The sequence below is a fragment of the Eptesicus fuscus genome, chromosome 13 (assembly GCF_027574615.1).
Source record: "Eptesicus fuscus isolate TK198812 chromosome 13, DD_ASM_mEF_20220401, whole genome shotgun sequence".
Classification (NCBI taxonomy): domain Eukaryota; kingdom Metazoa; phylum Chordata; class Mammalia; order Chiroptera; family Vespertilionidae; genus Eptesicus; species Eptesicus fuscus.
The window spans coordinates 75,654,664-75,940,342 of NC_072485.1; the positions used below are offsets into that span (position 1 = coordinate 75,654,664).

A 285,679-nucleotide genomic window follows, 5' to 3' on the forward strand; every position below is an offset into this window, starting at 1 on the left:
AGGTGTACAACTTTATAATACAACATCTGTATAGCACTCATTGATAGCACTCATTCTTTTTTTTTTTTGCATTAACAGTTTTTATTTTTTCCATTTTTTAAATTAAGGTATTATATGTGTACATATCTTACCATTGCCCACCCCCCTGCCCCACCCCTCAAATCTCACTTTTCCTGGTGAGACTATTGCAGCTAAGGTTCAGCGACTGATACAGATTCCTTCTGAACTTGAGCTGCACTGTTAACCAGAAAGGGGGGATGTATTGACTTGAACCCAGTGAGTCCTGGGACAGGCAGGGTGTTCAGGGGCACAGCCTTCCAGGTTCGAGGTCAAAGGGGGTCTCAGATGCTGCAAAATTGAACCCTCCCAGCAGCCACCTGGAAAGAGTGAGGACGGCATTTGTGTTCCTGATTATAATCTTGGTAACTCACTCTTTCCAGGTGGCTGCTGGGAGGGTTTTACCTGACCCCAGGGAATGGTTACCCTCTTTATGCCATGTTACCAACCCTGTAATGTGTCATTTTCCTTAAGGGTAAGCTGTGGGATTAGGTGTTGATTCACAAGGAACCTGAGGTCGGAAACAGCCCCGTGCCCCTGGTGAAGGCTGGGCAACAGGACGGGCTGGTACAGATCTTTGTTTATTTCGCTTTCATGGTGACACCTCTGCCTCCTATGTGAGAGCTTGTATATCCTTCCTCTTGTGTGTGCCTCGGGGGTATGTTACTGAATAAATCCACAGCATTATTCAGTGACAGAGGCTTTGGCTGACAGCTGGCTAACAGCGGTTTAAGAAACATTATTTCCAGATATTAAAAAACAAACACAAGAAGCCAGACGAGAACAACGCAAGTCATCAGCCCTGGAGGCAGGCCCCCGTCCGGGCATCTTAGAAACCCTGCGGTTCATCATGAAGTTCCAGTATAAGGAGGACCATCCCTTTGGGTATCGGAAAAAGGAAGGAGAAAAGATCCGGAAGAAATATCCGGACAGGGTCCCTGTGATCGTGGAGGAGGCACCTAAGGCCAGGGTGCCTGGTCTGGACAAGAGGAAGTCCCTAGTGCCCTCTGACCTCGCTGTTGGCCAGTTCAACTTCTTAATCCGGAAGAGGATCCATCTGAGACCTGAGGACGCCTTATTCCTCTTTGTCAACAACACTATCCCTCCCACTTGCGCCACCATGGGCCAGCTGTATGAGGACAACCAGGAGGGGGACTGCTTTCTGTATGTGGCCCACAGCGATGAGAGTGTGAATGGGGAGTGAGTGGTGGCAGCCCAGCAGATGGGAGCGCCTGCCCTCGGGGGAAGGGGGAGGGATATGTGTGAGATGTGGGGAAGAGATCCTTAGCTCCCACCATGGAGGAGACAGCAGGTGAAGACATCTGGAAACACTACACCAGTGATGGGCAACCTTTTGAGCTTGGTGTGTCAAACTTTGCCAAAAAACTGAGCATAACTCGGGTAGTGTGTCACTTTGAGGAAAAAACATTATTTCGCAAATGTTTCATCCTCAGGAGCAGCAAATGTTTCATCCTCGGCATGCGGCCGCCTCAGTGGCCGCGTGTCATCAGAAATGGCTACGCGTGTCAGTGCTGACACGTGTGTCATAGGTTCGCCATCACTGCACTACACCGTACACACCGTCGTCATATTTTCACCTGCTCAATTGATATTTTTTGCTGCTTCCTCGGCCCAGGGAGAAAGCATGTCAGGTCAGAGGTGTTGAATTAGCTTTGCTCGAGGAATGGAGAGGATATAATTTCATAGCATTGCTGCGGAAAAAAACAACAAACAGAAAAAAACACAAACCTGGGCATGGGGGCAGCTGCCGGCGTTGGGTCAGCCGCTCAGTGATTTCTGGGTCAGCATCTCTGATTCTTCTGGCCTTTTCCTCGTGGTCACAAATGCCTTAAACAGCTCTAGGTACCCGGTTGAAGGCACCTGGTGGAGGGCGGGACGTGGCTTTGGGGTACCAGCATCAACGTGTTGCTTTTTATCAAAAAAGCAAAATCTTTAGACCCAAGCCCCCAACAGACAGCCGCCTACTTCTGATTGGCGAGAACTGTGCTGCTCGGCCACCCCTCGCTGCAAGGAAGGCGGGAACAGCAGTATCTAGCTTTTGCAGCCTTTATAGGGGAGTTAACAGAGGCTAAGGAGACTGGGAACAGCTGTCAGCTCAGCCAGCGGAGCAATTAATGCCTCAAGCATTTCCCCTGCAGGGTCCAACATATCTACCCTGAGAATGGTGGATTCTTTGGCTTTGGGAATAATTTCTAGAAGGCCTCTACTAAATATACAAGTGGCCTAGAAGGGTGACACATCATCATCACACCTATGTCCTTTATCATGTTAGCATTAATGTGTTTCTGAAGATTTGCTAGAAGTTGCCAAATATGAAATCAAGAGTTAAAGGAATAGCCCAGCCAGCATGACTCCGTGGTTGAGCATCGATTTATGAACCAGGCAAGGTGTTCGATTCCCAGTCAGGGCACATGCCTAGGTCGTGGTTCGATTCCCAGTCAGGGCACATGCCTAGGTTTCGGGCTCAATTCCCAGTGTGGGGCGTGCAGGAGGCAGCCAATCCATGATTCGCTCTCATCATGGATATTTTCATATCTCTCTCTCTCTCTCTCTCTCTCTCTCTCTCTCTCTCTCTCTCTCTCTCTCTCTCTCTCTCTCTCCCTCCCTCCCTCCCTCCCCCCTCTTATCCTCCCTGAAATCAATAAAAAATGTATTTAAAAGGCTCCCAGATTTGATGACATCTTTGATGTAGCATTCACGACACAGGGATTATCTGCCTTCAGCCGTTGGTCCTTGACCTTTTACTTTAATTTTGCCTCAAGGACTGTGAGAACCCCTTTCACGTCCCGCGTGTTTCAGGGTTCAGGGTTCAGGGTTCGGGTTCTGGAGGAGGCTGCACACAAATGAAAGAGACTAGAAAAGTATTAATTTGGGAATATTGGTGGCCAGGCGGGAGCCCACCTCTAGGGGGAGGACTACACCCCGCTCTGGCCTCGCTATCCCTTTTATTAAGGTTTGGGATCCACCCATAGAGACAGGCAATTCCAGTAATAGCCAATCAGCAAGGATTTACATAAGATTGACAGGTGGAACTTGCTTCAGCTATCATTGTCTCGATTAGACAGTGAGTGATTGGCTCTGGCCTTTCAGAGCTTCCAAGGTTAACCAGCCTTCGGGGTTCCTTGTCCACACCTCTCTGCTAGTGGGACAATGATCGGTTTCTGACAAAGGACTTCCTTTGGTGGATTGGATTTTTGCCATGGTGTTATTTACAGCTGGAGATTCTGATTTGGTTGTTTTGGGGGTAGAGTTCCCCAATATTTATGATCATTATCTAGGTTTGAGGAACCACTGCTTTTTTTCAAGTCAAAGTTTGTTTTCATACAAATAAGTACTTTGACTACATTCCGGCTAGAGAACGATGGGTAATGTGCACAGCAGGCCTTGAACCTAAAATTGAAATTTTCAACACTCTTCAGTGGGTGCTCACTCAATTATTCAACGTTTACTCATCACCTACTAGATTCCTGACCCTTGTGCTGGGGATATAAAGATGAATGATAGCAACCCCCGTCCCAGAGGAGCTGGGGCTGAAGGGGAGACAGACAGGTAAAGAGATAAATTACAATGTGATGTGAAATATGCTATGAAAACATTTCATCGCACACCACAAAAGCACAGATTGCCACGTGGAGAAAATTAGATATTACATAACCTTTGGTTCATTCATTATTTCCATGATACTACATAGAGCCAGGCCTTGTACTTCTATTTTCAAAGTGTATTGTTTTTATTATAACAAAGCAATACAAACTCATTTCAGAAAGATCAGAAAATGCAGACAAGTTTTTAAAAAAGATACTTTTAAACTGCAATCCCATCTTCTTTATCTACCCTGAGCCCTATTAGCACTTTAGTATTTTTTTGTTTTGTTTTGTTAATCCTCACTGGAGGATATTTTTCCATTGATTTTTTTTTTTTAGAAAGAGTGGAAAGGAGGGACAGCCAGAGGGAAGAGAGAAGGGGAGAGAAGATGAGAGAGAGAGAGAAAAGGAGAGAGAGAGAGAGAGAGGTGAGAGAGACACATAGATTGGCTGCCTCCCACACCTGCCCCCACCAGGGCCTGGGATCAAACATGCAACCCAGGTATGTGCCCTTGACTAGGAATCGAACCCATGACCCTTCAGTACGCAGGACAATGCTCTAACCATTGAGCCCACCAGCCAGGGCAGCACTTTAGTATTTTAAGTTTTCTATTTCTATAACAAAAATGGAATCAAAACATACATGTTTTATAATCTTTTTTTTTCATTTACTATATCATGAACATATTTCAAGATAAGACATATTTCTACCACATCATTTTAAATAGTTACATGTTATTCTATGACTTTTACTGTAATCTATGGATATTCTAGTCTTTATTTTAGCAATCAGCTATTGTTAAACATTTACATTTCTCTGTCTTTTTACAATCACTAGCAATATTGCAATGGATTTTTTGTTGCTAAATATCTGTGCTCGTTCTTATTTCTTTACCACAAATTCCAAGATGTGCTATCATGTAAGGTTTGAAATTCTCCACCTGCCATCAGATTGGGAGGCAACGGCCATAACAGATGTCTCCCAGCTTAGCTGCTCTCTGTGGTACTAGCTGCTGTAGATTAAACTTGATCCAAGAGGCATGCGCCAAAGGTCAGTGGCTTGTACCCCTGCAGCCAGCTGGAGGTATCCCTTCGCTGTACCACACGGGATGATGATTGGTTCTGAAATGTAACATCTCCTTAAAGCCTGAATTGACAGGCTGCCTGGGATAACTTGCAGAATACCTCCCCACCTGTTTTCTGTTTGTTTTCAGATATTTTTTTCTGATATTGATGTTTGAATCTCAAACTATATTAGCGCTCTCTTGTGTTGGAGAGTGGGAATTTTTGAGCATGCTTCCAGAGAGGCCGTGGACTATGCCCCAGATAGAGTTGTCAGTGCTGACACCAGGCCAGGCCTTGAGATAGGGTCTCATGGCCCCTTCCCAGCACGTAGCCTTCTTTCATAGAACACTGTCAGCTTTCTGAAGAACAGGATGACCCTGTGAACAACATGGTCGTCAATGGCATGACTCTGACGTTGCTTGGGAAAAACTATTTTGTCTTGGGTTACTTGTTCTGCAAAAACAGGATGTGGTTAATGGGCTTAAAAGCGGTCCTACACAAAGGGTTGCAGCTGCTCTCTGGACTCCCTGCATGGAGAAAGGCAGAGCAGTCGCTGGTCGGCTGGCCGGCTAATAAAGGCTCCCTAAATTTTAATTTGGTCTGGACTCCAGTGGTCGTTCACTCGCGTTCACTCCACAACATTTGGCAAGGTTCTTCTTGGGCACGTTTAGCTGTGGCTGGCCAAAACCACGGGCATAGTTCCTTCTGCAAAAGTGTACGTGATCTTGGGCCATTCCAAGCTGATCAAATAATGAGCAGCTTGCTTTCTGAAGATGATATTCTTTTTCAAGAAAATGAGAAGCAGGATAACGATGTGGGGAGTCCCTTCAACGACTAACAATCAGCCAACACCTCTGTGGCAGGTCCTCTGTGGGAATAAGGGTACAGTGACCCCAACATAGCTTGCCTGGAGCTTCTGGCTCCCAGGGTGTCCCAGTTTATCAAACAGTGGAAACAACCAGGAGTCAGATCGCAGATAACTAAGAGACATGGTCCCCAAGATTATACCCCAAGAGTTCCACTAGATACCCTTAAGTCACTGGCTTCCAGACTAAGTCTGAGAAAGGGCCGGTTTTATTCCTCTCTTCGACACTTTGAAAGCGAATTCCAAGTAGATGACAGATGAATACCAACTATAAGACATTCTGGATAAAGCAAAACTATGAAAACAGTAAAAAGATCAGTGGCTGCCAAGGTTTGGAGGGAGAGAGGGATGCATAGATGGAACACAGAATTTTTAGGGCAACGAAACTCTTTTGTCCGATACTGTAAAGGTAGATACGTGACATTATACATTTGTCCAAACACATAAAATGTACAACACCAAGAGTAAACTCTAACAAACTATGGACGCTGGATAATAAGGATGTGTCATTGCAGGTTCATCTACTTTAACACATGTACCACTCTGGCGGGGGTGTCGAGAATGTGGGAGGCTTTTTTGGGTGGGGACAGGACGTTTATGGGAAATCTCTGTACCTTCCTCTCAATTTTGCTGTGAACCTAAAACTGCCCTAAAAAAATAGTCTTTAAAAAAAAAAATGACAGCAAAGACAGAGTTGCCTAATCAGTATTATTATATTAATTGCTCCTGAAGAATTTCAGAAAGCAGGTTGTAACGTCAACCCATTCATGCCATTGTCTTTAGGACGCCACAACCCGAGTCATCACTTTATGTAATGTCACATTAACAATAAGCAAGAATAAAGAGTAGGGATTGTATTGCTTCTGCTCCCTGGAAAAGAATTTGGGGCGTGAGGTTGTAAGGTGATGGGAAGGGCTATTTCATTTGTTCTTTTTCAGTTGGGGACTAAGTGTTGGGGGTGACTTTTCCCCGTTGCTGGCCTAAATGATGCATTTGGTTGCAATCTGGTTTCTTTCTAGCCAATCTACTTGATCTTCAATCATTCATTTTGAAGACATTCTAAATTGTAGTGTTTTGTGAATTTACAAACCCTTTGCCATCCAATCTTAACCAGCAAAACTGTGTGTAGCCCTACAAGGCGAGAGAGACTTCTGGTTCTGAGGCATGAATGCTGCCTACTTCAGTGTAACGCAGCTGCATTTCATGAAACAAACATTAATTGAGTACCTTTCTGCATTTACACAAGGCCAGGCTCTAGACTAGAGGGAGAAGGTGAGGAAGAGCTATGAAACAGGAGTCCTGTCTTTAAAAGAAAACAGGCAATGTGGTTGAAAGGAAGATAGCCATACACCCATGAAATAATTCAATCACATTGTTGGGCATACATGATCAACACCATTCAGGCATCCACTCAACAAAATCTTGAATGCTTCCCATGGACCTGTGCTAATAGGAAATGGGGTCATGCAGTTAAATGAAATGAAATCTCTGCCTTCAATGTGCCTACAGTGAAATGGGGGCGGGGGGATCAGACAGGTGAACAACAGTTATACTACACTACAACAAGAGATGGTTACTGCAGAGGTGGGACCATGGATGGCCAATCCAGTTCTTCGGCAGAGAAAGTAGAAGGTGAGCCTTGGGGTGAGGGCATAAAGTTTGTTCATTAGATATGTGTAGAGAGCAGCTACAGCGTTTGGACAGGTTCAAGCCTCGGACTAATGAGAGGGCACAGTCCTCTCGTGGCAAAGCCACGTGCAAGTCCCAGCTTGGAAGGCAAAGCCCTCCCAGCACAATTATAGCCAAAGGCTATAGTTGTAGCTTGACCTTGTGGTCCGAACCTGTGGTCCCAATTGGCTAAGTGAGGTAGGCTGTGGGAGGTGCAGCAAGTGCTGCCAAAACAAAGCTTGATAGTGTTCAGGTGCATGTAATTGAGTAGATTCAAAACCTGCGAGAACACTGTAAACATCTTGGCCACACCCTTACTTTGCCTCATGGAATCTGGCTATAAAATAAAGACTCAGCTTGCAGGCTGGGGCACTGTCTCTCCATCTGAGAGCAGTGTCCCACCTAGCCCCAGCTTTACTCTCTTTTCTGTCTCCTTTAATCCTTCACTGTCTCCCCTCAGGTTCACCCCTGGCCGTGCTGAGCACAGCACAGATAGGTCTAACAAAGTACATTGTTTTAACAACAAGCAGGTATGAAACAGACAAGAGCACAATGGGCTAGACCAGTGGTCGGCAAACTGGGGCTTGTGAGCCACGTGCGGCTCTGTTGACTAATGAGTTTGCCGACCACTGGGATAGGGGCTTAATCACAAGGAACAACAACAGCCTGTAATTATTGGAATCGAGAGTCTAGGTCAGTGGTCGGCAAACTCATTAGTCAACAGAGCGGCAAATCGCGGCTCAAGAGCCACATGTGGCTCTTGAGCTGCAGTTTGCCGACCACTGAGTTAGGAGAAAGGAAGAAAGACAAGCTCTTTGATAAAAGGCTAACCAAAGAAATCATGGTACACCATACAATGGAATACTATTCAGTTCTTAACAAGATATACTGTACAGACAGCAAAATATATTACTAACTTGGAAAGATGTCCACTATATATTTTCACATGATATCTTGCAGAACATATGTATTCATAAACCCATATTTGGGGGAGAGGGAGTGTAATGTGTGTGTGTGTGTGTGTGTGTGTGTGTGTGTGTCTGAGTTTGTGCAGAAAGACAAAATGTGTAAAAAAAAAAAAGAGAGAGAGAGAGATGTGTGTCAAGCTCAAGAAAAAATCCTGGAAGGCCCAACTATTAAGGGAATAAACAAAAAACTTTCACTCCCTGCTTTGTATATTTTAAGTGGTGGGTTTATGGTTGTTTGTGGGGAAGCACGGGACGTGGTCAGAAAGTCTGTAAGGAGCAATCTCCGAAAGGTCAGGGGCCTCTAGGGGGACCTTGCCGAAGGCAGCAGATCCTGCCTTGACTTTTCTAAATAAGTCTGGGCCCCAGGTATTTACTGGAATCTTTATGTTTAGTCTTTAGACGTCCTTGCTTAAAGGACTCTACAGATGCATTGGCTTCTCAAGAATGTTTACCCTACTGATAGTATCTAATAGTTAACTTTAGTTCAAGCTGTTGTTACAATAAAAGCCTGAGGAGGCAGGCAAACGGGGATGTTTGGTTATTCTAGCCAGGCAGCCCCTTAGCCCTCTCTTTCACAGAAACTTGTGTCAGAGTAATCATTCATCCCTCGCTCAGGGTCTGCCGGTCAGCCCCGACAGTTGTTACTTGTCGTCATTTTATTTTTCCAAATACACATTGTTAACAAAGAAAAACACGTAAATACTAAAAATAAAGTTGCTGTAATAGATTTCTAATGTAAACTTTAAAAGCATCCCTTTTCTAACACTGGGGACAGTGATGATTTAAAAACCACAAACCATACACAGGAAAGATAATTATTCGAGAGCTACACCCTACAATGACCTTTGGACTACCCCGCAATATAAGTTTGGGGTTAATATAATGTATTAGCATCCATTCAGAAATTGAGAAAACGGATTAACAGTAAATGTTCATACTGATAATATGGTGATTTTTCACATAGGAGGGGAAACTAATACCTAGTTAAATGTGCCCTGAACCCCATAATGCTAGGTGAGTCTCAATTCTCTATACCATAATCTAGAGCAGAGCCCACGATTGCAAGTGTTATGTTGGTATCAGGGACTATTTTTTTTTACCCTGGGGCATATTTTCTTAATGTGAAACTAGCAGAATTAAAGTTAGAGATTGAGTCAGCCCAGCAGACAAAGACTGAGATGGACATCACTCGATGTTTGATGTCTGAGATTTGCTTTTTCAAAGTCCTGGAGACAGGAGGGCAAGTAGAAGACAGGGTAAACAAGGTTGGCTATACATGGCTAATCATTAAAGCTGAGTGAAAGGTACAAGGGGTTCATTACACAATCCTTTTTTGTGCATGTTTGGAATGTTCAGTAATAAAAAGTTGGTTTATAGTGTATCACTAAGATCATTCAACTCAAGGTCAACAAATCTTTATTTATTTATTTATTTATTTTTTACAGGTTTGCTGACCTAATGAAGCTAAGAAAGTTTTCCGTGCTCTGGTGTTTATCTGTAATATAGGGGTCACCCCTAATGCCCACTAACCTCTTCAATTCCAAGCGGATTTCTTGCTTTGAATTGGAGTGTTGCTGAAAAGGACTAAAGTAGGGTTCCATTTTTCACCCTTTGGTGCTACATTAAGACATATCCCCACCATATGTGTAGCCTTAGTTGTCTTCAAATGAACCCAGCATGTAGAAGGCTAAAGAGACCACTGCTGAACTCGGAGGGTCCTTTTCTTTCTTTCTCCGGTCCCAACTGCAACCCAGCCGTCCCCAGGGCGGGGCTGTCTAGACTCATTCCTAAGTACTTACTGCGCATGCCTGCTTAAGGGACATCTTCAGATTTTTTGAAAGGAATTCATCAATAGTCATAAGCTATTTGGTCCTAGATCTATCCACTTGGGAGATTTAGAACTTTTCTAAAAATCCAGCTCATGAGTAAAGAAATTACTTCTTTTTTTTTTTTTTTTTTTTGGTGCAAGTTTTTAGCGCAATGATCGAGAGCGCCACCTGCTGGAAACACTGGAACTTCCTGGACTGGCAAATTGTAGAGCAACTTTCCTGGACTCCCTGCAGTTGAATAGCCTGCCACCCACCGGTTAGAAATGAAAACTCCTGGTCTCTAGTCCCCTTGGATTAGGATCTCTGCAGGTGGGGTCGAGAATCGGTTTTTTTTTTTTAAACCAGTCCTCTGGCACTTTCAGGTTTAAGAGGCAAATGCCTTAGTTCCCAAGCTCACCTGTTAAGAAACACAGGAGAATGCTTGTTTACCATACTTTCACCCGCTCACTCCTCCGGCTACTGAATCAGGACCTCCAAGGAAAGAGGTGTAATAAGAATGCTAGGTGAGTCTCAAAAGATGGACGTTTGGTAAATACTGCAGAGTTGAACGCCATGCTTGACTCTAGAAATTCTCTATACCAAGTGCCGTTCATTGACAACGGGGCTATAGATCATCCAGATGTGGGGATTTGGCAATAGTCCCCGGGTTTCCTGTCCTGTCGTTTTTAATTCAGCTCTGGAGTTTGAAGTTCCAGCCCATCCCTTAAAATTCTTGCCCTTATACCCCAGGACCCCGATGGCTTTGTCTATAATACCAACTAATAAATCAGTGATGCCAACTCCCCCCCACACCCCCCTTAGAGAGACCTGACCACCTCCCCACCACCCACCCTCACTTCTCGCTTTGTGAAGGGGTCAGATGGTGAACTTTGCCCTGTTCTGGGATTTATCTGGATTTCTTCCAAGGGTCCTGCCCTACCGCCACTGACTGAGCAGACACATAAAAGATGGCGGTTGGGTTTTTCTACTTCAAGTTCAATAAAAAGTCCCAATAACTTTATAGCAATTGGGGGTGGGGAGAGTTCTCTGCCCAGTTAAGCCAGGGATATAGTATTAAACAAAAGATTTTGCATCATGAAGATGCTACAGGGAGAAACAGAATGCAAAATTTCCCAAACTTAACCACCAAATCTTTTCTTCACAGACTATCTCATGAGACTAAGTGTTCTGCAGAGCATGCTCTGAGGAAGTGTAATTTTCCCCCCTTAGTCATCTCAGGGCTCTCTGTTTCAAATGATCTGTGTGCCTATTTAGGTAGGTCCAGGAAACAGTACCCGTGTCAGCCGTGGGCTAACCTGGGTTGCATGGAATGAAAAGATGACGTCACAGTTTTCACACCATCAGGTCCTTTTTCAGCAACTGAGTGGTCTCCTAACTATGGCACATTTGTTTACCTACCAGCACCTATGCATTGTACAGAACAGTCCCCTCTGGGTGTTTGTACCATTCTTTTTTGTGTGTTTTTTAAAAACCACTTTATTTTATTTATTTATCTATCTGTTCATTCATTTATTTTAGAGAAAGAGAGAGAGGAAGGGAGAGAGAGAGAAACATCAATTTGTTGTTCCACTTATTTATGCATTCGTTGTATTTGTACCATCCTTCTCTAGATTCGTCAGCCTGTGTGGTGAGTCAAAGAACTGGCGCTGGCCCTCGATCTGTGGTTTTTGAGCAGCTCTACAGAGTGTGTTTTGCAAAATAGCTAGTCTCATGCGCTTGTCTCTACACGCTGGCCAGGCATTCCTTTTTATGGTGGGAAGCTTGTCCAATGCACCTCCCTGGTAACGAGCACAGTTCCAGACCCAGTAGGTGTACGATAAACGTTGTTGAGAGAATGTGCCCCAGATGATCCACTCACTAAATTAAAACCTGACCCCTCTCCAAAGTCAAGGCCATGATCTACCTTTCTCATAGCAGGGTTCTGTCTGTACTTAAATAAGTGGGATTATAACCCCCTCACTTGGAAGATAAATTCTCGGGTGTTTTGCCCCCCTAATCTCCAGAAACAGAAATGCGGCCTTGCACAAGGTAACATTTCTAAATTTTATTCCAAGCATGTTCCCTTATATAACTTTTTTCCTGGGCAATCCCAGACCTGTTTTTTCATCGCTCACTCCTCTGGGAATTCTCCCAATATTTGCTATGGTTTCATCATGTCCTTTTTAACTTTTTCTGCTACGTGACAGTTGTTTTTCTCCAAAGATTATGTTTGGGCCAGGCCTGAATTAGGGTGACACCTCCTTTTCTTTGAATATCATTTGCATTCTTACGATGAAACACATTAATAGAAGCTTGCCTTAATCACACACAGATATGTATAAGAAGCCATGTTCTTTTTTTCTTGATCCAAAGTTTTATTACTTTACCTACTTGCCAACTTCCCAAAAGATTAAGTGAAATCAATCCGATGGTTCATTTCTAAGATGACTCAGTGTATCTTGTCCACTTACCACTGTCTCTCTCTCTCTCTCTTCCTTTTTTTTCTCCTCCATTACACAACACACAATCACAGACACACTCTGGGTTTACTTGTACCTCCAGGTCTCAAGTAGACTAGAGACCACTCTGGGGAATATGTGAAAGACAAGAGATCACCGTCTTACTCATCTTTCATAACCTTCCAGTCCCTTTACCAGACCTTTTCATAAAGATTTTTTTCCTCCTTTTTTAATGGAGGAAATTACAAAACACATTTCAGGATGTGCCTCTCAAAGATAAGAACACTTAATAAATATAACATCACTACCATTACCACATCAAAAAAGGAACAATGATTTTGTAATAGTGAAAAACTAGGCAGTGTACCTCTATTTCCAATTATTTCATGAGGTCAAATGTTTATTGGTTTTTTAAAATAAAAATCAAATTCCAAATAAATTCCCCATGTTGTGATTGGTCGATATGTCTTTTACTATCATCTCTTTTTTCCTTATAATTTATTAATGAAACTCAGTTGTTTGTCCAGTAGCATTTCCCACAGCTAAAATTTTCTGAACAAATCCTTGGGGTACAGTTTAGTATCCACAGGATTCTGAAATTTGGCTGTGTTTCCCAGATAACATTTTCATTTAATAACTTCCCTACTTTCAAGGGGCAGCACAACAAAAAGAAAAAAAAAATAGCCCTAATCGGTTTGGCTCAGTAGAGCGTTGGCCTTCGGACTCAAAGGTCCCAGGTTCGATTCCAGTCAAGGGCATGGACCTTAGGAGGCAGTTGATTGATGTTTCTCTCTCATCGATGTTTCTAGCCTTCTCTCCCTCTCCCTTCCTCTCTGTAAAAAATCAATAAAATATATTAAAAGGAAAAAGAAAAAAATAGCTGGGGTGGGGGGTGTGTGGAGAGGTGGGAGGGAGGTGTGGAGGGGTGGGGAGGACCAAACATGAGGGAATTAATTTTCTCTAAACATCCACTAGAGGGCAACATTTGCCTTAATATTATATTTTCCCTAATAAGTTTTAAATTGCATCAAATTTGTTTTCACACTTTGAACCCAATTACCTCCTTTGACTTATCTCAATTCTACAAGATATAGTCACATCTCGTGTCCTCTATTCATTTGGCCCCTGAGAACTTGTCTTTCCTATGACAGTACTTCCATCCTTGACTCCGTTCCCAGTTCCAACCACTAGGAGGCGATATTGCATAAATAAAGACTCGCAGAAGAAAAATTAAGCCAGAACTGCCAAAAAAAAGGGGGGTGGGTGGGTGGGTAGGGGTGGGGGGAGTTTCACAGGGAAAGGGTCATTAATTTAAGACGGAGACAAACCAGACATTTCTAGTTCGTATCCAACTCACGGCCCAAGGTCAGAACTGTGCAAGATACAGCACAAAGGCGCCATTCAGGAGCACGAAGGTTGACTTGGGGGAAACGCTTGCACCATCTCCTTTTGCGGTTCCCCGGGATGGGGCATACGCACGTCCGTGCACGTGTATGTGGAGAGTTACTGGGCAGCAGCCGGACGGAGTGGACTGGGCGTGAATCTGCTAGAACCAATAGCGCGCTGACTGGCCGCCTCTGCAGACGCCCTGAGACAGGTTTACAACGGCGCTGCTGGGAAGTCAGCACTCACCCTGCCCCCCTCCACCCTCGCCTTCCCCCACCCCGAGAAAACCAAGCCCTGAGGGGACATATGGTTCAAGCGCCCATGGGCGCACCATTTAGAGGTGGTGCATTCAGCCAGGTGTTCGAACTCAAGTCAGTGCTAGGGACATGTCTCACCTTCTCATTCCTCCTGTAATAACCCTACACACACACACATACTCGACATTCGCACCCGACAGCGAGCACCATGGTACAGATAGATGTAGCAGGGGAGGTACGGACTCCTGGGACCCTCTCCCCGGAGCAATACTCGGAAAACTGCGTGTGTAATTTCAAGTGAGGGCGGGTGGATCAGAGACCTCCTGCAGCCCGTCCATTTATCAGGTTCCAAGTTTAGGAGAGATTCTGTTCTGGATCGAGCCTAGATAGAGCAACGCAAAGAACCTGGCGGATTTGGGAGGCGGAAAAAGCAGGGGCGCCCCACCTCCTTCCAAACGCAGCTGGAGTTTCGTCTCAGAAAACGGGAGGGGCTTGGAAGAAAGTCTGGAAGAGAAGTGGAGCGTCTGGGTTGGACCCCCCTCCCCCATTCTCCGGTCTCCCAACCCCACCCCAGACCCCACCCTTGCAAACGCTGGCGCCGGGGTTCGGCTGCACAGGACCTGAAAACAAGGAGCTGCGAACGCCATCCCTGGGCGGTAGGAAGGCGGGCAGCGCACAGTGGCTTTTCTTTTCAATGTTTCTTTGAATCGTCAGTTCCCGAGACTCCTTCCCTCATTCCACCTCCCGCACGCCCTCTCGCTCTCTTTCTCTCTTCCCCCCTCCTCCACCGCCAGCCCGGCCGCGGCGCCCGACTCTCGGCCTCCGGCCCCGCCTCCGCCTCCCAGGGTTTTCACTCGTCGCGGCGTGAAATCTACATAGTGACCGCCCCTCTGAGAGATCATTGGTTCAGCCCCTGCCCGTAGCGGCCGATGATTGGCGGGCCGCCCCGAGTTATTTGCATGCCGGCGGCTGCGAGGTACCCAGCTGTGAGGCGGCCCGCGCCCCGCAGAAGTTTGCCCGGCGCTTCCTCGCCGGCTGGTCCCGGACTCGCGCCGCGCGGAGAGCCGCCTCCTCCCGCCGCCGCCGCCGCCCTGTTCTCTCGGGGTTCCTTGTCTGCGGGGACAGACGCTCCGTTTGCGGGAAGTTGAGGTGAACAAGGACGAGTGCTGAGGAGCAGCGGAGGGGGCCGTTCCTGTGACAGCGTTGCGTCCAGACGCCGGGCGCGTGGGGCCCCGGCCCCGGCGAATCTCGCCCACCTCCCCGCGGCCGCCGGGCGGGCGGGCGGGCGATGCGGCCGCCGAGTCCCGCGGCGTCGAGAAGGAGGGCGCCCCGGAGAGTCTAGAAGAGCTTGTTTCTGCCACTTGGAGAAGGGAGCATGGAGTTGTGAGCGCCCCCACGCTCGGCGAGGCCGCCCCCGGCAAGCTCCCCATGGCCGGGACGTACAGCTCCACTCTGAAGACGCTGGAGGACTTGACCTTGGACTCCGGGTATGGGGCCGGGGACTCGTGCCGCTCCCTCAGCCTCTCGTCCTCCAAGTCCAACTCGCAGGCGCTCAACTCTTCGGCGCAGCAGCACCGCGGGGCGGCCTGGTGGTGCTACTCGGGCTCCATGAACAGCCGCCACAACAGCTGGGACACGGTGAACACGGTGCTGCCCGAGGACCCCGAAGTGGCCGACCTCTTCTCGCGCTGCCCGCGCCTCCCCGAGCTGGAGGAGTTTCCCTGGACCGAGGGAGACGTGGCCCGGGTGCTTCGCAAAGGCGCCGGCGGCCGGCGGCTGCCCCTCTTCTCGGCCGAGGCGGTGAGGCGCCTGGCCGGGCTGCTCCGCCGCGCGCTCATCCGGGTGGCCCGCGAGGCGCAGCGCCTGAGCGTGCTGCACGCCAAGTGCACCCGCTTCGAGGTGCAGAGCGCGGTGCGCCTGGTGCACAGCTGGGCGCTGGCCGAGAGCTGCGCGCTGGCCGCCGTCAAGGCGCTGTCCCTGTACAGCATGAGCGCGGGCGACGGGCTGCGCCGGGGCAAGTCGGCGCGCTGCGGCCTCACCTTCTCCGTGGGCCGTTTCTTCCGCTGGATGGTGGACACGCGCATCTCCGTGCGCATCCACGAGTACGCGGCCATCTCGCTGACGGCGTGCATGGAGAACCTGGTGGAGGAGATCAGGGCCCGCGTGCTGGCCAGCCAGAGCCCCGACGGGGGAGGGGCCGGGGGCGGGGAGGTGTCCGCCGAGGCCCTGGAGATGGTCATCAACAACGACGCGGAGCTCTGGGGCGTCCTGCAGCCCTACGAGCACCTCATCTGCGGCAAGAACGCCAACGGTAAGCGCGCCGGCCCCGCCGAGGGGTTAGGGTGGGAGAGACCCGGGGGGTGAATATTTTAGGAGGAAGCTGGTGGGCGTGCCAGGGCCCGAGAGAAAGCGTTTGATCTGTGGATGGACGAGTTCATTCAAGGGCCCTTGCCCGAGATTGTGCTTCTGGCGACAGACTTTTGGAGGGTTGATCTCCACCCTGTGTCACTTTCTGGGAGCCGTTCGCGAGTTGAGCCTCCTGACCAAGCCCTTTCTGAACCCCTCTTGAAGGGACGCTTACAGCCCTGCGCTCTTTGCCATGCTGGAGGGGACCTATAGGTGGCGTCTTTCCCGACAGCTGGTTCTGCCCTCCGGGTCTCTCCCGCCTATTCGTAGCAGCCAGAGGGTCCGAACTCTTAAGACCTGAGCCTTGGATAAGTGGGGTGGGAGGAAGGGAGCAGGCAGCCCCGGACCGGTGCTGCCTAACTGGACTTTGCTGGGCTGAAGGATGCCCAGCGTAGTGGTGGGTTCTTAACCCTGTGTGCGCCCAGGGTGATGGAATCCGGGGATTCCTGGATCCTCTTCCCAGGAAGGGAACCATCCACTGGCTCACAGGGCCTGACTTTCCAAGCTGTCACCACCCAAGTGAGCAATTGATTAAAGCCCTGTGTTGTACTAAATGCACAGTCTTAAGGGTTTTTCTGAAGGAAACATGAACCCAGAGGACCCAGTAAACCACGCGATGGGGAAAAGGGATGGGGGATGGGCAACGGCTTGGTGTCAAGACGGGGAAAGAAACCATGGGGTAGTTGAATTTCTCTGAAGGATGATGACATGGCTTCCTGCAAAGGGTGGAAGGGAAGTACTTGACCTTCTCCCTAGCAAGGTTAGGGTGTGACACGCTCCACAGCAAACTGCCTAGCAGACTCCTATTTCAGGAGTCAGCAAACCATAAATTATTTAGAATGGTACTATGGCTAGTCATCCTAGCAACCTGATTGGAAGGCCGTTTGGGGGGGCAGCTTTCGGTGGCAAATGAGCATTCAGTGGAAGAGGTCCGGTGGGTACTGGAAAAGGCATACAGGGAGTTACATTTAAACCTGGTTTAACCTGAGCATACTAGCTAAAATTTAAAATTAGCACTTAATGTTCCCGTCTCTATTCTTAGCACTTTATACGTTAACTCGGGTCATCCTAGCAACCCTATTAGGTGAGTACCTATAGTGTTATCCCCATTCTACAGATGGGGAAACTAAGGTACCCAGCAGTGAAGTAATTTGCCTAAGATTACACAGATGTTAAGTGACAAGAGCTAGAACGTGAACCGAGGCAGGCTCCAGAGTTCAAGCTTTTAGCCACTGGAGAAAAGGAAAGAGCTTTGTTTTTATTAGCCCCAATTCCAAGGAGAGCAGTCGACTTCTTAGGCCTCGTTGTAGGCCAGTCTGTAGGTGTTAGCATGGCTGACTTTGACTTTCATTGGTTTTGTTTTTAATTCCGGCACGGCCAGAGATGCCTGGAGTGGAAGAGCGTTTGCCTTTTAATTTTCCTCCTCTTAGGTCAGAGTTGAGGTCAGTCCGGAATCTCAGCTGATGATATCACAGCTGCTAATTGTGCTTTGCCCTCCAGGTTTGTGGCATCAAGGCAGGGAACACCTCCCCGAGAGGAAGTGTGGAGGGCAGGGGGATTTCCATCAGTTGTCATAGCCCAGGGGAAGAGTTCTGAACTTCTGGCTGAGGGGAGGCCCGGGCTGAAAGTCAAAGAAGTAAAGACTCCTCGGAGAGAAGACTGAGGCCCTAACCCCATAAACCAAACTAGAACGAAGGTGGACTGATAGGTGCCCAACAAACAAAAGAAAACAGACACATGCCCTTCACCAACCAGCTGGCGCCCTGCAGCTCCAGGAACTTCTTGGGGTTTCTAACGACAGATCGAGGCTCGTAAGGGCAGTTGCCTCTCTAGGGTCCCCTGAAAATGCAGAGTGACCAGAAATGGCTAAAACATGGGTATCATCCATGAAAGGGCCGTTTTTTATCTAGTGTCACCACTCCTTGGGATTTTCTCGATTTGACCTCCTCCCTACCCCTCTCCCCTACCCCAAGCAATCCTTCTTAAGTGATGCTGGTCCGGACAGCACAGCTCCCTGGACGGCCCGAGCAAGCATGTCCCTCTGTGCACACCCTGGTCCCCAGGGAACTCCCTTGCAGGCGGGGTGACGATTCATTTCCACTTAGTAACATGGATGCTCATTCTTTATACATGAAAACCTGGAGGTGGCCTCCGTCAACAATAACTAGGCTGATTTATTGAGTCTCTGTAGACCAAGTGAAATGAATGTTTCGTAGCGGAGCAATGAATTACTTATGCCTGAAAGCTGACTTCAGAGGGGAAGCTTAAACTGCTGAGGAAAGACACGGAGAGATCCAAACCTTTTTTACGCAAAAATAAGCCCAAGGCCCGCAAGGTTCCCTTTGACACAGCTGAAGACTAAGTGGGGAATGGCTGCCCATGGGAGGGAGAGGGCTGGTTCATCTTCTGGTCCTACTGGTCTTCCCTTGAAATTATGCGTTTATTGCTGTTGTGCCTGCTAATGCTATAGCATGGGCACATGCCTTGGGCTCAGCTATATAGGGCTCTTAAACTTTTAATGTGTTCCAACCAGGACTTTAAGGGCCCTATGCCTGTCTATTACTCAGAGTGCTGGGCAAATATGGTTTGCTCACCCCGAGATGGGCCATAAAAGTCCTGTAGTGTTTATAAAACATGATCTCATAGCGCAGCAGGGAATTATATGTCACTTGCTCACTTGGTATCGATGTCCGTGTTCCCAGGACAGTGCCATTAAGTGATGATATCTTTGCGGCTTCCTTATGGGAGGTGGAGAATCCACTGGAATGGAGTTGTATTTATAAAGACGGAGTTGGCAGAATACAGAAACCCCTCTCATTCCCTCTCACTCTCTCATCCCTGTATGCGAGTTGGATGCTGGGCCTCACTTCTGGGTTCCTTCTTGGCCGTTTTTTCTTTCTCATCTTTTATGAGTTCGCAGGGCACTTGAGAAAGTTCTCTTCAATTCTGAGGCTCCGGGTTAAATGATAGGATTTTTGGTGAGAACAGTCTTACTCCAACACAGCAACCAGGATGTGCATGAGTGGCAAAGAGTGCAGATTTTGGGATCACAGTGAGGGTTCAAAGCTCATCTCTGCCATTTATATGAGTGGCCTGGGGCAAACGTCTTAACCATTCTAAGCCTCAATTTTGTTATCTGTAACATGGGAGATAATGACAGCACCTAACTCGAGGTTTGCATGAGGATTAGGTGAGATCAGAGATTTAAAGATCATAGCACCTAGTAAATGCTCAGTGAATAACAACAGTTCACTCAACAAACATTTATTGAGCCCTGGCCCTGTGCCCTCCACTGTTAAAAGTGCTGTGGATTAAGTTGGTGAAGAGAGAGAAAGGGTCCTCCTCTCACGAAACTTACAAACTAGTGGAGAAGACAGAAAATAAACAAATAGGGATATGCTCTTTTATCAGTAAGTGTTACTTTAAAAAAAGAAAGAAAGAGAGAGAAAAGGCCAAGGAAACAGGATAATGTGACTGGGGCTAATTTAATGCCAACCATGGCAGGCGTCTCTGCAGTTTCATTAGCAATAGGCGATATATCAAAACTACTGCTGTCTCAGTACCTCTAGGCAAAAAGTCGTGACAGAACGTTCCTGAACTATTCAGTTATCAGCTGAGGCAAATCCTACAAATGGCTGCAGCCGAGGCATACAAGGGCTGCATCTCTAACAGGGATGAAAACTCTCCTAGTTGTAGGACCCAGTTAGCGAGGAGATTATGGGATGGATTGCCACTGAGATCATCAACAGGAGGACCAAGGGTGAAGGGAGCTGCTAGTTGTTGTTTAATCAGTTTCCACACCTGGGTAGCTGAGGGAGGAGGCCAGTTTCCCATCTCGGACTATTTTATTGAAGCCAAGGATGGGGGGAAGGAGTGTAAAAGTGAAACAGAGCAAGCTTTGGAAATGAAAACTTATCACCCCCCCCCCCCCCCGGCTTGAATGTCTGAGAAATGCAACTCAGCCTTATGCAGTTAGAGGAACAGGTGGGGTTCTGCTTCCTCTAGGGAGCGTTCCCTGACTCCACCCCTGCCCGGAAGAGCCACCTCTCCTGGCATCTCCACGGCACCCAGAGCGCATTCTGGAACCATTTCCTGCTGTGTCTGTCTGTCTCTTGCATCAGACTGAGCTCATGGGCGTCATGCCTCCCTGTACCTCCCACTGTTGGGCAGAGTGGATCCTCCATAAACGTTAGGCAGTTGATGGCGCATCCCATACAGAACGTTTAATTCCAGAAATTGAATTTGAAAGCCCCTCTACCCCTTAGAAGAACCTTCCCTGCTTTCCACCCTGGCAGGGAATGTCACATTCTTGATGAATAGAGGTAGAGTTGGGGGGGGGGCGGTGTACCCAAACCACAGAGACATCATTCAGCCTTTTGATATCCTAATTTCTAGCAGGGTACCCCAGGCCAGCTGTGATGAGTAAGTGTAAATGGTGAGGGGGATGCCTTCAGTGTGAGATGCCCAAAGTGGGGGTTTCATCGAAGTCTAATAGGCCAATGACAAATCCACGGGAGGGTTGAGTTGAAAATCAGAAGCAGTCAGTTTCCCTAAGAATAGCAATCCCAGTCCCTCCTTGCCTGCAGAGCTGCCCCAGAGGGCAATTCTGCTGCTGACTATTGCTCATCGGAGGCGTGTCTGTGTTCCTCCCCACCTGCCTCCAATCTGAGAACAGAACCGAGGCACTCCACCGCTGCGACATGCCGGGGCGCAGCAACAGCACCCCAGGGTCTGAAACAAGCCAGAGGCACTTGGCTGCTAATGCCCGGGTTGGTCCTTATCCCACCTCCCCATCAGCATCTGCCTCATAAGGTTTGGACAGTGGGTGGATGCTTTGGCTTCTGTGTCCACGCTTCTACAGCTATAATAACAGGTCCCGTCTTGGTGCAACACCTCGGACTGTTTGTCATCTCTGCTCTCACCGGGTCCCCACAAAAACCCAGTGAATGGAATGCCCTCTCACAGAAGGGTCTCCGGGAGCCCCGACTTCACAGCTCGGTCATGGCCGGGCCAGAACCAAGTCCCACATTGCTCAATTGCTCAAGCCCCAGGCTTGTGTTGGTTGTGTGTGTGTGTGTGTGTGTGTGTGTGTGTGTGTGTGTGAAGAATCATGAAAACAAAGGTGGTGAAGAGCAGGACAGCATTTGACCCTCTTCCAATGGAGGTGAGGGTCAAACTCATAGCAACAGCAGGATTTATTATAGATCTTGTCCATGGCTGGCTGTGCCCGGGCCCTTTAAATCCAGTAGCCCAGTGAATCTTCACAACCACAGTGAAGACCAGCCTTCCTCCGAAGGCTGCTGTGCTGCTGTTTCAGTGTTGCTTGCCGGCCGTCCCAGAGTGTGCCCTGGAGGTGGCATTGATTTTGAGGAGCCATTATGGTTGCTCCTGAGGGGGCAGGGAGCTCTGCTGCCCAGGGAGGGCCTTGCGAGTGTCAGCTGCTGGGTGGTGAGTAAGCTCAGTGAATGGAGAGGCTGCAGACTCCACTGTGGTCATCTTCTCCCCGAGGGGCGAGTCAGCTCCGGGAAGGTGGACACACCCCTGGTCTCGGGAGCTCTGGCTCTGGAGTTGGCAAAAAAGCCTTTATGAAGTCTGTGTTAGGTCCCAAAGTGCAAGTCACTCCATTTTTCCACCACGAAATGAGGGGTCAGGACGGTTGTGCTTGGTGCATACGAAGTGCTCGGGGGAGGTTAGCGCCGCTGCCGGTTTAGAGTTCAGAGCTCACAGTAGGAGCGTCATTCCTGGCTCCCTCCCTCCTGAGCCGTGTGACCCTGGGCAGGTGGCTTAACGTCTGTGCGGGAGTTGCTTCCTCTGTAGCGGGATTTCTCAGCCTGGTCACTGCAGACATTTTGGACTGGATCCTTTCTGCCGTGGGCCTGTCCAGTGCCTTGTGGGGTGCTCAGCAACATCCCGGCCCCTCCCTCTTCTGAAGCCTGTCTTGACCATCAGACATGTCACACGTGTCCTGGGGGGCAACATCGCCCCTGGTTGAAAAGCACTGCCCTAGAGCAGGACTAGAAAGAATACCCAACTCATAGGATGGTTGTGAGAACTTAACGAGTCTCTATAGGGGCCTTGCACTGTGCCTGGCGCACAAAATGCTAATTCGAATTATTGCTGTATTTTTGCAAACTTGTGTTGGATGCACTGGTCGTGCTTGCTTTTGCCACAGTGGGAGTCTCCAGTGCAGGGAAGGATCATGACCCAAATCCCAGGGTGACGAGTCTTCGTCACAAGGCTTTCCTTGGTGACGAATAGGAGGAAGTTGCGGACTCCGGAAAAAGCACCCTGCTCCTTTATGGCTCGGTGGCCCCCACAAGGAAGCAGCAGCTGGCAGGGGGCCCTGAGATCAGGCCCCTCCCTCCGAGCCCGTGCCCTCCCCGCCAGGATGATAGCGACAGTGCGAACCCGAAGCCCCAGGCCCCAGGGAGCCGGGGTGGATATCGGACCCCGCTTGTTGCAGCTGCCAAGCCCGGAGCCCCAGGACGGCAGGTGTTTTGTGTTTTGCTGGCCTGTCACGTAAACACACTCTGTGGTCGTCTTGCTTGTTTTAAAAAAAGGGCCTGCATGGTTTTGCAACTTTGGCGGTATATTTGGAGCTGCATGCCGATCTGGGAGGAGAAGCTTAAGAAACACGGCCCACGTGAGCCTGGGAAATGCCACGCTGGCCACATTAATCAACCACTTACCGAGCGCCGGCGGCATGCGGGGCCGTGGAGACCGTCTGGAGGAGGACCAGCTCGGATCCTGCCTGTCAAGGAGCTGAGCATCTAGTAGGGAAAGCAAAGCACATGCATGGGTCCTTAACGAGGAAGTGTGTGGTCCCTGCGTTCAGACGCCAGGGGTAGTGCCGACAACCTGCACTGCCTATGTGCCCCTGCCCATCGCGGCTGCTTTTCATCGGCTATTTCATTTCCTCTTCCCACGCCCCTCTGTGTGGTAGATAGAATGTCCATCCCGTCCATGGGGACCTTGAAGCTTTCAGAGCCTGGAGAGCTCGGAAGGGAGGCAGGAGCCCGGGGTGGGCTCCGGGGAGGAGGTGGCACGTGAGCAGTGGGATTGGGGCCGGCGGAGCTGTGACAGGGAAGGGAGGTGGCGCAGAGAGCAGGGAGGCTTCCAGAAAGAGGGAAGCCGTGTGAGCAAAGACCTGGAGCCAAAGTGTGTGTTTTGGAAAACAGCAAGTTACCCCGTTGGGCTGGAAGGTCCAGGCCTCACAAGGCAGAGGAGCAGGGCAGATAAGACAGTCGAAGGAAAAACTTTCCCACATCTTTTATCCAGATGTTGCGAGGCCTGCCAGAGTGCAGGAAGAGAGTTTTCCAAAACTTATTTTTATAATTCAGAAATTTAGTGCGTCTGCTCCCCAGCTCATCTTAACCACAGTCCCAGACCTCCCATCACCCCTCTTGTTGATTGAAAGCTTGACCTCAAAAATGCCCCAGCCCGCTGTCCTGGCAACGCCAGTAAATGACAGAAGGCTCTCACCGAGCAGACTCGGGTGGGGAGGGCACGGAGAGCGAGGCTTCGATCAGCTTTGCTGCGTCTGCTGACTTTGGCTTCTGACTCGGCATTTCTTCCAGGGCCCCGAATGTTAGCATTTCAGGCCAATGCAGCCCCCGAACGGGACGAAGCTCGGGGCTGACAAACTCATTAAATGAGGCCGTCGGATGGACTTTTGCCAAAGCCAGGAGTCTCGAACATGGAGGTGGAAAGGGACAGAAAGCAGGATGCAGTGCGAGGGCCCCAGAACCTTCTTTGTGTATAAGACCGACTTGATACATTCAGGTTCCAGTTTTGAGTTTTGGAAAGAGCAGCTCAGTTCTCAGGGAGGATGAGTCACTTTCTAATTCTCGGCGAAGGTGTTCCCAGAGGACTGATAACAAGGACCTCAGTCATGCTAAATGTTCCCGATTGCGGACCCACCTTGTAGCACGTGCCACCGGGCTTGGACTTCTTAGGATCCAGCAGAATTCCACCGACAGGAATAACATGTGAGAGATCGTCACTGGCTTAGCTCATAACCTGGGTGTTAGTCCTTTTCCTGACCCTACTGTTACAAAGGCATTTTCTTGTCACTTGAAACAGGGACATCTTGAACATTTTGCAAAAATACATCTGCAGTCGTTTGTGGTTCATAATTTCTCAAAGTGAGCCGAGGTTGAGGGGCGGGGTCAGGCCCACGATGGAAAAATTAAACAAGAAAGCTGAACTTGGAAATACCACAGATACAAGGTTAGCGGTGGGGGAGTTTAAATTGGACCACGAAGAGTCTAAATGGGCCTTTCAGTGCATGAAAATCATCCCTAAAACTGAGGCCAACCTTTTGTGGAAAACTTAAAAAAAAATAAAAATAAAAAACTTAAGTCTCTATCTTTTAAAATACGAAAATCGATATTTGCTGTTAGGAGAGTTGTTAATAAACACAAGCCGAGGCTCACCCCCCCCCCCCCCCCCCCGAGGGGGTGTGCACAAGCGTCTGGGACAGTCGGTTCAGAGAGCGAAGAATTTGGATCCAAAAGTTCTGGGTCGGAACTTGGCCTCTCTATGACCCGGAGAGAAGAACGGCATCGCCTTGGCTCTCTGCTCCTTCCTCTGTGGTGTGAAGAGGTTGGGCCAGATCCTCCAAGGGCCCTTCTGTCTCTGATAATGTTTCGAGACCCCACATGGACACTGTGAAATCATTTCCCTGAAGCCGAGCCCTGTCATTAGTATCCTTGGGAAAGAAACACCCCAGATGGAGCTGGCCGTGTTCTCCCAAGACCTGGCTGGGTCGTAGGACTAAACGCCATCCTTTTTTATATTGGGATTAACTGTGATTATTGTACTTAGAGTCCCCCCCTCCCCGCCCCTCGTCAGAAGGATGAGTTCTGTCCACTCTTGGCCGACCTAACGCTTGGGCGCTCGACAGCTGCGTGCAGGCCTGCGCTGCGGTGAGATTGGCTCCGAGGTGACTTCATCCCGCCGGTGTTTGAAGCCCGCCTACCCAGACTCGGGTATTTATAGCAGGGGAGCAGCTCAAAAAAAAAAAATTAAACATGCTACACCCTTCTCTATGCCGTGTGGGACAGAGACAGGCATTGTGAGGCATGCGGGAGGCAGGGCTGGGGAGCCCAGCGGGACGTGTTTAAACGCTGCTTGTTGCAGTTGGCAGGGCCACTTTTTCAAAGAGGAGGGAAGCCGAATGAATGAGGGGGACAGGCTGCCAGGGACTCTGAGCCTGAGACGTGGAGCTCGAGGTGGATGGGCCCTGAGCCCTCGTCACTTCACAGTCACCACGTTAGAGCGGGGCTGGGGGAGGTCCCCATGGCAGGCTCGGTAAAGGGGGGTGGCTCGTCATCCCTCTTCTCCACGGCGCACCCACCCTCCCAGGGAGTCCCCATGTTGAGAACTAAGAAGGTGGCCTGGAGAAGGCAGAACAGACAGCCCCAAACAGTGGTTTCCGTGCAAACCAGGGGCCTGGTGCTGCTGCTTTAAACGCACCTCAGCCGCTGAGTAAGTCAGGCTGCACGGGGGACACCGTTTGGAAGGAAGCTGCTCGCAGCTGTTCTGGATTCAGTCCTCCCAGGCCGGGCGGGCAGGCCAGAGCTGTGCTGGGACCCAACTCGGTAGCAGGTGCGAGGGCCCCCGGGGCGGGGGAAGCTGCCTCTGAAGAGGCCTCCCAGCAGCCCCGCCTGTCCGGTGGGTGCCTGTGAAGTATCCCAGGAAGGGCCACTCTGTTTCCCACCACCTGGATCTCAGAGGAGACGGATGGTGGTGACAGCGGGAGGTTCTGGAGATGAACAGGGGAGAGGCCCCGAGTTTTAGTTTGGGGTACATCTACTTGCCCATTCAGCAGATCCTTACTGAGGACTGGCTGTGCAGCGGGCACTCGTCCAGGTCTTGGTGATAGAACAGTGAATGAAAGAGACGCGAAGGCGAGGAGGGTGAGGCCGATGGGTAATGAGGAAGAGCAAGGCACGCTGGAGGACTCACAGTGAGGCCAGCCCGGCCGGGGAGACAGCGTGGGGCAGAGGGGACAGCCAGGCCTGGTGGGTTCAGGGACGCCAGGGTGGCGGGTGGGGAGAGCGTGGGGTGCAGGGAGTGTAGTAGGAGATGCGATTGCAGAGGGAATGGAGGGGTGACTCGTCAGGTGGGGCGTCGTTGACCATCATGAGGTTCCTTGGCTTTGATCCTGAGTTCTGCTGAGAGCCACCGGAGAGCCTTCAGCACAAAGGTGGCCTGATCTGAGTTGCACTGAAGCAAGCTCACCCTCTCTGCTGTGGTGGAACGGGACTGTAGCATTGAGTGGCAGCAAGGTGACCGCTCAGGAGGCTTTGCAATCATCCAGGTGAGAGAGCACAGAGGCTTGGACCAGGTGTCAACCGCTTGGACTTGGAAGGGATGAGAGAGGAACTCATATGACACCAAGGGTCATGGTCTCAGCAACTAAAAGAACGAGTGGCCGTTGACTGAAAGGGGAACAGCCATGTAAGGAAGACACAGGATTGAGCCAGAGGCCCGAGTGCGAAGTTGGTTGCTTGTCTCAAACTTCACACGTTGCAGACCAGTAGTTTCATTGCTAGCTTTACCCAGTGGCCAGGTAAGTTTCTATTGAATGAGTACGAAAAACATTTTACGTAAGTGTGTAAAAGGCACACTTTAAGATTAAATACCCATCGCATTTTAAAGTTATTTTATTGTATGTTCTGACAAGCTAATATCTTTTTAAAGTATGATACATTGTAAAACACTGTCATATGCAGTGAGAATTCTCGTGATCCGTCTGCAATGTGTTAATAGAGAGAGAGTTGTCTAGAAGGAGGTTGGCCTCCAGGTCTCCTCGGCTGGGAGGAAAGGGCTCCTTGAACGCGCTTAATCATATGATGGATTGAAGCACTGCCCTCCTTGGTCCTACCCGAGGGTAGGCATGGTCCAGCAGGCCTGGGTAGGGCCTGGGGCAGGAGAGATTTAATTTTCAGCCTTATAATTCTTTGGTTGATGGCCTTCAGAGACTCGGAATATTGCTTTCTAGCCAGCAGCCTCTAATGGAGGTCATCAAATCTGTGGTTTCCTGTCATTAGCCCGGGGTCTGTTTAATTGGGCCCAGTTGTTCTCTGGACCCCTGGGACTTTGTGCGTGTGTCCTTCAGTTCTGGGAAGGCGAGACGCCTCTTTCAGGCGGCTTCGGATGCCTGGATGTCAAGTCTAGGTCAGAAACTTAGCCAGGAGAGCCTTGGTGGGTGCTGGGAGAAGGCCGGGGGGCCCTGGGGCAGTCTCGGAAAGGCGTTGGGAGTATCCAAGTGCTTGATGCTGGTTTGGCCTCGGCTGCTCAGAAGGGGAATGGTGACCCAGGCTGGCTCAGGGGTGGGCCACGGGAGGGTTACCATGGCCTGACTGCCAGCTGCTTAGTCTCTGAACCACGTTTTCTTCTTCGGTTTAATGGGTTGACCTGGTTCCTGTCTCACAGAGTTGTTTCAGTGACTCTTAACCCTGGATTCACATGAACTCTCTACACAGAGAGTTAAAAAAAAAAAAAAAAGTTGTTTGTGTGTGTGTGTGTGTGTGTGTGTGTGTGTGTGTGTGTCTTAAGCCCTCGCCTCCAGAAATTCTGATCTGTACGGTCTGGAATGGGGCCCAGACCATGTGGGTCGAGTTCTTGGGGGAGTCTGGGCTCAGGGTGCTCAGACATTCGCTGTTACTAGTGGTGAAAGAGTCATTGTTCAGGAGCGCTCATCTCTGCCCCACGGGGCGGGGGCGGGGGCGGGGAGTGACTGTCCCCCCCTCACAGCTGTGCTGCTCTGGCTCGCTCACCTGGAGGGATCACGGAAGAAACACAAGAGAAGCCTGATTCGTTAGGTTTGCATGGAAAGGGCAGAGAAAGATCTAGAACGGCAGTGGCACTGTATAATGTACTCATCCTACAGGTAAATACGGTGGGTACTGTTAACTCCATCTTTAAGAGGAAACTGTGGCATGGAGAGGTGAACAGGCTCAAGGTCACGCAGCCAATACGAGGTAGAGACTGTAATCGAACCCAGGCAGCCTGACTCCAGATTCCCTAACCTCCAGCGTGCTGTGTCCCCCCCCCCCCGCCCCCCTCTCCCCCCCCCCCCCCCAAGCCGGAGAAACCAAGACATCTGAGTTCTCGACTCTGAGGGCCAGCGCATACCTACCATGAGCCTTTACAGAGCACCCAGGCACACGCCCTGTGCGGCACGTGGGGTTTTTTACTCCCATTTTATAGTTGCAGAAACTGAGGCTCAGAGAAGTCCACCAGGGGACATCACCAGTAAATGACAGCAGGATTCAAGCCGAGGTCTCTTGGGCTCCAGGAGTCCTCATTCGCCCCGCCGCCTCTGTCCTCCCCTGCTCCTGTCCTCCGGAGTGGCCTGGGTGGGGATGAAGTGTATGCAGCGATTTCCTGAGCGGAGAAATGAATGGGTGAGAGGAGCTGAAGCAAGCTCGTCCCTCACTGCGTCCGAACAACCGAGCCATTTAGGTGCCTTAAAATAGTAACATCGCCCAGTGGGGCGGCCAACCTGGCCGGCCTGCGGGCTGCGGAGGCGTGGGTATTTGTTTCTCTGCGTGTTTTAAAGATAACCCTGGAAGCTTCTCTTCTGTGGGTGTGAATGAAAAAATAACCTCCGAGAGACTGTGTTGGCTGCTTAAAATAGTTCCAGAGGAAGAGCGTTTGGAAGCTGTTAGCTCCCTGAGTCTATTTCCTCTCCATTTACGACACCTTCGAGAGTGCTGGGCCTCTTCTTGTTGACTCTTCTGGCTTCTCCGCTCCGCCAGATTTTAGCCCTTATGCCATCATCCGCCAAGGGAGTTTGTCACCAGAAAAAGTGACAGCCGTTTCCAAGTAATTGGGGGCTCTCTCCACATTTAATTTTGTCTTTTCCAAAGAAAAGGAAAAAAAAAAATGGGGCGAGGCCATTTGTGTTAGAACGGGCCATTTCTGTTAGAACGGGCCATTTCTCTCTCCCAGCGACGAAGGTTCCAAGATCACAGCAAGGATGCTTGCTCTGGGGCGAGGAGAATTTATCATGCGGTTCATTCACACTAAGCCCTGTCCTGGGAAGTACGGGTTTCCTTGCAGCCTTCACCGCGTGGGTGCCCAGGAGACCTGACCTGCCATGTGTGAGGGGGGCTGCTGTGTCCAATCCTGCAAGCCTCTAGCCATGTGAGGGCTCTTTCCATGGTCATTTAATAAAACTCAGTAAGGTTAAAAAATCATTTCCTCCGTCATGCAAGTCACATTTCTCGTGCTTGCTCGTCACGTGAGGCCGGTGCCTCCCACAACTGGACGACACGGTCGCAGCACTTCTCCATCAGCGCCAGCAGCTCCGTGGGACACACGCCTTAGAGGGGGTCAGCGGGCGGTCACGGGGCCAGCCTTCTGGGTTGTCGCAGGTCTCCACATCTCAGCCATTCCCCAGGCTCGCTCCAAGGCCTCTGTTTGCAGCAACAAAAAGATTCATGGAAGTGGAGACAAGGCCGTTGGTTCTTGTGGCTCTAACCTCTGGACCCTTAACACGGGTTCAGGATTTACGGTTTCCAAGCTGCACGGCCTCGGGCAAGTCGCAGCCGCTCTGGAGTTGTTTTCTCGTCAGGGAAATGGTGATTTAGAAACACCTCGGAGGGATTTTGTGAGGATTAAGCACAGTGACCAAATATGTATAAAAATACTTTGCAGGGGGCTGGCCACATCGTAAGAGCTTACATGTGTTACAGAGTTTTCTATGCATTCTCTCACTTGAGCCATACAGACAGTACCCTCCAGAGGTAGGCACTGCTGCGACCAGGTATTTTCAGGAAGATGGATCGGGCTTCCGGGAGTGCTGTGGCTACTGTTGCTGCTACTGAGTAGGACTTGGACTTGAGTCCTGCTTTTCCCCCTCCAAGGTTCTCCTTGACTCCTGGCTGTTGATTGGCCCTTGATAAGCCAGAGGATGTTGGTTTCTATGACCTGGGAGCACTCGTGAGCTCACGTTCATGCAGGAGCTGCCGGTTCCTGCCACCACCGGAGGTGAGCTCTTTTCAGAGGGGTCTGGCCTGAAGCTGGCCTGTCAGCATCCACTTGGACAGCTGCCACCAGCAGAGCCACTGCCTGAATTGGTGGCTCCTTGGAATTGGAATTTTACCCAAGAGGTTAAGGTTTTTTAGTGCTTCCCATGCCCTGTGGTCCTTTCACATCCTTCACTTTGAGAAATGAGCCCAAGAGAGCCCTCAGTGGGATCCTGGCAGAGGGTGGCTTTGAAAGGAGTGTCCCCTGAGAAGAGAAGGGCCAAGAGGGGCGTCTCAGGGTCTGAGAACCTGACGCTAAACCCTGTCTCCACTACTCACTTCCCTAGACTGTACAGGTAATTATTTAACCTTTCTGTGCCCTAATTTTTCCATCTGTAAAATGGGGATAATACTAGAACTTGCCCAGCATGGTAGTTGTGAAATTAAATGAGAGGATGGGGGCAGGGGGAGGTGGGGAAGGCAGTTAGCTCAGGGCTTGGCATATAGCAACCCCCAGATAGAAAATGTGGGTGCCACACTCATCATCCTTGCGTCCAGGCCATGGTATTGGTCCTTTCACATCCTTCATGTGTCGTTTGCATTTTCTACCTGAGGGTGTATTGTATGTCAATCAGAAGAAGTGAGTCAGAGGATCTTCGCTCTTTCATGTGAACGTCTAAGTTAAATTGTGTACCGTGGGCCTCCACGTGGTCTTTCCCCTCCTTCCCTTCGTTTTTTCCTTTCCAGGGATGATGGGGGTGAAGAGCGTGAATCTATGCAGTTGTCATTTTAGTACCTTACAAGGTAACCACCAGCCCGCTGCCCTCCTGCTGGTCTGGGCTGTGTCCCCGGCACCACCCAGCCCAACAGTGTAATCAGAGCTGGATTGTTTCTGTAGGATTAGTTTGTGGTGTGAAAGGCCCATGCAGTTATGTAATTGCCACTCTTTTGCCCACACCCAGAATGTGCTAAATCTGCCCCTTGCAAGGAAAGCCAAATAGCTTGGAGCCATTTGTAGGGAATCCGACTATTTTCATCACAGCTGCTACCAGAGATGGGCTTAAGTCGGAGGACAGCCCAGGCCATGGAGAAACGGTGAGGTCCCTACTTCCCTTCTGCAGGTGGGTCTGCTGAGGGAGGTACCAGCCTCCGAGACGAAGGAGGGGTGTGGGGCCAGGATATTGCACTGTGTGTGGTCACTTGTGTACCGTGGGCCCCTCGGCGGGACCTCCCAGGCGGACAAAACCGTGTCCTTTGTGCGGCTTCCCTGGCGCTGACAGATCGCTCCTGGTTAATGGGCAACTCGGACGCTTCTTCGCAAAGAGTTGCTTTGTTGGCTAGGCATGCTGTGCCCTCCACCATGTTCAGGATGGCCCCTCACCCCTCCAAAGGACTGTGTGTGTGTGTGTGTGTGTGTGTGTGTGTGTGGTGGGGGTGTGCACGCACATGCGTGCGCATACATACATACCTGTTACATGAGCCCACACATATCCTCCTCCTCCTTAAAATGCAGAAAATTCTTTTTTAATATATTTTTATTGATTTCAGAGAAGACGGGAGAGGGAGAGAGAGATAGAAACATCAACGATGGGCGAGAATCATTGATCGGCTGCCTCCTGCATGCCCCTACTGGAGATTGAGCCTGCAACCCAGGCATGTGCCCTTGACCGGAATCAAACCTGGGACGCTTCAGTCCGCAGGTCGGTGCTCTACCCACTGAGCCAAGCCAGCTCGGGCAGGAAATGCTTAACTCGGTCATTTCCAGGCCTGCCAGGTTGCTGAAACATCTCGAGGCACATCGTCTAAAACGCTTGAAACAGTGCCTGGTATTTAAGTGGCCGGAATGTCGGCCATTATGGTGATGATGAAGTGACGACTATTTGGAGTGGGGGGCAGTCTTTGGGGACCCTCCTGGTGGTGTGATGAGGGAGCCCACTCATATGTGAGGTGAGCACACCGAGTATTACAGCCGGAAGATCAAGGGGCTTTGGCGACACATCCGGGTTTACCCCGGCTCCGCTGACTTTTTAAAGTGTGATACTCGGCAAGCCCCTCCGCCTGTTCATCTTGTTCTGTCCTTTATTCTGTAAAGTGGGGGTGACAGCAACACCTGCCTTGTGGGGGTGTAAAAGCGAAATGCAGACATGTAAGCAGAGCTGCTCACCAGGTACCCGGGCTCAGCTGGCAATGGATAAAGGGGAGGAAAACCAGGAGTTGCATGAACCTTAGCAGTATCCTTAAGCAGGGGGGTAGATCAGTCTCAGGAGATTGCATCCAACAGGATACAGTTTTTATGAGGTTAAATTTGAAAAATGTCCCGAAGGGCATCTCACAGGCACAGCCAGCACTGTGTGGAGGAGAAAGTGAGGGGCTGGGAAACCCGGCGCTGGCTGTGTTGTGTGGGGAGAGGGGGAGGGACGAGCTGGGGGCGAGAGGAGGATGTGGTTAAGAGGTAGAGGCTGTTGAGGCCCTCGCTTTTGCTTTGGAGGTGAAGTGTGCACCTGAAGTTAAAGTCCGGCTGGTTCTCAGTAGGTGTATTGATCTGTTTATTGTTATTATCATCCCGGGAACCCCCTGGATCACGCCAGAGGCCACCAGCGACGCCGTGGCGCTTCCCTGTCATCGGTGCACAACACCCCCAGCCTGTGCTCTTGGGCCTCCGCCAAGTGGCCTCCCCCCGGGGCCCTCGGGACAGCAGGGACGTGGAAGGTGCCTTGTTCTTAGGTCCATGCAGGGCTTGGGCACACGCTCCCGTGTGTCAAAAGGAGAAGAACAAAGACGGGGTTGTTCGTGCCCTCGCCGTGCCAGCTCTCAAGGCTTTCATTAGAACTGAGTTAGGAACCTTCGTGCTCGCCAGGGGCCTGGCTTTCCCAGGGAAGGAACCGTGTGGGTTGGACCTGGTGGTGTTTGCCTTGGTCTGAGCTTAGACCTCTCTGCCTTCGCTGCCGCGCCCGAGCAGCGAGCCTGGCCTTGGCCTGTGGCTTCGCTTTACCTGCAGAGTTCCCTCCCCTGACAAAAAGGGGAAGGCTGGGGGGCATTTGAGACACCATCCGTGTGCATCCAGGTCCCCGGCATCGGGGTGCAAACCATCCTCATGACCTCCGCTCTCCTCTGAATTTCACAGAGGAGAGGAGGTAAGAGCACGGGCGTTTTTGTTTTTGTTTTTTAATGTATTTTTATTGATTTCAGAGGGGAAGGGAGAGGGAGAGAGAGAGAAAAACGTCAGTGATGAGAGAGAACCATTGGTCGGCTGCCTCCTGCACGCCCCCCACGGGGGACCGAACCCACAACCCGGGCATGTGCCCTTGACCAGAATCGAACCTGGAACCCTTCAGTCCGCAGGCCGACGCTCTATATCCACGGAGCTAAACCAGCCAGGGCGAGAGCACAGGTTTTGAAGTGATGGAGACCTGGTTTCAATTTGGGGACCCCTCACTGTGTGGTTTGAGGTAGAGGCATGACTTGTTCTTCCTGATTTTAAATTGCCGCGTGTGAAGTGCAGGATCTTAAACGTCATTCGGCTTGATGAAGTTTTACCAGGCGCACACCTGTGTAACCTGCCCAGGTCAGGATCGAGATCCACCACGCTCCCATCCCAGCACAGGCCCTCACGGCCCTTCCCTGATTCTGACTTTTGTCGTCATCCCTTAGTTTCGCCTGTTGTTTTGTGTGTGTTTTTTTAACTTCTAGGGGTGGGTACATTATCAAACCTGTCTGAGCCTCGGTTTCTTTATTTTTAAATGTAACATTGCGATCCTCGTGTCGCTGCGTTAAGAGAAACGAGACAGTAAACAAGACAGCACGTGTGAACTGTTTGGCGAACAGCATGTAATCGGTAAAGCTGTTCGTTGTTTATCGTTGTGGTGTTTGACTTCAGAGCCTTTGCCTGCTTCTCACCTGGAGGCGCAGACCTTTTCCCTGGAGCTGACTGGGGTTCCTGTGTGTCCCGTGCCCTCCGTGCCCTGGGACCCACCGCACACACTTCTGCCATTGTCCCACCCGTGGCTTTCAGGGTTTCTTACTGAAACCAGTTCTTCTTGCTTAATAAGGCAGAGGAAATGGGCAGGAAAGCAGAGTTCTGCTGCCCTTGCTTCTCTTTCAAAGAGGGTCTGTTTGCTCTATTAGCAAAATCAACAGAGGCCTTGCTGCAGAGCTGGCTGCGCTGGGCCTGCTCTCCGGGGGCGGGGGGGGGGGGGGGGGGGCGGGGGGAGGAAGGGGGGTGCCCTGGACACGGGATTTGCCCAAGTGCCAGGTTTCAGAAGCAGGGGAGTAGCCACCTCTTCCACTTCCTAAAAACAAAAACAAGCAAAACAACAACAAAAACCAGTCCTCCACTGTGGTTGCCTAAAATGCTCCAATTATCATTGAATCGATACCTTAGGTCAGTGGTCGGCAAACTGTGGCTCACGAGCCACGGTTTGCCGCTCTGTTGACTAATGAGTTTGCTGACCACTGACCTAGACTCTCGATTCCAATAATTACAGGCTGCTGTTGTCCCTTGTGATTGAGCCCCTATCCCAGTGGTCGGCAAACTCATTAGTTAACAGAGCGGCAAACCGCGGCTCTCGAGCCGCAGTTTGCCGACCACTGCCTTAGGTCGAGGAGGAGCATGAGTATCGAGTTGGGGGGTGGGGAATTTGTGGGGGGGGCGGAGCATACTTGAATGATGTGTCCCTTTGACCTTAATCTGAATGGTTTTTCTCGCGTCGAGAAGGTAGAACTTGTCCCTGGTGGGTGCCGGTGGAGAAACGGGAGGCGGAGTGAGGTCGCGAAGGCCAGTCCCCTGCACTGTGCTGTGGTCTAGGGCGAGGTCTGCCCACAGGCCGTGCTGCACCCATTTCAGAACACCCACTTGAGGTCAAGTGTTGTGTCAGCACACAGGTGAAAAGTTACAGTCCCTGCCCTTCAGGGAGGAGCTGGGAATCAAGAATTAAAAACGCATTGGTACTACAGCCTTTTATGGGCTAACCTTGGAAGCCCAGGGCCCCTAAACCAGGTTGGGGCACAGGCCTGGGGTTATCACAGGCCTAGGGGTGGGGTCCTTTGGGTTGAGATCTGAGAGATAAACAGAAATTAGCCCCCAGACATCGAAAACATGAGACGCCCATCAGTGTGACCTTGGGACACATTCCCAAAGATAACTTCTGTAAACCCCGTAAATGAGATTTTGTATTGACTCAACTACTTGACACTTAAAAAAAAAATTTTTTTTATTGATTAAGGTATTACATATGTGTCCTTATCGCCCCATTGTCCCCCCACTTCTCCCCACCCATGCCCTCACCCCCCTGTTGTCTGTGTCCATTCGTTAGGCTTATATGCATGCATACACGTGCTTTGGTTGATCCCTCCCCCTTCCCCCGACCCTCCCCTACCTTCCCTCTGAGGCTTGACGGTCTGATCGATGCTGCTAATGGCAAGACCATTGATTTTTAGCCCAGCAACCTTACAGCCCCTCTACCCTGAGCCGTGGAATTTTGAATACTACATGGGTCTGGTAAGAGGCTTTCGTGTCCCTGGGAGATGGGTGAGAGGGGCTGGTGGGAGATCCACTTGTAAATAGAAGATTTTATTCGTAAGAGTTTATGAGCAAGAGCGTAACCCTGCCACAGAGCCAGGAGAGAGAGAGACGTTTGTTATGGAAGAAGATACCCGCTTGGCATCCCTCTCGCGGCCAGTCGTTGCGTATGGGGCCGGCACGCCAAATTTCTCCAGTTACCATGGGACCCAGACTTAGACAGGAAATCATGGTAGGATGGGAAAGGGTCCAAAACACACACGGCTGGTATACAGGCCGCAGTTAGAAAAGAGAGTCCGAGAACAATCTATCTATTTTCCCGAACGAGGACTGCGAGATGCAATGGGGTTGTTTTTCCAAGACTCCTTACGTTTTATGGACCCGATTTTCAAGCTTTAATTTTTTCCACATGAAGCCATGCTCGGGTTATTTGAAGCGGCCCCTTTTGTGTGTTTGCGGGGAGCACTTCTGAGGCTTGTTCTGTGTGTTTTCTAGAGCTTCCAAACTGAGAAAGCACCCACGTCCCTCCAGTCTCGGGGGCGGGGAGGGGGGTGCTTTCCTCGCACTGGAGGGTCTCTCTCTGGTTTTTCCCGGCCGTCCCGTGGCTGTGAGCGGCTGTGGAAACCCGGCGCCCCCTCGTTTTATGGGATGTGTGAGTGGAAACGGGGAGGGGTCCGCGGTGAGGCGGCACTCCTCACGGCTGGGTTTCTTGGAAATCTCTGCTGCCAAGCCCAGCAACTGAAACTTCTCATTCATAAAGCAGCACATTTTCATCCTGCCTGTGAAGTTGTTAAAAGAAATTGGAAAATCAGGAAGGGCTCTGAACTTGCACTTTTGCAGATGTTGCTCTGGAAAAGTTCAGAAGGGGCCTGGCTGTTCGTAGCTTGGGAACCGCGCCAGGCCTCCAGGGGCCCTCGGATAAGTCACTATGGATAGCGTTTTGCGTGAGCAGCCCCGATAATATTTCTTGGGGAGTGCGCTAAACCGTTGATGAAATGACAGTTACGGGGTTTATACACCTGTACCCACTGACCTCTCTCTCTCTCTCTCTCTCTCTCTCTCTCTCTCTTCCTGGTCAGGTATAATTTATTGGTTGAATTAATTTCATTGAGCTTATTGTCTTGACCACACAGTTGGACATTATTGTTATGGCCAGTTTAGGAGTGAGAGCTGGTGACGATGATACTCTCTACTATGGACACAGTGCTTTGTGGTTTTTACACGAGACTTTCACATTCTTTCTCATTTGATCTCACAACCGTGATAGCTAACACAATTGGGTCTTTACTATATACCAGTGGTCGGCAAACTCATTAGTCAACAGAGCCGAATATCAACAGTACAATTGAAATTTCTTTTGAGAGCCAAATTTTTTTAACTGAAACTATATAGGTAGGTACATTGCTATTAACTTAATTAGGGTCCTCCTAAGCTGGCCTTTCTAAAAACTCAAGGGGCCAAAGAGCCGCATGTGGCTTGCGAGCTGCAGTTTGCCAACCACTGCTATATACCAGGTATATTGCTTAACACTTTACAAACTTGACCTTCTGTCATCCTTAAAAACCACCCTTTGGCCCGGCCGGTGTGGCTCAGTGGTTGAGCGTCAACTTAGGGTCACCATTCGATTTCCGGCCAGGGCACATGCCCAGGTTGCAGGCTTGATCCCCAGAGTGGAGCGTGCAGGAGGCAGCCGATCAATGATTCCCCCTCATCATTGGCGTTTCTGTCTCTCACTCCCTCTCCCTTCCTCTCTCTGAAATCAATAAAAACATATGTATTTTTCAAAGTTCTGTATCAAGTCGCTTTTCAGGTTGCAGACACATTTCAAGTTGATTATAGCAAAGGGGCTTATTTAGAAGTCCTGAGGGAAGGTCGGCTTCAGGGCTTAGGGGTGTCTTTGGGACCCTGCTTTCTCTTGTTTACTCCCTCCTCGGGGTTCTGCCCCCGGGTTGGCCCCCTTCTCCAGCAGCCTTTCTCTTGTGATTATAAACTGCCTGCAGCAGCCCCAGCTTTCAAGCCTGGTAGCAAAGGAAGCAGGTCAGCTTCCGGGAGGGCTCAAACACAAGTCCTGAGGCGAGTCTCCTGGGCTCTGATTGGCCCACCTTAGGTCAGGTGCCCACCATTGAATCGGTCGGTCGCAGGAGGCCAGCAGCTGCTACCCACGCTGGGAGCGAGGACTCGGGAGCATTCATGGTCTGAGAACCCTCACTGGGCTGCGGATAGAAGAGGAAAGGATGGTTGCTGTGCAGACAAGATGCTGGGGCTGGGGCTGGGGCTGGGGCTGGGGGTGGAATGGGAGGTCCAGAGGGAAAAGGAGAATGGAAAAGCCCGTTTTAGAGAGAAACACCTCTGCCACATTAGGCTGGACAAGGGTAACTTCTTTATTTGAAGAGAGTTTCAACCAACCATTAACGAGAACAAGAAGCTCGTAAGTATCTTTTTGTCGCAGCTGTTAAAGCAATTATTATTTATGATAGTCGCTGATTTCAGTGTATATTTGTTCTGAGGTAACCTTTCTTCTCTGGACGAAAAGCACTTCTTTTGAAGGCCTCTTAACTATTCCGATTATAGGGAGAGGGTCGTTTACTAGTAGGTCCTAACTAGCTGGGGGCTGGGCTCATTTCTCTCATGAAGACAGAAATGTAATACCTTAAATTATGCCCGATGAATTGAAGTGCCACTTCTCTTTTCTTCCCATCTGTCTCCAACTCAACGGCAGCTTGGCCTGCTTCACGTTCTAGTGGGACCATTCGCTCCAAGCTGCGTGTTGTCAAACATCAGACACGTTCATCTCACAGATCCTTGTTTTCAGTCCGCCGCAGATGCAGCCGGACGGTGTGACACGTTCAGAGACCACAGGCTTTCAGGATCTTGGATGGCTTGGTGGCCAATTTGCTGTTTATTTCAGAACTAAGCCAGACAAGGAGGGGTGTTATTCAGTGTTCCTTTCGAAGTGCCTGCAGCTAACTAGATCCAGAGAGTGGGAATGTTTAGCCAACAAGGGTTTCTTGAACGCCCGCCCTGTGGCCGGCATCTTGTAGGCACCATGGAGGACACAAAAGGGGCGGTTTCTACCCTGGAGCAACGCGTGATCCCGTGGCAATCATCCTAGGGACTGTTTATTCAGCAGGGACTCTGTGCCGAGGACTTGGCATCCATTGTTTCATTTCATCATCACCCCTCCCCCCCCAGTAGGAGGGCAGAGGGAGCAACAGAGGCTTGGAGAGGGGAAGCCACCTGCCCCAAGCCGCCCCGCAAGCACACAGCAAAACCAAAGCCCACCTCCCTCCCACCCCGTGTCTGGATGGAGCCTGTCATGGCAGGATTTCTCACCGTCAGAACACGAGTTCTCCCCTGATAGCAGACTTCATCACTCAGGAAGCCGCAGCCGGGGAAGAAGGAAGGTTGCCTGCCTGCCGAGGCCCAGGCCTGTCCAGAAGGAGGGCACTGGGTGGGCCTCCCGCCAGCCCGTGCGACCCACTGTCCCTTCCATCTGCCTGACTTCTCTGACTCCGAGCTGTTGTCTGCAGCCCAGGCCGCAGTCAGATCCTCACTCTAGGACTGGGCGGAACCGGAGTTGTCCGAGGGCTGCTCGGACCACCGTGATCTCAGTATTTTCACACCCTGTACAGGATGACACGTTGGAGAGCGCCAGCAGCGTGGGGGTTGGAGGTGTTAAGCAGACGGTGAGGCGTTGGGGCTGGGAGGCCAGCCGGCAGACGGAGCGCATCCTAGCCATACACATACTCCGCTGGCGGCTTGTTTAACCCAGACTCGGCCAAGGGCGTAGAAGCAGAAAACACAATCCAGAACCCTTTCTCCTGGGCAAGATCACTTGGTTTTTAAAGTTTTGTTGTTGTTTTTTTTTTCTATATAGTTTCTCTTGGGAGAAATATATCTAGGAGAGAGGGAGGAGTGGAAGTAAGGGAATGTTTTGCCCCGGATTTTTTAACAACAGGGTGTAGAGCCCCATGTATAGTATGATGCTATAGAGTTCGTTGAGAATGTACCCCAAGGAACAGGGGTATACTCCTGGGCAGTGGATGGCTTTTTCCAGCAAGGCCGCTGACTCCTGTCACTTTTGGGATTGCTCTCCCTCAAAGCTGACTGAGATGGGAAGGGAACTGGGAGTGAGTGAAGAGGAAACTGAATGTACCTGGGACTGGCAGTGAGAGCCAGGCAGCGCCTCTCCGGCCGCTGTGGGCGATGGGGTCCTCGGGGGGCAGGGCAGAGAGAATCTTCCCACCCATCACCCACTAGCAACATCATCTTCTCTGGTGTTTCACTTAAAAGCCAGCTATGCAATGTCCCTCTTTATCCCTAGCGAGAGGCCCAATGCACGAAATTCGTGCAAGGGGCTCGGCCCTCACAACCCCGACTTCCTCTGGAAGGTCATCCGGAAGGATGTCCAGAAGGTCGTTTGGCCGACTGGTCTAATTAGCATATTACACTTTTATTATTATAGATAACCTGCATTTGCTCTGAAGCCTACTTTATCTGCAGTCCCTTGTCGCCACTTCAGCTTTCTTTGGATACACGTTTGCATAATCTGTTTTTTCGTACATTTAATTTTGACTGTCTTATGTCCTATACCAAGTGAGTTTTTCTGGTAAACTGCACTTCGTTGCATTTTTGTTTGTTTTTTTATCTAGCCTCATAATCTCTCTTAACTCGTGTGTTTAGATTATTTACATTTGATATAAATATTGATACATTTAGAAACAGGGTCTACTATTTGATGTTTGGTTTCTATTTGTCCCCGCCCTCCTTTTTTATTCCTCTCTTTCCCCATTCCTGCCTTTAGACTATTTAAACATTTTTTTTTTGTATTCCATTTTATCTATTTTTGACTGTATCTCTTTGTGTCATGTTTAAGTGGGTGCCTTATGGCTTAACAAATACATACTTAGGTTTTCCCAATCAGCTTAGAAATCAGTATTTTCCTACGTCAAGTGCAGTGCAGAATACTCACCACCATACAGGTGCCTTTGCCTCCATGTAAAATCTAGCTTTGGAGGAAACCATTCTAACCCATCAATCAGCTAGTGTAGAGAGAGGAGGAAGACCTGGAAGGAAGGAAGTGTGGTTTGATCTCATTCATTCATTCATTCACTATCAGTCACTCAGCACCCTTTATCCATCATCTGAGAAGCAACGGAATCCCCTCCCTTCTGAGTTGTATATGTCAGACTAGACTTAGTCGGAAGAGTAGTAATAGCTAACTTTTGAGCCCTTACTATGTGTCATGCATTGTTCTAAGTTCTTTACAGGCATCTGTAATTATTCCCACAACCCTAGCTGTGAGTCCTCTACTTATCTGCATCTCATAAAGGAGGAAACTAGGGCACTGAGAGTTCAGCTTGCCTAAGGTCACCTCCCCGGTAAACAGCAGACTTTGGACCCATTGATTTCCTCCCGTTATCAGAGGATCTCGGTGGGGGAAGAACACACTGGAAGGTACACAAACTCCCAGCCTGCCTTGGGGACCTTGGATTCTCTACCAGGTTCAGACCTTCCTCCGGCCAGAGTCGTTGTCTCCCTCTCCTCCTGTAAACGTTGATAGGACATGTGCTCTGTGCCAGGGGTTAAGCACATGGTACCAAAGCTCCGAAAATGGGCCTTGAATCTGAGGTCAGAGCCAGAAGGGCCTCTACATGAGGCCCAAGCAGTGCCCTTTTCAGATGTGGAGTAAGAGTTGGGAGGGGTGACGTTGGTAGAGGCAGAGCCCGGACTGGAGTGGGCCTCCTGACTCCTGCTTTTGGTCTTCCTGGCAGAAGGGGGTGGGAAGCTGAAGAGGGGCGGAGCTGGAAATTCTGATCCGTGACAGGGACAGCCAGCCGTCCCCCCGGGGAGCCCTTCCAGCATGCCAAGCCTCAGAAGGCTTTGGCGGCGGGACCATGCTGTTGAATAAGCTCTGGAGGCTGACCCAGTGGTCTGGCCGGATCCCACAGCCAGGCCGAGGTTTCGCATTTCCTGAAGAGGCAGAAATAGACTTGAGAAAGCACTGCTGGGAGAGGAGCTTTGTCACACTGGCACCTGTTTTTAATCGCAAGACCTAGTATGGAAATGGCAAGTAGATATCACCTCCTCGACCAAACATACCTAGGTTGGGGGTTCAATTCCCAGTTGGGGGCGTGCAGGAGGCAGCTGATCGATGTTCCACTCTCACGTGGATGTTTCGCTTTTTTTTACCCCTCTCTCTCAAAATCAATTTTAAAATCTTAAATAAAAAAAAATAAATAAATAAAGTTATCATCTCCAGGGCAGAACGACCATGACACTCTGAGCAAAGGGTGGCCGGGTCAGAGGGCAAGGATTGCCTAAACCAAGTCACTCGGCGTGAAGAGGTGTCATCGGTGACGTGTGGAACCAAGACCAGGAGTGTTTTTATGAAACATCTGAGAACCCCACACTGTGAAATACCAAGGCTTCTCCCACGCACTTCTGCCTGGAATCGCCCTGTTGGTTCTGTAGTTGGCCGCCTGTGGAGCCCTTGACCTCTCTCCTGCACGATGATTCTAGAGCGGATACGGATGGGGACTGAGGGTTATTCCCAGATCTTTTAAGTTCTTTCCCACGTGCCTTTCGGGGCTTCCCCGCTGAGGTCATTAGCGTATGGAGCCTGGGAGTTGTGTCCTAAACCAGCGGTCGCCAACCTTTCGGACCTCACGGACCACCGGTTGGCGACGGCTGTCCTGAACGGCTCACACACCCTGGGTCTCCACTGCCTGAGGCACATGTAGACCTTGGTGTATCCTTACTGCTGGCAACTAGGAGAAGCCCAGCCGAGCCTTCTTTGGCCTTGGAAACTTTGTGTGCAGTTTTTACGGTTGCAGCTTTATCACGTTCAAGCACACAGCGTATTTAAATGGCTCTGTTCAGAGGCTCACAGGTTACCTGTGACGTTGGGTGTCGGCAGCACCAGTGGAAACAGCAGCCCGGCCTTGCTCTTTCCACCCCTCCCCCGCCTGGTGCATTAGTAGTTGATGATGAAATATTGGTGGCAGACACATGTTTGCTCCAGGTCCCTGACTTACGACTGTGGGTTTAGGGGGGAGCAAGTGAGCAGAACATCAGAGAAGATCCAAAGTGTGTCTTTGCCTCCCAAAGGATCAGCAGGCCCAGGCCATCGGCTGGGCTGGACCTGGAGCTGAGTTTAAAATGAAATCATTTCTAGAAAGTGAGTGCTTACCTACGCTAAGGAGTTCTTATCTATCCAGAGGGTCTCCAGTTAAAAGGATACAAGGAAGCCTTTTGCACCTTTTCAGATACCCCTGTGACTGGGATAGCCAGAGTCCGGGGGGCTGACCACAGAGCACAGCCTCGTGCTGGCTGCCCTCGGCTGAGGAGTCGCCCATGTGGCTCTCCCTCCCGGCTCCCTGCCCCGGGAGCGCCCTTCGGGGCCCGGAGCAGTAGTTTCCATCCCGCTGGGTGGGGAAAGCAGAGTGACATCACCATGGTTAGCCCTGTTCTAACAGCTCTGGTCACTTGGTCCCAAAGTTGCTTCTGGTCATGTCAAGGGTTGGTCAAAGCAAAACACTTTTTCCTTAAAACTTTACCTGCAGATGTTTAAGTAGCAGCTTCACACTGGTTGGTTAGAAATTGCTGTATAAACTGTTGGGAAAAATCCTACGCCATCTCAGGTGGGATTTTTAAAGGGGCTGCAGTGCAGGGGTTTGGAATTCCTGGTGTATGTCAGAGGCGCTGAGATTCTGCCGGGCGGGAGGGCAGCTTTTGTTGTTGCTAATATGAAAGGGAAGACCTGTGCCCTTAAGAACTGGACTGGACTCACCGTGGAAAAAAGCCTCAGGGCCGTGCTCTGTCCTCTCTGCTGTGGCAGCGAGGCTGTGGGTGAGCCGTGACTTGGGGAAGGGGAGGAGAAACGGAGAAGGGAGCTGGATCGGGACGAGAGAGGAAAACGGGAACCCAGAGCTCGTCCCTGGAATCAGTCTAATTGTTTCCATTCCCCTCGTGAATATTTGGAGCTGTATTCCCCAAAGCTTTTTGGCTGCCCAAGTACAGCTTTCCATTGTTTCAGAGTTTCCCAGAGAAGGGTTTGTGAACCCCAGAGAGCCAGACCTCAGACCCCTCCGAGCTCCAGGTCAGGAACGCCCTGGACACAGGTCATTTCAGATACTGATTTCTCTCCACTCGCAGAAGCCAGTCGGCCTGCACTGGGTGTGTTTATCCAGTGAAATCCAGGCCCCCTCGGATCCCTGATTTTAGTCAGGACGTCGCTCCGTGGTAATGGGCCTCCTGGATCTGGGATCTGGTCCCACTTAGGTTTCCAAATGCCAGGCGAGCTTGTGCCCACAGATAGAGTGTCTGCCGCTCACGGGGCCTCCTGCAAACGCAGACTACCCAGAAGACAGGCTCGCTCAAGTGCAGGCCGCCTTTTAATGTGGAATTTTGAACTCTTTTGGCAGGGATTTTTCCAGTCTTCATTTTTTTTTTTTTTTCAAAGAAGGGTAAGATAATACGTGGCAGTCTTTCTGGAGAAGTCATTTGGAGAGATGGACTGGGACGTGGCAAAATAAGAATCATGGGGACCATTACCGGGCTGGCCATGCCTTGTAAATTCCCCGTCTCCCTCAGTCTCTCTGAGCCAGCCCCTCAGGGCAGGGCCTGTTTCCTGGGGCCCCCACTCAGCAGGGCCCCACACTTGCCTTAATGACCTGTATGCCAGGCACTGTTCTGAGTGCTTCACACATGTTATCTAATTTGCCAGTGTTGCTAAGTCCTCCTGCTGACCCTGTGTCACAGATGAGGAAACTGAGGCCAGCGAGTGCTCACAATGGCATCGCCCCCACTGACGCGGCGCAGCTGATACTATCGTCTGTGTGTGCGCGCGTGTGGTGCTGACTCCTACCTCCCGGGGTGTTTAAGGGTGTTTGCCTTCTCCAGACATCGCCTGTCAGATGCCCTTGGTTACAATGACTAGCTTGTTTACAGGGAAGGTAGGGCCTGGACTTCACCAGGGAGCTCCTTAGCCAGGAGGTTGGCTCCTCTGATGAGGCTGATAGTGACGCAGGTGCTGGCTCGCCTTCTGAGCCAGGTGGCCTGCAAGGAGCGACCAGACACTTGAAAGAATGTGGTCAGACCACATCCTCCCCAGGAGACAGCTGGGGTGCTCCGGAGCCAGCCAATGAGATGCTCCATCTGCGAGCCAGCCCTCCGCCGTGTGCGTTTGGGGTGTCTGGTCTTCCTCTGACGGCTCTTCCCTCTGCCAGCCGCTCTCCAGCTGCTGACCTCATTCTGCAGGAGGCACGGAGCCCCTTCAGTGAGAATAAGCGCCTGGGCTCCCGTGTACAGCGCTCCACTGACAGTGAGCTATGGTTAACCCTCCCGGGCCTTGGCCCATTTCCAAAGCAAGAATATCGATTGGGCCCTAACCACTTTGGCTCAGTGGATAGAGCATCGGCCTGCGGACTGAAGGGTCCCAGGTTCGATTCCAGGCAAGGGGGCATGTACCTTGGTTGCGGGCACATCCCCAGGAGGAGGCATGCAGGAGGCAGCTGATCGATGTTTCTCTCTCATCGATGTTTCTAACTCTCTATCTCTCTCCCTTCCTCTCTGTAAAAAATCAATAAAATATATACCGTATTTTCCAGCATATAAGATGACTGGGCGTATAAGATTTTCCTAGGTTAAAAAGTCGTCTTATATGCCGGAAAATACGTTATTTCCATCTTAGAGGTGAAGTGACTTGTGCTCAAAGCTGCATAGATATTTACCGTATTTTCTGGCGTATAAGATGACTTTTTAACCCAGGAAAATCTTATACGCCCAGTCGTCTTATACGCCGGAAAATACGGTATATTTTAAAAAAGAGTATCGATTGGATTTTAGTGGGTCTCATTTGCCAAGAGAAAGATATATATATATTTGTTAAGAACGTGGGCTTCAGAATCACTTAGGCTTGTGTCTGAGGCCCAGCTCTGCCACTGGCTAGGCGGTTTCCTCCTGTGAAGGAGGGTAAACAGAAGCTATGACATAGGGTTGTGGAGAGGACTCAGTGTTCCAAGTCATGAAACACCCTTGTGCAGCTATGGCGCCTAGCAAGTGCTCAGAACACGTGAGCTGTGCTGTGAGCACAGTCCGAGATAAAGGAGCATCTCTGGGGAGGCTTAGTTTCCAAAGGTCGGTTGGGAGAAGAAAAGGGAAAAGGGAACGCTGAGGCCTACACAACCGTGTGGTACGGGGGCCCTTTTAGAGTGGTCTTATGGATCTAGAACTAAGGAAGTGCTGAGCACACTCCTCAAGGCGAAAGCCAGAACCTGGGTTCTGATGCCGGAGATGCTTGTTCGGCTTGTGGAATGTCTGTGGTCCATCTCCCGTGATCCTCCAGGCAACCCCTAATGGTGGTTACCCTCCCACCCCTCTACCGTGGACAGAACGCACCCGGTTTTGCAGATGCGAACCTGCAGCTTCAGGACCCGTGCAGCGTTTCCCACTTCTCAGTGAGCCTCTGAAAATGAGTGGGGAACGTGGGTTTTCCTGGGACCCCGGGATGGAACCAAGCAGGCAACGGGTCTGTGTGCCTCGGCGGGCTTTCCAGGCAGAACCACCTGCTGCTGCCCGGGGTCATTGTGAGTCCCTTTCTCTGAATGACTTGGCCGTTAAACATCCTGCCACCCAGCCGCAGCTGACTGCTCCCTCTTGGTGCTTGCTACTTCCTTTACCCTGGGCTCGAAATGGTGTGACTCCCCTGAGGCAGCACGCTAGGAACCCGCGCTGGGTTTAAATAATTGCCTCGCATTAAGGATGGACACCTTCTTAACCTTTTCTCTCTCTTGTCCTCAGCCCTGGAGAGCAACCTCAGCTACTGTCCCTGAAAGGCATGTGTGTGTTCTCCCTCTCTCTTAAACAGCAGCTTCAGAATTGCTGCCTAGGTAAGGTTCTCGGTCCAGCTTCAGGGAGCGGCGCAGGGATTGGCTCGAAGCGGCACCTGCACGGCGGGCATAGGGTTTGCTTTTAGAAGAAGTGGGTTTGGGTGGGTTTGGAGCTGAGGACGGCTGAGGCGAGGCCTTGTCCACGCCACCGGCTGCTTGCGGGATTAAGCATCGCCGGCAGTTATTTTTAGGCCTCTCGGCGGCGGGTAAGTTTAGAAGCACTTGCACTGTGCCTTCCTGGGTCTGTCGCATGAAGTGCTGTGCTCCTGCCCAGCTTCACCTCGCAGGTTGCGGCTCTGAGGGGCGAGGCAGCCCTTCCGGGGCCTGACAGGCCAGGGTGTGTGTGAGGCCTGCCAGCACCAGCTGACAGGCAGGGGGCTAAGAAACGGTGTCTTCTCACAAGACAAAGGTCAGAAACCAAGGGCAGTGCGAGGGGTCGGCTGCGCACGGAGCCCCTGGGGGACAGAGAAATGACTTCTCCACGAGGTGTCCCTCAGGACCGTGTCATTGTAAGTCTGACTGTATCCTCCCTCAGGACCTACGCTGAGGAGAGGGACCCCGGGGGAACTGCCCTCCTTCCCAGAATATCATACCTGAGTGCACACAGGGAGAGGGGCAGGCGTGGGACCTGCTGGGATTGGGCTGTCTGTGAGATACCCAATAAAGCTGTAAACAGGAAGTTGGACTTGAAAGTCATCAGTATTCGGATGAGCAGTGTTTATAGGCACTTCTTCTAGCGTCCTTCCTGCTCTCAGCCCCTTCTGTGCCTTATCTCAGTTCATTGACAAGCATCACACACGCACACGCACACGCACACACATGGTGCTTATCTGGAGTCCTTCCTGCTCTCAGCCCCTTCTATGCCTTATCTCAGTTCATTGACAAGCATCACACACACATACGCACACACACATGCACATGCACACTCATGGTGCTTATCTAGAGTCCTTCCTGCTCTCAGCCCCTTCTAGGCGTTATCTCAGTTCATTGACAAGCATCACACGCATGCACACGCACATGCACACGCATGGTGCTTATCTGGAGTCTTTTCTGGTCTCAGCCACTTCTGTGCCTTATTTCATTGACAAGCATCACACACACACACACACACACACACACACACACACACACACACACACACACCATGCTTATAACCCATGCTATGGCCCCTTAGAAATGAGAGTGGTGAACACACAGTGGATAAGTCTCAGGGACAGACCCACACGATCCGAAGCTCACAGTATGCCATTGTCAGGAGAGGAAACGTGCCGTGTGTGACCGAGAAAGTGTGCACGTGGGAGCAAGCCCGTTCCATAGAGGCTTCCCCCCTCGCACGCTTCAGGAGAGCACTGCCAAGAAGGAGCAGAGAGGCCACCACGGTCTCTCGGGTGCATGCTGTGAAGTTGAGTGTGGAGACCCCTGATTTTCAGCCAGGGCATGCAAGAGCCTCTTCTAGATGGAGCTGCACATATGTGGTGTCTCCATGCAGAGCCCACATTTTCTTTAGCCTGAGGTGTGTCTTCCAATGTGGAGGCCAGGTGTCCGTGCTTAGTGCTGTGCCAGACATTGTTCCGAAGAGCCTTAACCTTACTCAGCTGTTAGGCTCTGATGTCGGCACACATGGCCAAAATTTCTCCTGAAAATCCCTTCAACTACCCATGAAGTCCGCTGAGAGAGGTACCTGGGAACTCAGGCTGACAGAGCGTATGGGCTGGTGGTCCCACCCACATTCACTCAGGGGCCTATGCCCTAGAACAGTGGTCGGCAAACTCATTAGTCAACAGAGCCAAATATCAACAGTACGATTGAAATTTCTTTTGAGAGCCAAATTTTTTAAACTTAAGCTTCTTCTAACGCCACTTGTTCAAAATAGACTCACCCAGGCCGTGGTATTTTGTGGAAGAGCCACGCTCAAGGGGCCAAAGAGCCGCATGTGGCTCGCGAGCCGCAGTTTGCCGACCACTGTCCTAGAAGAAAGAGAATGGCAGCCCCAGTGCCAATCGGCAGAGCCACTGCCGCCTGGTGGCTGGTTAAGAGCCCTCTGCGGTTGCACTGCCTGGGTTCAGATCCTGACCCAGCACTTCCTAGCTGTGTGTCCATGGCCAAGTTAGTTCCTTGAACTCTCTGTGTCTGCTTTCTCGTCTGTGAAATGGGAATCATGCCTACCTCATGGGTTTTTAGGCAGATTAAAGCAATTCTTTCATACGAAGGGATTGAAACGGTGCAGGTACATAGTTGGGTTCATGTAAGTATCTACTACCAGTATTTTGTTTTCCTTCCAAGTGTTTATGTTGGTGTTCATGTAAGTTACAAGCATGGAAAGCGTAAATCCACTGCGAAGGGTAAAGAGTGTGCTTTAGAGTGGGCAGTTCAAAAAGAAAACCGTTTGATCTGTTCTTCCTTAGACAGGACGCTTCCACACTGTGCCCCCCTTGTATTCCCGGCAGTTGATTAAGATTGCCTTGTTTTTGTTGCTGCTGTTAATCGTCACTTGAGGCTATTTTCCATTGATTTTTTTAAGAGAGAGAGTGGAAGGGGGCAAAAGGGGGAGAGAGACAGAAACATCAATGTAAGAGAGCGATACATCAACTGGTTGCTTTCCTTCCTGCACGCGCCCTGACCAGGGCCCAGGATTGAACCTGCAACCGAGGTATGTGCCCTTGACCAGGAATCAAACCCTTGACCCTGTGGTGCACCACCCAGCCAGGGCGATTACGATCGCCTTAGATTCAAGGAGGCTGTTTCTGATCCTTTATCCCAGTGTAAAGTGACACGTACTTGACTGGCTAATACAAATGGAAGGTGGTGTTAGAAAGGGAACCTTTGCAAGCTATCAGATGGGGCTGCCCAGCGTGACAGCCCAGCCCGGGGGTTGGTGACTGGCTGGCCTGCGGTTGGGTGCTGCTCCGAGAAACGGCTCAGCCCAGCAGGTGACCCTTACACCTCTTCCTGTGCCTTCCTGTAGCCCTCCCTCCTGACAGTGAGGTGAGCTGACCCCTTCCTAAGTGGGACAGTGGGGAGTGGGAGATGCTGTGTGGCCTGTTTGATTCCCACCTGAGAAGGTGCCCTGTGGCCTCTGCCTTCAAGGGCCTGAGGACAGGAATGCTGGGAATGAAACTCATCGGAAATAAGTCTGCCAGAGACAGGAAATGGGGTTGGAGGTGTCTTATCAGGTGCTGATCTTAACCCGGCCCTCCCACAAAAGCACCAACACCATGAGATTCAGAAATACAGATGTGGTTCCATTGTCAACAGGGGCCTTGACAGCTGCCGACCCCCAGAAGCCCAGAACCCCCTGGTGAGTCTGCGATGCCTTCTGGGTAATAAACCCATCTGCCAGGAATGTCCCAGCTCCCCTCTGACTGGGGCTTTGGGTACAGGGTTCAAGAGGTCCTGTTTCTGAGGCCTGGAAGCTCCATAGCATTGGGTAGCCACAGGGAGCATCTTGATTGGCCTGCTGCCCTGATGTATTTTCAAGGCCAAGAACACTGAGTCATTCAAGGGCCACAGCTCCACTGACTGACAAAAGTTGGTGATAGAAGTAGCCAGCCGAGACCAACCCTTGATTTCAGGCCTTGGGAGATTTTCCTAGCAGAGATTTTCATGCAAGAATTCCTGCTCTCAAGTTTGCCCAGCGAAATGCCCTGCAGTGGATTTGAACCTGGTCATGGATTTGAGATAGGAGGGTAAGAGTTTAATTTCCGTAAAGAAGCTAGGGAGAGATTAAAATGCTGTCTGTATATGATCCGAGAATGGTTATATAAATCATAGCACTTGGGTATAGTGACATTTATGCAGCCATTAAAGGGCACATTTTTAAAATGTTTTTATTGATTTCAGAGAGAGGAAGGGAGATGGGGAGAGAGAGAGAGAGAGAGAGAGAGAGAGAGAGAGAGAGAGAAACATCAATGATGAGTGAGAATCATTCATCAGCTGCCTCCTGCACGCCCCCTATGGGGGATTGAGCCTGAAACCTGGGCATGTGCCCTGACCGGAATTGAACTGTGACCTCCTGGGTCATGGGTCAACACTCAACCACTGAGCCACACCTGTGAGGCAAAGGGTACATTTTTTTGAAGGAAATACAATGGCATAAGGAAATGCTTACTAAATATTCAGTCATGGTGGCAAGAGGGCGAGGACAGGAAATTCTATAAGCCACGGCCCCGTTCTGTGAAAATACACATATGTCATGCGTGTGTGGAAATATACCTACGTGTGTTACTAGTGATTATTTCAAGGGTTGGAAACACATGATTTTCATTTTCTTAACTTTCTAATATTTGCCAGAGTTTGTATTCTGAGCATGTGGCATGTTGGAATGTTTTCTCGTGCTATGTGTCCTGTAGTGAGGGGAAGCTGAGGGGTTCCGAGTGCTCAGAGGTGGCGTCCTCCCGGGATCGCAGGGCGTGGGTGATGCTGAACCCAGCATGTTCGAGGGAACAGAGGAGCTCGTCAGCCCATTCCCGCTCCTTGCAGCATTGAGGCCGGGCCTTCATGCTTTGCTGGTGGATGTCATTGGACCAGTTTCCTTGAGCTCATTATTTATGCTAGCTTTTTGATGGGCAGGAAAAGTACACACTTGTGGATCTAGGTGTTTTGTTTTGTTTTTAAAAGTCTCAACATAGTCAAGATGAGCAGTGGAAGATCCATTTCAGGCCCACGGGCCCATATCTGTCAATCCATTGCATGAAAACACCTTGGTGCATGTGTGTCATTCATTTGCAGGCATGACTGGGTGGGTGGGTGTCCTTCGAGCAGCAGTAGCCACAGGAAAGGAGGCGTCTTTAGGAGCATGTGGGCAGCCGCCTCTGCCTCATGTCCTGCTTGACCACAGTGACCTGTGACCCAAGCCACTGCCAGAGCCTTCAGGGCTGGGGGCCGCTCCTCTGTGACAGCTTTGGAGGCCAGAAGACAAACCAGACAGAAACGGGCATCGGATAGAAATCAGAACAGAAATGGACAGAAAGACTTGAGATCACAGAGACGTAACTGAAGTTCTTCATCCTCTCTCCTTCCCTCACGCCCCCTGTGAAGGGCAAAGACGGAGGACAGTCGTATCTACTCACTGGGCAAAAAGGGAACACCCTTCTCCCCAGTAAACGGAGGGAGGTGTGTATAAGTAAAGTTCGCCCAACTGGAAAAGAATGGATCATTCACATTCATTGAAGGAGGAACAAGAAAGAGCAGACAAGGAGAAACAAAAGGGTAGAAACATTGACAGTCCTTAATGGGGCTGTTGCAGCATAAAAATCCCTTCTCGTTGGGTATCTTGATTGAGTGCCACGAGTTTGAGCCCATCCCCCACCCCCCAACTTCCTTCTCTGGAAAGATGAAGAAGCTAGGAGGAGATGGACGAGCTCTGACGATGCCCAGTTCCGTGTGGCGAGCCCAGGACAGAAATGAACGGGACCAGATCGTCTCCTACGCATGCCATGCCGAATTGCTCAGCCTGGCGATGCTCGCTCTCGCCCTGCTGTAGATCGTCAAACAAATTAATAGCATGCTAATGGTGCCTCTCAGGCTCCTCGTTTATATTAATGAGTTCCCCTCCGTCCGTCCGTCGGATAGCCAGTGATTTATAGCACGGGAACGCGGAGCCGGGCTGCCAAGATGGTCTTTTATCACTCTTTCTGGGGTGGAGCCGCCAGCCTAACCAGCTCCATGGCGGGCTTTTGTAATGGAATTCCAAAATGTAAATGCGAGAGCTTTTCATTCTGATCGTGGCTTTGGAAACCGAAAGGCCTTCCGCACGTCTCCCACCCCCCAGAGCTGAATGCCGACTGATTTGGGTTTCCACCACTTGTGAGACAGGCGTGTGACATGATTCCTAATGCAAGGGCATTCATGCTGAGCTAGCACGGCCGTTAGATTCGGCGGGCTGTGTCAGGAGCTCCCCCGAAAGAAAACAACGTATTTTTTAAAGCCATAAAAGACACCGCTTTCTTCCCTGGAGGGCACGTGCCTCCTTTCCCTTCACAACCTCCCCTCGCCCCCTCCCCCCCATGAATAGGCATAGGGCGCTGGCTGTGTAGCAGGCACCATGGCACCTGTTTTATTCCTGTCTCATTTAGTCACCCCAGTGGTCCCGTGAAGGAGGTAGTACTATTATTCCCATTTTAGAGAGGCGGAACTGGAGCACAGAGAGGTTAAGGAGCGGGCCCCCCCACTTCTTAGAGCTAGGAAGTGGTGGAGCCAGGATGCCAGCCTGGGCAGACTCTGCTGCCTCCCCGATCGCCTGCCCCCTAACTTATCATGTAAAGAGCAGGGCAGGGCAGGATGGGGGCCCCAGATGAGCAGGCTCAACATGTGCCTTGGCACCAGGGCCCAAAGTGTAGTCGCTGTGCGTTTGAGCCTAGGAAAAGAAGAGCCGGTTACAACGGAAAAGCGCCTTCCCCCGGAAGGCTTCAGGCAGGGTTCATGACCGGCCTAAAACGTGGTCCCGTTGGGAGTAGGGGGCTGGCAGGTCTCCGATGCAGCAAGACCTGCAGGGCTGCTGCTCCCTTGGGCTTTGCAAACAACCACCTTCATTGTTTTCCAGGAGGACTATCCTGTCACGACTTTCCAAACACACAGTCGTTCCAAACAAGGGAACCCGATCCCCTCCGAGATCTTGGCTCGAACATCACAGGAATGTCTTGCTTAAATGATTATTTTTTTTTTATATATATGTATTAACTTGGGTTCGTTTTCTGTGGTCCATGACCACCGTGGATAGCCGTGCCCTAGCAACGATCCGAGGACGGCTTATTTTTCATAAGCAGTAGTCTGGAAATTTAATTGCTATGCCATTCCTGCCTCCCAGCGCAGGCCCCTGCTCAGTCCGTTCTCTTTACCAACCTTGACTTTGATTCTTTTAGTTCTTCCTATTTTACAGTCACCAGCCGTTCCAGAAAAACATCTGCTAAAGAGATCCATCCCCTGTAGTGGGAATTAAGTACATATTTTCACTTCAGACAGTTTTCCTTAATGTTTTCTACATTGCACGGTGTGCAGGATTAATGCAGACATCCCCGAGAGCTCCCAAGGAGCTGCATCTTCAATCACTCCAACCGTTCAAGGGCCGGAACTTGAGAGACGGTGAGGAAGTACCGAGAATAGAATTAGAACAGGGTTCTTTATTAATTGAAACATTTATGCAGGCCTGGGTGTATGTAGGAAATGCTAACCTCTTTGCTTTGATGTACCCAAGCCAAACACTTTTTTATGGGAAGACCAGAAAGTAAAAGGGCTTTTAAAAGTAATTGGCTTAAAGGAAGGGAGAAATGAGATTCCCATCCCCACCAAATTTCCTTCTGTAATTTTCTGCGTGTTCAAGGTAGAAATTAAGACCTGAGTTTGACGTGAAGGGTACGCTATGAGTGGTTGAGTCTGGTCATTCATGTGGCAATGAAATGTGGACATATGTTTTGTGATGTATATCAGTTCTGGTTCCGGTTCGTACACACCACGTGTGATCTTGGGCAAGTCCCTTAGCCTCTCCGCGTCTGAGGGAGATGGAAACAAATGGACAGGCTGTCTGCTTACACTCACCTTGAGAATTCTCCAGTGTGGTTATGTTTTCATTTTAAGGCACTCGACTCTAAATCACATTATGAAACATTAACCCGAGTGTGGCTGCCATTCTTGATGTTGAAACTTACATGATGCAAGCACAGACACGAGTTATATCTGGTGACCAGTCGGCAGTGTTCGGACACGGAAACACGACTTATCGGGTGACCCATCAGCAAGGTGTTAAAAGCATGTAGTGAGAAAGACTGTAGAGAGAGCAGCACAAGGTACAAAGGCTTCAGAGAGGCAAGGGCTCTTAGCAAATTCATTCCTAAATTTACGGAGCACCTGCCATGTGCCAGGTCCAAGGCTAACAAGTGAGACTGTAACACGAATATGTATGTAAAGTGCCAGGACTAACACACACACCCCGACCGCCGCCTTGGTGAAATACGGTGTCCCCCTTACTCGTAGGGATACATTCCAAACTCCCAGTGGATGCCTGAAACCACCCGTAGTCCCAAACCCTATATGTACTGTTTTTTCCTATACATACATACATACCTGTGATCAAGTATAACTTACAAATTAGGCACAGGGAGAGATTGACAACTAGTAATACCATAGAGCCACTTCCCAGTACACTGTAATAAAAGTTACGTGCATGTGGCATTCTTAAGTAAAATCAGGTACTGTGAAGCCGCCACAGTGGCTCCGATAACCGAGACGGCTGCTAAATGACCGGCAGGCCAGTAGCGTGGCTACCCTGTGTGTGTGCAAACGCTGGAAAAATGGATGATTCACCTCCTGGGCAGGACGAATCGGGATGACATGAGCTTTTATTATGCTACTCAGGACAGCATGCAGTTTAAAACTTACGAATTGTTTACTTCTGGAATTTTCCATGTAATCGTTTCGGTGGACCCCGGTTGACCACAGGTAACTGAAACCACGGAAAGCGAGCCCGTGGATAAGGAGGACCGCTGTACTGCTAAAAGGTGTTTCCTGCCTGCGCATGGTAAAGCTAAATCGTATCTATGATAATAAAAGCGTAATATGCTAATTAGACTGGACGTCCTTCCGGTCGACCTTCCGGACAAAGCCGGGGCTCCGAGGAAAGCCCGGGTCCCGGGTGCCCAGAGGGAAGCTGGGGCCAGCAGCCGGGGGAAGGAAGGCCTCTTCTTGCACGGATTTCGTGCATCGGGCCTCTATGAATAAAAGCCTAACTTATTAAAAGTCTTCTTAAAACTTATGAGTGGTAGTAAATTTCTCTAGGTCTTTGAATAAGTCAGAATTGTGCAGAAGTCCAGGCTGTTTTGTGTTTTTTCTTTAACATTTTCTTGGCCATCTCGCTGTAATTGAAACCTGCCTGTGTGCGGAGGCCATCCCTGTATCTCGCCCTGCTATCCCCCTGCTCCCCCCCCCCCACCCGCCTTCTCTAACAGTGGCTGCCTACTTCCCCCACACCCTGTGTACACGGGGCCTGGATATAGGTCAGGATTCTCCCTTGCTCTCCTTATTGTCCTTTCCAGACCATTTCTTCCTATTTCCAAGGAAGTCCTGGCTAAATTGCTCCCAGTCCTCTTGTAGAATGCTGCGTAGAATGCTGCGGCTCAGCCTCCTGTTGTTGCTGGGGAGGGAGCGGGCTGTGAGATAAACAGAAGGAATGCAGCCCTGCTGATGAGCCCGAGGCCTGGAGACCAGCGTTCCAGGCAGAATGAAGTACCTGAGGTAAGGCCTGTTTAGATTTGCCTCCAACCCTCCCCAGATCATGAGATCTAGAAAATATGTGGGCTGGGCTTGGGACTCAGCAAATTAGCATCCCTGGCCTATGTTTTAGACATGTTCTAAATCCATTGAGCTTAGCTTCCTCGTGCATTCATTGGAGTGGTGCCTTTGTATTGCTTGTGTAAGTCACTTGAAAGACCTTACGAGAAACAAAACCCCAACCTTGCTTTAGCTGCAAGTAGGGATGTTTCTTTGCGGACCATTTTGCCCCACTGAAAGCCCATTTGTGTCAAGTCATGTTAAAAGACCATTTAAAGAAATAAACACAATCAAGATCAGTTGGAGGAACAGTTTTCCGTTCTGTGTGCCGCCCTCAGGGAGCAGGGAGTCATCTCCATCCCAGCCCGTGGCCTCCCAGAGTCCAGCTGCCAGTTTGACAGCCCACGTGTGCCGTGACTAAGGGGTCTCCCCACTGCTCCTTCCAGGCCAGGGCTGGGGGGCAGAGGGGGGGCGTGTACAGACCCCCGCCCCTCACCCCAATGTGAGAGGCCGGTTGGGAAGCAGAGGCTGGTCCACTCGGGATGAAGACATCAAAGCAGATTCTGATCCAATTAGACAAAGACCCTACTGTCCTCAGGACCCCCAAGTTAGCTGGCTGTTAGGAACACGTAGCCTGTTTCCTTGGGGATCACTGTGGCATTGACTTGGATCTAAGCTCATTGGCATGCACACATGATGGGAGAACCTGGTCTCCTGTGCGGGGGGCCGGGGAGCTGGGAACCACGGCCCCTTTCCATTCGGCAGAGGAAAGTTCCGGGTTTGCATGGTGGCTGAAAGATGCTGTCTTCCTCAGTTGGTCTTAAACGCATCTTAGTCTCCTGCGTCTTAGAAGGAAGAAGACGAACACTTTATTGGGGGGAAATGTGTAACTGTTTCCATTTATAGCACTTCAGAGAGTGGACACGGAAAGTAGCTTAAGCTGGTCATCTCAGCTGTGAGTCCTGGCTGTGGCATTCCCGGAGACGCTCACCCATCTGCGTTCGAGTCGCAGTTATTCTGGCCTCTCTGGCACACACTTTCCTTTTGTTCCCCTGTTTTCCTCTGAAGCCTTTCTGAAAGCCACCTGTCCTGGATGGTGTATCGATGATTCGCCTACCGGCCGAGGGCAGGTAATGAGCTGCTTAAACTCGCCGCTTTCTCCGACTGCGATCACCTGTTACACAGAAGCACCGTCCCTGTAAAGCTCAGAGAGGGTTTTCCTGGGGCTGCGTGGATGGGCGTGGGCTGCCGAGGTCAGGGAGGAATTCGATATCGGCTCTGCTCCCTGGCCACAGTGTAACCCTGAACTCCAGCTGCCATCTGCAAAACACAAATTATTGACCTCAGCTGGGACTGAGCAAGGGAGGGTAGCCCAAATCCAATCCCACTCTGCAGATACGTGCCTTCGTCCAGTTGTTTCTCTACTTTCGTTTTGTGATTTCCAAATTATTTTATGATTTTGTCCGCATCTAAATACCCCTGCACTATATTGTGCTCAACATTTCTCTCTAAATCAGTTTTTTAAAAATCCAGCCTTTTTCCAAATAATAATATCTCTATAATGACAGGTTTGATGGGCTTGTTATATATTTTTTCCTAACACATTATGCACATTGCTTTTAAATTTTTTTAAACGTTACTCCAGGTACCACTGGATTTCCATATAGTGTACTTAGGGTAATATTTCTTCAGTGGTTTTGTTTAAGTGCTGTTTTTCTTCAGTCACTTAGAAATAGCTTTGGGGCAGGGGAGTCAGAAGGTCTGTATTTAGAATATACGTAAGGTACAAGCCGCATTCTGATTTCGGAAATGCAAAAACTCAAGAGGAGGACATGTGCATGAGCACCTCATGGTCCAATACAGAGGTGTGGAATTCACCGGGGGCTCTCTGGAGACCAGCAATGGAACATTTACAAGTGTTGTTCAAGATAGAACCAAAACAAAGACTAGAATAGAATCATGTATATGTTTAATTTTCCAATGTAAAATAAAGAAAAGAGGGCTAAGAAAATGCTTCATTCAGTCTGACAGTCCTTCCTGGCTACTTACATGTATGCCCCCTTATATGAGTATATTTGGATCTCTCTCTCTCTCTCTCTCTCTCTCTCTCAAATAGGCATAACTTGCATGCCAGCACTCTGGCCAGAGACCTTAGATGGAGCCTCTTTGCCAGCTGCCCTAAGCAAAGTGTAGCACCTCACCCAGGCAATTCCTATTAATGTATAATCCCATACCATATCCTCAGAACCCTGTTAAGCTATACATTTGTTTGTTTGTTTTTAAGGGTTGTCTGTACTGGTTTTTGTCTGATAGCATTCAGTCATTGTAAAAAATACTAGAGCCACACAGAGAGAGCATGTGTATTCCATGATCCTACTCCCAAGAAACACCCAAACTTCAGCAGTATTCATTCGACCTTGTAATTTTTAAAATATTTTTCTTTCCTTTTTAAAATATGTTTTTATTTTATTGATTTGAGAGAGAGAGAGAGAGAGATTGTTCCACTTATTTATGCATTCATTGAATGATTCTTGTATGTGCCCTGACCAGGGATTGAACCTGCAACCTTGGCATATTGGGACAACTCTAACCAACTGAGCTACCTGGCCAGGGCCATTTTAAAATATTTTTTTAACTGTGGTAAACACATAAAATATACCTTCTTAACCATTTTTTTAGTGTACAGTTCAATAATGTTAAATATATTCATATTGTTGGGAAATAGGTCTGTAGAACTTTTATCTTGCAAATCTGAAACTGTATACCCATTCAACAACTTTCCCCTTCCCTCAGCCCCCGGTAACCACTCTACCTTCCATTCCTATAACTGTGACTCCTTTAGATTCCTCATATAAGTGGACTCATCTAGTATGTGTCTTTTTGTGACTGGTTTATTTTACTTAACATAATGTCCTCAAGGGTCATCCATGCTATAGCGTGTGATAGGATCGCCTTCCTCTTTAAGGCTGAATCATATTCCGTTGTATGTATATACCATGTCTCTCCATCCGTCAGTGGACATTGGGTGCCTTCCGCTGCTCTGCCTTTGTGAATAATGCTGCTGTGAATGTGGATGTGCAAATCCTGTCTTCCAGACCCGGCTTTCAGGTATTTTAGATCCATACCCAGCAATGGGATTGCCAGACCACATGCTAGTTTTGTCCTTAATATTTTGAGGAACCTCCATACTGTTATCCATGGCAGTAGTACCAGGCTGTTCCCCAGCAGTGCACGAGGGTTTCAGTTTCCCCACATCCTCTCCAATAGCTGTTATTTTCTGATTTATGGATGGTAGCCCTCATGACAGGTGTGAGGTGGTATATCTCATTGTGTATCCTTCCTGTCTTTATATGTCTATGTAGTATGAGCCTTTAAAATATAAGTGTGATCTTATTATATGTGCTTTCTTGATAGAAAATGGTCTCTTTCTATGGCTGTGTTTTGGTAAAACGCTATTAACTTGCATAACTATTTAACTCATAGTGACAAGGGAATAATAATATGAGCTACAGCAGAAGACTAAGTTGAGTTCCGTTTTGTGTTTTTAGACCAGGTATTTTTTAACCGCCGTTATAATGAATCCATTTTTTAATTAATTTTGAGTAGGAAAATTTTTAGACTAAAAACTTCTCAGTGCCCTAGTGTTTTTATTCACACATTTTCTGACCTGAGGAGAACAGAAATGGAGTGAGCGAACATTCACCTGCGTGTTTGCTGGCTCTTATTGGCATGCTTAGCGAAGCGTTAGCTGGTGAGCAAGCATGGACACTGGTATTGCGAGAAAGTCTGGGGTGGGGGCTTTGGGGTTTGTAATGTTTAAGGCAGTAGGAGGAGCATTTGGGGGGCCAGTATCTAAAGTCCATTGTGGGGTCGATACAACTGATTTGCTGTGATTTAGGAGTCCCGCTCAAATGTCTTCAGAGACAAGGCCATTCATCTCTGTTCATTCATTTCAATGAAGATGTTGGAGGTAAGACTATAGGGCATAGTGGGGTCTACAGTCAGCTGCAGGCCCTGCCTAAAAGCTATTCAAATTTAAACTTAAAAAAAAAAAAAGCAAAGCTATGTGGACAAGCAACACACTTCTGGCCTGAATTGGCCCCCTGGGTTCAATTTGACATCTGCTATGGAGCCGGTTCTTTGTGGGATAGTCTTTGCTTTGGGGATCAGTACACCCTCTCACAGGTTTTAGTTACCTGCCCCTCGGACCTCCTTGTTCAGGCCCCATGGCCTTGTGCTCCGGCCCATGCCCCTCTGGCCAGCCTGCCGGGAAGGACTGTGTCACCAGTTGATAAAGTCATTTGTGTGGAGGGGACAGCTTGGGGTCAGGGAAGCTTCCCGTTGTGGCCTGAGCAGAGTTGGTTTGTGGGATCTCAAAAAGGCCCCGAGTGTCCTTGAGGTCCTGAAATCAGGCCTCAATAGATTCAAGCTCGGCTGCGTACAAGTTGTATAGCTCTAGGAGGAAAGTTGCTTTGTCTTTCTCAGCCTCCTGGTCTACCTTGGAGAATGAGATCATAATGACAGTGATAAAGGGGTTGCCATGAGATTGAATAAGACAATGTAGGCACAGAGCCCGGCATAGTCAGCCTGACATCAGCATTAACCATGGATGTTGGGATTTAGAGGCACTGTGGGTGTGCCATGGTGAACCCCTAAACTCAGTTGCAGAGTGTTAATGTTGATGTGCACTTAATTTTTCCTGGGGAGGAGATCATGAAAGGTCCTGACCTTTCATCGGATTCTGAACGTGGAACCAGATAGAGTGGGGACCCCGGGATTAAGGGAAGATGAGAAAGGTGTTATAGGACTTTCAACTGACAAGCAAGTCCCCTGGATCTGGAATACAGCGTAGTGATTGGTTAGCTCTTTCCATCCTCATCAGAACTCGACTGACCATAGATTTATGCCATCGACCCACTTTCTTCAAGGGCAGAGCCAGTTTTCCAGGCTGTGCCGATGTCAAAATTGGAAAAGCAGATCTCATTCAGCCCACGTGAACCCAGTAAAAATGGCCATGTTGCTGGGTTCCCATCTGAAGGCAGGGGTAGGGATGGGGTATGTGATGAATAACCCCAGAGGGATGGTGAAGGTCTGGGGTTATGACCAGATGCAGGAGTGTCCAGATGTTATGACCAGATGCAGGAGTGTCCAGAGGAAAACTGTGCTTCGTGCCAGGGCGATAAAGGGAGCATTTCCAAGTATGTGCTGCTCCAGCCCTCCCTCCACCTTCCTCGTGCACCCGGGGAGTGATTTCGTAGCAGCACAGAAGCCTGGCTTCTAGGGCAGTGGCCTTGGAGACGTGGCTGAAGGTCATCCTTCATTGTCATGCCCCTGCGGACCTGTGAGTCCCTAATCACCCTCCCACCCCACCCTCCTCCTGGGCTGAACACATGACTGAGAAGACGAATGACACAGGGAGAAAACAGCGCACCTGGTGCTCTGTCCTTCTGTTTGCTTCTTTCAGACCCGATCCGAGCGTTATGAACTTGGGAGAGGCGCGTGGCTTCCAGGGACCCAGCTATTGGAGATCTTTGATTGTTCTTGCACTTGGGGCAGCTCCGAAGAGTGCCCTCATCTCTTGTTCATTTCCTTTGTTGATGCAATGGAGTGTTTTTAGATGATTGGATAGAAATCGGTGCCGAAAACGTCAGTGGGTTAAAGGATGGATAGAGGGACAGACAGATGGATAGATCAGTGGTAATACAACTAAGTATAACAAAATGGTAGAGTCTGATCTAGATGTGTTCATAACCGTTGACTTCAAATGCTTTCAACCTTGCTGTATGTTTGAAAATTTTAATCATCAAATGCTGGGGGAAATTAGTTAAAATATCTGTAAAGCTTTTGGAAAATGGCAAAAGAGAATTCACAGATTTGTGAGTCTACCTCTCCCCTGGCCCCCACCCTCGCTTCCCCGTTTTGTTCCAGCTCTGCCTTCTCCGTGGCCTGTTCGCTCCGTGTGGGGCGCTGTAGGGCATATTCTAGGTGATGTGGACACGACAGTGAGCAAGACGGCCCTCTGACTGTGGGACACGCCTGCTGTCACTCTTTCGCAGGGAGGACAGACGAGTGCTAGTGAGAAGTTTTAGAAAAAGAAAAACTAAAAGGAAAAACACAACCATCATGGAAACACAGAGTGAGGAGGGGTTTGAGCGGCTGTGTATTGAGGGCTCAGGAAAGACCTCTCCGAGGAGGAGACATCTGAGCTAAGACCTGAGTGAACAGAAGGCAGGTGGGGAAGAGCCGGTGGGGAGGCCTAGAGACGGCCACAAGCTGGTGTATTTGAAGAGAGGAAGAAGGCCAGTGCGTGAGAGAGAAAGGCCTGGCTAGAATGTTACTCTGATTGCAGGAGACAGTGTGGTGGTGGGGGGGGGGGGGGGGGGGGGGGGAGACACAGCCTGCTGGAAGGATCTCTGGGTACCAGTCACAGTGCATATGATGGATGGGGGTCCTGAAAGGCGAATAAGGCACGGAGAGGCCCTTGTTTGGGCAGAGAGGCTGTGTGTGTTGTGGTAAAGCTTTGAAGAAGTGTCTCTCTTTGGTGACTAAGATCAGTCAATCATTCGTAATTGCAGAATTTCCCCACCTCCATCCCAGGAGGAGACCAGTCCTGTTGGTGCATATATTGTTTAAATTATCATGTGGTACAGATGGCTGGGGGGGATATACAGTTCTGTGAGGTGTAACACATGTATACACTTGTGTAATCACCGCCACAGTCAACATATAGAACAAAATCCCCCAAAGCTCCCTCCTGCGATGCTTCATATTCAGTCACACCCTCCCCCCGCGTCCCCCCCACGCTCCCGGCAACCACTGATCTGCTCTCCGTCACTGAGGCCATCACGTGCATGGAATCCTGCAGTATTTGAGACTTCCTTCTTTCATGTAGCGTGCTGCCTGGGAAGATGTTTTTAAGCCTCCAAGGGGACATGTTGAGGAGAGTAGTTAAATGGCTGTTGCTTTCCTGGGAGTGAGGGAAGGGAAGAGGCAGCCTGAAAATGGTGCTGGATGGTGAGACCCAAACACTGGAGTGGGAGACCCAGTGGCCCTGGGAAAGGGTCGTGGGGGGCGGACATAGGGACGCAAAGGGAGAGCGTAAAATGTTGTCTTCTATGAAGGGGCAATGGAAACTCCTGTGATTTACCCCCAAGAAACCTTCAGTGCTGTTGGCTACGGAGTTGACTTTATTTGGGGGGATGTGCCAAAAGGCTGAGCCCCTCCCCTCCCCCAGGTTCACGTGGGCCAAGGACAGAGGCCCTTGGGTCATCCCAAATAGAAGCTGCAGCGGGGGTGGAGGGAACGGGGACAACATCAGGCTTAAGGAGGAAACAGTGGAATAAAAGGATCGGAAGAGTCGTTGACTCACTGTGTCCTGGGTCCATGTTCCTGAAAAGCAGTGAGAGGCCAGCTGGCCGGGTGCTGGCGTCTAGGGCTGGGCGAGGGCTGGTCAACTCTGCCCAGCGCCTGAAAAGCCTGGAACCCCTGAGAAAATCTAGCAGTCTCTGCCCGTGTGGGACGGCGTGAGTGTAGCAGGACCAAAAGGCAGAGAGAGGAGCCCCGCCTTCCCCACTCCGCTGTCTCAGGCATCCGTCCTGCTCCGGCCGCCGAGACGGCTTTGTACAGTACAAACCTTTGTGGCCTTTCATTGTTCGTGTCCGTTTCTGTGCCTTCCTGGTTAAGAGGCCTGCAAGATCATTAGAGGAGGGGGGAGGAGGGAAGGCCAACCTGTGTGTCTATTGGCAAGGATGCGTTGCCATGTTTCTTGGTCACCGCCAGAGCAGAGCACATGCCGGGTCCTGCTGCATAATGAGGAACCCCCGGGGGACCCCGAGAGTGATCGATACGCCCGCCTCGCTCTGGGGCGGGAATAATGAGCTGCGCAGCCCTGCCAGAGTCACCAGCCAGCCTCGGGGAAGCCTCCCCTTCCCACCCCCTGCCCCCCCCCCCGCCCGCCCACTCCTGCAGCAGATGCCCCCTCCCCACCCGGCACCTCCGCTGGGTTTCCCTTTGATTGGCAGAGGCCCTGCTATTTCCGCCTGGGCTGCCTGACAGCCCCTCTGCCTGGTCTCATTATGCCGGTTCTGTTCTCGGGCCACCTCAGCCCCAGGAAGGCTTTATCAGATTGTCCGACTGACCGTGACCAGATCCGCAGCACCTGCCTCCCTTGCTGATTGAGAAGGGAAGGTGTTTATACACAGCAGAGCTGGAGTCTGATTAACTGGCCAGAGTCCTGGGCTGAGGACTGCCCGTCGGAGTGTCAGTGATGAAAAATGGAGTGGCCTCGCCACCCGGCCTCATTAACGCCCCTCCCGGGCCAGACAGTATCCAGAGGCCCGTGTGCAGGCACCGCGCCTGCGGCCATTGTTCAGGGCCCTCAGGGACAGGTTTCTGGCTGCACAGAACCGTGCTTCTCCGGTCCCCCTCGCACCAGTTTCACTGTCCTCTGCTCCCCCACCTTTCCTGTTCCGGTCGCCCGTTCCCCGATTCCAGCTCATCCTTCTCTAATCCACCCCACGTGTGGCCTCTCACCTTGGTCGTTCACACTCACACCTTCCTTCTAGTGTCAGCTTCCCAGAAGCCATCCCGGACCCCTGTTTGTAGGTGGATTCATTGGCGTTATACATGTTCCGCTTCTGGAGGAAATCTTTGCCGCTGCCTTCCTTTTTCAGGCACCCAAGGGTGTGTCTGGCTATACAAAGAGTTACCATAAGGCAGCCCGGACCTTGGGGCTGATCCCTCTGGAAACTGCGGTAAACGGCCCATCTTGTTAGGAATGTTAAGTCATCGAGGTCCTTTAGGGTTCCATTTGGATCATTTGCTCAGTGGTCACGAGTGGCCCGAGGAGGAGGTAAGAGTTTTCCAGAAGCCAGGCCATGGCTGCCCTCCTGTCCTCCTGCATCATGGCCTTGGCCCGTTTTCTCATTGAAGGTCAGCATCCCGGGGCTCAGTGCAGTGCTCCTATCCCAGAATCGTGGACAGGGCCCTTCTGCTCCCCATGTGGCCTCTAGGCCAGCTGCAGCAGCAGCTGGGAGCTTGGTAGAAACGCAGGCTCTCGGGCCGTACCCCAGACCGCCTGAATCGGCGTCTGCGTTGTGACAGGATCCCAGGGACTGCGTGCACAGCACAGGTTGAGAAGCTCTGTACCAGGACTTACAATCCAGGGAGGGAAGCCCTCCTTCAGATTTGCCAGGAGGGAAGAGAACTCAGCAACTCCCATAAAGCCGGCCGGTGAAGAGTTCTCCCTTCCTTTGGCTCTGGAGGGGTCCTTGCCAGGAGACAAGAAACCCAGCTTGAAGCATGTTGCTGAGAGTGAGGAACCAAACATGCATGTTGGGCCCCTGGCACTAAGTTTCCTATTAGTAGCTCCTCCATATTCTCGGGGAAACGTTTTGGGGTTGAAAGTCCATGTTTAAAAAATAGTGAGCTCCAGGCCACCTTGGATGATACCCTCTAGGCTGGTGGGCATTTAGAGATGATTTCCCATCTGGACCCAGGCCCTGAGTTACCACCGGTTGCCTTTGGTTAATCTGAAGCTTTGAAGCTTGAATTTATGGGATGGTATTTTTTTTCTTAGTATATATTTTTACCCTTGCTAAATGGACATAAGCTACTTTTTAAATCAAAATAAAACTCTTAAAATAACTTATGTTATACCACAAATTTCTCCAACGTAGACAATTGCTCTGGCCAGCGTGCTCAGTGGTTAGAGTGTCGGCCCGCACACCAAAGGTTAGGAGGTTCATATCTGGGTTGCAGGTTCGAAACTGGCCCTGGTTGGGATGCATGCAGGAGGCAACCAATCCATGTGTCTCTGTATCTCTCTCACATCAAAGTTTCTCTCTCCCCCCGCCCCCCTCCTTCTACTCTCTAAAAATCAATGGAAAAAATATCCTCAGGGTGAGGATTAACAAAAATAATAATAATAAAATATGGATCATCAAATAGAAGCATACTGAAGTCATCTATAATTTCTCATCTTTGGGCAATTGTATTTTTAAGATGTTAATGTGCCTAATAGATATTTGCTTTACAAAAACATGATCTTTCATACTGTTTTTATAACCTGCTTTTCACTTAATATTTTATAAATAGCTTTCCAAGTTAATACATATAGCTTTTCTCCATATTTGTTTTTAATGCCTTATAAAATAAAACGGATTGATGTAATTCATCACCTGTTGCTGGGAATTTTGGTTACAACTTTCTCTCTGTTATATCAACACTGCCACAAGCTTCACCGATAGCAAAATATTTGTACATTGTCCGGATAATTGATTTAGGATAACTTTTTGAGTACCTATATAACAGTGTTACGTTTAGACTGGAATAGAAACACACAGTTCCAGAGAACTAGAAGGTTTACTGTGCAATTTGTCCCAACCCCGCCATGTAACTTGGTGCCTTTGAATAGCAACTTCAGGTGAACAAGCTGCTGATCTGTTAGAATTAGGCGGTGCACCTTCACTGTGGCAAATGGCTCTTGGGAATCATCTGTTTTTCCTTAAGGAAGCGCATTCCTTGGGTTTGGGAGCTCAGTATCTTGCCTGGCAGGCAGTCACAGAAGGCTGGACTAGAATTTGAAAGCCTGGTTGGCAAAGCATTGGTGATCGCCACAGGATTGTCTGGACAGAGGGCCGGGGAGGTACAGAGGCTTTTCTAAGTGGTTGGAAAGCATGATGTATGTACGTTTTCGAGCCACACCCTGGATCCAAGAGCAGATCCACAGCTTGGGTGTGGGCAGCTATGCTAAAAAGGGGAACTTGAGGTGGTTTCAAGCCAGAGCAGAGCTGGGTGCCATCTTCCAAGAGTGGAGTGGCCTCCACACCAAGGGGCCGATGGGATTTGAGAGCCAGCTGGGTGGAACTAGGGTCCACTGAGTGAGAAGGTCTAGGGAACGCTTGCGAGGTGTGCTCCCAAGGGGTGTCAGAGCCCGGATGGAGAATCTGTGGCCGAGATTGCTTTCCCCACCCAGGTCTGTGGGGAAGGGCAGGACAGCTATCCTAAGCCTTTTTACCTCAGGGCCCTATTACTAACCTAATAGGCATGTCTAATGGGACTGCCCACAGACTGTGATCCCTCAACCCTACAGACAAGACTACATTAAGCCCTCCAATACAATGGACAGTTTAAGCACCTTCTACCCGCCAGATACTAAGGGGGGTACTTGATGTCATTACTCTAATCCTCCCAACCACCCTGTTGTATAAATGAGGACAGCCAGGCTCAGAGACTTTAAGCAACCTACCCGAGAGGGACCAGGAATTGCAGGAGACAGAAGGCCAAGTGAAGAACTGGTGGACACGTTGGGTAACTGCCGATTCTGAGAAGGCCATTGTGAACAGGCACAGTGACAAGTGTGGGGTTCTGTCCTCTCCATCGTGTATGTTGGAAGCACCCTGGCCCAGCAGGCAGGCAGCAGAGCCACAGCCCAAGGACTTGGCCTGGCCTCCTTGTCTTGGTCGCAGATTCGCGCCTCTCCTTCCTTTGTGGTACTGTGTAGTATAGTGGTCAAGCAAGCCTGCACATGCCGGGGACCCATCCCAGCTCCACGCTTCCTGCTTGTGTGACCTCAAGTAAGGTCCTAACCAGTTTGTCACTCAGCATTGTCATCTGTACAGTGGGCACAAGAGTACCTGCCCCATCGGGTCCTCTTGAGGGCCAAATGACTTTATTTAGGAAAACATTTAAAAATAGCGACCTCCGGTGTGATTCAGTGGTTGAGCTTCAACCCATGAAACAAGAGGTCACTGGTTCAATTCTCGGTCAGGGCACATGCTTGGGTTGTAGGCTCGATCCCCATTAGGGGGCGTGCAGGAGGCAGCCCACCAATGATGTTTCTCTCTCATCAATGTTTCTATCTCTCTAGCCCTCTCCCTTCCTCTCTCTCTAAAAATCTATAAAAACATTTTAAAAAATAAAATAGCGACTGGATAAAGATGGCATTTTCTTTGTAAGTGTTTGCTAGTGCCATCTGGGGTTTAGGTCCCTATGTCTTAGGCCTTTCTTGTTTCTTCTTGAGAGCAGAATCTCCACCTGACCCATGTCACCTCCGTACAAAGTAAGGATTCCTAAGTCCTTGTTGGATTGATAGGTGGGGGAGGCTGCGGCTGCGGCACCAAATAGACCTGAGTTCAAATCCATCCTGGCTTTACCTCTGTCTCTGGACCACTGACTTCTCTGGCCTCATTGCCCCACCTGTAAAATGGAATAAAATATTAGATTCCTGCCCTAGCCGGTTTGGTTCAGTGGGTAGAGCATCGGATTGTGGACCAAAGGGTTCCAGGTCCAATTCTGGTCAAGGGCATGTACCTCGGTTGCAGACTCCTCCCCTGCCCGGGCCCTGGTCTGGGTGCATGCAGGAGGCAACCAATCCATGTGTTTCTCTCACATTAATATTTCTCTCAGTTTTTCCTTCTCTTTTCTACTCTCTCTAAAAATCAATGGGAAAATAACCTCCAGTGAGGATTATATATAAATATATGTATATCCTATATAATAAAAGGCTAATATGCAAATTGACCAAACGGCAGAACGACTGGTCGCTATGATGTGCACTGACCACCAGGGGGCAGATGCTCAATGCAGGAGCTGCCCCCTGGTGGTCAGTACGCTCCTACATGAGGAGCGCCACTCAGCCAGAAGCCCTGAGCTGGACTCACGGCTGGCAAGCTCAGCAGCAGTGGCGGGAGCCTCTCCTGCCTCCGCGGCAGTGCTAAGGATGTCCACTTGGGCCTAAGCCATCAGTCGGACATCCCCTGAGGTCTCCCAGACTGTGAGAGGATGCAGGCCAGGCTGAGGGGGACACACACCCCAACGCGCCCCCCCCCCCCCCCCCCCCCCCCCCCCCCTCCCCCCAGTGCACAAATTTCTTGCACTGGGCCTCTAATACACACACACACACACACACACACACACACACACACATATTAGATTCTTAACACATGTGGAGGATATAGTGGCAGTGAGCTTTTGGCAAAGGCCATACTGATGGGTGAAACAGTGCCCCGTCATGCTCATTCTACCACTGTAAGGAGGTGGCTGGTGCATTTGTCAAGTTGCGTGTTGAAGCAGCAGGATGATGCCTGGTTTCTGTTTAGTCTTCCCTACTAACTGTCAGAACACGAGGGAGAAAACACAGGCACATCTTCTCCGGCCTCCCACGGCCGTACCCATAGAGCTGCAGTTCTGTACGTACTTTTCACAAGCCCTTGTCAGGCATTAGACCACCCCGGAGGTTAACTGTGGTCTTTGGAGTCCACTGCATGTCCCTAGCAGCCGGGATCACTGGGCATCTTCCCAGCCTGTTTGTGGTGGTGGCCTGACTTCGAGCACGTCTCCAATGTGTTTCCAAGTTGGCATTGATTTCTCCTGCTTAGAAATGCCTGCACACGGCTGGGCGTGCACAGTGATTGAGTGCTCATGAAGGCGCCTGTGAAGTGTCCACTCCCACCAGGGTACTGGACATGTGGGAGACCTGGCAGGCAGTAAGCTGTGTTCCCGACAAGCTCAGCTGCTAAGGGTACTGCGAGAAGTCAGAGAGAGGACAAGATTTGGTCCATTGTCTGTCCACAGGGGCTGGTGACACTCAGCCATTCCCTCGGTGCATCAGACGGAAGCCAACATGTTGGCCTGCCTTCATTTCCTTATCTGTGAGTTGGGGCGATGATTATTAAATAGAAGGCTTAAGTATCAACCAATCCCTAGGAGCTAGGTAACAGTCACTTTTAGATTCAATCATAAATTACTCAATGTCCCACCAACTCACTATTCTCTTGAAATACCAGGGTCATGCCATGCTAGAAGGTGCCTCCATGGGGGTTAGACTTGTGTTTGAGTAACCAGGGTCAAATTTAGTATTTCAGAGATGCTCTTTATGAGACCCTAGATCAACAAAAGTTGTGCATCCAGGTAGTTTATTTGAGCCTTTAAACACATCCTCAGCCAACAGGACATCTCCTGAGCCAGCCCTCACCCAGTGGTTACAGCTCTCGGGCTAAAGTTAGAGCAGTCTAAAAGATCCAGGGTGATAGGTTTATCCTGAAAACTGGTTTTCATCTAGTTTGTGTCACTGGGGACAGCACTCACAAAACTGCCTTGCAGTGGAATCGCTTTTGACAAGAATCATTTGAGAATCTCAGGATCCCATGAAAATCAGGGTGAGTTATCACACCCCCATGAGCCTCTCTGCTCACTTCCTCTGACTGTTCTGGTAAAGGGTGGAAATGTAGATCTGCAGGTCAGCACTATCCTGGATCTGAGAGTTCATTAGGTCACTTCTGAAACCTCTGTGTCAACCAAACAAGGAACGATGGCCCCGCTGCAGGCTGTTGTTTATTATTGCAGGCCTCCAATTGTACATCCTTCGTGCCCCTTCCCTCCTGCGGCCGATCAGGCTAATTTGATTTGACATCCTGGCATTCGAGATCTGTCAAGTTTGTAACCCTAAGCAGTACTAATATTGAAAGCCATACTTGAAATTTATATAATCCAGATGTGCATGCCAATAAAGCGGAGAGATGAAATGACAGGCTTGTGTGGGGAAAGGACATGGGGGTGGGTGGGAGAGAGTGTGTGTGTGTGGAAGAATCTTTCTTGTTGCCCTATATTTTTTCCACATGGTCTATACAACCAAGAAGGATTGTGTACATTAATATTTTCCCTTAAGAATAGTAACTGGATTATAAAGTATAGCTTTAAGTAAGTACCAGCATCAGTTTTATTTGCAGCCAAGAATAACTAATTAAGTTTTGGGGAGCAGGAAGGCGGTCTACTTTAAATGCTTTTTAAAACTTTCCAATTGGTCCGGGACCCTTCAACAATGTGGTCTTGGGAATTATTAGTCAGGCTGAGTCAGGAATTTTGACATGGCTCTCATTAATGTCAAATATTTTCTAGTTGAACATGTCATTTTTCTTATTTGAGGGCCTTTGGCATCATTCAGAAGCACCCTCCCTAAGAAACAAAGGTTTTAACCCTGAGTGGTCAGTTCAAAGCCCTCCCACGTTGGTCGTGTGCAAATGCCATTTGTATTTCCTGGAATCTCAATGAGGAGCTGCACTAAATGTGGAAAGGTCTCTGTTCAGTGATTGACAGCGGCCTTACTTGGAAGGTTGAGTGTCTCCTCTCTCCACCACTCAGCAGGAGCCCCTCTGTCTCCTCCAGCAGGACATTCAGTCACCTTCTCTGGCCATGGCCTTGCCCACCTGTGAAGATGATGAGGCTATGTCCAGGTGACCCGATAGGAGTAGTTTATGTAGCCGATCTCACAGGCAGTTCTGAGTCGAAAGTTTTGGTGTTCGTGACATGAAAGTGTGGCAGAATGTATTATTATTCCTTAGCTTCATGTGGTGCATAATTAACAACTACCTTTAAGCAGACCCACTAGCCCAGGGAAAACTGGTCATACAGGCTAGTAAAAGCCGACGGAAAATGAGACAGAAAGGGAAGCCCGGAGCTGGAATCCACGTAAGAGGAGGTGACTTCTGGTGGACTGGGCTGTTGCACTGGCCAGTGTGGCTTAATTGGTTGGAGCATTGTCCACGCACCAAGGGTTGTGAGTTCCATTCCCAGTCAGGGCACATACTCAGGTTGTGTGTTCAATCCACGGTTGGGGCATGTATGGGAGACAGCCGATCTCTCTCTCTCTCTCTCTTTCTCGCTCTCCCCCTCTCTCCCCTTCCCTCTCTCTAAAATCAATAAAAAAAGAATAAAAACGCATGGCCACAGTTGGTGCCTGTGTCGTCTGTGACTGTTGCTAGGCAGGAAGTAAAGTCCGGGTACTCCTTTAGCCTCTGTCAGGGCAGAATTAAAGGAAAAGATGCCCAGTGTTCAGGGGAAGCTTCTGGCATGCCGTCATCCCCACAGTTGCCCCTTCACCGAGAAAGTCTAAGGTGCAGTTTTTGAAGCAGGGATGGGAGGGGTGTTTACCAACTTTTCTTTTCTATAGCCCTAATTCCAAGAAGGTGAGAAGGACGATGCCTGCATCTTGGACTCCCCCACCCCCAGCAGAGCCTCAGCCTGTGAGCTGCAGCCTGCTCCGACTCAGGCCTTGAGTCAGGAATGCTGCCCTGGATCCGGGCCAGAAAGATTCCAAATGATGGAATCTGACTTTTCCTGTTGGGTTTTGAGCTAAGGGAGTCAGGGCCGGGTGTGGGTAGGCCCGCATGGTTTGTTTGCCTCACGGACGGACGCTCAGGCCCGGGGAGTGGAATGAGGGATCTTGATGGGGCTTGGCCAGCGTGGAGCACAGGTGAGTCACTGCTCCGTCCCCTCCACGAGGCTCAGCAGCGCTGGGCCTAGGGCCCCAGGCAGGATCAGACAATCGGGGCTGCTGGTCTAGTCCTCCACACTGACGTCATCGCCCACCAGTCTGGAATGACGCGCAGCCTGTGCTGAGCTCGAAAGCAGGCTGGACGTGGAAAGGCAGGAGGTGTTTCCAGAGCAGGAGCACACCGGGGATGGCCCAGGCACACGTGCACGGTGTTGTGCCGGGCGGAGCCAGCCCGGCTGGCCCGCAAGTCTACCAGGGTCCCGGGACTGCAGTGGGGTTCTGCCCTTGGACCTCAACGAGAACACAGTGAGACCTACTTGGCAAAAAAATAAATAAATCACACCTTTTTCTTTTCTAACTAGAGGCCCAGTGCATGAAAACTCATGCACTGGAGGAGGGGGGGTCCCTCAGCCCAGCCTGCCCCCTCTCATAGTCCAGGAGCCCTCGGGGCGGAAGGCGACCCGGGGATTAGGGGAAGGCGATGCCCCATCACACCTCTGCTGCTGCCACTGCCGGCAGTGCAAGCCTTGGCTGGCCCTGGTTACCTGAGCCTCGGGTAGCCCTGGGCAGCTGGGCAGCCACCATCCAAGGCTTGCCTGAGCCTTGGGCCGGCCCTGGATGGCTGGGGGGCTGAGAGGACTGGGGGGCTCCAGAGGCAGGCGTGCAGAGCTGCCCCGGCGGGGCTGAGGGGACTGGGCACTGCCATCTTTGAGGACAGGGCAGTCAATTAGCATATACCCCCCTTATTGGCTGTGGGCACTGCCATCTTTGAGGACGGGCAGCAATTAGCATATTCCCTCCTTATTGGCTGTGGGCACCACCATCTTTGTGATAGTGTGAGGGTCAATTATCATAGTCCCTCTTTATTAGATAGGATGTTACCTAGCTGAGGTGCATTGTGCTTTGCTTGCTTGTTTAATGTAAATCCACTGCCTGGTGCAGGGATGCAGAAGAGCTTACTAAAAGGGCTGTAACAAGAACCAGACCAACCACGAGGGTCAGAGCACTAATAAAGGGCACCGTGAGAGCCAGGCTAGGAGGAGCTGTGGTCGTGGGGAGGTGGCCCAGAGCTCCCGCGTGGAAGTGCACGAGCCCCGTTGGAATCCTGGCTCGGTGGCTGACTAGCTGTGACCTTGGCCTCTCTGACCTTCTGTTCTCTTACTGTAAGGTGGGGTGAAGGTGCCGCATCATCAGTTGGTTTGAGCACAGCGTGCTCCCAGCACAAAGTAGGAGCTTAATCAATGGGAGCTGGGAGCTGATGAGTGTCATCCCTTCTCCCGTAGCAACGGCCTGTTTGGGGGTGATGCCCTCCACGCAGCTGAATGTGTGTGATTTCCTTCCTCTTTTCTACATCGTTGCACCAATACTGGTGCATAAGGGGGTGTATGTTCTTAGGAACTTGGACCTTGAAGCTGGACCGTGTGGCCACCCTCAGTTCTCTCCTCCCGCCGGCTCGTTGACAGGAGTGGGTCTTGTTTCCTCCATCTCCTCCAAGATCTGCTAGTGTCACTCAGCTCTGGAGCCCACCTCCGGGACCACCGTTCAGATGGACGGAGTCTTTCCGAGAAAGTGTGAGCTCTCGGGGATAGCATTATCTGGGAGCAAGTGCTGGCCTTGATGGGGTGGAGAGGCCAGAAGAGCTGGCCAGCTCTGCCCTTCCCATGTCCCTCGCTGGTTTACTCCCCAAAGCAGTGAATCTAGAGTCCGCCGAGGTTCCCAACAGAGACCCCAGGCCTCCAAACACACGCTCAGGCCCAGACTGCCTGAGTGTTCCTTCCAAACTGCAACATGGCTTCATTCCAAAACAAAACAACAAAAGCAGACCCCGGCGTGTCCTGGGCTCACTTCTGTAACGCATCATGACCGTTCACCGGGGAAAGAGAGGTCTGAGCCCTGTGACAGACAGAAGTCAGGCCGAAAGTACTCGCCCCCTCCCTGCCCAGGCCCAGGAACAGTAAAAACAGTGAGCAGTCATAATTGCTAAAAATCTTGGGGTGTTTACTTAAGTACCTGCCTGGTACTGGCATTTTACATATATTAAGTTATTTAATCCTCCTGACAACCCTGTCAAAGAAATGCTATCATTGTCGGTCCCCTTTTACAGATAAGGGGACTAGGGCACAGAGCAGGTAGGTAACTTGCTGAAGGTCACACAGCTAGCAGATGGCCAAACCAGCTTTAGAACCCAGACAGTCTGGAACTAACCACAGGCCTGTGCCTCTCATGATTGTGGTAAGTTATAAAATGTTGTAATTATAAAAATAAACCCTAATCCACTAGTGATAAAATGGCATAGAACGATACGTACACCTTATTCCAATGTCAGTTTCCTAGTGTTGATCTTGTACTATAATTCTCTAAGATATAATCATCTAGGGAAATTGGGTGAAGGGTACACAGGAACTTTCTGTATGATTTTTATAGCTTCCAGTAAATAGAATTATTTCAAAATAAAAGGTTCCAACAAGCAAATAAACCACTGCCATCTCCATACTGAATTCTGATCGTGTGCTATCATGTGCCAAGCACTGTGCTAAGCGCTTTACATTTATTATCTTATTTAATTCTCCCAGCAACCCAGTGAAGTGTGGGTGCTTGATTATCTTCAGTTACAGATGAGGAAACTGAGGCTTGGCAAGGTTAAATAAGGTGTATAAAGTCCGCAGGAAGTGTGAGGCCCCTGGGTCTGAATTGCTCCAGAGCATGAACTCCTAATGCTTCTTTGGAAGTAAGAATACTTAGAAGGTGTGTGACATGGGGGGGGGGCCAGCTCCGGGTCAGGCTCAGCCGGCCGTAGAGCGAGCAGGGCAAGCTCCCCAGGTGACAGGAAGCTCCCGAGGCAGCCCTGGGACCTTGATCGGTCTGTGACAGACCCGAGGAGAAGGTGAATCGATCCATTTCCATCATCTTTCCTGTTTCCGCACTGGCCCTGCTAGCGGTCCCCTTCCTTTCCATGAAGGACGCGCTTGCCATGCAGGATCAGGGACCCGTGGAGGTGTGTCTTTGGGGCTGAGTGGCAGGTGGTCCTCACAGCCCAGGGAGAGAGCAGACTTGGGGGTCAGGCCTGGGTTTATTTATTTTTTATTTTTTGAAATATATATTTTTTATTCATTTCAGAGAGGAAGGGAGAGGAAGAGAGAGAGAAACATCAGTGATGACAGAGAATCATTGATTGGCTGCTTCCTGCACTCCCCCTACTGGGAATATAGCCCCGCAACCTGAGCATGTGCCCTTGACCAGAATCGAACCCGAGACCCTTCAGTCCACAGGCCAATGTTCTATCCACTGAGCCAAACCGGCTAGGGCAGGCCTGGGTTTAAATACTAGCTTGACTTCTCACTGACTTGTTACCTTGAGACAGTTACTTAAACTCCTAGAGCTATGTGTGTGTTTTTTAATCGGTACAACAGGAGTCATAACACTCGCCAGCTCCGTGCTTTATTACACACAGCAAAGGAGATAAAGCACCTGGCTCAGAGGTGCCCCATCGGTCTCGATTTCCATGTGCTCACGCAGCAGACTGAGGCCTGCTGGGCGCTGCACCCCGTGCCGCCTCAGCCAGTCGAAGCCTCTGCTGAGGTTGGGCACATCGGCTCTCAGAGAGACGAGGACGAGGACGATGACATGGTTCTACCACCAAGGGGCCGGTCCTGGGTCATGGTGCAAAAGGCCAGTTACAAGCATTTCCAGAGGGTGGGCCGGGCGGAGGGTACCCACCAAGCCTGGACCTCCTTCCTCCGGATCCGGAGGCCAGAGGTTGGACCCGCGCCGGGCACCTTTCTGGGCTTCAAGGGCACGGGTGCGATTTGGAAGAGGGAGCACTATCCATCACCATGCAGGATGGCATCGCTGATTAGCATCTTCATTTCCATCAGAGGTGTCTTGTGACAGGGTATCGTCAAGTTCAATTTAGTCTGAATCAGGACACTGGCAAGGACTTATTTTTTATTTCTGCCCTGGGCTGAACCTGTCTTGAATAATTCAGGGTTCATCTACTCCCAAACACTGAGCGGGTTTTTTTGCGTTTTTTTTTTTTTTTTTTCTTTTCCTTTCTTCCTGTATTGCTTTGCTCAGGTCATGCACTTGCTTGTTTCTCCCTGTGTCCTCCCTGAAAACCCACCTACCTCTGGTTCCAGTAATGAGCATTGATTGAGGAAAGAGAATCAACTCTGTGTTTGTACTACAAAGTGGCACAAGCTGCCTGGAGTCGAGGGACAGTCCTCAGGGCAGGGGCTGCACCTGGTGGCCTGTGGGTCTCTTTTGACCCAACATGCTTTGGAGGGGAGAATTCTTACGCTGTCACTCAAAAACCCGGAGATTTCCAAATCTGGCAGCAGTTGGTGGACACCGAGTAGCATCTGTCCCCTTCAGATAAGCAAATCTTCTCCAGTTTGCTGTAGGCCCGCATCCCCCAACTTCACTCATTTACTCGTGTGCCTGGCCCCCAGCATCTGGTTGTCAAACTCCCGGCATACACGAACAAGGAAAACTCTTTTCTCCCAAAGGAGCCGCCGATGAGATGCTTCAGGGGGTCCTTAGGCCACAGGGCTCCTCGCTGGGTGTGGATGCAGCAGAAGCCGCGGGAAGCTGCTCGCTGTCCATCCTCCTCTTAGGTCGGCGTGGCACCGAGTCTTAGTTAGGAAACTGGGGTTCCAGAGAGAGCTCAGCTCTGCACCAACACCCCAGTGGTGGCAGAATTCCTGGAAAAGTGATCCGGAGGATGACACGCTGACTCCGGGAGTTGTGGGCCCCCACGGACGTCCGTGGGGAAGGAGCTGGCTCGGAGCATGTTAGGCTGATGTGGAGTATTCGCTGGGGTACCAGACAAGGAGTCAGGAGATGCAAGTTGTGGCCTGGCTTTGCCACTTGCAAACCGGGCATTTGATTTCCAGGAGTCTTGGCTTTCTCATCTGTAAAATGGGGATAATGTCAAGGGTGCCTTTTAACAGGATCAGGTCCCTTGAGCCTGTGAAGATGTGTTGGGGAGTGTCAAGTTGTCCTGGTGATGGGACAGCCACGGCGTGCTGGGAAGAACACAGCCTCTGTGCTGTTTGACAGTGCGTAGATCGAGCTGGAGCCCACGGGACAAACCCTGCCCTCTGAGAACGGTCTGTACAGTTTGAAATGGTTTAAGAACAAGCAAAAGACAGGTGATGTTTTAGGGCGCATAGACTGTCTGTGAAGTTCACATTTCAGTGTCCATCAATGAAGTTTCCTTGGAGCACCGCCTCGCCCATTGGTTTACACTCTCACGATGCAGTAGCAGAGTTGGGTCGTTGTGACAGAGACCCCCACTGTTGTGATGGCCCCCAAAGCATAAAATGTTTGCTATCTGACCCTTGACCGAAAAAGTTTGCCAACCTCTGGCATAGATCACGGGGGAACAGTGACTCCGTTCCCCTACTTCCTCCTCATTTCTCCCACCACCCAGACTCAGGGGCTGTTGCAGAGAGGTGACCCAGGGAACAGGTACAGACATAAAACCATGGGGACAGATCAAATCCGCTGTGGCCCTCAGCAAATCTGCCCTTCATGACAAAGCCCAGAATCTCTCTCCCTTGAACTGGCATGTAGCAACCCTCCCATCCTCTGGGCTCCAGCTAGGGGCACTTCCTGATGGAAACCACAGCATGTTTCATAAAACCAAACCCCCTTTTAGCAACAACCACAGAAAGAGAAGAGGCTGAGCCTAACACAATGGGTGATTCTCCGCCACAGGAACCACTGAACGTGCCTGGCCGCAGAGCTCCCTCCCCTTGGCCGTGGACGGACAGGTGACGCGGAGGACAGCTACCGCTCTGATAAGCCTGCAAGGGCAGCGTCGGGTCCAAATTGTGTCCCCAAAAAGACATGGTGAAATTCCAAGCCCTAGTGCCTCCGAGTGTGACCTTATTTGGAAAGAGGGTCCTTGCAGATGTGATTAGTTAAGTACGGCTTAGGTCCTCGTAGATAGGGTGGGCCCCTCATGCACCATGACTGGCATCCTTACAAACAGAGGGAAGTTTGAACACAGAGTCAGAGACACACAGGGAGAATGCCATGTGACAAGGGGGGGCAGAGAGGGAGCGAAGCTCATCTATAAGCCCGGGGGGGGGGGTGCGCCAAGGATTGGAGGCCACCACCAGAAGGGAGGCCGAAGCCAGGAGGGATTCCACCCGGCACCACACAGGAAGCATGGCGCTGCTGACACCTGATCTCAGACTTCTAGGCTCCAAAGTGGAAGATAATACACTTCTGTTGCCTAAAGCCACCCAGTTTGTGGTATTTTGTCACAGCAATTCTAGGAAACCCATGCAGGCTGCTCGCCCACCCTTGGCTCAGCCTTCTGATGCCTTTCAAGACTCTCGGCCCTACCCCCGTCCTACAAATGAGGCAGGAGAGGGGCCACACGTTTCAGTGAGCTGCCTGAGGTGTTGGCTCGTGGCCGAGCAGGATTCAAACCCAAGCCTCCTGATTCCAAGCTGCTACAGTGGATTCCCGGGGAACGTGTTCCTCTGGCTGCCCGTAGCACCCCTAAGGAGGCAAGGGCCGGTTCTCAAAGTGATGGCCCCTCGGGTTTCTCACTCCAGGAGTTCGGGGAGCGTGTTTCTTGGCTGTGGTCACCTGAAGGTGTTTACTTGAGCAGGAAGAAAAGTCAGCTGCTAACTAAACTAAAAAAAAAAAAAAGAATGGGTGGATGTGTTGGGCATTGATCTGGGCCTACAATTGTAAATTGGGCAAGAAGTGACTATCACTTCCTTAGCTGCCTTGTGCTGCGCCATCTGAAGATTGTGCCTACGAGATCCTTGAGGAGATACCCCCATAAAAACCCAACGTGGAAGGCGAGTTGAAAGGGAAGTCTCCGTGGCCTCCTGGAAAGCATAGGAACTGATGCTTCTTCCTTCTTTGGTAGCAACTGGTTGGCCAAGCGCTTGTGTAACAGGCCCATGCAAACAGCCCCACACACTCCTGAGATGCTGTAGGGCAGTCCCCCTAAACAGCTCCCACACTGGGGAAGAACTCAAGGGAGATCTTACCGCTGGAGTCCGGGATCGTGTTTAAGGTTGTCTTTCTCTTTCTTGCGAATATTTCCAAATGTACGGACAAGTATAAAGAGTGTGTGAAGGACTCCAGCTCCCCTTCGCCCGAGTCAACAGCTGATTTTTGCCCTTCACCGATGGCTTTGTCCTTGTTGTGGCTGAAGTATGGGAAAGCATAGCCCGTATCTCATGTCATTTTACCCCTTCCTGCTGTGGTGTGCCTCTCTAAATAAAGGTGGTGTGGTTGTTTCAATCACCGCAACATCATTACTGTTGCCTATGCACATTCACAGGGACCTCCGGTGTCAGGGCTTCCCAGTTCATGTTCAGAGTTCAGGTCCAGGGTTTCCAAGCTTATACGGATGGGAATGTGGGCTGGGGGACAGGGAGTCATGCCATTGGGGGTGGGCAAGAGGCTGAGCTTGGGGTCCAGGAAAGAGAATTTGTGCAAGTCCCCTTGGGCTACAAGTCAGCAAGACTGAGCCCAAATGGGGGGTGTCCCTGGCCAGCTGAGTCTGTCCCCTTCTGCTGCGGTGAGCCAGGTTTCTCTGTGGAATTCTGCCGGGCTGGCTGGCTCTGCCAAGGGCCGCTGCCTCCTGCCCCCCCAGCCCCCAGCGTTGGAGGACTTAGCATTCATGACATGTGCTGGCAGCGCCCGGGGTGTGCTTCTGCTTGCTGCCAATAAAGAGAATTGTTTCTTTCTCAGAACAGTGTTCATTTACACGGAGAGAACTTCCCTTTCCTACCTCCACCCGACCCCCCCCCTCCCAAAAAAGGGGAGGGAAACGCTTTTTGGAATTTGATTTTAGTGGGCTCACTCAAAAGGAGCTTTATGTTTATTTTTTGAGTAGCTCTCTGCACTGTTGTGTCCATTTATCATGCCTCGCTTCCAGCCCTCCCCGCCTCTCCTGTACTCTGCAAACCTAAACTCCATCAAACTGTTCCTAACGACTACCACATGTCCACAGAGGACTCGGGGCTGGGGGGAGGCGGCGGCGGGGGGGGGGGGGGGGGCGGGCTGGGAAATGAAGAGCTCCTCCAAAGAGCACAGTAGCATATTAAAATTCAATGGCTTAGTCATCAGAGTTTTCAGCCCAAGCACGGAAGAAAAATAAATGAATGTTCTGTAACAGTCTTGTGGACCTCAGAGGAAGGGGGTGGCAGGGAGGGAGGGAGGGGAGAGGCGGTGGTTTCTAGAGAGAGGAGTTCATGCCAGAGAGAACAATTGGGGCTTTTGCTCAGAAATAACAAGACACACTGCTGTTTTCCTGCTCCATAGAGGCACACAGTGTCAGCCAGAAGGGACCCTGACCGGCTACTCAGCTCCCACGGGAGGAAACTGAGGCCCGGGCAGGAGCCATTGCTTCCTCACAGTCCTCTGAGGAATGGGTGGTAGAGGTGGGGCTCGATCCCGGCCCTTGGCGCTTCTCCATCAGTGTTTGCTCCTCCTCGCTCAGAGGGCATCTCCCTTTTGCTGGTAGGTCAGCTTGGAGTTCCTGGCGAAAGGGACCCCTCTGGGGTTGAAGAGCGACACTGCTGGGACTGAGAGCTGCCATGGTGTCCCCGAGACACCAGGGGACCCACTGGTGACTTCAGACTGTAGCAATGCTGGCAGAGCCTCCCCCACCTGTCTTCCCTCGCAGCCAGAGTGGGGAGCGGAGCGAGCGTGGGAGCCGATTCGCGCCGCTCAGGTTCCCGGCTGCAGAAGGCCTGCCTCTGAAACCTGTTGCCTTGCTTCTGTTCTTCTTCTATCCCCGAGCCTCCCGCAGGAGGAACAGGCCAGCTCGCCCTTTCCTTTGTTCGTAGGTCAAGCAACCGAGTCAGAGGATTTAAGGGGAGTTGGTGAGGTCCCGCGTTGATCCGTGGAAAAACTGGCTCTGCATCTCCTCGTTCCCGGCCCTTCGGCTGGATAACATCTCTGCTTTCGGTGGCCGAGGACAACGAAGGGCAGAGGGGTTGTGACATCTTCAGGCTGAGTATTTAGAGGAGAGCAAAGGCAAACCCGTATTCTGAGGCTGAGGTGGAGGGGTCTGGTCTGGGGCCTTCAGGTCTCGCCCTGCAGTGCCAGGCCAGCGGAGGTGCCCCATCCGCCCAGGACAACAGCCCTGGGCGCACCTCAAGCAGATTCGTGTCCCAGGGGTCACGGAAGAGGGGCCCGTGCTCGACACCCACCCTGTAGCTGACGATTGGCTGTGAGTTTCTGTTCGATTTCTTTGATCAGCTTCAGGACAAAAACTGAAAGAGGTGGAGAAAGTGACCAGCGCACTCCGCTGAAGGCCGGCGCTTAGCTCTCACCCTGGGCTGCTGCTGAGCCCCGTCCAAACCACCCCGGGCCCATCATCCCCGGGGCCTGGCTTTGTCTCCCGTGGCTCCCTTGTGAGTTCTCTGCTGACAGTCTGACGTGCTGCATTGGGCCCTGCTCTGGCCAGTTCTCAGGGCCTTTGCAAACCCCGGGAGATGGAGTTTGGGCAACACGATGTGGAGGGCAGTGCTTGGTACCAGTGCCCCGGGCCGCTGAGGGCTCACAGGTGAACACCGCCAGCGAGAGGCGGCAGGAAGGAGCATGGCATTGGTCTGGCAAGACCCCTCGGAGGCTCTTGAGAAAACACTGTTGCGTTATTGTCACCATTAATAAGAGCCCTTTCTTTGAGCCTTGCTGGGACAATGCGCCAAACAAAGCTGAGAGGAAGAAACAGTCCCTGCCGGGGGGCCTTGTGTTTAATCAAGGCTGGCGGAGAAGAAAAATGCACGGGGGAGAGGCTGTGGGGAGGGGCTTCATAGCCGCTGGAGGTAAGTAACATTGGAAGGTGCCCACAGCCTCACTGGGCGTCTCTGTCTGTTTTGTTGCCAGAGCACCGGGCCCCCAGGCCCTCCTTTCTTGTCTGTCTCACTGGGTCTGAGCCCCAGGAAAACAAAGAAAAGAGGGAACTGAGTTAGGCCAGCTGAGGTCTTCTTCTTGCCTCCCACACAGCAGCGTGTGACCTGTGACCTTGGGCAGGTCCCTTTATTTCCCAGCCTCGGGTTCCTCAACTGCAGGGAAGCACCCAGATCGGAGGTCCTGGGAGTACAAGCCCCTTACACCACTCACGGCATATTAGCTTCCCAAACCGGACGGCATGGTGCCCTAGCTTGTCTGGCTCAGTGGCTAGAGCATCAGCCTGCGGACTGAAGGGTCCCGAGTTTGATTCCGGTCAAGGGCACATGACAGTTGCAGGCTCCATCCCCAGTAAGGGGGTATTGCAGGAGGCAGCTGATCAGTGATTCTCTCTCATCATAGATGTTTCTATCTCTCTCTCCTCTCCTTTCCTCTCTGAAATCAATGAAAATATATTAAAAACACATACATACACACACACACACTCACACAACCACACCAGATGACAAGAGTGGTGATGAAGGAGGACTTGCTAGATTCTGTGCCTTTGCACCCCCGAGAGGGAGAGTCCACTCGCAGCCCTTGGCCCTCAGTAACGCCACCGCTTATTGAAGGCCTACTGAGTGCTGCGCAGCTGAGCCCTCATTTACTTCTCAATGAAAGAATGGTCAGGAGAACGATCGCCTTCACGCTTTTTCAGGGAAGATGTGAGTCTGTCAGATGTGAGTCTGTCTGGTTCTCCTGTTGGGAGCCGGGCTCCCCGGACCCGGGGTGGTGTGCTGGCATTTGGGGGCTGGAAGGGCCCTGTGAGAGCCAGCAGCCCACCCTGCCAAGTCGGAAGCCCTGCTGTCCCCCCAGAAACGCTGGCAGCCGGGAACTGCAGCTGTGCTGCAACAAGTCCGATTGAATTCGGGGGGTGGTACAGACAGCACTGCGAGGTGTTTGTTAAAAGCCCGAAGAATGCAGCTTATTCACCAATCTGTGAACATGGCTGTGCGGCGGGGGGGGGGGGGGAAAGGGGGGGGGGGGGGGGGGGGGGGGCCTGTGTGATAGCGTTTGAAAAGAGTGACCATGATGGCAGCTATAAATTTATCATAATGCCCATTAGGCAGGAGGTCTGAGTGGATTAACTCATTACAGCTAAGTAGGCATCAGGTTTTCTTGAGGCCTCTTCTCTCCCGGGGTTTTGATTCTGTATCTGACCCTCCCATCCTCTCTATTAATCTGTAAGACGGGAATCTAATCATTGTTTCTCTGCAATCCTTATCTTCCTTTGTGGTCTTTTTTATATCATCAACCTGGTTTCCCGGGGGAAAAGAAAAAAAGGACATTTTTTACATAATGCAACTGGTATAAACCCCAAAATACCAGGAGAGTGGGGAGGATTTTTCTTTAAGTTCAATTCTTTTTCAAATGCATGAGACAAACGGGCCACTCACTAGCATCCTAAGGTAAATAGTTTTGTGCAGCTAAGAAGCATCTGTATGTGTATCTCTCAGGCAACCCCGGATTTTCAGTGTCCACGGTGATTATTCTGTGTACTCAGCCGGTGTGCCGGCCGTTCTGGCAGGGTATCATCTCCCACATTAACTCACATCTTCTCTCTAGAAGATCTCTTAGGTCACTGAGCTGAGGTGAGAGTGATTGAGGCAGAAGAAGTGGGCTGCCTTATGAAGCATCATTTGAACGGAAGCGCACTGTAAGCTCGGCCGGGAAAAGGCGTCGGGAGGGAATGTGACTGTGGGCTCGGTAGGGTGGACGGACTCCTGGAGCAGACGGCAGGAGCCTCGGTCTCCCCTCAGCTTTCGTGCGGCCTTGGGCAGGCCACTTGGTCTCTGTGGGCATCTGTTTTTATATCCGTAAGATGCGGGGTGAGAACGTTTAAGAGAACCCATGGAATAAGTCACTAGGATGCAACTCTTCCCAGGAGACCATGCTGGGCCAAATGTCCCTTTAGAAACACTGTTAACTGCCTTGTTATCCGTCCAGATTTATCCCCGGACATGCGAACGGGTGTTTTTGGATGGCGTTCTGGGGGGAAATCTGATCTGGCGATCCTGCTGCCTCCTCGGGGCCCTAGAACTGCGGTGTGCACAGGGGTGTCCTGTTCGGCGACCCCGCATTGAATTACACCCTGATCAGCAGGGGGGACCTGGCGAATGTATTATTCAGCAGGCAGTACGCCGCCCTGCAGGTCCAGGCACTGTATCGTCTGGGATCCTATGGATTATTGAATTCAGAAAACCCTCATTTTGTATTGGGCTTGCTTCTCCCCGTTCCACCTGACCACAGTCATGGGCTCCCCGGGCCTCTGGGGGTTTCATGGGGGGCCCTCTGGGGGTTTCATGGGGATGCCTCAAAGCGCCCGATGGTGGGTGTAATTCTGTCCACTCTGCACCTGGGCAGCAGCACCGAGCAAGCGGTAGTTCCCCAGCCTTACCTTTAGCAGATCTCTCTCTCTCTCTCTCTCTCTCTCTCTTTTTTTAAAGTTCATTTTGGGGAAGCCCTCTGGGAGTCATTGACTAATGCTCATTCTCTGGGGTGCTGCGCTTCGGAGGTCAGCGGTGAACACGACCCAGTGACCCAGCCAGTTCTGAAAAGCCACCCAATGGTTATATTCCTGAGCATTTGAATGTCACCATTTTGTAAGGCTCCAGGCTAGAGCCCCCCTGCTAAAAGAGAGTGGGAGACAGACAGACAGACGAGATACCCTACAGATCCTTGAATGTCAAAACAAAAGGCTGACTTTGTACGTGCCCAGCGAGGAGAAGTCTGCTTGTTTCTGGGAAGGAAGGGAGCGGGAGGGGGTGGGGTACCATAGTGGTCAGTAGCTGCTGGAACGAGTGACGTAAAGCTTACGGGACAACACGGCCATCCGTATAGTATGCCGTGGGACTTCATCTTTAGATGAGGAGTTGAGATTTTTATGGGACAGAGCAGGTTGGGGGGTTTGTTTGCTTGCTTGTTTTTAAATTTATTTTTATCCATTTCAGAGAGGAGGAGAGAGGGAGAGAGAGAAATATCAATGATTGGCTGCCTCCTGCACGCCCCCTACTGGGGATCGAGCCCACAACCCTGGCGTGTGCCCTGACCAGGAATCGAACCGTGACCTCCTGGTTGACGCTCAACCACTGAGCCACACCGGCCGGGCAGGTTGGGGTTTGTAAGGAGAGCCCTGACAGAGGAGCTCCTGGGGTCATTAGAGCAGTCGCCTGAAGGCCCCCAAAGGAGCCTGGGTGCTGCCTCCGTTCCCGCCTCACCTCCCGGGGGGACTGGGGCTCACTAGGACGAGGGAGGCAGCGGGGCCCACGATTGGTCAGGCTGCGCTTTGGAGGGACTTGGCTTCACAGGGTTGCTAACAACCCTCAGGGAGAGGGTGTCCCCTCTGGGCAGCAGGTCCGTCTAGGCTAGAAGGCAGCTGCTTGCCGGCCTCCTGGGTTCTGTGGCCGGGTGGCCTGGTGTCAGCTGTGAGCTTGACCCAGGGTCCCAGTGGCTGTGGCAGGAAAGAAAAGAAGTAACTGGCAGATAGTTTTGCTGGAGACAGTGGTTTGAGTGAGGATTGATCTTAAGACTGTGCTGACACTGTAGCTACAGGCCTGCGGTGGCTACCGTATTTAAATTTGCATCTTAATTGATACGACATAAAATTAAAATTTTAGTTCCTCAGGAGCATGAACCACATTTCAAGTGGCCGTAGCCAAACATGACTAGTGACCACTGTGTTAGCACAGACACTTGCAGGAAGTTCCGGGGGTTCCCTGATTCTTCTGGGCGTGCGGGCCACAAGCCTGCTCTTTCCTGGGCTGCGATCCGAGGCCCCTGCTAGTCTCGGGGCGCGTCTTCTCCTGGGTCCCAGGGGCCTCTGGACACTCGGGTGCTCTGATGCTTTTGACAAGCACCCATTCTGAGTGCTCCCATCACGTGCTTCTCCTCCGAGGCCAAAGAGCCAGGTCTTCCTGGGCCACTCGTGGCTCTCGGGTTTGTTTTTTTTTTTGGGGGGGGGGGGGTTCTGTTCTGTTCTGGAACAGCCGCCTCCGTGTGTGTTCGGAATGGACTCGGCTTACTCAGGTCAGAATGGACAAGCCAGTCAGAATTGAGGGGTCAGTCTTAAGACCCCCTCCTCCCCCCAAAACCAGAACGACTTATGGGACCAGGCCCTGCTGCTCTTCGTACTCACTCTTAGGGGTCATTTCACGTGTGAGGAATAATGACGTCTTGTTTGGTACTTAGAATTTTTTAATTTCTTCAGTAAGTGTGTGGGTAGGCAGCCACGCTACTGAGAAGGCATTTGATTACTGAGTAGCCCCTGTATTTGGGGGGAGCCGTGGTGTGGGAGCGATTCAAAGCAATCCCAAGAGATCTTGGGTGGCAGGCAGAGCAGGTTCTGTGTCGTTCTCGCAGGCCCACAGCTGTGACAGTTTGGGGAACGGAGAGCCCACCAGGATGTGATTCTCCTTTTGGATAGCTCGTGGCTCCCCCGTGTCAGCCCCTCCGGAGTATGTGTGTGGTGGTAAGACTGGGAAAACAGACCTCGAGAAACATTTTTCACTTGGGAGAGAAAAGAAGGAATCATTGGCGACTTTGCCACGAGTGCTTGGAACCTGACACCGGCCTAGTTTTCCTCCGTTGAGCCTCCAAATGTCACACCGTACAGGTTGCCGACACCGTGTCCCGTTACCGACTCGACTCTCTCCCCACCCAGCCTCCTTTTCCCAAACAAACCCCTCACATCTCGGAGGTCAGAACCCCGGACAGCTTTTTACACAGCCACCATATGGTGTTTGCTTTAGCATAGATCCACAAATGATGTGTTATTACAGCGGAGGTGCAGAAAATTATATGACAAAAACGGGTTTGTTTCTCCGCGAGCAACCCAAGGCTGAAATACTGCAGTATTCCTTCATGCCTCACTCGGAAGGCGAAAGGGAGCCTTTCCCAGAACTGGGGGGGCATTCACTGGGGACCAGAGGAGGGAAAAATAACAGTGCACTGACCACCAGTGGCTGGGCAAGTGGTTTATTTTCTGTCTGTGTTTTATTAAATTCGCGTTTTCCATTGGACTGTTCCCCGTGTGATTTATTTCTGCTGTAGATGTCCCCGTACCCACCCCACCCTCACCCCGAGATTTTAAACTGACTGCAGTGTGGGCATCCCAGCTAGTGGAAACACGTCGATTGGGTTTCACGAAGGGATGGGAATTGGAATGAGTGTTGGGTTATCGCCAGGGTGGTTGGCAGGGACTTAATGCCCACCCAGTGGATTATACCATTTTTGGCCGAATAGTGACGTCCTAAGGATTAGGCTGATCCTGTAGGAAATGATCAGGAGTTGGGATTCATTTAAGGAGGCATTGGATTGTCCTCAAGGACAGTCTTTCCCCCTTCCCCATTATGGCTTGTCCCAGAAAAAGAATGTGTCTAATTTCTGCCTCACTTTCCTCATTTTTAGAAAAGCAACTTGGGCCCTCGCTGGTTTGGCTCAGTGTCTAGAGTGTCAGCCTGCAGACTGAAGGGTCCTGGGTTTGATTCTGGTCAAGGGCTCTGGCAGTCACCAGCCGTGGGACTTGGGCAGGTGACCTCACTTTCTGAGCCTCAGCTTCCTCCTCTGTAACGTGAAAAACAGAATAGTGCCTTCCCTGTGGGGTGGCTGTGGGGGTTCAGGAAACCGTCAGCTGGGTGCCCGGCACTTCTTAAATGTCCAGATGATTCTCCAGTCACTTAAGGCGCGGCTTGTTAAGCTGCGGGCGCTGCTGTCACTGTACCGCGTGGGAAAATCCAAGTCCACCGGCCAGTGCCCTTAAGATCCACTCGAGCAAGAACGGGCGAGCTTCTCCAGGGGAGGATGGGAGGAGGTAGTGCGGTAGTTTGAAGGCCGAGGGGGCGATGGGGAGACAAAGCCGTTTTGTCTCAAGTGCCCTAAAACCGAAGCAGGAGCCTTCCGTGGGGGAGTGGTGGAAGCGGCTGATCCCTTCCAGGGGAGGGGCAGTGTTCCCAGGCAGGAAGGAGCAAGATAACCCAGGGCTTTTTGCTTCCGCGGCAGCTCCCCTGGAATCAGGGGGGGCAGCTTCTCTGCGCGGGGCAGGGCCGGGGATGGGGCGGCTCCTGAGCGCCGCTCCCAGATCTCCTGAAGAAGGCGGTGAAGTGAGGCCTCTGACGCCACCTGGCCCAGGGCCACCAGGTGCCGGTGATGAAACGGGAGACCGTGCCGTGGTGCTCCCAGGCCTGGAAGGCCCCGGGCGGGCCAGGCTTGTTGTCATCTGGGAAGAATGCTGAAGAGATAACCGGGGCTGGGGCTTCCCTAGGGTGGGGATGGCCATTGGCTGTGGAGGAGGGAGCTCAGGGCCGGCACAGAAGTAGCTCTTCTTGTGGATGGAGGGTGGATCCAGGTCCTGAGCTGGGCATGGGCAGGTAACAGCTGCCTGGAGTGAGGCGGGAGGGGTCCAGGGGTCCAGGGCCCTATGGTCCCCAGGAGGCCCCCCCCCAAGCCTCCTCTGGCCCAGGCACTAGGTTAAGGAGGACTCTTATGGTTGCAAATTGTAAAAATATATCTGAGTATATAAGGTGGAAATGAAAAAGGAGGATTATTAGAAACAGATGGAGCCCAAGGGCAGGCGAGCTGAGCCTTGGGCTGGTGCTGGGATCAAGGACCGGAAGGATAAACACACACACACACACACACACACACACACAGCCTCTCTCCCTGCCTCCTCCTCTCTCTCTCCTCTCTGCTTTCTTCTCTTCCATGCACTTCTTTGTGAGCAGGGGTATACTGTGGTTGGAGGCAGGGGATGCCCTAAGTGCGGAGGTTAGGAATCCAGTCACCGCTGGGTCCTGGGTCCACGTTCTTCGGGAAGGGTCAGTGGCCCACCTGTGGCCCAGCGGGGCTGGGGCCATGCCATCCCAATGGTGCCCTCCCGCTGTGACTGAGGAGTGGTCATTAGGAGCTGCCCAGACCCCACGAAGTGCCTCCTCCCGAAGGGAAGTCAGCCCCAGCAAGCGGAGAGGTGTGGCCACCTCCAGGAGTAACCAAACGGGAGTGTTAAAGTTCCGCTGGCGTATACCTTACATCTGTGTGGTGCTCCGATTGAAGAGCATATTCACCCATTTGCATTGTACTGGGTCCTGGGGGGCGGGGGCGGTCTTAAAAGGATGCATATAATACGAGTTAAAGTGAGTGAAGAATTCTCCTTTTCCCCTTTCGGTTAATCATGCGTCTCTTCCAGCTCAGAGAGGGAATGTGGCTGCCGCAGATCACCTGACATCCTGCTGGGTGGAGGTGTGGACACCTGGTCCACTGTGAGCGTGAGGGGAAGGAGGACAGGGTCCCTGAACAGAGCCCGTTCCCCCCAACCCCCCAGCAGCCCCTTGGTGCTTGGGAGGATGCGGCATGGGATGCGTGTGCGTGTGCGTGTGTGTGTGCGTGTGTGTGTGTGTGTGTATTTCCGGCTGTATTCCCTGTGCATCTCCCCCGGGGTTCTCACAGGCACAGCAGAACACTCAGCTGTCTGAGCAGACACCTCGCCCTTCACCCAGCAGGCATGATTCACTCGGGAGTGAAGCCCTCTGAAGTCAGAGCCCGGAGCCCACGCCCACCACCGCCGCCTCTATTTTGGTTTTGGTTGTCATAGGAGAAGGGTGGAGCCATTCTCCTGGTCTCCCAGAGGCTGCTCTACCTTCTCTGCCACAGCCAGGCCCGCCCCTGCTCCTAAGCCGGGTGGAACGTTCATCTCTTAACCCACCAGCTCCCCCTTGCCCACGCCGTGGGCGCCTTCCTCCCCGGTGTATCGTCCGAGGTTCGGAAGGGCGGACGCATAGAGACTAAGAGCATGCCCTTGGATGTCAGGCGTGAGTCCTCTTCTGCCCCTAATCAGCTGTGTGACTTTGAGCCAGTTACCTAACCTCTCTGAACCTGTTTTCTCGTCTGCGATCTGGGGATGGTGGCTGCTACCTCTCCCCATTATCCCGAGGATTAAATGAGTGGAGGGTGATTGGAAGAGGGCCTTGCGCATGGTCAGAACGCAGTCGTGGCAGCTGCCGTTTTATTCAGGGAGGCCCCTGCTCTTGGGGCTCCAGGAAGACGCTGGGGTTGGTGCCATCCCTCTTAGAGGGGGAATCTCAGTCAAGGTTTCTGGGGTTCAGGAAGCACCGGTGTGGAGACTGCAAGGGTCAAGTGTCTTTGCCCCAAATGCTCGCTTTCCACATCGCTCCTCCTCTCCCAGAGCTAAGTGTCCTCCCGCTGGAGCAGAGAGCTGACCCTGGGGGTCGTCTGAGAAATCGTTTCAGTTGGCCACAGCCCTGTCATTTGAGTCTATCAAGTCCCCCTTGCCCACAGGAAACCCTTGCCTCTTTGGGCCAGAAAGAAGGAGATTCTGGATTCACATTTATCGTTGCTTTACTGAGGAGGTATTGACTGTATGTGCACCACGTGCTGGGCATTTTCATGGGGTCTGGGAGCAACCCCCGGACCCCTGTGGACCCCACAGCCTGGTGGTGCTAACGGACTCTTAAGGCTCCTGATGGAGACCAGGGGGGTGGTCTTCGCACTGAAACCGTCAGTGTCTCCTTATTGCCAGTAGGTGAAATGCGGGCTCCTGGTACCCGCTGCCTCCACGGACCTCGCCCGCCTCCCCGATCCCCACAATCCCTCCGCTCTCTGTTCCAGGGCAGCTTGCTCCTTCCTGCCTTTGCTCCGGCCCGGAGCCCTTACTCCTGCCTCTCTCTGCCTGAGCTCCCCGGGTCCTCTCCCAGGGCCAGCTCAGATTATCGCTGAGTCCTCTGGGAAGTCATCTGGCCACTGAGGACGCGCTGGCTCTGACCGCAGCGAGGTCTCACCTTGCCGTGACCGGCACTTACGAAGTATTTCCCCGGCTGGGACAGACTCTGAGTCAGGTGTTCAAGCGCAAACGGCCTTCCCTTTTCAGAAGGTCATGGTGTGGCCTGCCCAGGGGGCCTGCCCTCGAGCCAGTGTGTGGGCCTTAGCCGCCCGGCCCTGTTGTATATCAGAGGATGTTCCCAGAGTGTGTTCCATCCCCTGGGCCTTTAAGCTGGCTGCCTTGGTAGAACCTGATGTAAGTTTTCACCCAACTATGGAGATTTTGGTGTAAAGCTAGTATCTCACCACTTCTTGCCAACTCTCCCAGTCGCTCCTGGGTACCTGTGTTAGCCTACCGTGCCCACGGCTGCAGTTCGGGGGCCGGACTCCGAGACGTGTCCCTGCAGGCACGGCCCTTGCAGGTCTGAGGCTGAGCTCCCATCCCTGACTCCGCAGGGGTCCCGCTGGTCCCGTCTCCCGCCCATGGCCCACATCGCAGGCGTGCGAGTCCTGGCCACCTGCACGTACTTGTATATCTATGTAACGCATCATCAGTTTTTAGCATCTTTTCCATAGATATCAGACCATGAGCACATCCATGGATTTTGCTGTTGAAATAGCCCCAAACTCACTGTGTCACTCTTTACAAAGCTGTGCGTTGCGTGCGTTGATCAAAACCATGCCTGTGAACGGATTCACTTGTTTTGCGTCCTAAGCGAGCGGAGGGGGGTGTTGTGAGCACATGGAGGCCTGAGCGTGCCTGCAGGTCCCTCCGGAGATGGAGCCACCTCCGAATTGCCACATTCTTTTTAACAATTCCTCCTTTGGGGTCACAGCTGTCCTGGTTTCTAGGGAGTTGGAAAGGAAATGCAGTCATAATGAAAGGTAGTGAGAAAGTTTGTTTTTCGCAGGAAACTTGCAGTTACCCCTTTGAGAAAATGGTCCATTGCTCTTCCGTGTCCCCTGTGTGTGGATTTGGGTTTTCCCACAGTGGGATCCTAAGCTGAGCCAGGACCCCGCCCCCACCCCCTGCCCCTGCAGTCTGCCCCCACCCCCCCACCCCCGTGCATTCCTTCTGTCTCCCTGTGCTCGTGCGAGCACCCAGCACATACTATGTGCCTTTCACCTTGCTCCCATTTAAGTTTCTCTTCCTCCCCTACGCCTCTGAACCTATTTCTTCAAGTACAAAACGGTGCCAGGAGAGCTTTTCCCGTGGACTTGTGGGGAGGCCTGACGAAACGAGGCGTGTTCAGTGCTGCGCAGAGGCGGCTCAGCGTTGCTCCGGGTGCTGGGGAGAGGCATTGGCTGCGATTTCTCAGCCTGCTCTCTGGCCCGGATGGACCCGGAGTGCTCTGTGGATGGGTCTCTAGCGTTCATCTCCCGCAGAACCGGCGAGGGGGCGGAGGTTGTGATGCTGGGAGAAGCCTGCGGGGCGGCCGGAGACAGGGGCTGCCCCAGCTCCACCAGCCAGCAGGCCGGGCTGAGTCCCACAGGAGGCCTTGGCCCGGCTTTTTAAGAAACCGAGCTTCTGGCAAAAAGTCATTTGTTGAGCACTCCGAGGCTCAGTGCAAAGAAACTCGTTCGTGTGACACAGATGTGGGCTGCGTCAAACCTCCTGACAAAATACGCGCGGCCTTCTGGGGCAGTAGGGCGCAAGGCGGGGTGGGACGGCCGGGTGCGCAAATACGGGGAACGGGGTTTAGGGAGACGAGATTCGCCTTTTCCAAAACCAACAAGAAGCCCTTTTGTCCCACGTTGGACGGGAGCCTGCCCAACCTTGGCCACTCCTGTTGAACTTGCTTGAGAAACCCACATAATTGCCCGACTGGTTTCTCGCTCTTTTGTTTGGCCGGAGAGTCTCCGTTTGAACAGAACTCCCTTCTTTGAGGAAGGGAGACGGGGTAGAGAACCAGGTGGTGCCTGCTGCTAAGGTTCTCGGACTCCTGACTGGCCCAGGGCCTCCCGCCCACACCCCTCAAATCCTCCTGGAGCTGGTGCCAGTCCCCGAGACGGCGCTGGGCTCCGGGCCCTAAGCCTGACTGCTCCGGCTTCCAGTGTGTCTGGCACCCCAAGGCTGGACCCTGAGGGTGTGGGTGGGTCAGAGGCAGCCTCAGGCAGGAGGTGCTCTGGGAGCCCTGAGGACACCACCTCGGGGTGTTGGGGCGGGGGGAGAAAGAAGTCTCGGGTCTGTCCTTTCCTGCCACTGGTGCAGGAGGCCTGCTGAGGGACACGCTTGGCCGGGAACTGACAGCAAAGACCAGTCCACACACCACAGAGGTGTGTGGCCCCGGGATGAGGAAGGCCTGTCTCCTCTGCGGGGGGCCTTGTGTTCTGTGCCTGCGGCATCGCAGGGTGAGATTCCTCCCGGCTTGCGTTATAGCCCAGAGCGGCGCAGTGGCCGGCAGACTCTTTTGGGGACAGCCTTGCAGGGGGGCTGGTGGGTCCTGCGCTCCTCGGCCATACCTGGCTCCCGGATCCTTTAACCAGTTTCCTACAAATAAAGCCAAGCACAGTTTAACTTTCAGAAAGAAATCTGCTCGGAGGAGCCGCTCTGTCCCTTAGGAGGAAGCATTCTGCGAGGAGTGTGACTTCTGGGAATGGAACGGTGTACGGGAAAGCGCATCGGCTCTGGAACCGGCAGCACGGGCCCCGTGCAGAGAGGAAACTGGATGAGTCTGAGTCGGGTCTGACTTTGGGAAGTTTCCGTATTTATCAGGGATGAAGGCTGTTGACAGTGATAATAACAATAGATAACACTGACTGTTGTGTGGATTTATCTAGTATTCACAGCACTCTGATAAGGCAGGTCCTAGGATCCCAGTCTTACAGATGAGGACATTGAACCCTAGCGAGGTTAAACAGCATGCCCAAGGTCACCCGGCCTGGCAGGTGAGGGTGGGGAGGCTGCGGGGGTGGGGGGGTGGGGGGGTGACTATTGAGACAAACCCAGCTGGACTCTAAACCAGCTCTTAACCCACGATGCTGGGGAGTGGATGCAATTAAATGAGATGATCTGAATGGAAGGCTCAATAGAGGCACCAAGTAAGTGCTCATGCGGTTATAACGAAGGCCACGGGATGCCTGCTTCCTGAATGCTCTATTATCCTGCATTTGGTGCTGGGGGCCCAGCTGTGGATTCTTCTGGTCACACGCTAACAATGTGCAGGCTTGTCCGTCTCTTTGTGTTGCTGGTAAAACCGCTGTTTGTCCGCTCTTCCCACCGCCGGCCAGCCAAGGCCAGCTTCCCTGTCTCACGCTGAGCTTTCAGAGGTCAGGGGGGTCCTGACAGATGGTCCTCTTATGCCCTGGGTGTTTTAGAGCTATTTATTCATTTAGCAACTAGAAGATTTTTTTTTTTTTTTAAGAGAAAACACCTCTTTTGGTCAACAGTGACATCTCCGGAGGTCAGCAAGTGGTTCCCGGGCAGCCCTGGCCTGGCCTCAGGTACCCCAGCCGACGGCTAAACCGGAAGCCAGTCTGGCTTCCCTTGGTGTTTCCAGGGCTGGGCAGGGCCTGGTGGAGGGCAGGCAAGGGAAGGAACAGGTAGGGGGGCCATTTGCAGTGCTACCCTCAGAGCCAAAGGTCTGATTCCATCCTTCCTCCAGACACGTCCACTCCCCTCCTAGGGTACAGAAGGATCTCGGGCACATTCCGGAGGGGTTTTCCAGGGTTTTTATAAAACAGCGGATGTGCTCTGCTGAGTCACTGCACCTGTACCTGGGGCTGGGCGTGTCCTGGCAGAGGGAGCCCTGCTCTGGGCAGCTCGGGGCTCCCTGGGGCCGGACTTGATGCTTGACCTCAGGGCTGTCCGAGGGCTCGGGTTTCCGCCTCTCAGAGGCCGAATCTGTGCCCAGTACCTTCCATAAGTGATCAGATTAGATCTCCATAGGAGCCTGATAGGAGCAGATGCCGTTGTTCCCATTTTACCGATAATAATCCGTGCCGTGGAGATAAGGCTGGGATCTGCCTCCTGGGGTTATTCCTGGGAATTAAATGAGGTATTGTGAATGGGAAGCATTGCGCAAGGGTGACTGATGTAGTCGGTGCTCATAGATGTTAGTGATTTGTGTTGTTAGAGGGGAGGGGAGGGAGAGGGACAGGGAGGGGAGGAGGGGAACCGGGAGGGGAAGAGGGGGGTTTGGGATGAGCAGAGTGGGGCTGAGCAGTGTTAGGTGATGTGCCTGAGGTCGTGAGGCGAGTCCTTGGCAGGCAGGACTTGAAGGGGGTTGTACCTCACCCCGCTATTCCCATTTGTTCGGTGCTGAGATGACAGCCTCCCCGCCTTCTGACCCCAGCAGGTGATTTCCCCACGGGTCCACAACCCTCTGCGCCCCCAGGACACAGCACCTCTCACGCCCTCGGAGTTAATGCGGTCACCAGCGCAGTAGAGCTGTCCCAGTGTCCTACCCCTCCTGCCACGGCTCTTCCCAAAAAGAGGCGCTGTGGTCCGGCGGCAGCTCCCACTCCTGAACTCTGGGCAGAGGGGCGCGTGGCACGCACGATGCAGGTGTTTGCCGAGTCATCCCCGTCGTCATCACCACCATCACTGCCGTGTGTCAGATACTGTGCCCTGAGCCCCTGGAGTCATCGTCTCGTGAAAAGACCAGACAGCACGGTTCCAAGGGTCACAGCAGCCTGGGGATTCCTGGGGATGGGAAATGGTGTCCCCTTGCTTGGTGCAGTAGATGCCTGAGGTCGGGAGGGCGTGGCGAGCTCTGACTCACCGTGACACAGAGACACCTCACAGATGTGCAGGCCCGAGGAGAAGGCAGGTCACACGCCTGAGTGAGTCCTGGTTTCGTTTCTAAAAGGCCGTGCAAAGTTGTATGCAGCCGGGGATTCCAGGGCCTGGCTCAGGAGCACAGCGACTCCGGAGATGCTCTGTTTGTCCAAACAAAGGGCTGGGAGGCGAGATCCACCAGGGACTGTTTTTTTCCACCTGTGGATTCTTCACAAGACACCAAAGAAGGGTTTAGCTTCTCACGGTGGCCTTGGGGGGAGGGGGGCGTGGCCTGTTTCTGACTCAAACTCGGCCTTGGCTCTTAGAATGTTTACATATTAGAATAAAGATAGCCAGAGTTACAGTCTCTCTAAGGCAGTGGTTCTCAACCTTTCTAATGCCGCGACCCTTGAATACAGTCCCTCATGTTGTGGTGACCCCCAACCATGAAATTATTTTCGTTGCTACTTCATAACTGTAATTTTGCTACCGTTATGAATCGTAATGTAAATATCTGTGTTTTCCGATGGTCTTAGGTGACCCCTGTGAAAGGGGTCGCGACCCACAGGTTGAGAACCGCTGCTGTAGAGCCTAAGACCATCGGAAAACACAGATATTTACATTACCATTCATAACAGTAGCAAAATTACAGTTATGAAGTAGCAACGAAAATAATTTTATGGTTGGGGGTCACCACAACATGAGGAACTGTATCAAAGGGTCGCGGCATTAGAAAGGTTGAGAACCACTGCTCTAAGGGAATACAAGATTGGCGGGATCTTTTAAAAATAATAATAAGGATCCACATTGGAGCTCTGGGTGTGGGGATACAAGACAAGCCTGCTGGCTTTTTTCCTGTCTCAAGACTGGCCTCCCAGAAAGTGCCTCTGTGCTTCTCGATGTCCTTCAAGAACCCCCCACCCCCTACCCCCCATACCACCCCTGACCCCCGTTTCTTCAGGCCTTCCCTGGTACTTGGGCAGCAGGGGTGTCATCTGGGTGGAATTCAGAGGATGATGGAGACACCCTTGGACTGTCCCTGGGTAACCGCCGCCCCTCCCCACCCTCCTACCCTGGGAGTGCACATGGAATGTTTGATAACACTCTGTTTCTCCTTGTTAGGCTTTCTTTCTTTTTTATTTTAGAGAGGGAGGAAGGGGGTGGGGGGGGGGGGGCATTGATTTGTTGTTCTACCCATTCATGCATTCACTGTTGCTTCTTGTATGTGCCCTGGCGGGGATCGAACCCCCAACCCTGGCGCATCGGGATGACGCTCTAACCAACTGAGCTACCTGGCCAGGACTCCCCTGTTAGACTTCAGAACAGAGAAATTAACTCGCTCCTCACAACACCCCCCCCCCCCGCACCTTGAAGGAGGTTCCTAACCATTATTCCCATTATAAAGATGAGGAAACTGAGGCAAAGAGAGGTGAAGTAGTAATTCGCCCAAAGGCCCACAGTTCTGGCGGACCAGAGACTAGAACTCACACCATCTGGCTCTAGAGTCCTTTTACCTGGAACTCCTGCAGAGAAAAGGCAACTCTGGCTGCAAAGCCCTTTCTTCTCAGCAGCTCCCTCCCTCTGGGCCCCAAGCCCTGTGACCTTGGCCTCTCTGAAGGTGTCACCAGCGTTGACGAGCAGGCCTGGGCCCAGGAGATGAGCGACCGAAACGCCTCTCGGTGCTCTGTTACTGTACCGTTAGGAACCTTCTGGGTCTCTGATTACCTGGCGCTGACAGGGGGCCCCTCTGGGGACGGGGGCAGCGAAGGGAGTGCAGCCCGCGCTTGGGGCCCCTCCCGGTGGTGAGGTCACCCCCTGTGCCTCGGCCAGGTGGATGTGCGGTTCCCTGAGTCCTGGCGTCCCGTGGAGCAGTTCCTGTCAGCAGCTTGGCTCCGTGGTCAGCAGATGAAGTGGGTTCATCAGATGGAAGCGCGTCGGAAACTGGGGTGGCGTTCTTTGAGAGCTCGCTTGGCTCTAAGCTTTAAGTGAGGGGGTGGGGGCCGCACAGACAACCTTCTCCTTCTCCTCTGTTCTCAGAAGCCAGTGGCGGCTGCGGGGGGGGGGGGGGGAGGTCTGTAATGAGTAGCAATTGAGGTTCTGAGGCTTTTCTTATGAATTAGCAAGTCTTCCGCTTCCATTAACTGTCTTCTGTGGTGAGGAAATTGTGTAACTGGAATCAGAAACGGCCTAAGTGCTAACTCAGTCCACCAGGCTCTTGCCTCTTTATCCAGGATTGTCTCTCTCTGCCTCCGTGGAGATGGACGTGTTTCTCTGGGGAAACGGTCAGTTCAGACCAGAATGCCTTCCTGCCCTTTGGCGGGCAGTGACCCTTGCCCAGAGGTGGGGTGAGGTGAGGAGGGGTTAGAGGGGAGAGCCACAGAGGCCGTTGCTCCCCCACCCCCCCGCCCCCTTGTCAGAGAGACTTACCTTGTACCCTGCACAGGTCAGCACGACAGGAAAAGGCCTGTCTTGCGATCTGTTTGGGTGGCTGTTCTTTGCTGGCAGGAAGCCCAGGGTGAGAGTGGGTGAGATAGGACAGAGGTAGAGACCTGAGAGTGAATTCCTGGTCGGCTCCGCCTCAGGTTAAACTGCTAGACACGCTTCTAAAAAGCTCTGTGGGTGCGAAAGCAACCAGGACCTGGGTACAGGGTGAGGCAGCCAGTCCCCCCACCTCCTCATCAGGTGCCTTTATTACGTGGCTGCTCTGGGAGCGCCTCCTGGGGACCAGCACTGGCCCGAGCTCCAGGGACATGGTGATAAAGGGCCAGACACAGCCCTGGAGCTTCCAGTCCAGCAGGGAAAACAGACGCCAAGGATACAATAGGATGTGATGAGTAATGAGACCAGACACAGCAGTCGGCAAGCCGCGTGGCTTCCCTGCCTGCCTCCGCTCATTGATAAAGCGGGGCTCGGCCTTCCCCTCACAGGCTGTTGTAGGCTGAAGGGGATTGTGTCTGTTAAGTGCTTGGCATATGGCAGGCACTGGATTACTAGGTATACGAATGCGCGGATGAATATGAATAGGGTCATGTGGTAATTCTTGAACCATTCAACAAATATTCATTGAGCACCTACTACGTCCCAGGCGTTGTTCTAGATGCTAAGACCATAGCAATGAATAAAGCAAGCAAAAGCCTGCCTCGTGGAGACTACAAAATATTGAGGGAAGGAAGAAAAGAAAATAAATGTAGTAGAATGCATAGTGGTGGTGTTGATGGTGAGTTGATGCTATGGGAAAAAAATAATGCAAGGGATGTGACGGGCGAGAGCTTGGGAGCGGGCAGATACCGGTCAGGGAAGACCTCACTGGAAAGTGACATTTGTGAAAAGCCCTAAAGGAGGTGAGGGAGCTAGGCGTGCAGGGACCCGGGAAGGAGCGTTTCCAGAAAAGGAGGAAGTGCCAGGGTCCTGTGGCCACATCGTGCCTAGCCTGTTTGAGAACCGCAAGGCTGCAGTGTGGTGTGGCCAGAGCTGTGGGGGTGTGGGGAATGACATGGGGCTTTGAGGCCCATTTAAAGACCGTCTCAGAGTGCGGTGCTGGGCGGGAGGGGGGGACGGGTACACAGGGTGTGGGGCAGAGGAGGACTTTGCATAGGGAAGTGGCATAATCAGGATTGGCCTCCAGGTTTTACAGGATCCTTCTCTTGGTTCTGTTGGGAATAGAGCACAAAGAAAGGAGCAGGAAGCCCATGAGCAGTAATGGTCTCTTGGACCAGGTAGTATCAGGGACCACAGGAGATGGATAGGAAGATAGGAAGATGGAAATCGACCTCCTGGGGGAGGACCGGGCATTTCTGGGAGGAGTGGCCTGCTCTGTCCCATCCTGACCCTGCTGCTCAGGTGCCCTGACCCCGGGGATGCCCCGGCTCCCTGCCAGTCGCCTTGAGAAAGCCAGGAGGGCTCAGAAAGTCAAAGGCGGAGTCTTTCTCTCCACATAAGATGAGAGCCACAGACATGCAGGGGAGCTGGAGCTGGCCTGGCTGGGGACAATGGTGTTTCCAGGATTTTATCCCTTTGGCTGGAGACTTGGTTTCACTGGGTCTTCTTTCGGCTTTTGCAGTTGTCACATCCTTTCCCCATGGGCAGCTGCAACTTAGGGCAGGAACTGGGGATCCCGAACAACCTCTAAGAGGGTGCCCTGGCTTCTCCACTGCGCAGGCTGGGTCTTCTTGGGGGGCGAGGGAGGGGCGGGGAGAAATGTCCCCATCTAAGCCAGCCTGAACGGGGCAAGTACAGATTTACATGAATGATCATTCCAAGGGCATGTTATGATCATGAGAACACTCATAAATAATTCGGTAAAGGAATTTATAGAGATAACAAGAAAACGGTTAGAACATCAGAACGCCCAGCTATATCAGGAGGGTGTCGTCGTCGTGGTAATCAGTATAAAACAGCCAATACTGAGTGGTTACTCCGTATTCGTCAGCCCATTTAATCTTCGTAGCAGCCCTACAGAGGGGGTGATGTGGACTCTAGTTTACAGATGGGAACCCCTGCACCCCCCCACCTCCGCCCCAACACACACACACGCATGCAGATTCAGTAACTGGCTCAGAATGATTCAGAGGTAGCTGATCTGTCCCCAAAGCCCCCTGCTCTTGGCCATGACTCCGCAAGTTAACACTAAACAGCTTGCTTCCCTCCTACAATTTAAATGATTTAAGTCTTGGTGTTTACATTCAACTTTCTCATAAACTTGAGGATCACAGATAATCGCTGCCAAAACATCTCCACGGCAGGGAGAGTCCGAGTCCCCGAGGGGAGGGCTTCCCGCGCCGGCCCGTCTCTGACATCTGACAGCCCGAGAGGCAGAGGCTGTCCAGAGTGATTAAGGCAGAGGAAGGTGCTAATCCATCACGGGGAGGCGCTTGCAGCCCTCGGGAATTCGTTCCTCTCCCCCTCCTCGGCTCTTTGTCTCTTTACCCTCCCAGCCCTGCCAACAGGCCTGATGCATCCGCATCTCAATCACTGCCTCTTCCCCTAGAGACCAAGGCCTGGCCTTGGGCCCTGAGGCCTCCCGGAATAAATCAGTAAATTAAGGGGAGGGGTGCAGGGGAAAGATCAAAAGAGAATGGGTCCTCCCTGCTGCCCGCTACCTATAATCGGCTGCTTACTCCATCCTGAAGACAGAAAAGGGTCCTTGAAGGACGCTGCCCTCAGGGAAATCTAGGCGGACAAGGCCCTTCTCCAGCCCCAGAAATGAGCTCTCTGAAACCCAGCAAACAAACCAGCCCAAATCAGGAAGAAGGTTTTTTTCATAAAAAGTCCATTTCGCCAAGTCCTGCTCTTTCTGCCCTTCGCACAGGCCAGAGGTAGAAGACAAGTGTGCATTCGCCAGACTTTAGATCAAGAGCAGAGCAAGGAGAAAATTTCCATATGTTCTCGGTCATTTCAAAATGAGTTTTTTTCCATTTCAGGTGAAGAGACTGTTCCAAATGACCTGTTCTTTCAAGGGAAATAACTCTATTTTGATTCTTTGTGTCCCGTCGCGTTTACCACCGTGCCCCCCTCGCCCCCGCCCTTTTCTCTGCCCTCTGTCTCTTTTCCCATTTTTAATCGCCCTCTGCCAGCAAGCATCTCCAGGGACGCCCCACTGGGGACCTCCTCGCTTCTGGTCATTGCCCCGTGGGCACTTCTTTCCCCTCTGGAGGCTGGCCTGTCCCTGGGCCTGGGCAGCAGAAACCAGATGCTCCTTTTGCTCTGGCCACACAGCTCTCCTTCTGTTCAGGGCTCTGCTCCTGGAGGGTTTGCGACGGGAAGGGACAGGCTTCCCTCTGCCCTCCTGGCTCTGTCTGTTACCTGGGCTGCAAAGACTGTTCCCTTACCTAACCGCTGACCTCCTGCAGCTAATTAGTGCCTTTCGCTGGACTGAGCAGCCTGGATCAGGAAAAGCTTTGCAAAATGGCAATTAGTGATGGATTGCTTGTCGCTGCTCCCCAGGAGTGCTGTCAGCAGGACCCGTGGTTTGTGGCTTATAGGCAAAACGGCAAACCGGTCCATCCCCTCTCTGACCGGGTCCTGGATGACTCAGATAGGCAAATCCTTCTAGGCAGGTGGGCTCACAGGCACCAGGTCCTTTTGATCTTCCGCTCTGTCGTCTCCTTCCTGTGGGGCTGGTTGAATAAAGGCTAATTCATTAACTACGGGAGGGCCCAGCATCTTTCTCACCTGATGGTGACAACAGAGAGTCCCGTTTATCGGTTTATTGAACTCTTGCCATGTGTCAGGCATTGGGCTTAGGGCTTTATGTGCATTTGACCTTTCAGCTGTCACCATACCCACTAGAGAGAAGAAACCATCTCCATTTTACAGATGGAGAAACTGAGGTCCAGAGGTTGCATAACCTACCCAGGATCACAGTCCAACAGCCAGTTGATAGCAATCATTTCTTTCCCCAGAAGACATTGATCGAGCATCTGCTCTGTGCCTGCCATTGTTTAGGCCAGTGATGGCGAACCTATGACACGCGTGTCAGCACTGACACGCGTAGCCATTTCTGATGACACGCGGCCGCATGCCGAGGATGAAACATTTGCTGCTCCTGAGGATGAAACATTTGCGACTAGAGTCTTGGAGTTAGTTTTTTCCTCAAAGTGACACACTACCCGAGTTATGCTCAGTTTTTTGGCGAAGTTTGGCACACCAAGCTCAAAAGGTTGCCCATCACTGGTTTAGGCAACACCCCTGCCCGAAGGAGTTTGCCATGGAGGAGAGTGCTGGGCAGGGAACATCGAGGCAAATAACTAAACAGCAATCTCTGGGTAAGAGCTTCAGGAGGACTCAACGGGCACTCTCCAGGGCACAGCCCGGATTCCCAGGGCTCTCTGAGGCTGGCAGGAGCAGGGAGCATTACCCTGGAACCTGGGGCCTCCTCAGGCAGTCCGTCACCTGAGTGGCCCCAGCGCTTAGCAGTTAGGAAATGATTATGTGCAAAGCACCTTGGCCTGGTTTTCTGGGAGGCAGAGCCAGAGCTGGCCCTGCAAGTGTTCCCACGGTGCTGGCACTTGGCAAGAGGAAACTGCATCTCTCCTCCCCGTGGGCGAACCAGCCCAGCGCCTCCCTGGGTGTTCATAGGCCTCACCTCCGGAGTTAGTACTTGGTCTTGTTATCAGTGAAAGTAACCCAGGACTCTCCCTTCCCGGATGGGGAAGCCCTGGGTACTTTACAGTGGTTCTGACTTCTGGCGACAGCCTCTGTTCTAGGTAGGCCAGGGAGGGGACAGCCCAGAGGTTCTCATTAGCAGCTATTACTGGTTTCCCCCTGAGATGGAGCCCCCGTCTCTTCCCGCCTGCCTCCCTGAGTCAGAGCTCCACAAATAGCTCCTCGGCGTGATTTCACTCCGGAAGCTCTCCACCGCCTGACTCAGGGCCGCTCTGGGCACCTCCCCCGGCGGGGGGGGGGTGGGGGGGGGGCGCTCTCACCTGCCCCCACCGCCCACCGCAGGGGAGGGGCTCGGGGAAGGGGAAATCCCTTACTGGGACAAACAGAAAGCCAAGGAAGAACCTGCAGCCCCGCCTGGCTCTGCCTCAGGTGCTCAGGGCCTGCCAAATCACTGGACATCTGAAAGGCAGGACCGGCTTCAAATCGGGCCCAGTTCCCATTTGGGAAGTAGAATACTCCACAGATCTTCCAGTACATGGTTAGCCAAACATACTGACCTGAAAAAAAATATCCACAAAATTCTTTTCTCTTTTCTTTTCTCTTTTAAGGACTTACTTATCCATATTTAATAATATTTAACCAGACTTTTTATTTTAGAATAGTGTTGGATTAGGAAGTACAAATGGCCAGATTTCCATGGGGGCTAAAGGGAATTAGGAAAGTCCACGTGGTGTTGCTGGGACATTCTTTTCTCTTTTAAGGACTTACTTATCCATATTTAATAATATGGTCCAGTGTTTAGGTGGAAAATAATGTTGTTATGATCCTATCTGTAAAAACAACAACAACAAACTGGTATGTTAAATATATGCACACAAAAGACGATTGAAGAAAATATATACTGTATTAATAATAGTTATCTTTGGAGGCGAGATTGTAGGAAATGTTTTTTTTATTCATTTTCCCTTTCTGGTTTTAAAATAATAATCATACGGAGAACAGACTGATGGTTGCCAGATGGGAAGAGGGCTGGGGGCTGAGTGAAAAGGGGGAGGGATTAGGAAGTACAAATGGCCAGTTATAACAACAGTCATGGGGATGTGAAGTGCAGCACAGGGAATATAGTCAATAATATTGTAATAACTGTGTGTGGTGCCAGGTGGGTACTAGACTTAGCTGGGGCGGGGGCGGGAGGGAGACCACTCTGTAAGTTATATAAAATGTCTGTGCTGTACACCTGAAACTAATATATTGAATGTCAGCTGTAATTGAAAAACAATTTTTTCAAATGAGCTAGGTGGGGGGTGGATTATATTTACCTTTGTAATCTGGAGAAAGGAAAAAAAAAAAAAGATTTGGGGGAAAAATCCTAATGAACCAAGGCCAGTGTCCTAAAGGCTGTCAGCCTTGTTAAATGCCTAACAGCTACTCAAAGGTGGCCTTTAAATGCATGAAGCTAATGGGGTGGATGACTCTTCAGATACCAGCTGCCTCCCTAGCCTCGGAAGGAGGAAGTCAGCTCCACAGGGTCTCCCCTCCTGGGCCCCAGCTCACCTGTTTGCTTGGCCATTACGTCTTTTAGACCCCGCACAGTGCCTGACCCCCAGGAAGGGCTCCACAGGAGTTTTCTATTTTGAGTGGCTGTGTACATGAGTAGATACGATGCCATCAAGTGTTACAAGTGCTGTGTGAGGGAAGTGTCTGCAGATTTCCATGGGGGCTGAAGGGCATTAGGGAAGTCCACGTGGTGTTGCTGGGACATTCTTTTCTCTTTTAAGGACTTACTTATCCATATTTAATAATATTTAACCAGACTTTTTATTTTAGAATAGTGTTGGATCTACAGAAAAGTGGCAAGAATTTGACAGCAAGTTCCCAAAGACCCCATGCCCAGATTTCCCTATCATCATCATCTTACATTTGTCACAACTCCTTAACTGATATTGAACTAGCATTCACACTTCGTTAGGGTTTCCTTAGTTCTTACCCATGTCTGTCTGTCTGCCCAGGATCCCATGGAACGTTTAGCCGTCCCGTCTCCCTCGGTTTCTCTTGGCTGTGACAGCTTCTCACGCCTCCATTGTTCTTGGTGAGCTTGATGGGTTGGCAGAGTACTTGCTGAGTATGTGGTAGGATAGACTTCAGTTTGGGTTTGTCTGGGGAGTTTCTCGAGATTAGGTTGGGATTATGGGTTTGGGAGAGGAAGTCCACAGAGGTCAGGTGCCCGTCTCACCTGGCCGAGGTCACGTTTGCCCGGCTTCTTTACCGGAAAGATACTCCCCCCCACCCCACCCCCTTCTGGCCCTTCCCTTCCTTACTGAAGTCCTTTGGATGAAGTCACTTTGCACATCCCAAACGTCAGGGAAAGGAATTTATACTCACCTCCCTGAAGGGGGATGCATCTAGGTCAGTGGTCGGCAAACTCATTAGTCAACAGAGCCAAATATCAACTGCACAACGATTGAAATTTCTTTTGAGAGCTAAATTTTTAAACTTAAACTTCTTCTAACGCCACTTCTTCAAAATAGACTCGCCCAGGCCGTGGTATTTTGTGGAAGAGCCACACTCAAGGGGCCAAAGAGCTGCATGTGGCTCGCGAGCTGCAGTTTGCTGACCACGGATCTAGGTAAATTAGTGGGGTTATTTTATATGAAAGATTTGATTGGTTATTCAATCAGTTCATCATCATTCATTACATGGATACATGGACATTTATTTTATACTTTGGGTTATAATCCAGTACTTGCTATTTATTTTATGGCTCAAATTGCTCCAGCTTGGGCCATTGAGAGCTCTTTAAGTTGACCTCTGCATCCCTTGCCATGCCCCATCGTTTGGGGTTGTTGTTGTTTTGTTGTTATTGTTGTTGTTGTTGTTGTTGTTGTTTGAACACTCTCTTACTTTTGGGCACCACAACATGCTCATCTTGTATATTCCTGCCTCATCTCTAGAACCTGCCATTTCTCCAAGGGGCTTTGGGTTCATTTATTGGAGAGTGATGTTGGAAACCAGACCTGGGCCTGAGACATGCTCATTGCTGCTAGGGTATCCAGGACATTCCTTTTGCAAGAAATTTTTCAGAAACTAGGGAAAGAAGAGCCAAATATATACTAAAATTCTGTGATAAAAATAAGAGGGAAGGAGCTAGAAGAGGCAGTCAAATCAGCAGCTTTAGGTGGACACCACGCAGGGTCCTATAGTCCCTGCCTTGGGACAGGGTGGTGGTGGTGGCCACAGATGCTTTAGGGAGGGAGTTATCATCATCCAGGGGTCCTGAGGGGACAGGCTTCCCCATCATCCATGCACTAGACCTTCCCTGTCCACCCTGCGGCTCCAGGGACCATTCTTAGCCTGCCCTGTGTTCCGGGCACTGTCCTAGGCTCTCACTGGGCCCTCACAGCACCCTGTAAGGCACTATAGGTACCGGTGGCCCATTTTACTGCAGAAAGGCCCAGGGCTTGTCTGGCAGCCCTGGTGAGTGGCTGGCCCGGCGTTCAAACCTCAGTGTGGCCCTCGGATTCTCAGCTGATCTGTGCTGCCCCTGGTGTGGTCTGAGAACTTGTGAGCTCCGAATGCAGGAGTGGACTGTGGTGTCCCCAGGTTCACAGGCCCACCCTCTCCTTTCTCTGATCAGAATGGTCGTCACAGGGAAATGTAAAAGGTGTGTGTGTGTGTGTGTGTGTGTGTGTGTGTGTGAGGGTAAAATATGGAGAATGGGGTGTGACTATTGGGCACAGGGTTTCTTTGGGGGGATGATGAAAATATTCTGGAATTAAATAATGGTTATGGTTTCACAATTCTGTGAATACACTAAATACCCCTGAACCGTACGTTTCCAAAGGGTGAACTTTATGACATGTGACTTACATCTCAATGTAAAAGCACACCAACACTGACCTATACATGCTGGGCCCAGATTCCCCACCGTGGAGCAGGGAAGGGTGTGGGCTCCGCGGCTTACCAGCTGTGTGATCTGGGCAAGCTGCTCACCTCTGCGGTGTCAGTTCTTCCGGTAAAATAGGACACCATCTCCTCCCAGAGTCCTGGGGACACTTTGCTCTGACCCCAGGCTCCTTCTCCGAGTCCTCCCCTCGCCCGCTCGCTCAGGAGGCGGTTGGTTTCCCTTACCATTGCCATGGGACAGCCCCTCCATTAAAACGGCCCCTTCCAGAGACTGGGCTCCGGGGTGGAGGACAGAGGGATCTGCCAAGCCATTTCCAGTGTTTACTTGAAATAAAAATCCAATCGGCGGTGGCTTCTTCTAAATCTTGTAGTTAATGGAAATGTCACGGGGCTTCTAAGCGCAAAGCACTCGTGTAGCACGTGTGTTTATTTCTCGGACGGACACTTTCTTCTCTGTTTCCTTCTCCCACTTCCCTCCTCTTCTCTGTCTCCCTCTCTTCCTTTTTAAGGCAAAGGAGGAGGAACCCTGGGGGCCAGCAGGGTGGGCTCTGCGGTCTGCAAACCCAGGGAGTCCGAGCTGTTGTTTACAGACTTCCTGGGACCCTGCAGACCACACTTCCGCGCTTGGTCCTCTGGACCAGGACCAGGACCAGGACCGCGCCGGGGAGGGCTGGGCTGGGAGGCCAGACGGACATGCCCTCCCTCCCTCTGTTCTGCTCTAATGTCTGCGCCAGAGCAGCCAGCGCCCGCCCGGCTGGCCTTGACCCTGGGGCGTCTGCCCTCCCGGCGGCCGTCTCCTAATTCCCTGTGGATTGGAGGAGACTGTGTCCCAGATACGTTTGTTTTTTGTTGTGTGTGTTTGTTTTTTTTTCTTTAACTTGTAACACCATCTGAAGCCAAAGCCATTATTTTGCTTTGCTTTAATATTGAGAGTGTCCAGTTTTTACAAAGGCTTAAAGCTCAAATACGTGTGTGTTTTCTGAACATGGATTTTCCTACTTACTAAGCATCTACCAAGTTCACGGAACTGGAGAGAGAAGATGACAGTTACAGCTTCTGCTCTTCGTAAGCTGGCCATGTAGGGAGAGGTTGTCGGCAGCACTGACCCTTCCCTCTTGGAGCCCGAGTGCCCCGGGAGAGGAACAGAGGGCCAGGTGTGAGACCACAGTGAGCCTATGGGGACGGGGCACAGACAGGAGCACCCTCTGTGCCCGGCACTGCCCTGAGCTCACATCCGTGTTGTCTCCGTTGAGCCTCACTCTTGCTCTCTGGAGTAGGTGTTATCCCCATTTTATAGATCTCCGCCTATAAACTGAGGCTGAGAGAAGCCATGCAGCAAGTAATGGAGGAGCCTGCTGATGCTCACAGTCGCTGCACTGTGGTCAGAGGAGCCACTGGGAAGAAGGTGGTGGCCAGTCACTGGGCAGAAAGAGGAGGGGCAAAGATGGGGGAGACACCAGGGTTGCGGCTGCAATCCTGAGCCTTTCAGAATTCAGAAAGGGGGGTGTGGACCATCCTCTTTTCTTCCAAGGAAGTCGGGATAGACATATACACCACACAGTCCAGGGCTGTGCGTGAGTCCCAGGCTCTAGATTTAAGGGGGTGGGGCCCTCACGGTGGGACCGTGGGGTCGGCTTACTGGTATGGACACAGGATAGGGGGTAGAAGCTGCAACATGACGGCATTGAATTAAATAAGAACGTTCTAGCAGTCGGAGCCACACATGGGCCCTCTTACGGGGAAGTGAGTGCGTGTTCAATGGGACTGTGCCCTCAGAGAGCCATGTTAGGTGTTGTGCGGAGTGTCAGAGCCCCGATCAGAGGTGCCATGTGCACTGGGGGTGGGGGGTCAATATAGATAACACAGGGCAGCGGATAAAAGATGGGCCGTGGGTGCAGAGTACGATGGGGGGCTGTGTGGGTTCTGCAGTCCTTCCAGACTTGGCTGTATTAATACACGGTTTGTTCTGCTCGTGTCCTTGGGGGTAGGAATTGGGGAGGTGTTATCTGTGTTGTTTGAATGAAGCCCTAGGATGGAGACCTTAGCTTCTGAACCTTAGCCAAGAAGGTTAAAAGGTTTTGATTCTTTCTCACCTTCGCCATCTGGCAGGCGGCTCGAGGGGTGGACGGTCAGATCTCCGAGGTGACATATTGCTTCCGCCTGGGTGTAATGTGGGGCATGCTGACTGGTCAGTGATTCGGGTAATGAGACACGCCGGGGAGTGAGAGACCACTTTTTTGTGCACCGCGCTCACCCAGCCTCCACCTGCCAGGCACGACCCCCCACAGGGGCACCCGCTGCACAGCAGAAGTGACGGCTCTGAGAGCTAGACCCAGAACGGAGGCCACCCAGGCAGGAGAAACACCCCTGGAAAATAAGGTTAATCTGCCCAAGGCATGAGAGTGTATGTGAGTGTGTGTGTGTGTGTGTGTGTGAGTGTGTGTGTGTCTGTGGTGTGTGTGTGTGTGTGTGTGTGTGTGTGTGTGAGTGTGTGAATGTGTGTGTGTGGTGTGTGTGAGTGTGTGTGTGTGTGTGAGTGTGTGTGTGTGGTGTGTATGTGTCTGTGTGTGAGTCTGTGTGTGTGAGTGTGTGTGTGTGTGTGAGTGTGTGGTGTGTGTGTGTGAATGTGTGTGAATGTGTGTGTGTGTGTGTGAGTGTGTGTGTGTGAGTGTATGTGAGTCTGTGGTGTGTGTGTGTGAATGTGTGTGTTTGAGTGTGTGTGTGAGTGTGTGTGTGGTGTGTGTGTGAGTGTGTGTGTGAGTGTGTGTGTGGTGTGTGAGTGTGTGTGAGTGGTGTGTGTGTGAGTGTGTGTGGTGTGTGTGTGTGTGAGTGTGTGTGTGTGTGTGTGTGTGTGGTGTGTGTGTGTGTGAGTGGTGTGTGTGTGTGTGTGTGTGTGTGTGGGTGTGTGTGTGTGAGAGTGTGTGTGTGTGTGGTGTGTGTGTGTGTGTGTGAGTGTGTGTGTGTGTGTGTAAGAGAGTGTGTGTGTGTGTGTGTGTGTGTGAGTGTGACTGTGAGTGTGTGTAGGGGAAGGTTGCACTGGCAGCAGCCTCTGCTTACAGTGGTGATTGAGGGGGGAATGTAAATAGAACTGGGTGCCTCAAATAAAGAAGTGAGAAAAGGATGAGGGAGCAGAGGATTTCGCGGTGGCAGCGTGCCTTCCCCTCTGTCAGTGTGCAGCTCAGATCCCAGGAAGATGCGGCCCAGCTGTCTTGGAAGGACATCCCCTGTCTGCTCTCGTCTGGCCTGCTGCCCGCGGCCTTCGATCGGGGAGGGGGCCCGGGCAGGGGCTCTGCCCCAACAGGCTGATTCAGTGTTTCCACTGGGTCCCGAAGCGGTCTCGGTGGGCAGATCACACGCCAGCCTCGTAAACTCACTCTCTGCTTGTCCGTGTGACATTTACAGCCCTATGGGGAGCTGGCTCTTTAATGAGCCTAATTTGAGACTGTAAGTGGGAGTTTGTAAAACAAACAGCGAGGGGATCCGGCCAGAGCCCAGAGTTGCCGTGTAAGCACACAGGGTCACATCCAGCTCTGCGGGCAGACGGAGGCGAAGGAGAAGCCTCCCCCTGGGGCCCGCGGAGACGGAGCCAGAGACCTTCCCGCTTTGGTTGTGGGAAGCCCCGGAGGGGCCTGGCTTCTGCCGGGGCGGGAAGGACTTCTCTGGGCCCGGCCTGTGGGCAAGGCCAGGGCACGGCGGCGGTGAGGGGAAGGCCGCGTGCTCCCTGCCCGGCCCACAGCCAGCCCCGCTCCCCGAGGCCTCTGAGAGGGAGAGGCGGTAATCCAGACACCTGTGAGGAAACCCCCACATCTTCCTGTAGCTCTGATTCCATTCTGGGGAGACCTGGTTTTCAAATGAAGGACGAGACGGAGGACACTGCTGTTCCAGGGCCTTCCTTGTTAAGGTCACCCCTCTAACAGGCCCCAGGTGGAACCCCAGGGGTTCCTCACCGCCCACGTGATGCTTAGGGCTTGCTTTGACGGGTGGGCTCTGTAACCTACCCTCTCATCCCATTGCCCATAACTGGGTTGCACCATGTGAGGGAGCTGGGGGAAGGGGGTTCATGTCACATAAGCTTTCCAGGCAGGATGCGAGCTGTCGGGCAGGTAGGAGAGGGAATGGCCCTGGGTAGGCCACTGAGTGCGTCACCACAGTTTCAAGTCTCCTGTGACTTCCTGTATCTTAGCAGAGAGGTCCTGGCGTCCTTCAAGATCCTGGGAGTGACGCAGCGAGGTTCGGACTGTCCCCATGCTGGGAACGAGTGTACGGCGGGCACCTCCTTTCTGCCCGTGAGCCTCCTTCTCCCTTTCAACTCCCTCCCGTGCTGGGTGATGTCGCTCAGCCATGAGATGACCGGGGACCGCTGGCATCTCGTGATCTGTAAGGTCCCGTTGGGGTTCTCGGAGGGAGCGGGGCTTTCTGACACATCCTGTTCCTTTCCCTCCCTTGCCCATGAAGCAAGCCCTCTCTGCAGACTCCTTCAAACTCCTCGTACCTTCTGCAGGCTCCTCCTCCAGCATTGGTCAAGGTTGCGCTTTAATTCGGTGCGTGTTTTTCCTCCCCTCTGGAGCGGGCTCCTGGGTCTTCCCTCTGCATCCCCAGCTCCGCGCTCCAGGTAACTAAAGAGCGTTGGACGAACCCTTGGCGAAGGGGATGAATGATGGGAATTGCAGTGAGAAAATTCCCATAGCCTTCTCAGAGACGTGTTGCGAGTTTGACGCCATCCGTCAACCTTGACGCCGAGGGTCCCAGGCCTGGGAGGATGTGTTCTCTGTGTATCGGGTTTGCTAACTGCCCCCTCTCTGTGTGCGGCAGGCGGGTATGCGCGAGTGCGCGCCATGTGAGTTACGAAGGGGGTGATGCCACCTCTGGGCCCCAGTGTCCTCAGCGCACTCAGTGCTGGGGCGTCTGTTCTGACCCAGAACTCAAGGCACGAATTGTACAACCCCCCCACTCCCCCGTCCCCCTCTTCTGGGTGAGTCCCCTCTTGGAGCCCGATAGATGGAAATCTGCTGACTGCTTCAAGTTGACCCAGTTTTAAAGGTGGTCAAACATGGCTTCCACTTATTTAGGCTTAAGAAGGATCTCTTAATGAGTTTTCGTTCCAAAACACATAATCTGCTACGTCTGTCTTTGATGTGTAAGTGCTGAGTGCTAAGCGGAAAGGAATGAGCGGCGTTATTGAAATGAGAGCCCACGCGGCGGCCTGGGTGGGTTTGGGGCTGTGAGATCCACAGCAGAGAAGGAGGTGTGACCACCTCAGTGGGCTCTGTAGCCTACCCTCCCGCCCCCTTCCCACACGGCTGCCTGGCTTCTCTGTCTACATGTACCCACGGCCCTGTCTCTCAGCTGCTTAAGCCCCTGCCGTGGGTCCTCATGGCCCCCAGAACAGAGTCCCAGCCCCTTAGACGCTGTGGCTGGCACCGTCCACCCTGGTCCCTCCCGGGAAGCCTGTCAGGCTCCCCCCATCACCCAGAGCCTCTCCTCTCAGTCCCTGCAGGAACCTTCCTTGGCCACTCAGCCCAGGTGGTCCGGCTCAGAGACCCTTCCGCTTGGACTGACCCTATCGTAGTCCGTGCAATATTGAGTTGGCTGGTGAGCTGTCTGTCACGAGATGGCAGACATCACGTTTATGTCCCCAGAGCACAGCCACTTCTGGCACATTATTAGGTCATCAAAATAAACAGCTATTGAGTAAATGAGTGAGTAAATGACTGCAGAATAAATGACCCATCTGTGCTGAGTAAAGCATGGTTCTCTTTTTTTTTTTTTTTTTTTAACTGATTTCAGAGAGGAAGGGAGAGGGAGAGAGAGAGAGAAACATCAATGATGAGAGAGAACCACCGATCGGCCACCTCCTGCGTGCCCCCAACTGGGGACCAAGCCTGCTAACCCCGGGCATGTGCCCCTGACTGGAATCGAACCCGGGACCCTTCAGTCTGCAGGCTGACGCTCTGTCCACTGAGCCAAACCAGCCAGGACAAGCATGATTCTTTACCAGCATAGACCACAGTGGCCTTCAGGAAAACAAGAGGGTAGTTTGGCCTGGGTCCACCTCTCCCTCCTGAGGCTGATGAGTAACTTTATAGGGTACCAATGGCTTTATCCCACAGCCACTGGCCCCGGGACTCAGCACGGCCATTTAAAGGACAGTTCCATTCACTCCACGCTTTCTGTGTGTCGGGTATTTTGCCAGATGCTTACTTTTCATCCTCAGCCCTCTAAATCAGGAGCTATTATTAGGCACCAAGACACAGATGAGCGAATTTTGGCTCAGAGAGGGTAAGAAACTCGTCCAAGGCCTCACAACTTGTAAGAGGCAAAGCTGCGTGTTGAACCCTCACCCCTCTGACTCATGCTGTTAAATCATCTGGAGCGTCTGATGGTCAGAGCCCTGTGAGGTGGAAACCAAAGGCGCCGGAAACAGGTTCTGCTTGCTAGAAGGACTCCAGCACTGTGCAGTTCCGACTAATGCATTCGTGTTCCGTTAATAGACACCTGGCCATCTGCCCTAGCCCTTGTGACACTTACCTTTTTTAAATGAAAACCCCCAAGGAGTTTCTTGTGCTCCTTGTGGGTGCCTGGGCTCATGGACCCCTCTCCTGCCCTCCGGGCTGGCAGTGTGCCCACTGCTCAGTTTTTTCTTGCCAGCAGCCTGCTCCCAAGCCTGGGGTGCCGCTCAGGAGTCACGCCCAGCACGAGCTCGGCTTCCTCTCCCACCCCCTGGCCCACCTGTGCTCCCGCGCCAGTGTTGGCTGTGGGAGGCTCCTATTCTGTGCGTGGTGATTCCTACCTGTTCTCGGATCCAAGCACGTGGCAGCCGCAGCGGCCACTGCAGGGGTCGGAGGTGCAGGTGGCCGCGTGGCTGCGTCATGATCACACGGTCTCGGTGCAGTGAGCACACAGCTGGGCCCAGAGTTGGCAAGATGCCATGGGAAGTCCCACTGCTGATGCAGCCCCGAGCCACCCGGAGTCAGCGCCCCCACTCCCCACCCCCCACCCCCGCCAGGTGAGGGGCTGCCTCTCAGAAGGGCCAGTTCTTGGCATGAGGCCTGGGACAAAACCTCACCTCCTGGTTAGCAAGGTAGAATGGTTTCTGCCCGGGTTTCTGCCAAAGAATTACCCTTGTCCCTTATCTTTTTTAGTAGTATTTCTATAAAACAATCAGATTTTCCTTATTTGCTTCCATGAGCCTGCAGTAGTTGTAACAATGCTTTTACTTTTATTAAAACACATTTTTCATTTGTATTGAGACATAGTTGACGTATAGCACTGTAGAAGTTTAAGGTGGACAGCATAAGAACTTGACTTTCATAAATCATTATTTAATCAGTAGAAAACAGGATGAAGAATAATGGAGGGGAAAACTCATCTAAAATTCTCCCATGAGAAATAGCTATCTTTTATGGTCGATGGATTCCCATTCTGGGCTCTTTACAAGTAAGTAGATTATAGTGGTGTTTTTTTTAACATTCCCTTGTTTATACATATAAAAATTTAATTTCCAGTAACTAATTATCTGCCATACTAGAAATTGTGGACATTTCCTTTGCTCTGAAGAAACATCCTAACATTCTCTTCTTCCTCTAAATATATCATTCCCATCCCCCCATTTCCCTTACCATAATCACTTTTACTACACCAATATAGCTCATTCACTTACAAAGGTGAGGAAGCATAGTAGTTCAAAACCTTTTTCTAGCCCTGACTGGTTTGGCTCAGTGGATAGAGTGTCGGCCTGCAGACTGAAGGGTCCCAGGTTCGATTCCAGTCAAGAGCACATGCCCAGGTTGAGGGCTCGATCCCCAGTGGGGGGCATGCAGGAGGCAGCCGATCAATGATTCTCTCTCATCATTGATGTTTCTATCTCTCTCTTCCTCTCCCTTCCTCTCTGAAATCAATAAAAATATATTTTAAAAATTCTCATCTGAGGATATTTAAAAAAAAACACAAACCTTTTTCTAATGCTGGCACCGAGGGAACCATTCTTACCTTGTGGCTGTGTGCATTGGTGGGGAAAAGCCCGATATTTTAGGATGATGACTTTAACTACCCATCTGTCTCCATGCTTACATCTTCCATTTACTCTGTGTGTGTGTGTGTGTGTGTGTTTTGAATGTGTTGTCTTTATACCATAGTGGTTCAAGGTTGCCCTTGGCTCACAGGAATCACTGTGTGCACGCGCATACACGCACGCACACACACACACACACGTTGAGGATGACATTTGACAAAGGACCATAGTCACATGGTGGATTTCCCTTCTTTTAAGAGGCAGCAGTTCTCCAACACTGGCTTCCTGGTCACTCAAACTCCTGATGTGTTACAGCAATGCTTTGGAAAGAGGCCACCAGAATCTCTTAAAAAGTGTTCTAAGCCCCTTGGAGATCTTTTCCCGCGGGAAAGAGCTCAGTAGTTGGCCGCGTGCTCCCTGCTCCTCGCTGCCCAGTGTTGTGGCTGTGGCTGGCTTTTCCAGAGTTCACCTGTAGGTTTCATTTCCTGACATTGATCTCCCTGGTTACTCTGGCTTCATTTCACTCTCTTGCAGGGAGAAATGGCAGTGAGCACACTGTGTTTTATTCATAGGTCTTTCTTCAGAAAAAAAAAAAATAAGCAGCAATCTGTGATCCCTACTACTTTGTTCTTCTCCAGGCCCCGTATTCACCCTCGACTGACATGTACTTTCATTAAACAAATCACCAAATGCTAGGTCCCAGCATTTGTAGTGGGGATTCTGGAGTCACCCACCCCGGCCCGCTTTGTTGGGCTGCTATACAGCGTTTCAGTGGCCCCCGCCCGCCCTCTAAATCCTTACCTTGCTTGGAGCCCCTTGAGAACTGGGAGAGCCAGCCCTGAGGTCGGAGGTCAGAGGGGCTGCCAGTTGGAGAGGAAAGAGGCAGCCCCAAGACCAGCTCCCCAAGCAGGTCCACCCCCATCAGGCCCGAGACGGCCAAGGATTCAAAGGGAGGTGGAGCCCAGCCCAGTAGACGGGTGAGGTTTGCCTTCTCCCACCTTTTTAAAGAGAATGGGGTGCTGCCAGTGAGCATGTTGCCTTTGCGATCGCCCTGGGCTCTCGGGCCCGGACTCCCTGGCCGTCACAGATGTGCATTGCTGCTTCCTGTTTCCTGGTGAGCGCTCCGCCCTGGGCCTGACCTAACTGAAGACCACCTTCAGCGCACGGTCTTTCTGATCGCTTCGCCAGGGTGAGGTGTCCCCAGAGCTCGGTTGTGTTTGCTTCCCACTTCCTGACCTTCAAGAAGGGGGAAGTGCAGTGCTCATCGGACTGGGGGTGGGGGTAGGGGTGGGGGTGGAGGAAGTGTTCTGTCCCTGGGCTCGAATAGGGGGAGCCCCATGGGAGGGGCAGTGTGGTGCAGAGGTTACCATTGTGGACCCCAGTGTCGGACAGGCTGGGTCTCACTCCCGCCTGCGCCCTTTGCTAGCTTTGTGCCCTTAGCCCATCTAAACCTCAGCGTCCCTCATTGGTAAATAGGGCAGTAATATGCCAGCTACTCGCTAATAGTAATAGTGATAAAACCACTGCTGCGGTCTTTGTGGCGACTCAAATGCCAGTTCCTCCATTCCTGGCATAGAATACTACTAAGTGTGTGCTAACCCCGCTCCATTCATTAGGAACCCGCAGTTAAAACCTGCTTCCCACCCTCAATTTAGATCCCACCCCACCCTTCTCCCTTCCTCCCAACATTTTCTCCTCATTTGAACTCTTGGGTCTCACAGTAGAGTGGTCCCATGCTCTATTATTCTTTTTTTTTTTAATTTTTTAAATGTATTTTTATTGATTTCAGAGAGGAAGGGAGAGGGAGAGAGAGGTAGAAACATCAATGAGGACAGAGGATCATTGATCGGCTGCCTCCTGCACGCCCCACACTGGGCATTAAGCCCACAACCCGGGCATGTGCCCCGATCGGGAATTGAACCTTGACCTCCTGGTTCATAGGTCAACGCTCAACCACTGAGCCACGCCGGCTGTGTTCGATGATTCTTGATGAATCATTTTTACGTGGATGATTGACAGCTCACCAGTCAGGCATATTTCATTCCACTTCCAGGCTTTTCTTCTTATTTCCTTCATCTCCCCCTTGTCTCAACGCCCTCCCCCCAACACACACACACACCCCAACTTCTTTGGATTTAGAGTCTCAGGAGAAATTCCATTCAGTGAGGCTGTTTGAGAATCAACAGCCTTTCTCTTTCACTTGGGACTCTCTGAATAATATCCGCACTTGAAGTTTTCAGCACTTTGTATGACTAACATGCAACCGAGCATTAAACGTACTATATATAAAATCCCAGATCAGAGAATGGAAACGCTTTTTTAAAAAAAAAAAAATTTAAAAGACTTGGATTGTGTGGGCTACTTGGAAGCCGTTCAGTGGGGCAATATAATTTTTATTTTCAGAAGCTTATGGATTGAACCCCGCCCAGGCTTCCCGCTCCTAAGAAAACTGGCAGGAGACGCCCCGCCAAGCTTCCTCACCAGGGCAATAAAGGAGTAATCCTCCGCATCCCGGTTGCATTCTAAGGAAGCAGGAGGCTGGCGGTGGCCTTTGCTGTCCTCACACATGAGGTTCCCTGAGCTGGGGGTGTCCGGTGAGGGTTGCGGGGGGCAGAGGTGGGAGAGGGTGCTAGCCACGCAGGCTTGCACAGGTAGCTGGGCCCACTGCAGTCACGGTGGCCCAAAAAGAATGTTCCCAACTCTGGGGACAGAGCAGCCGGTAATGGTATGTTGAGTTGAGGGGACAGTTCTGTTACAGTCTTGATGGCTTTTGATGGCTGCTCAGAAAAGCTGAACTATAAATCGATCCAGTTTTCACACACACAAAAATATTTTCTTTACATTTAAAATTGTGTGCGAGTGGGGGGGGGGCGGTGTTATAGCTGTGGGGAAATTAAACCGTAGGAAATGGTAATAACAAGATCTGGCCTATTGGTTCCTGTTGTTGACAGCTCAGAAGGTAAATGATGGGATGAAGAGGGTGGGGGCGTGCAGGGGCAGACATTAGAGCTAGAGCACACAGGAGCCAGGGGGAGAGTGGGGTCCCCATGCTGCAGAAGGCCTGAGAAGCCATCGAGTCAGCCCCCATGCTGAACAGAGGAGAGAAGCAAGCACGCCTGTCGTTGCTAGGGCTTTCGGGCTAAGCTCTGCTTCGGAAACACCTTCGCACTCCAAGTCCGGTTTGTCAGCCCCGTGTGCAGCCCATCTGCTTCTGGCTGGGTGCTGGCTTGGAGAAGCCAGCGTCTCTACAAGCTGAAACCCAGGTTGAATTCCTGGTTGGCAACCGCCAGCAAGAAGGCGGGGTTCCCAGGGTTCTGCACAGGCGGGTCCCCATCTAACTCACTGGCGCCCCCTCTGGGCGCTGGTGGAGAATCACCCGGGTTGTTGCTTTTCCAAGCCCAGAGCTGGAGCCGGGCCCAGGGGCCAAGGCTGGGAAAGCAGCTGGGAGAAAAGGAGGAACGCCTTCAGGTGTGCACAGGTTTCCCCGCTCGACTGGCTTCCTGGGAGGTGCTGGGGATTTCCCCGTTTACTGGCAGACTTATTTTCATTTCAGAGGAAGAAATGAGCATGACATCTGTGCTTAACTGTGGGAAGGAGTTTGAGCTTCTTCCTCGGGGCAGTGGGGAAGGCCTGGAAGAGGGCGAGCTCCAGGGGCAGGTGGCCGGAGGGAGGAAAGGGTGGCAGGGGCGGGCGAGGCAGGCGGCCGGCGGGGAGGCTGCCACAGCAGCCAGGGGGGCAGGCGTGGCCGGACTGGGGCACAGCAGGGACAGGTACTTGGAACTGTAAGGCAGTAAAGGAGCAAGACTCTGTTGATCGCGTGGGAGCAGGGAGGGAGTTGATAAGGGTGATGACTCACGGGTCTGTCGTCGGACAACTGGGCGGATGTGGCGCTGCACTCGCTGGCGGTGCTCGGGGAGGCACGGGCCGTGGAGGAGGCAGCGCTTTGGGGAATGAGATAATGAGTTCCCAGATTCAAGGGTTGGGCAACCAGGCTGAGGAAAACGGAGTGAGTGACGGAGGAGGATGGTTCTGTGTCCACACTGGGAAATGGAGAGGCGTTGCGTGCGGTCGGGGCACACGGGGGCGGCACGCTGTTTCCACGGGAAGCCTGGGTTTGTGGGAGGAGGCAGAGGGTGGCTGGGACTCCATCTCACTGTCCTGACCTGAGCGATGCGTGTGGGGTTCTCTGTAACTTACACAGCTCAACGGGGCTTGGTTGGGGGTGTCCTTTTTGACTAATAAAGGGGTCGAGGGAAACATTCCAGCATGCTTTCTTTTTCATCATGACTAACTAAAATAAGCAGTTTTTTTTCCTAGGGGTTTTACTAAATAATAATAATTAAAAAAAGGCCCTTTTCCTTTTTCTTGGAATCTCTTTTTACAGAGACTTTGCCCTGGGTCCGTATCACACAGCTGGGAATTGTTGGGGGGCAAAGAAGGCCTCAAGGTGTTAAGAAAATTTAAAGCAAATATCTTGCATCTCCAGTGAGAACTTCTGAGGAGCAGGCTTATGTGGGAGAGAGAAGAATTCCAATTGACATTAAAAAAACACACACACACACACAAAAAAACAACAACACACGCTTTCTTAAGGAGCGGGTCTGGAAGACAAGCTGTGGGACTGCTGTAGAAAGAACAGAGGCAGTAGGAAGACAGCCTTCTCTCTCTCAAGTTTCAGGGGAGACCTCCAGGGACCTTGGCCAGAGGTGCCTGGGGACCCATTAGAAGGAAAGTCATATTTCTGGGTCTTCAAATTTATCAAACCAAGGCCCAAACAGAACCCCTCTTTTTGCAAATATTCCAGTGCAGTTTCACTAAAGGACACGGGGGCCAAAGAGCAGCATGCCGTTTTATTTCAGAAATCAAGAGATTGACATTTTAGCCCCAGGTCAGTTTCTGACCCTCAATAACTTCGGGCAAGTCGCTTAACTTTGGGGGACGTTGGATTTCTCATCCGTAAGATGGGTAGGATGGGTACCTCACCAAGTCTTGGGGGGGATTCTATGTGATCGTGCAAGTAAGTTATCACAGTGCCTGGCATAGAGTCCGCCCTCAATAGCAGTCAACATTATTGAGGACAAGACTGTCAACCAGGATGACTGCCCTACCAACCTCGCTGGAGGAATAAGTTACTCGAGGAATAAAGCGCTTTGAGGAAGTGCTTCTAAGCCTCTTTCTTAAGAGCAAAAGGTACTACGTAGAAGCGGTGATGTTATTAATTATTATTATTAATAATCGGTTCATAATTACTGTTGCCACAGTATTAAGTGAGAATCCCCGTGGGTGGGTGATGACTGGGAACATGGGACCTGTTATTAATGGAGCTGCCAGCTCCTGTTACTAGATCCATTGACATAACATTTCTCTCTGGGAATCCTTTGACAAATCAGCTGAATTTCCTATCCCCTTGCTGTGAGCACTGCAGATGTGATCCACATGTCCCCTGGGTGGTTTCTGGAGATTAATAACAGAGAGGAGCGGAGGAGCCCTCCTGGTGTCCGGGCTGTCCGTGGGGTTAGCTCAGGGTATGTGCGCGTGTGATGTTCTCCCTGGCTCACTTGTTTGAATGCTCCCAGCTTTTCCTAACGGGCACTCAGCTGTCGGGGAGAGTTTCTGCTTTGGAATAGGGCAGGGGGAACCCAGTCATGCCCTCCTCCGCCTCCCACGGGAAACAGCTCTGAGGAAGTGCTTTGCCAAGTCAGTGAGCCGGATGTGACGGGAGGGGCCGCTGCCATCCAAAGGGGCAAAGGGAGATGGGCAGTGCCTAGCGGCAGTGAGGCAGCAAGGAGGGCAGGGAGCCGGGTCAAGGGAAGGGCAGGCTGGGAGGGCAGGGCTGACCGGCGGCTGAACCGAGGAGTGGTCAGGATCCGGGGGAGGGGGAGGCCTGCCATGTGCGTTTGGCCCAGGAAAGAAACACACAGGGCTCAGCACGGGGGTTCCGGCGGGTGGAACGGGCAGTAATAACACCGCAGCGTTGCCACATGCACAGGCCGCCGAGTCGGGGCAGCCGAAGGAGAGCTGGGAGGTTGTGCGCATTGGGTCTGGGGTCGAGTGTGCATGACCTAGCATCGATCAGACCCAGGTTCGAACCCCAGCTCTGCTACTTAGCCGACAAGCTGTTCAATTCTCTGAACGTCAGACTCCCGGTGTGTAACATGGAGATAGCAGTGCCTACCCGGTGGAAAGGAACATGAGTGTGTGAGCAAAGCCTGCATCTCTGAGCCACACGCTGTCCCCGTGTCCACACGCAGCAGCTCAGTTCCCCTTCAGGGCCACGCTGCCAGCTGCGCACGTCCCTCATCCCCAGTTAACACGCGAGGGGTCGGAGGCGCAGAGAAATGAGGTGACCTGCCCCTGATCACGCCGCCGGGTTAAGTGACAGAGCCCAGCTCCGCGGCCCGGTCTCCGCCGCTCCCCTGCACGCCCCGCGGCCGTCGTCATGCGTTTCTGTGGGTTTAGGGTAGGGAATTCTAACGCGCATCTGGCCACATCCCGGGGGCCTCCAGTTATCTCAGGGAATTTGAAGACATTTTCTCAACACTGACTGATTAAATTCCTGTGGGTATTTGCCTTAAAAAAAAAAAAAAAAAATCAGGGTGGTGGACAAAGAGGCATTGATCAAAGAAACAGCCGTCCCTAAACGTTGGGAATGCGTGTGACCGCGTGCTCTGAGGAACCCACATGTAATTTTCAGCCAGGCTGATTTTGCTTGTCTGGTGCTTTCTAAGAAGCCACACAGTGAGTCGGAGAAATGAACAGGCCGCCCCCCTGGGGGCGGATGCTGACAGCTCGGCTCCCCGGCCGCGGCAGTGCTAATGAAAAACACTAATTGGGCTTGGCCAGCGGCTGGGTCGGGACGGGTCCCCTTCGGGAGGGGAGCGGGCAGCATCTTTCTCTGTGGTTTCTCCCAGGGCCCCTCGTGGCTTGAAGAAGGAAGGGGGGCAGCACAGGAGGTGAGAGGCTGGGGCGGTGCTGCCCGTTAGGCCGCCAGGTGGAGGTTGACCCTGACACAGCCCTCCCCTGAGCTCCTTGTCACCCCAGCACCCTGACAGTCTCACCGCACCGGGGGCGGGCGAGGCACCCTGCACATGCCCAGTGAGTGCGGAGTAAAGGAGTGAAGGAGGTCTTGTGCGGCTCCCAGCCTCCACTTGGCTCAGCGCCACCTGCGAGCCGGCCGCCGCTCGCCCTGGCCCTGCAGCGCCGTCCTTGGTGGGAGTCGGCCGTCCCCAAGTGGAGCCTTGACAGTTGCCACCGACGCTGCTCTGCCAAGAGCTTCGCTTCCCCGGGGTGACCTGTCTGTCTTGTCTCCCCACAGGTGTCCTCTCCCTCCCGGCGTACTTCAGCCCCTACAACGGCGGGTCCCTGGGCCAGGACGAGCGCGCCGATGCCTACGCGCAGCTGGAGCTCCGGACCCTGGAGCAGTCCCTCCTGGCCACCTGCGTGGGGAGCATCTCCGAGCTGAGTACGTGTGGCACCCCCTCTGGCTGTGGGGGAGAAGGCGAGGGTGAGGCTGGCTTCTGGGTTCCGGCCTCCTCCGTCGTCACGTTTCTTGCCTTCCCTGGACGCTCGGTCCTCCCGGGCCGGAGGTCGCACACAGGTGGCCCACAGTCCCGTGTGGCTTGGCCGCGAGTGGCCGTCACCGCACCCAGATGATCTGGGGACACGGGGCTCCGCTCCTGCGTGGCAGCGACGGGGGAGGGCCCGTGGGCCGCGAAGCGGGCATGTGTCCCCTACGTTGCCACGTACCTCGTTATGCTAGAGTTGGCCTGTTTCACTCATTGATTTTACCCGCCTGCCCCCAGAGTAGTGACTTCACCACCAGTGTTGTTTTTAAAGGAAAGCGCCCCTTAAACCTCAACCTGGAAAAGGGACAATAAAAACAGAGCCGCTCGGGGTGAAGGAGGGCACCCCAGGCCCTGCAGGAGCCCTGGCACCCCCAGGACCTCAGGGCTCTGCGGCCAAGGTCACTACCCAGTTATTTGAGACATCAAACTGCACATCCTTCGTCCTTCCTTCTCCCTCACTGTGTCCTGAGGCCACGACCACCGGCGGCGGCCACACACCCAGGGGCCCTCGCGCGCAGGCTGGAACAGATGGCGCTTCGCTCAGCCTTTTCCATTTATAATTTCTTGGAGTTTTCTGGCCCCTGAACAGTGAACGGCGAACCTTTCTGTTGCTTGAGGACGCGGCTTCCTCCCTTCTTTCTTCCTCCCCTTCCCAGGACAGGAAACAAAGGTGCCTGGTTCCAGGTCGCAGAGCGGATCAGTGCTTGGGACTGGGAGGGAAAGCCAGCCGTCCGCTCTCTGTCTTCTGGGGGACGGCAGGATGGCCACCTGGGTCCCCTGCCCCCCGAGGGACGTGCAGGGAGCGGGCGCGGTGTGCTTGGAAAACTCTCCTGCCCCGAGAGCAGTGAGGGATGCACTCAGCCTTCAGACCATCGGAAGGCATCTTGGCTTTGTTTTGCATCTTGGACATTGAGTACCTACTGTGTGCAAGGCACCGCATGATCTCATGTACTCCTCAGAGCAGCTCAGCAAGGTGTGTGCTGGTGAGGAAACTGAGGCTCAGAGGAGAAAAGTGATTTCCCCCCAGGTCAGGCGGCAAAAGGAATCAGGGTGTGGGCTCGACTCGCAACGTACCTGCTGTTAGCAGAGCTCTTTCACGTGGGACGTGGGCTCCCTGGACGGGGCTCGCGGCCCTGCCACCAGCATTCGGGCAGCTGACGTCGAGGCTGGGCCCTGAGCCTTTGTCCTTCCCCACGCGGCCTCTGTCCATTGCCGTCCACAGCCAGGCCCACGGGGCACTCAGAAACATCCCTCAGGAGAAGGGAGACAGAGTCCTGTCGGTCCCACCTTCTAAAACTCTCTCAGATCTTAGTTTTCCCCTTTCACCCCCTCCACGGCTACCCACTCAGCCCCAACCAGGGCCGTTTCAAACACAAATTGGATTATGTTACCCATCTGCTCAGCATCCCCTCTGTGCCCGCTATGGTTGCCCGGCTCACTCAGTGAAATCTGATATCCTCGCTGTAGCCCACGATGGAGTATTTGATCTGGCTTTATCTAGATGACCGGGCTCCAGCCACCCCAGCCTCGTGGCCACATACATCACACCCCAGGGCCTTTGCACTTGCTGTTCCCTGTGCCTGTGACCTTTCCCCCTAAATACTCTGCAAGTCTCTGCCCAAATGGCGCCTTAGTAGGCCTTCCCTGAGCACCCCGCGTGGATGAGCATCCACTCTCATTCCTCTGTCTTTCCTCTTGCGGCTTTGGTTTTTTCAAAGCCTTGATCGCCACTTGACATTTATCATCTATTCCCATGTAAATACTTCTCCCTCACGGTGTCCTGAGGCCACGACCCGTCAGCTTCATCTGACCTGTGAGCTTCATGAGAATAGAGACTCTGCTTTATCCCCTGTTCCCCTGCAGCCCAGTGATTAGAACGGTACCAGATGCCAGGGGTGTGTGTGTGTGTGTGTGTGTGCTCGCGCGCGCGCGCGCGCGCACATGTGCATTAGGAGCGGTCCCCATCCTGGCCCAGCCACTCCTCAGGGCAAAGGGAAGCAGTAGCCCCATAGCCCCTTTTCACCGACAACCGACAGTCTGTGTCATGCACCAGGCTGCCCGCGGCCCCTGGCTCTGAAACCAGGGTTTTTGCTCATCCCACTGTGAAGGAGGGAGGAGGAGACAAGGTGGAGGCAGATATTGCAATTTTTCTCTCCGAGACTAAAGAGCTTAATGAGGTTAGTGATACTTGGCACCGAGCACCTTGTACCTAAAGCCTTGCCCCAGGTTTAGCAGGCATCAGCTCCCTGCCCTCTGCCAAGCCCAGCCTGCCAGGTAGGTCAAGAAGTTTCTTTCTTGCATCAGGTCCAGCTGCACGGGAACTTGGGCACCTGTGTGTTCCTCTGTCCCGCTCTGCCCATGAAAATGTCCATGGGGCGGGGGGGGGGGATAAGACACAAACAAAACAAAACCCCTCTTTTAAAGGCAGCCAGATGGAGGAGCCTGCTGAACTCCAGCCTCCGCCGGCTTTATTGGTTTTATGGGATGGCACCTAATGAGGGTGGGCAGCCCGGAGTGAAACCTGCGGCACCTCTGATCGAGGCGCTCTGGTTAACGAGCAGCGAGGGCGGGCTTTGCATGCCCGGTGGGTGTTTCTGGGCTTCGGACCGAGGTTTCATCAGGCTTAGGATCAAGTGATTCTCAAGTACAAGAATTTTCCAGAAGCAGCTCCCAGTGTCCAATCTGGGCCAAGGCTTCTCATACGAGCTGCGGGTTTTACCCACCCTGCCCCCACGCGGCAGACTGAAACTGTAATAGAACACGATAAAAATAAATGTCCAGAAAAGTAAACTAAAAGACATGTAAAACGCGAGCCAATTTTTTTTATTATTATTAGATTAGATAGACATTGCTATGGAGTTGTTGTTGTTTTGAAATGTCTGAAATTTCTGAAATTAACTTGTTGCGACCCAGTAGCAGCTTGCAGACCTGTGGCCGTTTGCAGACCACACTTCCGGAGGCAATGGCGCAGCCGCCAAGGGCAAGTGGTGGGAGCACGGGGCCCCCAGTTCAAGGCCTGGCTGGTTCACCGGCTCGTGGTGCGACTGGGACAAATCATTTCACTTCTGTGAGCCTGTTTCCTTGTCTGTAAAACAGAAATGCCCCCCTTAAGGGTGGTTGTAAAGACTGAATGAGATTTTCTCTCTTTTCGTGTCTATCGCGGAGCCGAGAAAATCTAAGGTGGCCGGGAGGAAAATCTCTCTGGGAGAACAGCCAGAGCGCGCGGCTGCCGTTGGCCACGAATGAGGGGTGCAGAGCAGTGTGCGTGTTCAGATGCCTGATCGGGATTGGCTGGTTGTTGAGAGAGACTGATGGCATGTCGCTGGGCTTGGAGCCAAGAAGTCCAGGGACCCCCAGCTCCTGCTGCCATTCTGCTGTCTCCGTGGCCTTCCCGAACCTTCTGAGAGCCTCCCTGTTCCAGTTAGGGAGCCCTTCCGAGGCTCCCATTTCTTTCTGGATTTTTATTTTATTATTATTATTATTGTTGTGTTTTTTTTTGCCTGCATTCTGGCTGGAATTGTGTTGCCAGAGGGTTCTCCACCAGGAACAAGAAAACAATCAGAAACGTAATTAACGATGACTTCCACCTTGTCTGCCGTGGGAATGGTATCTCCACAAGGTTTCTCTTGGAGGCAGACCGCAGGCTCTGTGGCTCCTCCTCCGCTGGGCCCTGCGGTCCTGCCCGAAGTGAGGGCGTTTGGGCCCGGGGAGGCGGGAGCCGGGTTTCAGCTCACTGCAGCCGACTCAGCTGGTACGACGAGCTGTGCTGAGGCGGCTGCGGGGTGGGGGTGTCGGTGCCGGTTTCTGCCACCCAGGAGCCCGAGGGCAGGGCTGGGGGCTGGCATTTCAGGGCCCGGCCTCCTTTCCTGGGAAATGTGGGGCCGCGCTTGACTGCAGACAGAGGTCCTGGGAGGAAGCAACAGCCTGCAGGATAGAGGGGTGAGGGGACTAGGCCAGCAATCGCGATGGTGTTGTACTTAACCTTTGTCGAGTTCTTACTCTGTGCCGAGCAGGATGTGGAGTGCTTCCCACCTATTATTTACTGATTGGGACCCGCACAGTTCAGAGGTTAGCTGTGATGATTCTCATTTCACAGATGAGGAAACCAAGGCTCTGATCGGTAACGTGTGTAAGATTGGAAGTAGCAAGAGCCCTGACTGGACACTGGGAACTATGCTCGCACCCACGTACCTGGTGATGCTCAGACCCCACTGGGCAGTAGATTCGCCAGGGGGACTTTTACAAAGTCCAGATGCCCGGGTCCTGCCCCAGACCCATTAAATCAGAGTCTTGGGGATGGGAGCCTTTTGTCAGTAACTTGCTGCCCTCCACCCTCTTGGCCAGAGGGTGGGGTTTGCTGGGAGGCACCCAGGGAGCCGAGCCACAGCTGCAGGGACGAGCAGTCAGGCGTGTGGAGAGGAGTGAGGACCTTGGGGTCGGGGACACGCTCTTTCCCAGCGGAGATCTCCAATTCCAGGGGTGCCACTGTCCCTGCTCAGAAGCCGCACACCATCGCTGTGGCTGTCGTGGGAGAACTGGGCAGCGAATGAGCTCAAATCAAGCCCCGGACATGGTATGTTAAGATGAAACGAAGGTGCAAGGCTATTTCTTCATTCTCGAAGGGTCTGCTGAGCACCTGTTAGGCAGTAGATCCCGGGCAGGGTGCCGGGGACACCGTGGAACGAAGTACCAGCCTCTGAGAAGCTGCAGAGCGAAGATAAACTGAATAAGCGAATGACTTGGTTCTGCCATACATTGAATGACACTTTACCTGCCAAATGACAACCTGCATATTTGTCCCCCCTCGGGGTCAGCCATGACCGGATGGGAGGAAGCTGGCCCCCAGGGGAGGCCCTTGCGTTCCCAGGCCCGAGGAGGATGGACCGGCGCCACTTGTCCCAGAACCGAGGGGCCCGCAGGTGCCTGGGGCGGCTTCCCCCATCCTTTCTCAGCATTGTGGCCGCACACAATGGCGGGAGCTTCCTGCCCGGGCTGGGGGGGTACTGAAAAGACTTGACTTGGGCAGAAACACAGCACAGGACGTGGGGCCCTGAGACCCCACAGCCCAGGCCCCGGCTCAGCTCACGGGCTGTGGAGTCCAACAGCCTGGTTTCCAGTGTAGACCATGGCCGAGCCCCCTGACCTTGGCCGGTGAACAACCGCCGGGTGCACCGCGGCCTCCCTGTGAGCAGGCAAGTGTGTGGGGTCCGTAAGTGTTTGTTTACCGGCTGAGCCTCCATTTCTTCATCTGTAAAATGGGGATAATCCGTGGCCCCCGGCATGTTAAGGATCACATCAAATCCTATTTCCAGGGAAGTGAATGCTTAGCGCGCAGTGAGTGCCGGGCGGATGACGGTGGGGGTGCTGCTGCTTGATGCGATGGGGACTGAGGCAGCGTCCTGACTGAAGTACCTGGGCCTTCGCACAAGACAGCACAGGGGCGTCCCCTGCGTCTGGCACTGGTTGTGGGAGGCTGGGCGAGGAGGCCCAGAGGGATTCCCTGGGTCAGAGAGCTGGGGCGAGGCCCGTGGGGTGGTGGAGAGAGTGGGGATGTCGAAAAAGAAACCGCATTCGCCTGCGCTCCGGAGGGGCGGAGGGGCGGAGGGGCGGGCCGCCAGGTGTTTCGTTCAGCTGTGTAGGCAAGACCGAAAGTGAAAGGGAAACCAAGCGGTGGCGTGTCTAGGTGACAGCTTCCACCCCCGCCCAGGGCAGACTGTAATTAGAAGGCTTTAGCTGCAAGCATCCTTGGAGAATGTGGGCCGGGAACTCAGACTTTGTTTTCTCTTTCCTCTCCTCCCTTCTTCCCGTCCTCCCCCCCTCCCCCCTGCAGGTGACCTGGTGTCCAGAGCCATGCACCACATGCAGGGGCGCCGCCCCCTGTGTCCTGGCTCCAGCCCCGCTCGGCAGGCCCGCCAGCCACCCCAGCCCATCACCTGGTCCCCTGACGCCCTCCACACGCTCTACTACTTCCTGCGGTGCCCACAGATGGAGTCCATGGAGAACCCCAACCTGGACCCCCCGCGAATGGCCCTGAACAACGAGCGGTAGGGATCTTCCTTGGGCTGCACACATGGTGGGCCGGGTGCCCAGTGTGCGTGGACTGACGGGGGCCTGCCGCCCTGCCTATGAGGAGGCGGCTGGCACCGGGTGGGCTGGGATGCAGATGGGGAAGGCCTGGCCCAGGAGGCAGGGGGATTGTTGGACCTGGGCTGAGGCACAGGGGTCAGTGAATGTGGGCTTTGGCCTCGGTCTCGGGTCTGCCGGCTCTAGCGCCCACTTCCCGGACTCTTGAGAAATCCAGTTGCCTCTTTTCTAAAATGGGGTGCTCACACCTCCCGGGAAAGGTGGTGGTGAGAAGCGCGTGAGCTGCTGCTCTGAGGAAAAGCACTCAGGACAGTGGGCGGAACTGGCCTTCGTCAGTGGTAGCTGCCACCTCTTTTGACGACAGTGGTGTCACTGTTAGGGTTTTAGGCACGTTTTTTGCTCCATCCACTCATTTTACAGACAAGACCTTATGGCTCTGGCAGGTGACCCGATCTCCAGGAGGCGAGTGGTTGAAGAGCCCCAGGATCCAGGCCTGCTGGCTGCCGGTCTAGTGTTTTCTCTATGGCATTCCAGCTCTTTCCTGGCCTGGGGCAGGGAGGCCTGGGGCAGGGAGGCCTGGAGCAGGGAGGCCTGGGCAGGGAGGCCTGGGGCAGGGAGGCCTGGGCAGGGAGGCCTGGGGCAGGGAGGCCTGGGTAGGGAGGCCTGGGCAGGGAGGCCTGGGGCAGGGAGGCCTGGGCAGGGAGGCCTGGGGCAGGGAGGCCTGGGGCAGGGAGGCCTGGGGCAGGGAGGCCTGGGGCAGAGAGGCCTGGGCAGGGAGGCCTGGGGCAGGGAGGCCTGGGCAGGGAGGCCTGGGCAGGGAGGCCTGGGGCAGGGAGGCCTGGGCAGGGAGGCCTGGGCAGGGAGGCCTGGGTAGGGAGGCCTGGGCAGGGAGGCCTGGGGCAGGGAGGCCTGGGCAGGGAGGCCTGGGCAGGGAGGCCTGGGCAGGGAGGCCTGGGCAGGGAGGCCTGGGCAGGGAGGCCTGGGCAGGGCCGCTCAGAACAGATACACAGGTTGTGTGCTGCACAGGGGCCCAGTGAGGGGCGTGAGTGCGGACACATGTGGGGCCATGTCAGCCTGAAGACAGGACGCCTCTTCTCATTGATGTCCCCAGTAGTCCTTCTTCTCTGGTGTAGTGTGACATTTCTTAAAATGTGGTCTCAAGTGTTATCTGGGCCAGGAATACTGCTACTAATGCAATTGCTAATACCGCTATCGATATTACTGATATAACCACTGCTACTAACAATAATAATTAATAATGCAACGACTTACAAACGCCACCGCTAATTATAGCTAGCATCACAGAGCACAAACAGAGACAGATAGCATCTTAAGTGCTTCACTTACTAACGCACATTTCTCCCTCACGTCCGTGGATCCGTGGGGAAGGGGTGTAAGGATTATGAACGGTGGCTTCTGTGATGGAGTCTGCAGCCTAATGAGGGAGGCAAAAGACAAGAGAGAAGGGAACAGATGAGCGCAAACCAGCAGACGGTGGCGGAGGAGGCGGGTTGCATGGTAATGTCCTAGGTTGGCCCTCAGACCCTGCGGCCGGCCCGATCCAGTCTGGCTCTGACGCTTACTAGTAGGTGGGCGTGTCGTTTGGCCTCGTCTTCTTAGCCTGAGAATAATAGTGCCGCCTCCAGGGGCATTGTGGGGTTCATTGAGTGAATGCATGTGAAGCACTTAGACTCGTGAGTGCCTGGCGCACAGTACGTCAGCTGTCACCATCTTCGCCGTCATCGTACTCAGGAGGATGTTCGGAAAGGCTGGGGCAGTGGGGTGGCATCGGGACAGACCGGGACTGGGCCTGGGCCTAGGAGACAGCCACAGGCAGGGTGGCATGAGCAGTGGAAGTCCCAGAAGGACTTTGCTTGTTTCAAAGTGCGTACTTCATGACAAATGGATCTACATTTTAAAAACACAAAAATTAGGTGTGGTGTTTTTTTTTTTTAAAAAGTCATCACTAATACTTGCTTCTTGGGGGGCTTCGAGCATCCTCAGAGGCGCCCTGGCTGTGATCGGAGCAAGACTCCTTACCTCTGAGCCTCAGTTTCCTCCTGTGTGAGGTGGAGAGCTGAGCAGTGCCTACTCCCCTGGGGGAGTCCCCTGTTCTGGGGAAGTGCCCCCGACACAAGTGAGGTACACAGCGTGGAGAGAGGCGCCTCTTTGTTCCTTTCCAGATGCAGGGGGTGGGGGTCCCCCATGAGCACTTCACATAACTAGGAGGCGCCCCGATCGGCCATGTGCTCAGTCTGAAGAAGGGGGCTCGTTAAGCTTTTGCTCAGCTTGCGAAAGTGTTTTCTTACAGATAATAGAGATGATGGCACTGGTGGCTTTATTCTACTGCCTGTGGCTCCCTTAAATGCCATTTCGAGAAGATTTGCAACGTTAAGCTCTTTTCTCTCTTTTCCTCGTCTCCTTTTTTGCATTAAATTTCCATCTGTTTGCCCAAAATGGCAGTAAAAGGAAGAAGAATAGCTGTTGGGTGAATTAAGGACTTGTTTGCATGTGGTCCCCAGACTGGCCCACCCAGCAAACCCGGGAGTGACTTGTTTGTGGTCTGCAGTGCAGAAGCTGTCCCTCCCGCTGCCAGGCCTTCTCCATCGCCCTCAGAGCACCTCCCTCCTCCGAAATCACCTTGCTTACGTATTCGCTTTACTTACTTGTCTCCAGAGCAGTGGTTCTCAACCTTCCTAATGCCGCGACCCTTTAATACAGTTCCTCATGTTGTGGTGACCCCCAACCATGAAATTATTTTCGTTGCTACTTCATAACTGTAATTTCGCTACTGTTAATGAATCGTAATGTAAATATCTGTGTTTTTCGATGGTCTTAGGCGACCCCTGTGAAAGGGGTCGCGACCCACAGGTTGAGAACCGCTGCTGTAGAGCCTAAGACCATCAGAAAACACAGATATTTACATTGCGATTCACAGGGATCACCTAAGACCATCGGAAAACACAGATATTTACATTACAATTCATTAACAGTAGCAACATTACAGTTATGAAGTAGCAACGAAAATAATTTTGTGGTTGGGGGTCACCACAACATGAGGAACTGTATTAAAGGGTCGCGGCATTAGGAAGGTTGAGAACCACTGCTCTGGAATGTAAGTATCATGGGTTGGCCTTGTCCCCACTGTGTCCTCGGCACGTAGAACAGTCCCTAGCACATAGTAGGGCAGTGAAATATTTTGTTCAGTTAGTGAGATAGGCTGTAGAGCCTGAAGATTGGACGCTTTGGAGTCAACGACCGTAATACGGGGTCTCTGCTCTGCCGTTTACCAGTTATGTACTTTGGGGAAGTTCTTTAACTTCTGAGGCCTCGGTTTCCCCAGCTTTTTAAATGGAAAGTGGCTTGACCTACTTCCAAAGGTTTTTGTGGGATCAAATGAGGTCATGTATTTAAAGGACGTAGCACACAGAGTAAACTCTTCACACATGGCAGCTGCTATTGTTGGTGTAATTAGTTTTCACAAACCTATGGAAGCACTAGAATAACTAAATCTTGTTTAATGCATAAGTAATGCAAAAGCAGGGGTGACTTTAAATATCACAACCCCTCAAAGGCAGGTTTTCCCTCCCTCTCATATATGCCTTCTTCAGTCCCTGCCCTTAATTCCCTCTTAACTCAGCCCGGGCAGTAGCCGGGCCAGAAGACGAGGTAGACCAGATGTCACAGAGGACGAATGCAATGAGGACTATTTTGGACAAACACATGTACAGACTTCAGATTTATCATAACGCACCACCCAAGGATTTCAAAGAACTGAAAACTGGATTTCATCCACCTGTTGGTTCAGAGACCAAGCAGTGAGTGGAGCACTTTCTGAAGTTACTGGTGTCCCGGGCCCCGGGCCCCTCGCTAGTTGGTTTGGCCACAGACCTACATGTGGTGGGCGGTCCTTGCTCAATGTTAAGCTTGGGAGTGATGTGCCCTGGTTTATTTCTGCCTGGGCTAGAAGCATCTAGACAAAGCTTTGCAGTTTATAAAGCACTTTAGATGCAAGCTGTCTGACAGATCCTCACATGAGCTCTTGGGGGAGCCATTGCTGTCACTTACAGGCGAGCAGCCCGAGGCCTTGAGGAAGGGTCAGCAGGGAACCCAAGGGCACAGCGAGCGAGGAAGAGGCAGATCTGAGTGCAGGCGGGGAGGCCCGATTATAACAGCACAGTGAATTCACACGATCCCCGGTGATAGACCCGCCCGCCTCCCAGGAGAAAGGCAAGATCCTGGAAGCCGGGTCTCTCGGTCAGCACCTCCTCGACCCGGCATGGCTGGTGCAGCTCGATCTCAACTACTCCGAGCCTCTTCTCCAATAGACTTGAGTTCACTGGTCCTGGGAGGCCAGCCTGAGGGTGGGTCTCTCTCTGTCCAGCATCCAAAAGGGAACAGGCCAGGGATTGGGGCAGACAAAGGAAGTGGCCGTGCCAGGCATCGGGCTGGAGACGGGACAGCATCCTGGCCCAGCCACTGACAAGTGCCCTGGGAAGCTGCCCTCTGCATATGACTTCCTGTCCCATTGTTGGGCCCACCGGTCCTCACAGGGGGAACTGCCAGGCCCCAGGGCCTCATTCGTTTGGAGTGTTTTTATAACCCGGCAGCAACAATGCCCTTTGTCTGCAGTATTGCTGGAAAACCCCTCTGCAGAGAACTGAGCTTCCTTTCTTAAGGAAGGTCCCTCCGGAGGCTGAGCCGTTGGCTTTCCAGACAGGAGGCTGGGGCAGGAGAGCTCCGGTGGAACCTGGCGTCAGGCGGGGCCGCCTCGGGCCTGCTCCTGCTTGCCTGACGGGCAGCTCTTAGCTGTTCCTCCTCCCACTGGACCAGCCGCCTCTGACAGCCGTCTGTGCCCCGCTTGCTACTTGAATATTTGAGATTTGGGGGAAGAAGGCTCTTCAGGGATCCATGTGCACCCTCTGGCTTCGGGGCCCAGCCCAGCCTCCCGTTCCTGCCGACATCAGGGCTGATGGGGCTGTGGGAGCAGAAGCTGGAGTTTGGGTGGAGCGGTGAGGTGGACCCACTGAGGTGAGCCTCTGTCCACCGCGCAGGCTCAGCATTTTGTGGGGGGCAGTGTGGTCTCATGAAAGACCCAGAATCTTTTTTTTTTTTTTAAGAGTCAGACAAATCACCATGGGCGAGCTATGTGACCTCAGACATGTCTCCAAACCTCTCGCAGCCTCAGTTTCCACGTTTGTAAAATGCAGACTAATGACAATTCCCGCCTCGCGGGGTGGATGCCTGAGAGGGTCCTGTGTGCGCAATGGCCTCATGCTTACTCGGCACATCCAGGCCCTCCGCACCTCCCAGCAGGGGGCGCTGCTGCCCGGAAGCCCATGCCGGGGTCCTTCCTGAGGCTGCGGCTGGGATGTGGGTGCAGAAAGCAGGGTCGGCCTGGAGCCTGCACCGTCTTCTCCTCTTTCTCTGGTTGGTTGGGTCAAAGCCACTCGTTGCCATCAGGAATGTCCCCCTTTCACTGTGCATTTCTGTTAGGCCTCCAGAGCCCCGTGCCCCTGCCTCCTTCTAGAAGTTTCTGAAGACTCTTTACCTGACAGTGTGACGAGGTCATCTTTCTGCCTTAGACGGTGGGACGTGGGGGAAGGTGGGTGCTGTGTGATTGCACTCAGTGAATCCAAACAGGAATTCCGATCCGGAAACCCTAAACAAACCCTCAGCCCGCTGCACAGCAGGTGTTCCGGGGGTGAATGAAGCAGCTAAGCCAGCGGGTCGGGCCTTGCACGCCTGCCTCGTTGGCAGAGGCGGGTGCTGGTGACAGCGCCCTTGGGAGGGCGTGCGATTGAACAGTCGGAGGCCTTCTTCTGTCTGGCTTCCATATGGTGCGAGAGTGTGTGGTCTCTGCCAGCCACCACAGACCGGTCTCCTGCGCATGGCAGCAGTGGGCCCCATAGGTGAGGTGTGGCCTGCAGGCGGGGGAGCCGCACCCCAGCAGAGAGGAGAGAGGCCTGCTCTCACACCACGGCATTCCAGGTGTGTGGGCAGCAGCGATACCCAGCCTGCTGGACCAGCTGCTCGCCCGCCCCGCTGCTGTGCTGGCGCTTTGGCCTAAGAAGTGGGTCAGGGGCCCCGGACCTCACAGCTCCCAGGGCCCTCCCCGCCGTGTGAGCAAGGATGGGGGTGGGGGGGGGGGCGTGAGAAAGGGCGGAGGGGCAGTGGCCTGTGTGCCGTCTCCACTGGAATCTCTACCCTCCCGCCCACATGAGATGCCACCCTGGAGTCAGGCCCAGTTACCAAACCATGGCTGTGTCCCCTCCACCGGGGCCAAGGGCACAGGGTCAGGTGCAGAACCACATCGGCCCTTTCCCTCCCTGCGAGGCTCGATCCCAGCCTCCCCACTGCCCTCCCAGAGACGGCCTCGCCCCGGTCAGCCACGCTGCCCCAGGAGGCCGTGCCCCGGCAGGAAGTTCTCCCAGGAAATGCTCGTCTTTTTGTCTGGGCAGTGTGTGTGTTTTTTCCCTAAAGAGAACCACTTGCCAGTACCCAAGCCAACTCAAGCCTCCAAGAACGGAAGACAGAACGGTTCCCCATTTCACCAGCTCAGGGGCCTGACTCAGAACTCTGGAGCCCTACAGAGCATCTGGAGTGAGAGCAGACCCCCCGGGAAAGGGGGGCAGCCGCGGGCGCTGCCCCGGGAGGGAGACCTGTGCTGCACCTTTATACACTCGGAGATTGGATTTTGTATTTAATACATTTTATTGATTTTTTACAGAGAGGAAGGGGGAGGGATAGAGGGTCAGAAACACCAATGCGAGAGAAACATCGATCAGCTGCCTCCTACACACATCTTACTGGGGAGGTGCCCGCAACCAAGGTACATGCCCTTGACCGGAATCGAACCTGGGACCCTTCAGTCCACAGGCTGACGCTCCATCCACTGAGCCAAACCAGTCAGGGCAAGGATTTCGAACGTGGGCTGCTGTGCTGAGGGCTGGGAAACATCGGTGAGCAAACAGCCCCTGCCTTCAGAGAAATTGCAGCCCAGGGGAGGCAGCAGACAAAAGCCAAACGAATAAAATAATAACAAGATGGGCTGAGGGCTGTGAGGATGCCCTTAGCTGGAGGGAGAGTGGAGACCTACTCCCGGGGGGGTGGACAGGGCCGGCCTCCCACTGCCTGACACTCCAGGTGCCCTCACACCAGGGTGACCAGATGTTCCGTTTGCCTGAGACGGCTCTCCTTACGCCTGCTGTCCTGGTGTTGTTGGTAATAGCACTCCTTTTCCCTCCAAAGGGGCCCATTTGGGTGACAAATTACATAATCGCTGTGCCTGATGCTTCTCACCCCTAAGAGGAAGGCGAAGGGGCAGGTCCAGGCGTGGGAGGCAGGCCGGTCAGCGCGGCTGAGTGGCAGTGGAGGGTACTGTTGAGGGGCGGGCGCTCCGCCTGGGATCACATCCCAGCTCGGCCACTTACCGGCTCGGCATGACCTCGGGCCGCTGACTACACCTCTCCGGCCTCAGTTTCCCCGTGTGTCAGATCGGGACAGTCACAGTACCTGCTTCATACAGTAGACAGGAGGAGTCAATGAGCCCAGAGGTATACAAGGCTTAACACGGAGCTGGGTGCTCCGCAGATGCTCTGTGAACAGCAGTTGTTAGTGTTCGTCTGTTATTCCCGGATGCCCAGGGGCCCGTCCAGGATGTCCCGATGGTCACACACGCGACCTCCCGTTCCCGTGCTCACTTTTCGGCTCCACTGGGGCCTGAAGGGCAGTCCCCGGGCACAGGCAGGGACGTCGCAGGCAGCTGGTCCCGGCTTGGCTGTATTCTAAATTTATATCCGTGTGCGTATGTGGACAAGTGAGGTTTATCTACTGCCTCTAATCTGTGCCAGATGAGCTTTAATAAGAAAAGTGTCTTTTCCCCACAGAAAGCCCTAAGCCCCGGCTCTAAGAGAAGTCACCTGTCCCCAAACGGGGATTGTGCCGGGGGTGGGGGGGGGGGGTCGGGGGGGTAGCTCTAGGCTCTGAGGCAGCGGCTGCTGGAGGAGATAGGCCTGGGGGTCAGTAGGAAGATGCCTGCCCAGCTCTGACACCAGCTGAGCCAAACCATTCTGGTTTGACCAAGCAACTCTAGAAAAATAATGAGTCCAAGATGTGAATTGGACTAGAATCGCTTCCTTTGTTCTGGGCGTCCAGTCTGACTTCAGTGGGACAACCCTGGTTTTGTTCTCTGCCGACGTTTCGGCTTGGTGTGAGGCCGCGGTGGCTCTCGGGACCCTGATCTTCCCGGAGAAGTCTCTGCCTGTGCCATCATTGGATTGGGGACAGTGTCGCATCTTTGCAGGTTCCGCGGCCCAGAGAGCACGGCAGGGAGGGGCGTGGGAGCAGCAAGATCCGTGAGAAGGTGATGGCAGTGGGCAGTCACCCCCGGGGCTTGCAGCGGCTCCCACTGAAGGTGGGGCCAAGTCATCGGAAGAATTTCAGGAGACATCCTGGCCACCCCCTCCCTTGATCCTCATCGGCAGCCGCCTGGCTGGTCCCTGTGCGATGCTAAGTGTGCTCATAGCTCGGGCTGGGCTGAGATGGTGATGGGGAAACCTTATCCGGGAGCCCGCCTTAGGCATCCTGGACCTCCCCAAACCCTCCTGGCCTGGGAGCCAGGCCCGCCCGCACCCCAGAGCCCTCTGTGCTCCCATCCAAAGGTGGGAGTTAAGAAACCGCAGCCCAGTGTTCTCAGGGCTGAGCTCCGCCAGGTCTCGAGGCCCTGCCCAGCCAGTGGGCACATCCGGGGCCTGCCCGAGTATCCTACGCACGTCCTCGTGGGCGGGCACAGAGGGCACGTAGCTGCTGGCCCAGACTCAGCCTGCGGGTGGGGGACAGAGGCACGGGGCCTGATGCCTGGGGCTCGCGGGGCCCATCAGCCAACCTGACTCTTTCCCCGAGGCCCCTGCCCACCTCCCCAAAGAACAGAGCCTCCTTTGAGCTGGAAATCGGAGGCGTTTCCTGTTCTGTGTTGTTAAGACACCGCTTATAGGACTGTAATCCCAATAAATCATATGCTTGCTGAGTGGGGCAGGGTTTATTTTTTTTTTTTCCAGGCTGCAGGGACCTCTTAAAACCAAGGCCTTAAGAAGTTTATTCTCTTTCCATTTTTTTAAGAGGGAAAATGGCTTTTGCAGACCTGGTCCTGTTGAAGGGCCTTATGAGGCCATTGGCGTGGTAGACTCAGGCTCATCGAAACGATTAATTTAAAGAGGGATGAAGAGAAACCGAGTCGTGACATGTGGGTCTGGTCTCCATGTTGCTGCTGAGCCTGCTCTGTGACCTTGGGCGAACTGGCTTGCGACCTTCAAGGCTGGGTCTCTGTTTCCTCCTCTCACCCTCTGCACATCGAAGATTCTTTTTCATCTGAGCATTTCCTGGACTCCCACCCCCGTGGCAATAGCTGCCTTTTTATGCACAAAGACAAATGCTACCCGTCGATCCCCTCGTAAGTGGCTCTGTTTGTCACAGCCGGGACTGAGCAGATGTGTTTGCATGAACGCGTGGGGCTTGTAGGTTAGGTCGACAGTAGCTCTTGGTGCACGCAGGAGGTGCAGGCCCCACGCAGGACTTCCACGCTCACCCCACCAGCACCTCACAAGTTCAGGACCCTCGGCCCGAGGTGGGTCCTTCCCCGGTGCGGGGTTCCTGGTGGCCAAGGCCGCGCGCCTGCACCACCAGCAGTGGTTTCCAGGTCACAGTCCACATCGCGGTCACGTTTGTTTCCTTTCTGAGGTGGATGGTGCAGGTGGTGGGCAGCTCGCTTGCAGGCTTTTGCAAGCTTTCCTTGTTTATACTTGCGGGCGGGGGGGAGGAGCCTGCGGGGACAGAACTGGCCGGGCCTGAAGAGGCCGGAGCTGAGGCACTCAGGAGGACCAGATTCCCATAACCTTTTTTGGTTGTTACTGTTATGTACTTTGTCTATCACCAGGCACTAAAATAGCAGTAATAGTTGACCTTTACCGAGAACTGACCGTGTGCCCAACGCTCTGCTGAACACCTCACAGACGTATTTCTTGTGAGGCGGTCCTAGGAGTTGTACCCATTTTGCAGATGGGGAACTGAGGCTGAGGGAGGTGAGGGAACCCGCCCAGGGTCAGTTTCATTCAGTGGCCGTGCCCTGGATTCCCACCCAGGAGTCTCCCTGCAGAGCCCATGCTCTTGGTCACTGGACAGTCTGTGAAGTAACAGCAGAAGGGTTCCACGGTGGAAAATAGAAACACTGTCCTCCTGTAAACCAAAAGGTGTGGGTTCCACTCCCGATCAGGGCACACACCTAGGTTACAGGTTCGATCCCTGGTTGGGGCGCGTACAGGCGGCAACTGATCGAAGCTTCTCTCTCACATCGGTTTCTCCCCCGACCCCTTCCTTCTCTAAAAAATCAATGAACATGTCCGTGGGTGGGAAACACCCTTCTTTAATAGGAAAAGAGGCCAGAGAGAGTGATGATCTGCCCCGGGTTGCAGAGCCAGTTCACTGGGCACTGGAACTTTCTCCCCGTGAGGATGCGGCAGAGAAGGCGGGTAGGACTCTCAGATCCCAGCCAGGCGTGTGTGTGCCATGCTCATGCACCATTCCAGGACTGGCCAGACCACGTGCCCACAAGACCCAAATCCACCCCACACCCACTGCGCCTGCCAGTCCAGGGCATCCTGTCTCAGGGATCTGGCAGCAGTTCCCCCAATGGGGCCGGGGAGCCCTGGGGTGTCAGAGACTTTCCGGGAGCTCACAGGGCCCAGATGATTTGCATTGTAACGTGTTACTTGCCTTTTACTCCCGATGTCGTACGCGGGTCCAGGAGTTTCCTGGAGGCGTGGGACACGCTGTTACGTTACTTCTCACTGACGTCTGATGGGATCTGAGCTTGTGTATTCAGATGTTGTAACGTTTTCTCAGTTTTAATTGCCGATACAGTAGTTATCAATAGAATAACACACACGAACAAAAGCTCTCAAAGACGATTGAACAAAAGCTCAACGTTTGTAGGAGATCGAGGGGGATCCTGAGACTGAAGCTCCGTGAGCGGCTGCTCTCGGGCCCTGGCCCTGCGGACACCTGCACTCCGGCACCGGAAGCCTTCGGCCGGGCACAGCCGAGGGGAAGGCAGACGAGGGACACAGCCTTTTTCTCTGGGAGGGAGCACAGCGGAGAGACGCTGGGGACGATGCAAACATCAGCCCTTCCCAGCCTTGCTCCTCCGGGGCCCTTTCACCCTGGAGTTAGGGCGCAGCTGCGGCCCAGGGAGTTTTTATGGGGATTTTCCAGAATGTCCAGTAAAGCAGGCCAGCGCTTCTCCGCGTGCCCAGTGGGCTTGAAATTACTGGAAAGGAAGCAGTGACCAGGAACCCACGGGCCAAAGGTAGCACGTTACCGAGAAAGCCCGTGAATCGCTTGCCATTTTACTTCCCCATGGACCACAGGCCGGGGCCGGGGAGGCCCAGGAGAGAGGCCTGAAGAGGTCCGTTTCGGGGCTGGCGGCTTCGTTTGTGGGCAGGCGGCCACCCGCCACCACCCCGGAGGCAGAGGAGCCACGCTGACCCGGGGGGTTCGGCATGTTGGGAATATTCATCCGTGTTCCGTTCAGGAAGCAGAAACCACCCCAGGTATTTTGAGCAGGAAGAGATTTAACGCCGGGAATTGGGCACCAACAGAATTACTGGAACGGCTCGAGGCTGAGCCTCCAGGAGTGACTCCGAGGAGGACACGGGGCTTGTCCGCGGGTGGGGAACCAGAGGCCCAATGAGCCCGTCCCCGTGTCTGCCCCCGAGGTCATCGATGCTGACTTCTCATGTGCCACGCTCCGAGGGGCCCGAAACGGAATGAATCGCAGCGCCATCTGACTAGACCTCCTGACTTCCCAAGTCCCCTCTTGGGTTTCCCCGAGTGCGGCTGGGAGATGCCACCGGAGCGGCTGGCTGCACCTGGGGCTTTGTCTTGGCCGTTGGCCACGATGGGGAAGGGTGGCTGGCAAATCCACCGACTCTTCTCCTACTTACGCCTCATTCCCCGGTGCCGGTGGTTTCCACGAAACCTTCCCCTTGGATGAGAAGGACTGATGCGTACAAGGGTGCCGTTGAGCTTGCCTTGTAGCATTATCACGGAAGAACTATTTGGGGGGGGAATTCAAATGGGCACTTGTAATCAAACGGGTCATTCACAAATGGATTGTTGGTCCTTGTAGAATCTACACGTTCCCCGGGGATTCCTGGCTTCCCACTCCGACGCCTGAGCACCGCGCTCTTGGAAATTACATGCCATTCTTTTCTGGGCAGAATCAGGGCTTGGCCCCGAACTGAGAACCTGGGTGCGTTACACTGAGTTCCTGATGCTCAGCCATCCGCTGGTCCTTCAGCACATGTTCCCTGAGGACCTGAGTGTGCGGCCCCGTGCTGGGCACGGCTTGGAGAGAGCAGCGATGAGGGAGGCTCTTCCCCCAGCGGGAGCGTCCAGTCAGGAGGAGGCACACTGGCTGTGGGAAGAGAGTCCTGGGGGATCCTGGAGCAGGAGGGGGCTGTTTTCTTTGGAGACAGGGATCTGGGGAGGTGTCTGGAGCCGAGCCTTGAAGGATCGGTGGTATCTGGACGGGCAGAGGTGAGCTGGTTCGTGCTCAGGACGAGGCAGGAACGGGTCGGTGGGCTTCGGAACTCTGAGTGCCCGTGGTCTGGTGTGTCCTGGTGAAAGGCAAGAGCCTGGGCCTGAGCCTCTCTCTCTGCTGCCTCCTCGCAGGCCCTTCATGCTGCTGCCACCTCTGATGGAGTGGATGCGCGTGGCCATCACCTACGCAGAGCACCGGCGCAGCCTCACCGTGGACAGCGGCGACATCCGGCAGGCGGCCCGGCTGCTGCTGCCCGGCCTGGACTGCGAGCCCCGGCAGCTCAAGTACGGGCTCAGGGAGCGAGGCGGGAGGGCCCCGGCTCCCTGCCACCCCGGCCACCCCTCCCTCGTCTCCTGGAGGTTGGCAGGGGCAGCGCAGACACTGCTGTCGCTCTGGCCTTGGCCGCTCTCTGGGGGCCTCTCCTGCAGCCGTGGGTCTGGTGCCCAGAGCACCTGGGGTCAGGGCAGGAGAGCTCTCGCCCGCCATGTGGCTCTCCGGGGTATTTGGGGGCGGCAGCAGTGGGTCCTCTCCTCTCTTCCTGGAACTGCCATTTTCCTGAGCACTTCCTAGTGCAGGCACGGCGCGGCGCCTTCCTTCCTGTGTGCATTGCTCGGTCCTATGGCAGCTGTAGAGAAGAAGGGGCTATTATAACGCTCACGTTACAGGGAGGGAAGCTGAGACAATTTGCCCAGAGACACCCAGTCAGCCCGCTGGCTGTGCCCCGGTTTGAACGCAGGTCCATGTGGTCTCAGCGAGGGCTCCTCATTTCCGTCCCGATGTGCCTCTCTCAGATGGGTCTCCAGGCCCCAGGGGAGGTCCGTGTGGCCATGCTTGGCCCGTGAGAGCCTTGCAGCTTTTGTTGCTGTTTTTGACCGGCCCAGACCCTAGTTACGGCCTCCTCTGTCTTCCTGGCGAATGCCCGATCTCCTTCTGGAAGTTAAACTCCCGGCACCGTGGCCTCACACGGCTGCAGGCCGAGCCGCCTTCTGGAAGCCCGCAGGGCCCGGTGCAGACGCTGGGTTTCCTGGGAGTTCCCTGGGCAGGGGGCTCGATGGCAGTGGGGCTCTGGCAGCTCCCTGTCGTTTCAGTCCTTCTGGCCTCACCAAGAAGCCTCGAGGGGAGAATGTAATGCTAAGAACCGGGACTTGGCCACCACACCACGCTAGGGGCCCAGTGAGGCCTTCTCCGTGGCCCCGGCCCAGGCCAGGCTCCTCGGGCAGCCCCGGTAGATCCTTCTAGAGGGCACTCTGTTTCCGGGCCATGGGCCGTTCCCCGGAGCTCCGAGCACGCCTGTGACACGGCCGTAGACCAGCAGACGTGTGTGTGCTCGTGTCACTGAGCACGACCAGGCCAGTCACTGCTGCTGCGCCGGCAGGTCCCAGTCCTTCCCACCCACCCGTCCGCCGGGCACAGCTGTGTCCCAGCTCCTGCGAGGCCGTGTCCCAGCAGAGCGTCCACACACGGCCACGCTCACGCACGTCCGTCTTTCCTGCGCAGACCCGAGTGCTGCTTCAGTTCCTTCCGGCGGCTGGATGCCCGAGCGGCTACCGAAAAGTTCAGCCAGGACCTGGGCTTCCGCATGCTCAACTGCGGGAGGACGGACCTCATCCACCAGGCGATCGCGGCCCTGGGCCCGGACGGGGTCAACACCATGGACGACCAGGTGCGTTCGGAGAGCTGCTCTGTGCAGGCAGCTCCGGGGGGGGGGGGGGCGGGGGGGGGATGGGGGGGTCGGTGTCTTCCTCTCGAGGCCCAGCCTGTGGCTTCAGACGCAGCGTGGCCTTTGGACAAGCTCCTCTCTGAGCCTCCGTTCCCTCCCCTCCACCACGGGGAGAACGGTGCCGGCCCCGTGGGGTTACGGTGCGACGTGGCCTCTGGCACGTGGTCAGTGCTCAGTAAGCGGTCATTCTGGGTTTTGCTGTCCACATGCTGACGACGATGATGATCCCTGGGGTCTATTAATCAGCCTCTTTCGGTTTAGCCGCTTTATGTTCCTGAAGTAGAGACGGCCCAACACAGAAAAGGGAGTTTCCCCTCACAGGGCTCCGAGCCTGCTTTAAACTCCAAATCGTGTACAGATGTGTGGAGGAGAAAAGCCAGGCGTGTGTGTGTGTCGGGGGGGTGGGGAGGGGGGGCGGGCGGGAATAAAACAAAGCCAAATTTCCGAGTTGGCTTTTCTCCGAATGCCCGGTCCTGTGTGTCCCTCGGCCTTGGTATTTATACAGTGATCTGTGGGTAAACAGCCCTCTTGCCCATGATTAATCTCAGGCCATTTCTGTATCTCTGGGCACGAGGCAAGGATTTATGAGGCAAGGAGATGTTGTCTACACACAAATAACCTAATAAATAACAGTGCGGGCTCCAGGCAAGTGCTTGCCAGGATCCAGCTGAGGAATAACTCTTTCCACCGCGGCTTCTGCTGTTACTGGCCCCGGAGAAGGTTCCGGCCAGGAGGCAGCCCGTGCACCACCCACCTAAACCCCGGGGGGGCTGGGCCTCAGCTCCAGGAGAGCTCTGAACGTCTCAGGAGCTCAGGGTGTTACCGGAAAGCATCTCCACCTCCCAGGAGACGCTGCAGAGGGTGAGCGTCACGGCCCCAGGGCCTGGCCTTTGTCTCCGCTGTGTCCCTCGTGTGAGGCTGTGGGCACGTTAACCCCCCTCTCTGCCCCTCACCTGTAACATGGGGAGAATAACAGAGCCCCCCTAGTTGGGGTGTCATGGCGATTAAATGAGAAAATGCATGTAAACCACTCACACGGTGATTGGCGTGCACAGGGCCTGGGTGGGCGGGGCGGTGGCAGTTGAATGCAGCAGCAGTGACAGTGCTGATAATGACTTAGCTCAGGCGAGGCAGTCCCACCCTGCAGTCAGCAATCTGCACAGAGTAATTCACGCTCTTGGCAACAACCCTGTGAGGAATGCTCTTCCCATTCCCAAGATGCAGAAACTGCCAGCCGGTGTGGCTCAGTTGGTGGAGCACTGGACCATGCACCAAGAGGTCACGGTTCGATTCCCAGTCAGGGCACATGCTCGGGTTGCTGGCGCCATGCCCAGTGGGAGGAGTGCAGGAGGCAACCGATGTTTCTCTCTCTCTCCCCTCTCCTTTCCTTTCTCTCTAAAAACCAATAAAAACCTATTTTTAAAAATTAAATTTTAAAAAAGATAAACTGAGGCACAGAGGGTTACGGGTAACTTGCAGACGAAGTTTACAGCTCCCCATGGCAGGTGGCCTTGCACCTGCGTCCAACCCCACGGCCTGTGCTCTTCAGCATCTGGGGCCCTGCAGTGCTCATGGAAATGCCCCTCCTCGCCCTCCAGGTGCCATGTGCCCGCAGGCCCCGGGGAGGCCGGCACCGGGCGCAGGGTCGCTCGGATGAGCAGCGGGGGAAGCAGGACCCTTGGCTCTGTGGTTCTGGGCAGAGGCCTGTGGCATATGTCCCCCCATTCTGCTTCCTGATAGTTTCGCTTCTGCCTTTGGTTCCCGTAGGGGATGACGCCGCTGATGTACGCCTGTGCTGCTGGGGACGAAGCAATGGTCCAGATGTTGATCGATGCTGGAGCAAACTTGGACATCCAGGTGCGTAAGCCCCAGAGCTGCACCCAGGCCCCTAACCCAGCAAGAGAACACCACAGGGTCTCCACCTGCCATGCTGCATGCTGGGTGCAGAGTTTTGAACAACTGGGTAGAGGTGTCTCAGGATGAAAATCCAAGGTGCATGGAGATCACAGTTAGCAAAGATTTGGGCTTTCTGAGAGGAGGGTGCTCAGTGGGGGAGGTGAGTGAAGAGAATGGCCACGATCCTGCTGGCACCTTTTACCTTTTATCAACCTAATCCCCATCCCCAAGTGCTTCTGGCTCTGCCTTCCTCTGAGGCATCAAGTGCTCCCTCTGCCCAGGGCAGACATCACTAATTGAGCATCCTTTTGAGCCTTGTCCACAGGGTGCTCCAGGCAGACATTACCAATGGAATGTGGAGAGCACCCGAGTTAATTCCTAGTCACCATCCCCGCAGGGTACCCCCTTCGCTCACTCAGGTGCCTGTGTGACCTGCCCGGGAATGTCACTCACCCAGGAAACACGGATTGATTGTGGTCTTTTCCCAGGTTCCCAGCAACTCTCCCAGGCACCCCTCCATTCACCCCGACAGCCGGCACTGGACCGCGCTGACATTTGCTGTGCTGCATGGACACATCTCTGTGGTCCAGGTGAGCTCCTGCCAGGTGTGCAGTGCCGTGGGCTGGGCCCCAAGCAGAGCCGCAGCCTCAAGCAGTGAGCCGTTGCCTCGGAGCTGGGATACAGAGGTGCTGCTTAAGTACCTGGTCAGCAGGCAGAGCCCCACCTGGTTTGTCTTGAGGAGAGGGCTTCGTGTGAGGATGGGGGGCGGGGGTCAGGAACAAGGCCCAGGTCCAAGCAGTCCGGCATGTTGGAATCTGTGCACACGTGCTGTTCTCTCTCCGCCTTCGTTCCGACCCCTCGCTTTTTCTACTCCCTCACGAACCCCCACAGCTGCCTCTGTGCCACGGCGCCCTCCCAGGTCTGCCTCTGCCCGTTAACCGCCCAGAGTGCCACTTTCCTGAGGCAGAACTCACCTGTCACAGCTACTGAGCCAAGCCACGCTGTTGGCCACCTTGGCCCAGGGGCTGTGACAGGTGTGGATTCGGGCCTAGAAGGGGAAGCTGTGGGCAGAGCAGCATCGAACCCAGCCCGGCACCAGCCACACTGCCACTCGACTCCCAGACTCCTTTGCTCCTCCAGGATTTGACTCCTTCCCGGGAGTTCATGTAACACCTTGCTGTCCACTAGAGTGTGAGTCCTCTGAGGGCGGGGGCCATGTCCAGCCTGTTCACCGTCCTCGCGGCCTGGCCCGTAGGGGGACTCAGGAGCTGGCGGGGACCAGGCTGGCTGCCACATCCTGCCTGCTTTCCGGCTGCTGCCTCCTGAGCACTGAGCACAGTGCCGGCCTGGCCCAGGCTTGCCTGGTCTGGTGCCCAGTTTCGCCCCAGTGGGCAGTGCCCCACCTCCACCACCTTGGTGCACGGGCTCTGGCACTGGTGCCTGACTGGTTTCTCGCTGACAGTGGTCCCGCTGACGGCACCCCTGCTCCGTACACACTGTCCAGTCAGCCCGGACCCCCCACCTGGTCTCCAGGTGAGAAGCAGGCGGGGTTTCCCCAGACTTCCAAGCTCAGCTCTGAGGAGGGTTTGGTCTCCAGAAACCTGGGCGGGCGGGGGGAGGTGGCTCCCTCCAGAGCAGCCGGTCGGGAAAGGTGAGACGGAGCTCAAAGTCACCTGGTGGAGTCGTGCAGACGCCACCCCTGCCCAAGGCAACGCGGGCCCAGCTCAGCTGGAACTGCCTGGTATCTGCTAACCCTGCCCCTGGCCCCTGGCCAGGCCTGCCCAGAATGCGGAGGCCTCCTGGTGTCCTCGACAGCAAGGTGGTGCCGAGCCCCACCAGTTCCCGCCTCGGGTAGCTCACCGAACCTCTGATGAGAACTCTGAGGTCCACCGGTTACTGAGCCCCTGCAGAGAGGGGCGCCCCATTTCACTTAATCCCCAACAGTGCTGCGAGCGGTCCCCTCCCATTTTCCAGATGAGGAAGACTGAGGCCCGGAGTTGAGTTGCCTGCACTAGCACTCGGCTCTTTCGGACTCTAACACCCAGGCCTTCCCACCATCTCTGCTGCCTCCCAGAGCCTCCGTTTCCCTCAGTAGATTGGGGAGGGGAGGCAGTGCTTTCTATGCTGCTCATCTGCATGAGTTCTTGGAGGGTCACTGCAGGCATAGCTCCGAGGTCCCCGCAGCTTAGGGGCCTGGTCCAAGGCCACAGGGAGAAGGCAAAGATTCTAGAAACTCGTAGCCCTGAGCGGAACCTGGAGTTCTGCCATTCCGGTTCCTCAGCTGCTGGTGAGCTGGGTGGAGTCCGACCCCACAGCCTCCTGAAGCACATGCCCCCTTGGCCCCCCACACTTACGTGTCCTCCCTGTGCCCCGACAGTTGCTGCTGGACGCCGGCGCCCACGTGGAGGGCTCGGCGGTGAACAGCGGCGAGGACAGCTACGCGGAGACGCCACTGCAGCTCGCCTCTGCGGCTGGTAGGTACATGCTGCCCTGCGCCCAGCCCTGCCCTGCCCTGCCCAGCAAGGGTCCCCGACTGCCCCTCCCCACTGTCACCCACACATGTGGACCCCTGGGGTGAGCCTCGAAACCCCTCCTCTGGGCCCTCTGGCTGCATCGCCGCGCTCGGTGCCCGGGCAGGCCCGGCGCAGTGCAGTGCGTGGTGGGCACGTGCTCAGTCCGCCTTGTCTCTTAGGGAACTACGAGCTGGTCAGCCTGTTGCTGAGCCGCGGCGCTGACCCCCTCCTCAGCATGCTCGAGGCCAACGGCATGGCCTCCTCCCTCCACGAGGACATGAACTGCTTCAGCCACTCGGCGGCCCACGGCCACAGGTACCCGCTGGGTTCCTGCCCCTGTGATGTGAGGGCACAAGCCAGGCCTCAGGAGCCTGGATTCCCCAGTGGGGAGCAGAAGGGCTTGGCTGGAGATCTCGCCAGACCAGGAGGGGGGTCCGGCACGGGAGCCCAAAAGCTGGAGGGTCCCCGGCAGACCGGGGACTGGAGCCTGAGGCTCCGGACGCCCAGCGCAGGCCCGTTCCCTTGACTCTGCCCTGCGACTGTGGGGCCGCCTCTGGGCCTCGGCCCTCCCGTGCTCGGTGGAGGTTTGGAGCCAGGCAGCTCCCGACGCTTCCACCCAGCAGATGGCTCGGCCACGCAGAGGCTCCGGGGCTCTGGGAAGGCACGTCCTGCCCAGGGCAGATGGTAGCCGGGCTGGCCACGCCTGCCCAGGGGTGTGACGGGCGGCAGCAGGCTGAGGGCAGAGCCATTAGGCAGCTCCCGGGGAGCAGAGGGAGAAAGGAAGGAGGTTATTAGAAGGCAGAGGCCAGGTGGACGCCTGCTTCCCATTCCAAACACTGATCTCAAAGCCAGACGGTGCCCTCGCTGCGGTCCGCTCCCCCAGAAGGCTTTCCCTCCGCACCTGCTGGCCCTGCCCCCACACTCACACCCTAAACCAACCTCGCCCTCAGCGACCAGCTTGCACATCACGGCCCCTCTACCCACCCAGCGCCTGTATTTCCCCCATCGCAGCCTCCTCACCTGCCTCACTCTCTGGAGTGACCCCGGTCCTGCAAGAGGTCTCTGGGCCTGAGCTGGGCTGCCTGGCACAGCCTGGCCTCCATCAGATGGGGAGGGGTGTGAGGAGGAAGTGAGCACCCAGGGACCTTGGCCCTGCCCTGCCCCAGGCCCCCCCCCAGGCCTGAGCCACAGGATGTGACAGGACCTGGGGCCTGGAGCCAGGGGTCGGGGTCTCCACATCTGCCCACTGTGGCCTCCCGTTGTGTGCATCTCCCCTAAATGAGTGTTCACGGGACCTCACAGGCTGCAGTGCCAGGTGTAGGGGGACATGCTCCGTCGAGTCTGACGTTCTACACATTCGTACGTGAACGAATTCTGTTATGTCATTCGTCTTCACGTTCTCGTTAATGGGAGGGAGTCCGTATGCGCGGCTGTGCCGCGGACACTCCGTGTAAGGCTGGCCGCTGTCTCAGGCTGCCGTGGGTCAGGCTCTGCATTGAGGCTGTCACTGGCCCCAGGTGAACTCCTGGAGAAGGTGCTCGACGCCTTGTTCTGCAGACAAGCAGTCAGGGCTCAGAGACGTAGAGCAACCTGGTTGAGGTCACACAGCCAGGACAGCAGGCCTGCCGGGCCCCAGAGCCCAGGACTCCTCAGCAGTACCAGGATGGCAGGAGGGAGGGGTCCCCGCCGCCTCCCTGCCTCGCTCAGTGGCTGGGGCCGAGAGGCACTGGGATCCCCTCTCCACCCCACCCCCCGGCCCCACCTGCTTGGGTGGGCAAGATCATGAGTGCTTTGTGCCACGGGTGTCCCAGAGCAGGCCCTCCAGGCCGTGGGGCACTCAGTGGACACCGTCCGTGGCGGGACCTCAGACGTCATCCCCTTGGTCCCTTGCCCACAGGAACGTCCTGCGGAAGCTCCTGACGCAGCCGCAGCAGGCCAAAGCGGACGTGCTGTCCCTGGAGGAGATCCTGGCCGAGGGCGTGGAGGAAAGCGACGCGTCCAGCCAGGGCAGCGGCGGCGAGGGGCCTGTGCGGCTGAGCCGGACCCGCACGAAGGCCCTGCAGGAGGCCATGTACTACAGCGCGGAGCACGGCTACGTGGACATCACCATGGAGCTGAGGGCACTGGGTGAGGCCCGGGGCGTGCACACACACACACACACACACACACACACACACACACGTTCTGCTCTTCAGCAGGCCTGCGGGCCAGGCCTGGTGTGGGCGGCCAGAACCGGAGAAGCCCTGGGCCCCAGGCAGTTCCTCTGCAGGGACCCGTCTTGGCTCAAGCCCTCGGCCCTCCATGGCCCTGGTCATGGCCCTGGGAGGTGCAGCCCTGTGAGCGTCATAGGACCAGGGGTCAACGTTTCTGATCAACTAGACGCTCTCCTGCCCCTCGCCAGCCGCCTCCATTCCCGGGTTTGCCAGGCTGTGGGCTGCCCCTCCGGGGAGGCTGGCCACACAGACCTGGGCAGGCCGCAGCCGTGCCACCTTGGCCAGCGCTGATGATGCTCATCTCATCTCAGGTGACCCCGTGCAGGAAGCACGGCTGGTGCCGCTACCGGGAGCACCCGGCACAAGATGGCGTGTTGTTCCTGTCACGGGGGCCACACACACACACACACGCACGCACACACCCAGTGCAGGACGGAGAGCAGGAGGCCACGCTGCCTTCTCCCAGCCCCCTGGCCAGGGTTCTTCGCTGTAAAAGGGACGTATCACTCCCCCTGCAGTCAGTCAGCCGAGGACGCTCCTGCCACTCACAGCGGGTCCCGAAGTGCCATCAGCCCCTTTCTGACCCGCAGTTCTCTCTGGTTACCGGGAACAGTACGCGTTTGGTCAGGACCCTCACAAAGCAGCTTCACCCGCTGTGGCCCCACCGACACGCCTGCTGGGAGGCGCACTCACAGCCGTGACCCGGGCGCCGGTGAAGCCGTGTGATGGGGCAGGGTCACCTCAGGCTTCTAGGCGGGCGTGGGGCCCGTATGTCTTGCTTTCATGAATGCGTCCTCCCAGGACCTCCGGGCCCACGGGCAGCGGGGCCAGTGGGGCCCCAGGCTGAGCTGTAGACGCTCAGAGCCGGGCGCCCTGCATTTGGGCCGCAGCCATTCCTCCCCTCATCCGACGAGGACCTGGATTCCCTGACCCCTCAGGGCGCCTGTCAGGGAGAACGGGTGCTTTCCTTCCACGGCTGCGCCGAGAGGGTGCTCAGCACGCGGGATGGGGCGCAGGCGCGGGTGGGGTGCTCTCGCTCATCCCGACAGCCTGCCAGAAAAGGGGGCCAGTGTGGGGCGGGCTCGGGGGTCTCGCAGGGAATGACTGCCGGCCCCTCTCTCCCGCCAGGCGTCCCCTGGAAGCTGCACGTCTGGATCGAGTCGCTGAGGACCTCCTTCTCCCAGTCGCGGTACTCGGTGGTGCAGAGCCTCCTGCGGGACTTCGGCTCCCTCAAGGAGGAGGAGTACAACGAGGAGCTGGTCACCGAGGGCTTGCAGCTCATGTTCAACATCCTCAAGACCAGCAAGGTGAGTGTCACGGGCAGCTCCCACCCCACCTCAGGAGGCCTGCATTCCGGAGCCCGCAGCCCTGAGCCAGACCACAGGGCAGACACGTAGACACACGTACTGCCCACAGGCAGGCAGACACGGGGACACCCCCACGCACACCTGCCCCACACCCACTCGCGCTGCCTGGCTGCAGAGGGCAGAAGCCACGCGTTCGTCTGGGCTGGAGGCTGGCCAGAAAAGCCATGTGGAGAAGCCGTGGGGAAGGAACAGGCATCATCGTGCCGAGGCAGATCCAGAAGGAACAAAAGACAGCGGCTGCTCGAATCCTGAGCTTTTGAAATCAGCCTGACATACATGCCACGGCAGGCGGGCTAACGGGCTCTCTGCCTCCCCACAGAACGACTCCGTCATCCAGCAGCTGGCCGCCATCTTCACGCACTGCTACGGCAGCAGCCCCATCCCCAGCATCCCAGAGATCCGGAAGACCCTGCCGGCCCGACTAGGTGAGGCCGCCGCCACCTGCCAGCCCCGCCTCACGGACCTTCCTCATCTCCCTCGCTCGCGCCTTTGTTCTCCTTTCCCAGCTGCCAGGGCCTGTTTCTCTGTTCTTCCCTCTGAACCCCCCTCGCACCCCGGAGGTGGGCTCCTCCGTCATTTCCCTCCTTCCTTCCCTTTCGCACAGATCCTCACTTTCTGAACAACAAGGAGATGTCGGATGTGACCTTCCTCGTGGAGGGCAAGCTGTTCTATGCACACAAAGTCCTGCTGGTGACCGCTTCCAACAGGTGGGTCCAGCCCCCTCCGCCCGCCCACAGGGGACAAGGGGCCGAGAGCACCGAGGTCATCGTCTTTATTAGAAAACAAATATTCTGAACGAAAAGTCCGTTTCCTGGCCACAGGTGTCATGGTCTTTCCTGTGGGGCCAGAACAGGGCTGGGCCCAGCTGTCCGCCGGGTGATGTAAAGTGTCACTCACCGAGAATTACTCCGGGAGCGCGGCAGTAATGTTTAAATCGCTCCGTCCCCGGTGACCGGTCAGGTGATGGATGGTGCCATCGCACACAGTGACAGAGGAAGTCACGTCCGCCTGTTTCGTCCCCTTGCTCCAGGTTCAAGACGCTGATGACCAATAAATCAGAACAGGACGGCGACAGCAGCAAAACCATCGAGATCAGCGACATGAAGTACCACATCTTCCAGGTGGGTGGGTCTCGGTGCTGCACGCTTGGGGGGGGGGCGGCCGTGCGTCAGTCACAGCCTTCCACCGCAGCCCGTGTCCTGCTGCATCAGGGGCCAGGCCACGGTAGCCGTTCCATGGTGGGATTGTAGCTTGAGGGCCTGTCTCAGGTGCTGGGCTTGAGCCCCTGAGCGAGGGGTCTGGGCACACTGACACGTGTGAGAACAGGCACGCCCCATGTGCGAGCCTCGGGGCCCAAGCGCCTGCTGGCAACGCAGAACCACGGGCGGCACCTCGACCTCCGAGGTGGGTGGCGGTCACACGCGTGGCGACTCACAGTGTCGGCTGCGTCAGTCCCCCAAGCCGTGCTGGCTGAGCAGAGAAGGGCATGAGGAGTCCATCCTGTGGTGGAGAGCAAGGGCAGGGCTTTTGATCTCTGCGCTTTGGAGAGCAGCAGAGGTTGCATAATGGAAGCGCCACAGCTGGCTGCCAGGCGAGGTCAGGAGACAGGCTGGGACCTCAGCCGAACCCCAGCTGAGAGCTCCTTTCTGGAGAGTGGCGACTGCAGTTCTCTGGCTGCAAGTCTCTAGACTGAGGTCCAGAAGCAACGAGTGGGGGGGTCCTGGCCCTGCACAGCATAGGCTCGTGACCTAAAGGGCGAGGCCAGTCTCCCAGAAGCCCCGTCTGAAATGGTTCGTCTCCCTCGTGCCCTCACTAGTCATTCGGGTGCCGGGGAGACGGCAGGAAACAGGGCCCCTGGGCTCCAGAAGGCAGGGCGTGAAGTAGTGGGACAGGTGGGGTGGGGGAGCAGCGGATCCTGCGGGGCCCTTCCCGGAGCACCCCGAAACTGCCTGCTTTGGGAGGAGATGACCCACGTCCTCCCTGGGGAGTGCCAGGCTGTGCAAAATTCATCCACCTCTGCCTGCGGCCACCAGCCCCTCAGCAAGGCCCCGAGGGAGCAGCTCTGGTCTGGCTCCTGTGGACTGCATTCTCGTGCCCTCCGGGCACCACAGATGGCTGGGCCTTGCCACCACCAGCTCTCCACGTGCAGCAGGCGGCTGCCTTCCAGGCCAGGAGCGAGCTCCCAGCCCACGCCCCGGGGCCCCTCTTGCCGAGGGGCTGCCCTGAGGCCGTCTTTTAGTAAAGAATCCTGGGAGATGTCTCCTGCCCACCTGCTCCATCCCCAGCCCTGGGCCTTTGGTTTTGCCCCGATAGTCAAGCCGTCTGGCTGGTGCCCAGATGGTGAGGGGCAGGCACTACGTGCCGTGGTGAGATCACCATGGAGCCCCACTCCGCAGTGGGGAGGGACTCGTGTCTCCCGGGCCTGCCCTGGGCTGACACGCGGCTGGCCAGGCCCCTTCTCTGCTCCTCCCCCCAGAGGCTGGGCTCCTTCCCTAGACCCTGTGGTGCCTCTCCCAGCCTGGGGCCCGTCCGAACAGAGCCCGACTGTGCCGCTGGAGCTGTTTACTCTCACACTTGCCAGTTCCCTGCTGGAGCTGTTTCTGCAGCCAGCCCGGGCCACTGCCCTCCTTCCAACGGGGAACCTCCCCAGGCTGCAGCGTGAGGGCAGAGCTGGCACTCAGGCCTCAGCAGAACTGGACGGAGCTCCCCTCCTGGCCCACCAGCCAGGTGCCCTCGGGCCCGACTCAGGAGGCTCTGTGCGTTCTTTCCAAGATCTGGCTCTACCTCCATGAGGAGTCCCGGCACAGACAGGGGAGCTGAGGCGGCTTCTGAGGGTAGCCAGCTGGACTGCCGTCCCCTCAGAGCCCACCTCCCTCCCTCCCAGGCCCGTATTTAGAATTTAGGTAAAAGGAGGAGGATCAGCATGGTACCTGGTGCACGGGGAGGACTCTGGTGTGCGAGTCACGGGGCCTGAGTGGCCCAAGCCATGCCAGCTTCCCTCCTCGGGCCTCCGTGTCCGGCTGTGAAGAGATCTTCCCTCCTGGGCAGGAGAGGAGTGGACTTCTGAGGTTGCTCTCCAGGGAAAACACACTTGAGTCTCAGCTTGAGTGGGATTTGGAGGACGGGGGCCTGGCTGGGGTCCACGGGGAGCAGCTGGAGTGGCACTCGGGTCCACTTGGCGTTCACACGGCCTTTCTCGCTGCAGATGATGATGCAGTATCTGTACCACGGAGGGACGGAATCCATGCACATCCCCACCGCCGACATCCTGGAGGTGAGGCTCTGGCCGACTCGCTCGGGCACGGGGCCCAGTGCCCACCTGTCAGGACACCTGCCAGGTCTCAAGCCCACCGTCAGCCTTTGGAGAGAGGAGGGGAGGGAGGTGGCCTCTGCGAGGCCCTCCTGCTTCTCTGCTGGTCCTTTTTCTGTGTGTGACAGGAAGGGCCCTTCTGGGAGGCTGGGGAGTTGTGCACCCAGGGAGCCTGACCTCCTGGCCACACCTGGGGGTTAGGAAGGGACTCCCCGTGGGGGTGGGAGGCCCTGGAGGGTTAGAAGATGGCTGGGCCTCCCCCTCACTTCCTCCCGCGGCACCGGGCTCGAAGGCCCCGTGGACAAAGCGTTAGCTTCGTGTTGCAGCCCTCCTTAGGTCAGAAATCCCAGCCACCATCTGTCTGTCCTGTGCCACCGGGTGTCCCCGCAAATACTCAGTTGGCTTAGGACAGAAATTAACCAAGGCGCTGGGACGTGTCCTGCTGGTGTGGCGGGCCCGGAGGTGGGGAGGACGCAGCACCTTTCTGTCCTGTGATGCCTGGGCCCCAGGCCTGGCCCCACATGCCCAAGGCGCTCTGCCCCCCACAGCTGCTGTCGGCTGCCAGCCTGTTCCAGCTGGATGCCCTGCAGAGGCACTGCGAGATCCTGTGCTCCCAGACCCTCAGCGTGGAGAGCGCCGTCAACACCTACAAGTACGCCAAGGTGAGGACCTCCGACAGCCCTCCGCTCCACCCAGGCGCCTGGGCAGTGCCAGGAGCTGAGGGAGGGTGACTCCCTCTCACCTGAGGTCACTGCTGCCCGGTGGGTCCACGTGCAGCGTGGGAGACCAACATGGCTCCCGGGTGTGGGGCCCGAGTCAGATCCAGTCCACGGGCCTTGGTTTTCTCCTCACCCTGGTCTCTGTAATCTTCCCCCATCTCAGCAAAGGGCATGACCACCTGCGCAGACTCAGGAGTTACATCTGATTCTTTAAAGAAAAACTCCCACAGCTAGGCCCTCTGCCTGCAAAACATCAGCAGCCTCTCCCTGCACCATTTCCACCCTTACCTCTGACTGCTGTGCTGGCCTCCCCTCCGCACTTCCTGGCGCTCACCCACAGTCCACAAGCCTCTGTCACTCCTCTCCTTAAACTCTGCCTCCAGGCTAAATAAAATCCTAGCCCTCACCCTCACCAAGCTTTACGAGGCCCCTGGGGCCCTGCCCACATCTCTTCCGATGCCCCCTCACCCCACGCCACCTGTCTCTCCTCAGCTTGTTCCTACTCCAGTGCTCTTGCGAGAAGCACCCGCTCCTCATCCATTTCCTCCCGGCGCTGACCCTGTGCCGTTACCTTGGCTTCTCCGATCCCCCAGACTAGAGCATCAGCTCTAAGAGCATTGCAGGGACGTGACCTCGGAACCTGGCGCCCAGAGCAGTCCCTCGGTATCTGCTGAGTTAAAAGTTCCTGAGCACCTACCTCGTGACCCTCATGTCCACCCGGCAGTGGACAGTCCCTGGCCTTAGTAGGAGCTTCCAATCCAATGGGGATAAGGCCATTCAACCACCATGCCCATGGGACACAGGCAGTAGACCAGAGACGTTCCTGGTGGTGCAGCTGGGATTGGAACCCAGTCAGTCCAACCTGAAGGAGGTGCTTAGGGAAGGAATTCCGATAAGGGGGGGTCACCTCAAGCTGCAGAGACAGGGCATGCCTCCCCCAGGCCTTGGCCCGTGGGTAACATCTGGGGGAGGGGCGTGCCAGGCCGTGGGTCTCACCCCTTCTCCCTGTCCCCACAGATCCACAACGCCCCGGAACTGGCCCTGTTCTGTGAGGGCTTCTTCCTGAAGCACATGAAGGCCCTGCTCGAGCAGGACTCCTTCCGGCAGCTCATCTACGGCCGCAGCAGCAAGGTGCAGGGCCTGGACCCGCTGCAGGACCTGCAGAGCACCCTGGCCGAGCGCGTGCACTCCGTCTACATCACCTCCCGGGTGTGAGGCGGGTGGGGGCCACACACCCAGCTGGGCGGGAAAGGCTGGGAGCAGTGCTCCCGGAGCGTCTGGACCACAGTGTAGCCAGAGCCTACGACGTACCAGGGCCCCAGGGCCCCCTGGGCGGGGCTGGTTCTAGGACCTCTTGGAGCCAGGCAGCGGGGCTCAGTTTCTCCTTCCCCAGACTCCCTCTGGTGTCCGTCTGCCCTTGGGTAGTTAGATGTGCCCTGAGCCACCTGTCACCAGGCAGCTGCACCCTCAACCCCTTGGTCCCAGAGCTGTTCGCTCAACCAGTAACAGGCAAAGGGCAGCTGTGGCCAGAAGGTGGCCCTTTTGCACCCGGAGAGCCACTGTGTACTCACCTTGTGCGCCCCTTCTCCCCGCGCGGTGGGCGGCTGATCCTGATTCACCTCTGCTCTGAGCAGCGTCCAGGATGCTCCCCGGACCTCAGTGAGCTCACACTGGCCCCCGGCCTCCTATGAATGTATAGAATATACACTCTGTCTGGGCCCCAGGCCATCTCATTCCAAAGCCAATACTTTTCCTCAATGTCCAGTCTCTAAACTTCTTCCTCAAGGTCGTGCCTTTGAAAGGCTGGCTATGGGCCTCCTGGAGGCCTGGGGGGGCCTGCACAGAGGGTCACTTTGAGTTCCGTTTTCTTTAGTTTCTGGGCCTACAGAGGGCCTCTTTGGGGACCGCCAACCTGCTCAGTTAGTGGTAGAAGGCAGTTCCCCAGCTGATGCCTTCCGAGCTTTCCGACGGAGCCTGGTGGCCTCGGCTTCTGTCGTTGCTGCTGGGTTTAGGGCCCGATACCCCAGGCCTAGGGTCAGGCTGCCTCTGGGCTCAGGAAGCAGAGCCCTAAGGATGCCCTCGGGTCAGATCTCTCAAGTGAACCGTCCTTTCATTTGGACTGGGAGCAGGGCACACACTTCTCACTGGGAGCTGCAGGTCTCAGGGAGCTAAGGGACGGGGCACTGCAGGACCAGGCAGAAGGGGAGGGCTGGGGGGAAAGGGCTCCCCCTCTCCTACCTGCCGACACCTGCAGGCTCCGGACTCTGCTGGGCGGAGAGCAGCATCAGGCCTGGACACTCGTCATATTTATGGGCCAGACACTGGGGGGCGCTCTGGACAGCCTACTCGGGAGTAGCCTTCCTGAGCTGTCCGGCCGCACCTTAGAAACTATTTATTCACCAAAAGTCCTGGGCACTTCAGGTGGTGTCGCCTTGAAAGCCGCCGGGGCTTGCAATCCTGGGAAATATTTGCGACTAGCTGCTTGAGCTGGATGTACAAAGGAAGAGGCGTATTTTATTGCTATAATATTGTATGATACTGTGTACATTAATGTCACTTATTGTAAATGTACTATGGTTTTATTAACAATAAACTCCCGTGAACAATGCCCTTGGCCTCGTCGCTCCTGGTAGAGCTGCTCCGAGTTCAGAACTGGGAGAAGCCAGAGCCGGTTCCCTGGTCACTCGGGTTCTTGTCTCTCAGAAGAAAAAACCCACCAAAAGCTATGCAGTGGCCCCCCCCACTCGCCTCACCCAGGACTGAGCCCGGGTCCTACCCTTGCCAACTCCACGGCCTGAAGCAAGTACAGATTTTACGGACCTCAATTTAAAGGAGAAAATTTCTCATCCGTGTGTTACATGTGAACATTAACATCCTGTTAATTTTAAAATGCTTTTAACCAAGATTTGCTTATAATTAACAGGGTTACTTTTTTGTTATTCACTGTTACTTGTAACACATTTTAGCGAATAAGCCACATGTTGGAAAAAACACTAGTAATGTCATTGACACAAATATTACATATCTACAACTATAGTCTACATATTTAAACCCAAGAGTCACCGCTTATAAACAATGTTCAGCAAATGACTAGCATGTGATTACACCGCATCGCTTACAGTAACTGGCTCTCGTTCCGTGGCTGACTTTCGGCAGTTTTAACGCTTGCCGGCCAACGTGCCCACGTGCACTAAGCCACGCCCCAGCCGGGTGCATTTGTTTACTCGTGGTGAAAGCACAAGCTGACTAGACCTATTCAGTATAAATTTAAAATTACAGGAATACATACAGGAAACTCTTCTGTGAAGCAACTTTTCATACATGATTATAATTATACAAACATGTCTACATAGTAAAAACAGATAAACTAATTTGTCAATTTTTTAACACACGTGATCAGAAAACCTACTTTATTATGTAATGGACTTTCGGCTTTAAGGGACACCCCCTCACCTGAATCAGTCCATTATATCGAGGTTTTACTGCCCTTCCTTTGCTAGGCCTTAGTTTTCTTCTTTTGTCAAATGAGGTAGCTGATAATATAAAATGGTTCCCACTTGTTAAGCACTTTTCTGTCCATGACTGGACAGAAAAGGTGTCTGCCTGGAGGGACCAGGGCCTGGTGACAGGACTAAGACACCTACCAGGGGTTTAGGGGCTTTTCTGATCTCCCGAGCCCAGACCCCTCCCCTAGCCCCAGTGTGGAGCTGGTGTTGGGGTCGTCCTAATAGATGCTTGTAAACTCTTGTATAGTCCAAACCTGTGGGCCCAGTGAGGTGGGGGCAGGCCTTCTCCATCCTGGTCTGGTCGGATGTAGGCACCTGTCCCTTGGTGGCCGCTGCCTCCAGAACCTGCTGAGCCACCTGGTAATGGAGGGAGGACAGTGAGCTGGTGACTCGGGCCCAAGGGTTTTCCGGACCCAGTTTGTTTTAGGTGCAAAGTCCGGGGGTCCCTGCCTGCAGAGGAAAGTAAATTGCTCAGGTCACTGGGAATACTGACCGAGTGGCTGTGGGAATGGGGGGACAACATGAAGACCTCCTGGGGTCTATACCAGGAAAGGCCCCTTTCCCAGCTTTGCCGGGTGGGGCCCAGGTGGGGCAGCTAGAGGCCCAGCCTGGGTCCTGGCAGTGGTGGGGAGAGGGATCTGCATGGACACATGGCGCCCTCTGGGGACAGAGGGAGGAGGTGCATCACGACACCACCCTCCTGGCAGAGGCCCTCTGAGGGAGGTGGCCCCTGGCCCAGCCCTCCCCATCTATGGGGACTGCCCTTCAGGGCTCTGCGTCCACCCTCCCCCCAAGTCCCCCCACCCTACAGGCCGCCTGAGGCAGTTACCCAGCCTAAGGCAAGATCCAGGAGGCTGGATGGGCCCAGCATTTCCTTTTCTCTTTTGGACGGAAGGGCAGGTTAAAGCAAAGGCAGGACCCCTGTGAGCCTTCGCGTAGCAGGAATACATATTTATGAGAGCACTTAAAGCAATAATTAGGAAAAAAGCAGACCTTCTCCCAAGGGACTAGGAGGCTGTAATGGAAATGGAGGTGGTCACCTCACCTTATCCCAGGCCACTGCTCCGGAGCGTGGGCCCGGTACCCTCCAGCAGCTGCAGGCTCGGGGGAGGGAAGTGGATTCTCCTCCACAGGAGCTCTGGGAAACCAGAGGCTGAACATCTGTTCTATGGAGGGATTCGTCCTACTGCAGCCGTCCCACAGGCAATAAGCTTGCACTTATGGCGCTGGAGCCGGGCCTCCTCTCCCATGACAGGAGCCCCAGTCCAACCAGGACCCCCAAGGCCAAACTGAGACCGCCTCCCTCCACCTGGGCCCGCCCTGCTTTCCTGCTCCCATGCCTCCCTTTTCCTTTCGGTCTGAGCATCCTCCTCCTCAGAGCAACCTCAGGCACCAGAAAAGCCTCAAGCCTCCCTCTTTCTGCTCCCCCCCCCCCTGCAGAATCCATACATTGTAACTCTAACCAATTGTTTACAGAATGAGCATACCCCCTCCTCTCTGGTCTGAGGGCCCGAGGGGATGCCAGCCCCACCCCCTCCTCCAGGCTGGAGGCTGGCCAGGGCTGGCGGCTGGTGTAACGGCCTCAGATAATGAGTCCACATTTTTCCAAGGTGACAGTCACTTATTTCCTCCCCTCCCCCAGCCTCACAGCCCCCTTTGTGTCGTCTCCTGGTCGCTGGGGACTGCAGGGCCAGATGAGCCATGGAGACACTGAAGCAGGCCAGCACCGGCCCCTCCCGGCTCGGCTCACGGGATGGAGACCATTTAGGAATCTCCTTTGTTGGGGCATCTTCAGCCCTTTCCCGTCCTGGTGACGGCATTCATAGCCGGCCTCGCCGAACTCATTTCGCAAGTGAGAGTTCCTGAGACAGCGAGCCTTACAGATGTCACTGTCTGGGGGCCAGATGGCGAGACCTGGGGGAGGCGTGCTCTCAGGTTTTGGAGGAGAACCCAAGATCACAGCCATGAAGGGCAGAGACCCGTTTAGGAACATTCGCTTTGCAAATAAAAGGACCAGGACTGTGCACAGCAGGCCAAACGTCCGCTTGCTTTCTGTGTGCAAAAGGGAAGGCCATCTGAGAAGCGAAGCTGGAGGCCACGCAGCCGGACGGTCTGACCGAATGCACACTCCTTGCTCCCCAGGGGGCTCCTCTTCAAAGCCGGTCCTATTCAGTCGCCAGCACTGGTGGTAACTGCAGCGCCCCTGACGCTCTGGGCCACAGAACGAGCACTTGTCTGCCAGGCACTGTTCTCGGCTCTTCCCTCACCACGGCCCTGAGCGAGCGCTGTCACGGCCACTCCCGTTCTACAGATGTGGACGAGACAGCAGGGAGAGGTCACAGAAAGCGTCAGGGCAGAGGCAGTGTCAAAGGCAGAAGGTCGGCTTCAGAGCGCCTCCCTGCACCTGGGCCGGCAGAGCACACCTGCGGACGTGGGCCACATGCTGGGGAGTCTGAGGACACGCCCCGCTCAGCCCATCTGGGACTGACTCTGATTTGGGCCGCTCTCCCAAGAAGATCCTCTTGGAAAGGCAGGCTCAGGCACTCTGAGAAAAACAGATCAGAAATCCTTTTCATCTCCCCTCTCTCAGCAAACTCTCCTGCAGACTTCACGGGGGTCTTCAGGCAGGAGGCTGCAGAGCCAGGAGACAGAAGGCCCCCTCGCCTATGGAGACAGGCCAGGGGTCAGCGTGCTCTTCCCGTGGCCGTGAGTCCCCGGGGCACGTGTCTAGTCCTCTGGGATCCAGAGGCTCCCCTTCACTTCCCCGTCCGTGCGTTGGCCCGTCTAGGACCCTGCTTACATTCAGGGCTGAGGAAAGAATCTATTTTGACTCACAAAAGACCAGTCCTAAATTTACCAAAAAACAAGGAACGTTAGTAACCAAGGCACATGCGTTTTTCAGGTAAACATAAGAACAGAGTAGAAGCTGGAGATGGATGCGGCCAGGGAGCCACACAGGCTGCTGTCACCTGGCGCGCGTGGGGGGAGAAAGGGGATCAGGCCACAGGCTGCGGGAGAAAGGGGATCAGGCCACAGGCTGCGGGAGAAAGGGGATCAGGCCACAGGCTGCGGGAGAAAGGGGATCAGGCCACAGGCTGCGGGAGAAAGGGGATCAGGCCACAGGCTGCGGGAGAAAGGCGATCAGGCCACAGGCTGCGGGAGAAAGGGGATCAGGCCACAGGCTGCGGGAGAAAGGGGATCAGGCCACAGCACCACTGAGCTGACTGCCTGGGCGACATGGACAAGGACCAGCCCTACAGAGGCCCCTCGGGGTCATTTCAATAAGAGTACCGGATCTGGGACCGGAAAGCAGACACCATCGGACATACCAAAGTATGTGTGAAGCCACCACACAATTTGTCCCAACAAAGGGAAGGGACCAAACCACCTGACAGGAGCTGGGAGGGAGGGCACAGCCAGCTGGCCCCCAGGCTCACACCAAGTCCCTCCGAGTGACCCCGCGAGCGCGGCCAGGGCAGCCACCTGCCCCCCAGGCTCCTGGGACGTGAGCCCTGGCCGCCCCGCCCAACCTCGGCCTCGATTCCAACACCCTCCACAGCCTCCCGGGCAGCCAAGACCCACCAGAACCAACAGGGCAAGACGCACCTTCCCCCTGCATGGGGCCAGTGAGTACCCACGGCGGCAGGCAGTCTTTCTAGATGTTATTTATTAAAAATAGACCCTCCGTCCCTCACCCTTGCTGGGGGAGGGGTCTTTCCCAACGTTTTTCCCCAAATGGATAAAGCAGTAAGTTTGGGGACTCGAAAGCCATATCCTTCCTGAGTTAGGAGGGCGGGTTCTCTGGGCACTGGGCGGCCGCCTGCGGGAGCCGGGAGTGAAGGGTGGCAGCACACCCCACGTCCACCGGCGGGGCCCCGCTGCCCAGGCCAGGGGCCGGGACAAGTCCAGACGAGGCCCGCGCTGTGCGGCAGCCTCCCGGGCATCACCACAGCGCACTCAACACCTGAGGCGGGACAGGAGCCAGCGTGGCTGCCACACACGTGGGGAAGGGAAAAAGCTGGACCCAACGCAAAACATGGACTTATGGGAAAGGAAGGCCAGGCTGGGGAGAGACAGGCCCGGCAGGGCCGGAGGCTGGCCCCCGGCGAGGTCCGAGCAGGCCGCTCAGCAGTGAGTGCCTTAAGCCACGCTCACGCGTACAGGGAGCTCCGGGCCGGCCTCCGGGGCTGACGGGCTCGCGCTGCCTTCCACGGGGCCACGGCCCAGGCCGGAGTCGGTTCAGAGTCAGGGTGTCTCCTTCCGCGTCAGCTGCTGAGGCCCACGCTTCCCTTCACTATTTCTTCCGCTTCAGTTTCATGTCTTTTTTGTGCTTCGTATCTCTGTTCTTCAACTTTTTGTTCTGCTTGGGTTCTTGTTTCGCTTCCAATTTCCTTTTCTTGTCACTGGAGGGGAAAGAACAGCAGTGAGAGAAAGCACGAGAGGTGCACAGACCTCACCTCTGTCAGACGGCTTCGCTGGGTCCGAAAAGGGGTCCCATCACCTGAAACAGCGTGAGACGCCCAGACACAGACGTCCTCTGCAGGCCTGTCGCACGCCCGGCAGCGTGCCGGGCCCAGGGACAGCACAGCAACCCAGCTCCTGCCCCACTGAGCTCTTGTGGGTGAACAAACAAATCCAACGTTTGTTTGTTTGTTAATTTTAGGGAGAGAGACATCAATGTGAGAGAGAAACATTGATCAGTTGTCTCCTGTACATTCCCTGACCAGGGACTGAACCCACAACCTAGGTATGTGCCCTGATTGGGAATCGAACCCGCATCAGGTGTATGGACGACGCTCCAACTAACTGAGCACCCGGCCAGGGCAGAAATCCACAGCTTAGCATCAGAAGTCTGAGTTCTCTTCAGAGTCCTGGACCTCCCCGCTCCCAAGACCCCAAGAAAAATCCAAGGCATCGCCAGGAAGATTCCCTGCCACCCCTCCCCACTCAGGATCACCCTGGAAACCAGACACGCTGTCCCAGCAAGCCTACACAAAGCGTGAGACTCCAGGCAAACCCTACACCACTTGCTGCTGGGCCGCTATTATTTTATTTTTCCTAAACGAGAAGAAAGCCGGAGGAGCAATGACTCGGGGTACACATTTCGGTGGCGAGTGGGTTTCTCGTGGACAGATCAGCCCGGAGTCGCGCCTCCCTGCCCCTTAGGTTAGAGGCTCTCCCCGGGCATTCTGCTCTGGGTACAAGCACCGCCCTATGCGGGGAGGACGAACCGTTCCCTCCAGGGCCAACAACATCCCGAGTGAAGTGACCACTCGGGAGGGAAAGGGGAGAAAAGCAAGGCCTCTAATGAAAACCTGACAGAGGTCAGAGTTTTTACCTCCAAAAGCACAAACCCGCATGGTCTCAGAGCCCCCAACCTCGGAGCTGCCGCCGGGCCCCTCACCGGCAGGGACAGCCCTGCAGCGGCAGGAACGGCCACGCTCTGTAAGCGTGGACCGGCCTTCCCCGGGCCACGCACGCCCCTGGCCGCCGGTGCCAGTCAAGGCCACACTGAGGGAGGCCACAGCCATCGCGGGCCTGCTGCATCTGCCACGCTGTCCAAACCGGAGGCCAGGACGCGCTGCGCAGGCTTCTGCGCCACCTCAGAGCACGTGGGGGTGAGCCCTCACCGCCGGCTCCCCTGAGACCCGCCATGTACGCAGACGCAGAGCATCTAACTCCTGGGATCCACGGCTCCCGAGTCACAGGATTCCTCCTTCCACGTTTCCAAATAAACTCTTCAGGGGACCCTGCCGGTAACTGTGGCAATGGCACGAACTCACCCCACACCCCCCCCCTCCAAACAGCGATGGGAGCCTCATCTCTAGAGGCCCTGGGCAGGGAGGACGCGTTCTCTCCCACGGGAAACTCCAACGAAGGTTCCAGCCAGAAACCGTGGTCCTCCACAAACATAACCCTCGCCGAGACGCCACGCGGAACAGAGGTTTCCCGGGAGTGGTCCAGGGACACTAGGCGGCCCAAGACCCCGCCAGGGGGTGCCCAGGTCCAGGTCCAAACTATGTTCACATAATGCTAATTCATTACGTGCCCTTTTCACTCCCAGGCTCTCCAACTGTTCAGCTTTCCAGAGGCTTCAAGACATGATAGCACAAGACTGCAGGATCGCCAGATACATGCGAATATAAAATCATGCCACTTTAAAACCACCAAAAATCATGAGTCCGGTATTGGACCGTTAATTCTACATGAACTAATTTTTTAAATGTCTCCGTAATTAAAAGTTCGAATATCGGAAATACGAATAGATAACCCACAAGCCCTTTGGGATCCCGCAATAACTTGTTATAATGCGACTTTAAGACCCCAAACCTTGAGGCCCGCTGGCTGATGTAGCCACGAGCTCCACGGTGGACAAGCCTGGCCCCGCGCGGCCCTGCCCCTCACTGACTGTGAGCCTCCCGGGAAGTTACGCGACACCGCCCGGATTCGGTTGCTTCATCTGCACAGCAGTGATGGCAATGAACATCCACCCGTGTTGTTCTGCGGGGGACGGGACGCTGCACGAAGCCCACGGGAAGTGCTCAGTCCCTGGCAGCTCTGGGGCTGTGCCCTCCAGCTCCCCTGCCGTCCGGGGAACACGAGGGATGCTGAGGTCCAGGCCAGGAGACGGCGCTGCCTGGCCTGTAGCAGGTTCTGCCAAAGCCGCCACCGCCGAGCAAAGAACCGTGCCGTTTCTGTTTGTTCCAGCCTCTCTCCTAACGAAAGTTACTGGAGACGCACAGAAGCCAGAGTGTGTCATCCAACGGGAGGCCCCACCTTTTCAGGCTGACGATCGAAGCATTCTGCCCAGCCTTGTTTAAGACCTCGTTCCACTCTTCATCATCCCCACGGATTATGTATCTAAAAAACAGAAAAAAATATCAGAGCCGGCTCAAAAGAAAAGGGGAATGCTTAAAGCAGGATAGTGACAACATTCCTATCCGACACATCCTGCCCAAAGCCAGGCCGAGCTGCATCAGCGTTGAGCAGCAGGGAGGCCAGCACGCGGGAGGCCCGAGACCTGAGCCAGGCCCACAGGACAGGCACTGCAGGGGGCAGAGGTCAGCGGCCCACCGCGACTGGACGGTCCTGCACCGGAGGCAGCACCCAACTTCTCCCCGACTCTGATTAACTGCCCTCCAAAGAAGCCTCCTGTCACCCCACCACCTTCCTGCGCACTCCCACCTCCAAACGTGCCATCAACCCTGGGACTGTGCCTCTCCCCACCTCGCCCACTCGCCCACCTCGCCCACCTCTGGGAATCTAGCAGTCCCGGCAAGTCGAGGTTTTGATATTGCACAGCTGACGGCAGAGCCTGAACCCTGCCCAGGGACCTCCCATCTCCCGTGTCCAACAGCCACCATCAGCAATGACCCAGCAACTACAGGACTAAGGCCAGAGAGGCACAGCAAACGAAGGAGGAGGTTTTAGCTCTTAGTGCTGCTGAAGGTGACCCCAATGAAACACAGCTTCCAGGGCTCCGGGGCCCGGATGAGGAACAGGAGACCTGCGGGCAGGTTCTCCAGGCGCCAGAAGCCAAAGCGCAGCCTTCGCTGCCCCCGGGCAGCAGAGGGGCCTTACTGAGAGAGGTCCATGTCCTTCAGCTTCCCCACTTCCTTCTTGTGTTTCTCCTGGAATTCCTTTGCTGCTTCATCCTGCGGGCAAGGGCCCAGAGACAGAGCAGGTCAGAGTCAAGAATGTCAAATCGCAGAATGTCACCCCTATGAGCAGACACCTCCTACTCCTCCACGCAGGAGGCAGCCCTTACTAAATGTACATGAATGAATGCACAGGGTGCATCTGAGAAGCCTACAAGGGCCAAGGAGCTCACAGCATCAGCTGGACTGCGTGCACACACACCCCCCTCAGTGGGAGGCAGAGCAGGCCCGTGTGCTCGGCACATCCAGGGCAGGGACACGCGGGGAGGGAAGGTCGCCCACACCTAAGATCAACACCACCGGGCGCGATCAGCGCCGCGGACTCTCGCTAAAGGGGACGGGGCTCCCCCTCGGCACTCGCAAGGCCTTGGGCGGCGGCATACCAGGTCATCACTCAGGGTCTTCAGCGTGGGCTCCATGACCACGTCCTTCACGGCCACCATCTGCTCCTCAATGGCCTTCTCCTGCACCTCGTTAAATAGCTGCAAAGCAACGGCCAGAAAGCAGAGATGAAGCAGCAGCAGCAGGAACCCCGCCCTGAGCACAAGCTCGACGTAGCCGAAGAGTGCACGCGTTCATGGTAAGAATATAGAAACACGGACTGCAGATCCCAGTTCCCAGCAGTGGTCCCAATGGAGAGAGCACTGCAGATAGAGCTTCGGAGGAGGGGGGGGGGGGGGGGTGCTCGCGCACCTGTGAGAGACGATCTGCAGCAAATATGGCCAAATATTACAACCTATTCAACTTGGGGCAGGGAGCGGGTAGTTACATTATTCCAAATGGACCCAAACCCCGCCCTCGGCCAAGGTACCTTCACGACTTTGCGGATGATCCGGTTGAAAAGGCCCATCAGCTGGCCGGCGGGCAGCTCGATCTCCTTTTCCAGCTGGTCCACGGACTTGTGCTGCAGGCCGACCCCCAGGAGGAGAGCCTGGAGGGTGGAAAGTCCCGGAGTGGCCGCGGGGCAGGCCCTGGCCCATCAAAGCACTGAAACAGGGCTGCTCTCTCTTGACCACAGCGATCAACTGCCATGGTGATTCTGGAATCTTCTCTTTCGTCCCGTTACTGAAACTACTGAGAAGTGCTCCCTCTTCCTAAAACCCCCCAACTGACTTATCCTGAGAACAGCTGCTTCACAGCTACGCTGAGAAGTGTGGGTGCTCGCGGCCTCTGCTGAGGCAGAGAGCGAAGGCAACAGGGCAGAGGATGTGGGCTCCGATGCAGCTCCTCCTTGCTAACTGCGTGGCCGGGCTCAGGACTCAACCTCAGAGCCCCAGTGTCCCCGCCTGTACCTCAGGGACATGAGACCGCCACCCAGCCCCTATCAGAACCTCGAGGAGTTAAATGCACAAAATTACGTCAAAACATTCAACTGGACCTCCCGCACGTCAACTGCTCCAGACCAGCTCACGGCAGCAGGTAACCTACCGACTGGGCAGCGGACAGGGCCAGGTCCCCCAGCTGGTTCAGGAAATACATCCGGGAGATGGCCGGGATCATGTCCATGATGAGGTGATAGTCCACCATGTTCCGTGAATACATCTCCAGCCTCTTCAGGTCATAGGGCAGAAAGAGCGCCTCCAGCTCCTCCCGGCGCAGGGCTGCAGGCGCGAGAGCCAGGCGGGTCAGGGCAGTCCCCGGGGCGCCCTAAAGCTGCGCCGCCGGCCTGCAGCCAGAGCAGATCGGGAGAGCAGCCTCCGGGAGTGCCTGCCCCCGATGTACCATACCGACCGCCCCCGGCAGCCTGGCCTTTCCCTGGGCCACGCAGGGAGGGGACCACTGGCGTGGGGCCTTCACGCAGAGCTCCACGCCAACACAGCCGGTCAAGGGAAGCTCGGGCCCAGGGTGAGAGGATCTAACACCCTTTCCCACTTGTCACTTCCCAGGACCCCGCCTCACAGACTGTGTCCAGCTCGAGAAGCAGGTTTTTCAAAATAGAATTGGCAAAACAACGTGCACACACAGAGTTAGCAACAGAACAAAAAAAGCCCACAGCTGTGAATGTGATCCTTCCTATTTTAAATAGTCCAACTGAGTTTGTCAGCCCCAGCATACCTCCCTGTGCTGGCCACAGAAGGCCGCGGCTTATCCTTCCACAGCTCCACAAGTGAGGACACAGCCTCAGCACCGAGCGAGTTACCTGGTGCTCAGGATTTAAGTCGGGTTCTGTGACTCATAGCTGAAGAGCCTTATCTGACATCTCTGAAGTCAGATCACACCCCCAAGTCCTGTTATGTAGACAGCTACCATGGGTGACAGTGCCCAAGGCAGAAGAGGGCTGCTGAGCAGGCGTGGGCAGAGATGCAGGCCTGAGCCGGTGCCTCCATCCCCAGGCCCTCCCTCTTCTGGGACCACCACATCCACCTCCTTCCACACAACCCACGACTAGCCCTGCGCCGTCCTGCCCAGCTCACCTGGCGGCGAGGGCTTCCCGATGTTCCTGTTCTGAATGATGTTCAGGGCCAGGGGAGGAGCGAAGGTGCTGAACTGGTAGGACAGCAGAGCTAGGAAGCGCCTGCGGAAATCTGTGGGGTGCAACCACAGTCAGAGGTCCGGAAGCCGCCCCCCCACCATCACCCCGCCGTCTCCCTTCCACCCAGACGCACCTTTCCAAAAGGCTGCCAGCCAGGCCCCCTGCTCCGCCTCGCTCTCCTCAGCCAGCGTCTTCAGCATGACGCACGAGTGTTCTCCCGTCAGGTCATTCTTTGGAAAATACAGGTTCCTAACTGGCACCAAGAACCCCTCTGACCAATCGTCCCTGTTACAGGGTGAGAACCCGGAGGGAACGGCATGGTGCTCGCGCGGGCCTTTCCCTCTTCCCCAGCCCGGAGAAGCGCCCTCGCTTCCATTCTCACGTGGCATCGTTTCCCACACTGCCCAGCAGACGCCACGGCGACGGAGCAGAGCTGCTCGGATCTCCAGAGCACGGCCTCTGCCCTGGGCCACGGAACTGAGCCACCTGCTCACACCAGGTAGATTATGAAGGCAGTTATCGCAGCTTAAACTCCACATGACCCGATCACCGTGTTTCAGTGCCTTACAGCAAACTGTGTGTGTGAGACCCCGAGTTTCCACGCCGGCAACCAGCGTGCAAGAGCAGGCTTCGTTAGGTGCTAAAACGGTGACCACAGGTTGTTCCATTTTCACTACAGAACAAAGCCCAGACCGTAAAAGTATCTAACGGATCTCAATATTCGTGTAATAAAACGCCAGCATCCAGTCACAAATGGCAGCACACAGCACAAGACCACGCTGAGGCCACACTGAGCTCAATGATCCTTGTGGTCGACTCCAAGTGTATATCCCAGCTCAACCTCTCAAATGGGCACTGCCCTGGCATACTGGCTTTGCACTCTCCAAAATCAAGCCTCCAGCACTCCTTCCTCTTTGCCGATGACCTCCTCTCACTGAGAAAACTGAGGCAATCAGAAAAGAACTTCCTCCTTCCCCTCCCCCCTGCCCCCAAGTCAACCAGCAGCCAACACCTTCCGCACCGACACTCCCTGCCTTCCCCTTGGGAAGGATGAGGTGGCCACCGCTCCTCCCTCCCTCCCGGTCCTACCCCACCTCCTCAAGGCCTGCATTCCTGCAACCAGGCCCTCCCCTATCCATTATAATTATTTGTGTGATTTCTGCAGGATCATCCCCTGCAGCACACCAACATGTTCCAGAAGCTCCCATCTGACAGACCCGCCTACCTGTCTCCCTCCAGCTACTGTTTCTCAGCTCCCTTTTGCTCTGCCTATGACGCATCTGCTCAGTCTGTTCCCTCACCTCCCATTCTCTCCAATCACACGGAGCCCTCACTCCAGTGAAGCTGCTCTCAGTCGGATCACTGAAGCCGGGAGGTACAACAGCCAATTGTTTTTCATCTTAATTATTTTTCATCTTAATTGTTCTCTGACTAGCAAATGACTCCCCTTCTTGAGGCACTGGTTACCCTGGGCCTGTGACACCAAACCCCGACTTCCTCCCCAGGACCAAGGTGGCTCCTTCAGTCTCCCCGGCTGCTCCTCATTCCTCTAAACACTGAGGACTCCGAGCACTCACCCTCTTCTCTCCACCTCCTACCTTCACAGCTGTCATTACTTACTCACTGAACAAAAGCACCGACAGCCCTCCATATCACCTCCAGATTCAACCAACCACCCATCAGAAATATTCAGAGAAAAAAGTTACCTTGTCAGGGCCCTGGCTGGGTGGTTGAGTCACACACTCCCCCCGGCCCCGGCTTCCATATAACCCTCTATGGCTCTGCCATGAACTCTTCCCTAAAACTACTTTTCTCTTTTTAAAGAAATCCAGGGAGGCCCCAGGTTACAGGCTTCCAGAGCTCGCTGAGCAGTGCACGAGGGCCTCAGTGATGTCACGGTCAAGCAGAGCCCCAGCACCGGGGGAGTGGAGGGAGCAGCGCAGTGCCTGTCAGGGAGGACGGCTGCTCTGGCCCTCAAGGCGGGGGCACCTGCTCAGCACACAGCGGGGCACAGGGCTCTGCAAGGACAGACCTGTCCCCACTGTAACCACAAACCCACACCCCGCTCTGCTAGGCGCCCACTCACCGGCGTCTGTCTCAGATAAACCGGAACGAACCCCGCTCGCTTCCAGAACCTGCAAAGACGCCAAGAGAGCAGGTCACTGTGTGCCCTCTGGGAGCAGCTGACAGACCAAGCTGGGAAGGGCCGGGAGGGCAGGGAGTCGACGCACGTCGGACAAACACCCAGGTGCACAGCCCACAGAACTCTCATTCTCAGATACCAAGGCCGGGGATGAGACAGGCAAACCCTTACTTGAGGAGCCTGGGAGTCAAGCCATAGGACACACCCAGGTAATCCAGGCGCTCAGCAGGCCTCTCATTCAGTTTGAGCAGCAAGGGAGGCAGGTCCTTCCGGGGGGTGACGACCTCTTCCAACAAGCTGACGGCCTGGAGGCAGAGGAACGAGGGGAAGCGGGAAGCAAGGTCAGTGACCTCCCCGAGCACCGCACTCCGGGCCTAGACTGAGCAGGAACAGCAGGACAGGCTGCCTGGTGCGTTCCCAAGGTTCTCAAAACCTAGGAGCACCAGTGAGTCCAGGGCTCATTCCTGGGCACACCGACCCCTGTAAGCATGAACTGCTCAGCACGGTCTAGACACGCCAGCAGGTTCACAGACAGACAGGGTCGGGTCCCGGAGGTGGGGGCTGAAGGTCCAGGCCTGTCACTGGGAAGTGACAAACCTCTGAGCCTGACCATAAATATAACCCCTTCCCCACACCCGCAACGGGCACACTGTGAACTCAAACGTGGGTGTGCAGAAAGCGTCCCCGTTCCGTGTTAAACACGCTCCCCAAGAAGGACAGATCCGAGGCCGGGCCTAGGACTGAGACCCGGGAGGGGTGGTTTGAAGCTGAACCTGCATCAGCATCACCTGGGAGCTTTTAAGACCACGTTACTGGGCCTCGCCTGAGCATCTGACTCAAGAATTTGCATTTTTAACAAGTTTCCAGCTGATGCTAATGATGCTGATCTGAAGATCTCAACTGTTAGGCTCAAGCAAGCAGCAACTTCTCCAAAGCTCTCTGTACCTGCTACTACGCACAGGGCCCAGGCCACTAACTAGCCCCGATGATGCGCCTGCAGACCCAGGGAAGGTCCTCCAGGAACCAGTTCAGCCCAGAGCTGCTTACCTCGCTGCTGACGGTGTGAATTTCTTGCGCCGTCTCAACGACCTTCTCCTCCAGACAAGGGAACCTGCCTTCGTAGTACATCTGCAGCAGCTGCAGAGCTCGGCTGCCGTAGCCCATCTGTGAGCAAGCACGGGGGAAACGGCCAAGGAAGAGGTGTTCTAGTCCAGCGGTCGCCAACCTTTTGGACCTCACGGACCACCCGTGGTCTGCAGACCATCGTTTGGCGACTGCTGGTCTAGCCCATCAAGATCAGCCCATTAGCCATCTGAGCGTGAGGAAGCTGGCTGGGATTTCTGGTCCACAGATCAACAAGCCCAAACCTGATCTCTCTCCAGCTAACGCCTCAATGGGGATTTCTAAGAGACAGGAGGCGATTACAAAAAGATCTGGTTCTCAGGTCCCCCGTCCTCACAACAAAGGAAGAGTGAGCTCATACAATCATCCTGTCGGTCCGTCCGCCCCCGGCCCCCAGACCCCAGCCGACACACTCCACAGCACAAGAGAGCCTGAACTTCGAGCTCCTCGACCAGCTTCCCATTCACACAGCCACCTACACCTGCCCTAACAAGCCCGCAGCACAGCTGCTGAGAGGATGGAGGACACGGTACCCCTTGATAATCCGGGTGAACAGCAATGCGAACCACCCTTCCACCGGAAAGGCCACCGAAGTCTGGATCTTGGAACTGTGTGGAGACACAAGCCAGCAACTTAGCGACACACACCCTCCGACAGGGCCGGTTTCGCTCACGCCGACAGGCCAGGGGGAGCGCATCACCTGTTCTGACACTGTCCACGGAATCAGGTCCCCCGAAGCCTTCTTGCCTCGAGACAGGCTGTTCAAGATGGACTGGCGAGAAATCTCTCCCTCCAGGCACACCTGCGGGGGAAGCAGGGCAGTGCAGACGGGAAGGCCGGCCCAGTCCACAGCCCACGCACAGAACAGCATCAACGCCCGCTGGTCTCCGACGAGGCCAGCTGTTTCCACTCCAGGTCAGGCTTGACCCTGTGACTCATCCATTTCCAATGGAAGCTTCACCACTACACCCGTGGGTGCCTGACTCTGCCACTGACCAGGCAGAGTGCTGACATCCTCCTGGTGTGCGTGTGCACACACCCACTAAGACACAGCTCACGCAGCTCTGCACAGAAGAGTGCAAATTCACCGTGACCCGAGTACCGGCAGGAGGATGGTCAAACACAACATGGTACGTGCATATAATGAAATACAATGCAGCCTTTAAAAAGTATACAAATTCTAAATATTTGACACGCTGCAAGAAAAAAAAAAGGCAGATTACCAAGCACTATGATCCCATGTTTATGAACAGGAAAAACAATATCGAAATGCATAAACACATGCCAGGCATTAAAAACACCATTTTCCCCAATCTGTCTCCTAATTGTGTAAGTGCCACGTACTGCTTTTGTAACGAAGGAGGGAAACAAACCAGTTCTGTCCTAGGAGGAGCCAATGCTGACTTTCACCCGCCCATGAACCGCGGGGCCTTGGGTTCTGTCCGCGGTGCTTTCTTTCGATGCACCATCACCTGCCTCGATACACCCAGCAATCAACAGCTTCCACTGCGGTTACTGAGCCACTAACCCTCAACACCTAAGTGGTTCCCAAATTCAGTGCCCCCAGATGCCTCCACTTCTGTACCTGGATGACGGCAAGCACCTCGGGAAGGGCGTTCTGAGTGGGGGGCACGGGGGGCAAGAGGCAGAAGAGATGGTGAGCAGGCGCATCAGAGAGCATCTGGAGATCGTTGGGGGAGTTCTGTGGGCAAAACACAGGTGAGGGAGAACCGCTCCTCTGCGTGTCCTTTACTCGGGATCAACGACCTTCCCCAAGCCAGGGACCGGCCAAACCCAGCACAGTGCCCCCCGAGTGTCTTGGGCAGCCAGCCCGAGACCCTTGGAAATGACCCGAGTGGGACTCAGTCTCCAGTGTTTGCTGTCACCTCCCACGAGTGCTGAGCTTGCAGGCGGGCGAAGAAGTGCTTAGTTGGCACGTTCTGTTTCTCAGCTGGGAAGGGAACTTCCTCCTGAGAGAGCCTGTCACCACTTCTAACACCACCTCTTCAGCCTTCCATTAAAGGCGTTCACAGAAATGCTGCCTACACACTCAAAAATCCTTTCCAACGTGCCCTTTAGTTTATATGACATTCAAATATCCCAACTTCTCACTCACTGCTCCTTAAAAATAGCCCAGAGGTATACAAGACTGGTCTCAGGTCAAACACACCAGCAGGTTCCAAGTGCTGTCATCTGAGCCTGTCAGCTTAGCAGACAGGCAAGAAACAGAAATACCCCTTCTTAAAATGAGCAATGCTTCCCACCTCTCCAGTTCAACAACAGTGGGCGATGCAACCCGCCAGCAAGGTCACTGGCCCTTGCCAAGGTCAGGACAGTTAAGTCTGGTGGAATGGTCACCTGAGCCACTCCACTGGGTAAGAGAAGATGTGAAAAGCCAGGTAAGAGGGGACTGTCGGGACGGAAGTTCACCCAAGGGTTGGAGCTGCAGCTACCTTGTAGTGAGAAGCCACGTAGAGGGCCATCAGCCGCTGCAGGAAAACTTCGGAGGCCTTGTGGTAGCAGAAGAGGGTGTCTCTGTTAACATAGTAGCTGGGACTGGAGTTAAGCAACAAAAACAAAGCAAAGAGAGCCCCAAACCGGACATCCCACTTCCGAGGGTCACCTGGGAAGAGGAACCCCGTGTCCTGAGCAGAAACACGTTAGGGAAGGAAAGCGGGAAACTGAGTGTTCCCTAGAGCAGCAGCCATGAAACAAGGGGCCGAAACCTCTGTAGTTCTCTCATCGCCCCCTCCCCTTCGCAGGGCAAAGGGCCCCGGGAGGATACAGCTCGCAGGCTTCCGGCAAGGGGCAGCCCGACACGATCCGAGTGATGTTGAGGCAGTCCAGGCACAGCAGGTCGTTCAGCCACTTCTCCACCGCGTCCCCAGGGGCGTATCGGATCGACTCTTGCAGGGAAACCTCATGCAGTGTTCGCGCTGCTCCCCGAAAAAAACACACACACAGTGAGAAACAATTATTACATACGCTTTGTCTAAAAGAGCGGGGCAAATGTTCTACTTTATCTTTGTCACAGCGCGCCCACGTAGATGTGGCTGGAGAATGTGAACTGAGTGGTTTGAAGCTTTTCTGGCGGATGTGCAGCTTGCCATACAGTCCCAAAGGCTCTCGCTAAGTCAATGCAGCCACGCCCCGAGATGGGGACAAACAAGGGCCCAGCCACCAGAAGGCCCGTCAGGCTCCCATCTGGTCACTGGCTGGCCACGCTATGGAGAAAAGCAACTCCAGCCCTGGAGAGTGAGCCTGATGGTGGGAGGGTTTGGTACCACCTCCACGAGGGGAAGGGCCCAGCGAGAATGAAAAGGACTTGCTGTGCGCTGCAGGGCATTCGAGCTGCAGGTACCTGAGGCCAGCCTGGCCGTGGTCGTGGTCTTGTTCTCAGCCGTGGTGCTGATCTGGCTCTGGGCACTCTGCTGACGGAGCTGCTGGATTAGCTTGAGGGACAGTGACCGACCAGTGCCCTCGTAGCTAGGAGCAAAAGCAAAGGCCATCAGGCACAAGTCCCACATCCCTTCTCTAGCGGGGAACAAGAACCCCTTTCCTCATCCTGTGGCAACAGCAGACTCCTGCTCCCCAAGGACGGCCCTGCTCACCTCTGAACTTCCTGGACAGCACAGGCACCCGAGGAGGCAGGGGGCACAATGGCTCGCCCGGAGCCATCCTGGGCTCCAATCCTGGCACATCTACTTAGTACCCTGGGCAGGGAACTCAACCTCTGTTAGCCTCGTCCTCACAAGGGGACTATTCCACACACCGCACAGGACGGTGCTGTGGACTAAATAAGGACTGAAAAGCTATGGGAGTAAAGCCTTCAGCATAATGAAACCAAAGGACTGTTATATGGTCCATTACTCAGAGCTGCTGTTAGAAGCAACAGCTTGAAGGAATGAACAGAGAACATCCAGTTTGGAAAAATCAAGATTAAACAAACCCACCACCCAAGTAATTCTTCTAATTACTACTTTTACTGAAAAGGTGACATAAAACAACTTGGAAAGAACTGGGGGTGGGGAGGAAAATCAGCTCTAATCTGATCACGTGACCAGCACTTTTCAGTCCTAGTTCCTCCTTGTCTTTGGTCGCAAGCACAAGTGACCAGAGGACAGACTGCTCAGCAGGCTTTCTTTCTTATTATTACATTTTGTAGTGCTCATTATCATAATGCTTAGTACTGCGTATATACACATACTTCCTCTTACTCAAATACTACTTTTAAAGAATGATCAAAAAATTGGAATTGTGAAGTATTTTATTCACCCTCTCCACTCCACACAGCAAAACTTTCTTAAAATAATTTCATTTACTTATTTAAAAACAAAAACAAGAATAAACACAACAAAACTAAAATCTTTTGTGCTTCAAAGGATATTATAAAGAAAGTGACAGCCCGGCCGGCATGGCTCAGGGGTTGAGCGATGACCTATGAACCAGGAGGTCACGGTTCAATTCCAGGTCAGGGCACATGCCCGGGTTGCGGGCTCAATCCCCAGTGGGGGGTGGGCAGGAGGCAGCCGACCCATGATTGTCTCTCATCATTGATATTTCTATCTCTTTCTCTCTCCTTTCCTCTCTGAAATCAATTAAAAAAAATTTTTTTAAAAGAAAGTGACAAAAAAACAACCACCACAGAATGGGAGAAAAATTCTGTAAATCATATATCTGATGAAGGACTTGTGTCTAGAATATACTAGTATAAGAAACCCTTACAACTCAACTAAAAAACACAGCCCGATTAGAAATGAGCAGAGGACCTGAAGAGCTATTTCTTCAAAAAGATCCAAATGGCTAATAAGCGCCTAAGATGCCCCACATCACCAGCCACAGGAAATGCGCCGAAGACCCTATGAGACGCCTCTTCGCACTCACTAAGACGGCTATAGTAAAAAAGACGTATGGCAGGTGCTGGCAAGGATATGGAAAAACTGGAACCTTCGTACACTGCTGGTGAGAGTGTAAAATGGTACAGCTGCTTTGGAAAACAGTCTGGCAGTTCCTCAAATGGTTAAACAGAAAGTTACCATTTTACTCAGTAACTCCACTCCTGAGGTAGGTGCCCAGGAAAACTGAAAACATGTCCACACAAAAACCTGCACACCGACGTTCAGAGCAGCATTATTCCGCACACCCAAAAGACAGAAACAGCCCAAGTGTCCATCAACAGATGAATGGAACAACAAAATGTTTATAAACACACAGTGGAATATGATTTGGCCATAAAAAGGGATTCCTTTTTATGGCCAAATACAAACCACACGGATGAACCTTAAAGCATTGCGCTAAGTGAAAGAAGCCAGTCACAAAGACCACAGAGTGTATGATGCCATTTATAAGGCATGTCCAGAACAGGCAAATCCACAGAGACAAAAAGCAGATTCGTGGCTCCCTAGGGCTGGGGGAGGGGGAGGGAGGGTTGGGGGTTGACAGCTATAGGGCATGGGTTTCTTTTTGGGCTAATGAAAATATTCTAATACTGACTGGTAATGATTGCACAACTCTGTGAATACACTAAAAAACAACTGAATTATACACTTTAAATGGGTAAATTGTGTGGTATGCAAATTATATCTCAACAAAGCTGTTATCAAAAAAAGTAAAGTCCACTTTATTTAAATATTTTCAGTGTAAGTAAAGCAGTCACAATAATAAATCTATAATAGAATTATCTTTGCAAGATGTGACTAACATGTCAAAATATTTTCAATATTGAAGTTATATATTTGCTGACCTGGAAAATTTCATAGTTATGGAAAAAAGCAAATTAAAAACAACATGTAAACGATGTTTATGTTCTTGTTCAAATGAAAAGGTAAAATAAATGCACAGAAAATGTACACCAAAATTCTAACAGACGCTAGATGACCGCATCACTGGTGATTTTTTCTTTTTGCCTACCTGTTTTCCCTAAATTTTCTATAGCAAACATGAACTAAGTATTTCAAAATTTTAAAAAAATCTCTTGAGCCATGAGAAGCCCACTGGATTATGCTAATTGTAGTTACTTTAAGGTATAAGGCATTGGTATTGCCATCCATATACTCCTAAAAACTTGATCAGGCCTACTGACAGGAGGAGACACTCGCACCCGAGTTCTTCAGACTTGTGCGGCCCCTTTCATGTGGGGCCAGAGGTGAGCTACTGCTGATTACTAAGAGGTCAGCTCCCATTTGCAAGAGTCCTAGGAGACTGAAGCAGCCCCAAAGTCTCTGACTTCGGGAACAGACTTACCCACCCTGGCCACATTCATTACAGGCCACTAACATGCAAGAACCTACAACAAGAGCGATGGCTACACCCGAAGGTGCCTTACCCGTTGATGGTGGATGCCATGAACACAAGGTAGGGGCCCAGGAGGCTTTTCACCAGGGGGAGGGGGATGGCGGCAGCTTCATCAATCACAACAAGCTCAGCCTGGCCCAGTTTCACGGCGTCTGCGGGATGTATATACTGGGGGAAAGACACGTTTATGTCATTAGCTTGGCCACCTAGTGTCCCAGCGGTGGTCCCTGGTGAGGCATCAGGAAGGCCTCTCTCTCCTCTCTCCCCCTTCCCACTCCTTTCTTTCATTCCTCCTTCGCACGTTTCCTTGGCCAGGCAAAAACATAATGGGCTTGGAATCAGACACCTGGGTTCAAACAGTTCAACGCCCAATTGTGTGGCCCTAGACGGGCCACTTTCACACACAGCCTGAGTCCTCCCCGGCAACATGGAGGAGGTAGCTATCTGATGGCTGCTTGGGAGGAAAATCAGGTAAATCTGTACAAGCACGGTGCCTGGCCTCTGTGGTAGGTGGTGCCTCCCTCTCCTGTCTCTTCTGTCTTCTCATGCTTCCCCAAAGCCTCTCTCTGGTCAGTGAGCTAGAGGCACAGCTTGGCCCTAGCGGGGGCCAATGGAAGGATGTTGATTTCTCGAGCACCCACTATGGGCTGGGTACCGTGCACCAGGCTGATACCATCATCATAAAGGCCCCGTCTCCTTGCACTAGCGGGATACTTCTAAGACTTATCCCCATCTTAACACACACACACACACACACACACACACACACACACACACACACACGTTTATTTATATTATTAGCTTGGCCACCTAATGCCACAAACTTGCCATAAGCTTCACCTCCTTCCTTCAGTCTCATCAGGGTTTCCTGCTATTTTTAGTTTGCAAAAGGGCATGAGAGAAACCTGCATAACCAATCAGCATAAACAAAGGCACTCAGCAGCACTGGTGATCAGGGCAATGCTGAAGACAACAGGAGATCCCATTCCACACACACAGGCAAACTTAAACAGCTGTAAACACCCAGTGTTTGTGAGGACTTGAGGAAACAAAAACTAAAAAAAAAAAAAATCCTGGTGCCTTAGCCAGTTTGGCTCAGTGGATAGATAGGCCTGCGGACTAAAGGGTCCCGGGTTCAATTCCCACCAAGGGCACATGCCCAGGTTACAGGCTCGATCCCCGGTGGGGGGGCTGCAGGAGGCAACCGATCAATGATTCTTTCTCATCATTGATGTTTCTATCTCTCTCTGCCTTCCCTTCCTCTCTGAAATCAATAAAAAAATATTTTCTTAACAAGCCTGGTAAAGAAGAATTTGGCAAAATCCAAGAAAGCTGGAAAGCTACATATCCCTTAAAACCCAACAATTCCACTTCTAGAAACATAAATAAACTGCAGTGTATACACACAGTGCTTAACATCAACCAGTTCTACAAGCTTCCATCTAGACAAATCTTAAAAACAAATGTTGAGTAAAAAAAGGCAAGCTGAAAAAGGACAAGTATAGCATGTTACCATTTATGGATACATAATTATGTAGTAAAGTATAAACACATGAATTGAAAGGAAACACACCAATCTCAGAATAGAGTTACTATGGGGCGAGACAGAAGGGAATGGGAGGGGGAGGGGTACAAGAGGGACTATGTCTGTGATGTTTTAGATCTTTATAACAAAAATATAAATAGCTTTTAAATATGAAACAAACAGGAAAACGTCAACGTTTCTTAAGCCTGATTGCCGGGCATCTGAGTGTTATGTTGGTCTGTGTTTTTCTGTGCGTCTGAGGTATTTCATTACAAGTAACATTCCGTAACTGCTTTGCTCGAAGTTGACGGGTCAGGGAGGCAGTGACCCCACTCATGTCGAATAGCAGGATACACATCCCCAACAGGGCCCCATGTCTTGGATTCTTAAAGGCAGAAAGCAGTACCCTAGAGGCGGCACAGCAGACTTTAATCTAATATTCTTTGTGGCTTGGCTTTTTGTTTTTTGGTTTTGTTTTGTTTGTTTTTTTCAATTTCTAGCACAAAGGAGGAGGCCTCAAAGGGATGTAAATGGAGCCTCAGAAAGTCAGGTCACCAATTCTGTGCTTAAACTCCAGTCTGGAGACAAAGGTGATTTAAAATCCAAGGACCAGCAAGGGCTGAGCCAGTGCATTTCAGGGAAAGGTTTTCCTTCTTTGGTTTGTGTATTTTTCTTCAGTTTTAACAGGTCTCTGTATTTTCATTGCCTGCAGCCTGTCCTCCACCCCAACATCAGTCTTCCCTCCTCTCAGCTGAGGGAATCAGGCAAAATGGGAAGAAAAGTACAGAATGAGATTCTAGAAAGAGACCTTCTAAGAAAAAATTAAGATCCTTAGGTAAAAGGCAGAAACACTTAACATCACTTATAATCTGGACTCTGATAAAAAGGCATGCCAGCCCTAGCCGGTTTGGCTCAGTGGATAGAGTGTTGGCCTGCGGACTGAAGGGTCCCAGGTTCAATTCCAGCCAAGGGCACATGCCTGGGTTGCAGGCTCGATTCCCAGTAGGGGGTGTGCAAGAGGCAGCCAATCAATGATTCTCTCTCATCATTGATGTTTCTATCTCCCTCTCCCTCTCCCTTCCTCACTAAAATCAGTAAAATATATATTTTAAAAAGGGGGGGGGGGGGAGCCTCCTTCACGGGCATAGCTCCCCAACAGGCAGCAAGGTCAAGGGCATACACTGCCAAGTTAGCCTGCCCGCTTCCCACCCACCCAACCCCAGCGATAACCAAAGAACCTCCTCCACCAGCGGCCTGTGGGCCTCCATCCCTTCCGCAAGCCAGTCACACTGATGCTTCTCTACGATTTAACCAAACTGCGGCCTTCGGACAAGTGCCGACCATTCGGGCTTGCAAAGCCCTGGAGATTTATACAGCTGTCAGTGAAACAGTTTAAAAGGGAAAAGAGGCCGCTCACTAAGACTCAGTCCATTTTTGAAAAGTTCTTTTTCTTTGAAATGGTGAGGTTACTGATGCACCATTTCAAAATCTGCTGTAACTAAGCAAAATTAGAACTGTTGTCAGAACAACTGTACTTCTTTTAGCAGATTAGCATACTCTCAGTCCCACTTACTCCATTTTCTTTTTTTTTTTTTTTAAATATGTTTTATTGATTTTTTACAGAGAGGAAGGGAGAGGGATAGAGAGTTAGAAACATCGATCAGCTGCCTCCTGCACACCCCCTACTGGGGATGTGCCCGCAACCAAGGCACATGCCATTGACTGGAATCGAACCTGGGACCCTTGAGTCTGCAGGCCGATGCTGTATCCACTGAGCCAAACCAGTCAGGGCCCACTTACTCCATTTCCATGGGTCAAAACTGCAACTTTCCAATCTGGCTACATACATATGTTAGTTTGTTTGAATGTTTTTCTTTAGAAGAGGCTGAAAATCTGGAACAGGTTTACCCTAAAACAACCACCGTCTAAAAGACATGCGCTTACACAGGACATAAAGTGACTGTACCAGAAAACACCTTGGAGCGCTGAACACCAGCGGGACACCCCCCCACTCAGCAGGGCTGGGAGCGAGCCTCACCTGAACGGTCTGCCTGTGTTCTCGGAACACATTCACTCTGATCACTGCTTTGTTGAATTCGGGATTTAAAGACTGAATAATCTCATAATCCAGATGCTCCTGATGGGGAAGAGGGAAACCAGTGACAAGCTTTAGAAATGGAATAGTAAGAAAGCAAGCATGCATTCTAAAGACTTGCCCTGGATTTAAACTCAGCACTCAACCAAAAGTAACTCTTATCCTGACCTCCTACCTGATATTGCAGTGCATCAAATCCTTTAAATACAAACTCAAACAGAGTGTGGAGGTTATCAGGGCTTGGGGAGGTAACAAAGATGTTGGAGTACCTATTGAACAAAAGAAGAAGACATTTAAGTAATTAAGAAATCTAAGACCTGTTTAGGGAACTTAAGAAAAAAAGAACACATTTTTGTTTGCCCAGGTCACACAGGTAATGACCAAACAATGATGGGAGGAGGCATTGGGGAGAGGGGGGGGCAGAGAATCAGGAGGAAAAACAAAGCAACTCCGGACATGAGGATTTTTTCCTCCCAAACGAAGGAAAGCACTAACAGCTCGAAGGCAGCATGTCCTGCAATTAGCTACCGACACGTGAAAACGCACTAAGAGGCGCTGTGGGGACCATCCCTCAGCGCAGAGCCGGCACGCTGCTCCCGGGCCTGTGCCCTGGCGCGAGAGGGACGGCACACTGACCACGAGCGGTGCTGAGAGCGCTGCACACTGTGAGGCCAGAGAGCTGCACCGGCACTCGGGCCGAGGCCGCAGCACACCTTCGGGTGTCCTGTGGCTGAACAGGTGCTCACAGCTGAGGGCCGGCCGGTACCCTGGGAGCAGCAAGAAGAACGAAGGACTCGGAGCTGAGTTCAGCCCAGGGCTGCTGGCTCTGACTTGCTCAGGATCTCAGCAGTCACTGGGACGTTCCTCCATCTATACAACGCTCAGAGCGACTGGGAGCACCACGGAAGACGGCGAGTATCGGAGAACACCGTCTCCTAGGTCCACTGCTTATGTCTGTGAAGTCGGAAGCAGGTACTCTGCTGGCCGCTGCATGAATCTCCCACTCAGGGCAGAAGACAGAAGTAACATCACATGCAAGGCAGCTCCTCAGAAGCAAACAAGATCTTCTATTGCTCAAAATTATTAAAACGTCAAACTTATACTTTTCTCAGTCAGCAAAGCTGGTCGTACACATTCTCATATCCTGGGAATTTTAGTTTCTCACCAGCATTTCTTTGCTTTTGTGTTTGCTCAACTTTAAAGTGACCACAGAGGCCCTGGAGTGTGTCTGTGTCTGCCTGCACATGTGTGTTTGCACCTAAGAGTCGGGGAATGTGCTGCTGTTTCTAGACAGGAACTCAACCCCCAAAGAAATCACCAGGAGCCTGCTCAGCCCCAGAAGCCTCCCAGCCCGCTGAGCCCTACCTAATCCGCACACTGCTCCCCCCAGAGCCCAGAGTTCCTAAAGATGGGGACTCGGGCCCTCTTACCCAAAAGCCACTGCCCCAGCAATAGCCAATCCCAGGGCGGCAGATTTTCCCCTCCCTCGGGCAGCCGTGAGTGCAACGGTACTCCTCAGGGTCTTTTCAGAGATCCCCTCGATGAATTTCAGGACAGCTTTGGCCTGTGGAAAGACATGCATTAGGTGAGCTCTGAGAAAGGCTGAGTTCCAGCCATCTACCCCCATCCCCTGGAGAATCAGGCTGATGCCAAGGCCAAATCAAAGGGGGCAGTTCTCACAGGCCTGAACTGTTCCTGGGGGTACGGGGGCAACGTAATCCTGGACTTCTGTTGTGAACCCAGACAAGACAGAAAGCCCTGCTGAGTCTGAGCAAGAGAAAACGCCTTCCCCAGGGAGGATCCAAGCTTTGACTTGGCGTGTTGCTTTCTGCACGTTACAGTCACCCCTCTGTGCTATGTATTCCGGGACAGGGAACGCCCGAATGCCACTCACCTGGTCTAGGGTCCTGCAGCAGTCCACCAACACGCCCACAGGCTGCGTGTCCTGCAGGCTCTCCTTCAGCTCCTTCAGCTCCAGGTCAGAAGGACCGAGACTCTCATCCTAGCAGAGGAGAGAAGGTTTGCCACTGCCACGGGAGAGTTCGACAGACAAGGCAGCCTCCCCAGATTCTCGGACCCAGGCCGACTCACCGGGGCCTGGGGAGGGAGGGCCTCAATGCTGGCCGCGTGGGAGGAGATGGGCAGGATGTTGAGCTGGTCATCAATGACGAGACACTTCTTACAGGAGGCCAGAGAAAGAATAAACCTGAGGAGCAAAACCACCACCGTGAGGTGTTGGGGGGAGAGGACAATGTCTACACAGCAAAGTGTGGCTAATCATCCGGCCCCACGTCTCTGAGGAGCCAGAGGAAGTCAAAACCCAGTCGGAGAGCAATGGGAGAACAGCTCCGCTCCAGGGCACCTGAACAGATTTCTTTTTTTTCCTAATTGATTTCAGAGAGGGAGAGAGACAAACATCGATCAGCTGCCCCTGCATGCCCCCGGGGACTGAGCCTGCAACCTGGCCATGTACCCGGCTGGGATCAACTGACAACCCTTCGGCCCAACCCACTGAGCCACACCAGCCAGGGCCTGCTTCATGCAGCAGAGAAAGCCTAGAACTCTCGAGAGGCTGCTCACAAGCATTCCTCTGTGCACAGCCGCCACTGTTCCCTGTGCCATTTGGCCCTTCCCACATCCCCCTCACCCTTTAGCACTATGGTGTCTCCGGGCTCCCTTAAATGGGGACCTCCAAACCCACCCGCCATGTGCTCACCGCTCACACAGAGAAACATGCACAAATGGATTTACCTGCTGTCACAGGAAGAAAGGATAAAGGAAAGGGAAGACAGGAAAGCTCCCTTAAGAAACAGAACATAAACAGTCTTGCATGTAGGAAAACATGTGTTTGGCTATGAACTTGGAACTCTCCCACAGATGCAAGAGAAAGGCCTCACGCTGCGTTCGTTCACAGGCTTCGGGGAGCACAGCGTAACTTCCTGTCCTGCTCCAGGAGTCAGGCTCAGAGAGGCCCCAGGGCTCAAGGCCAGGATTGCTCACCCTCAGCACTCCTGGCATTTTAGACCAGATCACTCTTTGTTGCTCTGTGGCTTTTAAGCTGTTGAGCAGATCCCTGGCCTCTACCCACTAGATGCCAGTAGCACCCTCTACCACACCCCCTCCCGCAAGGCATGACAATCAAAATGGCTCCAGGCGTTGCCAAATCCCCCGGCGCCCAACGGCTCCGGCTGAGAACTACTGCTCAGGGCCACCGCTTCTCAAGGTGCCTCACGGGCTGCTAACTGGAGTTCCCTGCAAAAGGGCCCCGTGGCCAAATACACGTGGGGAAGCATCCGTTCAACAGGCCCCTGCTGCTGCAGGACTTTCCGAGGCCACAACAGGCTAATGTGACCCTTCATAAAGGAGCAGTGCCAGCATTCCCCAGACACACTGGGCCACACAACCCTTTTGTCAGAAGGTCCCCCTTAAAACACTCGTGTTCGCCCTGGCCGGTTTGGCTCAGTGGATAGAGCCTCAGCCTGTCCCGGACTCGATTCTGGTCAAGGGCACATGCCCCGATTGCAGGCTCGATCCCCAGTTGGGGGCGTGCAGGAGGCAACCAATCAATGATTCTCTCTCATCACTGATGTTTTTAACTCTCTCTCCCTCTCCCTTCCTCTCTGAAATCAATAAAAATTTAAAAAAAACAACAACACTAGTGTTCTGCAAAATGCATTTCGGGAAACAGTGACCCAGACAAATCACCCCTCTGACAGATGAGTTAGCTGAGAGCCGGAGAGGGGGCGGACTTGGTGAGGGCCGGGAGCGAGACAGAATCCAGGCCTCCCGGCCCAGCTTCCCACTCGCTTGCACTGCTTTCCGTTAGTTTCACAGCTGCTGCTGTCCAAGGTCTCACCATTTGGGCTCCGGTGCTACCTCCCCTCAGACAGAAGCCCAACTCTCCGAGATAAAACATCCCTCCCACGGTGGCTCCCCACAATAAAGGCCTGAGAAATATGCTACACCTACCTCTCATTAAATCTTCCCACCACGTCCTGATGAGCCTCTGTCCTGTATCTTGAATGCACGTCCTAGAAGAGAACATCCATTAACAGAGGCATCCACAGAGGGCCGAGGCGCAGGGTCCACAGGGAAGAAGTTCCATGGAGCAGCCCTCGGAGAAAGGAGGCGCCAGCGATGCTGCTGGAAACCAAACCCACTTCTCCATAACCCGCTGCGCTGAACTGGCCAAATGCTCTGCTGGAACTGGGATCAGACACCAAGTGCCATGCTCCTTATCCCCTCACCGCATCTCTGACTCTGTCCACATTTTATCCAGCATCAAAAAATGTATCCATTCGTTCACTAAAAAAAAAATACATACCAACAACGCCAGCCATGGCAGACATGCTGGGCACACGCTAGTGTTTAGTAAGCATGACCTCTGTTCTGGAGCTTACAGCCCCATGATTAGAGGGAGACAAATGAGCAAACAGATAAAGTTTTGGCAAACGCTACAAATGAGCAAAGAGGGTGCGATGATAGCAAAAGGGGGCGGGGGAGACTGCTTAACGGGGTAGAAAGGGAAGGGCCTGAGGTGATAAGCAGGCAGCCAAGTAAGAGAGGGAGGAAGAACAAACCAACTGCTGTGGCACAGAGTCACTTGTTCATTCACAAATATCTAATGAGTGCTTACTAACGACCAGGCACTCTTCCAGGGAGAAAACGAAGGCCCTGCTCTCATGCAGTTTAAAGACTAGCACAGGAGCTGTAAAATGCTTTAAAGCAGTGGTCGGCAAACAGGGGCTCGCGAGCCGCGGTTTACCGCTCTGTTGACTAATGAGTTTGCAGACCAATGCTTTAAAGAGAAAGAATGCAGGTTAAAGGAGTAACTGACAAAACCCCCTACTCTCAACAGGCTGTGAGAAGAGACCACACTGAGGAGGTGATATTCGAGCAGGGACCTGAAGGAAGTGAGGAAGAGAGCCATGCAGACTTTCGCCTGGGCACAGCAAGTGCAAAGGCCAGGAGGTGAGAGTGTGCTGGGCATGTCTGAGGACTTTCAAGGAGGCCAGAGGGGCTATAGTGACAAGTAAGGGAGGAGGAGTGGTGACAGGAAGCAGGTACTAAGATCTGAGCAAAGTCCATTTCACCGGCTGAATGCAGCTCACAAACCCTGACGCCAATCCTACACCATTTCAGAACAGCTGGGCAGTGGACAGGACTCCAAACCTGCTGTTTGGAACACCCACGTGGCATCCGATGAGACGTATCCCCCCTCCTGACCATGTCCTCTGCTTTGGGACTAAACTACCCCTCCCAGAGTCCAAGTTGTTGCTAACGTGGGAGTGAAAATGGCCCTTCATTCTCCATTAGGATAAAGGCCAGTGAAGAACTCTGCGCACAGCCCCCTTTTTTGCAACACACAGATTTAGGCACTGGCACGAGTCTCTGCGATCACTATTTCAGAAATTTAACTCTGTGACAGCTGCATTGCCTCTGAATCTCACTGGAATAGAATTTGCAAATGCCCAGCAGCAAATGCAAAATTCAGAGATTCCTAGGCACACTCAGGGCCGCTGAGATTTCGCTGCAGTGCTTCCTCATTAGCTGCGGTCCGAGAGCTCCCAGCCCAGAGACCGTGCTGGCCGCTCACTGGAGTTGCTCCACAGGAATTCTTCAAAGTGGTCTCCAGTAAAAACAACTGATCTGAGCCCCCCACAATGAAGTTACAAAACAGACACTTACCATGGTCATCGTGTACAACTGCTTGAGTGAGTTCATGGTCCGCAGGAGGATAACCACCAGCCCACCCCCTTCCACTGTTTCTACAGTCCTGGCCAGCAGGTTTGGAGTTAAAGCTTCAAAATCCTGGAAGAAAGAGGTTTCAGAAAGGGCTGGCCGTGCAGAGTACCCACTCGGGAGCTTACCCAAGGGCCAGGTGCTGAAGTAAAAGGAGGGCTGCAGAGTACAAGCTCGAGACCACACCCCTCACCCAACTTACCGGACACACACACACCCTTACCCTTACTTAGGGGTACCACAGGAAGCCCAGCCCAGGGGTACCTGGTTTTACATGTCAAAAGTGTTTCTAATCATCTCTGATAACATGCATTTTGGACAGCCACCCTCTAGTCTTCACTGATTCAAACTTGAATTTCAGAAACATCTCTCATTCATTTTCTGATATGTTTATAGATGGAAACTGTAACTGACAAAACTCAACTGCACCACATGGGGGAGCCATTGCTTAAAGGAGCCATAGTCACTGCAACTGGTAACAGTGTAACAGTGGTGAGCTTAACAACACTTCCTATGGGTCAGTAATCAAGGGAGTATGAGGCAAAATGCTTTTTCCTGCCTCCAAGGTGGGATGCAAGCCAGCAGTGGGTGGCACAACCCACTGGAAGGAAGAGGGGGTAAAAAATTAGAACTTCTAGTCATGATTTTCTTAATTTATATGTTGTAAGGTCTGCTTTACAATGTATGTAATCATAACTGTACATGTAAATACATACCAAAATGTGGGGATTTGTGCTTAAATGTCTTTTTTTGTGCGTGAATCAAAGAATAAAACAAAGACCATGAGAGCTCAAAACAAAGACAAATGTGAAACAGTCTATTAACTTGCCAGACAAAATAATACATACCAGTGAAGAAATTCACTGGATAGTTTGGGGGGTGGGGAGGTGAGAGTGAGGGGAGTTTAAGGACTTGAAGGGGCAGGAGAGTGTTGGTGGGGTTATGCCAGTCAGGCACTCTGGACAGGACATGAGTGCACAGGTCTGTACACAGTTGGTTAAAACAAGTCCAACCTGCCACCAAAGTTTTCAGTTATTTCCAATCAAGACCTGGGGTCCTGGGGTCACTTGAAGGTCACAGCGCTTTCTTCATCAGCTTTGGCCTGTTAGGCTCAGTTGTGACAGAACATCACTGCCAGTGTTGGTATCACCAGCCAAGTGCCCCTTTAAGTAGGAACTGTTCTCTTAATACGGGATGAATCCTCGTTTGTTTGAAAGTGGCCAAATACTGATATTACCGCTGATAATACTTGGGAGAGGAGGGCTCATGTGAATCTTCTCTCTTGCTGCCCACTGCTCTCCTGGGGAACCAGACAGCCCAGCACCCCCCAATGCTGACTCCAGGCCAGGCCGGAGGATGTCACTCACCTGGAGAACACACATGCCGAAGGTATTGCCCAGGATCTTGTGCGTCTCATTGTAGTAGCAGTAGCGAATGTTTGTGGCGGCGACAAAGAGTTCAAAGGGGTCGTCTTGCTTTATGCTCAGTGTTCCGTTCTTTATTTTTTTCTGCAGCTGACGCATTCTTTTCTTCCGGTGACTGCAATCACCCCCCATTCCCATGAGAGCCAGTTAACCAGAGGGGCTAGAGAACTGGGAGCGCATGATCACCTGCTTAGACCCTCAGAGCCGGGAGGGAACCTGGAAATTGTAGGGCTGATCCCCTCCCCGGAAAGGTGAAGAAACCAGAGCGGCACTGGAGCAGAGTGGTTTGGAAGCTGGGCTTCGGAGGCAGACAGAGGCAAGCCTGTGTGTGAGCTCTGCCATCCTGCTCTGTCACTTTAAGAGAAGGGTGAGGAGAGTACCTAAACCTCTTTTGGCCAGAGCCAGAGCTTGAAACCAACCTCAGTGGCCTCGTTACCTCAGTCTCAAGCCACTGCTTCAGCTACAGGGCGCCCTCCCCAGAACACCTGGGAAAGGCGTGGTGATGGCAGGCTAGTTTGCTCAGCTTTCCTAAAGGGATCCATCACTTCCTTCCCACACTGTGGGATCGAGTCCCCAAGCAGTTCTAACCTAAGACAACACTGCAGGGTGACAGGCGCTGCAAGAGGAGACGGGGCTGCGGGACCGGGGAAAAGCTCCAGGAAGGAGGCAGCCCTGCGAGGTGGGAGCACTCGCGAGGTGATGACAGAGGCAGCAGTGGCCCCAGAGCAGCGGAGGAGCAGGTGTGAAGGCAGGAAGTTCCACCACAGCAGAGAGCAGCCAGAGCTGGAGATACGACTTGAGAGTCAGCATCAGAGCCAAACGCACTTGGGAATGAAGGAAGAGGCCCGAGGACAGAACCACACACGCTAGCTGGGCTCAGCATAGGAGAAAACACAGTCACAGGGAAGAGAAGAGCGCAGGAAAGTGGTCCGAGGAAGAAAAGGAGGGCATTTCTGAGGTTGTCTGCCAGGCGACAGCATTCTGCACCCCGGGCTCCTCCACACACAGAGCGTCGGTAGAACTGCCACGTTTTTGCTGGGAAACTGACCCGCCTCCCCTGGCTCAGTGGCTCAGGGGAGAGGGGTCTTTCCACAAGAATTAGGGAGAAAGACTGATTTCTACATATAAACCTCAAGTGTGTGTCTGCAATAGGGACAACAGAAAACAGAAAGCTGCCCTGGACAGTGTGGCTCAGTTGGTTGAGCACTGTCCCATGCACCAAGAGGTTTGCAGGTTCAATTCCCAGTCAGGCCACAGGCCCAGGTTTCAGGCTTGATTCCTAGTAGGGGGCATGCAGGAGGCAGCCAATCAATGTTTCTCTCTCTCCCTCTCCGTTCCTCTCTCTCTCTAAAATCAATAAAAACATTTAAAAAAGAAAACAGAAAGCTGAGCTAAAGTGGGGAAAAACAGAGCAGACATGCAGAGATGAGAGAATGAGCAAAGACTGGGAGCATTGTGGCTCTACAGCCCGAAGCAGAGCTGAAGTCTCATCCCCTGAGGGACACGAGCTGTCCCCTATTCTCCAATACACTCCCTTTGTGCCTAAGTGTGTTTGTACTGGAGGTCTGCTATTTACAGCCCCAAGTCTTAAGTTCACAGCTTCAAAGAAATAAGATTAGCCAGTACAATGTCAAATACAGCAGTAAACTAGTGAAGGAAGAGCTCTGAAAAGAAGCAAAAAGAGGAAGGAACGTTATCGCATTGGGCATCAGGTCATCAATGATATCCAAGAGCACAATTTGATCACAAGGGTGGCCAGGAAGTGCAAAAGGCTTCTGTTGCAAGATGTTTGGCAATAAGAATGAGAAAAAATGCTAAACTGAGGGATAAAGCTGGGTATGTAGCTTTTTTTTTTTTTTTTTTTTAGTAATGGAGAAAGCTGAGCATGTTTGACAGGAAAAATGAGAAAGTTTCAAAGGGGTATAGAGTGTCCAGGAGAGGAAATCAAGTGCAGGCCCTGAGAGCAGTTTGAGAAGAGATCCAGAGTAGACCAAGGGGTTTGCTTTAAACATGGGATGAGGGACAGCCTCAGAGACAAAAGGGAAGGAAGAGGGAGAGGGAAAATTTGAGGTAAGAAAAGGCAATTAGGGAGCTTGCATTAAATGGGCTTAGGAAAGTAGGAAGAAAAATCACGTGCAGAAAGCAAGGATCTGCGCTGGGGACTTAAAAAGCATGAAAATGATTTGAAACTTATTGTCCGCAATGAAGGAAGACACCAGCCCTAGTATTGTCTCCAGTTGGAAATGTCCTCAGAGACAGCACCTCCACTAACAATCCCAGAAAAACTCAAGAAATCACTTCCTGCTCTTCCAGGGACGGTGACTTCAGGTGGTCACCAAGGTCCAGCATTTGACATACCGTAGGAAGCTGTCCTACAATACAGCCTCTAACAAAACCAGGCTGTCCCGAACCCCTGGTAAAACAATTGTTTACTTTACACCAAGAAGGTTGGGAAAGCACCAGAATCGGCATGTGGTGTGTGCCAAGCCGACTTCGCGGAGTTCGTGCTGTGAGACCTACAGTTCTAATGAGGTTGTCTAAAACGAAAAAACACGTCAGCAGGGCCTACGGTTGGATCCACGTGTGCTAAATGTGTCCGTGACAGGGTCAAGCGTGCTTTCCTTACTGAAGAGCAGAAAACAGCTGTGAAAGTGTTGAAGGCACAAGCAGAGTCAGAAAGCTAAATAAATTTTTAAAATGAAGCTTTTTTGAGTAACAGAAAGAAAAATAATTTCCCGGCACTTAACTAAGGAGCAGGAATCGTAAGTAGCATGGGGCACTCAAAGGGCCGAGCTTACCTGCTAAACCCCAGCTCTTTCTTGTAACACCACAGCACAGAAGGCCGAGCCTTCACGGTTGCTTTGGACAACATGTGATGGAGTATGACCACCTGCCAAAGGAAAAAGTCACAGAATCTCAGAACCAAAAGAGACCCTTGAGTCTGCCAGGCCAAGACCTCATTGGACAGATGTGGAAACTAAACTGAGGGCCAGGGAAGTGCCCAAAGTCACAAGGCAAGTAGGGCTCCAGATGGGACTGGAAGCTACACACCCTTACCCTTGTGCTCAGCCCACCACTCAAGGCATCGAAAGTTGTTAACCTGCCTGCTAATAATTCTAACTACAGAGTATTTATCACCTACAAATAAATAAAGGAAGATTTCCCAGTTGGCATTTTACTTAAAGAAAACCAGTCAAGCCCCTAGCCGGTTTGGCTCAGTGGAAAGAGCATTGGCCTGCGGATGGAAGGGTCCCGGGTTCGAATGCAGTTAAGGGCACATGCCTGGGTTGCAGGCTCGATCCCCAGTTGGGGGCATGCAGGAGGCAACCGATCAATGATTCTCTATCATTGATGTTTGTATCTCTCTCTCCCTCTCCCTTCCTCTCTAAAACCAATCAAGCTGGACCTGTCTGGCTCAGTGGTTGAGCATCAACCTATGAACCAAGAGGTCACGGTTCGATTTTCAGTCAAGTCACATGCCCGGGTTGTGGGCTTGATCTCCAGTAGGAGGTGTGCAGGAGGCAGCCAATCAATGATTGTCTTTCATCATTGATGTTTCTATCTCTATCCTTCCACCTTCCTCTCTGAAATCAATAAAAAATATATTTTTTTAAAGAAAGCATTAAAAAAGAAAACCAGGCAAGGGACCTTCCTGTCGTTGTGCGCTAAAACCCAAGAGGGCTGTAACATGCTGACTCTTTGGGACTGCACACCGTAAGTCAGAAGCATGTACCAGGCCTTACCTGATCTTTTCCTCGATCTCCAACCACAACAAAGAGAGACCTTTGCCGCTCAGCTACCCCATTCTCTATGAGAATCCGGATTCGGTTATCTACTTTCTTCCGATGCATGGTGAATACTATCACTAAAACAGAAAGGAAGGAAGCACACGGACATGAGCACCAGATTCTGGGTGAGGAACATTCGCTGCTGCCTCCTGTGAGGCCAGGGACTGTACTAGGCACATTTATAGGCAACACCTTAGCCCCCAAACAGCTCTCTAGGGAAGACATCACCCTCATTTTTTAAAATTAGGAAACTGAGGCTTGGGAGGTGAAGAAAATGTTCCCTCAACATGGGAAGTCAACAGGAAAGCTATAATTCACAAATATATGGAGGAGTATTTTAAAAAACCAGAAATAATGTTCAAAAAAATAGTGACTATCTATATAATAAAAGCCTAAGCAACCATTACAGCAGAACGACCAGAACGACTGGTCGCTATGATGTGCACTGACCACCAGGGGGAAGACGCTCAACACAGGAGCTGCCCCTTGGTGGGCAGTGCACTCCCACAGGGGGAGCGCCGCTCAGCAGAGCTGGGCTCACGGATGGTGAGCACAGCGGTGGTGGCAGGAGCCTTTCCCACTGCCTCCGTGGCAATGCTAAGGAGCAGCGAGCCAAGCAGTAAGGAGCAGCGAACAGGTGGGCAGTAAGGAGCGAGGGGTCCCAGACTGTGAGAGGGTGCAGGCCGGGCTGAGGGACCCCACCTCCAACCCCGCTCCAGTGCACGAATTTCATGCACCAGGCCTCTAGTACTATATAATGGTATATCTATGGGATATAATAAAGCAGTTTTCAATAAAACTTTCTCAAAATCATTAAAATTATCTACAAATATGGATATAGATGCTCATGAGAGAATAACATGGCAGGATTAAGTATAATACTGGGTTTTTTATGCATATACATAATACATAGAGGGGCAAAAAATGTCTGGCCAGCGTAGTTCAGTGGTTGAACCAAGAGGTCACGGTTGGATTCCCAGTTAGGGCACAGGTCCAGGGTTGCTGCTGAAGGCTTGACCAGTGGGAGGCATGCAGGAGGCAGCCGATCAGTGATTCTCATCATTCATGTTTCTATCTCTCTCCCCCTCTCCTTTCCTCTCTGAAATCAACAAATAAAAGTATTATTTTAAAAAAAGAGAGGGGGGAAAAAAAGACTGGAAGAAAACACCAAAATATAAAGTAGTTCTTTCTAGATTTGAGATTGTTGATTCTTATTTTGTTCTTTTTTTTTGGGGGGGGGGGGGATTTTGCTTTTTAAAATTCACACGCTGGGCAGACCTCAAAAGTTACTGTAATTACATATATCACATCATTACCATAATAAATACACCAAAGAAACATCAGATATGTTAATTACATTTATAACATGAAATTCTAAATGTTACTTAGAAACTCCAGTGTCTGCTACATTCTAAATGTAAAGCTCATTAACTGAACCTTAGCCATGCCTTTACTGTTCTTGTAATTCCCCAATCCAAACACAGAATTTAGCAGTTCTATTTTACTATAAACACTACGTCACAATCCGTGGTTCCCGTTTTATAAGGACAGGAGCAAGTATCCCAAGGAAGAAAAGCTATGGAGACAGGGCTCACACTCAGGTCTGCCTGACTGGGAGCCTGGTCATTCCAGTTTTTTCTAGCCTGCCCATCTTGACGGCTGTGTTGCGGGCCACAGAAAGACCCCATTATAATCCATCAGTAACAGTTAGTGGGACTGCTGTTTGCTCTAGTTACCTGGCAGGCCCAGAATAGTACCAAAGTCTTGACTTCTGATTCAAGTCCTAGATTACTGTTGCCATGAAAGGCTTAATGGACGAGGAAGGCCTTGAAGGAGGGAAAGGGTGATTATTTTTCATTCACTCATCTGTCGTCTAACAAATACACATAGCATCCATATGCCAGGCACCCTTCAAGGTGCACTAGGAAACAACACGAAGTCCTGGATGTGACTGCTGCATACGGAGTATAAAATGAATGAGCGCCGACAAGCAGCTGAGTGTGGGAGGATCTGGCCTCAGACTGCCTCAGTTCAACGCCCGGCGCGGCCCCCAGGTGCGCCTGTCCGGGCTTCCGGTACTGTGGGCGAGCCCGCGGAAGGCGACAGAGCTGTCACCCACCCCGTCACCTCACTCCCCCAGCTAGAGGTCCCCAGAGGGTGGAGATCGAGCCAGGCGCCCCCCGGGAGCGCTCGAGTGGCTGCCTATTGGGGAAGAGGCTCCTGTCACCCGGGAGCGCCCGGCGGGGCGGCAGCCGGCGTGGGCCGGGCACAGGCATGGATGCAGAGCTTCGTCTTCGGGCCGGTCTCCTCCGGCCCCAGGACACCGGCCTCGGCACCCAAGCCCAGCCACCCCCGGAGAAGTACCTGCGTCCCGAGTCAGGCGAATTCCAACCAGCAGCCAAGCGGAAGCACGTGGAGGAGGACGTGCTTCCGAGCAGCTTCCTAGGACGGCGCAGGGACTGCCCCCAGCGGACGCCGGACGCCGCCTCCCGCGTTCGCCCGGCTCCGCGACGCGCCCCGCCCCGCCCCGCCCCGCCCCGCCCCGCCGGGAGGCGGCGCGTGCCCGAGGGGGCCTTTCTCAGCCCTGTCTCTGCGTGATGACGTCAAGACCCGGGAGGCGGAGCTACCACCTTGGTCGCGACCGCGGCTTTTACTTCTGTGGGTGGTGGCTACGGTGCAGCATGTAAGTTGCCCCTCTTCGTATCGAAATGACGATATCCTGCCGGGTAGCTCGGGTGCCGGATAGGTCCGGGACACCACCCGGTAAGTAGTCCAGGGTTTTCGACATTAGCCTGAGGATGCGAGGCGTTCCTGGTTTCAGGAATGTGCGTAATTTTACCGACCCTCCCAAGTACCTTACTATTTTACTGTGGCAAGATGAGGAAACTCGATCAGCAGACCTATTTCATTCATCTCAAGCAGCACACCCAGTCGATGACCTCCTAGTCTGGAATTGTTTTATACCCATTGCGGCCGCCGTACTTCGCAGGTTCCCTCCAGGCCCACGGCCATCTAACGCTGGCGCTCCTCTGAAAGCTTTTACTGTCCCCGTGCAGCTCCCATAACTCGCCTAAGCACACGGCCACCAGGTCTTTGGACTAGATCGTTGAACTTAACAAAGTTCAGCTGCTTGACACTTCTTTTCGGACACATCAAATTCATTATGCCTGAAGCCGGGCTCATTTCCCTTGCTCCCTGAAACTTTCCCCAAAGCAAGACACTTCTAAAGCTGATGTAATCAGCGCCATCACCCATCTAGTCCAATTTCTTTATTCAACAGTCACCATGCCAGGCACAAGGGATAGTAACCACAACGTTCCTGTCCTTCGTGAAGCTTCAGGTAGGTTTTAAGTGGTATTAAAGCTAAAATATCCAGTGATTAGGGGTACTGCGCAAAGACCCAAACTTAGTGAAAATCTTGGCAAAGTGTGGCCAGAGTAATGAGCAAAAAGAAAAAGATCAGGCCAGGTAATGAAGGGCATGTGGGACACTGATTTAGACTTAACTCCAGGTGTGATGGGAAACCACTGCAGTTTGGATACAGGGAAGTGACAAAATCTGTCCTCTAAAAAGGCTCACTCTGGTCACTATGCAAAAGTTACAGCAAGAATAGAAGCAGGGAAAACCATTATATGCTACTGTAGTTAACTTCTAAACTGGTATTGGTGATAGTCACAAGTGCTGTATGACTCAGGATATATTTTCAAGGTAGAACCATGTGGATTTGCATAAGGACTAGGTATAGGGTATGAAAGGAAATTCAAGACGATGTCCCAGATGTGTTTGCTCTGAGTAACTGGAAGAATGTGGGCTAATCAAGGGATCAAGTTGGCATACTCACCACATTCAAATGAAGACAGCATGAATTGCCTCAAGCGTTTGGGACCTAGAAATATTTCACAGTAAAATGCTAATTGTGTCAAAATCATGAGATTAAATGAGGTCATCTAAGGAAAAAATATTAGCTAAAGGTAAGTCTGATAACCAAGGCCCAGGGAACTCAGCATAGTATATAGATAGGAAATACATAGAATCCATTCACCACCCTCCACGTTTTGTATTTCATACATGAGTTACTTTAACAGGCATCTCTTGACCCGTACATTTTCTTCTCAACACTGCACGGAGTGTTCTTTAAAATGGCATTTATTAGGAGGCCCACCATCCTTCCCCCTGTACACACAGCTCAAAAATCTTCTATAGTCCCCATCTACCCTTACAAAATAAAACTTAACATGGCATGTAACTATAAAGACACCTATAGTGGTTTGTGTGTGCTTCTTCCGCCTCTCACTGTACTAAGTCTGTATTCTCACTTGAGCCAGATAGCATTCTCAGTCACTGGAGATTTGACCTTTGGACATAATTTCCTCTCACCTTCTTTGCCTCCTTCTTCAGGTCTTAGTTCAACATCCCTTTCAATGAAGCCTTTCCTGATCATTTTGACTAGGTCACATCCTATCAGTCATGGCCTTAAAAGCTATGCTACTCCATCGTGGCATTTGCTACACTTTAATGCCACATTAGATGGTTCAGTGAAAGAAGGAACCACAGTGATTTTTGTCACCACTGAATGCTCAGTGCTTGGCATGCCTGGCAAAGGCTACCCAAATTTTCTCAATGAAGGTTTAGTTCAGTGGCTCCCTAATATAAACACAGGACTCTAAGAAAACTAGTACATACAAATATCACAAGATTAGGTGAAACTTCACTATGTATATTCAAAGAGCCAGTCTTCTGCATGGGAATGGATTAGGCTTCAGAGCAGCTGTTAAAGGTATTGAAAGCCTGTTGGGAATACTGTAGTCCTGTCCTCTTAGAAATCAAGACTACCAAAGAGATGTCTTTAAGCTTTTTCCTCTCCTCCCAAGTGTAAGGAACACATCTTTACTTAAAGTTTGCTGAATGGTATATGCAACTAAGGCAGACTTCACTCAAGGACAATAAGGAATAAGACTTTAATGATTTAATCTAATGTAATTAAAACATTCACTAGTCTTCTCCAGTATTTTTGTAGAATTCAAAATTGGAAAAGGTGTGATGAGCCTTAATTTACTTTCCGTTTCCTGAGGGTTTTCCTTCCCCATTACCTCTTTAGAAGGGATAAGTTCAAGGGCAATAACAACTCTTAAATATTAAGTCAACAAAACTTAAGAGGCTTAACAAGAACTCAGTGAGTTAGGAATTCAGGAGCTTAAAGATGAAATGAAGGGTTTGAACTCAGTGCTTATCTGTATCCCATTTCCCCCTAATTAGGCATGTCATTGAAAATAAAATGAATAATACAAATTTCCTAAGACACTTATAAGACTGACTACTCAACTACCTTCTACATTTTATGAATTGGTTGTCAACAAAGCACCTCCGTTCATGAGCCTTCTGATAATAAACACATTCTCATGTCTCCTATAAGTGGGAAAGTCTCCCATGTTGCATAAATGAGGCAAAACTATACAAGCTAACTGATTAAAAAATATGTAAAGGATACTTACTTTAGTATCAAGGTAACAATGATCAAGAAAAACTCTTCCCTATTCTTTAGGGATATTAGGATCTGAAAATTAAATTGCCCTAACCAAGGCAATCCATGACATTCTACCTTAAAGCTTTAAAACAAAAGCCACATTATCCATGTGAGATGACTGGTATTCGTGCATTTACAAAAATTCTTTGTATGTATGGAGTCTTGCTATACCAAGAAGCTACAGTGACACATGTGACAATCATTTCCTTGCAACTCTGCTAATATATGCATTTGACCAAACAAAAGCCTTTCTGCAGATAGGACAAGTATATTAATATATTAGACAGAATACTTAGAACCAAGACTCAGATCTTAATGGAACCTTTTACAAAGTTCTCTGCCTCAGACTGAGTTATTCCTTTAAAAAATATAGCCTGGCCCCAGCCGGTGTGGCTCACCATTGAGCATCAACCCAGGAACCAAGAGGTTGCGGGCTCCATCCCCAATAGGGGCAGTGCAAGAGGCAGCCAATCGATGATGTTCCTCTCTCATCCATGTTTCTATCCCTCTCCCTCCCTCTCTCCAAAAAAAGAGAAATCAATAAAAATTTATTTAAAAATATAGTCTGAATTGAAGCATAAACGCTTTACATTTACACTGTAATGGTAGAATGCTAAAAAAAAAAATACATAGTACTTCAAAAACATAAACAAACACCTTTACACATTCACAACATCTACACTAATGCATAGAATTTTGAAATCTATAAAGTGTTTCTCCCCATCCCATCTCTGAACTGATTGAGATCACTGTATAAAGAACTTATTTACTTCAATTTTGATTGTAAATGTCATGAAATTCTTTTCTACACGGATAGCAAATTTAGTTTTATAGAGGACTGTAAGCATACATCTAGGGATTACCCAATAAACCACGAATATTCTATATAACCCCTCTAAAATACACGTAACATATGGTTGTGGTACATCCCAGGCAGATGTCATTTAAAGCACACAAGGGGAGGTGCCAACAAAATAAATACTCATTTGCAAATGTAAACAGATAACCCTCCAATATGATGTACCACAACCACACATGAAAGTCAAGAACTTACTTTATTTTAAAATAAACATTGAAGATTCCCCCCCACTCCCCACCACCCTACAAAACTTTTGCATGTGGAATGTTCAACAGCCTATCCATTTTAGGTTAAAACCAGCAAAAACTCCAGTTGTCTAATGATGAATGTTTGAGAATAGTTTTGTGCTGAGCACCTACTGAAAAAAATCCCTTAGCTAAAGGCTGAAAAAATGTAACTTCTGCACAGAAACTATCATTAACTTAGTAACCTTTGCTTAATAGGTGGGCTTAGTTCTCCATGAAGTCAAAGTGGGATACGACCAGCAGCATTGAGTTCATAGGCACACAGAACTAAGTGCTCAAACTGCTAGCACATATTCCAGCATAGTACATAAATTACTAAACTGTCAATCTCCATCAAAAATCTGTGACTCTCCCTATGCATCTAAGGAAGGAATCACCACTTTGAATATAAATCCCTCCAGGAGAAAAGGATGAGGGTTAGACAAATTTAAGTACTATAGAAATAGCTGCTGGAGATGACCACAAAATTTGAAACACTAACAATGCATGATTGAACAGCTGCTAGCTGTTGAACACCAGTGTTTCAAGATGCAACTTTTATAAACATGTTTTATTTGTTTTGCTTATACCATCAGAACTGAGACTACTGACTGTCATTTCCCTAAAATAGGGAAATCAATCTAACATATACTGGTGCTTTTCAAAAGATAGCAATTTAAAAGGGTGGTAGCAGCAGGCATTTGATATCTTTTAAAAACCTTCAGACTGCAAGAAAACGTGTGGCCAAAAGTGTTAGGATTATCCATTATAGATTTTCATCAGTACCTGTACCACTTCAGGTGACAAAACAGCAAGATCCAAGGATTAGTGACAGACAATGAGCATCATAAGGAATGATAGGTATTACCAATCCTTACAAAAATCATTGTCAAAGAAAATGTTATGTGTTCAAAAGGTATCTAAATACTTCACATTAAGTACAGAAGCGGTGATCCAGATTACATCCCATATTCGCTGCATATTTTTCAAAAAGTGCCAATCAAAGCCTAATTTTGCATTTTGGCTTTGTCTTACACAGTGTCAGCTGTTAGGAAGCAATTTACATGTTTTTAACCACAGTCATTTGGCCAAGGATGAATAGTGCTGTGTCAAAGCTGATAGCCAACCTTATATGTGTGATTAAGGGCCCATGCGTAATTTGATGTGCATCTAAACGTTCAGTGCTCCAATTTAACTGGAAAAGTTGTGAAATGCAGTTTTTCTGCCAAACCAAACTCCTTCCATCTTCCTTTCAAGGGAAATGTTTTTGTCAATTACCATTGAATAATGCTAGGGTTGATTTGTAGACTTTATCCAATGTCACAAGTCAATCTTGCTTTTTCCAAGCCACTTCGGTTAACTATGGAGATATTATCACCCTGTAAAGTATATTATGTTTTACTCCTAAGCAAGGGTGAGGAATCTGAGTATCATGTGCAAGGCTCAAGATGACGCTTAGGACAGAACATGCAGAGTAAAAATAGTTTCCTTCCATATCCAGGTAATATAAAGCTGACAATTGTAGTCCTGTCTTTATGGGATGAAAACAGTCCCTTTACAATAAGTTTTCTGAAAGGGAGAACAAATAGATAATAACTCTTCTGGTAACATATTATGGTACACTGGCCAGTGTGTTTTTGGCGATTAAACATAATCCTGTGAATCAGATTAATTCACTTGCTGAGTGTTCATTTGCGGCATCCCTCTGTTGGGTCTTGGGGGCCCTCCACGACCTAGAAGACAAAAATGGCATTTGGTTTTTCTTTCAAATACTATTTGTTTTGCCTTCAAGCAGATTTTCATCTGAAGTCAAGAAGCATGTGGGTAGCTTGTCACCACATTATTAGGTTTAAGAGGTCAATATTTCAGTGTTCAAGTTTCACCTGTCCTGGAAGTTGTCATGCCCAAATTTGCTCATGTTCTCTAGCTAAAAGGAGAGTAGAGCTAATGGAGTATTCCACCAGTACTCATTCATTCATTCATTCAACAAGTATTTATTGAGTGCCTACTATGTGCCAGGCACTGTCATCAGGCGTTGGAAATAGATACAGCAGTGAAAACAGACAAGGTACCTGCTCTCATGGAGCTTACATTCTAGTGTACACTCTAGCTTATTACATTTCAGTAGTAAGTAACATCATACTATCAAAATTAATAAAAGCACCAGAATGAAAAACAGACCTTATTACCTAAACTTTTAAAAAGAAACTACATAACATTGAAAATTGTATAATGACTTGTAACAGATAAAATAACTTTTTACATGCTGTTAAAACAATTTTTAGCTACCAGTCAACTCAACTTTCATAGAATATGCTACAAGGTGAAAATGAACATAACTCACATTCACATGCAAATATCCTTTGATATTTCAAGTCAATAATTTCCCAGTGATCCATTAATTTTTTAAAAATGCACCTTTTGCTGGCCAGTTTCTATTAGCATTAAAATCAAAGTACTTTATAATTCCTCCTAAATATACATTTTATACATGTGATGGCCAATATCTAGAGGAAACCTCTTCAATTTACATCCTTCAAGTAAGAGAACCATTTAGAACTTCAGATCATATGAAATGCTACTTCTGTTACATAGGTTGACTTCCTGCCCAAATAGTACGAAGTAGTTTTCCTACAGTAATAGACAAACCCAAAAACTCTTAAAAGCTGTATTTTTAAATATTTAATTAGTTAGGAATTTGGAGGTTTTGTTTAAAAGTCAGAAATAAATGGGTATTTATATAATAGTGGTCCAAAAGGCATTGAAATTTCAATTAAGTTCTATGACTTCTAAATGGTTCTCTAAATGTAACTATGGCTTATCTGGCCATTAAAGGGTCTCTGGCCCTAAAATATAATATGCATGTTTCAAAAATAAAAGAGGAATAATAAATTTATATAAATGTTCAATCTCATTCCAAAAATGTCTTACAAAATGTTTCAGTAAGTACTTCCTAAAAACATTTAGCAGGTTTTAGGACCTGAAAAATAATTTGCAGTTGGAAAAACATTTTTTTTCTGAGGAGGAAAAATGTTCTAGTTTTTGAGACAGTCTAGTAACAGGGAAAGTCATTCAAAAAATTAAATTTGGTTCAAGATAAGTTTTAGAAACAGAGCATTTCATTTAATCCCTTGCAACAAGTCTGGAAATGATCAATGTATTCCTAACAAGTAACCTACATGCAGATTATGAACAGCTCTTCCAAGGCCAGAACAGAAGCTCCACTTAGGAACTAGGATCACCACCACAAAATATTACCTCGTGGGGCTCCCCGTGGTCCATTCTGCCCAGAGCCTCGCTTGAAATTCTGCTGATATCCATCCTAAAAGACATGCTAGTTAGTACTGAAGAGAAGAGAAGGTAATTTTTAAATCCTTAGCCACCTAGATTCTTAGTCAAATACTTGCAAAATACAGAACTCTTCCTTATTCTTTTAGACATTTCAATGTAACTACTATTCTATAATTGTTATACTCCTATTATTCTTAAGAATGTTCAATGAAAAAAAAAAATTAAAAAAAAAAAAAGAAAGAAAAAGAATGTTCAATGAAATATTTTATTTCTCTCTGCTCTTAAAAATCATTGTTTTTAACAGATGTTCTTAAATGAGTACCTACACTAAGTGCTAAGAAATGGAAAAGTCATCATTCTCCATAATGAAGTATCTTGTAAAAAGATATGAAATCAGCCCTAGCTGGTTCGCCTCAGTGGATAGAGCATCAGCCCAGGGACTGAAGAGTCCTGGGTTCGATTCCGGTCAATGGCACATGCCTGAGTTGTGGGTTCAATCCCAAGTAGGGGGTGTGCAGGAGGCAGGCAATCAATGATTCTCTCTCATCACTGATGTTTCTCTCTCCCCCCGTCTCCTTCCTCTGATTTCAATAAAAATAATTTTAAAAACAAAACAAAACACACAGGTATAAAATCAGCCCAAATTAGTTAATCAAGTCCATCAGGAAACTACAGCCCAGACAGTATGGTTCAGTGATTGAGCATCAACCTATGAACCAAGAGGTTGAGGGTTCGATGCCCAGTCAAGGCACATGCCCAGATTATGGACTCCATCCCCAGTGGGGGATGTGCAAGAGGCAGCTAATCAATGCTTCTCTCTCCCTTCTCCTCTCTGAAACCAATAAAAATATATTTTAAAAAGAAACTATAATCATTTTCATTGGTATATTTCAGTCATTTTATATTTTAAAACAACTTTACCTACCCGCTGATAGCCAGAGTAGTCCCGGGGAGCACTGAACTGAGACTGTGTGTAACCACTGTTTGGAGTGTTAGAGAATGAAGGGCGGTAACCATCATATCCTCCTAAAATTTAGGACAAGAGAATAATTTCCTTATCTTCACAAGGAATGTTTACTTTTTTACTACCTACTGACCAAGGGAAGAACTAAAAAATTATAAACCATGATAGTTATTCAAATTAATTTCTAATCTCCTGACCCAATTTGTTTACATATAAGCATTAATTAGAAAATGAAATTTTCTCCCATCCATGCACATACACACACAAAAAGGCAAAAAAAAAAAAAATCACTAAGGTCTGATAATATATACAAAGCAATTATCCCTTATAGGACAATAGTTGGCATGGATCCAACACTTATAAAAAACTCAAAGTCAATTTAAATGACTATCAAAATATGTAAAAGTTTTTAAATTATATAGGAGACTAATGCAGAGAGATACATATCTTTCCCCAAAACATGACTATTTCTATATATTTTACAAATCAGAAAAGGGCATGAATTTGGTGTTAATTTTTACCTCTGAATCCATTTGCAGGGCCCCTGTATCCATTCATCAAGCCTCTAGCACCACGAGAGCCTCCACGAGACACACCACGACTATTGTAATAGGGCTGACTGCTACGAGGAAATCCAGTGTTCTGCTGGGGAGGCTGCTGGTGGTTACCAGTCACTTGATGAGGCTGGTCCTGGGAACCATGGTAAGTGCCAACCACTATAATAAAAGAGAGGGAAAAAACATGTATATACACACACACACTATACACAGCTCATTACAATTTGTTCTCCCACATGCTTTCTGGCTTACGAAGAATCTTATACAGTCTCCTCAAAATTTAATTCTGGCTTTACACAAATTTTCATATTAATAGGGAAAACTACTCATCAATAGTCCCTGCCTTGCTCCTACAAGAGAATGCAAATCTACAACAATTCCGTATCTCTGAAAGCACACAATTGTATGAGAACACACAATTCTATCCTTCCAAATTATTTGAAAAGCTGTATTAAACATCTTCTGAGAGGCAATGCCTATTAGCACAAGAGACCAAAAATAATTAAAAAGATCTCACATACAGAAACAGTAAAATTATCATTTTATACCATTACTTATTTTCATTATAAGGTTCCTTAGTAGTTGAAGCTTTCTTATTCTTTTAAATCTCCCTCAAATTTAGTGAAAACATACCAAAAAATGTTTCCATAACTAAGCTACAATATTCAGTCAATTACAAAGATAAACCAGCAGAGGCCTTCAACTTGTACCCCCCTTAATTCTTGATTCATTTCAAGCACTTTTGAGTGCAGCCAATTTTGAAGACAGTTAAATGATACACTGGCATGCAGCCTACTAGAATGTAAGGAAGGTCTTAGAAGGCCCACTACTCTGCACCCGTCCTCCTCAGTGGGGGATCTAGAAACCTTCAAATGTTAAATACCAAGGCACATCTCTGCTATTATGCCAAGGTTTGTAATTTTCATAATTCATGGGGTGGGGGGAGGAAAAAAACGGGGTGCTAATTATACCTTTGGGAGGTGAGGAAAGTAGAGACCACAGGAAGGCCTGCCTATACCCCAGGAACAAAACCAGCAGCCTCCAGCCAGCCCAGATCTCCCATGCTTGGGCAGAAAGAAAAGGTGGCGTGACTCTCGAAAATCTTTACCTGACATATTTTTATACTCAAGAAACCCCAAGAACATTTTAGTTCTTAGAATGCTATTTTTCAATTAAAGGGCTAGAAAATGTCTAGGAAGGAAGGGATCATGACTCCTTTTTCAACTATGTAATGGAACAAATACACTCTTATTTACAATGTGATCTTTAGATTAATTACCTTTTACTGCATTCCCAAAATTTAAAATTACAAGCAAATATCACCAGTACAAGTAACATTTTTCTATCTAAAAAGATTCATTTGTACGTGGGTAGAAAGTAGGTAAAAGAACCGAATTTTGGACTCACTTTTTATCACTAAGAATTAATGTTGGTCAAATCTCACTGTAAGAAACTCAGAGCAAAACAATTAAAGAGTGATCTTTATTTAAAAATACCAGAATTCCTTTTCTCCTTTAATTCAAATTAAACAAAACTTCTGGAATGATGGGACACACTGATTTGTTCAACAACTATCCAAGTGCCATCAACATGCCAAGCATGTCCTAGACATCAGGGATGTATCAGTTACTAACGTACAATCTTTGCCCAGATGGACATTTTAATAATGGGAGATAAGTGAATAAAATACACATACAAGTGAAAACATCTATATAGTATCAGGTAATAAGTGATGAAGACTAAACCATAGCAGGATAAATGAGTGACCAAAGTGAATGTGATATATTTAGACAGGGCAATGAAGGGAGGTCTCTGTAAGGTGCTATCTGAGCAAAAACCTAAAAAAAAGGCAATAAACAAAGCCATGCAAACATTAGTAGAAGCAAGTTTCAGGCAATAAGGAGGAGTGTAAAGGCCATGAGAGAGCAGAGAACCTGCTGTGCTTATGGCTGCTATGGAAGGAAATAGGATATACACAGGATCAAGGTGGGGACCAGATCATAAAGGACCTTATACACCAAAGACTTTGGATTGCTTTTCTAAATAGGAAGTCACTGAAAGGTTTTGAACAAGAGCAAGACATCTGATGTACATTTTAAAATCATCACTCGGGGCTACTGTGTGGAGAACAGACTGGGCTAGAGGTTTAAGTTTAAATAACAAAATATATGGGCTGATTTTGCTTTTTTATTGAAAACTAGAGGCCCGGTGCATGAAATTTGTGCAGGGGGGATGTGTCCCTCAGCCCAAGCCTGCACCCTCTCCAATCTGGGACCCCTCGAGGGATGTCCGACTGCCCGTTTAGGCCCGATCCTATGCGATCGTGCCTAAACAGGCAGTCGGACATCCCTCTCACAACCCAGGACTACTGGATCCTAACCACTTGCCTGCCTGCCTTCTTGATTGCCCCTAACCACTTCTGCCTGCCAGCCTGATCACCCCCTAACCACTCCCCTGCCAACCTGATTGATGCCTAACTGCTCACCTGCCAGCCCGATTGCCCCTAACTGCCCTCCCCTGCAGCCCCGGTCACCCCCAACTTCCCTCCTCTGCCGGCCTGGTCACCCCTATAACTGCCATCTTGTGTGTTGGAGTGATAAGTCAATTTGCATATTACTCTTTTATTAAATAGGATGTTTGTGAATGTATGCAGTTAATCTTTATAAATAATGTCTTTTAAAATAACAACAAAAGGTTGTCTATCTAGCTCAAGTGCTTCCGTCAATTAGTGAACTCAAGTAGAATATAAGAGCAAGATAGTTTGAAATCAACTGGCACAAGGGGTAAAATTAACAAATATGTAGTAATTACTTTTAATTTCATCACACCATTTGAAAAAAATGGGCAAAATAGCAAGCATGTCAGCACAATGTCAAAAGGTCCTAAATTTACCTGCTCCAAACTAACTTATGAATACTAGTACATGGCAATGAAATAATTAAAGGAGCCTGAGAGCAAGAAGCTGAGCACACACAGCATAACTGACAAATTTCTATCAGATTAAAGCCGAAACCGGTTTGGCTCAGTGGATAGAGCGTCGGCCTGCGGACTCAAGGGTCCCAGATTTGATTCCGGTCAAGGGCATGTACCTTGGTTGCAGGCACATCCCCAGTAAGTGGTGTGCAAGAGGCAGCTGATTGATGTTTCTCTCTCATTGATGTTTCTAACTTTCTACCCCTCTCTCTTCCTCTCTGTAAAAAATCAATAAAATATATTAAAAAAAAAAATTCTATCAGATTATAACTGACTTAACCTCCCTACTGATTAGTAAGTGCTGAGTACTATAGGGCTATGTAAGAATTTATTACTGAAAAATCTACCATGTTGATCCAGGTCTAATAAGAAAAGTTCATAGTTACTTAAATCAGTCTGATAAATTCAAAGTAATAACAACTCCTATGGTTTTTGCAGGGTTTGCCATAGTTTGTTGTGGGATCCCAATTAAATTCCTAGGAATTAAATAACCAAAGACCTAAAAAGGTATTTCATGTGTTACAAATTTAACAAATCTAAAATATCTTTATCTACTTTATTACTGACAGGTATGATAACAGGCCAAATTACAAACATACTTTCCAACAAGGACTTTTCTTTCAACCAATCAACCAAATGCAGCCACCACCAACTCCTTACTGCTTCCTGACTTTGTATAACTGAGTGCTGAGTATCATGCCAGCAGGCTTTAATAAATTAGCAATTAAAAGCCAAATTAATCATAATTTGAATAACAAGTTTAATTCCACTAAAGTCATATAATAAAAAGGATACTATGAAAGCTCGCCTACCAAAGGAAAATGGGTATAAGACTGCACGTTATTCATATATAGCAAATACATACTCAATTTAATCGGGATCAAAAATGCAAAATTGGTAAGATCTAATGCTACAACAAAAATTCCTGGATGCAGCCACTCTACAGTCTAAACTGTCCTACACTGTCAACAACTGCATTGGAAAGCAAGCAGCCAAGGAGTGACCCTGGGTTTCCTACCTGTTTGAAGCTGTTCTTGCTGAAGCTCTGTTTGCTCTACTTGGTGAGGCTGACTGGAAAAGCTCTGGTTATAACTGGCCTGGTACTGATTCTGCTGTTTTAAAGTTTCTGGTTCATTAACAGGAGGAACTGGGGCATTCATATTGAACACCTGTAAGTAAATAAATGATTAGTTCATCCAGTTATGTTAATAATTTCCTCACTTTTAACATGGCAGACTCCAATGCTGGTTTTACCTCAAATGTAAAAAAGTCTCAAACATCACACACACACACACACACACACACACACACACACACACACACACACCCTTCAACTAATGCACTTCAAAGTGGAAAAAAATATGCCATACAGCACTTAAAACACAGCATTATGAGTGTGCATTTTAAAAATCTAAAGACATATAATCAATAGCCTTGGAAATGCTATTATAAATGACAAATCCGTATAAAAGGCATAAACCCCTGATACAATATCAGTTACACAATTTTTAATTCTATAAACTTGAGATGTGAGTTGAATATTTACTTGTTATTTTATTTTTATGATATTTTGAATCACAAGTTAATATTTTAAGTATTTAACACTATGAATTTTCCTATGAGCACTGATTTAACTCTTTCCCACTGATTATTTTCCATTATCATTATTTTCTACAAACTGCAATTTAGAGATGTTTACTGAAGAACCAGGGTGAAGTACCATACTGCCTGAAATTTACTTTGATATACTTCAGTAAACAATTAAGCAAATATAGCAAAATGTAAACAACTGTTAAATCTAGGTGACAATGTTTATATATGGCTGTTATTTTGGTCTTCTTTTCTGCATGTTTAAAATTTTGTTAATCAAATCAAAAGGGTGCAACTGTAAAACAAGAAGATATGATCACATAACTCCTAAGACTCAAATCTACCTCTGGAAGCAGGAAAATCAGAGTTTAGGTTCAATTAAATATACCCTACAGTTAGGGTAGATGCAGACTCAAGCACAAAGTTAAATGAAGACTTTTTGTTGAAACTCTAGCATGATAATAGTACACACTAGGTACTCAATGTTGGTTGAATTAATTTGCCTACCGTTTGCATGGATTGGAATGGAGCTGCATTTACATTGATTCCACTGCTATGTAAAGGTTTGCTTGTCCCAGCCTGGAACACTTGTGGCTGAGAGGCAGCAGGAAGGGATGAGGATGCTGAAGTCTGGTCTGCATTTAAAGAGATTGTTGCCTAAACACAAAGTGAATAGATGCACTTTAGTGATAAACTACACTTAGCCAAGGCTACTGCCCATATGTGTATTAACAAACTTAACTATTTCATGAAATAAAAATACTGTAGGTACATGCATTAGGTCCAAAATGAAGAGTCACTATATTAACAGTAATTTACCTCAGCCCAATTCATGAATAAGCACCTCATCAAGTTTATATGACCTGGGAACAGAACTTGCCTGAATCTGATCAATTGGTTCCTTTTGTGGTCGTTGCTCTGTAGCATGAGAAGGCTGGTACAAGGGTTGAGATGCTGTATACCCTTCACTTGTGGATGAAACCAAAGGAACCTACACGGAAATAAAGTAATCAAAGCTTCTTTCTGTTGTAAGCCAACTCTAATACATGCAAAGCTAAAAAAAATAAATGTACCTGTTAGGTAAACTATAAAACCTAACAACTACAAAAAATACATATATTATTGAAGCTCAAAGTTAAACACTAGTTCAGTTATAAGGTCCCCACAAATGCTTCTAAAATGGTAATATCTGCACTGAATTTTAGAATTATGTCTAAAAGCTACTTCTTTCATTATAAAAAACTATTATTAAAAAAAAAAATTAGAAAAAAATTTTAAACATCACCAAGAAAAATAAATGTAGACATAGAAATAAAGCTACACATGCCAGATTTGGACACCCATCAAATTCATACCTGACTTTCATAAGCTAACTAAGAAAGTGACTGAAGAACTGGCTAAAAACAAACCCGCAAAAATATTTATATCACTCTTACCTGTGAAGTTTCTGGTTGTACGGGAACTTGATTAGGTTGAGCAAGTCTAGATTCAGAATGAACTGAAAAATTGACCAAAAAAATATCGTTATACAAAATTAAATTTTTTCAAAGATGTCTAAATACCTTTTACTTTGTAGCAAAAGGCAAAATTCTATAGCCGAATTCTAAACAGTTAGCAATCATGAAGATACTTTGAATTTTAGCTTTCAAGTGAGTATTGTGTTTACTGGTAATCATTATTAATCAACTCTCACAATGGCTTTCATTCTGTTTTACAAAGGTAAAGATGTTAGTGATAAAGTATTAACAGAGGTAGAGAGCAGCCCTAGCCGAGGTTTGGCTCAGTGGATAGAGCGTCGGCCTGTGGACTGAAGGGTCCGGGGTTCGATTCCGATCAAGGGCACATGCCCGGGTTGTGGGCTCCATCCCCGGTAGGGGGCGTGCAGGAGGCAGCCAATCAGTGTTTCTCTCATCAGTGATGTTTCTATCTACCTCCCCCTTCCTCTCTGAAATTAATAAAAATATATTTGAAAAAAAGAGTTAGAGAGCAGAACAGGTAAGAATCAGTGCCAGTGTTATCTATGAAAAAGCCTTCTAAAGCAGTAACTATAAAATAGCATTACTCTTAAGTCCTTAGATAATATTCAGTATTATTTTAACATTAACAAGTTTCAGTATAATCTCAAATGTTTCCACACAAAAAATAAAAAAAGTATACTTTTAAAATGTCTATATTCAATTCAGTGTACATATTATTGCCAACTCCCATCATCTTTCCATTCCCCTCCTAAACAAGACCAAAAATAAAAAACACAGGATCTTGCCCTGGCTGGATGGGTATTATCCCGTGCACTGAGAGGTCACCCAGTTTGTTTACCAGTCAGGCCGCATGCCTGGGTTTTGGGCTCAATCCCCGGTAAGGGGCGTGCAAGAGGCAGCCTATTGATGTTTCTTCCTCCCTCCCTCTCTTAAAAAAAAAAAAAATCAATGAAGCATATTCAAATACATTAATTAAATAAAAAATACAGGATCTTTGGTTAGTCACTTAAGATTGCCTGTTCCATGGACAATCTAATGCAGCAGTAAGGTCCGAATGGTTGGCGACCGCTGATCTAATGGACTCAGCATTTCCTTACCTGAGTTACATGCATGCTTTAGCACAACTTAACAGCTTAGAAAACTATTTTCTTCCTCCAGTGGAGCTCAGAAAATGAACGCCAATAACTGATTCCTTTCTAGCAGGCCAACCGCCTAACCTTGATCTTTTTTCTAACTCTTGGTAGAGATGTGACCAAGATGAGCTCCCTTTGCTTGGGAAAAATCCCAACTACCTTACCAGAGTAACTGTCACTAAACATGCTTTTACTCAGCAATGCTTTTTATGTAACATTTAAAATTATACATTAAATGTGTTACTTTGCATAGTTTCACTTTTGTGCCCTTAATGCTGAAATTTTCTGGGAAGAAAACAAGGCTAAAAATCACTAATGATCCATCCACTTAACCCAATAAATGTACCAACTCTACTTAGTGCTGCTATTTAAATAATGGTGTAAGATTAGTGTGAGTCTGAAACTTCAACTGTCTTTTTATATCTTCACCTTTCCTCTTAAGCATTCTCTTACCCACTTGTCTGTTAAATCTCATTTTTAGGTAATAAAATGTTCAGAAAGTCTCCAAAAAATGCAAACATTCTTCAGAAAAAAACATCTCTATTATTTTTTATTCCTAGACTCATCTTGACATTTAAAAAGCCCAAGCAAAATTTCATTTACATAAATTAGAGAAACAGGAAAAACTGGTCTATAGTTTGTAAGTCAGGAAGTAATTACCATGGGGCTGGGGGGAGAGGGTAGCCAGTGAGTGAAAGGTGACAAAAATAGGCTTCTGGGTACTGATAATGTTCCATTTTTGAGTGCTGGTGTGTTCAGTTTGTGAAAACTCGTCAAAATGTACATTTGCATGTACTTTTCTATTTTTATATACCAATAAAAATTTAAAAAAAAAAAAAAAACAGCCCGCATGGCTCAGTGGTTGAGCATCAACCTATGAACCAGGTCAGTTGAACCAGGTCACCATTCGATTCTTGGTCAGGGGGCACGTGCCAGAGTTGTATGCTCGATCCCCAGTAGGGGATGTGCAGGAGGCAGCTGATCAGGGATTCTCATCAATGATGTTTCTCTCTTTCTCTCCCCAACCCCTTACGTCTCTGAAATCAATAAAAAATATATATATTAAAACATAAAAATTATAGAACTACAGTTATCATTGCATTATAGGAAACAATGTTTATCATCAAATTAAAAGGTAGTTCTAAAAGTTAAGCAAGCATTAAAAGGAAAAAAATAATTTTACAAACTTTACAAAACCTGAAAGCATTGGCCCTATATTTATCACATAAAAATGTATCATTACTAACCTGGAGGACAAACCAGCTGGGGCATGTCCATATTTTGTGTTGGATTCATAGGCTGTGCAGATACAATGGCAGGATCAAGTGTCTGGTTTTCAAAATCCAGCATTGAATCCTACAAGGTAGAATACAATGGAAGTAAGTCAAATAATGTAAGCACTTAGACATTCGGTTAGTGTTTCATTAAATTGCACATACCTGTATGAAATTGTAAGGCCCCTGCATTTGTGCCATAAGGTCCTGTACTCGCTGTCTTCTCACAAGGGGATCTGCCTGAGCCACGGGTGTCAAAGAGTGAGGCTCTGGTACTGAAGGAGACGCAGCCTGAGGTTGCTGCTGGAGTGAATTTACCACCTAAAGTGGGAGAAGGGGAGAGGAGTGGATTGGTAGAATGAAAGCACTCCATTCATTACCATCATGACAGATCCCCAAACTACATATGCTATCTGTACTGTAAACAGAATAGATTTTAATGCAGTTATTCAAACTGATCACAATTTATGTCAAATTTAACATTCTGATCAATGTTAGAATTCTAAAGTGCTGTCATTCCACAGGATTACCATGTAGCATTTCACAATTACTTTATAGATAGCTTTCAAAGAAAGACTACCAGTTATTTACTTCCTATAAGAATATATTTTGCTTAAACTGCTAAACCTTCTATATTAACTAAATCTATATATCTGTATTAAATACACTAGAGGCCCCATGCACGAAATTCGGGAAAGAGGAGGCCTTCCTTCCCCTGGCTGCCAGCACCAGCTTCCCTCTGGCAGCCGGGACCTGGGCTTCTCTCTGGCCCCGGCTTCCTCCGGAATGACGTCCGGTCTAACTAGCATATTACACTTTTATTATTATAGATATCTATCTCAGTATCCAATGTGTAATCTGCACTCAAGAAATGTTAGCTATTATTATCATCAAGCTTTGAGTTCCCACCGTTCTATCCTCTCAACCAATACTATAGGCCAAGATCCATCACTTCCTTTAAACTGCTACAAAAGCCAAACCTCACTCTCCCTCTGTGTCCTTTTCCTAGCTCTAATAATTTCTCCTGGTTATCATTTTTAACCCTTTGCACTCGCTTGCTTTTTTTCGATTCCTTTATTCTACTCGGGATTTAATTTTTTAAATACCCCAGATTTTACAAAGCGTGGCAGTAGAATAAGAAACTGGAGTTTCTTTTCATACAAACGTATTTATTTGGATTTTTTTATATTTCAAATTATCGATACATTCAATACAATTCGACATACAAGCTGCTACCGATACTAACCGTGTCGAGTCACACTCGACATCCGAGTGCAAAAGGTTAATAATTCCCTGCTCTGCTGGAAAAAAAATCACTAAACTTTATTAATCAAATTTATATTCTGCCCTGGCCAGGTGGCTTGTGTACCAAAGGGTTACAGGTTTGATTCCCCGTCAGGGAACTTATGAGAAGCAACTGATTAACGTTTCTCTCTCACATCAATGTTTCTCTCTTTATCTTTTTCTTTCTCTCTCTCCCTCTCTTAAAAAACAAAATCAATTAATGTATCCTCAGGTGAGGATTACAAATGTTTTTATATTCTTCTGTTTGACTTTTTAAGCCTGGGCAAGTCATAGCTATTAACCCTGGACAAGTCATAACCTTCCTTTATAAGGAATATTGAGATCATAGAGCCTGGTAACCAAACAGTGTTAAGGTGAAGGAGAGGAGGAGTCTAATAATGACATTCCAATATATCCCCTGTGAGTAGGATTTTTCTAAAGGTTACCTCTGTGGGAACCCAGGTTTTTATAGAGCAGCCTAATAACAAATCCTATACTTTAATACATTAACCTTAACTTATACATGGTTTTAATTTTTTGAAACTGGATAGCATCAGTGATTTATTAAACTTCCACAGGGATAAACAAATCACCTATTAAACTGAACAGTCTTGTGTAAAGAGTTTATTACAATAAATGTACTAAGACTAACAAACTTAATTTGCTCTTAGGAGACATAAAAATTACAAATTAAAGACAAAAGAAATCAATCTTGTAACAGAACTCTTACCTCGACTGTTTCAACTGCCCAATCATCTACCTGCTCCTTTTCACCACTGCTGAACTGTGTTTCGGCCATAAATTGTCTATTTACATACTGCAAAGCAAAGTAAATGTTTGAGACCTCTGTTTGAAAGGCAGAAAGGGAAAACCAGCATTAAATAAAAATCATACCTCTGTGGATTCAACTTCACTTGGTTCAGTGTATTCCTCTGCTGGCTCAGGTTCTAAGAAGATACAAAAGAGTATAAAGAATCTTTAACTGTTTACCATCACATAATCTGAATTTATTTATAAACTTATAGTTAGCAATAAGTTTCTATACTTTATCATTCTTACAATAATATATTTAGAAAGAATTTTCTTTACTATTTATTCCAGAATAAATTATTTCAGTTTCAATAAATTACTTCAGTCTCAGTTTCAATTCTGGGTCAGATATAATGCCAACTAAGAGATACTATGTTAAAACTTCCCTCTATTCTTAGAATTCATGTTATAAAGCAGCATACGGACTATGGTGGTGGCAAAGGAAAGTAAAACCAGGACTGTAAACTAAGTCTCATTCCACCTCAGTACTCACCAGCTTCAGCTACCTGGTCTTCAACAGCGGGTGCCGAGGCTGCCTCTTCTTCCTCACACAGCCCGTTCTGGTGGTTGTGGGTGCTATCAAAGTAGTTTGACTGGAAAACACGCTCGACAATTTCCTTTAGAGCTTTATCTAATATTAAAATATTATAATGTTAGACTATTTGAGGTTGCCTGACTTGAAGATTCAACATTCTACAAAATATTGTAAGAAAAAAAACCTCATCAACTGTTACTAAAATATATAAAAACATTAAGTTCCATCAATAACAGAAATTTATTATAGGATAGGGAACAAAAGCTCCTATTTGCATTAAACTTTGTGGGTTTTATGAGTTAGTTTTTAAAGAGCTGATAATTGTCATTTATTCATTCAATATAGCATCTAATTAATTTTAGTCAACGTGCTAGGCACTGGGGCTAGAAAAGGATATGTAAAAGATACCATATCTGCCCTCCCTAATTTTACAGTCCAATAGAGAAGAGTTATCAAATACTCACAAAAACAGTCAAATTACATCTGTGAAAAGTACTACACAGAAGTCCAATGGACTGGACCTACTCAGAGAGACCACGAGAGGCTTTGCTGGTATAGATGTTGCAAGAGCTGAGATCTGGAAGATGAGTTGTAGAGAAGTGTTTCAAGGCAGAAGCAACAGCATTTACAAAGCCCTATACAAAGAAGAAGCATGCCAAATACAAAAAAAATAAAATAAATGCAAGTATGCACTGTGGCTGAAGCACAGGGAGTAAGAAAAAGCATAAGAAAATTTGAGTCTGGAAAGACTGGTAAGGGCCCTATGATGCAAGGTCTTGAAATAGATGTATATAAAATGTGATTAAAATAAAGCCAGTAAAAGATTTTAATGAGGGATAGTTAGAACACTGCATTAGGTAAGAGAAAGGCAGAAAAGTAGAAGAGAAAGAAGACAGATTCAAGATATTTAAAAGGCTAAAGTGTCAGAATTTGGTACACTAGGATATAAGGAGGACAGGACAGCAGGCAAAGGTGTGTGTCAACAATTAAAAATCTCAATTTCTTGGCCTTGTATAGCAAATGTAGAGTAAGGCTATTCCTTCATAGGTCACACTCTATAGAAATAAAGCTTCAGGGACCATATTATCTCAAATTTTATAATAAAATTAATCCTATTAACAATAAAATTACTAACTACATGAACACTTCATGTTTTCCATTCTCTACATTTCAAAGATTCATGACTCAGAACTATTTATTAAAAAAAAAAAAAAAAAAAACATGAAAACTGAATGCATATAAAAACACTAATGCCCTGGCTGGGCAGTTCGGTTGGTTGGAGTATCATCCTGTACACCAAAAGGTTGTAGGTTCAATTCCTGGTCAGGGCACATACATAGGCTGCAGGTTCAACCCTGGCTCACACTAATTTTTTTCCCCCCTCTCTCCCTTGCTCTCTCTCTAAAAAAAAAAAAAAACTCAATCAAAAAGCATATCCTCAAAAAAAAACAGCCCTAGCTGGTTTGGCTCAGTGGATAGAGCATCAATCCAATGACTGAAGGGTCCCGGGTTCGATTCCAGTCAAGGGCATGTACCTCGGTTGCAGGCTTAATCCCCCGTCATGGTCAGGGCAAGTTCGGGAGGCAACCATTGTGTCTCTCTCTCTGTCTCTCCCACTCCTTTCCCACTCTCTCTAAAAGAATCAATGGAAAAAAATAAATAAAGTAATCAAGGGAAAAATATCCTCGGGTGAAGATTAACCAAAAAAATAATTTAAAAGAAAAAACACCCTAATATTGAATACATTAGTAGCTTTATTTTAGCTATAAAGATGTGACATTCTTAAGATGCAGGAGCAAGACTAGGCAGAAAATAACACCAAAACTATCTACAAGGTTAGATGCTTAACCCTTTTCATTCCTCAATAATGTTCATGAAAATTTGATCAACCTTTACCTAAAACTACTTTTTTAAACTAACAAGCTTATGCACATATTATCAATCAGTTTCCAAACTTCAAGGGGTAAATTCAGTACATACTTATAGCAGAAATTAAAAAAAGCCAAAAATATGTTTTAGAAAGAAATACAGATAACACAAGTTAACCAAAAAAATTTTTTCTTACATGTAAACATACCAAAGAATCCTTGATTCCTCCTATATGATTTTACACATTTCCTATACACATCAAATTGTATCATACTGTTTTGCCAATTAAAACTTACAATCCAATTTAATTTCTTTTCAATCCAATAGCTAAAAACAAGGTATAAACACGGATAGTTTTACCTTGATATGTTCAAATATCTATTTGGCTAAATCAACTTCATAAACAGTCAACATAAGGATCTATACCCTGATTTACTAAGTAGTTAAAAACCTAAATTTCCTAATTGACTTGTGAAACTTAAATGTCCTTTAAAAAAAAATCAAAATGTAATTGCATATTTCAGGTTAAGGAGCTCACATATAGAAAAGTGGACTAGATGTCAATACCTTTTTTAAAACGAAAAAAAAAATGAATGTCCCCAAATCAGCAAAAGTCTAAGAAAAATTAAAGATAAACTAAGACAATGACCATATGAGGTGCAGTAAATGTTTTTCACAAAATTTCAGCTACAAGGAAAAACTAGTCCCCAACTAATAACCAAAAACTGGAAAGTCAATTTGGTGTTAATCTGTCCACCTCAAGCAGAGTAAGTTATAAACAAAACCATATTAAGTTAGGGCTCCCATCTTTATAGATTTTTGGTTGGTTGTTGGTGTTTTGACTTACAGGCACACACATACACAAATACACAAAATGAAAAAAGTAAACAGTGGATATCCTATATAATAAAAGCCTAATATGCTAAGTGTCTGGTCAGCCGTTCAACCAACCAAAGTGTAATATGCTAATGATATGCTAAGGTCACTCAACTGCTCGCTATGACATGCACTGAACACCAGGGGGCAGACAGTTGACCAGTCTACCAGTCGCTATGACATGCACTGACCACCAAGGGGCAGACACTCTGATAGGTATGTTAGCTTGCTGCTGGGGTCCAGCCGATCGGGACTGAGCAAGATGGGCCGGACATGCCCTGGAGCCCTCCCGTGGTCCCTCCCCGGCTGGCCAACCTCCCGCATCCCTCCCTGGCCCTGACTGTGCACCAGCAGGGTCCCTCGGCCTGGTCTGTGCCCTCTTGCAATCCAGGACCCCTCAGGGGATGTCAGAGAGCCGGTTTCAGCCCAATCTAGGAGGCCAGGCCAACAGACCCCACTGGTGCACGAATTCATGCACTGGGCCTCTCTAGTTATTTATATCGTTCTAAAATTTCTTCAATTAATACTACTCTTAAGTAGGAAACTAATTTTAAAAGATTCTTAGTTATAAAATCCCTAGAGGCCCACTGCATGAAATTTGTGCAAGGGGCTCGACCCTCACAGCCCTGGCTTTGTCCGGAAGGTCTTCAGCTGTCCGGTCTAATTAGCATATTAAGCTTTTATTATTATAGAAGATAAAGTGTCAGTGATACTCACAGGTTGTTCCACACACAGATTTTTCTTTGCCTTCCAGCAAGTCCCACAGGTGAATGGAGGCATGTTCATATTGCTCATTCAACCTTGTAATAATAAATAGCTAATTAATTACCTTTCAATTGTCAATTTAAAGTAACATTTAGAAGCTTCTATCAAATGCCGCTATACCTCAAGCTCATGTCCCGTTCAGGGTCTGCTAACTTGTAGAATTCATCCAACAATGACAATTCCTCTTCAGACAGTATTGGCACGCCATTCAAACCCTGTTTCAAGTCAGTTCTTACTTCTTCATCTCCCAATTTGTCCAAAACATACTGCAGCTCAAGTACAGTTTTTAAACGTTTTTGTTCAGCTTCTTCTCTCATAAGCTGCTCCCGTCGCGCTGTTTTCTTTATTGTTTTCTGAATCTGCATAGGAATATAAACAGAAGACATCAAAATAAGTTTTAAAGACCCTTTTAGTTCAATCAATTTCAGGTCCAATGTAAATAATACCTATTTCACTCAATGAGTTAAATGTGACCCCATCTTACAAAGAGAGTTTAATACATGAACTACTTTAAGCAGTTGTTAGAAATTCAGAACACATCTTTTATATTACTGAAGGTGTTATACTACTGAAATGTTACCAATAAAATTATATATTTGGAATTTGCTTCATAATAACCCAGCAAACAGGGAGAGGGAAGTAGGTGTGAGTATACCGTATCAAATGATTGCCCATGAAATGGTAAGTGTAGAAGATAGATATGGGTACATGGGTTTCATGATATTCTTTAGTTTTGAAATTTCCCACAATAAAAAGAATTATTAAAGTTTTTAATTAAGGCCCTGAGTCAATGAAAAGAGAACCCTAACCACCACAACAAAACATCTTAACTATATATATCTTGTCTATGGAAAAATGGTCCAAAGTTCTAAGTACCTATTACTGATTCGTAAATAAACTCACCACTGTTACCTCAACCCAAACAATCCCCTGCTAGTAAAGGCATTCCAACACTTGAAAATAGTAACTAAAACTGACTTGTTTTTATGAGTAATCAAATACTAGCAGAGAGAAAGAAAATGGCAGAAAAAGACTGATAAAAGCTAAATATGAATGTATTTTTTCCACTGTTTTCTCTCCACTACACTTTTTCTTTCCTGGCGAGGATGAAGGGAGAGCATCAATCAAACTCAAATACTAGTATTTCTCTTTTCTCATGTAGAGCATCAGTGTGGGATCAAAGAAAAAGCGTCCTTCCCCTTTCTTGAGACTCACTAGGATAACTTGAAACAGAGAAAACCAAAATAAGGACACAGAAAACATATAATAAAGGGAGAAATAGGGGAGACCTGGAAGGAATAATGAAGGTTGCAGTAAGTCCAATTTATAATGGTAGCAGAGAGGATAGTAGATTAAATGGTATCTTAGCAATATTGGCAAAAAATAGTACATATGAATGGTAAGATAAGATCTCTTAAGCTAGGGTGAACAAGATAGCTTTCAAAGAGAAAAAATACCATCTACTCTGAAGATGGATGAGCTTTCAATCGTTTTGGGGAGTATTTTACAATAAAGAGGTCTTTATAGGTAGCCAGAAGCAAGAAACATTATAGGAAGACAGGGAGGAATACAAAATGAAGTCAAGGAAGCAAAAAAAATAAGTAACATAAGAAAGTTACATTAGATGAAATGAGAAATTCAAGTAGGGAAGAATATGAAAATTAGAGCAAGTAGGCTAGACTAGGTTTAAAAAAGCTCTTGAATGCCAAACAAGAAAAGTGTTCAATAATTGTGGCAAATACAACCTAAGGATGGCCAGTAAAGTTAAAGACCTAGTGAAAAGTTGCTAAAAACACCAGTATTAAAAGCAAAGGAGGACACAAGTATTTTCATTTACACAGTGATAGTAGCTCCAGAAATTGATTATTTATTAAATTGTATTAATATCAGAAAAAGAAATTGGGCAGGGTTCATGATTCATCAAGACTGAGGCTCTGACCTAAGCTAAGGGGAACAAATCCCTATTTGAATGTAAATTAAAGTTCCTTTAGTTCTTAAAGATATCATCAAACTTTAATCGAATTTAATAAGTAACATTAAGTACATGAAATATATTAGTTTTGCATGAAATTTATTAGTTATGCATCAAATACTATTCTAAGCACAACCTTCTGATGAGGTAGATAGTATTATTATTGCCATTTGTAGATTAGAAAACAGAAGCAGAGTGATAGCCTTTCCCCTCTCCTCCCCCTTGTCTCATCCTTCTCTTTTTATCCTACGGGTTCTGTTTCTCTGGAAAATCCAGACTGATCAAGGAATAGAGAAATTAAGTAACCTATTCCAGGTCATACAATCCTATATAATAATCCTGTCCTATATATCCTATATAATAAAGCGGGAATATGCAAATTGACCATCACTCCGCCACAAAGATGGTGGCACCCACAGCGGAGGAGGGGTTTCCATAACACAAGATGGTTGCACCCACAGTGGAGGCTGAGTTCCCATAACAAGCCTTAACAAGCAATCAGCAGGAACCTGAGGCTACACGACGCTGCCCCCCCCCCCCCCCCGGGCTTGACATGGGACCTCAGGCCGCAACCCCCCCCCCATCTTTGGCGCCAGGCCGGGGGACCTCAGGCCACACCCCCTGCCCAGCAGGGCTTGACGAGGGACCTCAGGCTGTGCCCCCCCCGCCCTGGCACTGGGCCAGGGGATCTGAGGCCGCGTCCCACACCTGGCGGGCTTAACAGGGGACCTGAGGCCATGCCCCCCGCCCGGCAGGGCTTGATGGGGGGCCTCAAGGTGCGCCCGCCCCCCTACCCCAGTGCAGGGCCGGGGGACCTCAGGCTGCTCCCCTCGCCCCAGGCCAGGGGACCTCAGGCCATGCCCCCCGCCCAGCAGGGCTTGACAAGGGTGGACCAGCCAGGTCTGGATCTAGCCCAATTGGGGGGGGGGGTGGGGGGGGGGCCCGGGGTCTGGGTCTCGGTCTTGCGCGATTTTCAGGCATGGGTGGAGGGGAGACTTGACTCTGGGTCCCGTGGTGTGCCCCAGACTCTGACAGGAGGAAGATTTTCATATACATTTTACTGATTTTCTTTCATCTCTGACACTTCTATTATAGCAAAAGGGCAGATAGCAATATTAAAATATTTCCTCTAATTAATCCCCTTTTAATGTGCACAAATTTCGTGCACCAGAACACTAGTTATTAAATAAAAATGGCAGGATCAGTATTCAAACCAGACAGTCTGGTTCCAGAATCAGAACTTATTATCTTTGTACTGAACTGCCTCTCATCCTATTCTATATAATAAAAGGGTAATATGAAATCAACTGAACGGCAGAACGACCGGTCACTTTGACGCGCACTGACCACCAGGGGCAGACGCTTAACACAGGAGCTGCCCCCTGGGTGGTCAGTGTCCTCCCACAGAGGGAGCGCTGCCCAGCCAGAAGCCAGGCTCACAGCTGTCAAGCACAGCGGCGGCAGTTGGACATCGCCCAAGGGCTCCTGGACTATGAGAGGGTGCAGGCGGGCTGAGGGACACCCCCCCTTGCCCCACCCAAGTGCCCAAATTTCATGCACTGGGCCTCTAGTCACATCACATAATAAATTGTTTATTCATTTCATCAAATTAGGGACAACTTTATATTTTAACACTGTTAGCCTTTGTCCAAATAAGTAAACACTAACTCAGAAAGATATTAATTTTCTGATCTCAACTCTGAACACATTATTTGACTTGTATTTCATTTTTGTCCTGTTCCTAAAGGCTTTTATCATATCAAAAGATGTTTGGGGAAAAACATTCCATTTTGTTGGATCAAGAGCAATGTATCAGTCTGCCACATTCCTTAACCCTTTGCACTCGCTTGCTTTTTTCTCGATTCCTTTATTCTACTCGGGATTTAATTTTTTAAATACCCCAGATTTTACAAAGCACGGCAGTAGAATAAAAAACTGGAGTTTCTTTTCATACAAACTTATTTATTTGGATTTTTTTATATTTCAAATTATTGGTGCTGCTACCGATGCTAACCGTGTCGAGTCACACTCGACATCCAAGTGCAAAAGGTTAAGATCCCTAATGGAAAGAATAGTTACCAACTACATAAACAAGCCCATTTTCTGATAGTTAATGGACTTGTAAGATGGTCATTAAACATGAAGGAACACATAAAATAAATGCCTACCATGCTTATATTTTTTTTTAACCTTTTGCACTCGGATGTCGAGTGTGACTCGACACGGTTAGCATTAGAATAAAGGAATCGAGAAAAAAGCAAGCAAGTGCAAAGGGTTAAACCAATGAAAACCTTAGGTAACTATTACACGTTTGTCATCTCTGAAAGTCAGTCCTTTTAAAAGGCATCTATCTTTCACTGTTAAACTTTACAGAACTGGAAAGCATCTTAGGTATACTTGGATCCAACCTTTTCACCTTGCAGAGCTTATCAATGGTAATGACAAGGACTAAAAACAGAAACAACAAAATTTTCTGCCTTCTGTATTTTTAGTATTTCATACACATATACCACCTTTTACTTACATCTTGACTTAATGCCATGAAACTCCTCTGTAATTCTTTTGCAAACTCCAAGTTATTTGTGACTTCCTGGTACTTAGATACGGCATCCTAAAATAACAAAGACAAAGCACAACTTTACTGGAAACACAAACACAAAATTAATTTTCTTGTTAAAAATATTGGACATAGAATCTTAAATAAAATGTAGCATCTTTACCAGCTGATCTTGATTAAGCCGTTCCCCTTTGTTCATTCGCTCCTGGTAATCATCAAGCTTGCCCTATATTAAAAAAAAAAAAAATTATAGTCCATATTGGAAGTATATACTAGCTTAAAATAACAAAACCCACATAATCCTAAGTCTGTCTCAAATATTGCCCTAAATATACTTTATAGATGTATTCTTTTGAATTAGTACATAAAATAAGTTAGTGAGCTAAAAATGAATAGAAATACTCCAGCCACTGCTAAATGATATCAAATATTATACCATAAGGCAATGATACAACATTGTTCATTCTTTAGGTTTCTAAAAAAAAAAAGAAGTATAGATCAGACGACCCAGGCACATGGGTCCTCCAACCCACATGGGTGAGGGCCACAATTTGGTTAGGATCCACTTATAACCAAGTGAGCCTATCAGATATTTTATAAAGTATTAAAAATTATTGTCCCTCCCTCCCCCTGCCAAAGAATTTAACTAAGTGATATAAAAAGAATTCACATAAGTAATATAAAAGTTGTGTGTTTTCCTGAATAAACCCATGTACATCTTATTGTTGATGTGCCTCATCCATTTTCCTTAAAAACATGAGATCTTCAAGTTATATCTGTGGGCAGTACACTAGTTAGCAGCTTTCCTTAGTCATTTTCTCAAAAAATGGAATTAAATACGCGAGAATGGGAGCAGAAAATTAACCTCTGGTCATTTTTTTTTTTTTTTTTTTGCTAAGATGAAAACTCTGGAGGTTTCCCAGGGTACTACCATTAGAAAAAATCCCAAGGGAAAGATATTCAAGTAATGCAGCCTAGTGAAGAATTCAGTTATTGTTTTATGGGTGAAAAGAGAAAATAAGAAGAAATCTAAATTAATAGGGGTAAATTTTTAAATAATCACAATAAATGATGAACATATGTAATTTCTTACTCTTAGCAATAATAAAGTTAACCAAGTAACAAAATACAAAGAAAGGTTCTGATAAAACGCATTTAGAGGGACAGAAACAAGTTTAAAAACAATGCTAATACGGGGTTTTATGTCTAATGATCCATTTTCTTTGTACCAGAAACACTTATCAACTTCTATAACTATTCTACCCCAAATTAAAAAGCCTACCACAATTTGTTAGTTTTACTGGAGGTAAATAAAACCAAGATGATAATCAAAACATTAAAGTCTCAAATTTTATTCTTCTGTGAACTATTTTATTTCACATACTCAATAACCCTTCAGATAAAGAGGTATAATATCAAGTTTATTAGGTGAAAAATCAAGTTTTTTTATACTGATCTGACAGGCCTAACCCCAGGTGCAAAAGATATGCTCAGCTACCTCAAAATACTTTAAAAACAATTCAAAGTAATATAATTTAAATAACCTTTTTAAAATTCTCCTCTTCATCTAGGTTTCTGCTTATTCCCTCTCCTCTGACCCTGAATCATATTTTTTCTTTTTTAAAAGGGTAGGCTACAGAAATAAAAAACTAAACTAGTTAAGATTTGCTTTTAATTTCAACTTAGGATGTAACATTATAATCAGAATTCTTCTATTTTAAAAGTATATGGATAATATAATATATGCCCATAGACAAGTCCCTGAAATTTAGGACAAGTACACAGCTAAAATACTAGGGAGAAGGAAAACTACTGTTACCTGGCATTTATTATCTTCCCTTTTTATGGTATTATACTTTTTTCATGGAAATTGTTGCTGAATCTAGAAATTAATACACACTGAGTGTACGCTATATCCCTCATAGTGTCAGGACTTTCACCTATAAAAATCCTTAAATATGAATCTATACTAACCTATAGGACAAGCTAACCTGTGATAGAAAAGCTCCAATTTTCTACACAATAACATTAATACTCATCCAACCAAAGATGGCTACCATATCTGCAGCCCCACATACAGTAGGTCCTCGTGTTACGTCTGAGATCGGTTCCTACAGCGCGACATAACACGATTTTCGGCGTAAGTCGGAACCCACCTACATAGGCACCTAAGTCACTCACATGGAGCATATACACAGCAGTAATGAAGTGAAACAGTGAAAAAAATTTAAAAGAAAGATAACCAATTCCTGACCTTTACTAATGATAAATAAAGAATAAAAAACATAAAGCACATAAGTACGTATGTCGAAATGAAGGAACCTTTATTTTTTTTTAATAAATAAATGGGAGATGGCGACGTAACCACGAGGACTGTGCGTACTTTTCTACAATGTGGCTTTGGCACCTCCCATTAAGAACTAGCCCAATTCTCCTGCCAGTGTATTGAGTCGGCTTCAAACAACACAGTACAGTAAAAGTGATCCCGTATGACTTCCAAGACTTGAGTCATAAAAGCAGTGTTTCTTTGCTGGTCACTAAAAACACTCATGTTTGGAGCCCAAGCCATTATAAAAGTTCAATAACCCTGAGGTTGCCATGCTATGAAGAAGCCAAGCCACGAAGAGAGGTCTTGTGTAAGAATCTGGTCAACAATGCTAGTGTTAAGAGTCATCCTAGGCCAGGCATCAGACATGTGAGTAAACAAGCCTTAGTTACCCAACTGAGAACCCAGCCATCATGGAGAAGATACCAACCCCACTGTGTCTGAATCCCTGAAAGGCAGAATCCAGATGCATGATATAATGATGTTTTAAAGTAATCTCTCACACAGCAGTAACTGGGAACAAGGTTAAAAAGGAAATGAAAAGCAGTTACTATGTGAAATTCAAGGTTCGATGTAAATCTTCATGGAATACCATCAATTAGAAAAGTATGTAAAAAGACCTCTGTGCAGCCAAAATAAAGATCTATGATTTTATTAAAGCTCATACATCAACTTACTGTGATTTTATGTTACTGTAACATGTTTTTAGTTTTTCATGATAATTTACTTTTATTTATTTTGTCAACCCTCACCCAAGGATACTTTTCCCATTGATTTTCTTAGAGAGGGAGGGAGGAAGGAACATCGATGTGAGAGAGATACATGATGTGAGATTGGCTGCCTCCCGCATGCGCCCCAAGTGGGGCCTGGGATCGAACCTGCAACCCAGGTACGTGCCCTTGATTAGGAATGAAGCCAATGCATGGGCCAATGCTCTAAGCACTGAGTCAAATCGGCCAGGGCAGTTCATAATTTAAAACCCGGTGTGGCTCTATGGTTGACTGTCAACCCATGAACCAGGAAGTCACAGTTCAATTCCCAGTTGGGGCACATGCCTGGGTTGTGGACTCGAACCCCAGTAGTTGGCATTAGACCAATTGGTTAACTACTCATAACATCCACCTAAAATATATATTAAGCATTTTTTTCTGGAGAAGGGCTGTTTTCCTAGCATAAAAAGATAACTTCATCAGAAAGCCTACCATAATATTGATAACCAAAACCTGCCCTCTTAGAGTCTGTCTTAAAATTCAACTTAGGGTTCCTTTTTCAACTACTGAGTATCCAGAGTGTATTAAAAATTCATTTATACCACTACATGTGAGCAAGACAAAGATCAGGTCATTTCCCAGATTACCCAGAGACTCTGAAGCAGGGAACCATCTGAGAGAGATGTGACTATACCCGGTAAACGTCAAAACACTATATAGTCATGTGGTACTAAGAAATAATTACCCCAACAAGTGCTGCCCAGTCCCAATCTATCGTTTCTTCGTTACTTATAATAGTTGACAAATAAAAAGAAATAGCAGAGATGAGAGACCAAAAAAATTTCAACTAGACAACTGTAAATCATCATAACAAGATTAGGAAGAGACAACTCTGAAAATGTGGCTATCCATGAAAATATGTAAATCCTATTCTCAATTAAGGGTAAAATCTCCAAATTGGGATACAAAAGACACTTTGAAGTCTAAAATAACAAAAGTAGCAAGAGCACCTAGCTACACTTTAAATTTTGTCTTCAAATAAATCTCTTCTACAGTATTGAAAGAACATGTAGAAAGAAATACAAACACAAAAGATAAATATTTCTTTTCCTTTCAACTTTCCATAACATTCAATGGCCTTTCTGGAGACTGTTTCAAGTCCCCACTTCTTACACTCCCTGTTCTTCACCTAGAAAATTTAGTTTTGACTTTGTCCACATATTGGTAGGCAGCTGGCTCTGCCTCCTGTCCACTCTCCACCAATTCAATTAAAAATTAGTTGCTGCCCTAACTGGTTTGGCTCAGTGGATAGAGAGTCGGCCTGCGGACTGAAGGGCCCCAGGTTCGATTCCGGTCAAGGGCATGTACCTTGGTTGCAGGAACATCCCCCGTAGGGAGTGTGCAGGAGGCAGCTGAATCAATATTTCTCTCATCAATGTTTCTCTCTATCCCTCTCCCTTTCCTATCTGTAAAAAAAATCAATAAAATATACTTTTTTTAAAATTAGTTGCTAGTAAAATTCATCAGAAGTCAGGAAACAAATGTTTCCTCAATTTTTAAAAGAACCGTAGAGAGCATATAGTACAATCCATAGGAGATCCATACCAGCTATCTTCAAATGCTGAAGTCTTATCATGTAGCAGAATTCTAAGTTGTTCCAGCAAACAAAGTATATATATTAAACAGTGGTGGTGTACCTCAAACATTAAGAACTTGTACAGCTCAGCAGGTCGACCCATGAACCAGAAGGTCACGGTTGGATTCCCGGGCAAGGCAAATGCTTGGGTTTCAGGCTCTAACCTCATTAGGGGTTGTGCAGGAGGCAGCCAATGGATGATTCTCATCATTGATGTTTCTATCTCTCTCCCTCCCTTCCTCTCCTTGAACTTAAAAAAAAAAAAAGAATGTGTCCAAAATTGACTTTGAGAAATGAGGATTCCACACGCCCTAGAAAACTGATTAATGCAGAAGCTGAATAAACACCTACCTATCCAGATAGCAGGATTTCTGAACACTAAAAACAGTAAAAGGATGCTAAGTTAGAAGCTACCTAAGGTCCAACAGTAAGATAATTTTTCAAGCTGGTAAGTAACAAGGAGTTTAATCTGATAAGACTTTTTTGCCCAACTAAAAAGGAAAAATGATAAAAAATAATTCTGTAAAAACCCTTATTCCTTGTCCATGGCTATAATTAGGCAGTTAAGTGTGAATGAATGGAAGCAGCTGACCCTAGCAGGAAGACAAAAAGTTCAGTGTTAAAGAGTCTCAGCATCATCTACTCTGAATTATATTTAAAAAGTCTAAAGCATACCCTGGCTGGTTTGGCTCAGTAGTTTAGAGCATCGGGGCCATAGACTAAAAGGGTCACTATGTCTCTCACACTGATATTTCCCTCTCCCCTTCCCCTCCACTCTCTCTTTAAAAAGAAAAAAAAAAAATCAATGGGAAAAATAGCCTCAAGTGAGAATATCTATCCTATATAATAAAAGGCTAATATGCAAATCAACTGAACAGCAAAAAGACTGGTCGCTATGACACGCACTGACCACCAGGGGGCAGATGCTTAATGCAGGAGGTGCCCCCTGGTGGTCAGCGCCCTCCCACAGGGGGAGTGTCGCTCAGCCAGAAGCCGGGCTCACAGCTGGGAGCACAGCAGTGGTGGTGGGAGCCTCTCCTGCCTCTGCAGCAGCACTAAGGACCGTTTGGGGGATGTCCAACTGCTGGCTTAGGCCCACTCCCCCCCCCCCCCCCGCTGCCGCCGAATGCTGTGCACCAGGCCTCTAGTGTGTGCGTGTGTGTGTGTGTGTGTGTGTGTGTGTATATATAAATATATATAATGTATACATATATATATATATATAAATACATATATATATGTATATATATATACATATATATATACATATATATATATAAAGGCTAAGTGACTGACTGGCTGGCCAGCCAGTACATATAATGCACACTAGCAACTTAAAAATAAATGTTGACTTGTGCATGCACAATACATATAAAGCTCTCACTGACGCCAACCACACATCTATCATTGTCTTGATCTGTCATTGTCGATTGTGAATTTGGTTGTTTTTGTTGACATTCTGAAGCTGAAAGAAAGATCATAATCAACAGAACATGTGTGAAGACCAACTATTGGCATCTGACACTGGCCTCCCATTTAAATCCGAAGAGTTTCCCGCGATGCCAGCATTTGCGATGACTATTAGTAAATCACAAGGACAAACTCCAGACAGAGTAAGAATATTCTTACCTGAACCCGTTTTCGGACATGGTCAGTTATATGTTCCTTTCTCTCAAATTCAAAGAGCGTGTGACGTTAAAGTTGTAAATATTTCATCACAAGGGAAATTAGTCAAGCACTCTGAAAGTGTTTCTACTCTTAATGTGGTATACAAGGAGATATTAGAATAAGCTTAATCAATTTATCAGTCATTATTTTTATCAGTGTTTTTATATCATGTTTTTGTTTTTAATATGTCTTTGTTGTTGTTATATTATTTATTAATTTATATATTATTTTCATATACATTTTTACTCATTTTCTTTCACCTCTGACACTTCTATTATAGAGAAAGGGTGAACAGCAATATTAAAATATTTCTTCTAATTAAATTTCCTTTCAAAGTGAAGAATCCGTGCACCGGGCCACTAGTATAGAATGTGTGTGTGTGTGTGTGTGTGTGTGTGTGTGTGTGTGTGTGTGTAAAGTCTAAAGTTTCTGCATTTGAAAAACAAATAACTGTTTATCATCTTAAGGGTTATATAATCTTTTTAATTAGTTGCTTTAATCCAGCTACTCATTAGAATAAGTCAGTACAACCAAATGATTTACTCTCAATATAAAAATGTGTGAATTGCAATTTATTTAAAATTAATACCAAAAGGTTTTTTCCCAATGAATCAAGTATATTTCAGTTATTTCTGTGTGGATAACAGCATTATGGGGCAAGCAATGAAATTTCTAATAATTTCTAATTGTTCAGATACTAAGAATTGGCAATTTCCTCCTTCCTAAGATTATTCACAAATCTTGCTTATAGTACCTATATTTTTAAATACATATACATTGATTTCAGAAAGGAAGGAAGAGTGAGAGATATAAACATCAATGATGAGAGAAAATCATTGATCGGCTGCATCCTGCATGACCCCACTGGGGGAACGAACTTATAACCCGGGCTTGTACCCTGAACAGGAATGGAACCATGACCTTCTGGTTAATGCTCAGCCACACAGGCCAGGCACACTACCTAAATTTTAAAATAAGTGTGCTCTGCTTGCCTAGTCATTAACTCTACTCACTTAAAAAAAAATCCTTCAGGAAAAAAATGCTGTTTTAATTAAAAAAACACAAGTTGCCCTAGCTCATTGGTCAGCAAACTCATTAGTCAACAGAGCCAAATATCAACAATACAACGATTGAAATTTCTTTTGAGAGCCAAATTTTTTAAACTTAAACTTCTTCTAACGCTACTTCTTCAAAATAGACTCGCCCAGGCCATGATCTTGTGGAAGAGCCACACTCAAGGGGCCAAAGAGCCACATGTGGCTCGCGAGCTGCAGTTTGCCGACCACGGCCCTAGCCGGTTTGGCTCAGTAGATAAGAGCGTTGGCCTGCGAAATGAAGGGTCCCGGTTCAATTCCGGTCAAGGGCAATATGCCCAAGTTGGGGGCTTAAACCCCAGTAGGGGGCTTGCAGGAAGCAGCTGATCAATGATTCTCTCATCATTGATGTTTCTATCTCTTTCCTTCTCACTTCCTCTCTGAAATCAATAAAATATATTAAAAAAACACACACATACAAGTTCAACAATAAAGATTTAAGAGTGAAGATGGGAGGGCATGAGGAAAGGGGGATAGAGAAACCACAACAATAAATAGCTCAATACAAAAAGCATTTCCCCCCTCATGAATTAATCCATTTTAACAGGGTTTTGCTGGTGAAGCTACAAATATTTCTACGTGATGATTTCATCAAACTAGCAAATATTTAGCATATGCCATGTGGCACACTATGCTATTAATAGTCTCTGCCTTTACCTATTTTGAAGAACATAAGACAGTATAAAAATGTCAAAGAAGTATACAGACAATAGGTAGCACAGGAAGTTAAAGGAAACAGACTAATTTAGCTGAGCATGGTCAAGTAGTACACCTGCCCCTTTTCTCCGGAAATATGAAATTCTGAATTCTGCCCAATAAAGTCTCTTTCATCTATGTTTCTTTTTAAATATATTTTTATTGATTTCAGAGAGGGCGAGGGAGAGACAGAAACATCAATGAGAGAGCATCACTGATAGCTGCCTCCCACTTGTCCCCTACTGGGGAACAAGCCTGCAACCCAAGAATATGCCCTGGTTCATAGGTCAAGGGTCAACCACTGAGCCCTGTGGGCTGGCCTCATCTATGTTGTTACACTTATATTCTATCCACCAAAAACACTGGTATAGCTAGTGTTAAAAATAAAGAAATATGCAGAAGCCAAGCAATTTACAATTCCAACTTGAGCTAAACTCTTCAGCTACTCCTCACATTCTTCTCTACAACATACATACTATTCATTCACTCCAAAAAAGGGAACCATTTACTAAAAATTATCCAGAAGCTTGGGATATAAGAATTAAGATAGGAAAGTTGACATACCTCCTACTTCTTTTTACTGGTAAGGCTTTTCCCAAATTTTCTGCTCTACAACATACCAAGCTTGAGTAGAGACTGGCAAATGTACATTTGGGGCTTACCTATGCATAAAGAGAAACTTCAGAGTTCAACTTAAAAGTTCATTTCATTACACAATGTCCCAACAATACAGGACGTTATCTTTACTGCTAGTCTGAGGACCCCATTATCTGGACAGCCTACAAACACTAATTTAACAATGAGATGTTAATAAAGGTCTAACAATGAAGAAATGAGAAACTTTTTCTTTTACTTTCAGCTTTTAAAACCAAAGAATTATAAAATTGAAGGATTTGAAGTAAAAGGCTTTACTTTACTTGGTTCTACATGATCAGCTTAAACTTAAAGAAACTACACTTATAGTGCAGAGCATTACAAATTCTAATTACCCCCATAAAACATTACAAGACACCTTAAGCCCTGGCCTGTTGGGCTCAGTGGATAGAGCGTCCGCCTGCGGACTGAAGGGTCCCGGGTTCGATTCCCATCAAGGGCACATGCCTGGGTCCAAGGTTCGATCCCCACTAGGGGGCGTGCAGGAGGCGGCTGATCCATGGTTCTCTCTCATCAATTATGTTTCTATCTCTCTCCCTTCCTCTCTGAAATCAAGAAAAAGATATTTAAAAAAAAAAAAAAAACACCTTAAGATTCACCCATTCCAAGCCAGGTCATTTCACCTAAGTATCTCAATTTCCTCTCCTGAAAATGAATTGGATTAAACTGTAAGATGGCTTTTAAGTGCTTAAAAAAAGTCTTAAATTCTGCCCTGACCAGTTTGGCTCAGTGGATAGAGCATCAGCCTGTGGACTGAAGGGTCCCAGGTTCGATTCCGGTCAAGGACATGTACCTTGGTTGCAGGCACATCCCCAGTAAGAGGTGTGCAGGAGGCAGCTGATAGATGTTTCTCTCTCATGGATGTTTCTAACTCTCTATCCCTCTCCCTTCCTCTCTGTAAAAAAATCAATAAAATATATTTTTAAAAATGTCTTAAACTCTATAACAGTATAGTAATAAAATAATGGCCATTTGTTTTAGTTTAACCTTTCACAAGTATTAACTAATTTTTTAAAAGATGAAACACTACTAATCTTTATTAAATTCTAACTGTAATTTAAGAAGTTACATAAAATTATGACAAATTGTATGCTTAATCTAAGTCACACAAAATGTATTTTTATACAAATATTTGCCACATAGGAATTACCCTACAGTAAAATAATGTGGCTAGGTTAAAACAATCCATTCTCGTTGTAATATTTAGAATTCTACCCTGATGCCAGAAAAAGGTACCCCTATTATCACATGAGGGAATTCACATCTTTTCAAATTCAAATTTAAATACTTCCCTATGGCACACAAACAGCACACACAGGCAGGCAGAGAGGAACAAATTAAGCATTGTAAATGCTTTTTTTTTCCCTGTGACAAGGTAAATGCAAAACCAAGTAATCTTGTCCTCTGCATTGCAGAGGAATAGTTTATGCAATCAATGAAGAACACATCAGAGACTTCAACTGTCAAGAAAAACTTCATGTTAGCCCAAAAAAAGATTTTACCTACAAAATGGTTAATGTTTTTATTTCAAATACTTAAAAAAAACTGTGCGACAGCTGCACTGAAAATTCTAAGTAGAGGTACACTGCAATGCTCTGTTAAGAAATGTTATCCTGACAACAAAAGCATCCTTTTTCTGATTATTATTTAACTGCAAAGATATAAAGATCAAGGAGACTTTAGGGAGTGGTATGAAAATCAGCACACTTTAGCTAACACATCTGGTCACATATTGGTTACAAAGATGTCAGGCTGTTTTGCAAGAGAAAACTGGTTAATCTTTCATCTACCAAAGTCACTAATGTATATTAATCCATTTATGTTTACTAAGTGTATAACAATTGTAAATATTATCTATTAAAACACCCTTTATTCTGCATCAAATCTGATTACATCTCACCATATAAATGAGGTCTCTCCAGTTAAAATTAAGACTTGATTTCAAAGTATCATCTTGCAACCTTAGCTGGTTTGGCTCAGTGGATAGAGCCTCGGCCCGAGGACTGAAGAGTCCCAGGTTCGATTCCAGTCAAGGGCACATGCCCTGGTTGCAGGCTCAATTCCCAGTAGGGGGCATGCAGGAGGCAGCCAATCAAGGATTCTCTCTCATCATGGATGTTTCTATCTCTTCTCCCTTCCTCTCTGAAATCAATAAAAATATATTTAAAATATAATAAAAATCAGTTATATAAAAAAATCAATTTGCACAGCCTAGGGCCCAATTTTATACCAATAAACTGATGAAAACTAGGCAATCACTCAAAATTCATTATTATTTATACTTTAATCAGTTAAATGATTTGTAAATGGAGTTTTACACTAGATTAATTTATAGCTGCATTTCTTCTCTCTGCTAAACACTCATGTAATTTTTATTATAAGCCCAAATTTCAAAAACTACCAGGCCATTTAGTTGCATTACAATTAATAGGATGGTACTTCATCAATGTTAAGTTTGCGCTCTCACTGAACAGATGCTTGGGTTTCCTCTAATGACTGGGCTTACTAGAAAATTAACAAATAACTTTCTTTTTTAAGTAAAGTGAAATAAAAATTGCAATTATGTCTTAATGTAAGTGATACTACATATCTGGTAGTCATTTTTGTCAGGATATTTGATTTTAGAACCCATGAAAAAAGTCCTTTTGTCCAGAAGACAAATACAGCTCAAGTATCAGTTGCTAAGTAGACTGAAGTAAAAAGAAATCCAGTTATACATAGTATCTTACTTTATCCCCTAAGAGTTTCTAAACAAGTTCAAAACCAATTTGTAAAGTAAATCCTACTTTAGGTGTATTAGGAATGCTCACTCCCTATTACAAAAATGAATCACTTTCAGTCCTTTCATACACCAAATCATCTAGATATAAAAAAGTCTTGAGTTTCTCAAAAGTAAAACTTCAAGTTTTAATAGTAATTAAGTCACATCAATACTGCCAATTTAACAAATAGGTAGTTCAAAGTCTGTGAGTTATCAAAAAGCCTCACTTAACTGTAATTTGACCTTTCAGCTATCTAGCACCCAAAACACTTAAGACCGGAAAAAAAAAAAAAAGATATGAAATACATTTGTTACTTTGTATACTTTGTTAAATCCCCATTCAAGGGAATTTTTCAGTACTTACTAGCATAGTCTATATCTGTGTAATATTTACATTACTTTTCCCTCTGTAATTAGGCAGGAGGGGAAGAGAGGTGGGCAATGTACAGCATATAGTAATATCAACCTATGCAGGAGTGACCTGTCATGGTTCAGGCACTCCTAAGGCTTATAAACTAGATTTCTATTTTTTTCCAATACACTTGAACACTAGTCTCTAACCGTCACTTCACAATTAAGCTAGCTGTTTATCTGCACCTTTATATTTTTATATTAACACTTTGGAAGAATTATTCTTTTAGTCATTAAAATATAAACATCTATACTTAAAATATTACATCATTAATATTTATCTTTTGATTCCTAAAAGAAAACAAGATTTCCTAGAATTCTGAAAATGAAACATTCAAGCATCAACCAGATTAACAAAATTATTTATTGCTTTAAGGGGTTTTTAAAAGATACCTAATTCTCAATTTCAAATAGAATACCAAAAACTAAATCAGATGACAGACTCAGACCAATACTGGCCTTGGCTATGGTTATTCTATTACCTATTTGAATGTAGCTAGTTTACAATTAAAGTACTTTTGTTACCTTATTGCTATTCATAAATCTATTATTTCAATCATTTATAATAAACCACACTTGTTTAACAAAACAAAGGGTCAGGAAAAAAGATAGAAATCCATAATTAGAGAGCATCTCTCAATTGAAAATGTCCAAGAAATCCAAGTAAAATTCCCAATACAGATGAAACAGAAGTATCAAATCTAAAAATAGTTTTAAAACTCAAAAAAGTAAATGAATCACTAAATGAGCCATTAAAATAAGACCTACATATCACCAGTTTTCTTCAAGTTATTTCCCACAGCCCAAATTTTAGCCCGAGTTACTACCTCGTCATCTTAAGTAACACTATTAGGTGGCTAGCAAAATAAACATTTTTAAATGACTTCCTAAAAATTCAACGTTATAATCAGTGTTTTACTAGAGACAGTCAAGCAGAAGTTATCAAATGAAAGTTATTATTTTTCTTTTTAAGGTAAAAGACAAAAGTTTGCAAAACAGTCACTGGTGTAATTACCCCATTTTTTGTACTGTATTTGTTTCTCCCTTCTCACCTCCAGTCGTACGAAGGTTGAATTACATTTCCCCTGCCTAAACCTTCCCTCTCTGTACACACATACACACACGTGTGTCCCTCTGAAACAGTTGATACACTGTCCTGGGCTGAAAGCATAAAACAAAAGGCTGGCTTGAAGATGAACCTCATGGTGTGATCTAGAATGACTAAATATTGAGTCCAAAATATTGCAGGAGTGGCTCTGGTTTTTGTTGTTGTTTTTGGAGGGGGTCGGCCGAGGCCAGCCGGGCGGCTGCCCGGTCTCTCCCTCCCCCTCTGCTTTCGCTTTGTGCTCACAATGCAGCTCCAGCAAAGCGCTTCCCTCTCCCCGCAGCCGCCGCCATGTTAGCCGCGCTCTCCATGTGCCCAGAGACCTAACGATCCCCTCGATACCCAGACCCACCCCCCAACGAGTCCCAAGCGGTGCAGTCTCCCTCCCGCCCCTCTTCAGGGTCCCCGAGGGACAAAACGCCGCTCCGGACCACGTTCTCGGGACCCAGCTGAGCGGGAGGCTCAGGGGGCCCCTAGACAATTGAAACAAAGAAGGAAGCGTAGGGGAGCCCGTCAGATGGGGGCGGGGGAGCAGACGGAATCCCAATCACAAGGGGTTCGATGAAAAGCAATTCTAGTTTAAGATCCTAAAGACACTCTCTCCCACGGGGGAGGCGGCACTGAACAGGCCTCAAGTACACAGTAACGGAGCGGACAGCCCCCGACTGGAGGACGCAGGCCGCCCCGACTCCACGAGGCAGTCTGCCGAGTCCCGAGCCCCCAAACCGGGATCTCGCTTCTCCCCGCTGGCCCTCCCCAAAGAATCCGGGAAAAGGGCATCACACAGTTAAATCTGGCGACAGGGCAGATCCCCACCCTGACACTTTCCACTCCCAAAGGCTCCAAGGCCCCAAGGCCTGGACCGCCGCAGGGGGGCAGGAACCCGGAGTCCACGGGTCAGGTGACAAGCACCTCCCCTACCAGCCCGTTTTCTGGGCACGAAGCTCCCACTGACTGTGAACCGGGAGCGTGGGGAAGGGGGAGGAGGAGGGGGAAGTGGAGGGGAAACGCCGGAGACGGAAAGAGGGAAGGATAGAGCATCAAATCCTCCCTCCCCCGCCAACTCTTAGCACCTTTTTCTTCTCCAGGTTCCGAAGTTTCTTGTCGATCACCCCGAGAATCTGTTTCATGGCCTCCGTCTGGACGGCGCCGGTGCCGGTTGCGGGGTGCTGAGAAGCCGGTGCGGCGGCCCCGGCCCCCGCTGCAGCCTCACTCCCGGAGGACCCCGACGGGGGTGGCGGTCCGGACGACTTGCTGCCGCTTCCGCTGTGGCTGGTGGCCGAGGGCATCTTTAGACCGTACGGGGAGAGAAGAAAAAGCGGGAGGAAGGACAGAGCGGCGAGTCAGGCGGCGGACGGGGCGAGACGCGGGACAAAACGCGCAGCGGGCGGGAGCCTGCGCGAGCGGTGGGGGCGGGGCGGCGGCGCGCGCCGCGAGGGCAGGAAGGGACGGCAGGCGCGCGCGCGCGACCCGCCCGCGGGGCGCCCGGCCCGGCCTCGCGCCGCCCCCGCCCCGCCCCGCGCGGGCCGCCGGCTCAGCCTACCCGCCCCGGGGCACCCAGGCTCGCGCTGGGGGCGGGGCCAACGGCCGGTGCAACGGTCTCCCCGGGGGAGGGCTGCAGGCGCTGTCGCCTTCCGAGGAAGGGAGGGGAGAGAGCTCGGGGCTAGGAGGCTGAGAAGGGTGGAGAAGGGCACTGGCAATGGCCGGGGGGAAGGGATGGGGAGGAGACTTGAGGATCAAGCTCCTGGCGAAGGTCTAGCGGGTCCGGAGGGATAGCGCACTCGGAGCAAAACAGCCCTCTTCCCCTTCTGCGCCTCGGTCCGGGGTGGCGCTCACCGTGCGCGCGCGGAGGCCGCTGGAGATCCCGAGGGGGCAAGGGTTGCGGTGCGTTCCGGGCTGTGTCGTGCGCTCCGAGGGCGCAGGCCGCTTCGCCCTGTCCCCGCTCCACCAAGCGCCGCTGCTAGTGAGGCGGAGAGCCGGGAGCGGGCGGGACTTAGCCAGCCAGCCCTCTGGGGCTGAGGGGGCGGGGGAGGCAGCGGGCGGGGTCCTTCGCGGCTGCTCCGGCTGCCCAGCGCGAACGCCTGTGGGGAAGCTCCCTCCCCCGCCCTCCCGGGCCGCCTCCCAGCCCTGCCCGAGTGCCGGCTCTGGAAAGAGGCCGGTCCGGACGGCCCCGGGAGGCTCCTGGAGCGGTGCCTTGAGTTTTGAACGAAATCGAAGCTGGGGTCCTTCAGGCGAAATCGCTTGACGTCCAAACGGGGACAATAGGTGTCAAGCAGCTGGATCTGCGGCAGGCTACGGTCGAGTGTAAATCCCTTATTTGGTGGGGGTGGGGTGGGGTGGGGTGGCGTGGCAAAGGTTTCTGCGACTAAGGGGTGCGTGGGGTGGGTGGTGCAATCCCAGCTCCTAGAATTCCTTATGTATGCAGAACAAGCAAACTCCCACATCCAAAAAGGTCTTGAGAAAACACAACTTTCCCTACAAAAGTCACCCAGTAACCTAGGAATTTTCTAGAACGCGTTGGAAATGAGCAACATGGGTGGCTTTTTAAAAGTCTTAAAACTCCAGACTCATTAAAAATAATTGTCAGCTGCCTTAAGATGACATGTATCCAGTAGGTCTGAGTATTGCGATGTAGACCTTTTTTCCCTTGTTTTAGATGAACCAGAAACTTTTAAGAGCATGTTTAATGAAATAAATATTTTTTTTTCCCTCCAAGAGAATTACTACAGTCTTATAATTAATCCAGGAGCAGGGTGGGTGTGGTTGAGGACAGTGAACAGAAACTAAGCCTAGTGCTGGAAGGAAATGTATTAAAAGGAATATAAACAGTGGGAAATGAAGCAACATAATGTGTGACAACAGTAAAAGAAAAATTCCATGAAAAAAATAAAAAGATTTAACCAGGATTCTACCAAACTCATTGTTCTTTGGAGACTGAAATGAGTAATACCTGGCTGGCAACAGTATATGCTGAGGGAGCTAGAGAAACCACTGCAAGCCTGTAGCCTCAAGATATTTCAGTTAGCTGCAAAGTCTGTTAATCCATTCATTCAAATCTGTGTTGTCACACAACTATGTGTTAAGGCTTCACTGCTAGGGATTGGGAACAAAACAAAAATATCTTCGTGGAGCTTACATTCCACGTGGGGAGAAGATAAGTAAATACATGTGAGATAGTGAAGTGGTAGAAAAAATAAACAGGGTGGTTAGGGATAGCCTTACCGTAGAGTGACACAGGAGCTAACACTGAAGGAAGAGAGGAAGGCCAAGCAGTTATCTTGAAGGAAGAATTTTCCGGGCAGAGGGAACACAACACCAACTGCCAGTTCTGATACCAGTGTGTGTTTGGTGGGTTGAAGGAACAGCAAGGAGGCAACAGAGTAGGAGATGCGGTCAAAGACATGAAAGAAGGCCAGTCTTGGAAAGCCTGATAGGCCACTGTAAGGACTTCAGCTTTTGCTGAGTGAAATGGGGGGTCACTGCATGCATAGTTTTAATCGAGTAACATGATCAACCCGTGTTTTAAAGAAATCCTCCTGCTGTAATATAACGAATTTAGCGTGTCTATTAGAGGTGAGAGGCAGGGTAGAGCCAGAGCTGGGAGCCCAATTGGGAGGCTGTTGAAACAATATAGCCCAGAGATAGTGGTGGTCGATGTCCTGTTACAGAAAAGGTGGTGACAGGTCGTTGGATGCTTGTACATTGTGACTGTGGAAAGGATAGGGTTTGCTAACAAGTTGAATGTTAAGTGTGAGAGAAGTCAAAGTTGACCTAAGATTATTCAAGATGTAAGCACCTGAACTGTCTGCAAGCCTAGAGGCTAGAAAAGATCAGAATTGTTTAGCTCCTTGCAGCTTTTTAGTGTACTCATGCTGACCACTATCACTATCAAAATCTCAGGCCCCACCCCAGACTTACAGAATCTGCATTTTAACAAGATCCCCAGCTGATTTATACGAACACTAAAGTTCGGTGTGTGGTGGTGGTTTTTTGTTTTGGAGCGGGCGGGGAGAACCACTTCTTTATTCCTTAGAACTTGACCAGTATCTTTCAAATTAGACATGAAATATTCTAGCAGGCAGATTTCCCCCCAGACCTACAGAATTAAAATCTTGGGGGTGGGACCCAGCAATCTTTGTTAATAAGCCTGCCAGGTGCATGCTAATATATGAGAACCATGGACTTTGGAGACCTCTATTGATTCAAGTCAAGAAAGACCTGCCTTGCCCTAACCGGTTTGGCTCAGTGGATAGAGCGTTGGCCTGCGGACTCCAGGGTCCCAGGTTCGATTCCGGTCAAGGGCATGTACTTTGGTTGCGGGCACATCCCCGGTAGTGAGTGTGCAGGAGGCAGCTAATCGATGTTTCTCTCTCATCGCTGTTTCTAACTCTCTTTCCCTCTCCCTTCCTCTCTGTAAAAAATCAATAAAATATAATTAAAAAAAAAAAAAAGACCTGCCTTTACTTGGCACATTACGATGCAGTAGCAGTTATAAAGCATAAAGTTTCATGGTCAGCTAGATTGGGCTTTTCAAGAAAAAGGAAAGTAGATTGTTGAGAGGGAGCAGGATAGCTAACACACATAACCAAGAATCTCATTTGGGGGGTCCATCTCACAGCCCAGTATATCAAGATAGATTAAGTTGTACTGCAGTAACAATCTTGAAAACTCTGTGACTTAAAACAGGAATTTGCAAACTATAGTCCCTGGGCCAAGTGACCCTCCATCATTTTGTGTAAATAATGTTTTTTGGGGACACAGCCATATGAATTTATGTACATACTAGAGGTCCAGTGCCCAAATTTGTGCACCAGTGGGGTCCCTTGGCCTGGCCTGCAGGATCAGGCCAAAACCGGCTCTCCGACAAACCCCGAGGGGTCCCGGATTGCAAGAAGGCACAGGCCAGGCCGAGGGACCCCACCAGTGCAGGATCAGGGCGAGGGAGGGATGTGGGAGGTTGGCCAACCAGGGAAGGGAGGGACCGAGGGAGAGCTCCAGGGTGTGTCCGGCCCATCTCACTTGGTTCCAATCAGCCGGATCCCAGCAGCAAGCTAACCTACCAGTCGGAGCGTCTACCCCCTGGTGGTCAGTGCACATCATAGCAACTGGTCAACCAGTCGACTGTCTGCCCCCTAGTAGTCAGTGCACATCATAGCAAGCAGATGAGCGGCCTCAGCATATCATTAGCATATTACACTTTGATTGGTTGAACAGAGGACTGGACACTTGGCATATTAGGCTTCTATTATATAGGATTACCACTGTTGCCGAAACCGGTTTGGCTCAGTGGATAGAGCGTCGGCCTGCGGACTCAAGGGTCCCAGGTTCGATTCCGGTCAAGGACATGTACCTTGGTTGCGGGCACATCCCCAGTAGGGGGTGTGCAAGAGGCAGCTGATTGATGTTTCTCTCTCATCGATGTTTCTAACTCTCTATCCCTCTCTCTTTCTCTCTGTAAAAAATCAATAAAATGTATTTAAAAAAAAAAAAAAAAAAGGATTACCACTGTTTTCGTGCCACAGGAGAGCAGAGTTGAGTAGTTGTGACAGAGACACTATGATGTGCAATACCTAAAGTACTGTCTGTATATATTATATATTTTTTATTATTGACTTTGGAGAGGGAGAGAGAGACAAACATCAATGATGAGAGAGAATCATTGATAGGCTGCTTCCTGTACAGCCCCTACTAAGAATCTAGCCCACAATCTAGGCATGTGCCCTTGACCAGGAGTCGAACCGGTAACCTCCTGGTTCCTGGGTCAGTGCTCAACCACTGAGCCACATCACACTGGGCTACTGTCTCATTCTTTACAGAGGTTTGCCAATGGCTTAAAACAAGTGCTACATATCCATCCTGGTTCAGCAGAGGATTCTGCTCATAGTGGTCACTTAGTACATTCAGAATGATGGAGATACCATATCGCAAGTGTTGCTGATTACTATGTCATAAGGAAAAAACTCAGGAATATCTGGAATGTCATATACTACTCCAGACAGATAGACTTGCCTCCTGTGTGCGCACACCTCAATGGCCAGGAAGAGTCACACGACCCCATCAAACTGAGAGATGCTATCCTAATCAGATACCCAATAGGAAGTCAACTGAACCAGAAATATTTGATGAATGTACATATCTGTCCTGCTTTCACTTCCTACAATATGGCATCCTGATCCCATTTCTTTGGTGTTTCTGACGTTGTTGTAGTTTGTTCAGATCAGCAAGTCCAGGAAGACCAATAAACTTAAGGCAAAGCAGTGTCCTGCCCAGCCCAATGCCATGGTCCCAGCAAACCAAATTTGTCTATTTCCTACAGGACAAAAATAGGACTAAAGCTATGTTTGTGTAAATTTCTAGTACTTACTTTTTTTTTTTTTTTTACCTTTATTATTGTTGTTAATCTTCACCTAAGGATATTTTCCATTGATTTTTTTTTTTTTTTTTTTTTTTTTAGAGAGAGAGAGTGGAAGGGTCTGGGGGAGAGAGAGAAAACATAGATGTGAGAGAGGCACATCAATTGGTTGCCTCCCGCACTCATCCCTGACCAGGCCATGAATGGAAGATGCCCTTGACCTGAAACCAAACCCGAGAGCCTTTGGTGCATGGGCCAACGCTCTAACCATTAAACCACATCAGCCAGGGTGTTGGGGTTTTGTTTTTGTTTTTTTTTTCTTACCTTTTTTTTTTAATCTAAAGCCATGTAGTTCTTAGGGTCATTATATCACTGAAGAAATAGAAAAATTACAGTTTTCCCAGAAACCCAGTGGGTGCACAGAATATGTCTATAAACAGAAAGCACTTCTCCAAAACCCTTGGTATTAAAGTTATATCCATTATTAATAAATTTAATACCACAAATCTCTCAAGCTGGCACTCATTTAATTCATTAGACAGCAGCAATCTGAAGCCTCCACAGTCAAGTGAAGTGAGTAACTGAACAACTTATCCTGATCATTTTGGCAAAATAGTTGAGCTGCTTCAACTTGAATCACCCAATAAGCCAATACCGAGTTTATTGTAGCAAAAGAAGGGAACTTTTCTCTGAATTACAGTAACTGCCTTAGTGTATCAGATTGACAGAAACCTAGCCTAGGTGTGAACTATGCTGTTCAAACAGCTAAGGCTCTTATTTTTCAGTCGTTTTACAACTCAGCAGTAGACATTTCAATCCTAATTTTTCCAGTACTTCCTTTTTTTTTAAATGATAAATGTCTGAATTATTTATGTGTTCATAAGCCACCATTAGACTCTGATCTTTTCAAGGGAAGAAAGCAATTGTTTCCACCTCTGTATCATCAGAGGCAATAATATGCCTGGCACAAATGTTTTGTCAATAAGTATTGCCTATAAAAAAATAATAAATATTGCCTATATTAACATATTGGTGTGGTGTTATTCCTATTGGTCCATACTGCCTCTTTCCCCTGTTACATTGTCCTTATCAGCTGAGGTAGCATTCTTTTCCACTTACATTTTCTTTTAAAAAAATTTTTTTGATTGATTTGAGAGAGAGAGGAGACATCAATTTGTTGTTCCACTTATTTATGCATTCATTGTTTGGTCCTTGTACTATGTTCCCTGACTGGGAATCAAACCCACAACCTTGGTATATCAAGATGATGCTCTACCAGGGGTCCTCAAACTACGGCCCGCGGGCCACATGCGGCCCGCCGAGGACATGTATCCGGGCCGCCGGGTGTTTTTGCCGCCGCTGCCTGTCCTGCTTAGCAGCCGACTCGTCCCGGGCCCGCAGTGCGCATGTGTGGAATGTGCGCCGCGCTCTCCGACTCTCCTCCAGTGGTCTGAGGGACAGTGAACTGGCCCCCTGTTTAAAAAGTTTGAGGACCCCTGCAACCAATTGAGCAATCTGGCCAGGGCTCGGTTTGCATTTTTTATGTCTAATTTTTCTTAATGTTAATATTATGCTTAGAAATACTTTTCATATTTTGTAGAAGTACAATACATCCAGAACAGTTTTTTCAGATTTCACAAAATACTGTTGTTTTTTATTGAACACTCTTGGAAGCTATGCACTATTTTCATCATAAAAGCAAAAATAGTTTGACCAGAGGCATTAAAAATATTCCATATACCTACTTATGTGAATTGTATGTTCTCTTAACTTGATGCTTCTATTTCAGTGGTTCTCAGTCTGTGGCTATTTTGCCCACCCTCCTCCCCAAAGACATCTGGCAATGTCTGGAGGTATTTTTAAGTTATCACAACTTGGGGAGGGGCGTTGCTATGACATCTAGCGGGTAGAGGTGAAGGATGCTTCTAAACATCTTGCAATGCACAGGGAAACACAGAATAGTCCAAATAAAAATGCCAGATTGACAGAAACCTAGCCTAGGTGTGAACTATGCTGTTCAAACAGCTAAGGCTCTTATTTTTCAGTCGTTTTACAAGGTTGGGCATCTCTATTTTTTTGGGGGGAGGGGGGCCAACATCTATTTTATGACACCAAAAATGTAGTCATTTGTTTCAGCACTTTACCAGTAAAAGCACTGATATGACACTGGCAAAAAAAGTTTTTAGAAAGTTTTTAAGAAGAAAGGACTCAACACACTATAAACAGAAAAGCATCTTGCGTCTTGGCAACTGATGCATAATTATGGTCTTTTCCAGGCAATCTGTAGTATATACATTTATTTTTCCCAATAACACATACAACCCACTGAGACCAATAATCTTCTGAGAAAAATAATTTCTTTCAAAGTGACAACTGCTCCACAAATTTTAGAAGAAATAAAACTTTATATATCTCAAAGTTACATACTAGGAGAATGTAAGTATAAAGGCAATTAGCTTATTCAGGATTGTTTCTACACCTAGTCAAGATGTGTATTATTTCAAAAGTAACCTGCACACCTAACAGCAACTCTCCCTACATTAATGATTTATCCTTCAGGTGTTAACATCTTTTTTTTTAATCTTAAGACTCTAAGAATTTGATTTAAAGGTCTCCTAAGCACTAAACTGCTATGTTAAAGACACGAAAAAGGTTACAGAAAGATGTAGGTCCTGTGTTACTTATTTTCTCTTGTAGGATAGATTTCAGGGGCAAGGCTCATCACCTTCAAAATCCCTGGGGCACTTGGGAGAAGGAAGATTCCTGGATTCCACCGCACACGTTTTAAAAAGCAAACTCCCCTTCGCACATTCAAGTTTGTGATTGATTCTCTGAGGCTCCATAGAAGTAGTGCACTTATTTTCACCAAAATAAGTACCATATGTGTTCAAACAAAAATTCCTCTTGGATAGAGCCTCGGCCTGCGGACTGAGGGGTCCCAGGTTCGATTCCAGTCAAGGGCATGTACCTTGGTTGCGGGCACATCCCCAGTGGGGAGTGTGCAGGAGGCAGCTGATCGATGTTTCTAACTATCCCTCTCCCTTCCTCTCTGTAAAAAATCAATAAAATATATATTTTTTAAAAATTCCTCTTTTCATGGTACCCTCTTTCAGCCTAGGACATGCTGTGGGGATCTCTGAAGGAGAACATGTTGACAGTTGCCAGGTAGGTGGGAAAGGACAGCAGACTGGAGTTGCCGATTCAGGAAAGAGCAATCGGATTCCAAACTTTTGAGAGAAATGTGCTGAGGGAAGAAGCCAAGCAGAGTGGTGAATGGAAGGTTAGGGGAAGGGAAAGTGACTCAGCAAATCTGTGGCTCCTGCTAATGTACATTAAACTTAAAAAGCTGATGGCTAAGAGGAGGGAGCAGGAATCAGAGCCCGGGGCTGAAACTTGAGAGCGCTTCAGAAGGACCTGGAGGCTTCTTAAGGCACTGCTGCCTGGGCCTTAACCCCAGCGCGTGGGATTGTATGGATCTAGGCAGGCAAATAATTTACATTCCTTACACGTCCTCTAGTAACCTTGATGCTGCTAGTCTGGGAACCACATTCTCAGAAGCCCAGGATAAAAGGAGTTAAACATATATACTAGTATATATATATTTGGAAACCATTGGAGCAAGAAAAGAAAAAAAAAAACTAGGTAGAAGAAATTTTTTAAGTAATCAAAGGTGACAGTGGTATAGTAATCATGTTTTATGCTGCTATTTTTTATTTTGTATTTTCCTCTTCAGGAGGCCAGAAGAGAAAAAAAGAGAGGAGGCTATTGGACAGGCTGGTCATACACACTCCAGGAAGACCATTGCTTCCAGAGGACAGTGAGGGAAGGAACGAGCAACCTTTTCTCTAGACTCTGCTTGCCTAAACCACATGCCTCTGGCAGCCCTGTCATCCTGCAAGATCACGTTCCTTGGCATTCTTTGGAGTTCGACCGGGTAACACACACTTCTGACGTGAACGCCGTGCTAACATCCACTGAAAGAAGGTAGAGGCCAGCTCTTTAGGACAGTGCAGGCAGAGACCAAGTAGAGGTGATAATGTAGCAAGAAATACATTTGTGCCACTTTTTCCACAGGAAAAAAATTACAAATCATAAATATATTGTTAACACCTTTTTTTTTGAAATTGCAAGAGTGATATAAGCTTATTGCAAAACTAGAGGCCCGGTGCATGAATTTGTGCACGGGTGGGGTCCCTCAGCCTGGCCGGCAATTGGGGTCGATTGGGGGGTGGGGAGGCGGCCGGCGGGGGGAAGGGACCGCGGGAGGTTGGCTATGGGAGTGCACCGACCACCAGGGGGCAGCTCCTGTATTGAGCGTCTGCCCCCTGATGGTCAGTGCGCATCATAGCGACCGGTTGACCGGTCAATCAATATACCAGTCCTAACGGTTGCTTAGGCTTTTATATATATAGATAATTCAATAAAAAGTAAAATTATTTTAAAAACTAAAATTTAAGATTTAAATTTGTTGTATAATAACTTTATCAAGATATAATTTACATAACATAAAATTCACCCTTTTAAAGTGGACAATTCAGTGGTTTTTAGTATATTCACAAAATAATGCAATCATCAATTACTATTGTCAATTTTAGTACATTTTTATCACCCCCAAAATTAATATGTACCCATTAATAGTCACTCGCCATTTATCCCTTTTCTCAACCCCTGGCTACCACTAATCTAATTTCTGTCTCTATGGACTTGCCTATACTTTATGTAGATGGGAACATATAATATGTGGCCTTCAGCCCGGCTGGAGTGGCTCAGTGGTTGAGCGTCAACCTATGAACCAGGAGGACACAGTTCGATTCCCGGTCAGGGCAAATGCCTGGGTTGAGGGCTTAATTCCCAGTGTGGGGCATGCAGGAAGCAACCAATCAATGATTTTCATCATTGATATTTCTATCTCTCTCTCCATCTCCCTTCCTCTCTGAAATCAATAAAAAAAATATTTTAAAAAAATATGTGGCCTTTGTATCTGGTATCTCATTGTGGGTTTGATTTGCACCTCTGAGTATCTTTAAACAAGGGTCAGCTTCTTACCTTGCTTTGGGTGGCTTAAATGTGATTTTACCAGAAAGTAGGGGAAACATAATTATATTTCAAGGTCTCAATTTTACAGTTAGAATTATCACAGCTCTGTCCTACCTGGTTTGTCTCAGTGGATAGAACGTTGGCCTGTAGACTGAAGAGTCCCGGGTTCGATTCTAGTCAAGGGCACATGCCCGGGGTTGCAGGCTCGATCCCCCGTGGGGGATGTGCAGGAGGCAGCCAATCAATGATTCTCTTCATTGATGTTTCTATCTCTCCCTCTCCCTTCCTCTCTGAAATCAATAAAAATATATTTAAAAAAATAAAAGATAAGGACTACCCAAAAACAGAGGACCACTGGAGTCTGGTGTTTTACTGACAGTCACAGCAGTCAAAACCAGAATGAGGAGAGTTTCCAGTTTCGTTTATTAAGACAATCTGAACCTTTGGAATTTGAAGTTATCACACGAGGGAGACAAGTAGAAGGCTCCAAGTCATCTGATTTGAACATTAAGAGGAATGTGACCTCATTTTGAACCCCAGGGGAGTGAAACAGGATATATCAGTTTAATCAGATTTGCATTTTTAAAAGATCATTTTGGCTGCTTTATAGAAAATAGATTGGAAGGAGGCAAATATGGATGCAGGAATACAAGAGGCCACTGTTACCAGTGATGGTGACTTGAACCAGAGACTTGCAAAGATATGGAGGGAATTGAATGGATTTAATAAACCATATATGTTAGAGGGACAATAAATTGAATATGGTCATTGATGGAAGATGAGGGGGTAGTGAGGGAGGAGGAGGAGTCGCTGTGACTCCTAGGTTTCTGATTTGTACATCTCAGCGATGATAGAACTGTCTCTAAAGATGGGGAGCTAGCAGATGGAAAGTTCAATTTTGTACATGTTACATCTGTAGACTTTATGAGACTTCCCAGTGATGTACTAAGGAGATATCAGAGTTAGGTATGGAGTCCAGAAGAGAGATCTTGGTTAAACATTTAATGTGGGATTCGTTCCCATACATATAGCAATTGAAGTCGTGAGGTGAGAATAAGTGAGATTTATTGAGATATGAAAGTAAAGAGAAGATGACCCAGGACAACGCCAACATTTAAAGGTTGTGTCAATGGGGAAAGTCAGTATAGGAAACTGAGACGTGCAGGAAGACAACCAGGAAAGCGTGTCATCACAAAAATCAAAAGAGGAGATGGTTTCAAGTAGTCGACGGTGTTCAATGATTCTGAACAGTCAAGATGGAGTCTGGGAAATCTGTTGATTTTGGTTGAGATGGGTTATACTAAAAACATTTAACAACTACTGTAGTATGGGTTGGTCACAAACCAATCAGAATGGGTGTGAGCCTGCTATGGGAGTTGGGTGAGAGAGAGTAGATGTAGACAGCTCTTCCAAGATGTTTGCCTTTGGGACAGACAGAGTGATGGCTGGAGGTAGAGGCGGGGGGAGTTACTAATTTTTCAACATGCTGGCAGAGACTTGAGCATGCATGAATGGCAAGCGCAGAAAGAGGGAGATAGCATGAGTAGACTGGAAGGAAAGACTTTTATAGATATGGCAGCCAGAAATTGAAGGAATTCCTGCATGGCAGATTTTTTTTTTTTTTCCTGTGAAGTAGGAGGTGAGAGTTATTTTCTGAGAATGAAGGGAGATGTAAGAAATCAGAAGTTTAATAGATGTAGGTAGATGAGTGGAGTGGGGCCCTGAAATTTGCATTAGAAATTTCTAGGTAATGTGGATGATGCTGGTTCAGGGACCACACTTGCAGAGAAAAGTACAGAGAAAGTGTATGGTTACTCCCTAGAGGAACACCTTCATCTCCCAGTTGCACCACAGCAGAATTCTCCTCACTGTGTCCCAGCTCTCTCTATACATTCTCTACAGTTTAATTTCTACGCAGTACCCAGTGAGGGTTTTTTATTTCTTTTAAAGAAAACCAGACCGTTTCAATCAGGTGCTTAAAATTCTTCAATGGCTTCTTTGGAATAAACAAAATCCCAAGTTCTCATTTGGGCCTATAAGACCTTCATGACATGGCCTCTGGATATCTTCCCAACCTCATCTTCTATCTGTGCATTCTAGTCAGATTGTCACCTTGCTCTTCCTCAAAGCACACACCCACCCCAGGATCTTTGCACCTACTGTTCTCTGGAGCGTCCTCTCATGTCTTGGTTCTCAGCTCATTTAGGTCTCTGCTCAGAAGTCAGTGATGCCTTCCTAGATCGTTGCATCTAAAATAGCTCCACCTCCTCTCCCTGCCATCTTATCACCATTACTTTCGGTCCCCTTTCCTGGCACTTATTTTTCCTCAAAGCACCTATGACCTGACATGTATTAAATAACCCTGTGCCTATTTTCTGCCAACCCCACCAATCCCCCAGCAGGATATAAACTCCACAAAGCCGTGGCCATGATCTGACTTGTCCATTTTGCATCTTCAGTGCCTATAAAAGCACCTGTCACAAAGTTGATGCTTATGCAATACCTGATTTATTGAAGGTTGATGTCAACCATGATTGGGTTTTGCCAGAGTAGTAACCAAAGGTCAGAAAACTAAATGAAGATATTTGCAAGACTAATTAAAATGATAGGCCATCCAATCAAAGCTGGCAAGGAACCAAGGAGATGATTATAGGAAGAGAATTAAAGGGTACATTTTGGAACTAGATATCTCAAAGAGATGGGAGAAGGATCCTATGGGAACAGCTAGTCAAGAAAACTCTAATGCAAGAATCTGCAGTTGGGAATGGGATGCTTGTATTTATGATTTTGGAGGTAAAGCAGTCTCAATGTGCACAGGTTCTATATGTGACTGTGGGAGTCAATGGTAGAGGACAAAGGAGGTCATTGGATATAAGGTGGTCAAGAAATTGAGAGGCTCATGTGCGAGCCATCACTGTGGACTTTGAAGTGACTCTGGATGAGCCTGGTACAAAAGATTTGAATAATGAGAAGGGAGAAGGGTGGTTTAACCACAAGGCGTTGAGCCTCAAAGGAGTAGGAGTTTTTACAAGATGGTGGGAAAGAAGTAATGGTCTAGAAATACTGATGGAGAGAACTGAGGACAAGGAGTGAATAGTAAATAGTCCTAGCCGGTTTGGCTCAGTGGATAGAGCATCAGCCTGAGGACCAAAGGGTCCCAGGTTTGATTCCAGTCAAGGGCATGTACCTTGGTTGCAGGCTCCTCCCTGGCCCTGGCCCTGGTTGGGGCAATCGATATGTTTCTCTCACATTGATGTTTCTCTCTGTCTTTCCCTCTCTTCCACTCTCTCTAAAAGATCAATGGAAAAATATCCTCGGGTGAGGATTAACAAAAAAAGAAAAAAGTAAACAGATGTGAATACAGATCTGCCACCCCTGAAGGCTGCTTCAGAAGAGGTTTCAATTAATGCACGAGGTACAGATAACATTCCTGGAAGATGTGGAGGACAAAGGGAAATATTTGCTTACCACAGAGCAGCTGCTCCATAGGGTACATTGGAGAGCAGGGGGTGTGTTTGGGGATGGTACATTAGCACAGTGGGGAAGTGATGCAGGAACAAGAAGAATGGAGTATTGTGGAGATGATGCTCTAGCGCAGTCATTCTCAAGCTTTAATGTGCATCAGAGTCATGGGGCGAGCTTGTTAAAACACAGATTGCTAGGCCCTACTCCCAGAGTTTTTTGTTGTTTGTTTTTTTAAATATATATATATATATTGATTTCAGAGAGGAAGGGAGAGGGAGAGAGAGATAGAAACATCAATGATGAGAGAGAATCACCGGTTGGCTGCCTCCTGCTCACCCCCTACTGGGGAGAGCCCATAACCTGGGCATGTGCCCTTGACTGGAATCGAACCTGGGACCCTTCAGTCTGCAGGCTGACGCTCTATCCACTGAGCCAAAGCAGTTAGGGTCCAGAGTTTTTGATTGAATAGATCTGGAGTGGGACGTGAGAATTTCCATGACAAGTTCCCAAGTGATGTGGATGCTCTGACCCAAGGACCATACTCTGAGACCATGGATGTAATGGAAGACCTGCGACTGGTGTGGCAATGACAACAGGGATGAGAGTGAGAGTGAATCCATCCCAGGCATCTCCCAGAACCCAAGACGTCGAGTTCTGGGCTAATGGACAGAGGCCTTGGCTCCATTCACTCTAAGTGCTATCAGCTTGACACCTGTGGCCTTAGTACATTCAGCTCAGGGGCAGTGTGAGGATCTGGTCTTAATTTAAATGGTGTCAGCTTAGTCCCAGAGTATATACCATGGAGTCCAGAAACCTTTATTATGGGACCTAGCGCAGAGCAGCGCTACCTCGTGAGTTGAAGGATACTTATATGAAGTCCAGTGGAATTAGAGGCTGGCCTAAAACCGCATCCCAGTGGAACTGTTGGGGGTTGGATTGTGAAGTCTCAGCAGTGATACAATCAGGCGTCTGGCTCCGCTAGAAAGTACTGATAGTGCCTGAAACAACCAAGGACTGCCAGGCATAGACAACTTGATCAGAACAAGGTGACGTGGAGCTGCCAATAAATCTTAGCTCTCCGATTTCACCAGCTGGATGATGTAAACGAAGCCACAATACCCCAATGTGAACACGCCTAATAGACCCAGACTCCTGATCTTGCTTCTCCAAGACCTTACCTTGTTGACTAGCAGGAATTCAAATAGTTTCCAGCACTTTCCCTGAAAATATTTGGGAAGGGCTGCGGAACTGAAATTTAGGATACTCATCAAGAGTAACCTCACTGAAAGGTGGCTTGAATTCCAGGAATGTTTTTGAACCCTAACTCCACAATTTCGAAGCTCCCAGCCCTCACTTAGTTGATGTGAAGATGATCCAGTCTCTCTCAGGTTTCTCCCCCTCCTAACGTTGGTGAGGTTCCCAGGGAAAAGTACACATGTCCGTGAATCACCGCGGGCCATCATTTGCTGCAAGCCGGCTAATAGAGGGAGGAGTCACGTGTTCCCTTTCAGGCAGAAATTCTAGCTTGTGAGTCAGAATAAAGCTGGAAGTTCAGTGTGAAAAGAATGCAGAAATGCATAGAAAAGGAAGTGGCATTTTTAGTTTGGAGTCCAGCCAATTCTCTGGAGATTGCAGGTGGAACTCCGACCCCCTCCACCCCACCCCCCCGCCGTGATAAAGGGGTATGAAGATCTCTATAGGGTCTTCAGAGGAGGCTAAGGACTCAATGTTAGGCTAACTTCACCTATGAGTCTCCATGAATAAAGCAAAAACTAACCTCATTTCTGTTACTTCTCAAGATGAGACTGGATTGGTTTGGGGTCTTTCCCCTTAATTGGCTGTGGGAACAGAGTGTGGCTACCCATAAACACCTGTGTGCACCCTGGCTCAGGGCAAGGGCAGGGCTAACGCATACAGAGCCAGGGACCTATGAGGACATAAAGGATGTGCGGTGAGTCCTTAGAAGCTCTAAAAGTGTTATGCCATGTACCCTCTGGGCATGCTAAAGTTAACTAGGAACTAGGGCAAGTAAGCAGGCTCGGCAACAAAAACTCCTGGAGTTTCTCCACTGTGGAATTTAGTGGATTAAAAGTCTATTCATTCAAGTTAGTATTTATGACACCAGAGTAGAATCACCAGGGGCACTCCCCCCGCCCCTCCCCCAAAGACACACATCTTTATTTTTTTTAAGCATATTTTTATTGATTTCAGAGAGGAAGGGAGAGATAGAAACATCAATGACGAGAGAGAGTCATTGATTGGCTGCCTTCTGCACACCCCCTATTGTGGATCAAGCCCGCAACCCAGGCATGTGCCCTTGACTGGAATCGAACCCGGGACCCTTCAGTCCGCAGGCTGACGCCTTATCCACTGAGCCAAATCAGCTAGGGCAACACACATCTTTAAACGTTTGCTTTGCACAGTCGTTTGGAGGTGATTTCTTTCTTTCCCCACCCTACGCCTGAAATATAGGCAACAGAAAAAAGGGTGAATGATGGCACCTGTAGAGGACTACTATGGCAAACGGGATTGTTTTTCCAGAGTCCCAGGTAACCGACTCCAATCGCACATCCTCAATAACTTTTCCGTAGACATCATTAATGAAGCAATTACTAATTTAGAGAATATTAAAGAAATAAACCCTAAGTAAAGTTGATTACTTTCTTAAAGAAAAATCTAGTATGAAGTACTGCTGGCCTAATTCTAAGGGAAAGGCCCAAGTAGAAATAAGTACGGCCGCCATTGATTGGCCATTCACTACGTGCCCAGCACTTCGTATGTGTTCTCATTTAATCTGCACAATAATCCCGTGAGATGGGTGTTGTCACTAGGAGAGGATGGAGACTCAGAGTTTACATGGCTTAGTTACGATCCAGACCTACAGTTTTGGTCAGAGTAACTGAGGCTTTGCTTGATCCTGGGCTTAAAATTCAGAGGGCAAGAAAAACAGTTTTAAGACATTTTAAACCCCTTCCTCCTCTAGGAAACATTCTTTTCCTTTCTCTCCCTAGCTCGCTTGGGTGGCAAGCTCTCCTGTATGGTGGGGCATTACCCTTTGCCTGTGAGAACCCTCACTCTCCTTCCACTCCAGTGTAAGGATGAAAGCCTGCCCCTTGCCATGGTGCTGGATTCAAACCCAACTCAACAGTGGTCGTTAAAGACCAGGAAAACTGTCTTTTTTGCCTTCGCCTCTTCCCCACCCCGCCTCTTCCTTTCTAAAATGAAGCTTCTGCTGTTTCTCTAGGAAAACAATTCTCATCGGACACTAAAACTTGACTACCGCTTGGCTTCCAAGGCTTTGGAGCTGAAAGCCAGACTGAACTGCGTGAGCCCGAAGTTGGCTACACCTGCTCCTGGATGCTGCCTGCCGACCCTGCCGAAACCTGTGCGGTGCACAGAAGTTTCTGTTCAACACTGTCACCTAGGGGCTCAGACACACTGCCCCCGGAGACTCTGGCAGGCCAGACTGGGCACTGGAGCTGATGGTCTGGACCCCACGGGGCTCTAAGCGAGATCCTCCTGGATTCTGCGTGGCATGGCAACTCCGCATCCCCCGCACTGTCATCTGTCCACGCGTGCCTTCAAGGAGGCCGAGCCAGCGCAGATCAGGGCTTGGACGCAGCAGCAAGCCCACCGGCCCGCCTTCTTCCCAGCCCCGGCGGGAGTCTAGCACAGTGGTGTATATTTTTTATTTCCTATCCCAGGCACCCAAGGAACTGTGAATGGTTCTTTTTTAAGCAAAACTACCCTCCTTGCTCATTTTTTAAAAACTCCGTTAATAGTCATTCTTCCTACTTTAGCATTTAGTATAAAGAATATTCAACTAAGACTCGCGACCAGCATTGTATTTCTGGCCCAGTCACAAAGTGGTAACGGCCTCTGAAGAAGCCAAATGAGGCCGTTTGGCTGGGTGAGCTCTCTGATGAGACCATTTTTATGATGCCTTCCCTTGGGTTATCAATTGTTGCATCACAAGCAATCACAAAATCGAAGGGCTTCGACCACCAACAAAAATGTTTACATCTCTCCTGATCTGTGGGTTGGCCAGGTCCGGCTGGGTGATCCTCCTGGGACTGGGACTGTGGTCATCTGGGGCTCAGCTCAGCCAGCAGGTCCAATGGCTCACGCCCAAGCCTGGCCGCCTAGAGAGGGTGGCGGGAGGGCGGCGCTCAGCGGGCCTGCTGGCGGGGCTGGTCCTTTTTCTCTCTCCGCGTAGTCTCAGGCCTTCTTTGCTCCCACCTGGTCTCTCCCAGAGAATAGCCAGACTTCTCTTCACGGTTCAGGGCTCCTCCAGGAGCAATGCAGAAGCTGTCAGACTTTCTCAAGGTTTAAGCTCCGCACTGGCTCCCTATCGCTTACTTCTGCTGCGTTCCATTGATTGAAGCAAACAGCAGGGTCAGCCCAGATTCGCTGTGGGAGGGGACTCCACAGGGTGTGGCTCCCGGGACCAGTGGTTCCTTTGGGCCTTTTCCGAGATCGGCTACCAGGCCTTCTAAAGCTCACAGTCTACGACGCATCTTTCCATCCAGCCTCTCCTCCAGTTTGTACTCCTTCTGGAACCGGACAACCAGGCTGCCAGTCACTACTTGAGCCAATTAAGCAGAGACAGGGTGGAGTCACAGATGAGTGTTCATTCCCATAATGCCAGCCGTGCGGGAGAGCAGCAGGTCATCCTTGAAAATCTGCTCCTCACCTCACCAACTCCCCATAAACCAGCGGCTTATATTGGGCAGAAGGACAAAGGTCACAGGAGGAAAGTAGGCAAAAGGAATGTGAATGAGTATAATGGTTACAAGTTATAGACAATGCGGACTGGGGGGGTTGCAAAGGGCAGGACTCTATTGTTGTTAATCTTTCCATGATAATAGGCAGTTCTCCATAATAGGCAGTTCTCAGACGAGGAGAATGGACCGAATTCCAGGTTAACTCCCATGTCCCGGGGCATAAACTCTGATGGGGTAGAATGCACTTTCTCTAATCAGAACAGAACAGTCACGGTTAACAGCACGGTCAATATTTCTACCCCAACACTCCCTCACTCTGGCAGATGGGGCCTTTCACATATGTTATCTAATGTAGGATTTTCCTATCTTTTTTTAAAAAATATATATTTTATTGATTTTTTACAGAGAGGAAGAGAGAGGGATAGAGAGTTAGAAACATCGATGAAAGAGAAACACCGATCAGCTGCCTCCTGCACACCCCCTACTGGGGATGTGCCCGCAACCAAGGTACATGCCCTTGACCAGAATCGAACCCGGGACCCTTGAGTCCGCAGGCCGACGCTCTATCCACTGAGCCAAACCGGTTTCGGCGGATTTTCATATCTTATTTAGTGGTTGCATTAGAGTGAAATATATAGGGTGCCCCCCCCCCCAAAATGTGTACATAAACTTTGAATATTTCAAAATTTAGCTATCAGCTGTGAAAGTGTGTATACATTTTTGAGGACACCCTGTATATGAGCATTTGTGTATATTTATGTTACGGATGGAAATAGAATATTGGGCACTAGATATTAGTTACAAGAAATATTAAGTTTTAGTTTCTAGAGTTGCCTAAGGAGCTGACCCCTGAGTTTTGGGAAACTCGCCACAATAAGCTCTTCATTTATTTATATGTCAGGCAAATGTTCACCCACTTGTCCCCAAGAAAGCCATGCAGCTCACCTTAAATCTGCACGCTGATGCCAGATTGAGAGTGTGTGTTCTGCTTAGTAATGCAATCTGAGCTTGCCTTTGGCCGGCCTGTGACTTTGAAGGAGGAGAAATGGCTTTTAAAAATTTTAGTGATTTCCTTAGGACTGTTGAGAGAGTAGGGGGAAGTGCTGTGGACTATCGTGACTGCCTCATCTGCGTGGTGGGGTCTGCCTTTAGCATGGGAGAGCTTGCCGGTGAAAGCTGAGTCCTTGCGTGGAGCAAATACTTCAGGTTGAGCAAGTGGTGGGTTGATTCTACAACCTTTCCTAGTCAAGCTTTCCAAGTAATTACCAGGGAAGTGGTGAGGGCAGCCCTGAATCAGCATTTCCTGGGACTGCCCAGGCAGCGTGAGTTTCCACGGCAACAACATGGAGCAGGCCCCATGACATCACAGAGAATGGGCATCTGGGAGGGTGAGCCTCAGAGAAGGGTCTTCCTGTATGTCCAAGTCCTTTATAAGTTGACTGTTAAGAGATGTGACCTACATTATACTCCAAACTGGTGAAGTGGAATATTTCAGGTCTATTTTAGACTTAATCTTTTTTTTCCATTAACTTTTTTTTGTATTTTAATTAAGCACCAGCAGAATTCCATTTGTAATGACATATTGAATACCTTTATAAGTAACAATACCAACCTAGATAAATGGCTTCCTTCACGTTAAAAAAACAAACAAACAAACAAACAAACCCAAAACAAACACAACTTTTTCTTTTTAAGTTTATACATATATTTAATTTTTTAAAAATATGTTTGTATTGTGGACGAAAGGGGCCACATGCTAACCTGACAAGCTCAGGGAAGGCCTGCATGGCAGTCTTGAAAACTCAGAGACCTAAAGTAACCACAAGGGATGGTCTGAAATGAAACTTTCACTAAAAGCAGTGATGGTGGGTGGTTACATCCTAGGCCGGTATCTTCACTGACAAGGTCAACCTTTACCGTAACTGAACCTATCTGTCTTTTTGCATCTATAATAACATACCCTTGAAATGTCTGGGTAACTTGTAACTTCCCTTTTTCTGGACCCCTTGGGGCACAACCTAATGAGACAGTTTGGCTCACAAAATAAACTCACAAAATTTTTTTTACAGGTTTGAATGTTTTTATGTTAATAGTATTGATTTCAGAGAGGAAGGGAGAGGGAGAGAGATATAGAAACATCAATGATGACAGAGAATCATTGATCAGTTGCCTCCTGCACACCCCACACTGGGGATCGAGCCCACAAACCGAGCATGTGCCCTGACCGGGAATCTAACTGAGACCTCCTGGTTCATAGGTCAATGCTCAACCACTGAGCCGGGCTTAAATAGATTTTTTATTGTTGATAGTATTTTTTTTATATATATTTTATTGATTTCTTACAGAGAGGAAGGGAGAGAAATAGAGAGTTAGAAACATCGATGAGAGAGAAACATCGATCAGCTGCCTCCTGCACGCCCCCCACTGGGGATGTGCCCACAACCAAGGTACGTGCCCTTGACCGGAATCGAACCTGGGACCTTTCAGTCCGCAGGCCGACGCTCTATCCACTGAGCCAAACCGGTTTCGGCTATTGTTGATAGTATTACAGATATCTCCCATCCCCTCCCCTTTACCCCTCTCTTCCCAAAACTTTTTATTTTGAAATAAAGGTTCACAAGAAGTTGCAAAAAGAGTACAGAGAGGTTTCATGTACCCTTCACTCAGTTGGCCTAATGGTATCATCATACATGACTATATATGTATTTCATAAATTTTCTATAACATGTTGTACTTATAATTAGAAAAGTCTTTTTCCAGCCGAAACCGGTTTGGCTCAGTGGATAGAGCGTCGGTCTGTGGACTGGAGGGTCCCAGGTTCGATTCCGGTCAAGGGCATGTACATTGGTAGCGGGCACATCCCCGGTGGGGGGTGTGCAGGAGGCGGCTGGTTGATGTTTCTCTCTCATCGATGTTTCCAACTCTCTATCCCTCTCCCTTCCTCTCTGTAAAAAATCAATAAAATATATTTAAAAAAAAAAGTCTTTTTCCAGGTATTGAAAGTGTTTTGTTTATCCTTTTGTTCTCAATTAGGTCAATGCCCGGCACATAGTAGGACATCAGTAAATGTTTGTTGAATTAATCAATTTGTCTACATATGATGCAAGAGATGGAAAATTTCAAAGCCATGATCATTTCTGATCATTGGCGATGATAGTGTTAATGTAAAAAAAAAACATTGAAACCTGTAAAGAATTTTTGTGAGTTTATTTGAGCCAAACTGTCCACGTATGCCGGGAAGCAGAACCTCAAGGAATTGAGATAATGCTCAGGAGAATGGCGGGTTACATCTGTATTTATACATTGCAATCAAAGGAAAGGGATGTAGTTGGGTTACATGAAATCCATTGGTGATAGATTAAGGAGGTGTGATAAAGCAAAGTGGGGAAACCCCTGGGATTGGATAAAAAGTAAAATGATAGACACATACTGAGGTGGGTGCAGGAACAATCCTACCTAATAAAAGAGTAATATGCTAATTGACCGTACCTTCGCTATGCCCACAGCCAATCAGGGCACTATGCAAATTAACCCAGCAAAGATGGCGGCCCCCACACACTGCCCTGCCCCCCATCACGTGAGTCCCGCCGCCTGTGCCTCCCGCTGCCCGATCTGCCGCCGCTGAGGGGGGACCGATTGAGGGGAGACCGATCGGGCCGGTGGGAGGTGCGGGCGGCGGGACTCGGGGCGGCCAATCGAGCTGGCGGGAGGCGGGGGCCTCCCACTGCTCCGATTGGAGGGTGGCCAGAGCCAAGGCCTGGGTCCCCGGTGCCGGAGGAAAACTGGTGCTGGCAGCCAGGTGAAGGAAGGTCTAATTGCACGAATCTTCGTGCAACGGGCCTCTAGTTAACATGATAATGAAGGAATTTGTGGTATCTGTCCTGGCACCCAGGCACATTAGGTTGTGCCCCAAGGGGTCCAGAAAAAGGGAAGTTACAAGTTACCCAGACATTTCAAAGGGTATGTTATTATAGATGCAAAAAAGACAGATAGGCTCAGGTAAGGTAAAGGTTGACCTTGTCAGTGAAGATACCAGCCTAGGATGTAACCACCCACCATAACTGCTTTTAGTTAAAGTTTCATTTCAGACCATCCTTTGTGGTTACTTTAGGTCTCTGAGTTTGCAAGACCGCCATGCAGGCCTTCCCTGAGCTTGTCAGGTTAGCATGTGGCCCCTTTCGTCCACAATAGGAAATGCTCAGCAATTCCTTTCCGAACAGATTATGAAAGCTATGTCTACTCAGACAATCAACTCTCCTTTTGCAATTATCAGGACCTCCAGAGTCTGACTTACCCTGATCAGCTGAAAACCAGAATAGAGTTTCAAGCTTTGAACCCTAGACCAACAGCCAAGATGTTCTTCCGGGTCCCAAAGTCTGAGCTCAGTTCCTAACCTGGGGAGACTACATCAAAGACCAGGGGTCACGGTGAGTTAACTGACTTTCTGAGCTTCACTTTCTTCATCTACACCTCCCCCTTAGAGGGAAATTAAATGAGATAATGTAAGTAAAGTTTGCATGATGCTAGACACCAATGACCACTCAAACATTAGGTGCTATTAACATTCCCTTGTGCCCAGATTTAGCCACAGTCCCAACAGTTCCTCCTTGCCCTTTTGCCTGAGCTGGACATTTGGGCAGCAATCCCAGCTTGGACATTTCGATGATGCATTATCAGACTTGGAGATCTGGTGAGCAAGCTCTGTCCACTCTCTGCTACAGTTTAGAATTTGAGGCATTCCCAGTGCATTTCCTCAGAGCCCAACTCATGCCTCATCTCACATTATTCACCTTTGTCCTTAGGGCAACTATCCAGATCACTACCTTGCTCAGAACCCAGAGCAAGTCACTGGGATCCTTCAAGCTTCTCTTCAGCCTTTCCTGTCTGCTCTTGTCCTGCCCCACCCCCATCTTCTCTACTGACCACAATCTAGCATGTACACGGACAGTCCAAAAGTAACAAAAGCATAAGAAGTTTCAGTTCTTTTCCTGCCCAAAGCAGAGCTTGTTGGAAAATATCTAATTAAAAATAAATGATCCCGGGGTTTCGTATAATTGATGCGGAAGTACGTGCGCTGCAAACCAATGTTTGCTTTTCTGCTTTTGTTGCCTGGAGAGGAGGAAATGTTGGCTAGAGCTCTCTGTGCCTCGGAGACTTTGGACCAGCCTCTCTGGTTTCTTCCACTGATAACTAACACTATTAGGAGGAGCCTTGCCCTTTAATGTGGCCCTGAAAGAGTTCAAGTCATAGCCCTGTTAATGATACTCCCTGTGTGAGCATGGGTATTAGCTATAATAATAAAAGGGTAATATGCTAATTAGACCGGATGTCTTCCGGAAGTCCTTCCTGACGAAGCCGGGGCCGGAGGGAAGCCAGCCAGGTCCTGGGTACCTGCCGGCGGGTAGAGGAGGGAAGCCTGGGTCCTGGGTGCCAGAGGGAAGCCGGTGCCAGCAGCTGGGGGAAGGAAGGCCTACTCTTGCACGAATTTTCGTGCATCGGGCCTCTAGTAGGATAATAAGAAGCTAAGAAAATCCCAGAAATAGGGAAACTAAGACAGTTAAACCGAAGTTTGCAGCCACCTAGTAAATCCTATCTTCCCTAAACCAAGGACACTTAAAAGTAAATGTTTTGTACTTCCCTCCTCAACCAGAGGGTGAATAGCTTAAATCACCCTACTCAGGGAGACGACAGAAATCCAATTAGTGCCATTTGCCAACCACACCCAAGGACAGGTAAATTAAGAGGATAAATCTCATGTTGGCACATCAGCATAAAGCTGATGTATTTTCTACTGATCTGCCCCTGAACCCTCCCCTAAACGCCCAGCCTTAAAAACCCCTGAAAATGAAGGTCCCAGTGGGCTGTCCCTCCAGGGAGTATGCCCGTGCCATTCCTTTCCCCTCCCCTCCCCCCACGGGCACATATCCCCTAACCTCTAAGGGACCCCATGAGACTTACAACCAGGGGAGCAATGGGGCAGCAGCAGCTCCTCCTGGGCTAACCCCATGAACCTGTCTCCAAGGCCCCCTCTTCTCTGACTTCCGAGTGAGCGAAGGCAGCCCCATCTGGGCTCTCCTGTTGCTTCTATGCCCTTCCTTGTTTCACTCTCCTAAGTATATTTTTGCTTCGGTCAATAAATTTTGCTGGCTTTTCTGCACTTTTGTCTTTTGATTGAAATCTTTCGTTCCAGAAGACAAGAACCAAAGTCTCTTTGTCTCTCCAGTAACATGGGCAAATTCTTAACTCTTCTAACCCTCAGTATTTCCATCTATAAAATAAGCACAATAATAGCAATAGTAACTACTAAAAGAAAATTCGATGACACACATAAATTACTGGCTCAGGGCCAGTACGAAATAAGCACCCAATTGAGAGTCAGCTCTCATTTTTTTTTTTTTTTTTTTACCATGGCTCAGATGGTTCATCTATCATAATAAAAGTGTAAAATGCTAATTAGACCAGACAGCCGAACGACCTGCTGGAAGAAGCCAGGAGGGCCGAGCCCCTTGCACGAATTTCATGCATCGGACCTCCAGTAAATAATGAAACAATAAAAGCTGCTACCATCAAGGTGGACTATGGCAAAGGTAGGTCCTGCACAATTAGGTGACCTCACCAGGAAACTTAGGGACACCCAGAGGCTACAGATTCATAAGTTTAGGCTTCTTTTTTAATTTATAGATGTTGCTGCATTTAAGAGAATCATGGAAAGTATACATAACATACATAACATACCATGTTAACCATTTCTATCTTGGGCATTTTTCAGGACTGTTCACAACCCTTGTAAAACGACCAGTGATTAGGTAGAACTCCTTATGCTTCAAGTCACATAAAATTCATTTACGCAACAAAGGGAGTTGACTGGCTTAACTGAAAGGACAGTGGTATCTGACTTCAGGTATGTTTGGGCCCCATAGCTCCAGTGACTTCCGCTAAGGACTTGTTTCTCTCCCTATTTTTTCTCCGCCCTCTGCTGGGTGGGCTTTGTCCTCAACAAGGTAGGTTTCTGGCAGCTCTGGGCCCTCCAATCTCAGGAATGAAATGACCACCAAGCCGATCAGGCCTCTCTAGTCCTTATACCACCCTCCAGGGGAAGAGTCTCTTGTGATGATCCATCGAAGGGAAGGAAATGTTGTTCCCCAGATGTCCCAGGATCTCCTCGTGCCTAGTTAGCTTCGATTGCATTGTGTGCCTATTCTGGAAAGCCCCTGGAGAGCAAGGGGCCTTAGGGCAGCTTAAGCCAATTTCACCCCGCCCTACAATTGGAGCTGAGCTCAATCCCACCCAAACCATGTGGCTGACAGTGGGGGCGGGGTGCTCCTCTGTATGTAAAACCTGGGGCTATTAGCGGGAGAGGAAAGGTCTGTCATAGACACCTTGTCCTGCCCCCCAACCCCAGGAGTTTCCACCCACCATAACAAACAGACCGATTTCACGTGTTTTCTCTTCCTCATCCATATTCCAGAAGACTCTGCTGCCTCGCTGGTATTCAGACCTCATTCTCCATTCACACGATGGATGACAGGATACTGGGACATGGGTAAATAGTCACTGATCTTACAGTGGACGTGTTTGACTGCTCCAGAATGAAGGGGTCCTTCAGTGAATTTGAATTACAGCAGGAATTGTCAGCCCATCCCCACAAAAGCTGGTCAGTGCGTGTGGCCTGAAACTCAGCTGTGAAAATCTCACCGCCTAATGAAGAAGAAAAGTCAGCTTGAGAACCCAAAGCCAGCTTTAGACTGTCCGAAAGCAAAGTCTAATGGATATGGCCTTAATCGTGTTGCACTCTGAAACCAGAGAGCATTTTGCATTTTTACCAGGAATGTGTATGCCATTACATGAATTGAGCTGGTCTCCTGCTAATCTTTTCAAATCCACAGATTTCTCTGGAACTAGGGACTGTTGTTTATGCTACTCTGATACACTTAGCTCATGTTCTCTCTCTGAGTTGCAGTGCTTCTTCTTTTTTTAAAATATATATATTTTTTATTAATTTCAGAGAGGAAGTGAGAGGGAGAGAGAGAGAGAAACATCAATGATGAGAGAGAATCTGATTGGTTGCCTCCTGCACACCCCCACACTGGGGACGGAGCCTGTGACCTGGGCACATGCCCTGACCAGGAATCAAACCGTGACCTCCTGGTTCACTCAACCACTGAGCCATGCTGGCTGGGCTCCTCTGTAACACTTTTAACCTCCCTAGGCAGAAGGATGCATCAGGAAGTCTAGGGTGAGGATCACGTGCTCTGACAAGCTAAATATAAAAGCAAATTAATAATTTTCAAAATACCATACTACCTTCATTCCACTTGCTATCCAAGTGTCCTAAGTAATAGCCACCTACTCAGACTTACAATAAAATTACAGCTGCCCAGGAACCAGAGACCCAGTCCTTTCCACAACCGGTCCTCTCCCCGTTGCAGGGGTGATAATAGCTAACCTTTTTGAAACTTGCCTCTGTGCTGTGAGGATTCTCTCATTTCATTCTCACACCAACCCCAGGCTGCCAGTACTATCTATTACTTGAACCTGTTTTACCGACAAGGAAACGAGGCTTAGAAAAAAGACCTGCTCAGGGTCACACGTCTTATAAGCGATAGAGTCAGGAGTGGGAAGCTTGGTTTTTACCAACTAGTCCCCACTGCTTCCCACCTGGTCACCATAAATGCAGTGGTTACATTCCTGGAATGGACTAACCAACTTAGCCCAACGGGGGGAGGGGCGGTTTTTCCAAGTCCTTTCCTACCAATTGAAATGCACAGTGAACTCTGAGTGGATTGGTTTAAGGCAAAACCACAGGTGGCAAATCCAACAGATCTTATTGCTTCCAGAAATCTTGGCACTAGAGACAATTAATGATCTTAAGTGAAGATACTGGCTTAAAAACAATCACTGTTGCAACTACGTTATAGGTTAATAAATCATTGTTCTGACCTTGATTTCCCCCTTGCCTTAACTTCCCCATCTACACTTTGTCCTTTTATATTTGAAGCTTTGTTTTTTTAAAGCTTCTGTAAATCCTCTTGTGAACGAGGTGGAAAGAGTTAGCAAATCCAATGAACAAATCAGTGAACCACTGTATCTAAAAAGGGAAAATTGGTATACATGCCACTTTGTAGTTTTGTACACGTCCTTTACCATTAACTTTGAACTTTGCAGAAATCAATTCTTCGAAGTTCCTCTTTGTGTCACCAGGATCTGTCACAGTTCACTCATTCAGTAAATACAGTTTGGGATCTTGGGAAAAAGTGGGAGGACACAGAGCTGGTTCCCAAAGCGCTTACCACGTAACGGGTGGAGCCAAGTCTATTGGAAGAGCTCCGTCAATGTTTGTGGAATACGTCTCAAAAGAAACTTGTGTGAAAAATTTAAGATTATTTCTAGTTGCCGAAACCGGTTTGGCTCAGTGGATAGAGCGTCGGTCTGCGGACTGGAAGGTCCCAGGTTCGATTCCGGTCAAGGGCATGTACATTGGTTGCGGGCGCATCCCCTGGTGGGGGGTGTGCAGGAGGCAGCTGGTCGATGTCTCTCTCTCATCGATGTTTCTAGCTCTCTATCCCTCTCCCTTCCTCTCTGTAAAAAATCAATAAAATATATTTTAAAAAAAGATTATTTCTAGTTGTTAGAAAGACTTAGAGAGGCAATATGTCTTATTCGTGGCGGCTCATTAGAAAGGGAAGCTACGTATTCAAACCCAGGAACGTGGATTCCAAAGGCCTTGCTTTTTCTACAGCATTCATGTAAATCCCATGAAGCAAGAGGACATAGGCTTGTTCCATCTGCCCAGCACTTCTCTGAGCAGCCACGGAGGTCCCAGGACAGGGCACAGGGCAAGCACATCTCTTCCAGGCAGAGGCCCGTGTATTCCTGGGCACGCCGAGCCAGTTGCTGCCTAACCATCCATCCCCAACCGTGGCAACGTTAAGCAACAGCGATTTATGACTTCTCACCTTCCCTGGTTTGACTGGCGCGTCTGCTGCCTCCTGTGGTGTTGGCTGGGTTCACTCACGCAGCTGCATTCGGCTGGCGTGTGGGCTGAGCTGGGAGGCCTGGGGCGTGGAGACGGGTGACCTTCAGCGGAGGCGCCTCGGTTTTCCTCCTTCCACATGCATCTCATCTCATCCCGCAGGGCCTCCCCAGGCAGGGCCTCCCCAGGTGGCCTTTCTCCGGGAGTGGGTCCTGGTCTTCTTTATGGTCTGACAGGGAAAGCAGAGGCTGCGGGTATTCTAAAGGCCCGGGCTCAGAAGCCCTACAATGTCACTTCTGTCACTTGCCTTGGCCAAAGAAAACCAGCTCCGATTCAACAGGAAGAGAAATAGACTCCACTTAGCGCTGGAGCAGCAGCAGGCTCACACGGGCAAGGAAAGACGATGGGAAACCCTTTAACACACGTCAGAAGCCTTCCAATGAGCAGATTCTTATCTCCTCTTTAAACATAGGAAGCCCCACACAGCAAACGCCCGACTTTAATTTTGGGAAAAGAAAAGAACAGGTGGAAAGTTTTATGCCATTCTTAAGAAATGCAAAGTCCTATACCAGACACCTTTGATAGACGAGGAACCGAACTGCCATTACCACACCAAGAGTAGCACCAATGGAACCCGTCACGTTTTATTTATTCCCATAAAGCTGAATTCAGATTTACGATCACCCAATAAACAACAGCTGTTTCTTAGAGGTCAGACAGATTGGGGTTTCAGTTCACCTTGAGAGACTAAAGGTCACCTGTATGATATGGAATACATTTATCTGTTATGAAAAATGGCATGTTTACATCCTTTATGCATCTCTGTCCATTCATACAGTGACCACTTTGCTCCTGTTTCTTTCCCGGAATCATAGTCTAATTGGGTGCCTGGTGGATTTGTCTGTGGACCTCAGGGGTTAGCTGTGAATCATTCTCTCTCTTTCTCTGTCTTTATTGTAGTCCAGTACACATAACGTAAGTTTACCAATACTGACATTTAGTACATTCTTAATGTTTTGCAACCATCATATCTAGCTCCAGAATACATTTTCTCTTAATCCTCCTTTGTCTTTTTTTTTTTAATCAAATGTTAGAACTAACTTTCCTGGTTCCCTCAGTGTGTCAGGGCTACAGGAGGTTGCTTGGAGCCTTGTGGCCTGATCAGACTGGTTTGACAGGGCTGAGGAATCTGTGCGACTGTCTGGGAGGACTTGGGCCCCGCTACCTGGAAACCCCACATGTTTGCAAAGGGACTGGCCCTGGAAAGGATCGACTGCCTTTTGATAATTGGGTAATCAGTATGATCTCTCCTAAGATTCTGGAATAAAAAACGTCTACATTTGCTGAAATACACTGTTGCTTTTATTTTTTATTTTTTAAAAATATTTTTATTGATTTCAGAGAGAAGGGAGAGGGACAGAGAAAGATAGAAACACCAATGATGAGAGAGAATCATTGATCGGCTGCCTCCTGCACGCCCCCTACCGGGGATCGAGCCCAAAACCCAGGCATGTGCCCTTGACCAGAATTGAACCGGGGACCCTTAAGTCCGAAGGCCAACGCTCTATCCACTGAGCCAAAACAGCTGGGGTTACACTGTTGCTTTTAGATGACTGACAGTATTTGTAGAGCCATGACTTAATTCTTATTTACTTATTTTTTATTTTACAGAAAATGGTTAACACTCTAAGTGTTTAATAGATTCCTTAGTCAACTAAGATGGAGGCCCATTTTCATTAGCCCCATCTTACAGACGAGGATATGGAGTCTCAGTCTAACCACGATGATGTACACCTGAAACTAGCACAAAATTGTATTGAATGTAAACTGTAATTGAAGAAGAAAATTTAAAAACTGTATAAAGGCTCAGAGAAGCTAAACAACTTGCAAGAGCACACATCTAGTGAAGCTGTAGAGACAGGATTCAAGCTCTGGTCTGTTTAACCCTAGAGCAGTGATGGGCAACCTTTTGAGCTTGGTGTGTCAAACTTCGCCAAAAAACTGAGCATAACTCGGGTAGTGTGTCACTTTGAGGAAAAAACATTATTTCGCAAATGTTTCATCCTCGGCATGCGGCCGCCTCAGCGGCCTCGTGTCATCAGAAATGGCTACGCCTGTCAGTGCTGACACGCGTGTCATAGGTTCGCCATCACTGCCCTAGAGCATGCTCTACACTAACAGTGAATATGGCCATTTTCACTCCACAACACAAGAGCAAAGGCAAACCAGACTTGTGGGGAAAACTGCCAGGTAACATCGCTCACAGAAATAATAACGACCCTACCCCGTCTGTTCCATTTTTCACAAAGAGCTGACTTACCAGCCCGTGTGAAAACCTGCTGTGGACCTCAACCTGTACCTCCAGAATTTGTTCACACCATTTCCTCTTGCCTGGTGTGATCCTTGGACCCCCATTTTTATCTTCCCAGGATATTTTTTCCTCCCTTTGCTTCCCTTTCTCCGCCCTCCATTCTGGCTCTCCACTCTTCTGGCTAGATCCATTTCGACATGCCACTTGGGCTCTAGCCAGCATTCCACCTTGACAATGATCTTAACGTTGACCTGTTGAAGTGCAGGTGCGAGGGGCTCGGGCGTGGCTCCCTGCCTGTGCCTCAGGCTCTACCACACAGGAAACATCGCTGCCAGGGCAGCAGAGGAGGCCACCAGCCCCCACTCATATGAAGCTGTGGTGTTTACAGAACATTTGAAATAACATCCTTTAGTGCTTATGGAAGAAGACAGAGCAGGTACTATTTTCTCTCTATTTTTAAACATCACAAACATCTTAAGTACACAAAAGAAATACAGAGACATCTATGAACACTGCCCAGATTTGACACATTTACATGTACTTTTCCTTAAAGAAATAAAATGTTACAGACATAATTGAATACTTTCCCTTGCCATTTCCTTTCCTCCTTCCCCAGAGAACACACTGTCTTTAAATTGGGTTGAATCATCCCATACAGGTCTTAAAATTACTGTATCAATAGTTATCTAGCTCTCTGAATCCACTATGGATATTATTTTTTGTGTTGTTAAAACTTTTACAAAATATCATACCAAATATCCTTTTGCAACTTGCTTTTTCAGAGATTTGTTTTTAAGAGTTATCTTTGTTGAAACATGTATCTAAGTTCATTCATTTCAGCTACGAGAGTCTCCCTCTCTGTATACACTATACATATACATGCACATATATTACTTATCTGGCTATGGATAGAAATTTACATAACTTTCTGTTTTGCACCAGTTCAAAAGCTACTGCAGTGACCAGTGTTGTACATCTGTTCTTGTAGACATGTGCCAGAATTTTCGAGAGCAAATTCCTGGAAGTAGAATTGCTGTGTCATAGGGTATGTACAGATCTACAATTTTAGAAGACACTGCCAATTCCTCTCCCAGTGGTTGTACCAATTTTACATTTCCATCATCTGACTTTGAAAAATTTCCATTTCCCTTTATCCTTGACAACTTGGCATTGTCAGATGTTTTGATTTTTTAGCAATCTGTCCACTTAAAATAATTTATTGTTTTATCATGAGTAGATTCTTAATTTATTTATTATAATGTCCACTCAAGTTTTCTATTTCTTCTTGACTTAATTTTGGTAATTTATAGTTGTTTTTTTTTTTTTTAAACCACAATCCTGCTTATTTCACCTGCATTTCAAATATATTGGCATAAAGTTGATTATAATGTTTTTTTGTTATTTTTAAATTTACTGTAATTCTGCACTCTTCTTTCTTGATATTGTTTATTTATTTCTTCCCTCTGTATTTCTACAGATCTCACTAAAGAATTCTCTATTAAGTTTTTGGTGTTGTGGATATTCTTTCTTGTTCTCTTTTTTCTTTTTCTTTTTTAAAATATCTGTGCCTGTCTTTAGTCTTCACCTCTCCCTCCCATGGTTCTTTTCCTAACTGCTTAAGTTGCTTGATAAATTAATTTTTAATCTTCCTTATTTTCTAATATGTGCACTTAAGGTTATAAATTTCCCTTAAAAAACTGCATTAGGCTGAAACCAGTTTGGCTCAGTGGATAGAGCGTCGGTCTGCGGACTGAAGGGTCCCAGGTTTGATTCCGGTCAAGGGCGTGTACATTGGTTGCGGGCACATCCCCGGTGGGGGGTGTGCAGGAGGCAGCTGGTCGATGTGTCTCTCTCATCGATGTTTCTAGTTCTCTATCCCTCTCCCTTTCTCTATCCCTCTCCCTTTCTCTCTGTGAAAAATCAATAAAATATTAAAAAAAAACTGCATTAGTTTGATATATAATTTTTGTTGTAATTTTGTCTTAAATATTTAATGTTTATCACATTTCTTAATTGATCAAGCATCCTACCTAATAAAAGGGTAATATGTAAATTACCATCACTCCGCTACACCCACGATTGGGCCAGCGGGAGGCGCAGGGGGCGGGACTTGGGGTGGCCTGGGTAGCCAATTGGGCCGGCAGGACACTGAGCTGTGCTTCGGAACAGAAGGGGCCTCTGGGGCAGCGAGCTCACATCCCACCCCGCGGACTATCAAAAGTGGGGGAACTGGGTGGACCATCAAAAGCGGGGGAGCTGGGTGCCTGTCTGCTCCGGCACCAGGCCTTTCAGAAGCCTCCACCGAGCCGGAGGCTTCTGAAAGGCCTGGTGCACCAGCGGACAGGCACCCAGCTCCCCCGCGACCGAAAGCGAAAGCATGTAGGGGACCCTACACGTGCATGATTCAATCATGCACTGGGCCTCTAGTTTATTTATAAAAGTGTTTTACATTTTCTCATTATATTAGAATACAGTATGATGGGGTATTTGGTTATGTTTTTGCTAAAGACTTTTTGTTTATTTATTAAACATATTTTTATTGATTTCAGAGAGGCAGAGAGAGGGAGAGGGAGATAGAAACATCAACGATGAGAGAGAATCATTGATTGGCTGCCTCCTGTATGCCTCCTACTGGGAGCCCACAACCTGGGCATGTGCCCTTGCCTGGAATCAAACCCAGGACTCTTCAGTCTTCAGGCTGATGCTCTATCCACTGAGCCAAACCAGCTAGGGCTAAAGCCTTTTTCATTTTATTGTATTTTAGACAGTTAACGCAGTATGAGTGATATAAACTATTTTATGTTTGTTGAGCCTTTTCTGTGATCTAGGTTGGGGTTAGTTTTTGTAACTGTTCCACGTGTGCATGGGAAGAATGTATAATGTTGAATTATTGAGAAAACTGAGGTTCCTAGAGGTTAAGCGACTTGTCTAACAAGTGGCAAAATTCATGTAGACCCACCTTCGCTTGGGAACGAAGTATCTGTAGACTAGAATTCGTTTGGTTCTGCTGACCCTTTCACTATCTGAGTAAATTTTCCGGGGCCAGCTTTAAGGCACAAAGAAAGCTATTGGGCCCTAGCTGGTTTGGCTCAGTGGATAGAGCGTCAGCCTGCGGACTGGAGGGTCCCAGGTTTGATTCTGGTCAAGGGCATGTACCTTGGTTTCGGGCACATCCCCAGTAGGAGGTGTGCAGGAGGCAGCATCGATGTTTCTCTTTCATCGATGTTTCTAACTCCCTTCCTCTCTGTAAAAAACCAGTAAAATATATTTAAAAAAAAAAAAAAAGAAATGCAGAATCTCAGGACCTGCTCCAGATGTTCTAAATCAGAACCTGCATTAAAAAAAAAAAAAAAAGAAAGAAAGAAAGCTATTTGGTATCTAAAACTCTCTCTATAGTAAAACAGGTAAAATGGGTGTTTTGCCCTTACGTTTGACACTAAATAGAAAACTGACCTCTTCTGCACCTGGCGGTCTCCAGTGTGTGCACAGAATCTCATTATTACTATAAAGAAGTGACACCCGACAGGTGACGTGCTGGGAGTTAGATTAACGATAGAACATAGAGGAGACCGCCCGCTGCCTCCTTCCCTTTGTAAGATGGTTATCCTATCAACAGAGCCATCCTTGAGGCTCCTTATTTGAAATTTCAGTCTCTATGCCCACCCATCCATCCTTCGATATGTGACGGTTTTATGGCTGCGGTTGGAATTGTAATTGCACAAACTTCTAGCCTACTGCTTCCATCCTCCGATCATGCTTTTTATTAATGAGGCTGAGATCCCGAGTGAAACAGCTTGTGGATAGCTCACAACCTATTGTTATTGTAAGGAAACGAACACAGCCCACTGACGGTGAAGCGTGTCACTGTGTCATCTCTGTTCGTGAAAGACAGCCCAATTCTCAGTTGGGGAACAGAGAGTATATCTGAGGGTGAAAGGCTGGTGAAATCGCGTGGCTGAGTAAATGCTCCTGCAGCAGCGATTATGGCCTCATCACTCAACGGTGAAAGAACAAGAAAATAAAATGGTACAGATTGCATCCACCAGGTAACAGATGAGAAAAAGAAAAAAAAACAAAAAAGAAGAAGAAGAAGAGGACTAGAGCTGAAAGCTAGAAAGTACTCACATGGTCTTCTGAGACAGCTCCCCCCCCCCCAAAAGAGGACATCTGTACTGATTTTGGATTGTGTGATCGTCTTGAGTACTCACACCCATTAAAAATAAATAGATCATCATTAAATTGGGTGCAATTTAGATGGACTCAGAAAGAAACATTGGAGAACATTCCCATGGCTGACACTGCAAAGCGAGGACCAGACCAAGGATGGAATTAGTATTCAATGTCCACTTGCGTCAGGCCTTGCACGAAGCAATTTGCATACATTATTTTACATTTTATTTATGACTCCTTTGAGGAAGGTTTTCATAGCCTTCATTTACAGGACACATTGAAGCTCGGAGACCTGAGGCGATTCATCTAAATTCACAGAGCTAATCAGTGGAAGACCTGGGATTTGAACCTCCGTCTGCTTGGCTCTCACTCCGTATTGCCTTTGAATGAGATGACGTCTGTAATTCAGCATTTGAAAGGTTAAACGTGTGATTACGAGGCATCCATTCTGGACTGATCCCTCTCCCACCTCCCTGAGCCAAGGAAGAGGAATTCTGCACAGATGTCTCTCCCTGTGTAAACGGTGCAGGCCTGCAACCCCCCTCCCCCTCCACTACACAGTCGTCACCATTTAAAAATAGGACTTGAGCCCCCTCTCACCAAGTCTCACCTCTTGTCCTGACCTGTTTCCAGGCCTGCACACGCATCTGGATTTCAGCTCCGCCTCCCCCCATCCGTCCCTCCACCTCTAATCTCTGTTTCTCTCCTCAGGACCTGTCTCCATTCCTTACCCCCCTGACACGCTCTGAGAGCCTGCATGCCGGGCATAGCTCTCCCGGCCAAGGATAGGGTTTTCATCTCCTCCCTGGCTGTGCTGCCCGTGTGCCTTAGGCCCCTCTGGCTCAACTCCATTCCTGGGCCGCCCCGCCTCCCACCCGCTCCCACGCCAGTTCAGTGCAGTCTCCTGCCCTCTGCCCGTCCATTTCCATCCTTCACGAGTGGAAAGGCTCTGAGCAGCTCCTGTGTGCCAAGCACGAATCCACGCGGCGGGGGTGTAAATGGGCCCCAGGAGGTCATGGGGTTGTGATAGAGACAAACGAATAAACAGAGTCCTTCAGCCGCACACACGAGTGTTCTGATGCAGGTGTGCACAGGGCGTGCACGGGGTGGGGGGTGGGGAGGGGGGGAGAGCTGTGAGGTGGTGGTCTCCACTGAGGCCGCAGGGAGGACTGGGCTGGCCTCACAGACAAGGTGAACGCTTACCTGAATCTGGGGAATGAGTAGGTGTTCTCACATTTCCCCACCGGCTGGGTTGCTATGGTTATAGGTACAGTAGGCGACTGACATGTAAGGCGCAAGGGAGGGAGAGTAGGTGAGCAAGTCAAAGGGAGGTTCCTCCAGGACCTTTCCTGTCTTCTCCTCCACCCTTGAGGGTTAAAGAAACATTATATTCTCCACTAGCGTCTCCTTCTTCCGTTGGCAGGCAGAAACTCCTTCGCTTCTTTCCCCTTTGTGGAAAACAAAATAGTGCTGGTGGCAGATTCTGTGAGCAATTACCTTTCCTGGGATAATGGCCTTTTTTTAAAAAAGTTGGTTACCTTGTGTCAGGGAGTGTGCTAAGTGGCCCTCTTCCTGGGCACCGTGGTCTCAGCTCCAGATCGCGCAGTTCGAGGCGCCCCCTGCTGGCGAGAGCCGGGAGTTCACCAGACCCATCGACCAGTGCCCAGGGCTTCCTCTTCCTTTCCTCCAGGCGGCGTCCTGGAACCCAGGAGCCCCGACATGGGTCTTGTGGCAAGAAGTTCAGGGGGACTTGGTCCTATTTGCAGTGGTTTGGCTGCGTGAGAGTCACCGAGTGCGGCGGGAGCTGGTCCTGGGGGTGGCGGCCGTCCCCCAGTTCTCTGCTCCTGTAGTAACCGGTGGTGAGAGTGCAATCTCCTGAAGGCGAAGTGGGGGTCCTTTGGGGATGGACCGTATGTCCCCCAGGGCTGCACTCCCAAGGGGGCTCACAGGCAGATCACCCGCAGTTCTCATTTTGGCCCCCATAGAGCCACATCCTCCAGGCTGCTCCAGGATGGGGGGTGGGGGTGAGGTGGGGTACGGCTTCTCAATAACTGGGAGGGCTGGAGGGTGGCCCAGCCTTTGCTTGAGATGGTGTAGACCGAGCCTCAGCTCACCAGCCAGCTCCTCACCAGCAGTTTGGGTTTTTAAATCCTCACCCGAGGGCAGTTTCCATTGATTTTTAGGGAGAGTGTAAGAGGGGGAAAGACAGAGAGAGACATCCACGTGAGAGAAACACATCCATCGGTTGCCTCCTGGGCCTGGGAGCACCCTGCAATCATGGCACTCAAAGGCCCCTGACACAGGCCGCCTTCCTGCCGTGGAGGAATTCCTCATCCTCAATGGATGACATTCCCCTGAGACCAAAGGGTACATTGCCCTAAATGCTGAACTCAAGAATGGGTTGCATACGGACCCCCGTACACATGTTATTTCTGTTTGCCTTTGCCCTCTGTATTCGTTATGGGCTGAATTGTGTCCCCCTGCGATTCATATGTTGAAGTCCCAACCCCTCAGAATGTGACTGTATGTGGGGACAGACCCTTTAAAAAGATGATTAAGCCCTGACTGGTTTGGCTCAGTGGATAGAGCGTTGGCCTTCGGACTGAAGGGTCCCAGGTTCGATTCCGGTCAAGGGCATGTACGTTGGTTGCGGGCACATCCCCAGTAGGAGGCGTGCAGGAGGCAGCTGATCGATGTTTCTCTCTCATCGATGTTTCTAACTCTCTATCCCTCTCCCTTCCTCTCTGTAAAAAAATCAATAAAATATATTTTTAAAAAAAGATGATTAAGGTAAAATAAGGTCATGTGGGCGGGTCTGAATCCAATATGACTGCTGTCTTTATAAGAAGAGAACATTGGAATGCAGACAGTCACGGAGAGAAGGCCACGGGAGGACACGGGGAGATCATGGGCCGCCCGCAAGACAAGGAGAGAGGCCTGGGAAGAAAGCAACCTTGACAACACCTTAAGCTTGAGCTTCTTGCTTCCAGAACTGTGAGGAAACAAATCTGTTGTTTAGCCACCCGTTCTGCGGAACTTCATGGCAGCCCTCGCAAACTCATACAGTATTTATAGCTCTTGTTACTGATGGTATTCCTCATGTTGTCAACAAAGTGGGTTTCCATAAAGAGTAAGCAGGTCCTACAATATTTCTTTACCAGAATTGCCTTCTCCTGGGTGCAAGGAGACTGGAGAGTGGGAGAAAGGTTGTTGCTATGAAGAAAGACATCCTGCATGGTTTCTTTCTTTTTTTTTTTTTTTTTTAAAAGAATTTTTTATTGTTGAAAATATTATGTATGTCCCCTTTCCCCCCATTGACCTCTCTCAGCCCACCCCTGCCCCCTGCCCCCCAGCCCAGGCCTTCACCACCCCTCTTTTCTTTTTCTTTTTTAAAAATTTTATTTTTATTTATTTTTCTTTTCTGTTTAAAGTATTACAAATAGTAGTACATATGTCTCCTTTTTTTTTTTTTCCCAATTGACCTTCCCCCAGCCTCTCCTACCCCCGGGCTCATGCCCTCACCCCCCTCCCAGTGTCTTGTGTCCACTGGTTATGCTTATATGCACGCATACAAGTCCTTCGGTTGATCTCTTACCTCCCCCTGCCCCCTAATGCTCCCCAGCTTTCCCGCTGTCGTTTGACAGTCTGTTCGGTGCTTCTTTGCCTCTGTATTTATTTTTGTTCATCAGTTTATAATGTTCTTTATTTTCCATAAGTGAGTGAGACTCCTCTTTTCTGTGTTGCATGCTTTCTTCTCCATCGTAGTCTTAAGCTTAGCTCCACACAAAGCATTAAGACAGGAATCTTTATCGAACACTCAGTGTGAGGTGCTCCACAAATGTTTCATCCTCACAACTAACCTCTGAGGTGATTGTTATCATTCCCATTTTGCAGATGGGAAAACTGAGCCATGAGGAGGGTAAGTAATTGATGGGGCTTTACAGAGCAAGTGGCAGGAAAGATCCATGCTTTTATCTACTATGATTTTGACAACTATGATTCACTGTCCCCCCTTCCCCGTTGCTTCTCAAACTTTCCCTGTGAAGTATTCCACAAACTGTGGAATACGCAGAAAGGCTGGGTCTTGCCACTCAAAATGTGGTCTTTGGACCAACAGCAGGCATTACCTGGGAGTTTGTTAGAACTGCAGAACCTCAGACTCACCCCTGACATACCCAATCAGGATCTGCGTTTTATCAACGCAGGGCCAGCTAGCTAATTTGCAGGGCTCAGTGCAAAATGCAAGTGCAAAGCCTCTAGTTTAAACATTAGTAAGAGTTTCAAGACAGTGGCAGCAGAGCATTAAACCGAGTGTGAGTGGGACTACACAGGTCTCACACCCATGGGGCCAGCCCTGCCCCGGGTGATGCACAGGAAGTCTAAAGCGTGAGAAGCATCACCCTAGAGGATTCAGAGATGCAACCTTCCTCCAGGGGGGTGCTTTTAGTTTTATTTTCTCTGTTTGAATTTTATCTGAAGCACACAAAGCATTTGCATCACACTCCTTAATATTTCCGTTGGTCTGACCATAAAATAACATTTCCCCCCAAACACTAGCAGGGAAAATTGATACTCTTGGATGATGCACCATGCTTACCTACAGCATCGATAGCCAGTGGCATTCTGACCACTCCAGGAAGTACATGCATCCCAGCTCAAAAGCCTGGGGTGAGCCCATCTTTAGGTGCAGGCGACACAGACCTTCATTATTAAACTAGAGCCCTGGTGCACAGATTCGTGCACCGTGAGGGTCCCTCAGCCTGGCCTGCGGGGATCAGTGGGCCTCAGCGCCGCTGCAGCCTGGCCTTACCCGCCAGCTCATCGGGCTCCAGCCCGCTGTCCGTGTCAATCCCGCCCAGCACAAAGTAGTGCACGAAGCAGCAGGTGGCCAGGGAGGAGCCCGAGCTCGGGCTGGGCACCGCGCCACTCCCACTTATCCCGCCCCTCTGCACCTGCCACGACAGCTACTCTGACGCACAGGGGAAGTGGCCGCTGGAGAGGCTCGTGCCGCTGCAGCTGCGCTCGCCAGCCGTCAGCCTGGCTTCTGGCATCTGTCAGCTGAGCGGTGCTCCCCCTGTGGGAGTGCACTGACCACCTGGGGGCAGCTCCTGTGTTGAGTGTCTGCCCCCTGTTGGTCAGTGCGCATCATAGCTACCGGCCGGTCATCCGGTCATCCAGTCGTCTGGTTGCTTAGGCTTTTATATATATAGATGTGTCAATAGAATCACTTCATACAAGTTTCATGCCCCTTTCTTGCAAGAAGCTGAGCATTCATCTAGTATCACTCTGGACCATTTATTTAAGCTCTCTACACCTCATTCGCCTCATCTGTAAAATGGGGAGAAGAATAGTACCTACGTTGTTGTGAAGTTTCAGTGAAATAATACATAAAAAGAAAGCACAGAGAACATTCCCTGGTGTATGTTAAGTGTTCAATAAATGTTCGCTTATTATTACATCCTGGAGATTAGGTTCTTGTTTCACTTTGAAGAAGGCAGAAATGAGACAGAGAGGGTGTCTCCAGGGGAATTTGCCAAGCTCCCAGACAGAGCCCCAGGGGATGGTATTTATTTTAATGAGTTCATCTAGACCGGGGTCTGGTCTTCATTCTCCTGATTTAGAAACCTGATTTTGTCAGCTCCCCAAGAATGCAGCTATAATTGGGGGGTGTACTTACAATACTGGACACTGGTGGTGGTGGTGGTGGTGATGGTGGTGGTGGTGTGTGTGTGTGTGTGTGTAGAAAGGAAAAGAGAGTGGGAAGGAAAGGAAAAGGAGAAAGAGGAGAGGGATTAGAGAGACTCGGCAAGTAGAAGTTTAGAGTCTGGTGAGAATGACCTTCATACTTTTCAGCGAGAGAAACTAATTCTACAAAGAGCTGGAAGGTTTTTTTTGGAGGAACAGTAACACCAGTAGTGACAGGACGGTCTCAAGGGGCTGACCAGGTTTAAGCTCTGACAGACACCATTGACCTTTGTGGGTTGCATCTTCTGAGAATCTGGAGATGTATCTTCAAACCCCCAGGGGGCGCTCTAAGCTTCAGCTCTGGGAACTAGATAATTTGCAGGGCTCAGTGCAAAATGAAAGCTAGGCAAGAACCTATCCAACCAGGTCTTGTCTTTTGGATATAAGCAAACACCAGGGATTTTTGGAGAGAACCTGGTGGGTAGGTGGGTGGGCTGTGTTTAGGAGAGATTGGATTAGTCTGGGCATGTGGGAGCTCAAGAGGTGTGTTTGAGGACATTGCTAGGAAAATGCTTTTTATTTCTCAGAGTCTATAATTGAACATGATACTAGGGGGTGGGCAAACGAAGGGTTGCAGTTTTTAAGGCAGAAATTATTACCAGATTAAATACGTACATATTTTTTAATTCTTTGCATTTGGGTGAAAATTAAACATTTTCTTTCACCTACCTCTGGGTCCTTTAAAAAGATATTTAATGACCTATTTAAGATGATTAAAACCATTATACTCATTTTTTAAATTCATGTTTCAAAAGAGACTGAGAAAAGGGAAATATCCAGTAACAGTTATTTAAAATACACTGTCAGACCCAAAACCTATTGATATGAATACATCTAAAATCTGCCATTAATACATCAATAAGGAATGACTGCATGAGGAATAATTGCAAATATGTTATATCCTTCACGTAAACCTAGAAGTGAGAGTTACAATTACTTTTAAGACACATGAGACATAAACAGACGACAAATGGTACCTCTGGCACCAACTGTTCTTCATCTCATCCACTAGAGGGTACCTGAGGGCTGTTCAACAGAGGCACTTGGGCACTCAGGAAACCAGATTTAAAAACCTGAGCTAGAAACCCCAGACCTAAAGCACTACATATAATACTATTATACACTGAGTGGCCAGATCATTATGATTTCTGAACGCATAATAATCTGGCCACTCAGTGTATATCCTATATAATAAAAGGCTAATATGCAAATTGTCCCCTCGACCAGGAGTTCAACCAGCAGGCAGGCTGGCCAACCGCCCATGTCCCCTCCTCCCCCATGGCCAGGCTGGCCGGACCCCACCCATGCACGAATTCATGCACTGGGCCTCTAATACACACACACACACACACACACACACACACACACACACACACACACACACTGGCCAGATTATTATGTGTTCAGAGATCATAATAATCTGGCCACTCAGTGTATATATATTAGAGGCCTGGTGCACGAAATTAGTGCACTCAGCGGGGGGGGGGGGGTCCCTCAGCCCGGCCTGCGTCCTCTCGCAGCCTGGAAGCCCCCCGATGGATCGCCCCTGCAGAGGGAGGCCCGCCCACCCGCTGCAGCCTGCTGGTGTGTGGCCTGGGCCTCCCTCTGTGGGGTGATCATGGGGTGATGGTGGGGCCCCTCACCAATCGCATCGCACCCGCCTTGGCTGGGCTGGCGCCAGTGGGTGTCATAGTGTGGTCATCCGGACGGTCGTTCCGCTGTTTGGCCGATTTGCATATTATGCTTTTATTATTATAAATGCTTCTGATACATTATTAACCCAACTCAGTTTGATAAAAAATAGCCACATGTTTTGTCTTCTAAATTATAGCGTTTTGACACTTCTGCTTGTAGACGGATACTCTCAAAAAAAAGTTTGGATTTTGCCTAGGGAGGAGGGTGCTCTGTATTTTACAATATACTAAACACCCGGGCTTTCCTGGTGACATTGTGGTATTTAAGTTTACAAAAATAGGCTGGCAATTTTATTATCATAACCTCAGAGCTGTGTCTCTATTGTGTGTCGTTAGCATATTACTTAATTGGGGTCATCCTGAAGAGTCTCCTGAAAGAGGCAAAATGTTATTTTTCCTTCTTTAGGTTCATCGTCTACTTCTCACTCCCATTCCGTGTTCCAGTAAGAGCAAATCACTGTGCTGCAAATTAAAATTAAACATTGGAAATAGTCCAAATGGCCCGTAGTAGGGACTAGGAAAGCCACAGTGCTGTGTTAGGGCCATGGATATTTATAGTAATCAATTCGTTATGGTATATATAAAGCATAACACTAATGCAGTGGGATTAGGAATGCATGCACAAAAATGTGCTGACCGTCCACGAAGGAGCAGTCCTTGTGGATGATGAATGGGAAAGAAATCCTAGCTCTTGACGAGTATATACTTTGGTGTGGGGTGGTGCAGTGTGTGTGTGTGTGTGTGTGTGTGTGTGTGTGTGTGTGTGTGAAGAGACCCATACTTGAGTATGTAGAGGGTAAGGATTGTGATCACGAGCGTTGGAGCCAGAAATTCAAGCTCTCTCAGCCCTTTGTTATATGACCTCGAGTAAGTTATTTTACCTGTCTCCGAGCCTTGGTTTTCTCATCTGTCAAATGGGGATAGTCACCTTCCTTAATTTTCTTGTGAAAATTAAGTGGGGCCATGCAGCACCTGACACCTCGCACTGATTATGGAGCTCAGGGGACGACAGTCAGGCTGTGGTTTTTGTGACTGTCGCTACCTGTGTCTCAGCCGGCCACCCGCAGGGTGAGATGCAAGTGCTCTTCCCGGGCCAGACAATGTCTCTGGTCAGGCGGCTGCAGCCACCGGAAAGGCCGGTTCCCTGGAGAAGCCAGTGGGTTTGGCTGCCCAGCACGTGAAAATCCCTACGAAGGGTCTCGCCTCCCTTGGAGCGGCCTGCTTTCTGTTTTTGCTTTGGCTGCCTCGGGGTCCAGTGGTCAGAGCGGTCCTCTCCACGGGGAGCCGTCCGTGGTCCCGAGAGCCGGTGTGGACTGGGGCGGCAGACAGAAAGCTCTCTCCACTGAGAAGCAGGCCGGGGCCGGGATGGCAGGGGAAGTGTTTCTCGAGCAAAGCTCCGAGTGACGATGAATCCAGGGAATCTGCCGAATCGAGAGTCAAATGGAGTCAAGAGTCCAAGGAGCTGAGGTCAGAAAGCAAGACGATGGAACCCAAATGGGCTGCCAAGCCGAGGGGGACAGACGCTGCGCTGGAATCCGCGGGGCAGAGCAGGGCTGGGAACGAGGGGGGGGCGTGCAGAGAGCAGGGAGGACCCACTGTTCACCAGCTGCTCTTCCTGATCCTGGGAGCGTAGGTGCCAACGAGCTCATTTCCCATGCCAGTCAGTGCGATAAAGACAGAGAGCACAGGGTAGTGTGAGAGAGAGATCGGGGAGGCTCTTTTAGCTAAGGAGGTGCTCTAGGCAGGCGGAACAGCAGGGGCAGGTGCCCTGAGGCCGGAATGACAGAGAAGCCATGTAGTGGGGGCCTAGGGAGAGATGTGAGGTGGGAAGAGGAGAGCTGAGAGGGGTGGGCGGGGCAGTGTCCCGCAGGATCTCGTGGTGGGCCATCCTGAGGGTTTGGACCTCATCAATGCCCTGGGAATGGTTGGAGGTTTGAACTGGAACAGGAAAGTCGGCATGGTCTAAGTGACGCTTTAGAAAGACCACTCGGCAGCTGTGTGGAGCATGGATGATGATGGTCCAGGAAAAGTCCTGAATTAAGGAAGAAGCAGGAAGTCTGGGTCAGATCGGACACAGATTCCCACGAGTGGGACCCGTGGAAAAGCTATGTGTCAAATTCCTACCCCGCCTCTCCAGCCCTGAGGTTGTGCTTCTATTTAAACCAGGCCAGTAGGCAGGCCTCTTACACTTGTCTGCCGGGGGCGCCTGCGTCCTGCGGCTTGTTTATTCAGATTTCCAAATACGAACAGATCAACCTGAAATTTTAAGGAAATGTAGCAGCTTGAGTTTGCCAAGATGGGGCTTCCGTTATATCTCCTTCTGTTTAAGTCCAGATGAGGAGAAAACAAACCTTAGAGCTTTTAATTTTTTTTTAATTTTAAATATATTTATTGATTTCAGAGAGGAAGGAAGAGGGAGAGAGAGAGATAGAAACCTCAATGATGAGAGAGAATCGTTGATCGGCTGCCTCCTGCATGCCCCCTACTGGGGACCGAGCCTACAACGCAACCTGGGCATGTGCCCTTGACCGGAACCGAACCTGGAACCCTTCAGTCCGCAGGCCAATGCTCTATCCACTGAGCCAAACCAGCAAGGGCTCTTAGGGATTTTTAAGGTGGTGTGTGTGTGTGTGTGTGTGTGTGTGTGTGTGTGGAGAAGTAGATTGATTTAAGTAGCATTTCAATTGGATATGACTTGGATTAGTTATTTAAAGATATAGCTTAAACGTATATACAAATATTGCAATAGCTACAAGGTAATGAGTCCCTATGGAGGGCTAAAGGCTTTCTAAATGAAACAAAACAACAATCATTGAGTCTTTTTCTTCCCGCTGTGCATTTACAAAGGACTTTGGTTCTGGGACTGATCCAGGTGGGCCTTTGGCTGTAGGATGGTTAGGGAAGTATTTCTTCATTTACTTCCCTGCAAGCTTGGCATTAGCGTCCCCCCCATTTTGCAGGTGAGGTGAGTAAAGTTTAGACAAGTTGTATACCTGGTTAGGATTGAGTAAGAAAGCCAGAGTTTGAATTCAGGACTCTCCAGTGCTCACGCTGGAAACACTCGACATGAATCACACGGGTCTGGGGCAGAGCGTACGGGTGTGAACCACGGTGCCGAGGGCCTTGGACTGGAATCCCGCCCCATCACTTCACTCGCTATATCATCTCGGGTTGGTTCCTTACCTTCTCGGAGCCTGTGTTTAGCTCCTGCTTCCAAGGTTGCTCTGGAGATGATGTGAGACAGGCAGCCTGGACCTGGCAAATGGAAGGAGTTCAGGAAATGTTAGTTATGATTCTGCCAGACCGTGCTGGCCTCTGAGCGGGCTGGCATCTGTCGGAGCCAGTTTCACTGCCAGCGTCAGAAACAGATCTCCTGCCGTGGAAACGTGTCACATAATAGGCTGTGTCCGCTTAACTCACTCCGAACACCGGGCCTCTGAGAAGGGCCCTGGACGACGGTATCACCCAGTTGCATGAGTGGCTTTGATAGCTTTTCCGAAGGGCTGGCATTTCAGTTGCACAACTGTAACGGCTCCACGGCGATAGAAAAGATTTATTTTTCTGGACCCCAATCAACCCGCAGCCCCATTTCTCAAACTCCAGCTACATCACAAGATGTCGAAGTCGTGCGCTATTAACACTGGGCCAAAGGTGCTGGAAGCATTTTGCAAACGTAATGAAGAACCCATGCTGCCTGAGAATGCTGTGTGGTGCCTTCTGCCCCGAGCCCTGCTTGCCCTTTAAGGCCCAGGTGGCAGGAACATTCAGCGGCAAGCTCACCTGGAAGGCAGTGCAAGGACAAAGAAATGGGTTTGTTCCACTTTGCAGGAGCCTGGGGCCTTGGGCTGGGGTAACAGATGCCACCCAGGGAGGGGACGGGCCTCCTAACCATCTAACCCCAGACCCAAGAAGGACAAAAGAAAAGATATTCCATAATTAAAAAATTTTAAACGTAATAAAAGTAATTTTTGCGGTGTGATGATTGCCTGGCTCTTGAAGAGGAAACAGGAGTGGGGGTGGGGAGCAAAGGGCGAAGCTACTGTTGTCGGCGAGGTGAGCTGTTAAAAATTCACTTCTGGCCGAAACCGGTTTGGCTCAGTGGATAGGGCATCGGCCTTCGGACTCAAGAGTCCCGGGTTCGATTCCGGTCAAGGCATGTACCTTGGTTGCAGGCACATCCCCAGTAGGGGGGTGTGCAAGAGGCAGCTGATCGATGTTTCTCTCTCATCGATGTTTCTAGCTCTCTATCCCTCTCTCTTCCTCTCTGTAAAAAATCAATAAAATATATTAAAAAAAATTTTTTAAACGTAATAAAAGTAATTTTTGCGGTGTGATGATTGCCTGGCTCTTGAAGAGGAAACAGGAGTGGGGGTGGGGAGCAAAGGGCGAAGCTACTGTTGTCGGCGAGGTGAGCTGTTAAAAATTCACTTCTGGCCGAAACCGGTTTGGCTCAGTGGATAGGGCGTCGGCCTGCGGATTGAAGGGTCCCAGGTTTGATTCCGGTCAAGGGCACATGCCTGGGTTGTGGGCACATCCCCAGTAGGGGGCGTGCAGGAGGCGGCTGATGGATGTTTCTCTCTCATCGATGTTTCTAACTCTCTATCTCTCTCCCTTCCTCTTTGTAAAAAATCAATAAAATACGTTTAAAAAAAAAAAATTCACTTCTGGTTTGAGGGACCAGGTTTCCTGACCTGAAAATGAAGACTGTGTGCTTGCTTCAATCAGGGTCCCTTCCAACCAGTTTGTTCTCACTTACGTTGAAGAAACCGAGTCAGCCTAACGTAGTGCAGGAGCCACGTCTCCACGCGTGTTTCCGGGCCTTGCAGCCGCGTCCTCATTGTCCCCTAAGTCTCGGTACGTGAGGACTTGGACAGGCCTGCTTCCACTAGTGGTCCAGCCACGTAGCTACAGGGATGCCTCCGGTAAGCCATGTGACCTCAGTTTCATCCTCCATAAAATGGAACTAATAAAAGAACCTACTTCAACAAGATGTGAAATGGGAAAAAATAGGATTTTAAACCTAAACTGACCGTAGACACTTCTGCTTTTAAAGGGAGGGAGGTGTACTTCCTATCGGGGAGGAAGTGCATTTTTCCTTGGTGCCCGTCCCAGAGAGGGAAGACTGAGGGAGCGCGAGCCTGTGATTGGGTGGAAGGTCTGTTCACACAGCATGTTACCGGTGTTTGGATACACGATGGGGGAAGTGGAGCGGGACATGGCTATAGAGGCTGGAGAGGGCTTTCCAGTGGCCAGAGAGGAAGGAACAGAGAGAGAGAGAGAGAGAGAGAGAGAGAGAGAGAGAGAGAGAGATGGCTCAAGCAATATGGCAGAAGGCAGATCTTAAAGAGAACCCAGCTTCAATTCAATTTACATGTTTCCCAGCCAGCGTGGCTCAGTGGTTGAGCATCAACCTATGAACCAGGAGGTCACGGGTTTGATTCCCGGTCAGGGCACATGCCCAGGTTGTGGGCTCGATTCCCAGTGGTGGGGTGTGCAGGAGGCAGCTGTTCAATGATTCTCTCTCATCACTGATGTTTCTATCTCTCTCTCTCCCTCTCCCTTCCTCTCTGAAATCAATAAAAATATATTTTTTAAAAAGTCTTCAATTTACATGTTTACATATGTCAAAGCACTTAGAATAATTCTTGGCAGCAGTGAGCACTTAACACATGGTAGGTAGTAGCTGTGTAGCAAAGCTATCTCATTGTTGCCCTCTAATAGCCTCTCTGCCTGGCAGAATAGTGCCATCTCTCCCTGTAATAGGGCGTGTGTGTGTGTGTGTGTGTGTGTGTGTGTGTGTGTGTTTGGGCTCAGGGAGGTAGACAGCAAAGAAGGATGTAGTGGGTTCAACTTTTTGTCCCACAGGGTTTATTTCTTTAATTTTCCATCTTTAAATTGGGGCAAAAATGGTACCTCATCTCATATGACTTATGTGGTATTTAAA

The 285,679-nt window shown here is 49.9% G+C and overlaps 4 protein-coding genes and 1 pseudogene across 6 annotated transcripts; 3 read left to right on the top strand and 2 right to left on the bottom strand.

Moving 5' to 3' along the window:
- The first annotated feature begins 854 nt into the window (after positions 1 to 854).
- LOC129151270 (gamma-aminobutyric acid receptor-associated protein-like 1) lies at positions 855 to 1,261 on the top strand. The gene has a single exon (XM_054725552.1). The coding sequence runs from the start codon at positions 908 to 910 to the stop codon at positions 1,259 to 1,261; it is 354 nt and encodes a 117-aa protein (XP_054581527.1). The 5' UTR covers positions 855 to 907.
- A 13,877-nt stretch (positions 1,262 to 15,138) lies between these two features.
- ABTB2 (ankyrin repeat and BTB domain containing 2) lies at positions 15,139 to 156,206 on the top strand. Of its 2 annotated transcripts, none has more exons than XM_008146818.3 (17): positions 15,139 to 16,449; positions 122,229 to 122,375; positions 128,309 to 128,522; positions 141,292 to 141,444; positions 142,658 to 142,823; positions 144,648 to 144,737; positions 145,265 to 145,366; positions 147,154 to 147,250; positions 147,469 to 147,604; positions 149,187 to 149,416; positions 150,631 to 150,809; positions 151,189 to 151,294; positions 151,474 to 151,576; positions 151,900 to 151,990; positions 154,075 to 154,143; positions 154,728 to 154,841; positions 155,916 to 156,206. In XM_008146818.3, exons 1-17 carry the CDS (start codon positions 15,567 to 15,569, stop codon positions 156,111 to 156,113), a joined length of 3,078 nt encoding a protein of 1,025 aa, XP_008145040.2. In that variant the 5' UTR covers positions 15,139 to 15,566; the 3' UTR covers positions 156,114 to 156,206. The 2 variants fall into 2 exon arrangements, with proteins under 2 accessions (XP_008145040.2, XP_054581739.1); XM_054725764.1 differs by lacking the exon at positions 15,139 to 16,449 and adding an exon at positions 111,232 to 111,279.
- A 5,859-nt stretch (positions 156,207 to 162,065) lies between these two features.
- NAT10 (N-acetyltransferase 10) lies at positions 162,066 to 195,130 on the bottom strand. Its single transcript, XM_008146820.3, has 29 exons — positions 195,033 to 195,130; positions 192,624 to 192,745; positions 191,679 to 191,770; positions 188,824 to 188,995; positions 187,403 to 187,525; positions 185,684 to 185,745; positions 183,806 to 183,920; positions 183,609 to 183,716; positions 183,145 to 183,278; positions 181,890 to 181,983; positions 181,658 to 181,756; positions 178,126 to 178,262; positions 175,162 to 175,286; positions 174,586 to 174,736; positions 174,254 to 174,350; positions 173,386 to 173,502; positions 172,501 to 172,602; positions 172,334 to 172,408; positions 171,726 to 171,842; positions 170,850 to 170,983; positions 170,622 to 170,670; positions 168,669 to 168,765; positions 168,477 to 168,587; positions 167,491 to 167,663; positions 166,874 to 166,993; positions 166,446 to 166,544; positions 165,986 to 166,059; positions 165,182 to 165,265; positions 162,066 to 162,807 (listed from the first exon to the last, which is right to left on the bottom strand). The coding sequence occupies exons 2-29, from the start codon at positions 192,729 to 192,731 to the stop codon at positions 162,699 to 162,701; spliced, it is 3,078 nt and encodes a 1,025-aa protein (XP_008145042.2). The 5' UTR covers positions 192,732 to 192,745; positions 195,033 to 195,130; the 3' UTR covers positions 162,066 to 162,698.
- LOC129151109 (60S ribosomal protein L34-like) lies at positions 191,083 to 191,564 on the top strand (annotated as a pseudogene).
- Positions 195,131 to 199,827: 4,697 nt separating the features above from the next.
- CAPRIN1 (cell cycle associated protein 1) lies at positions 199,828 to 238,245 on the bottom strand. 2 transcript variants are annotated; one of them, XM_008146821.3, is made up of 19 exons: positions 238,101 to 238,245; positions 237,338 to 237,553; positions 223,367 to 223,429; positions 223,171 to 223,257; positions 218,795 to 219,033; positions 218,627 to 218,709; positions 215,123 to 215,260; positions 214,714 to 214,766; positions 214,550 to 214,636; positions 212,701 to 212,856; positions 212,509 to 212,617; positions 210,087 to 210,148; positions 209,531 to 209,641; positions 209,158 to 209,307; positions 208,079 to 208,229; positions 204,052 to 204,246; positions 203,492 to 203,592; positions 202,534 to 202,597; positions 199,828 to 201,008 (listed from the first exon to the last, which is right to left on the bottom strand). In XM_008146821.3, exons 2-19 carry the CDS (start codon positions 237,551 to 237,553, stop codon positions 200,944 to 200,946), a joined length of 2,130 nt encoding a protein of 709 aa, XP_008145043.1. In that variant the 5' UTR covers positions 238,101 to 238,245; the 3' UTR covers positions 199,828 to 200,943. The 2 variants fall into 2 exon arrangements, with proteins under 2 accessions (XP_008145043.1, XP_028009484.1); XM_028153683.2 differs by lacking the exon at positions 209,158 to 209,307.
- Positions 238,246 to 285,679: the final 47,434 nt, after the last annotated feature.

Coding starts and splice junctions, on each gene's coding strand:
- NAT10 (XM_008146820.3), bottom strand. CDS start 192,731: ATGCATCGGAAGAAAGTAGATAACCGAATCCGGATTCTCATAGAGAAT. Junction 178,263..181,657: donor AACACAGGCAGACCGTTCAG/GTGAGGCTCGCT, acceptor TCTTTCCCCCAG/TATATACATCCCGCAGACGC. Junction 172,409..172,500: donor CGTGGACAGTGTCAGAACAG/GTGATGCGCTCC, acceptor GTCTCCACACAG/TTCCAAGATCCAGACTTCGG.
- CAPRIN1 (XM_008146821.3), bottom strand. CDS start 237,553: ATGCCCTCGGCCACCAGCCACAGCGGAAGCGGCAGCAAGTCGTCCGGA. Junction 223,430..237,337: donor GGAACCTGGAGAAGAAAAAG/GTGCTAAGAGTT, acceptor TTTTTAATATAG/GGCAAGCTTGATGATTACCA. Junction 203,593..204,051: donor CCCTGCAAATGGATTCAGAG/GTAAAAATTAAC, acceptor CCTAAATTTTAG/GAGGATATGATGGTTACCGC.
- ABTB2 (XM_008146818.3), top strand. CDS start 15,567: ATGGCCGGGACGTACAGCTCCACTCTGAAGACGCTGGAGGACTTGACC. Junction 151,577..151,899: donor CTGGTGACCGCTTCCAACAG/GTGGGTCCAGCC, acceptor CCCTTGCTCCAG/GTTCAAGACGCTGATGACCA. Junction 154,144..154,727: donor CCACCGCCGACATCCTGGAG/GTGAGGCTCTGG, acceptor TGCCCCCCACAG/CTGCTGTCGGCTGCCAGCCT.
- LOC129151270 (XM_054725552.1), top strand. CDS start 908: ATGAAGTTCCAGTATAAGGAGGACCATCCCTTTGGGTATCGGAAAAAG.